The 243793-nt window shown below is 45.1% G+C and overlaps 1 protein-coding gene and 1 long non-coding RNA gene across 4 annotated transcripts; one reads left to right on the top strand and one right to left on the bottom strand.

Moving 5' to 3' along the window:
- Window positions 1-4413: 4413 nt before the first annotated feature.
- PHLPP1 (PH domain and leucine rich repeat protein phosphatase 1) lies at window positions 4414-234779 on the bottom strand. Of its 3 annotated transcripts, none has more exons than XM_070362033.1 (17): window positions 233533-234779; window positions 126675-126871; window positions 119421-119546; window positions 102183-102349; window positions 75516-75662; window positions 74148-74378; window positions 64601-64803; window positions 62688-62748; window positions 58979-59074; window positions 56119-56274; window positions 43614-43814; window positions 40333-40495; window positions 32643-32773; window positions 29372-29476; window positions 20579-20773; window positions 17184-17412; window positions 4414-6272 (listed from the first exon to the last, which is right to left on the bottom strand). In XM_070362033.1, exons 1-17 carry the CDS (start codon window positions 234644-234646, stop codon window positions 6033-6035), a joined length of 3762 nt encoding a protein of 1253 aa, XP_070218134.1. In that variant the 5' UTR covers window positions 234647-234779; the 3' UTR covers window positions 4414-6032. The 3 variants fall into 3 exon arrangements, with proteins under 3 accessions (XP_070218134.1, XP_070218133.1, XP_005910253.2); XM_005910191.2 differs by lacking the exon at window positions 4414-6272 and adding an exon at window positions 12302-14297; XM_070362032.1 differs by lacking the exons at window positions 4414-6272; window positions 58979-59074 and adding an exon at window positions 12301-14297.
- A 428-nt stretch (window positions 234780-235207) lies between these two features.
- Window positions 235208-242073, top strand: LOC138985393 (uncharacterized). The gene is made up of 3 exons (XR_011462452.1): window positions 235208-235537; window positions 238603-238685; window positions 239620-242073. It is a non-coding gene; the product is annotated as an uncharacterized lncRNA (long non-coding RNA).
- Window positions 242074-243793: the final 1720 nt, after the last annotated feature.

Here is a 243793-nt window from a genome sequence, read left to right as displayed (position 1 = left end):
TGTGGGTTTAGCTTCATAACCTCAGATAGGACACTCATCTCTGAACATGCGCACTCAGATCACTTCATGGTTTTCTCCACATTTGTGTATTGGAAGTGGATTTTGTATTGGAATCATCATCAAAAACAACACACAAGAGGCTAAAGCCTCTTGAGACAAAAGTCTCCCAACAGGTGTTAGAATCCAGCTGTCATTATCCAACTGGTAGGTCGTGTCTGACTCTTTGCAACCCCATGGACTGCAGCACACCAATCTTCCCTGTCCTTCACTCTCCCACAGTTTGCTCAAATTCATGTTCGTTGAGTCACTTATGCTATCTAACCAATCTCATCCTCTGCCACTCTCTTCTCCTCCCCCCTTCAATCTTTCCCAGCATCAGGGTCTTTTCAGGTGGCCAAAGTATTGGAGTTTCAGCTTCAGCATCAGTCCTTCCAATGAATATTCAGGACTGATTTCCTTTAGGATTGACTGATTTGACCTCCTTGCAGCCCAAGGGACTCTCAAGAGTCTTCTCCAACACCACAGTTCAAATGCTTCAATTCTTCGGCAGTCAGTTTTCCATAAAGAAAACTCTCACATCCATCCACGACTACTGGAAAAACCATAGCTTTGACTGTATGGACCTTTGTCAGCAAAGTGATGCCTCTGCTTTTTAATACACCAACTAGGTTGGTCATAGCTTTTCTGACAAGGAGCAAGCATCTTTTACCTTCATGACTGCAGTCACTGTCTGCAGTGATTTTGGAGCCCCCAAAGTCTCTCACTGTTTCCATTGTTTCCCCATCTATTTGCCATGAAGTGATCAGACTGGATGCCATGATATTTGTTTTTTGAATGTTGAGTTTTAAGCCAGTTTTTTTTTCACTCTCCTCTTCCACCTTCATCAAGAGGCTCATTAGTTCCTCTTCACTTTCTGCCATTAGAGTGCATCCAGTATATTCTATCACGATTTCAAAACTCAGAGTCGCACTGCACTCAGGGCATCATCCACTCTGTGTGTGTGTGTGAATAAGTTCTGGTAGAGCAGTCTGGAATTTGCCCTCAAACAGTAATTCTCCAATTTCTTTCTCGAGCATTGTCACTGGTGATCTATTTCGGGGGCAGAGCAGCTGGAAGCAGAGCATTCCTTAGTGTGAGCTCACCACAGAGCCTCAAACTCAACAGTCTCCTGAGTCCAGACACTGGTGTCCCAGCCCTGCACATACTGCTGCTGTCATAGGGGGAACCACCACCCTGGCTTGAGTGCCTGCTTCAAGGGAACAAACGCCACAAAGAGCGCTGGCCGTTGTGCTCAAAGCTGTGGGCACACGTAGACGCTGATCGATGCTTTTGCCACCGGGAGTGCGCAGTGCTAAGCAGTTGCCTGTCCACAGGAAATAATAAGGTGATTCATTTTTATCTTGAAAACTTCAATATTTAACACACATTCTATTGATATTTTTTGTCCCCAGCTCCTGCCTCCAATATTTAATTGCAATGTATTGTAGCTGCAACAAGTTGAATCCATTGAGATTGAAAAATGAGACTAAAAAAAAAAAGTGTAAAATGTATCCTTTGTGGTCAATATTAATCTAGCAAAAGGGGTTTTGTGCTTTTTTTTCTGTAAGGAAGCCTGCCAAGAGTGATAGAAAGTGATTCATGGAGTCAGCAGCTTCAGAGAGGTCAGGAGGAGACAGAGCTGGCCCTAGGATTTGGCAAAGAGAAGAGAGGCAAGAGGTTGGCGAGAGGCCCCGGAAACGCATCCTGTGAGACGAAAGGAGGAGTCTGTGTGACCGACCACGGGGCAGTCAGGAGGGTGGGGTCCACACTGCTGGGGGGGCGAGGGGCGAGGACATGACCTCTGCCCTCCCACACCTTGGCTCCCAGCAGGGCCCCTCCCGTTCCCTGGAAGCCAATGTGCCCTTTATGTCATCAACCCCTCCATGACCTGACTATCCTTCACCCGCCAGGCTTCTTTCTGCTTGGGCTGTCCCAGGGGTGACCTTTGGGTGGGATCTTCCTCAGTAAGAGATTGAATCCCTGGGGTCATTCACTTGGGACCCCCGGCACTTAGTTCACCAGACTAAGAAAGCTGAGGCTAAAAGATGCTGTCAAAACAAAATCTCCCTCGACTTTCTGCAGCCACCATGGCCTGGAATTATCCCAAGTATTCTGTAAGCCATTCTCGACCTTCAGAAGAAGTCACGGTGAAGGAGGAGGAAGTCATTTGCACGTCCACTTGGACGGCTGGTTTGGTCACCTGCCGCCTGGGGGCCTGGTACTGTTGGTTGCACTGGGGACACTTCACAATTACAGGTGAGTTTTCACTCCCATGAAGCCTCCAACATGACGAAGGAATACTGCGCAAAGAATAAACACGCTCCTGTTAGCATTGACAAAGAATATGAAGAAATCAAAATGCAGCCATGTAATACAGGGTGATTCTGAAGGGGCCACCTTAGGTTGGGTGGTCAAGGAGACCCTTCTGAGGAGGTGACATCTGAGCCAGGATCAGATCTGGCTGATGGAGGTGGACAGAAGGAGGCAGAGATGAGACCATCTAAGGAAGCTGCAGTCATCAGGACAGTGTGGTCCTGGCGCAGGAACCGAAACACAGATCAACGGAGCAGGAGAGAAAGCCGAGAGACGAACCCCAGCACCCAGTCACCTAATCTGTAACAAAGCAGCAGGAGTACACAGGGAGAAAAGACAGCCTCTGCAGGGAGCGGCGCTGGGAAGACCGGCCAGCTGCACGGACAAGAAGGAAACTAGAACACTCCCTACCACACAGAAATACACTCAAAATGGATTAAAGACGCAAACACAAGGCTGGACACTGTAAAATTCTTAGAGGAAAACATAGCTAGAACACTCTATGACATAAATTGCAGCAAGATCTTTTTTGATTGACTTCCTAGAGTAATAAAAATAAATAAAAAATAAACAAATGGGATTGAGTTAAACCTAAAAGCTTTTACCTCGCAAAGGAAATCATAAACAAGGTGAAAAGACAACCCTCCGAATGGGAGAAAAATATTTGCAAATGAAAAAACTGACAAAGGATTAATCTCCAAAATATACAAACAGCTCATGCAGCTCAACATCAAAAAAACAAAAAACCTCATCAAAAAATAGGTAGCAGAACTAAAAAGACATTTCTCTAAAGGAGACATACAGATCTCCTGGCACACACATGAAAAGATGCTCAACATCACTTATTATTAGGGAAATGCAAATCAAAACTACAATAAGGTATCACCTCACACCGGTCAGAATGGCCATCATCAAAAAATCTACAAACAATAAATGGTGGAGGGGATGTGGAGAAAAGGGAACCCTCTTGCATTGTTAGTTGAAATGCAACCAATAGTTACTATGGAGAACAGTGTGGCGTTTCCTTTAAAAACTAAAGTGAAAGTGTTAGTTATTCAGTTGTGTCCAACTCTTTTCGACCCCATGGACTGTAACCCACCAGGCTCCTCTGTCCATGGGATTCTCCAGGGAAGAATACTGCAGTGGGTTGCCATTTCCTTCTCCAGGAGATCTTCCCAATCCAGGGATCAAACCCGAACCTGGGTCTCCTTTGTTGCAGGCGGACTCTTTACTGTCTGAGCCCCCAGGGAAGCTATTAATACATCCATGTAATCACATGGTGAAGACGGGCTCACCCAGGAAATGGTTAAACAACAGCGATAAGAGACTGCCTGGGGGCCAGCCAGGCAGCTGACACCTCCAGTGACCTGACCTGCGGCTGATCACTGGAACCACCTGAGCCTGTGCTTCCTGTGAAAACACAAGGATTATATCAGTCTTCACCTCCTAGAGCTGCCATCAAGATCAAGCCAACCACTAAGGCAAAGCAGCGTCGGACACTTCTCTAAAGCAGGGTATGATTTTTCTCTTTTTAAGATTTTTTTGATGTGGACCATTTTTAAAGTCTTTATTGAATTTGTTACGATATTGATTCTGTTGATTCTGTTTTATGTTTTGGTTTTTTGGCCGCGATTTCAGCCACGAGGCTTGTGGAATCTTAGCTCTCCAACCAGGCATCGAACCCTCACCCCCTGCACTGGAAGGGAGGTGAAGGCCCCCTGGTGTCCCAGGGGAGTCCTGCGGTATATGAATTTAACTCTCACAACTTGCAGAAATGCAAACCCCAAAAAAGGGAAGAGCTGGTATTTTCCTTCCACATCCAGCTGTTCCTCTGTGCATTGAGGGCCGAACACACACTCCGGGAGACCACTCTGTTCTTCAGGCTCCGGTGGAGGCTTCGCGCTGGTGGTGCTGGGCCCCCCGGGGCCCGCTGTGTGCACACACCCTCCGCCCAGGCCCTACAGCAGGTCCTGGAGGAGTCTGATTGAATCAGGCCACGTCCATTCCATGTGCTAGGATGAGTCGTGCTTCCTGAGAAAACCCCGAAGGGTGCCTGTTCTAATTTGTGTCCGCTCAGGAAGAACGTCATGAAAGCAGTGAGCTGCCCACCAAGGCGACCGTGGCAGAGATTCATTAAAGGCACAAGTCAGCTCATTATCCAGACTGTGGTTTCCACTTGGTTTTGGAAGAATTTACTTGGTATTTATTGATTATGGAGAATGTGAAATGGCTTGTCCTGGACTAAATAAGCAATTTAAAATAGAGATACAGGGCAAAACCTAACCACAGACAAAGTGGTCTATTCCCAGGCTGTTAATAAACACACCCTGGACAGAAGGTGACCCTGTAAGGGGTGGGCGGCCAGCTCACCAGGCACCTCTCCCAGCGCGGGGGGCTCCTCTGTTAAACTGAACCAGGGAAACGCCTAGTCCACACAACAGCTCAGAACGGTTGCACCTCCGACCTGAGCCAGCCTGGCATGGAGTGCCCGCAGCAGGACTCAAACAGGGAGGACTCCTCCCACGGACAGCAAGGGACCCTCCGCAGACCGGTGACACCACCGCACCCCACGCCGCCTGCAGCTCCTGCCAAGAACTGAATTAATACAAGTCACGGCCCTCAATCCAGGGAGGAAACGAACATTTTGTTGAACGGCAGACATTTTGAAACTCAAAGCTCCTTCCAGCTCTGACCGGTCAGAGGGGCTGCCAGGGCGGCAGCACGCGGGCCCTGCGTTTCTCCGTGCCAACCTGTGGTAGAACCGCGGGCAGGCTGGACGAATCCACGGAGGCCCACGTCCGAAGCCGCCCGGAGGCAGGGTCCGCCCGGCGGGCTCGCGGAGGGGCCCATCTGGGGCCCGCGGCGCTCGTGGGGCCTGAGGCCTGGGAGGGGGTCCCGGGGGCGTGTGGACGGGGGAGGGGCCGGGGATGAGCCCCCACTGGAGGAGCCTGGGTGCGTGAGAGGAGGAGCACGGAGCCTGGCCCTTAAGATCCGGCGGAAGAGCCTGCGAAACGGGCAGAGAGGCGGCCAAAGGCAGAGCCGGGGGGAACGGGGCGGCGCGGGGTCTGAACAAGGAGAGCGCAGGCGCGCAGACGCCCGCCTCGTCCTGGAAGTGGCCCCGGCCTGGTCATGACTGAGCTGTAGCCCCCAGGGCAGCTGGAAGCTGGAGGCGCAGCAGCCGAGGCCGGCGGAGGAGACAGAGGCGCTGGAGGCCGCGGCGGCCCAGGGCGCCGCCCGGATAGACCGCTGATGCTCGTTCTGGCCCAGTGGACGGTGGAGGATGGACTCAGCTCAAGGACGGAGCCTGGAGACCCGAGGGTGCTTCTAGCGGAAGCCTGGCTGAAGTGACAAGTCAGTGATTTCCAGCGGAGGCCAAGGCGCACGTCCAGCCTGGGGTGGGGGTGCCGACCACTGGAGGGCTTCCCTCCAGGATGTGCAGCGCCCCCGCCTCCTACTGAGTGAAGTTCATCCTGAGTGTGCAAACTTTGTCAACAGATGGGCATGTGTATCTCCGTCCGAGGATGGGCTGCAGGAGGATTGCCCTGGGGCCGGTGCGCTCCTAACCCCCACCGCCTCCGTCATCCCCCAAGTGGGGACACAGAGCTGCTCAAGTGAAACTCCGCCAGCTGGAGAAAAACAACCAGACACGGTCTTGCTGGTGTTCTATGAGCAAGGGAACGTTAGTCCTGCTTTCCGCCCAAGAGCCGAGTCTTCAGCGCTCTGCGGGCGCAGGCCCAGCGTCCATCTGCCCCACGCCCGCACCCTCGGCGCCCGGCCCGCGAGGAGGAGGAGGCGCTGTGCGAGGCGGCGATGAGGGTGGAGCCATCAGGGGCCTCGGCTCTGCGGGAAGGAAGGAATGCAGGCAGACGAGCAGGGCGTTGATGAGAAGCCGCTGATGGCGCGTGGGCCTCCTTTGTGACCTAGAGGTGGGAAGTCAGCGGTGTTATGGCACGGGATCCAGGGCAGAAACCCCTGAAGGTGGACGGAGAAGCTCCGCACAGGGCGGGGCTGAGAGAGCTCTGAGCCGGGGGTGGACTCAGACCAGGAGCAAGTCTTTGCCCTGACTGCCCACCCGCCCCTGCATTCTACGCATCTTTCAAAACGTGGTTTATTCCTCACTCCCGTGGTCCTCTCCCTGCACTCTGGCCACCCCGGCGCTTCTGCTCAGAGTGAGGCTCAACCTCTGCCTGTAGGCGCTCGACCAAGCAGGTCTGTCTGGAGCCCCAGCAAGAAAGCACAGAAGCCCATCTGCAGACAGTTTAGACTCTGCTCAGGGGTGCGCACTGGGCGGGCTCCCGGGTCATTTTCTCGGGTCATTCCTGCTCCCCGGTGCTCAGCCCGGCTTCCGGTATCGAGAAGGCTGCCACGCAGGCACGCTGGTGGGCTCAGGCTGCCTGCCCACTGCCTTTTCCTCCCCCAGTACACAGTATCTCATCCTTCAGAGCGTGTATTGACAACGGAAAAGGAGAAAAAAAACAAAACCCAACAGCTTATAATCCAAGGAACGCCATGGTTTTTTTTATTTGTGACACGCTGCGTGCAGGACCTTAGCTCACCGCCTAGGCATCGCTAACCCTAACCCTAACTCTAACCCTAACTCATGCCCCTACAGTGGACGCGTAGACTCTCAACCAGGGGACTGCCAGGCTAGTGCTGTGATGAGACTTTTAAATTTGAAAAGTGGAGGACTCCTAAAAACGTTTACAGGAAGAGTATACACAAATGATATGCAGACAGCATTGTCATACATGCTTAATGAGTTTTCTAGGGGAAAAGTCCTGTGGGTTTACCTGAGACAGAGGGTGGTTTCATCTTCTGAGGAAAAGATGTGAGTGACTATGCTTAGGATACCCGGGGTGGGACACTTCTCAGTGAGCCATCATAAACCTGAGCTGCTCTAGGGAAAGCAGTATTCGAAGAGTTCTTAAGATGTATTGACCATCCAACTAACAAGAGACTTCGTTTTATGTGCACAGTTCATTCCTGGCTGACATGGCAATTTCTTTTACATGTAAAACTGACTCAAGAACCTCTAAATGTTAACTGCAAAGCAGTTTTCCTAAAGACGCAGAAAAGCAAATGACCTGTAAACGAGTTCAGGAAAAGACAACAGCTGGAGGTGCCCCATTTGGGAAATGATCTGAGCTGCCATTTCAACTTTCCTCCAAATAGATAAGAGCATGAATTAGGGGGAAGTTCAGTTTATTAGAATAAGACCAAAGCAATGACTAGAAAGTACCTGAAATTCAGTCTGAAGCCAGTTTTACTTCCGTGGCTTTAGAAAAAGAGAGGAATCGCAATGGGAGCAGCTCTAGTCACAGGCAGACGGAGAGGATTCTCCAGGTTCTGCCATTCCTGTTTGGACAGAATAAAGCATCATGCTTCTGATCTAGAAGAAAACGAAAGCATGATGAACTGGAACCCAACAAAAGTAGCGTTTGTGTGTGTGTCTTAACGCAGGGAGTGTGGCTTCCTACGTGACCACACGGCCGGGAGATGGAAAGCCGCCTGGGGCCCCCTAAGCCCCTGTTCTGCCATGGAGGGTTCAGCTTCAGTCCTCTGGAAGGCAGTGCGCAACACGCAGGGCCCGAAATCACCCTCAACTGGCTGAGACCACAACCGCAGGGCGTCAGATGGCCACCTGGGCACCCCAGTCCCCCATTCGGAGCCCAGGACTGAGCACGGGGTGGTCTGCGGCACTTCCTGTCATCGCCCAGAGCTTCGTCTGCTCGCTGGAGTTCCTACTTTGTTACCGATCAGGGTGATGGATTTGCCAAGCTAAGTCTGAACTTGGCTGCAATTTTGGTAAGGCTGGGATGGGGGACAACCTTTAGAGCGATCTTCCGACTCTGCAGCAGTAGGAGTCGGTTCACGACAGGTCAACAGCAACAGTGAAATAAGGCGAGTGTAGATTCATTTGCCCAAAATGCCTTTTGGGGGATAAACTGAAAGAAAATGAAATTCAGTGGCAAGAAATGAGAAAACCTGCCTTTTGTACCATTACTTCATCCCTTCCTCCTGTAACCATTCCAACAGATGTTTCTCTAGGAGTTTTTTGTTTTCTCTCTAGATTTTAATTTAAAAAAGCATTTTTGCTGTGTCCCAATTATGTTTTCTCTGATCACCCTTAGGTGTTCATTTATAATAAGACAACACTTCCACTTACATAACATGCTACTGTCTGTCTACAAATTGCCTGGTTTGACCATGGGGAGGTAGGGAGGGCAGATACCATAACCCTCATGTTTTACAAAAATTCTATTTCCTGACATGTCTGTGGGAATCCAAAATGCCTTCTGATGAGGTTTGCATGGGAATTGTTCTTTATCTCCCTACTGGGCAGTGTCAGCAATGAGCTGACTCTCAGGTACAGTCCTATTAGATCCAAAGTGTATTACAGTTTTTATTTTTCACTATGAAAGTGAAAGTCACTCAGTCGTGTCCGACTCTTTGTGACCTCATGGACTGTACAGTCCACGGGATTCTCCAGGCCAGAATACTCGAGTAGGTATCGTTCCCGTCGCAGGGGATCTTCCTAACCCAGGGATGGAACCCAGGTCTCCTGCACTGCAGGCGGATTCTTTGCCAGCTGAGCCATCAGGGAAGCCCTTTCTCCACTATGAGGAACAGAGGATTAGATGGACGCTGGAGACTGACTTCCTCTCTCCCAGGTCAATGCCATGATTCCTGTTACACCTCGATATGTCTGCACGTTGGTTTCCCAGAAAAAAACAGTGCCCATCACAGGAACCAGTCAACCGTTCCACCTTACAGAGCAGAACTCCAGGGGGAACAGTAACATGGCTTAACGTGGCTTCTCTGACTACTCGATAGTGCTTGGGAGTGCTTTCTGTCTCAGGTCTAGGAGTGACAGAATCTGTCCTGGAAGAGTGAAAGATGGAGAAAGAAGGGAGTCATGCCCGTTTCCACCCAGATCTCATCTCACCAGCAGGTGGCGCTGTGACAAAGCCATCGAGAGAAGCCAGGTCTGATGAGTTGGGCGTCAGGACCCCTGTGCCCTAGGGGACGCCATGGCACCATCCCGGGTCAGACCGTTGGGTGTTAGGGCACCCGGGGCCCTCTGGGAAGCCATGGCGGGCACACCCGGGGGCAGCCTGCAGCTGAGCCCACACCCACGACTCCCAGGGTCCTCATGGGGGCTCTGAGTGTGTCAGCAAGGCTCCGGCCTCGCTGGAGCTCTGCATCCCTTCCCAATCCTCTGGCCTTCCCAGAGGAGGAGGGAGTCGGGGGGGCAGGGGGAGCCCGTGTCCCTCACACTCACCCTGCAGATCCCGTGGCTTTGGGGAATCTCCAAATACTAAGCACTTTCCAGCTTTATGAGCAGCTCTACATATGGTACATTAGATGCTACCTCAGTGAGCTTCCCTGGTGGCTCAGAGGGTAAAGAATCCGCCTGCGACGCAGGAGACCCGGGTTCGATCCCTGTGTTGGGAAGATCCCTGGAGGAGGTCATGGCAACCCACTCAGTGCCAGTGCTCTTGCCTGGGGAATCCCATGGATGAGGAAGGAGCCTGGGGGGGTTCAGTCCATGGGGTTGCAGGGTTGGGACACGACTGAGCGACTTCACTTTCACCTCAGTGGGCTGCAGTGAAGGCCCCTCAGGCAGCTCCAGGGAAGAGCGAGGAGGCCGAGCAGGAGCCCTGTGCCCACCGGCCTCTTTCACTCACTGTTGGCCCCACGCTCCCCAAGGGCGAAGTCTTGTCCTTCATCTCCAGAGTTCCTTACATGGGGCGAGTGGACAGTGGGACTTGCTGGGATAATGAACTAGAAGCAAGCGTGCCCCGAGCTGCAGGTCTTGGGGAAACAGCCACGCCCACGCCCCATCGCCCCGTCAGCTGCAGAGGTTGGGTGCAGCCTCGCTGGTCCCAGCGGCTGCCTCTGGCACAAGCAGCTGCTGGGCATCCTCCGTGGACCCCCAGGTCATGCTGCCCGTGCTGGCCCTGCTCAGGGCGGAAGTGGGCTTCTCTGGGGGTGAGCTGTGGAAGGATGGGGTCCACATGGTCTGTCTGGGGCGGGGGCCACACAAGGCGACCGATGAGCCCCGCCCGCAGGGGGTTCCACACCAAGGAGTCAGAGAGCACCTGGAACTTCTGGAGGGACTGAGGCATGAGGTGAGAGTGCTGAGCCTTCTGGGTCTGCTCAGATCCGCCCGGAGCAGCGGGAAGATGGGTGGGCCAGGTGCCGGTAAGCAGGCAGGGCACAGGGTCCTGAGCTGGCCTCACTCCAGGTCCAGAGTGGAGCCCCGGGCGCAGGGTCCCGAGCCGGCCTCGCTCCGGGCTTAGAGCAGAGCCCTGCCTGGGTCTCCGCTCTTGGTCACTGATCCCTCGTGGGGCTGTGCGTGTGCCAAGTCGACTCGCTTCAGTCGTGTCCGACTCTTTGTGACCTGTGGGCTGTAGCCCACCAGACTCCTCTGTCCATGGGATTCTCCAGGTTAGAACACTGGCGTGGGTTGCCATACCCTCCTCCAGGGGCTCTTCCCGACCCAGGGATGGAGCCCATGTCTATATGTCTCCTGCATGGCAGGTGGGTTCTTAACCACGAGCGCCACCCGGGACCACACTTATGGGGCTGAGATGAGCTCCATCTTCTTCCAGTCTTGGTGGTTTGCACAGCGCACAGTGTACAAGAAGCCTGCCGTGGAGTGAAGAACGGCATCACCAAGACACGGAGCGGTCCACTCGTCTGGCCACCCAGAGAGGGGACGGACAGCCCATTACGGAGTCCACACGAGAGACTAGTTGCTGCGTCCCGTCACTGAACCTGCCAGGTACCCCTCTGGAGGGCAGACCTGCAGGAGGGAAACCATTCTACCTGCAAAGCTGGTCCACATGAGGCGCGGCGAAGACCCAGAGCGTCTCCAACACATGGGTCACAGGTGCAGAGTGGGACGTGACACACGGGTCACAGGTGCAGACTGGGACGCGACACACAGTCACAGGTGCAGAGTGGGACGCGACACACGGTCACAGGTGCAGACTGGGACGCGACACACGGTCACAGGTGCAGACTGGGACGCGACACACGGTCACAGGTGCAGAGTGGGACGCGACACACGGTCACAGGTGCAGAGTGGGACGCGACACACGGTCACAGGTGCAGAGTGACACACGGGTCACAGGTGCAGAGTGGGACGCGACACTCGGGTCACAGATGCAGAGTGGGACGCGACACACGGGTCACAGGTGCAGAGTGGGACGCGACACTCGGGTCACAGGTGCAGAGTGGGACGCGACACACGGTCACAGGTGCAGAGTGGGACGCGACACACGGTCACAGGTGCAGAGTGGGACGCGACACTCGGGTCACAGGTGCAGAGTGGGACGCGACACACGGGTCACAGGTGCAGAGTGGGACGCGACACACGGTCACAGGTGCAGAGTGGAACAGTGCCATTTGTAAGTGGGGCCAGGCAGCCAGCAGGAGCGCGGGACCCCCTAGAGGACCCCACGGCACACTCACAGAGGGGTGGGGAGTGCAGCAGTCAGCTCTGGATTTTCACTCTGTATGTGCACTGTTAATCAACTACACTCCAATATAAAAAAGAACAACTATATCCAATTAAAAAAAAAAAGATTGACTAAACACTGGTTCACATGATTGAGGGGCCCCTGAGAGAAAGGGAAATAAACTTGGCTTTGTGGGATTTTCCTGGGATCTCCTCTATGCCACCTTACCCCTTTTTAATACCTATTCTACACAGTAACAACCAGAAATAGAACCGCTGTAAACCAGCTACACATACTGTTAACTATAGGGTGGACTTCACTACTTTCATTCAAGGTAGTTTAACTTGTTTGGTTATTTTCTCTTCAAAAGAAAAAAATCAAAGACGGAAGCACCAGATAACCCCAAAGGCACATGCATTCATTCCAAACCCAAGCTGGGCGTGATCATCTGCAAGAAACACCTGGCTCCCCAGACAAAAGCAGATGGGTCCAGGACTTGTAAATTTTGTATTTATTATACCAAAATTATGACATGTTCATTTGTGCATTCTGCTTTAATATAACTCTCGGTATGTAAAGGATCTAACTGAACGCTACACAATCATGCTGATTGTGGCAGCAGCAAGGAACACAATTAAAAAGTGTCTGCAAAAGGGGCTGGTGGGAACAGGAGAGGAGGAGAGGGTCAGCGGCCCCTGGGGCCAGGTCCCTTCCAGTGGCTAAGATCCACTCATCTGAAGGCAGTGCCCTCAGCAGGGCTCAGGCACACTGCCGGGGGACCGTGTGGGTGCGGGGCCGGAGGGGAATCAGCTGTTCAGTCTGTGTCCCTCACGCCAAAGCTACAAAACTTCTGAAGCATCACTATACAACACGGAGCTATTTACAATAGAAATTTCTCAATCAACGGTTCTCTCAGAGAAAATTAGTGAATCCCAGTGACTTCAGTCACCTGACAGAGTAAAACAACTCCTAGGAGTTAGTCTCCATATTCTACAAATGTCTATCGTTTTCAAGACAAAACAAAACAAAACAAAAAAACAGAAAACAAGAAAACGTCTTCCCCCCACAAAGAAATACAGAATTACAATATTATTAAATCATTTAGCACTGGCAACCTGCCTTGCCTTCCACACAGAGAACAAAAAAGGCATTTTAAAAAACATTACATTAACTGTTTCTCTGTAATATATTAAACCTTTTGTTTTTTGTCTTTACACATCTGATATGTTAGGAGAAGAGGTTAACAAATTGAAATCATATGGGTAGAGCATCACTAGAAGAAAAGTGGTAATTATTATTTTTTAAACGGCCAACAGAAGGGGCGCCTGCGGAAGGCGGAGGCGTGTGGCCAGCGGGCGGCCCGGTCTGCGGGGCCCGGGCGGGTCAGAGCGGCGTGTCGCAGCTGCAGTCCGCCGGTTCCGCGGGGCCCGGGCGCGGCGGCGCGGGCGGCCGCTGCTTCATCATTTCCTTCACCTCCTCCTCCAGCTCCGGGGGGATGATGAGCTGGTCGTCGGGGTCCGGCTGCGCTGGGGCCGCGAAGTACCCGCCCGGCCTGCGCAGCGGCGCGTCGGCGGCCACCTCGATCACGTTGTGGCTGCGCTCCTGGGGGGCCACAGAGCCGTTTCCCCGCCGGCGCCCCATGGTCCCCGCGGCCCCGTCCACGCGCCGCGCCGCGCCCGGCTCGTCCTCCGCGGCACCCACGCCCTCGTCGGCGGCCTCGGGCGGCCGCCGGCGCTCCCCGTCCCTGGCGCGGCCGCAGTGGATGTCCGCTGCCACCTCCACGCGGCTGCCGTTGCTGAACACGCCCTCGATGGGCTCCTCATCGTCGCTGTCCAACCCGTTGTCCGAGAAAGCGCTAGAGAAGGTGGCGCTGGACAGCTGCCGCTGGAAGGCGCTGGGCGCGCCCCCAGGGTGCAGCGCGCAGCGGGGCTCGCCGGGGCCGGCGGGGCTACCCTCGCCCAGCGGGCCCGGCGGCGGCGGCTCGTCCGAGGCCGTGGAGCCCACCTCACTGCTCATCTCCGATGTAGACAGCTCGCTGCTCATCTCGGAAGCCAGCCCACTGCTGGAGGACGGCGCGCCCAGCCCGTCGGCCGGCCGCTCCCGGACGGCCACACCGGCGGCGGGCGCGAAGACGCCGGGGCTGGGCGGCGGCAGGGCGGCCAGTTCACAGCAGCAGAAGCTGTCCTCGGGAACGCTGAGCTGCACGACCACTGCGCTCACACTCTCGCGGCAGCCGTAGCTCTGCGCCAGGGTGCAGAGCTTCTTAGCGGCGGCCAGCGCATCCGGCACGCTGCGCACGGCGTCCACGGCCTCCTCCACGGACAGGCTGTCCCACAGCCCCTTGCTGCCCAGGATGAAAAACTCGTCCTGGGGGCTTAAGGCCACGGACTGCACGTGTGGGCGGGGCACCACGCTGGGGTGCAGGAAGGTGTAGCCCAGGATGCGCGTGGACTCGGTCACTCCGTTCACTTTGCCGTCCTGGAAAGAGAGGGGTTGCCAAGCAGACGTTACCACCGAGAGTTGGGGGCGGGGCTCCTGCCTGGGGGAAGCTCCGGGGCCTGCCCGCCCTGCAGGCCTGTCCACCTCCTGTGAGGGGCTCCCGGCCACCTGTCATCAGAACCCGGGGCAGAAGCCTGGGGCCAGCAGGGAGCAGGAGGGACACGTGGAAAGCGCTTCATGCATTCCCTGTGTTGGGACCTGTCCGTTCCAAAGCACGCCATCATCTGGCTGAGTCAGCAACAAGGGCTGATCAGCATCTCTGGGAACGCACAGGGGTCCAGGGAGGAAGGGCCTGCTGAGCCACCCAGGGGGCAGCAGACCCTCCTAGGCAGGTGCGATTCAGCGTGATGGCCCCCATCTCAGACCACTGCCCACAGCCCAGCAACCAGCAGGCGATGGCATGGTAAGGTCCAAAAGTGGGCGGAGCTTTAACCTGAAGGAGGCTGACAAATCGGTGAGACTAGGTGGGGAGAAGTGAAGTGTTTGGAGAGGCAGACACTTATTCAAGGAGAAAGGCGGCTCCCGAAATTCCTGAGCTGACTTTCCTGGCAGCAAATGGAGATGATGATGACGCCTCCCACTTCAGTCCAGCTGGGTTCCCACCATCTGAACCATGAACCAAAGTTTCAGACCCTTTGCTAGTAAAAAGCTTTTACTCTGATGCTGGAGCGAGGAGCCACGGTGTAGCTGCTTGGTTCTTGATTCAAGTTCTTCAGCGGAAATAGTTAATCTCTGCACTGTGTACTGTTGAGCACAGAACTCAATACACGGTTAATAATTTAACTCAGTCCCATCTGAGACTCTTTGCTCCCTACTTGGTGTCTAGTGTTTGCTTTAGTCCTCCCTGCTCTTAGAACAGGAAGGGGACGGGAATCGAGAGGCAGACTCGTTTCCCAGACTCCCATGGGAGATCCTGAGTTGTCTTCCTCACGGCCCTGGGCGGAGCCTTCCTGGAGTCAGTCTCTCTCTGCTGATTGCAGACCTCCACCACTGTCCACCTGGGCATCACATTGCTCCTCAGGCTTTACTGACGAGACAAGACTGGACACCTCCTGTGGGCAGACATGTGTCTACACGGGAATCACATCGACAGCGTCCATCCGTTTCAGGCACACAGAGGGGACCCACACTACAGGATGAACATGTGAACGGAGTCCAGCTCTTCCAGCCCGTTCTGGAGGCTGTGCTGCAGCCCGACGGCCTTTCTCAGCAGCGGCACTTGGACCTTTTGGGCCAAAGACTGTGCGGTGGGGCCGCCCCACACCGTGGAGGCTCAGAGGGGCCGCCCTGCACCCCCACACCATGGAGACTCAGAGGGGCCGCCCCGCACCATGGGATGCTCAGCAGCGTCCTGGCTTCTACCTGGGCTTCCCTGGTGGCTCAGACGGTAAAGAATCCACCTGCAATGTGGGGGGAGACCAGGGTTTGATCCCTGGGTCGGAAAGATCTGCTGGAGAAGGAAATGGCAACCCACTCCTGGAGAATCCAAGAGACAGAGGAGCCTGGCAGGCTACAGTCCATGGAGTCACAAACAGTCAGATAAGACTGAGGGACTGACACACACGCACACATACTGGCTTCTACTGGCTACGTGCCAAATGCACGCTCTCCACCCCAGTTGTGACAACAGAGATGTCCTCGGACATTACCACGTGTCCGTGGTGTTGATGGGGGAATGGCCCCCGGTTGAGAACCACTCACCGACTTATCTGAGTGCAGCAGGAGGCATGAACTGAATCAACAACTAGTTAATTTACACTGATACGTACACTGGCCTTGAGAGGCCAGACAGACACCTCACCAGGCCCACTTTACCCAGGAGGAAACCAAGGCGCTGAGGTTGAAAGGTGACAGCCCGCAGGCCCCAGAGCCAGGAGGAGAGGAGGGCAGGCAGTGTGACCTCTGCAGGCCTGAGCCCCCTGTGGGCGCCCCGAGGAGGGGACGGGGTGACCGCCCAGCCTGATGAGGAGAGGCTGCAGGGCCTGAGCCCCCTGTGGGCGCCCCGAGGAGGGGACAGGGTGACCGTCCGGCCTGAGCGGAGAGGCTGCTGGGCCTGAGCCCCCTGTGGGAGCCCTGAGGAGGGGACAGGGTGACCATCCGGCTCTGATGTGCAGAGGCTGCCAGGCCTGAGCCCCACTGGTTCCCCCGAGGATAAGACGGGGTGACCGCCCAGCCTGACGCAGAGGGGCCGCATGGCCTGAGCCCCACTGTGGGTGCCCTGAGGAACAGCCAGGATGACCGCTCGGCCCGACGCGGAGAGGCCACAGGGCCCGAGCCCCCTGTGGGTGCCCCGAGGATGGGACGGGGTGACCGCCCAGCCTGATGCAGAGAGGCCGCAGGGCCCGAGCCCCCTGTGGGTGCCCCGAGGATGGGACGGGGTGACCGCCCAGCCTGATGCAGAGAGGCCGCATGGCCTGAGCCCCACTGTGGGTGCCCTGAAGAACAGCCAGGATGACCGCTCAGCCTGATGCGGAGAGGCCGCCAGGCCCGAGCCCCTTGTGGGTGCCCCGAGGATGAGATGGGGTTACCGCCCAGCCCTGACGTGGAGAGGCCACCGGGCCTGAGCCCCCTGTGGGTGCCCCGAGGATGAGACGGGGTGACCACCCAGCCCTGACGCGGAGAGGCCGCCAGGTCTCAGCCCCCTGTGGGCGCCCCGAGGATGGGACGGGGTGACTGCCTGGCCCTGACGTGGAGAGGCTGCCGGGCCCTGTTCTATATTCTGCACGAGTCTACTCAGATGCTGTGGATTTGGATCTGGAATCTTGGATCAGCTTTGGCGTCTACAGAACGCCGAGGGAGATGCTCCCCGGCCAGTTCCGCGGCCTCCTCCCAGTCCCCCCACAACCTGAGGAAGACGACCCTCACCTCGGTGACGATGGCCTTGTGCCGCTTGATTCTCCGCAGCTCCTCCTCGCAGCTCATGACATACGACCTGGAGAGGGGCAGCGGCTTGCCGTTCCGACACAGCACCGTCTGGCACTTGCCCACATTGGCGGAGGTCAGGGTGAAGGGTCCTCCAGGGTCCACAGGGTCGTGCCTGATGTGACAAAGGACAGCAGCGCCTCCGAGCTTCTGTCCAGCTGTGCCCAGTTTCCTGGAATAAAGAGATGGGGCTGAGAACCCATACCACCGCCAGACGGCCACACGGGACAGGGAAGCAGAGCTCGGGGCTCCACTCGGCGCCTTCCCCAAAGCAGGCCCTGCCAAGCTCAGGGGAGCCCGCGAAACTGGACGCACACATGGGCACACACGCAAGGCCTGCTCCCAGCTGGGCGGGGCCTGCTCCCACGGAAAGCCTGAGGAGCCGCTAAGGGATGAAGAACCCTCACCCGGCTCGGTGTGGCCTGCAGCGCCCGTCTGAGCGCGGCCAAAACCAACAGGGGCGGCCGCGTCTCCCTCACCCTCTGCTCCCAAGAGGGTGGGAGGGGGAACCACCGCACAGGAGCAGGCGTGAACACCCCCGATGCATCGGAGCGGCCGATCGCCCCTCTCTCACACGCTGCCTACGGGCAGGAGCCTTCCCGCACTGGGTCATTCATGCTCTTGTCCTACACAGTGAGACTCTCCGGACAAAGGAGGTCCATCCTCAAATGTTTACAGGAAAGACTGTCTAAGGAGGAGCTCCAAAGAGCTCACTGAATACACAAGGCACCTGCGAGTGTTGGCAATCAAAAGGCGCTCAGACCTCTGGTGGCAAGGCCCAAGGCTGGCGGAGCCTCCAGACTGACCTGGGCACAACAGGAGCAGGAAGGTCCAGACGGACAGACCCTGCTGTTCACGAGGGCAGACCCTGTAGGTCAGGCCAGGGGCACCACGGACAGTAGCAAGGGCAGCCTGGTCGCAGGCATCAGACATCGGCAGAGAGGACACAGGCTTCTCGTGAGGACCGTGAGCATTGCACACGCCCCACACCCCGCTAACCCACAGGGAAGACGAGGCGGGAAGCGACACGGAGACGGGTGGACAGCAGGGGTCTGTGGACCCCAGCTCGGGCACGTCTAGGCCATGGGCTCCAGGCTCCACCAAGGCAGCATGGCTTCCCTGCTGTCCGAGGCCATGACTCCTCCAGCCAAGCCGGGACTCGGGCTGTATCTGGGAGAAGTGCAGCCAGTGACCAGGGTTTGAGAGTCTCAAGTTCTTAATGCTGACCCAGTGCCTGAGGTCCATAAAAAGGAGGCCTGTTTGGGCTGTGTGAAGGGTGTGTGAAGGGTGTGTGAAGGGTGTGTGTGTGGTGTGTGTATAATATGTGTTTCCTTTTTTCTGAAACAAGATGGTGGTCAAAACAGAAAAGGAGACAGATGTACAGACAGACGTCCCTGTCTTATGCCTCTCCGCATTAAGGCATTTAGAACAATGACTGGCATATATTAAGGGCTCACTAAATATTAGCTGTTATCAGCGTCGATTATTAACTGCACACGCCCACCGAGGTGAGCTGCGGCGAAGAACCTCACTGGGCCGCATCTACTGAGCTCTTCAGGAGTCCTCATGCCTGGGGGAGCTGTCAAGGCTTCTCTGGGGCAGCATTCCTCAGCGGACACTTTTTCTAGCCCTGCCACAAAGATATTTCCTCTGGCAGATTATCAAGGGAGAGAAAAAGAAGAGAAGCAGAAAAGATCGTCACTGTTCCCATGACCTTTGAAGCACTCTCTGCTTCCTGGTCCCACAGGATCAAGTGTTTGTAGTACAATACCAACAGGCACGTCCTTCACAACCTACAAAGCCTTTAAAGTGACAAAGAGCGAGCAAGGCTTTGAACGTGGGAATGCTTATGACATTCAGCCCTCAGAGTTAGAAACAACATTCTACAACTTCCACGGTGACCAGAATCTCTAGGGAAAGGCCTATGATTCTTCTAGTAACACTGTCTTGAACAGGGCTTCCCAGGTGGCTCAGTGGTAAAGAACCCGCCTGCCAATGTAGAAGATGCAAGAGACGTGGGTTCGATCCCTGGGCTGGGAAGATCCCCTGGAGAAGGAAATGGTAACCCACTTCAGTATTTTTGCTGGAAAATCCTATGGACAGAGGAGCCTGGTGGGCTGTACAGTCCATGGAGTTGCAAAGAGTTGGACATGACTGAGCAGATGCATGCGCATGTGCACGAACACACACACACACACACACACAAAGACACACACAGATACAGACACAGACACACACAAAGACACACACATACACATACACAGACACACACACACAACACACACACAGAGACACCCACACACAGACACACACAGACACACACATACAGACACAGACACAGACACACACACACACACACACACACACACACAGACACACACAGATACAGACACATACACACAGACACACAGAGAGACACACAAACACACACAGAGACACCCACACACAGAGACACACAAAGACACACACAAAGACACACACACAGACACACACACACTCAGACACACACAAAGACACACACACACAGAGACACACACACACAGACACACACACACACAGACACACACACATAAACACACACACAGAAACACCCACACACAGAGACACACACACACAGACACACACAGGCACACAGATACAAACATACACACACAAAGACACACACAGAGACACACACACACAGAGACACACACAGGCACACAGATACAAACATACACACACAAAGACACACACAGACACACACACACAGAGACACACACATAGACACACACACACAGAGACACACACACAGGCACACAGAGACAAACATACACACACAGAGACACACACAGAGACACACACAGAGACACACACAGAGACACACACACAGGCACACAGAGACAAACATACAAACACACACACACAGATACACACAGACACAGACACACACACAGACACACACACACAGACACACACACACACAGACAGACACACACAAAAACACACACATACAGACACATACAGATACAGACACAGACACACACACACACAGAGACACACACACACACATACACAGACACACACACACAGGCACACAGACACAAACATACACACACAGAAACACACAGAGACACACACACACAAAGACACACACAGACACACACACACAGACACAGATGTACACATACACAGATACATATGTACACATACACAGACACAAACACACACACAGAGACACACAAACACAGACACACAAACACAGACACACACACACAACACAGGGAGAATGCCTTCACTCCTGGCCTTTTACAGCGTGACCGGGAACCAGCATGAAGCCGCAGCAGTGCCGGAAGCTCTACCTCTGCATAACGATGAACGTGTTGACCATGCACTCCTCCCCGTCCCTCGTTTTCTGCAGCTCCTCTGCCAGAATGTCGCTCATGGTGCACTGGAGCAGGTAGGGCACCTCCACGTTGCGGTCTCCGTCAAACACACCGTACAGGGCCTCCTGGTTATCGCAGAAGTTATTCACTGACAGGGCTGCCACACACAACCTGCAAAGAAAAACGCTTCTGTGCTGAGTCAACTCATCTTTTCTTCTCCATGCCCAACCCAGCTGTGGCTCTTCTCCCATTCGCCTAATCCAGTCTTGTCTCTTTCTTCGTGACTCTGAGTAGATTAAGAATAGGTAATACTTTGGCTACTTGATATGAAGAGCCAACTGATTAGAAAAGACCCTGATGCTGGGAAAGACTGAAGGCAAATGGAGAAGCAGGTGTCAGAAGATGAGATGGTTAGATAGCATCACCAACTCAATGGACATGAATGTGAGCAAACTTCAGAAAACAAAGAGGAGGAGCCTGGTGTGCTGCAGTCCATGATGTGGCAAAGAGCTGGACATGACTCAGTGACTGAACAACAACAAAACTAAACCCCAGCTAATTTACATCAACCAATTTTTATAAGTGAAGAAAAATGATAAGCACATATTTATGCTTCATGGCTTTCCCCCACTCTCTTCTGCTGAAGATTTTATTTTTAAATAGCACTGAAAGAGTGTAAGAGGCACAGGGAATAACACCAGATTATGAATGCGTATGTCCACGTTCTTTCACAAAATGCTTATTAAGGAAAACTTCCACAAGGAGCAAAAACGGAGTCACAACCAAAACACTGGGAAAAGTAAAGGAAACGTGTGCATTGGCGGGAGGAGAGCCGCACAGGCACTCCAGAGACCTGCAGTCTCTCCACTTAGACTGCTTCCATGAAGGGTGCCTGTGTCCCATACACTCTCCAAAACGGACAAACACCTGCGGGAGAAATGAAAAGCCAGGGCATTAATAAGTGGGGAGATGACTTCAGGCAGCCTAACACACAGGGAACTGGAGTCTTCAGAAGAGAAAAGAGACAGGCAGAAAAACGTTTTGAAGAATTAATAGATAAAAATATTTCAAATCTGGAGAAAATGACAAACTTACAGATACCAGAAGCTCAACAAATAGCAAGCAAAAGCAAGTGAAAAAGCTTAACTGAGGCACATCAAAATCAAATTGCTGAAAAGCGCAGGGATAAAGGCGGGGGTGGGGGAAATCTAAGAGCCACTTCCTTAGTTCCAGGAAATCTCAGGCCTGCCAGGGACAGCGGCCCAGAGGAGCAACCCCACGTCCAAGGAGCGGTGGCTGTGCAGGCGCAGGAGAGCCAAGAGGAGCCACTCCACATTCAAGGTCAGGAGGGGCGGCGGTGAGGAGATACCCCTCGTCCAACGTAAGGAGCAGTGGCTGCACTTTGCTGGAGCAGCCATGAAGAGATACCCCACGCCCAAGGTAAGAGAAACTCAAGTAAGATGATAAGTGTTGCGAGAGGGCAACAGAGGGCAGACAAACTGAAACCATAATCACAGAAAACTAGTCAATCTAATCACACGGACCACAGCCTGGTCTAACTCAATGAAACTAAGCCATGCCCGTGGGGCAACCCAAGACGGGCGGGTCATGGTGGAGAGGTCTGACAGAATGTGGTCCACTGGAGAAGGGAATGGCAAACCACTTCAGTGTTCTTACTTTGAGAACCCCATGAACAGTATGAAAAGGCACAATGATAGGATACTGAAACAGGAACTCCCCAGGTGTTGGTTGGGGATGGAGCCAAAGCAAAAACAATACCCAGTTGTGGATGTGACTGGTGATAGAAGCAAGGTCTGATGCTGTAAAGAGCAATATTGCATAGGAACCTGGAATGTCAGGTTCATGAATGAAGGCAAACTGGAAGTGGTCAAACAGGAGATGCCAAGAGTGAACGTCGTCATTCTAGGAATCAGCGAACTAAAATGGACTGGAATGGGTGAATTTAACTCAGATGACCATTATATCTACTACTGTGGGCAAGAATCCCTTAGAAGAAATGGAGTAGCCATCATAGTCAACAAAAGAGTTCGAAATGCAGTACTTGGATGCAATCTCAAAAACGACAAAATGATCTCTGTTCATTTCCAGGGCAAACCATTCAATATCACAGTAATCCAAGGCTATGCCCCAACCAGTAACACTGAAGAAGCTGAAGCTGAATGGTTCTATGAAGACCTACAAGACCTTTTAGAACTAACACCCAAAAAAGATGTCCTTTTCATTATAGGGGACTGGAATGCAAAAGTAGGAAGTCAAGCAATACCTGGAGTAACAGGCAGACTTGGCCTTGGAGTACAGAATGAAGCAGGGCAAAGGCTAACAGAGTTTTGCCAAGAGAACGCACTGGTCATAGCAAACACCCTCTTCCAACAACACAAGAGAAGACTCTACACATGGACATCACCAGATGGTCAACCCCAAAATCAGATTGATTATATTCTTGCAGCCAGAGATGGAGAAGCTCTATACAGTCAGCAAAAACAAGACCAGGAGCCGACTGTGGCTCAGACCATGAACTCCTTATTGCCAAATTCAGGCTTAAATTGAAGAAAGTAGGGAAAACCACTAGACCATTCAGGTATGACCTATGTCAAATCCCTTATGACTATACAGTGGAAGTGAGAAACAGATTTAAGGGACTAGATCTGATAGATAGAATGCCTGATGAACTATGGACTGAGGTTCGTGACATTGTACAGGACACAGGAATCAAGACCATCCCCATGAAAAACAAACGCAAAAAAGCAAAATGGCTGTCTGGGGAGGCCTTACAAATAGCTGTGAAAAGAAGAGAAATGAAAAGCAAAGGAGAAGAGGAAAGATATAAGCATCTGAATGCAGAGTTCCAAAGAATAGCAAGGAGAGATAAGAAAGGCTTCCTCAGCGATCAGTGCAAAGAGATTGAGGAAAACAACAGAATGGGAAAGACGAGAGACCTCTTCAAGAAAATTAGAGATACCAAGGGAACATTTCATGCAAAGATGGGCTCGATAAAGGACAGAAATGGTATGAACCTAACAGAAGCAGAAGATATTAAGAAGAGGTGGCAAGAATACACAGAAGAACTAAAAAAAAAAGATCTTCACAACCAAGATAATCACAATGGTGTGATCACTGACCTAGAGCCAAACATCCTGGAATGTGAAGTCAAGTGGAACTTAGGAAGCATCACTATGAACAAAGCTAGTGGAGGTGATGGAATTCCAGTTGAGCTATTTCAAATCCTGAATGATGATGCTGTGAAAGTGCTGCACTCAATATGTCAGCAAATTTGGAAAACTCAGCAGTGGCCACAGGACTGGAAAAGGTCAGATTTCATTCCAATCCCAAAGAAAGGCAATGCTAAAGAATGCTCAAACTACCACACAATTGCAGTCATCTCACACACTAGTAAAGTAATGCTCACAATTCTCCAAGCCAGGCTTCAGCAATATGTGAACCATGAACTTCCAGATGTTCAAGCTGGTTTTAGAAAAGGCAGAGGAACCAGAGATCAAATTGTCAACATCCATTGGATCATCAAAAAAGTAAGAGAGTTCCAGAAAAACATCTATTTCTGCTTTATTGACTATGCCAAAGCCTTTGACTGTGTGGATCACAAGAAACTGGGGAAAATTCTGAAAGAGATAGGAATACCAGACCACCTGACCTGCCTCTTGAGAAATGTATATGCAGGTCAGGAAGCAACAGTTAGAACTGGACATGGAACAACAGAGTAGTTTCAAACAGGAAAAGGAGTACGTCAAGGCTGTATATTGTCACCCTGCTTATTTACCTTATATGCAGAGTACATCATGACAAACGCTGGGCTGGAAGAAGCACAAGCTGGAATCAAGATTGTTGGGAGAAATATCAGTAACCTCAGATATGCAGATGGCATCACCCTTATGGCAGAAAGTGAAGAGAAAGTAAAAAGCCTCTTGATAAAGAGCAGAGTGAAAAAGTTGGCTTAAAGCTCAACATTCAGAAAACTAAGATTATGGCATCTGGTCCCATCACTTCATGGGAAATAGATGGGGAAACAGTGGAAACAGTGTCAGACCTTCTGTTTTGGGGCTCCAAAATCACTGCAGATGGTGACTGCAGCCATGAAATTAAAAGACACTTACTCCTTGGAAGGAAAGTTATGACCAACCTAGATAGCATATTCAAAAGCAGAGACATTACTTTGCCAACAAACGTCCAGCTAGTCAAGGCTATGGTTTTCCCAGTGGTCATGTACGGATGTGAGAGTTGGACTGTGAAGAAAGCTGAGCACTGAAGAATTGATGTTTTTGAACTGTGGTGTTGGAGAAGACTCTTGAGAGTCCCTTGGACTGCAAGGAGATCCAACCAGTCCATTCTGAAGGAGATCAGTCCTGGGTGTTCACTGGAAGGACTGATGCTAAAGCTGAGACTCCCGTACTTTGGCCACCTCATGTGAAGAGTTGACTCACTGGAAAAGACCCTGATGCTGGGAGGGATTGGGGGCAGGAGGAGAAGGGGACGACAGAGGATGAGATGGCTGGATGGCATCACGGACTCGATGGACATGAGTTTGAGTGAACTCCGGGAGTTGGTGATGGACAGGGAGGCCTGGTGTGCTGCAATTCATGCGGTTGCGAACAGTCCAACACGACTGAGCGACTGAACTGAACTCGGGGGCAGAAGGAGAGCACACCCTGTGAGGAACGAAGGGGCAGAGACAGTAGGGCTCTTGTCAGAAATAAGGCGGAAGACGGAGCAGCAGCGTCTTCAAGACGGACACAAAGACTGTCAGCTTTGCTTCCTATACCAGTGAGAACAGCTCCTGAAAGTGAAGGTGCAAAAGGGACATTTTCAAATGCACATACAAAAGACGGCACTGCGAGAAACAGGAAATACGTGGTGCAGAGAATGGCCTGCCGGATGGAGATCTGGTCCCACACAGATGAAGGAAGCGCGTTGGAAACGGCACACAGGTGAGTATACAGAAGCGCTTTCTTTTTCTTATTTTAAAAATCCCGTCAGGACAGTGCGTCTCGGGACTTCCCTGGCCATCCATGTAAGACTTGATGCCTCCACTACGGGGGGCACAGGCTTGACCCCTCACTGGGGAACCAGGATCCCACATGCTGCAGGGTGCAACAGAAACACAAAGGAGACAGACAGTGGTTCAACAGGGGACACTCTGCCCCTGGAGTTGTCTTTGCTGATAATGACTGGGATGGGGGTGATGCTGGCATCCAGGGGGTGGAGGCTGAGGGTGCTGCTAAATATCCTACAATGCGCGGGACTCCCCATCCCTCCCCTGCTCTCCAACAACAAATAATTATCTGGGTCAAAATGTCAGTAATACTGAAGTTGAGAAATACTTTGGGAAATAACTGTTTAAAGTAAAAATTATAATAACGTATCCTGGGGTTTATAACAAAAGCAGAGGTAAAACGTGACAATAACGGCACGAAGACGAGGAGAGGGAGTGGAAGTTCACCACGTGTGCTTCTTGTTACACATATGAGAGGATAGACCATAACGAACAAGGTCAAGGTTATACCACAGACCCGAAGCAAACCACACACACAGAGTAGAACCAGTGAGAACAAATGCGAGAGATAACAAGGAATGAGAAACAACCCAAAAGAATGAAGAAAAAGAGAATCAGGAACAGATGAGACAGAAGACAAATGTTACTTAACTGGCAGATTCAAACCTAACCACATCAGTATTTTATTAAGTATAAAAATGGTCTAGACACTTCCCAAAAAGATTCAGATTATATTAACAAGTAAGACTTAACCATAGGCTGCTTATAAGAAATATACTTAAAACATAAGGAGACAAATAGGTTAAAAGCAAAAAGGATTAAAAATGATATACAGTGGCCCCCTAAACAACACAGGTTCAAACTGCATGGGTCCACTTACATGCTAATTTTGTTCCCTCTAATACTACTATAGTCCTATATAATCTCTGCAAATGTGGAACCTTGGATATAAAGGGCTAACTGTAATGTGATGCATGGATTTCTGATGGTTGGTTGGTGCCTCTTATTCCGATGTAGTTGAGGGTCAACTATACTACGCTAACACTGAACAAAAGGAAGCTAGAGCAGCTACATTAATACCAGACAAAGTATTTCTCAGCATGAAGAATATTACAGAATAGTTGTTTTATAGTGATTAAAGGGTCAGTTCATCACCAAACTAACATTCTAAATGTTTATGCACATAATAACAGAGCTCTGGAACACATGAAGCCAAAACTGAGAGAACCACAAGGAGAAACCGAGAAGCCTCTAATCACAGTCCCTCAGGCGCGGACAGGCAGACAGAAGATCAGTGAGCACAGTCAGCCTCTAATCACAGTCCCTCAGGCGCAGACAGGCAGACAGAAGATCAGTGAGCACAGTCAAGGCTTGAACATTTTCAACAAACTTGATCTAAATGACAACCTACCCAATTTTTTTCCAAATGCACATAAAATATATACCATAATAAACCATATTTTGGGCCAGAAAATGCCTTAATAATTTTAAAAGATTCAAGTGATTCAAAGTATGTTCTCCAACCACACTGGGAAAATTGCTTAGGAAGAAATTTATAGCTCTAAATGCTTAGAATATTAATACCCTAAGCTCAAATCAGTGACCCAAACTTATTCCTTAAGAAGCTAGAAATTTACAAGCACAATAAATCCAAACAAGCAGAAAATAATAAAAATAAGAGCAGAAGTCAATGAAATAGAACACAGAAAGACAACAAAAAAATTCAATGAAACCAAAAGCTGATTCTTTGAGAATTATCGATAAAACTGATAGACCTGAAACTAATTTGATCAGGAGAAAAGACAAATGACAAGTTTATCCGGGATGAGAGTCAGGAGAGACATTACTACAGATCCTACAGGTGTTGAAAGGAGGGTAATGGTATATTATGGCCAATAAATTTGAAAACTAGATGAAAATGGATAAATTCTTTGACAGACATAAATTACTAAGGTTCATTCAAGAAGAAAGAGATAATCCTATATTAAAGAAATCATATATTTAGTTATAAACCAAGGAAAACTCCAGGCCCAGGTGGAATTCACTGGCAAATACTAGCAAAAATTTAGGAAGAAATAATATCAAGGCTATAGAAACTTAGAAGACTGTGGAATCCTGAAGACAAAATACTCCTCAACTCAGTTTATGAGGTGAGGCCAGCATTACCCTGATATCAAAATCAGACACCACAAGAAAAAAATTACTGTGAATACAGATGTGATCAACAAATTAGCAGAAAACTGAGTCCAGCAGAATATAAAAAGGGTAATACATCATGACCACATTGAAACTTATCCTGAAAATGCATGGTGGATTCAACATTTTAAAATCGATACAATTCATTATCCCAACAGACTAAGACAGGAAAAAATATGATCACCTCAACTGATGCAGAAAAAGCCTATGACAAAAAATCTGATACACATATAAAAACTCTTAGCAAACTAGGAATAGAAGGGACTTTTCCTAACATAGTAAAGGAAGCCTACATTTTCTGTAATAAACTGTATCACACTCTCAGGGAAAGAGCAAAGGACTGACGAGTCAGACCCACAGTGTGAGTTCCACTCTGTTTTCTGACCTAAGGAAAAGTGGCCAGCGTGGCAGCCACAGTTCTTTTACTTCCCATGAAGGAAAGCGAGCCAGCAGTGCTCAGTCCCGGATGCCATTAGAATCACCTGGGGGAGCCTCTAAAGCATTCCGGTTTAATGGCCCTACGCTGGAGAATGTTCTTCAGTGCTCCTCACCTGACTGATTCTAATGCGCACCTGGGGTTGAAGGCCATTAGCTCTCCTGAGGTCGTCCTGCACTTTCCCGCTCCGGCCCGCCCGCTCCGAATGCGTGGTGTTCCTATCTGTGCCTTAGCTAACTAAATGACGACTATTCTAATTTACAGGCTCCTTGGCTTTTGTGCCGCTGCTGTGCAGTCTCTCAGTCGCATCCGACTCTTTGTGACCCTTTGGACTGTAGTCCGCCAGGCTCCCCTGTCCATGGAATTCTCCAGGCAAGAATACTGGAGGGGGTTGCCATGCCCTCCCCCAGGGGGCTTCCCCACCCAGGTGTCACACCTACGCCTCCTGCATTGCAGGCGGATTCTTCACCCACACTGATTATCAGCACCCCTTCATAAAAACCAAGCCTGCAGAGCAGGATTACGATGATCAAGAAACCAACACTTGCATGTGAGATAGGGAAGGTTGGTGAAAAGAGGGAAGAGAAAGGAATTAAGATGGATAGGACCTGGTGGCAAGACAAGCAGCTGACATTATAGAGAGTGGACATCAAACTCCTGACAAGCTGACTGAGACTGTAAAAAACAGCTCCACAGAAATGCTGTCAGCACCGTAAGGGATCGCGAGTAAGGACAATCAAGGCTGCTTCTGCTGCTTTAATACTTATCCCTGTTTTGCTTGGTAAACAGGCTTCAGAGAAAGATAAAGGGGCTTTTCAAAAGAGCAGGGATGCATTTCAATACTCACGCCTTCTCCAAACACGGGAGTCTCACAGAGACATAATGTGTCAGTTACACCGTCTCCTAGCAACTTCTCTCACAAAGAGGGTGGGTGTGCTGCCAAGCAGGGCTGAGCTAATGTTCCCACCTAAGTCATGCGGTGGCCTCCCCCTGGGGAAGCATGCTGGAATACAGGTGGCATGTGGATGTGTGTGCCAGCGACGGGCTTCTCTCTGCCCTGCTACGGTGGGGAGGCGGGCGGGCAAGTTCTCATTCCAAAGTTTCAACTTACTTGTTTTTCACCCCTGAAGCTTCGGTGTAGCCATGGCTCCACACGGCTGGAGCTCCAGAAGCATCTCCTGCCGAAGGCTGATCAATCTTGAAACAGCGGATATTACTGATCAGAGAAACGGAGGAGCCAGGAATCATTAAAACAGAACAGGTGCTCATTGCTACCTTGACCTGAGAAGCGAGACACACCTAAGCTCTCTGTACTTACCGTTTCTCACTGTGTTTGATGTGTCTGAAACATTTATCAGCAGCGAGAACTAGCTACTCATCGTAATGAAAACCCAGGGGCACGCACACAGAGCACGGAGGCCAGTTTATCAGCATCTGACGGCGGGCACTGAGCCTCCACACTCACCGCCCTGGGCGGCTGGGCTCTGCTGGGATGAAAGGCTCTCAGCCTTGGCATGAGAACACGAACTAGTGAAGTCAGGTGTGTTCTCACAACATGAAGCCCAGATGTGAAAAGAACAAAACCTCAGCTACAACCATACTGTGCTTGGGCAACGCGAGAGAGTTCTGCAACATTCATCCTCAAATCCAATACCTGCTCACATCACCCCCTTTACATATTTACGAAACATTACTGGGGACCTGCCGCTCCCTGACGCTTCCAATTCTTTCCTCACGGGCACAGCCAGCCACGCCGAGACCAATATCATAAAGTTATGAAATAAATGAGGGGAATTCAATAAATTTAATGTTAGCTACATACATATAAACGGGGAGACAAGTTCTTATCTCACCTTGGCTGTGGTATGCTATAATCGGTCCAACAGGACCCTGAACAGAAATATTAAGAGTAAACCCTCAAACGCAGTTCATTAAAAACCAGCCTACAAGAAAGGATTCAGTGCCCATGAACACGAAGTCATACAGATATGCGGCAGGTTCTTAAACGGCTGCCTACCACATGGCGAGGTAAATCCCTGTTTGTAAACGGCCACTAGTTTTTTCCCCTATTACTTAAGAGAAAGGGCATACAACCTCAACACCTAAACACTTCTGTCCTGAGACCAGGAATTTAAATTATCTGTTGGCATTTATTAACTCCAAAATATAATAAACACTGAATACCTTTCCCAAGAAGCAGTCAACTCAGAAATAAATCAATATCTAATAATATTAACTTTGATTCTAGAAATATTTGGTGGCAATTTCTTTGAAATTTGAAACTATTTCATTAAACAGAAGTTTCTACTCTTAATTACCAGAAGGCATTCACTTTTTCCTTTATCCTAAAAAGCTAAGAAACATAAATATCACAGATGGTGCCAATGGAAAGTTCTGAAATAAAATATCTCATTTTACATCAGTGGGATATATCCTCTTTTCAAACATATCAATAAAAGGGGTACTTAAAAAAGACCTGCTCTTGTTTGCTTTCCATATGGCCTGGTACCAGATTGATCCATGTACCATGGTAAGCAATGCACTGGGTTTCTTAAGGCATATCTTACAGCTTCTCACTGCATTTTTTGCTTACTTTTCTGAACTCTAGAGAAAAATGGAAGGTTCCTTTCTAAAGACATTTATACTTAAAAAACAAAACAAAACAAAAAAAACAAACAGAACAGAGAGCCTTTAAAGAACTCCATTCCCTAGGCTGATTATTAAAGAAAAGAGTAACCCTGTCCCCTGCACCCCAGTCCATTCCGGTGAAGCAGCACTCATCCCCCGCCTGGCTGAACAGTGTGACGGGCGGCCGTCTGAAGTGAGCGGGCGCGGGCTCGTGTGCATCCTGAGAGGCGGCTGAGGGGTCTGGGAGCCGGAGCTTTAACCCCGTGGAGGGGTCACCACACGGACCGACACTGCCTTGTGGAGAACAGACCGGCCAGCCCTCGACGGAGGGCCTACGTTACACGTTAGGTGCGGGACCTCTGTGATTAAGGGGCCACAACTGTCTAGCTATTGAACAGAGGGCGGCGCTTTTACCTGAAGAGCGCTGTGATGCCACTATCTGTCACTAACCGTGGTAAGTCCGGGAGCGCAGCGCGCTTCACGGCGGGCGCTCTGGGCGCTCTAGTAACGTGTACTCTTCGGTAGTTTAACGGGCCCTGTCCTAGGCCTGTATAATAGTGGGGTCATTCCATTATCTATATGGTTCCACATTTTTTTCTAATTACATCATGAAAATCTCCCCATGTGATTTTATACTCATCCTAAGTGTAATTAGAAACATCTTGATGACTATCCCTAACACATTTCTGATTATTTTTTAGAATAAAATTTTTACCACAGAAAACCTTGATTTAGGTATACGAATACTTTTAAAAGTCTGACACAGCCAATGGCTTTTTTAAAAAGTTATATAAATGGACAATTCTCCATTAGCACCAATTTGAGGGGAAAAATGTTATCATTAAAATATTTTATTTAATATTTCCTTGATACATTAATAAAGCTGCACATTGATCTTTTCATGTAACTATCTGTACTTTGTTTATTAAATGTTAATGTCCTTTGCTTATTTTCTGCTTGAATGAGTACTTAGCATTATTGACTCATACATAACTATATATAACATAAATAACAAAACCAATCTATATATACTGACTTCTCTTGTGATTCCCCCATTCTCTTTTTTGGCCTTAAAAGTTCTTTTCTGGTTTGTGAATACATTTATATGATCTCTTCTTTTAAAAATTATTTCATGTTATAGATTTAACTCTTTAATTTAGCTGGAGTTTATTTTGGTGTGCAATAGAAATTTGACTTTTATTTTTCTCCAAAGAGCTGCTTCCATTTATTAACAAATTTTTATACATTTTTAACACAAAATGACATTTCATATTTAACACTCAAAAGTTACCTGTGTAAGGATGAAATATGTCTTGATAATCCATATATTCTTAGTTCTGAAAAGTCCTTTAGACAGTGTGTAGACCACCCTCCCTTAAAGATGAAAAAACTAAGGTCTGGACACACTGAGGGGCCTGGGCTCTGCATCCTGGTAAAACAGTGGAGAGAGCTGTAGGTCTCCTGTGTCTTTAAATCTCCCTTCCTACTTTGTCTCCATTATTCTCATCTCCTTTTGTCTGGATACTTTCTCAAAAACTTTCTGGAAGGACATATGAGTATCCAATTATCTGAAAAAACTTTCTGGCTGTCCGTCCATCTTGGTGAACTACAGACTCACAAATCACTTCACTCCAAGTCTGTGCAGACAGACCATGTAAGTCAGACACCTCCCATCCCATTTCCTGTCTGCACTGAGCAGCAAGCATCCTCCTCAGGGAACAGGGCGGGGCTGCGGCGCCTCACAAGGGACTCACTTCAGCAGCTCCAGGGTTCTGTGGTCAAGGGCGAGCCGGGGGTTTCCAGTCAGGTCCAGCTCTTGCAGCTTCGGAGGCAGGTTTTCTGGTAATGTGACTTCGCTTAGCTCGTTACAGCTCAGGTCCACGCACTGAAGGAAAAGTGGAAACGAGAAAACACGGTCTGCATAAGTGGTTCAAGTGGCTCTAACGCTCTGCTGCAGGAGAATTGGTCTGACGATTCACTGCACTATGACAGCGAAATGCAGGAACTGTGTCTGTCTGCTGTTAAGCCCTAAACATTTACAATGGACCAGGGCTTCCCTGGGCTCAGACAGTAAAGAGTCTGCCTGCAATTCAGGAGACCTGGGTTCAATCCCTGGGTTGGGAAGATCCCCTGGAGCAGGGCATGGCAACCCACTCCAGTATTATTGCCTGGAGAATCCTATGCACAGAGGAGCCTGGCAGGCTACAGTCCATGGGGTTTCAGAGAGTCTGACGTGACTTAGTGACTACACCACCACCACCAGCCTTTAACACCTTAACACAATCAGGGTTAGAATTCTATATCTTTCTTTAGCCTATTAATATAAAAATCATAACTGTAGGTACAATTTCATTACATTTCACTTATTCTAGATCTGCACTCTCATCACCTTTGATAGCCTTAATACTTTCAACAGAAGTGCAAGAATTCACTTAATCTAAATGTTAATAATAGGGACATGGTCATCTCGTCCTTTTTGTTGTTTTTCCAATTACAAATAATGGTTGCGTGTCACCTGGACTCGAATGAAACTCTGATAACACTGCCTCGTAACGGGCTATTCTGGTAGCATGGTCTGTATACATCAGCACAGAGAAAAGAACACACCACGCAGTGTCAATGCTTCTCCTGATGGTGATGAAACATGAGCTTAAGGACTGACAGGTGTGGGTAATGTAGAAGGCTAAACAGTTGACACCAACGAATTCGGAGGTCAGAGTATTAAGGGGAAAGATTAAAGACATTGTGGAACATTACTGAATTTTATGAAATTGGTTAGCAACATTTTTTAATGTTACCTCTAAAGATTTAATCTTTTACAATTCCATAGACATAAAATTGCTCCTTCTTTAAATTACCAGATTATAAACGAGTTCAGCAGGATATCATTTATAAAGGTGACCTTGGGGACAGCGATACAGATCCTAAGAGATGGGTTCACACACCAGCCCGCCCAGGCCCATCTGGTCACCAGTCCTGAACCCCCTGCAGCCAGTTCCTTGCCGTCTAGTTCCACCATCCTACGTTTGCCCTGAGGACTATGACCGCTTCCCAACTTTGCTTTCAGCCTCCCTTCCCTCTGATCCACTCCCCACGGTGCTGCCAGGGTGGTTTTCTGCTGTGGCTTGCTCTACCTCATTCCACTCCAGCCTCAGTCTTTCTGCCGCCCCCTGCCGCCCTTCAACCTGCGCCCTAGGTCCTCAGCTGGTCAGCTGTGGCCTTCAACCCGCCTTTCAGCACCTGCCTCCTCTCACGTGGTGTTCAGCTGTCAGAGTGAGCTCTCGTGCCAACCTGTTCTCACCTGTCTGTGCCCTGGCACACCGTCCTCTGTGAAGGGAACTCTTCACGCTACCTTGCTGCATCTCCTCCCACGTCTGATGCGTTTTTAGCACACTGCACAAAGCAGGAGCTCAAACGATGCTTTCACCAGAAGGAGAAACAAACAAATGAATGCCTACCACTTGGTAGGCACTTATTTGTTGACTGAATAAATGAATGGATCTTAATGGATCTGTTAGGATGGGAACTGCAATATACACGTTTAGGTTAAATTCAGTCTAGAGTAAGTAGCACTGCAAAGGAATTGATATGTTTTTAAATGTGACTGCTTCTGCATGAGAAGGTAACTCATTTCATTAAGGGCAGACTGAGTGGAGAAACACCCCTAATATAGCTGTGCACACTTAAGGAGGTTTATTCCTAAAAATTACAGGACGTTGCTATCTGGTGGCAACCTCTGGTGTTAACACAGATAGTAAGTGCTTTGCTTACAAGCACTATTTCCTGTTCTTTTAATAGTCTCCCACAAATGCTTGTTGACTGAATAAGCAAAAGAAGAACTTCAATTTGTAAAAGTGTTAACTGCTCCGTTGTGTCTGACTCTTTGCAATCCCATGAACTGCAGCCCACGAGGCTCCTCTGTCCATAGGATTCTCCAGGCAAGAATACTAGACTGGGCTGCCACTCCTTTCTACATTAATTTGTAAAGGCCCTTCCTTTTAAGTTTATACACAGTATCTCTGATTTTTCTCAACTGGGTTTTAGATTTAGGAAACCTTATTGGCAACACCTTGAAAAAAATGACCATCAGGGTAAAACTTTTTTCAAAAAAACCCTCAATCCACCAATTACTATTCCATTTCTGCAAACAGGTGAATTCCCTTAAACACCAAAACTATTTCTAAAATCTGACTTTAATGAAATGCATCCTACATATAAGCTAAGCAATTCCTTTTCATCATTTCTTCTTAAAACTGGTTATGTGTGCCCTTGGGGATTCAGTGGTATATCACAGAGTTACAGGACACCTGGCCTGTGCTTCTGGGGGCGTCAGTGTTGCTTAGAAGACTGTGGAGCCTTCACTTTTATATCAAAACTAAAAGAAATGGTAAAAGAGTAGAACACAAAATTAGCATGTAATTTTAGATCAGAAAGGAGACATCACAGAAGTTTATAGATGACTGCAGGCCATATTCCAGACTTCGGGGCGTATGATCTCACTTCTTCTCCCTGTGGATAGGAGACTGTCGAGAGCATGGCAGTGCCCACTTCCCAGCCAAGCTCTCTGAGGACGCACGGCCACAAGTGCTCCTCTCCCTGGGGCGCCTCTGAAGGGACGCTCTCCACACACAGGACTCTCAGAGGGCCAGCTGTCTACCTGCATGTACACACAGCCCACTTCATAAGATGCAAGCAGTATTTGTTGGAAAGGGAGTGGCTTTGTGTTTAAAAGACCTGCTGAAATAATTTTTCAAATTTGAGTTAAAAAAACAAACCAATCTGTCTGAGTTAACACTTTACCCCGACTCTGAGAGAGAGCGACTGTTCAGGCCCAGCTTTCCTGTGGGCTGTGTGGCCAGGGAGGCAGAGAGAAAAGCAGCTTCAATGGCCCTGTCCTGGAAGACACTGCTTCATGCCTTTTCCGCAGCTTTTGTTCCAAACAGGAATGGGTGCCAGATTCCCCAAATTTTAGAAGAATTCCTAAATAACGAATACCCAGACTCCAGGACCAGAAAGACAACTGTTTCTGCTTCCTGGTTTTTGGATATTTCAGTTCCTAGGTGACCTGTTGAGTCTAGAAGGTCAGCTAGCCCACCCAAACTGCCACCTAACTGGTCCCTGGTGTGTCTTTATCTCCCTTACCCTCCTTTCTGAAGAATTAATGCCTTTTCTTTCACCCACTTTGACCCACCACTTCCCCGTGTGCTTTGTGTTTATGACTGAGCTGGTTCTCTTGCCCTCATCCCGATTCAGAAACAACAAACATGGCTTGATTCCAAGGGAAATTCAACTTCCTGGATCCACTGTTCTCAAGAGTGTGGCGTATTAAACACACTTCATACTCCATTTCCCAGGGAAAAAAGCAGTCCTAGAGATGACGTCCCTCGACTTATTCAATTGATTTATTACTTCACAGCACAAACATGAAAATAACCTTCTGGGAAGAACTTAAAACATTTTAAAATATGCTGTTCACCTAGTGGCCAGAATCAGGACCCTACAGAAAAACGAAAAATTTGACAAAAGTTGCTGGTATATGTTTAAATTTCATCTGCTGTGTCACACATTAATTTCACCTGCTTAAACCACACTTCAAAAACGGTAGGAATATGTCACTAATTGGAAGTAATTCAACGAGGAGCTTGGGTTTTGTTGCAAAGCTGCTACACTATCGATGTGGCGGCCGTGGAGTGAGGTGAGGGGCCCCTGGGCGAGAGGGGCTGAGGGCCGCCCAGGTGGCTCCGCTGCTCCCTGGGCCACCAGCACTGGGGGCCTAGACGAGGACGTCAGCCGGGACCAGCCAAGCCACGCCTGGCTGACGTGGTGACTCGAGGGCCAGGTTTTCCTCTCTAGCTGATTGACGGCGGATCTGTACCCAGAAGGAGGTGTGTTTATTTTAGAATCAGAACAGAACACGACCTGCTCCAGAACACAGGACTGGTGGTGGGTTTCGAAGAAGGTGCCGAACAACGGTGAAGACAGTAATCCCAGGGAACAAAGCTTCTGCGACTGGGTGCGCTTGAGTGCACCAGAAAACTCTACAAAATTAACTTTTTTCCTACTAACTTACATGACCTCCTGGCCCACATAGAGAATTTGTTGCCTGACGATCACTCTGTGAGATCTTGCTAAATGCACCAAAATGAGGCAAGCCTACACCTACGTTTTACCCAAGATTAGGGGAGGCATGTGGTCTCTGTTCTAGGGGTATGTGAATAATGGCCTAATTTTACAAGTTTCAAAAATTACATTTTAGTATATATATTTTAGTAAGAAAACTTGTTTATCCTTTTAAATGATAATTGGTTTTAAAGCTTTGGTAACAAAGCTGTGAACAAGCCCTCTCCTTTAATGTCTTAAGAGATGAGACTGCTCACAGAGAACTAGCTAAATACAACAGGACCTTATTCTTCTTTAACTTATGTTATCTCCTAATGTTTATAATTGCAATAATTTTAATACTTTTTATGAAACACCTTACAATCACTGCACTTTATTTTCAAGAAGCCTTAAGAATATAACCTAGGATTACTAGTGTCAGTCACTCAGTCACGTCCAACTCTTTGCCAACCTACGGACTGCAGCCTGCCAGGCTCCTCTGTCCACGGGATTCTCCAGGCAAGAATACTGGGGTGGGTTGCCATTCCTTGTCCAGGGGATCTTCCCTCCAAACCCAGGGATCAAACCTGGGTCTCCTGCATTGCAGGCGGATGGATTCTCACCACCTGCAATAAAATTCTGAACCACAATAAAATTTTAACATAGGCTAGAGTATTTCAACTTATAAAAAATGATTTCTTTTATATTAAAAACATGCTTTGGGGCTCAGTTTGCAGTAATGACTCCGGTATTTTATCATTTGTTTACAGCCACTACTTTTATCAGGAGCTTTCTTTTGATGGTTTAAATGTGTGTAAATACTTACACAGCTACTTAAAATAGTCTCATATGAAATATGAATGAGTTGTTTCTCATATGAAATAACACTAAAATATCAACCCAGAGTTCTCAAACAATGTAACTATTACTTTTTCAATAACACTATCTGTCCAGGACTGCAAAGTTCATACTTTTGTATGTAAAGGATACTTGATACTGCTCATCACCGCCCCCCCTGAAATAAAACCCCAACCACAAACATCTCTTGGTCATGGGACTGCTGGATCAGAAAGACTGGGCATTTTTAACATAAGGAAAATGCCAGGATATAATATCTGGGATTAAAAAAAAAACTATTAAAAAATAATACCAAAAGTAAAGTTTTAAAAGTGGCTCTAGGACTTCCCTGGTGGCCCAGTGGCTAGGACCCTGCATTTTCACTGCCAGAGGCCTGGGTTTAAACCCTGGGGGAAGAACTGAGACCCTGCAAGCCACTGCTGCAGCTCCGGCCACACACCGCCCCCCCCCCCACCCCACAACGCAGAGGCTGCCAGCAGGGCACAGAGGGCAGATGCAGGGAAGGGGTGACATGAGACTCAACAGCGCTGATTTAAAGGCCGGGAGCCCAAGCAAGGGCCTAAGAGAAAGTCTGCTTTTGCAGGACAACATTCACATTGTGCAAAACCTAGTCAAAACTTGAAAAATGTAAACGTCTATCCACATTTTAAACCAGATACTTAAAAACAAAAAAATCAACAGCTAAGAGTTCGGTAACATTAAAGGACAGGTGCAGACAGTAAGAGCAGCACACGGGAGGCTAACCGAGAGGCGGGGTGCACAGGACCCTGTTTAATGAGCCCCCGAGACACACCACACCCCCTCCCAGGATGGGCCGGCTAGCAGCCCCCGGCAGGCTCAGCTGTCAGCACAGCTCCTGTGCTGGAATCAGAGAAGCCTGTGCTTAAGTGACAGGCTTCCTGGATTCTCCTGATCATCAGCCAGAACAGTTGCTCCACATAATCAACATCAGAGCTGACCCCTACGGAGGCCTCGTCACTAATGATGGCCCACATTTAGTGCTCTCGCTAGAGTTCTTACTCCTCCCTCAGATGCTCTGCACGTTTTATTCCATTTCATCCTCACAGCAACACTGTGACTCTGTGCTGTTCTTTCCCTCATTGTACAGATGAGGGAACAGAACAATTAAGGGACTTGGAGCTGGAATCCAACTCCAGATATATTCCCTTCAGAAGCCCACCTCTTACCCACTGTAAAAGGTACTATAAAGTAAAAATAGAATACTTCTGGGACTTCCCTGGTGGTGCAGTGGTTAAGACTGTGCCTCCACTGCAGGGGTCCGGGTTCCATCCCTGGTCGGGGAACTAAAATCACGTGAGCCAGACGGCATGGCAAAAAAAAAAAAATTCTGTGAATTTTCAGTAAGTATTCCAAAATGCCACAGTCATATACGAGATTACAGTGCTCAAAGTAAAATACTTCATGGCCTAAAGCAAACACACACACACTTACCACATGGCTCGTACACACCTCAACCATGTAAATGTACTCCTGCGATGAAAAATTGTTCATGCTATTCAAAGTGATTTCAAACAGGATGACATTTGTTCCTTTTTAGGAGATGAGAATATATCCTGAGTCTGTAACCAGAGCTCTTTCTTTATTAAGCATAAAACTAATAATCAGAAATGCCGAGACACGAGTGCAAGAACTTCTTACTCTTTGCGCCAAAAACACCTGTAGATGACGCTCCTGCTAGGGAACTGGTTTCGTCCCGTGAGACTGCCACAGCCATGAGGCGTAGAAAGCCTCTGCCACCAAGCTGCCGTCTTCACTGACACAGACCACCTTCTTTTTCAGCACCTCAGCTTCCTTGCCTACCAAATGGGAGAGACTACTTGTTCTGCCAGCATCATTCAACTGAAGCGCATGTCTGGTCTTTAAACAGCAGTGAGACTACATTGCACAGGGACTTGCTACTACCCCACAGCGCCATGGGGATGCCGCTGTTTAATCGGGGTGTGGGGTGCGGGGTGCTGCTGGCTCTTTCAAACTCCTATCAAGCCTGGCTCAGTCTCTGAGTCTCACAGACACCCTGGAAAAAGGTGCGACAGGTGCTGTTAGACTGATGGGAACGAGTGAGGTGGCCACGCGGCTCACGTCCAGTCGCAAGTAGTGTTCGATCCCTTGTGACACCACGGACGGTAGCCCACCAGGCTCCTGTGTCCATGGGACCCCCAGGCAAGAACCCTGCAGTGGGCAGCCGTTCCCTCCAGCAGGGCGTCTTCGCAGTCTCCTGTGTCTCTGCAGGCAGACTCTTGGCCTCTGAGCCACCTTCCCCACTCCCAGCCCAGGGCTTCTTGTTTACTGGTTTCCCACCTCGGCCAACTCAGCAGCGTGGCCCAGCAGCGAGGAGGGATGGAGCAAGAACAACAGAGGCGTCCTCACTCCAAGGAACCCGGCGGAGGGTGCCAGCATCCTGAGCCGGTGACTCACAGGAAGCACGTCTTCGGCCTGAGGCTGGGGGTCACGGCTCGGACCACATACCTTGATCTCCGGGAGCTGCATCACCTCAGGGAAGACTTCGATGCAGTTGGAGTGAGCTGTCACGGTGTGCATGCGCCTGCAGTTCATGATGGTCGTCGGCACGGCCTTCAGTTTATTCCCACTGAGGTCGATCTCTTCAAGTTCCTCCAGTTTCGCCATTTTACTAAAAAAAAGAGAAAATCCAAGGTGGACAAATCACAAAGTAACTAGAAAGAAATTTAAAAAGAAAATACTAATAATAGATAATGAGAACCAAAGGGTAATTTAGTCTGAAGATTCTTTAAAGATTCACTCGGAATCATTTTAACAAATGATTTGTTGAATCACTTTTTCACTACTGTTTTTGAGGATCAAAGTAGTTTAACACCTCTTTTCTTACTACAGGGGCTTCCCTGGTGGCTCAGACAGCAAAGAATCTGCTTGCAATGCAGGAGATGCAAGAAACCCGAGTTCAGAAACCTGAGTTCAATCACTGGGTCAGGAAGATCCCCTGGAGTAGGAAATGGCAACCCACTCCAGCATTCTGGCCTGGAGAATTCCAAGGACAGAGGAGTTTGGTGGGCTACAGTCCATGGGGTCGCAAAGAGCTGGACAGGACTGAGAAACTAACACTTTTCTTACTACAAAACAAAAAGTCTTAGCTTCAACTCTTTAAATTGGCAACAACAAGAAAAACGGATGTCCTTTTCCTACTCTGCGTGTGAATTAAGATATCCTGACAACAATCACTTTGCTATGTGGCTTAGTCTGAACTGCAGTGAAAATCCTACTCGAATTGGTCAAAAGTCTGCATTAATCCAGTATATGTGCTTTAAAGAGCTTAGTTTAAGAGTAGGGTTTCTTTGTACTGGCCCTGAGACCTCAAGGGGATACAGAGGAGAAGCGGGAAGGCTTATATGAAGATATGCTTTCTCCTGAAACCCACTCCCCAAATTCCTCTGACATCACGTGTGATAACGAAGTGGTGCTGAGGAGAATGCTGACGGGCCACCCGGATCACCTCGAGACTGTCTGCGTTAGCGTGTCAGTCACTCAGTCGTGTCGGACTCTTCGAGACCCCACAGACTGTAGCCCACCAGGCTCCTCTGTCCATGGAATTCTCCAGGCAAGAATACTGGAGTGGGTAGTCATTCCCTTCCCCAGGGGATCCACCCCACCCAGGGGTCAAACCCAGGTCTCCTGCATTGCAGGTGGATTCTTTACTGTCTGAGCCACTGAGAGACCTTCTAGCTGAGCCAAATTCTATCTGTACCCAAAGAAATTTCTCTCAACTTCTGCTAAATATCTACAAAGAAAGCACCTTTCTGACTTTACCTTAATAACACACCCTAATATAATTTCCCTGATAGCTCAGCTGCTAAAGAATCCACCTGTAATGCAGGAGACCTGGGTTCGATACCTGGGTTGGGAAGACCCCCTGGAGAAGGGAAAGGCTACCCACTCCAGTATTCTGGCCTGGAGAATTCCATGGACTATACAGTCCATGGGGTCTCAAAAGAGTTGGACACTACTGAGCGACTTTCACGTTGAATATAATTTAACGTTTTTGTTTAAGGATGTCTTTTATTGTTTAATCTTAACCTATAGTCTAGAATTAACATTAGTTACATAAATCAATAATTACAGTAACCAAATAAAGAAAAACTCCAGAGTTAGGGGTTTCCTATATTTTCTGTAAATCTAGAGGGAGAAAGTTCCCCCGCCCCCACCCCCAGCCCCAGATGCATCCATCACTCCTCTGACCCCTTTTCCACCTCGGGTGATGCCGGAGTCTTAATAGGCACCACAGTTATTGGTACCTCACCTGCCTGCTGCAGTTTCACTTGTCACAATAAACCATCCAAACAATTTAGCGAGAAACCCTTTATTGCCCTTCTGTTCTCTCTCAAAAATAAACGCTACTTTATTTGATTACTTGAGATATATACAAAAGATACAAGAACTAAGTTTTTACCTGATGAAATCAGATCTTTTAATATCATAAACATTCAACATGGTGTTAGGATACGCTACAAACACCCCTGTGTGTACAGAGTGTGAAGTAATCCATCTCTGACAGCCTGAATTTGTAAGAGATTGTTATTTGAATATGTCACATATTTTGAAAAGAAATGGGAAGAAATCAATAAGCAACAGGCATGAAAAAAGATTCAAAATATGGAAATCAGGCCCAAGGAAGAAAGTGTTAAAGAAATTTCCATGCCTCAACATAGAATGAAGGTGGGAAAAAAACCAAGTTTCTGTATTTAGGGCGGTCACCAGTGGCCTGGGTCACGCGGGGGAACCCTCAGAGCTTGAGGGGATGGCCGTGCTTGGCATCTAACCGTCTCAGAGGACGGGGAGCCCTTTCAGGGGTGTTATTCTTATGGGACCACCATGTTTTCTTCTAAAAATTTCACCTCATTCCATAGTAAAAGAAAAATACATAACAATTAAAAAGAAAAAAGAAAGAAAAACTTAAACATTAACATCAAATGATTGGGAGAAAATAAATGTATACTACAAAATAAAGCAATACTAGAAGTCAATGCATATCTGGGCCTCCCCATTTTAGTAAGGGCTTCAACAGACTGCTAACCTTGATGGCCACAGACGGAGGCTGTGCCAGTATTCTGCTTTGGCCCAATGCTAAGCTGCAGTTAACAGCAGAATACCACAGGGGTTAGTGTGTGCTTCTTTGGTGTGTGGATGTGAGTTCTCGGACCTGACTTGTTAAATGGATAAATGCCAGTGACAGAGAAGCAGAGTAAGTCCTCCATGGCAGGCTCAGTGTGCAGATTCATTCAAAGCAAGATACAGTGCTACTGTTTCCCAGATTACAAATTCAAATTAAAATAGACTTAAAAGTGGAATTTTCTGAGAGCCATAAATTATTTCCAGTGTCACAGTTTCTATGATCAAATAAGCCACCACTGCTTTTTATACCATAAACACAAATCCAAAGCTATTAGCTAATTAAGAACCTTCAGGTTCCTAGTTAAGGTTCTAATTCTCACTCGCCATACTGTTAATTTTTTTAATTAATCAAAAGAAAAAACATACCTGTAAATAACATACTTTGTTTCAAAATTGTAAGAATAGTCTAGCAACTGGGTCCTTGGATACATTCATATTAGAAAAATAAACACATTCCTTTTTAGTGGAATGTTGATAATGGCTTATAGAAAAGAGGAATAAGCTTTACACTATTTGGAAACTAAACATTTTTGTTTTTGCCTTTTCATCTATGAAGCCATTTTCAGAAATGCAATGAAGGATGTCACTCTGCAATCTTCTTTTACCTTGCGGGAAAACTCTGAAGTCGGTTGTAGGCCATGTGAAGAACCTTCAGATGGGGGTGTCCGGTTAACAAGGGCACACATTTATCTGTGAGGTTGTTGTTCGTCAAATACAACTCCTGTAAGATGCTGTTGGTCTCCTCTGAAAGTGTGGCTGGAGGGAGGGTTTCCAGTTTGTTTGCAGACGCATTCAGGAATCTCAGGCTACGATGACAAACAACAAAATCATGCTGATAAGCCAGAGCTCCACCCCAGAATTCTCAACAAATCTAGAAGTTTCCTGCCAGATACCCACCATACTGGAAACTGGGTTTAGAAACACGAATTTAAAGATAGGTTTTAGCTTTGGCAGGCATATAGATATATGACTCCACAATCTATACTGAACACAATAATTACCTAAATGTGTTAACTACAAAGAGATAGAGATCAATTTTGTTTGTTTGTTTTTCCTGGTCACACTGTATGGCTTGCAGGATCTGAGTCCCCTGACCCTTGCCCCTTGCAGTGGAAGCATGGAGTCCTAACCACTGGACTTCCAGGGAATTCCCTAGAAATAAATTTTTATGGAAGTACAAAAGAAAAAGGAAGTCATATTTTATAGCTGGTGGGGAGTAGAAAGGAAAGTGATAAGGTAAAGCTAATATCCTGTCTTAAGAAAGAGAAACACAATTGCCTATTTTAAAATAAAAGTTTTCATAGCAATAAAACAATTAGATGTTAGATCACAATATAACTAAATCACATAGTGACTAAGTCCTTTTCAGCATGCTGTATAAACCATATTTTACTGACATATATTCACAACTGCAAGAGATAATTTGTTCTGTAGTAAAATAATGGAATACTGTATAGTAGTGAAAATGAAGAACTACATGTATCAATAGGATGGATCTAAAAATATGATACTACTAAGAGAATCTAGATAACAGGATACACTGCATGACTCCATAGTTACAGAGTTCAGAATCAGGCAAAACTAATATATCAGGGAAGGGAGGCAGTGTCTAGAAGATAGCTTCTAATTTTTCCAGTATGATACTGCTCTGGTTCTCACTCTGGGTGCTGGTCACATGAGTGTGTTCACTTTGAAAATGTTTATCAAGTACTATACTTGCAGTAGAAGGAAATGGGCTACTCACTCCAGTCCTCTCACCTGGAGAATGCTATGGACAGAGAGCCTGGCGGGCTACAGTCCATGGGGTTGCAAAGAACGGGACACGAGTGAGCAACTGACACGTTCATACTTATGGTCCCATTTCTGTATTTATATTATACTTTAATAAAGTTTACATGGAAACACGTATTAATATACACTGTCAGTAACCCAAATGACAGTGTGAACAACAGCTAAACTATGAAGAATGTTTTTATACTTGAGATAACTAAAACTGTCAAAAACTGTAATACTTCCTTAGTTACTGTGAAACACAGATAAATAGAAAATGCAAAGCTGGAGAACTGAAACAGAATCCTTGCTGGGATCAGGCTCCCAGTCACTGAAAAGGGAAGCGAAGGGCGGAGCAGGACCTGGGCAGACAGACAACCCTGTTGCATCCTGGTGATCTCCAGCACGGGCGCTCCATCGTGGGGCCACAGTGACTGACCACTGTCCAGCCCACAGGACCCACCTACCACGGTCCCCAAGGCCAAAGCTGCCTTGTTCCCCAACCCCTACCTGGAATGAACCACTATGTTAATGAACCGACTTTCTCTCATTTCAAAACCACCCACGTTTGACACATTCTGCATTCAATTCGGGACTATTTTACCATAACTTAGTTTAAAAAAAGAATAAAATCTTCCTTAAAAAGAAAGACTCTGGAATACCAGGTACAGATATTTTTAATTGAGGATAAAAAGAAGGCTCTGTATTCAGGAGTCACCATCAAGACTGTCGTTCCAATCTTTCAATCCACTAATTCAATACTCTCTGATCTTGCAGCCCCCACACTTACACACACACAAACACTCACACAACTCCATGACATAGCTGAGGAAAAGCAGCTTCCCCCAAATAGAACATTTTCCATTAAAGAAACACATATTCTGTTGACATTTAAAAAAAAAAAAAAAAGGAAGTTAGAAAAGGGCTGTACAGACCATAAATAGTCATGGGAAATTACAGTCGTGTGTGCTACAGAGAAGAAAATAAAGGTCATTCATGGAGTTTCTGAAATGGTTTTGAACTAGGAAGGAAACCCATTCCAGCACCATAGTTCTTTAAAGCTCTTTTACGACTTTCGTTTTATCACCTGACTTAAATACCCTGTTAGGATTTCTCCAGTGTAGAATTATAAAACATTAAAATGCATTGCCCTAAAACATTTTGGAATAGGGCTAATTGAGAAACTCTGACAATCTCATTAAAACACAATTCTCTAGGAAATATGTAGTTATAAACATATGAAAAGAAAAGAAATTAAGTCATGAATATTTGCATTATTTTTAGGCCAGGAAAAAAAGAAGGAAATTTGTTTTGAAAAAGGAAAAAAGATTGACTAGTGAATGCTCACCTAGAAAACTACTAAAGGAACTTTAAAAATCCTTACAACACGGAAGTGATTTCCAGAAAGACTTGTCCACTCATCTTGTTGAAATGTGCCTGTACTGAAGCTTATACATGCTTTATGGGAAACTGAGGCGGGGGATCCCACATTCCACCCCTCCAGGAAATAAAACTAAGTTGAAACTACATGGCTGGTTTCGAAAGATTGAGTTTTAACTGAATTAAGCCTGACTGAATCATCTTGTTAGTTAATGGTCACAGAGCAAACAACTGGCCTAAAAGCATTTCTGATTATAATCGTCTCAGGGAAATTAAATTCAATGCCCACCCTTCAAGAAATAAACACACCTGTCACACAGCCGCACATTTCAGCAGAAGGCAGATCAAGTTGGTTTAATCGTCTACGTGTTATATCCATCAGAGTGAGCAACTGCTTTAATTCTGTAAAATGTCTCCAGTCTGGATAACAGTTTTACTCAATAAATAGGGTGTAAAACCCTACCCTCCTCTGCTTTCAAAACCTTCCGGAGAGTTAAATTCCTAAAGCACTGAGTTAGGTCTCAACTCCGTATGGTATGGGAGAACGTCCTCAAGCTTCTCCCTTGTAGATTTTTGCAGTAACTGCATAAAAGATTTGTTTAATACGCCATGAAGACTTTGATCCATAGAACCCCCTTCACGACTCAACCCTCTCATAAAGACCCGAGAAAAGCAGTTGCGTGTCATTGCCGTCTTTCGGTAAAGTGCTTCTTCCGATCTCCTGTTTCATCCGATCCCCCCACCGTCCAGAGATGCCCCCGCTCTATTTCACAGAAGACAAACTGAAGCTGAGAAAAGTCAAATTACTTGGCTGCTGTTAAATAGTAATTAGTGGCTGTGTGTGTGTGCGCACGTGGGCTCAGCCATGTCTAACTCTTTTCAACCCCATGGACTATAGCCCGCCAGGCTCCTCTGTCCATGGGATTCTCCAGGCCAGAATACTAGAGTGGGTTGCCATTCCCTTCTCCAGGGGATCTTCCCAATTCAGGGATCTTTGCTATCCTGAGCCACCGGGGAAGCTCCGAAAGACCAGTGTCTCTTTCGCCTCCCACACTGGCAGGCAGGTTCTCTGACACTAACGCCACTTGGGAAATTAGTGACAGAATCAGAAATAAACCCAGATCTCACTGATCTTAAAGACTGAAAGGGGCACTGTTCAGTCGCTCAGTCGTGTATGACTCTGTGCGACCCCACGGACTGCAGCCTGCCAGGCTCCTCTGTCCATGGGATTTGCCAGACAAGAAGAGCGGAGTGGGTAGTCATTCGAGTGGGTAGTCATTCCCTTCTCCAAGGGATCTTTCCGACCCAGAGATCTTTGCCATCTGAGCCATGAGGGAAGCCCCAAGAAAGCCCACGATTACCTAATACAATTCTCCAAAATTTAACTGACAGAAACAGAAATAATAAAACATTTTCCTGAGGACATTTTCATGTCATCTTCCCCCAAAACCCTGGAGGTCAAGCAGAGCACCTGCTGGGCAGTGTGAAGACCACACACACACCATATACACTTCAGACTCCATCCCTAAAATAACGGGACACACGGCACAGCACTCAAACCGTTCCTCAGCAGAGAGTGTGACACTGCAGAGAAAGGACACTCACACAGGATTCCTGCCCTAAAGCATCTGGAGAGCTGCCCACGGCACAGGGGACAAATCCGCTTCCTGGTTCTTGAGCAATCCCTCTGTTCTTCCCTGGCACATTCTGTCCGTCTGTTCTGGCTCCTCTAGGGTTTTCTGTTTTGCTTCTGTTTTTTTTTTTTTTAGTAATTCCCAGCACACCCTTAAATTTTACAGCTAAATTCTGTCCTTGAAACGAAGCATAGGATTGGTGCCACCACAGATCTATGTATTTGCAGGCAGACCAGGTATTCTGCATCCGAATTATTTTTTATGCAGATAGGTACTGTGACTTGTGGTCTATTAAAAATGCAAAAGCTTAAGACCCTAAGCGCAGTGAAATCCTTTTAACTTTTATACAACCCCCTGATTTCTGGCCCTAAAAATCCTTAAGAGGTGTCAAACAAAATACTCTAAATTACTTTTGATGTGTCTACACAACGCAATGCTTTTAACAACTTCATCTATCTTCAAAAGACTGGTAGCTCTTAAAGCAGGGACTTTCAAACTTTTCATTAGTGGCAACTAAGAGTACAACATTTTACATGACCGCCTAGTGAAGATGCAAAATACACACATATAAACTAAAGTTTCTTGCAACAGTATTTAACCTTACTCTGTCTTACACTGATATTTTCTATCCCATTTTTTAAGTGCTGGTAGAAACCCACTAAATTACTACATCCCCACTTACCAGTTTGAAAAAAGGATGCCTATTATTCATTGCATAGCAATGCCGCTTAATAGTGAGACTGCATGGGAAGAGAAAGTACATGCGTACAGCCTAACAGAATGCACACGTTATTATTTGGCAAGGTCTGAAAATGTGCCTGGCTTGGGCAATAAAGATCATAAGCCTACAGGGCAAGGGAACAAAGGTCATACAGATGGAAGACCTGCCGAACAAGAGCTCAAAGAGGATTAACTTTAAAAACTGAGTGTAATTATATTAAGAACCAACACCGAGGCAACGCCGTAAGCTAATCTCAGCCCTTCTCCTGACTCGGCCAGTCACCCCACACACGTCCCCGCTCTGCTCCAGAATCCAACTGAGGACTGCACATTCCATTTCCTTACCGTGCCTCATGCGTCTCCTCTAATCAGTGTAATTTGTTTCAAATGACCTTGACACTTTAAAAAAGTACATTTTGTGGAATGTCTCTCAATTTAGATTTGTTTGATGTTTTATTATCATTAGAATAATGTAATGCACTTCTAGCAAAAACACACAAAAGTGATGTTCTCATTCCGGAAGGTCTGTGATTCTCAACTTTACCTCCCAGATATTCTTATTAATTAGGTCAGGGTAAGGTTTCAATGGAGGAGGGCATGGCAATCCACTCTAGTATTCTTGCCTGGAGAATCCCCTTGGACAGAGGAATCTGGGGGGCTACAGTGGTCCATTGGGTCGCAAAGAGTTGGACATGACTGAATAACTAAGCACAGCACACAGGCTTCAAAAATCTATACAGAATTAAGAATTCTGGTGACTGGCCAAGTTGAGTCAGTAGAAATGAGAAAATGGCCAGAAAAATGCATGTTTAGTAGGTAATCTAGGGGATCCTGAACACCCTTTGAGAAACACTATTTTATTTCACTATGGCTATCAAAACATCAGAACTTCACAAGATAGCTCTCTTCCCTTAGGAAAAATAATACAGGCAATCTAGCTCTTCAAAATGTCAGAAATTTTCTATCTTTGCCAAAAGGCACCAGTTGTCATGGTCAATTGATCACGCTTTCCCACATCTTCTATTCCCTTTTAGTCCCTTTGATATTTACACCCATTCTGTCTGAGTCACTAAAACTTATGGTCTGTAATGTGACTAATATTCTGGGGATATTTTAATAATTACCATGTACTTCATTTGTACATATACACTCTCTCCTCCTTCCCATCCCCTGAAAATACCTTATTTTGCTCCAACCAGGGGGAAAAAACAGACCCTAATCTCCACTTATAACAGGAATCTATAACTCTCCTATAAAGGGCCCCTTGTGGCTTTGTTAATTAGACTTATCTCATCAGAAGCAGTTCTCTGGCCATGACGTAAGAGTGCAAACGCAAAATGGCCCAGGAATCAGCCACCGCCAAGCTCTCAGGAGCAGCAGCAGGACAGCGGCACCTCACCCACCCACCCCGGTGACCCACAGGGACATCACACCACTCCTGTCCATCTGCTGAAGGACACTGATTATCTGAAACTCTTTTGGGGGTTTCCATCAAGAAAATTCTCAACTTCAGTAAGATGGGAGGACTAGGCCAGTTAAGATCCAGATTAGAATACTTGCCAGTTTCCCTCACAGAACCAAGTCCTGTCTTGATCACAAGATACAAAATCACAGTCCACTGATTGGCAAATATGGTCCAACATACTTCACATCTGTCCATAGTTATTGAGCTGCCAGTCAAAAGACACAACATTCAAAGAAAAACATGGAGAGTAAACTCATAAACTTAAATTGCTGATTCACGTCATAAGAATTTTAATACAAGTGGTCTGAAGGTGCTCTGGAAGCACAACCACTGAGCTGGCGTGCTCTAGACCCGTGCTCTGCAACGGGGGACCCACAGCACCGAGAAGCCGTGCACCGCAGCCAAGAGCAGCCTCTGCCCCCCAAACCAGGGAAGAGCCCCAGCAGCAGCGGAGACCCAGCACAGCCAAAAAACAAAAGTATGGGGGAAAACTGGCCTGAAGTTCTCAGAGGAAGCCGAGGATATCACTACAAGTCGTCTAATTTAGATTCCTCTCTCTTCTCCAGTTAACTGCTACCAGGTCAAGAAGATCAAAAGACACCATCCCAAAGCTGTAATATCTCACAGACAACATTATGCAATTAAAACCATGATACTGCATTTTAGCAGCCAGGTTCAGATCTAAAGAAATCTCCCTAGAAAGAGAGTTCAACCTTTTGCTCTCTCCAATAACACATGTTTTTCTGACCTCTCATGAAGCTTCCAAGCACAAGTTCTATTTAGAGAACAAACTAAACCATTTCTAACTTCAGTTCAGTTCAGTTCAGTTGCTCAGTCGTGTCCGACTCTTTGCGACCCCATGAATCGCAGCATGCCAGGCCTCCCTGTCCATCACCAACTCTCGGAGTTCACTCAGACTCACGTCCATCGAGTCAGTGATGCCATCTAGCCATCTCATCCTCTGTCGTCCCCTTCTCCTCCTGCCCCCAATCCCTCCCAGCATCAGAGTCTTTTCCAATGAGTCAACTCTTCACATGAGGTGGCCAAAATACTGGAGTTTCAGCTTTAGCATCAGTCCTTCCAAAGAAATCCCAGGGCTGATCTCCTTCAGAATGGACTGGTTGCATCTCCTTGCAGTCCAAGGGACTCTCAAGAGTCTTCTCCAACACCACAGTTCAAAAGCATCAATTCTTCGGCACTCAGCTTTCTTCACAGTCCAACTCTCACATCCATACATGACCACTGGAAAAACCATAGCCTTGACTAGACGGACCTTTGTTGGCAAAGTAATGTCTCTGTTTTTTCATATGCTGTCTAGGTTGGTCATAACTTTCCTTCCAAGGAGTAAGCGTCTTTTAATTTCATGGCTGCAGTCACCATCTGCAGTGATTTTGGAGCCCCAAAAAATAAAGTCTGACACGAAGACTTATATATTCAGGCCTTTTCCTCAGTTACATAACCACAGAACTGGTAACAATAATTTATTACCAGAAAAAAAGAAAGAAAGAAAAAGTGAGTATCTACATATATTTTTAAAGATTTGTACTATGAAGCAAACTGAATAGAAGGAGAACTGAAGCAGTTTCATCGCTGCCTGGAGCCATCTGCCAAATACAAAGCTCTGTATTATACAACAGAAAGCTGCTCTGCATACCAGGAGCCTAAATGAAAACCAACCCTATCATTTACATTCTTCTTTTCCCTCTAACCCCATGTTTTATTAGTTTATTGTGCAGCTATTTTAAACTTGGCATTAGGCTGTAAGTACCTTGAGGATTAGTCATTTTTCAATTTCCTGCAGCACCCAAACCGGTGACATAAACCGACAAGGTCAGTAAGACACCGGCCATCCTGAACCAAGTAAATTAAATCAAATCACAGCTGAAACCACCTGAAGGGGCTTGTGACGACTGTCTCCTAAAAAGCCCTCTTTTAATATTTTAAGCTTCATGTCTTTAGGTTGACCTACTCCCAACAATGTCGGTAGTAGTTTATTCCTTCCCCTCAGACTAATCAAGCCAAATATACTCTATCCCTACATTTTCTTGAATGTAAATTATGCCTCAACGTAAAATCTTAATCTCAATTAAAAACTCTTAAAGTAGGTAGATAAAACCTCAATTACTTAGGTTTTGGAAATGGGATAAGTAGAAAAAAGTACTAACCCTTTAAGAGGCAGTAAATAGTATGGTACAACAGAGGGAATAAAATCAGTATTTTTATCATAACTTCGTATAGCACGTCACCTATAAACATCAACTGAATCACTATGCCGTTGTACACCTTAAGCTAATATAATATTATAAGTCAACCATATTTCAATTTTTAAAAGTTCTGTTTTTCTTGTCTTCCAACGAGTGAGATAATACAAGAACGTCATTCAAAAAAGACCTCATCGACTTCACCCACCCTTTTCATAACCCAGTCTGCCCCAGAGAAAATACAAGAACGTCGTTCAAAGAAGACCTCATCGACTTCACCCACCCTTTTCATAACCCAGTCTGCCCCAGAGAAAATACAAGAACGTCGTTCAAAAAAGACCTCATCGACTTCACCCACCCTTTTCATAACCCAGTCTGCCCCAGAGAAAATACAAGAACGTCGTTCAAAAAAGACTTCATCGACTTCACCCACCCTTTTCATAACCCAGTCTGCCCCAGAGACTCAAACCAGAGATGCAGCTCTTGCATTCTTGAAAAACGAGGGCAGCGTGCCTTCTGGAACGCTTCTCACTTCAGCCCCTGTGGGTCGCTTGCTTTTCTCTCACAGGAGAGAAGCAGGACGCCTGCCCTTCCCAGTCGCCTCGGCCCGTTACTCCAGAGCACTCCGGGGCCAGAGCCGCATTGAACACGGCCTGCCGTCCTCTCAAGACCCGCGGAGGCTGCCTACGTCCCCCAAGACAGCCCTGCTTTTCAAAACAAAGCTGGCCCTGGACAGGCCTGTGCATTCGGCCAAGGGCGTTTCTGCCCAAACGCCTTTAGTTCTCACTTGCAGGCTCGGCTTCCTCTGCCTCCCTGGGTAGAAGGGTCCTCCTTCAGAGGCTCAACTCGGGTCCTGAGGTTTTCACACTGTGTGACTAGAAATATTCCAGCTCATACAGGCAGCCCTGTCCATTTGGGACTGTACAGCCTAGGTAACATGGGGGACTGGCGGAGGGCCACGAGGCAACAGTCAGTGCAGCAGTTCCCGACCCCAGGGGTCGCAGGACGGCCTCATCTGAACAAGCTCCTCATGTGACACATCTGAACACGGACGCAGCGTCTCCTGGACCACTGTACGCACACCCTCAGACACATGCCGTCAGATGCACCTGGAACCTGGGAGACTCAGAGACTGCTTACCGACGCCTCAGAATGCAACGCGTATACAAGTGTCCCTTTAGAATTAAATCCTCAGAAATGAACAAGAGTGATTACTATCTACTGGACAGTTCCAGCTCTATTTACCTTCTCTGCGAGCCACGACCTTACAAGACCCAGAGTTCAGTTTTATCTCAAAGACTCCTAAAACCCAAATGCATCTACTTATTTTTTTTTCTACCAATTCAGCGTAGATCCCCCAAGAGAACAAGTAGACTCCCATTACAGAACTGCGCCCAGATTTTGCCTAGCTAGCCTCAGGAAAGAAAACAAGGTTACAACAGGACACAGAATTCTCCGCAGGGGAAGAAACCGCATCCTATATTCATAACAATAAGAAAACAAGACTAGAGCTCCTGCTAGGCTGTGCGCTGTCTTTTCATATGAATGCAAAAGCAAGAACAATTCTTTAAAGGATCTTGAAATGCTGTTCTCTTTGTCAGGGCAATGACACAGCACCAGCCATTACAAAGGAGCAATCCCGTTTCCTCACAATAGCATTATTTCTCAATAACTGTTTCAGTAGGAATTCATTGTAACCTACATTAAGTACAGAGAATAAATTTTTCAGTGAGGAAAACAGAAGGAAAAGAATAAAGGAAATGTTCTCTGTTTCGATCAGGGTGATGGTTGTGGGGTATAAATGTACATAAAAGCTCACAGAGCAGTATGCTTAAGAGCTGTACACATTTATTATCAGAAGTCACATCTGGATAAAAAGATTTCTTTTAAAAAAGAGGATCAATAAAAAAAATGCAAATCCAAGATCAAGGGTAGTATTTAAAATTCTTTAAATTTTCTCTCTTTCATTAAACAAATATTTACTGAACATCTTAAAAAGGCTCCTACACCGCTGGTGGGAACATGAACCAGGGCAGCCACTATGGAGCAGAATGGAGGTTCCCTAAAAACTAGAGACAGAGTGACCATGCAGTCCAGCTTCTGGGCATAGAATGGAAGTTCCCTAAAAAACTAGAGACAGAGTGACCATGCAGTCCAGCTTCTGGGCACAGAATGGAGGTTCCCTGAAAACTAAAGACAGAGTGACCATGCAGTCCAGCTTCTGGGCATACATTTGCAGAAAACTCTAGTTCAAAAAGATACACACATCCCAGCTCACAGCAGCACTATTTAACAACAGTCAAGACAGGGAAGGGCTTCCCTGGGGGCTCAGTGGGAAAGAACCCACCTGCCCATGCAGGAGACACGGGTTTGAACCCTGGTCTGGGAAGATTCTCTGGAGAAGGAAATGGGAACCCACTCTAGTATTCTTGCTGGGAAATCCCATGGACAGAGGAGCCTGGTGAGCTACAGTCCATGGGGTCACAGAGAATCGGACAGAACTCAGTGATCAAACAATAAGTGACGGAAACGACCTAAGCATTTGTAATCTGTGAGTGGGGCTAGACAAGCAAGCAAGAAATTAAACATAGTGTGTGTGTGATAAGTACGATGGCAGGGTGAGCCCTGGGGGCTTGGGGACCGTTATCTAATTCAGTTCAGGAGAGCCAGAGTTCTTCAATTGCTATTTCACCCACAAAATCAAAGCAAAAAAACCACACATCCTGAAATATTTTTTAAAGCAAAAAGATCCATCATGATGTCTTTCTCTTAGGGAAGCACAAAACTAAATTTAACTTTTGTCTTTATCATGAGGCATAGTAAAAGTCAGATCCTTCATCTTGTTGCTGAAGTTATGGCCACTCACTAAAACAAATATCCGCAGAGACCAGCACAGTTCAGGCCACCAGGCTGTGGGGCGTTTCGGTTTCATGCATAAGGGCTCTGAAGCAAACAAGATGTTCCAAAGTAATTTAACATGCACAGCTACTTACAGCTTTCCTGAAAGAGAGTTCTGCCCGTGGTAACTCCTCACAGAAAAGAGTTTTCACTTAATGTTTAAACTAACTTCCTCCTCGGATCAAAACAACGTCTTTTAATACTTAGTGAACAAGTAATTTAGAAAAACTCGGTCCAAAAAGAAAATAGTTCAAATGTGAGGGGAAACTGTGGTAAAGATGAGAACAATTTAAAAAAAAGAGAAAGTAAAAACTCTGGAAAATATCTCTGTTGCCCAAAGTCCTAAATATGTGGAGACAAGAAGGGAGACTCCTGAGATGATTCCTTTAAGTGCGAGTGACCTGCAGGGTTTTGACCAGGGGGCAAACTTCTCATCCTGCTATCACACCCCGCCCCCAGCACAGCCTTGTTTACGCACGGATCACCGTACTTAAGGAATCAAAATTAAGGAAGATTCTCTAAGATATTCCTGCCTCTATCTCCACAAAATGGTGAGGGAAGTGGCTGGCAATACCATTTTCTTCACAAATGCAGACAGATAGTCATAAGGAGTGGATAGCCATTCCCTTATCCAGGGGATCTTCCCAACCCAGGGATCAAAACAGGGTCTCCTGCCTTGCAGGTGGATTCTTTTCCGTCTGAGCCACCAGGGAAGCCTCAGATAGTCACAAATTTCACTTGAGATGGCCTGAGATCACCTAAGACAAGGCTGGGCTTCCCTGGTGGCTCAGATGCTAAAGAATCTGCCTGCAATGCAGGAGACCCAGGTTCGACCCAGGAAGATCCCCTGGAGAAGGCAATGGCAACCCACTCCAGTATTCTTGCCTAGAAAATTCCACGGATAGAGGAGCCTGGTGGGCTGCAGTTCATGGGGTCGCAAAGCGTTGGACATGACTGAGTGACTAACACAGCTGAGACAAGCCTGCTAACAAAGAGGCATTTCACAAGTCAGTGAACAAGCAGAGCAAACCCGCGGCTTTACCTGTCGGCCTTCATCAGGAGGCTGGGCGGCAGCTCCAGGAGCTGGTTGTGTTGCACATCCAAGACCTCCACGGAGGTCCTTTCCAGACTCTCAGGAAGCCTGGCCATCCGGTTGTGTCCTGCCAGCAGTTTCCGGAGACTACTGTTGCAAAACAGGCTGTGTGAACAGGGGCAGAGAGAGAAGGCGGCTTACTGAGGGCTCACCTGGGGTGAAGGCTTAAAAACGAACACAGCAGGAGAAGACTGAAAATCACCTCGCCAAGAAACCTAAATGCGCCAGAGCAATTGCAAATTCATTTTAAGATAAGCTCAAAGTTTGAGCTGTTCATATTTCAATGCTTTCCATACTTCAAAAAAAAAGAGGGTGGGAAAAACTATGAAAAGGACTATTTAACAAAGCAGCTCTACTCTGTGAAAAGGAAAAATGAGCTTCACGAAGACGCTGAAGGCAGCGGCCTCATCTTGTCAGCCTCACGAGGAGACTGGGAGGCCACCCGCTCCCACTCAAGGTCTGCGCCCAGGGCCGCCCAGAGCACAGGCCGCTTCTGCCCACAAAAGACTCTGAAGAAACACAGCTGAGCAATTTTCACCTACAGGACCAACATTCAATGAGGGTGCTTTTGTCCAAATAAACTTTTACCAATGCCCACTGAAAAAACGCTACATTTTCCTCAGCTGCATTTCACAGTAATTATTCGTTCCTTTCTTTACTTCCTTGAATCTGATTACTTTTATTTTCTCATTGATTTCATCCTGGACCAAAGCAGACTCCCTTCTAAAGAGAACAGAAGGGCTCACTGCAGCATTTTCTTCTGAGCCTTAAACGAGCTGTTGGGAAGCGTGACAGTTTCTTCAATGGGTTATCAAAACTGCAATAAATGATGAGTTTGTGTTCATCAAAGCGAAATCTGCTTTATGATCACTCGAGATAGCAACAGTTGTAGAGAATAAAGCGCGTCCTGCATTAAACACAGAAGCCTGGGGACTTGGGGAAGCGAGGCTGTGATTCACGTCGGGTCACTTGAAGCGAGAGCTCACTCACACCGACGTCGAAGAACGAGACTTCCTCAGCTGCCTCCTGCTTTCCATCATCTTGACCTCACTCACTCAAACGTTCTTACAGTCACTCTAATTTACAGCCATAACTTTATTCACTTTATCAAAATGAGAATCTTTGCTCACAAAGATGCTACCAACCTGTCATTTGGTGACACCGGGGGCCACCATTAAGGACACGCCTGCCTCTGCAGGTTTAGAGGCTGGAGGACAAGACAAGGCGTCCAGGATGGTCTTCGGAGTTGCCGCAGGGCCGGCCTCTGGGACGCTCACTCTACCGGCAACTCTGGATTTGGTCCACAGAGGACAGGGTTATCTGTCTCTCTCACACACACAGACACACATATACATACACACTTTACCCTTAAATAGAAGGATAGCTGAAGGAAGGTAACACAATCTTTCTCTTCATTTTCCATGTAAGAAAATAGATTTGTCGACTACAGAATAAATGTGCATGCTAATGGCAGAATCTGTTTGATTCTTTTGGATGAAGAGTCAATAGCTTCTTTTCTTTTCAATCCATCTCTGGTTCTAAACATTAATCTCTGTTTTGTCAAACCCTTTCACACACATCACTTAGACAAACAAAGCTTGAATGCAGTCAGTTTCTAATGAATCGCGGTCTTGGCCTGGATATTAGATCAACGACAGGGCTGATACAAAGTTTGCAACTAAACACCACTATTAAATGAGCAAGCAATATGTACTGTTACTGTCCCCTGTGTTAAACACACACAAAAGCACACGCTGCTTACAGTTTACAGCAATAGAGCATCTGGATTTGCTTTGAATAAGCATTTGTTTAGATCCCCCAAATCCTGTACTAGTGCAGAGCAAATCAAAGATTAATTAAGTCAGGCAAACTGGGTAAGAGATCAGTTATCCTGTATCCACATGACTGCTGGTGTATTTACATGTTTGTCACAGTCTGCGGTGACATAGGGGCCTCAAACCCCAACAGGCTGCGCGTCTCAATCAGGGAGGCCAGAGGGGGGCAGAGAGAAGCAGATGGAAAGACAACAGGAAAAGACTTGTTTTTAACAAATTACTTTTCCTCGTCAGTAGTCACCTTTTGTCATTTTTGCTATCTTCTAAAAGGGTCTCTCTCTCCACGTCCCACACACACACACACACACACACACACACACACACTGCCATCCAAAGTCCTTTTGATAATGGTGACGGGCTCTGCGCTGGTTCACCTAAGCTCACTGAGCATAAAACTCAGCATTTTCAAATGGACTCAACTTCCAGGTATAATATAAGGCTGAGAAACAAAGTAAAAGTAACAGCTTTCCAGGAATTAAAAATGGAAATTTAGTTTTTAAATTAAATTCTTCTCAGATTTCTTCTATGAGAAGACAGACACGTTGAGACAACAGACAGAAAGTAAAGATTCTTAAAGGACTAAGATTACCGAGGTGAACCAGCCGTATCATCTGCGCAGTCTCTGGACATTTCTTTGGCTTATTTGAGAAAGGATTAAGATTACCGAGGTGAACCAGCCGTATCATCTGCGGAGTCTCTGGACATTTCTTTGGCTTATTTGAGAAGCCCCACCGAGCGTCAGCCTCCACACAGCTTTGCCACGTCTGGCTAGCAGTCAAAGCTTCAGTCAACCTGTCACTACATGACGAAATACTACTCCTTAACGGTCCCACGAGAGGTAAGAGATGCGAAATAAGGTTTGAAAGGAAACTCTTTCAGGGGTTCATAACAACAAATTAAACACTGAACCAGCAATTTTTTCCATTGTTCATCTTATTTGAGATTCTCTAACTTAATCTGTGCTTAATACTCACCGTGCAGGAAGTTCACATATTTGATTATGGCCAATATCCAAAACTTCTAGCTTTCGGCTTTCACAGACCCACTCAGGTACGTTTTCTAAACAGTTCCTAAATGTAAGAATATACAGTTTCTTCTTTGGTTGGAATGTGGCTCAAAACATGGTTCACAAGTCAAAATAATTACATACAACAAATAAAACTTCAAAGGAAATACTCAATTACAGTGAATATAAATCAAGAAGATATGTGCAGTCACTTTAACCTGAAGCAGGATGTGATAAGGAATAAGAAATGAAGAAAAAGCAGGCAAGAACACAGTAACGTCATTTGTATTATCTCCAAAGTCTAAAAAAGTCTGGTTTCCAGAGTTATTGTCCCAAAATGTCTATAAACCCATGTAAGTTTAGGGAGAAGATGTCTTCCATTGGAAAACCAATAAACACATATTTACACACCTGCAGTTAAAGAGTCAAATGGCATAATAGCTTTGTTTTCCAATCTGCATTTTTACCGTTTATATGAAGTTTCCCCAGGGCCTCAGAAGGCACCCTGAGACCACTGCCACCGACAAGGCAAGAAACGGTGGCGATGAAAACGCACGCCGACCCTGAGACTCGGGCTCAGCGACGTGGAAACAGCAACGGTGGCGATGAAAACGCACACCGACCCTGAGACTCGGGCTCAGCGACGTGGAAACAGCAACGGTGGCGATGAAAACGCACACCGACCCTGAGACTCGGGCTCAGCGACGTGGAAACAGCAACGGTGGCGATGAAAACGCACACCGACCCTGAGACTCGGGCTCAGCGATGTGGAAACAGCAACGGTGGCGATGAAAACGCACACCGACCCTGAGACTCAGGCTCAGTGGCCGAAACAGCCACTTACGCACTGGACAGCAGCCACGAGTCCTGGAACAAGAAACTAAACCAATGGTAATGTTAACTGTTAAATGATTGACCACTTTTTTGATAAATCTATTACTGCATTTGAATGTCTCCTTAGTCATGGATGGTTAGCTTTTTATCTTCTTTTTAAAATATGTGAAATGACTAGGCACAAAAAAATCTAAAACAGTATGTAAACATTCTTTAAAAACAGATGAACAAGTCTGTGAAAAGTATGAGGCTTGGAACAAGGATTTTAGTAGAATAAAATTTTTTGCTATTATATCAACTTCTCAATTAAAATATAGAAAACAAGGCATTATTTTTCGTTTAGTGTTTGTATAGGTACATATTGCTCTGGCTTTGAAGGTCTACCGACTGACACACTGAATTACTTTATTGTGTAGCAGTCGAGGAGGGCGTGGCAGCCCACTCCAGGGTTCTCGCCTGGAGAACTCCATGAATGGAGGAGCCTGGCAGACCACAGTCCATGGGGTTGCAGAGTCGGACACGACTGAGTGACTAAGCGCACACTCTCTCTTTCTCACACACACACACACACACGCGGCCGCGCGCGTCTACCTCTAAAACATCTCATTAAGGTAGGCAAGTGAAAGTACCCTTCAGCATAAGCAAACACTAAATAACAAAACTACTCTAAGTGATAAAAGAGCCAGGAACTTTGACCCTGAGGCACTCTAAGAACCTAGTAAACACCATAACGAGTAAGAGCTCAGTTCCTTTGGAAAACATACTCACAGAGAGGAGGGCGAAATACCCAGAGCTATGTGAGGGGTCAGACGCAGAGGGTTTTCTAAGAGAAAAAGTCCTACAGTTTGGGAGGTGGATTAGGCAGAGCATGTTACAGAACAGGCTCTGAACATGAGAATTTTTCTTATTAAAAAAAAAAAAAAAAAAGGTGAACAGCATTTAAGGACAGAATTCAGAGACTAGCACAACACAAGTTTCCGATTCAGTTTCACTTGAGGGCTTCAATGGGAACCAATTAGCAATTACATCTTTTAAATAAAAGAAAACTAGGTTCACTCTACGGCTAATTCCCTAGAGTAAATCTATGCAAGACATTTCCATGCACCCGTACGTGCAGACCCCAGTCCTGCGCTCGTGTTTCAGCGCTGGAGATAACACTGCTCAAGGCTGATAACATAAAAAGAACTTGAGTAGCGTCAGACTCACAAGTTCATTAAACAGAAAACTGACATGAATTTACTAGGAAGTGTATGAAGAATCACGCATAAAGGATTTTATAAATTCAAAGCTGTAATTGCAATCATTCCCACATCAGCTAAATTCTGACATGTTCTTACATAGTATGATTGAGGATGTTATTAAAATACCTAGGTTTGTGCTTTTATGACTAAATTCTGCATCTGGCAAATTACACAGCAGCTATACCAGATTATGCACTGAAATGAGTTACCTGTCACACTGAGAGGCCACATACTCCTATGTACTGTGGTCATTCAGCAAAGTTTGGATTATTATGTTTGGAATTACGTTAAAAGTGAGTTTCAATTTAGTGTGTGGAGATTATGAAAGTCTAATTTGCTCCAATACATGCTTCAGGCCTTCAGGAAAAAGTCTACTACAATATTTGTGGAAACCCAAGTAGATATGACACACGGCAGTAGTGAATTTGCATACAAGGTGAGGAGGTGAGCTTGTGCACTTGTGAGCTAAGAAGAGTGAGCAGGCTGTGCGGAAACCCCACTCTGGCAGTGCCAGTCACCACTGTTTAAGGGCTCCAAGTAGGAGAGTTGGGGCTTCCCTGGGGGCGCAGTGGTAAAGAACCTGCCTGCCAAAGCAGGAGACACAGGTTCAAGCCCCGGGGCGGGAAGATCCCTGGAGAAGGAAATGGCCACCCACTCCAGTATTCTTGCCTGGGGAATCCCACGGGCAGAGAGAAGAGCCTGGTGGGCTACAGTCCATGGGGGTCACAGAGTTGGGCATGACTTAGCCACTAAACAGCAGGAGCAGCAGTAAGTAGATATGTACAAAAAGGGGGGGAAAATAAAAGAGACAGAGCACAAAATATATTTTTAATGAACTTAACATCATTTCAGGGAAAAACATGAAAATACAGCTGATACAATTACAGAAGTACTGGGCCTTCCAGCCATACAACCCTCAACTGACTCATCTTTCAAGTGCAAACCCGGTGTTCACATCGGTGTCCACGTGACACTACGACTCCTGTGCTGCAACTTACACAGACTGACAGCCCCACGCATTTTCGGAGGGTAAGTATTCAACACTACTGGATATTAATTTGCATTGTTTATCTTTAAGATATAGAAAAAATTCTTTTTTCAAAATTAATTTTTATTGGAGCATAGTTGTTTTAAGATATAGAAGCAGGGCTTCCCTGGTGGCTCAGACAGTAAAGAAGCTGCCTGCAAAGCTGAAGACCTGATCCCTGGGTCAGGAAGATCCCCAGGAGAAGGGAATGGCCATCCCTGGAGAATCCCCATGACAGAGGAGCCTGGTGGGCTACAGTCCGTGGGGCTGCAGGAGTCGGAGGCACCTGGGCGACTCACACAGCTGTAGCTGTTCCACAACGTGCTGTGGGCTTTACAGGGTCTTTCCATTGTGCAGCAAGGTGAATCAGCTATTTGTATACACGTATCCCCTCTGTTTTGGATTTCCTTCCTATGAAGGTCACCACAGAGCGCTGAGTAGAGTTCCCTGTGCTATACAGGAGGTTCTCATTAGTTACCTATTTTATATAAAAAGTTCTTATGCTCAGGTTTAGACAGAATTATCTAGATAATTTTCACACAGACCCTAGAGTGCTCCAGGAATTGGCTTCTTACCTTGAGACATCCATGTAGGACAGATAATTCGGAACTGGGCAAACGTCAAGCTGGACAAGCTCTAGGAAGCAGGAAAAAAACAAAACCAAACACATCACCATTCAAGTGACACAGAGACTCTTTTCATGTGTAGAATCATTCCTGTGCTTCATTCTCCATTGTTTGTTTAGGCTGGGAAGCACAATATATCCATTTGTTTCTAAACCACAGGGAAGTACACAGACCTTCTAATTCAGTCACAAGGTCTTAGTCAGACACTGAAATAAATCACTCACTCTGCTTTCCTACCTCTCCCCATCTACTCGCTGTGACACTCCTCTTTTATACAGCCTACATTTTATCTGGAAGATTAACTGTATGAATATCATTGCTTTTTTTAAACATTCAGGGTTCCTTGCATATAATCAAATGCGTCCTGGCTTGTGCCTTTTTCACTCTGTGCTATTCACTGGAATAGCACTCCTGAGGATCAGAAAGGACTCCCTCTACTGAAATCTGGAAGCCTTCCTCAAAACTGTATGCAAAGTGACACCAAGGGCTCTGCTTCTCAGATGCAGTAGTCTCGAGATGCCCTTCTGCTTTCTCTAAACACTTACCAAGTGTTTCAGAGGCTCAGCTTCTCTTGGCTTCCTAATCTGGCCCCAGCTAACTGTGATGGTTCTGGAAGTCTACTTTTGGCACCAGGTCTCTTCTCTGGTTACCTTACTTCCATCGTTTCAGGTACCACCTCTGAGCAGACGTCCTACATCGACATCTGTAGTCCCAACTGCAAATCCCTACTAACTCACAGGAAACCACTGCAATGACCTGGATTGGTGGAAAGGTGGATTACCCCACTCTTGTCCCATCTGGGTGCTCTGGACTCTGCTTTCACGTTAATAGTCTTACAGCTTCATTTTCATTACTTGCCTCTTCCACTAAAAATTTCCACTGGATCTCTACAGCTTACTGTATCAGCTTCAAAGTTTCACCATCTGACTCCAAGCCATGCATCCCATAAGTACATCTTAACACTTCCCAGCAGGAACCTATGAGAGCAGAATTCCCTTCTGCTCATCTACCAAATGAACCACATTCAGATTCTTTCCTCTTCAACACCTATTTCATGTCTCCAGACTAGCCAAATCCTATAACCCTTTGGTGACTTGCAGTTATCTGAGGTTTGGTTTATTTCTCCACTGAAATGACAGTAAATTCATTAAAACCAAAAAAAGAAAAAGGAAAGAAAGAACTCCTCTCCTTTAGTACTCCTGCGCTACACGACACAGAAGACAAGTGCTTGGTAAACGTCTGTTCAGCGTGCAGCAGTAAATACTCGCCTCCATGCAGCTGTCTGACGGGAAGGGATAGAAATCTTCACTCCACCAAACATGTGCCCATATGACCTTTTCTTTTTTAGAACTGCCATGATCTCCGAAGTCTAAGGAGGCAACCTTATTAAATGAATAACGCTCTTGGTTTGGGATGGCCCTGTGGTATATAATGTAGGTTTCTCTTGCGGTGAGGTCCTCTGTTGGTGGAGCAGGAAATCTGAGGCCTTGTATGGCATCCATAATAGATCTACCTTCCACTTTCACTCTCCAGATTCACTATCTTCACAAGTGGCCCAATAAACAGTTCACTTCCCATCGCCCGCCCCCACCCCCACATCTGCTCTTCAAGCCGAAGAGCCAATCACCAGTGGGAATAACTTATTTAAATGTCACAATATGAGAAAAACAAGTCAGGAACTATAAGCCCTTCCTTTTGATTGCTTTAAATACCAAACAGCACTCTTTCATGATTTCCACCTTAGCAAAAGTTGGCTCTATTTTACTAAACGAGGAAAGAAGAGTCAAAGCCAGGAGGAAGATGGTGCGCTGAATGAATCTGGGAACCAAGTAAGGAGCTCTGATGTGGGCTCCGTCACGTACCGTTAGAAGAGGCATAGAGAGCTTTGAGGAAGCAGCCACAGGCGTTTAACGTCACCAGCTGATTCCTTTCACAGTGTAAAACTTCAAGGTTGGTGAAAACCACAGCATCCAGACCCTCAAGCTTGTTGTCTCGCAGATCGAGCTGAGTGACGTGAGGGAGAAAGTCCACTCCGTCCGCTATTAGGTTCCTAATTACGTTCAGTCTTGAGAGGAAAAGGACATAAACAGAAACTGCAGTCAAAGGCAGTGCTGTCAACACAAGCCACCCCTGATGTGAGCACCAGGAAGGCCTCGAGCCTCACTGCCCACGCTCCCTGACCTCTCTACTCTCGGTGTCTGCTCTCCCTTCACTAGCTAGGTCCCCTGGCTACTTCCAGCTACAACTCCATGAGGTCTTAACTTTGAAACTATATTCTGAAATGCAATTTAGACCATTAATAGACTGGAAGAGAAGCATGCATATTGATTTTTATCTTAATTCATTTCAAGGGGGGAAAATCATTTAAACATTTATTTCTAAGAATCTGGTTGAAAGAATACAAGAAACAAAACCCAGGAAACCCTGCTAAGCACACGCAGCTACACTGGGTATTGAAGGAAGGAGAGGGGATAAGTGAGCAGGTAGATGAGCAGCCATAAAGGACAAGCTAACAGGTGAGCTTGGGGAAAAAAAAAAAAAAAAGAATGGGGACCACCTATGCACCAGAAACATGTGTGTGAGCCTATCTGAATTTCCATAGCTGGTTCCAGACCAAGGATTAATTACCAAAACCATCTCCATCTTTAAAATACTGCTTGAAAAAGCAAAGCGCAGGACATACTGATATTTGGCATGTAGGACTCACTGTGAACTCACAGAACAAAGGATCGCGATGGGGCCCAACGCGTTCAGGGCGCAAGGAAAACCTGGCAGAGCCTGGGTCATAAACACTGGTGAGCTCACGGACTAACGCTGCCATGGACAAGGCGCCAGGGAGATAAGCTAGTGGTAAGGGGACTAGGAATCAATGCAAAAACACATCTAGCTTCAAAGTGGAGAAAAACAGATGAACTCTACAGTCCTAGTTTGCTAGGCTACGCCCAGCTCCTGTACAAACAAACAGCAGAACCTCCTACTTCTCCTTACAAAGCCAACAGAGTGCTGAGATCATGCACTTGGTTACAAGAGCACTAATATGAGAGAAGGAACTTAGAAAAAAGTCAAGTATTCTCTGCAGTGGTTTCCAGCCCTTGGAAAAAATAAAATGAGAGTAACTAATTTTTTTAAATTTAAAAAATAAATCTAAAAAAAATAAAATGAGAGAACTGAACTAAACTTCTAATAGCAGTATCATAAAGCCATTGGAACACAAGGATGAAGGACAAGACAGCAAGAGCTAGGATTTGTCAAGCCACAAGGACAGCATGTGGCTTCTTCAAATGTCCCCGAGATTTAAAATTATTTTTTTTGCTCCTTCTCTTTTCTGTTCCAGGTTGTAAGATTAAAAAACTGGCTTCAACTCAGTGATTGGCCTATCTCCAAATGCTCACTAGATTACTAGAATATGTACACAGAACCACTTTAGTGTAGTCACTCAGTCGTGTCCAACTCTTTGTGACCCCATGGACTGCAACACACAGGCCTCCCTGTCCATCACCAACTCCCAGAGCTCACTCAAACTCATGTCCATCGAGTCAGTGATGCCATCCAACCATCTCATCCTCTGTCGTCCCCTTCTCCATCTGCCTTCAATCTTTCCCAGCATCAGGGTCTTTTCCAATAAGTCAGTTCTTTCATCTAAACCCAAATCTCCTTTTGGATACAAGAGACGACAGGAACTGAAAACTGTCCTGTGTTCTCCCGAGTCTATGCTTTAAATCACCTTCATGATGCACTAATCTCAGCCCACCCCCAACCCTGCACTGTATTAACACCAACACAAATACACGGCTGACTTAATGAGACAAAATAAAATTTACAATGACAGGGAGGTCATTGCCACTATTCACTTTAAATTGTCAAGTCTTATCAGGATGCAAATATCAAAAGGTTTCAGGCTCACATAATAATATGACTACTTCAGATGAGCTTTCAAAGAAGCAAAATGTTGTGAAAACTCCTTTCTAATAATCTCCTCAGTTAACAGAGGCATCTTATTTATTTCATCAATACTCATTGAGCATTTATTGTGTGTAGGTCCGCAGTGAGAAAATGTTCTAGTTCCAGTCTGCTGATGAACACTTTACACATATGACCTTGAGCCATCACCTAAGCCTCCAGGAAGTCTCATTCTAACCTGGACACTGGGGCTGACACCTTCCTTGTCCCACACAGCGCTGAGCAATGAGGGGGACGCATGTGCCAGTATTATGCACATGAGAGGGGCCACGGAGACGGGACAACCACGACCCCAGGCTGTGTGTCAGTAAGAGACGAATAAGATAAGGGGCATGCCGACAGATTTGGTAATTCAAACCACACATGCTTTAAAATATGAAGCCAAGAGGATCCAAGTCTGTGATCAGTGTCATGGTGGTGGTTTAGTCGATAAGTCATGTCCAACTCTTTCGTGACCCCATGGACTGTAGCCCACCAGGCTCTTCTGTCCATGGGATTTCCCAGGCAGAAATACTGCAGTGGGTTGTCATTTCTTTCTCCAGGGGACCTTCCCCACCCAGGGATCAAACCCGTGTCTCCTGTGTCTCCTGCATTGGCAGGCAGATTCTTTACTGATGGAGCTACCAGGGAAGACTGACCAATGTCATAAATGATGTATAAAACATACAGAATGGTCAAAAAAAGATGCTATGGGAGAGGAAGGATCTCATCTGAACCCCAAGAGCAGTCAGAGTTCATTGGACATAAATGGGAGAAGCAAGGAGTCCATGAGGAGGAGCTGAATGGCCTTCAGACTCTCGGGCTGAGGTTCACGTGTGTGCGCAGGGGCCCCTCAGGAGCGCACACCGAGTGAGAGGAGTGAGAACACGGACACGAGCTGGGCAGGTCCTCACCATTTATCAAGCACTGGGCCTGCTGTGCGCCAACACTGCGGGTTCACGGACACACGCTTCCCTGGCAGCTCAGACGGCAAAGAGTCTGCCTGCTGTGCAGGAGGCCCAGGTCCGACCCCTGCGTCTGGAAAATGTCCTGCAGAAGGGCATGGCAACCTCCTCCAGTCTTCCTGCCTGGAGAATCCCATGGACAGAGGAGCCTGGTGGGCTACAGTCCATGGGGTGGCAAAGACTTGGACACAGCTGAGCGACTAACCCCTTTTCACTACAGAGACTAAGGCTGTATAAATGAGAGTAGTGCTCCTCTAGTTACCTAGGAGGAAGGACCTATTTTCCAAACCTCTGATCGCTCACAAAAGGACAGGCACACACTAGGACACAGCGCACCACACATGCGGCTCGCCACGTTGAGTTCGCCAACACCCAACCTAATCTGCTCCCTTTACGAGGTGCGTCTGCTTACGTGGGTCTACGTGAATATTGTGGCAATGGTGAATGTTTCCAAGATATTAAGTATCAATTACTATATGTATCTCTTTGTTTAAAACAAGTTGCAAACAGTTGGTTTGCTAGCACATGCTGGAGGACTGCACTCTGGACAGAACCAGACTTAGAGCCCCATCCTCAAGGGATGCACAGGCTAGGGGCCTGAAACCAGAAATGAGAGCCTAAGTATCTTGAGTTAGAGAACTAAGGTTCTGAGTGAGCCTATGAGAGGCTGTACAATGGTAGCAGACAGCGCAGAGAGGAGGCAAGAGCAGCAGTGAGAAGAAAAAGTAAGGGCCAGAGAGTGAGACTGGTGCCCAAGACGAACTGACAGCATCTGGGAGGCACACTAGAAAACACAGTCACAAATCTTGTGTCTGGATAACCAGTGGAGCTGGAAAACTCAGCAGGGGCCACAGGACTGGAAAAGGTCACTTTTCATTCCAATCCCAAAGAAAGGCAATGCCAAAGAATGCTCCCACTACCGCACAACTGCACTCATCTCAGACACTAGCAAAATAGTGTCTTGAAATTCTCCAAGCCAGGCTTCAACAATGAGTGGAGAATTCCCAGATGTTCAAGCTGGATTTAGAAAAGGCAGAGGAACCAAAGATCAAATTGAAAACATCTGCTGGATTATAGAAAAAGCAAGAGAGTTCCAGAAAAACATCTACTTCTGCTTCATTGACTATGCTAAAGACTTTGACTCTGTGGATCACAACAAACTGGAAAATTCTGAAAGAGATGGGAATACCAGACCACCTTACCTGCCTCTCGAGAAATCTGTATGCAGGTCAGGAAGCAACAGTTAGAACTGGACATAGAACAACAGACTGGTTCCAAATTGGGAAGGGAGTACCTCAAGGCTGTATATTGTCACCTTGCTTATTTAACTTATATGCAAAGTACATCATGTGAAATGCCAGGCTGGATGAAGTGAAAGCTGGAATCAAGATTGCTGGGAGAAATATCAGTAACTTCAGATATGTAGACGACACCACCCTTATGGCAGAAAGTGAAGAAGAATTAAAGAGTCTCTTGATGAAAGTGAAAGTTCAGTTCAGTTGCTCAGTTGTGTCCAACTCTTTGCGACCCCGTGGACTGCAGCACACTAGGCCTCCCTGTCCATCACCAACTCCCAGAATTTACCCAAACTCATGTCCATTGAGTCGGTGATGCCATCCAACTGTCTCATCCTCTGTTGTCCCCTTCTCCTCCTGCCTTCAACCTTTCCCAATATCAGGGTCTTTTCAAATGAGTCAGCTCTTCACATCAGGTGGCCAAAGTATTGGAGTTTCTGCTTCAACATCAGTCCTTCCAGTGAACACCCAGGACTGATCTCCTTTAGGATGGACTGGTTGGATCTCCTTGCAGTTCAAGGGACTCTCAAGAGTCTTCTCCACCTGCTGCTAAGTCACTTCAGTCGTGTCCAACTCTGTGTGACCCCACAGATGGCAGTTCACCAGGCTCCCCCATCCCCGGGATTCTCCAGGCAAGAACACTGGAGTAGGTTGCCATTTCCTTCTCCAATGCACGAAAGTGAAAAATGAAAGTGAAGTCGCTCAGCCGTGTCTGACCCTCAGCGACCCCATGGACTGCAGCCTTCCATGCTCCTCCGTCCATGGGATTTTCCAGGCAAGAGTACTGGAGTGGGGTGCCATTGCCTTCTCCATCTTCTCCAACACCACAGTTCAAAAGCATCAGTTCTTCGGTGCTCAGCTTTGTTTATAGTCCAATTCTCACATCCATACATGACTATTGGAAAAACCATAGCCTTGACCAGACGGACCTTTGTGGACAAAGCAGTGAAAGTGAAAGAGGAGGGTGAAGAAGCTGGCTTAAAACTCAACATTGAAAAAATGAAGATCATGGCATCCAGTCCCACTATTTCAAGGGATACAGATGGGGAAACAATGGAAACAGTGAGAGACTTTACTTTCTTGGGCTCTAAAATCACTGTAGGTGGTGACCATGGCCATGAAATTAAAAGATGTTTGCTCCTTGGAAGAAAAACTATGACAAAACTAGACAGCATATTAAAAAGCAGATATTACTTTGCTGACAAACGTTTGTCTAGTCAAAGCTATGGCTTTTCCAGTAGTCATGTATGGATGTGAGCGCTGGATAAAGAAAGCTGAGCGCCAAAGAATTGATAATTTTGAACTGTGGTGTTGGAGAATTTTCTTGAGCGTCTCTTAGACTACAAGATCAGACCAGTCAATCCTAAAGGAAATCAGTCCTATAGGACTGATACTAAAGCTGAAACTCCAATACTTTGGCCACCTGATTCGAAGAGCTGACTCATTAGAAAAGATCCTGATGCTGGGAAAGATTGAGGGCAGGAGGAGAAGGGGACAACAGAGGATGAGATGGTTGGATGGCATCACCGACTCGATACACATGAGTTTGAGTAAGCTCCAGGAGTTGGTGATGGACAGGGAAGCCTGGTGTGCTGCAGTCCATGGAGTTGCACAGAGTCGGACACGACTGAGTGACTGAACTGAACCAATGAAGTGGTGCTATCGGCAAAAATAGGGATCCATGGGAAAGAACTTGCTGAATAAAGAAAGTAGTCATTTATAGTGATGTGGATGAACCTAGACTTTGTCATACAGAGTGAAGTCAGAAAAACAAACATTGTATATTAACTTATATATATGGAATCTAGAAAAATGGTACTAATGAATCTATTTGCAGGGCAGGAACAGAGACACAGATGTATAAACAGACTTGCGGACACAGAGACGGGAAGTAGAAGGTGGGATAAACTAAGAGCAGCACTGACATGAGCACTGCCACGTGTAAAATGCGCAGCTAGTAACCGCCGCACGCAGCTGGGAGACTGCTGCGCGCAGCTAGTAACCGCCGCGCGTAGCTGGGAGACTGCTGTACGCAGCTGGGAGACTGCTGTACGCAACTAGTAACCGCCGCGCGTAGCTGGGAGACTGCTGTACGCAGCTAGTAACCGCCGCACGCAGCTGGGAGACAGCCGTGCGCAGCTGGGAGACTGCTGCAAGCAGCTAGTAACCGCCGTGCACAGCTGGGAGACTGCTGATAGCCCAGGGAGCTCTGCGCAGTGCTCTGTGATGGCCTGGGGGTAGGGTGGGGCAGGGGGCGGTGGGAAGGAGGCTGAAGAGGGAGGGAACACACGCATACATACAGCTGATTCGCAGCAGAAACTAACACAACATCGTAAAGCAATTATACTCCAATTTAAAAATACATTAAAAAAAATTAAACTCTGTTTCACATGTAATTTGGTTAAGTGTGTCAAAAGATGAAAGCAAGGCAAAATTATCCTGCTGGCAGCTGAAGTGGAATTGATCCTAAGACGAGAAAGAAGGGTTCGAGCAAGATGAAGAGTGTTTACCATGGAGACGGTAGGTAACGATGGGGTCCGGTGAGCACAGGCGACCAACCCTCAAGGCAGAGAACAGAGAGAGGAGTGATCAAGGAGAGAAACATAACATCCAGAGTTTGGAGAAGAGTCGAGAATATTCACTACACCATAGAAAAAACAGTATCAGTCTTAAATACGTCAATGTGAGAAAAAGAGTAAGATTAAAAGAAAACTGATTACTTTTAACTTGATGTACTGTTTCCACCTGAAGGATCAGAAATGCAATCACTAGAATCAGCCCTCGGCTCACAGGGACTGAGTGAGATCCCTCTTAAGTCACCCCACTGGCTTCAACATAAAATATTAAGGCAGAATCACAAGCAAATCTGACCAGACTTCTATCTTCTCAGCTCAGCAGTCTGGAGGGAAGCAGTTACTCACGATCATTCAACATTTACAGTGTATGAAAGTCTATTCTGATTTCTAAATATCCTGTAACTGATCTCATATTTTTAAAAAGACCCAATTTGAACTAGAAATCTGAAGAATTTACAAAACTCTTAATAAGAACAGCTGCTTCCAAACAGATTGATCTGGTTTGGAAGCTAATTCATATCAAGGAAAATGATGTCTTCTCTAACATGAGGTAACTTACAAATCCTCTCTCATGCTTGTTACCAGAGAGCAATATGACCATTGTTACATCTCTGGGTGGCTTCTGATTTAAAAAGAGCTCAAATTCTTGAATACGAAGGTTTTCTAAACCCAACTGTGTGTGTGCCGTGGGTGCTCAGTCACTGCAGTCGTGTCTGACTCTTGGTGACCCCGTGGACTGCAGCCCGCCACGCTCCCCTGTCCATGGAATTTCCCAGGGAAGAATACTGGAGTGGGTTGCCATTTCTTCCTCCAGGGGATCTTTTCAACCCAGGGATCGAACCCACATCTCCTGCCTCTCCTGCACTGAAGGCAGATTCTTTTGCCACTGAGCCACCACTCAGAGGCAAATAAGGTTAACAAATTCAGAAAGAAAGTTAAGAATACAATGTGTTCAGCTCCCTATCCTGTCACCCTTCAAAAAGTTCTCAAAGTCAGATAAATTGTTACCATTTGGTCTCCCTGAACTAAGAATTGTATGTCTGCAAATTGCTAACACATCCCCAGGTGTGACAGCCTTTACTCTTTCAGTCTGAGGAAAGATAAAGCAAACCACTTCTCTGTGGGACTGGAATGAATGGGTTCCCTGGGCCACACTGGAAGAATGGAGATGAAAGTGGAGCAAAAGGCAATGCTGCTACTTTGTACTGATGAACTCTGACAGGCTTGAGGGAAGGTCTGGTGGAAAGTAGGCAGAAAAATAAGGAAAGAAAGTCCAAAGAGGGGAAAAGATGCCAAGAATGACAGCAGAGAAGGGTTCATGAGCAGAAGAGTTCTCACCAGGTAATGAGAACAACATGGAACGTTTGCTGAGGGAGAGGCATTTACTCTCTTCCTTCCCAAACTCTATGAATTACGTTGTTATTAACTGTAATCTAGAGATGAGAATACAGCTGCACAGAAATATTAAATATCTCACCTAAGATTTAACGTGCTCACCACTCCCTGGCTAATGGGGAAGTCTGTTGTTCAGTCACTAAATTGTGTCCAACTCTCTGCGACCCCATGGACTGCAGCGTGCCGGGCCTCCCTGTCTATCACCATCTCCCAGAGTTTGCTCAAATTCCTGTCCATTGAGTCAATGAGGCATCTGACCATCTCATCCTCTGTCACCCCCTTCTCCTCTTGCCCTCAATCTTTCCCAGCATCAGGGTCTTTTTCCAATGAATCAGCTCTTCACATCAGGTGGCCAAAGTTATTGGAGCTTTAGCTCCAATGGGGAAGTTACTTTCATTGAAAAATATCAAATTGGGCAAGTTAATATTAAGCCTTAAACCCAATATGCTGCTTTGCAGGAACTTAAAGCCCATCCACATGTAAAGTACATACAAAAATACATCTATGATGTAAGCGAGGATGTGTGGGTGTTTTCAGTTGGAGTTTAGTGTGATCAGAATTCAAAATGCAGGTTCCCCCAAAAAAAAAAATGCAGGTCCCCTGCTCTTGCAAAGGGGTGAGAGGGGAGGTTCTAGCCAAACTCAGGCCTAACAAAAGATGATGAGGGTTACATTTTTATAAAGAACAGTAAACTAAGGCAAGAGCCATCTGGATGGAGAGAGAGGAAATTAAACAAATTTAATAACAAATTTAATGAATATATTATATTAAGGAAGCCAAGGAAGGGGAAAAAAAAAAGAAAGGAGAGGAGCTCAATGATATCAAGTGCCTCAAGCCACAGAAAGGGAGGGATAAGGGAGAGCAAAATCCACCTGGCTCTCAGGAACATGATTTTCATTCACCATAAATAGCTTTCTCTGACTTGATGGCGCTACTAATTAAAACTGGGCTCAAACCTGCAAAATCAACTAAGACCTTTGAGATAGATGGTCACTCATTGATGAGGGGGAAAAAAAACTATAAGAAGTTTCAGGGTTCCCTCTGGCAGAAAACAGAAAAGTGGGTCCTAATTGCAACTAACCGGCTTGCTTGTCTAGACAGAAGAATGCCACCATAAGGGCTACGACCAACGTCCCAGACACAAGCCAACCGCTCAAACGTGCCACCAGAAGGGCTACAACCGACATCCCAGACACAAGCCAACCGCTCACACGGGACAGAGTTCTTTAAAGTGGTTACCTTAGATCCACATGCTTAATGTGAGGCATTTTTCTTAACGCCTGTAGCCGAAGCGTCCCCACGCAGTTCCCAGACATACAGAGCTTCTCCACAGCTGTCAGCTTCTGCAGCACCTCTGGAAGGTCAGTGAATTCATTGAAAGAAAGACCAAGATAACTAAGCTGATGCATGTTCTCCAACTCAGCAGGAAGGGTCTGGAGAAAGTTTCCATCCAACAAAAATGTCTGTAAGCTAGCAAAGAAAATGTAAGAGTTATAAAGAGAATGTATATACTTTACATCTTTATTATTAACATTCGAGTTGTGTAAGTATAGATCCTCTTACCAGAAAAAGGAAATATATTGCACTGTCCTTTGCAAAATGCTAAGGGCAGGGCCTGAGGTGATAATACACCAGAGAGAAAAGATCAGAGACAAGCATCTTAATCTTTTATTGAAAACTAAAATTATGACCAATTCTCTGAACCTGGATAGGCATAAATGGGAATACCACAAGCTGACTGCAATGTGAATCAGCCTAAATACTCATCTTTCATTGTTATTTAAAACAATTAACTTCTAAGTCTGACTTTTAAACATATGAGAAGATTCTGTACTTTTCTCCTAAAAGAAATGCAAATACTGAGATATCACTTTTCACCTGTACATCCATCCTTCTCTCTGTATAAATGGAAAGGAAAATGTATCCCATAGTATTTTCCTAATATTGGTAATAAAGATTTTTAGATAGTAGGATTAGGGAGCTTCTAAAACATTTATTGTTGTATTTGCTATAGTATTTCATAGTATTTATATTCCTGGTAAAGAACCTGCCTGCAATGCGGGAGACCCAAGTTAGATCCCTGGGTTGGGAAGGTCCCCTGGAGGAGGAAATGGCAACCACTCCAGTATTCTTGCCTGGAGAATCCCGTGGACAGAGGAGCCTGGTGGCTGCAGTCCATGGGTTGCAAAGAGGTGGACATGACTGAGCAACTAACACTTTCAGTTTCCTAATGAGCATGTGTAAGATTTTAAGTAGTTTCACTTAATAAAACTGGAAGCAAATACGTAAAAAAAACCAGAAACCAAAAAACTAACTTCTAAGTCTTAGAATTCAACGTTAACTCAGGAAATGAGAAAATAACCTCTCCTCCTATATTTAGACACATTCATCTGTAGGGATCACAGGTTCTAAACGAGGATATTTTAATTTTTTACAAGATTCTCAAAGAAGCTACAAAATGAACTCTACACAAGAGCATGATCTCTCGATTTGGGGCAGAGCTGTCTACGACCAGCACAGCAGGCTGACTAGCCTCCTGTGTGATGGCCCCAGTGCAGCGTCCTGGGCGGGGCCTCGGGGGGCCTGCAGGGAGGCTGGAGGACCTACTTGTGCATCGCTCCCACGGCGGCCGGGACGGCTCGGAGGGCATTGCACGACATGTTGAGCTCAGCCAGGGTTGGAATATTGCAGACCGCTAGTGGGAAGTCCCCTAAATGGTTGTTGGAAAGGTTAAGACTCTTCAACTTGGTGAACCTATCACAAAAACAAAACAAAGACCAATGTCACAGATGCGTAACAGCACATGACTTCAGCACAGCCTCAGAGATAATCTAGTCCGACTCTAATTCAGCGGAGCAGAGCCCTCACAGGGCGAGCCAAAAGCAGAGCTGGCAGTGCATCTTCAGATTCTAAGGCTGGTGCTCCACCTAAAAGATAAGGGTTCTATTTAAAACAAGCGTCACTCTAAAACAAGGTTGAGTATCTGAGGAGGTGAGTTTGCTGGAGTGAGACTTTCAGCTTCACCTTGGCTGGCTTAATTAACACCTGTGTGAGTAACAGAGAAGAAGGAAAAGTTCTTTAGGATTTCTCAGACAAGTCAAAAACCCAAACCTGAAATAATAAAAAGCCTCCTAATCTATCGAAACCACACTCTCTCTGGGGTACCCAGTTCTGCAGCTCCAGCTGAAGAACCGGCCGCCATCCTCGTCTCAGTCCCACGCTCGATCCTGCAGGCCACACAGCCTCCTGGAGGAGCTCCGCTCACCCCACTCTAACCACACTTTCCTCACTGCCTCTTCCTGCTGCTGTTGTTGAGTCGCTCAGTCATGTCTGACTCTTTGGGACCCCGTGGACTGTAGCCCACCAGGCTCCTCTGTCCATGGGATTCCCCAGGGAAGAACACTGGGGTGGGTTGTCATTTCCTTCTCCAGGGGATCTTCCCCATCCAAGGATCAAAACCATGTCTCCTGTGTTGCAGGCGGTTTCTTCACCATTAGCCACCTGGCAAGTCCACAGCTCTCTCCAGACCTTCTCTCCTTCCCTCCTGCCTACTGCACAGTCAGGCATCACAGATCTGGTCCTCGTCAGTCTCCTCTCTCTTTATCCTGCCTTCCTTGGCGCTGTTTCCCTGCTCCGTGGACAATGCTCTCTAAACTGTCACAGCCCCTCTCCTCTCCCCTGACCTGCCAACAGCACCTCCAGCCAAAACTGAACTTACCATCTTTATCCCAGACCAGCACTTCCTCCTATTCTATTTTTGTTAATGGCTCTTTCATTTTCTCAGTTGTCCAAGCAATTAAAGCAATTCAAGAAGTCATCTCTAAATTCTCACTTTGGTTCTTTGCCAACCTCTACACATTTTCTATTGAGAAGCGAATCTGATTAGCTATTGCATTATGTCAATTATTTTAAAAACTGGCCATGCCTAAAGTCTAGGCAAGGTGTACAATGCCTAAAACAGACACAGTATCTTAAAAATAAACTCAGTTCAATCCAGTCAACGTTTTAAAGAAACTGTCATATGACTTCTTTACTGAATTCTAAATACAAAATGTAAAGCTTTGCTCTAAACAGCTATGTACATTTTATTCTAGATAGAAACCTGACAATGTAAGTATCTGACAGGTTGACAGCGGTTTTCTTGGACGATGGAGTAACTCTGAAGTAAAAAACAAAGCTTAAGATAAACTTAAATAATAACTAAAAAATTTTGTATTTTACCATTTGACTCATTAGTCCTTCTTGAAAGAGAATGTTCATCCTCTATTCTGACTATCCATGATCTATGTGACACAAGCCAGAATTACAGGGTCTATTATTTCCAGCCCAGGAGTTCTCAAAGCAAAGTTGGGGGGCAATGGAAGAGGTCCTTAAAACCCACTCAGGAGGTTCTCAAGTTCAAAATTATGTTCAAAACAACACTAAGGTGTCATTTGCCTCTCGTCACTCTCCTTTCCTCCCAAATGTCCAGGGGAGGTTTCCCGACCGCACACATCTCTGTGATAGCACACATCTCTGTGACAGCACACTTGTTTAGGATCAGAAACAGACTTGAGAATCCAACCGTCTTCAACTAAGCCAGGATTTAAAAGATTTGTAACAACATAAAACAATGATATTCTTCTATTTTTTTGTTTTAGAAGGTAGTTATTTTTCATAAAAATATATATGTTATCAAGAATGGTATCTATTTGTTTTCTAAATTACTATATATTAAAAAATATTTTTCAGCTTAAATTTCTAATATAGTAAATATCAACAGCTTAATCCACAGAAATAAAAGCTGCTTAGGGTCCTCAATTTTTGAGACAGTAAAAGAATCCTGAGATAAGCTGCCAGATAAAATACACGGCTCCAGTTAAATTTCTATTTCAGACAAACAACAAATATTTTTTAGTATGTCTCAAATGTTGCATGAGACTTACCTATGCTAAAAAATATATATTCTTTGTTTTTCTGAAATTCAAATTTAACTAGATGCTTTTTTTCCCTTCTAATTCTGGCAACTTTGTCCTGAAATAGATAAAACTGCTGTTCCAGTCCAAACAAAAACAGTACCCTACTGTCTAGATTTGTTCCCTCCTTTGGTAGAACTGGCCACAGTTTTAAAATATGCATGAAATTAAACTAAACTGTTTTTTAAGAAGTTCCTCTATGAAGGAAAAAAATCCTGAACATTATCCAACAGAATATAGCACAAAGACTTCAGAAAGTGGAGAATGGAAGGATTACAATTCCAGTAATTACTCACGATGGAAAATGGAATCACTGGCTTTTGGAAAAGTATTTGTCAATAATGGGGGAAAAGATACATTCATCTATACAAACAATTTACTAGGACCACACCACTGCTGAGAAGAAAGGAAATCAGTAGTGAGCTGAATGAGTAAAAGGCAGCTGACAAACTTAAGTGGAAGAGAAAAGATAAATAATAATAATAACTACAGGCCAAGAGTCCCTATATAACAAGGAGTCCAGGCTCCCTCCCCCCACAGCTGTGCTGTCTGGCACAATACCGGTAGATCCAGGTGGTTCCTGGGCACCTGCAACAGGACCAGTCAAAACTGACGTGTTTCTCTAATCATAAAACACACACTGGATTTCAAAGACTTAGTACATGTAAGTTCTATCAATTTTTCAGAACTGATCATTTTGATTTTGTGGTTGTTCATTTGGTAAGTTGTGCCTGACTCTGCGACCCCATGAACTGCAGCACGCCAGGCTTCCCTGTCCTTCACCAGTGCCCAGGGTGAGCTCAAACTACGAACACTGCATCAGTGATGCCATCCAACTACCTCATCCTCTGTTGCCCCGTTCACCTCCCGTCCTCAATCTTTCCCAGCATCAGGGTCTTTTCCAATGAGTCAGCTCTTTGCATCAGGTGGTCAAAGTACTGGAGCTTCAGTATCAGCATCAGTCCTTTCAATGAATATTCAGGGTTGACTGGTTTGATATCCTTGCTATCCCAGGGACTCTCAAGAGTCTTCTCCAACACCACAGTTTGAAAGCATCAACTCTTTGGGCTCAGCCTTCTTTATGGTCCAACGCTCATATCTGTACATGACTACTGGAAAAACCACAGCTTTGACTGTACGGACCTTTGTCAGTAAAGTGATGTCTCTGCTTTCTAATAAGCTTGTCTAGGTTTGTCATAGCTTTTCTTCCAAGGAGCAAACTTTGTTCAGTGCTCATGCGGGGCTCCTCTGTAGGCCCACCCGCCCAGGACACTGTGCCCACAGCCCGAGCAGCAGACAGAGCCTGGGCCCACGGGATGTGGGGTCCTGGTCCCTGCAGGATGCGGGATGGAGCTGGAGGCGGGAGAGGAGAAGACTCAGGCCACTGAGCCGGGCTCCCCGGGCCACCAGAGCCAACACAGAACCGCTAGGAGAGCACGGACTAGACTGCCCCCAGTCCAATGCAGAACCGCTAGGGGAACATACTGACTAGACGGCTCCCTGTCCAACGCAGAACCGTTAGGGGAGCATGGACTAGACTGCCCCTCGGCTGGCACCACAAGCACCAGCTGCCTGAGTTCTTTTACATCAAGAGGTCCTGGTAATGAACATGGAACTAATGAGCCACCACCAACAGGAAGAGCTCGGGGAAGGTCAAAGGAGACGCCACGTCCTCCCACCTCCCAGAGTCCTCCTCTCTGGCATCCACCTTGGCCAAGCACTGCGTGGCCCAGGGCGGACTGGGTCAGAATGACTGGCCAGGGACAACCTGGAAGCGAATCCCATCACGAGGAAACCCGAGACCTCGAGCCACGCGGCAGAGCAGCTCTGCTGGGCTCACTGACCCCTCTGCTCTCCACCCTGGCGCCCCTCTCCAATAAAGTCTCGTTTTGTCAGCCCGTGTGTCTCCTCGCACAATTCATCTCCAAGTGTCAGATGAGAGTGTCAGGCCCTGGAAGGGGTCCCCCTTCCTGCCACAGAATCCCATGGGGTCTGGGGATTCTAAACTTGAATCCAAAGGTGGTCATAAAAGTTTGTGTGTGAAGGCAGGAGGAGATAATCTGTTTCAGTAACAGGTTTTAGTTTATTAGAATTCACACACTTAGCTAAGTGGTCTAAGGCCTCCGTCTGCATGCCTGCCCTGGAACCTACACCCTCCAGGGCTGAACCCAGTCCGAGCAACTGAAACCTCTCTCACTCCGGCCCCACCTCGCTGAGGAGTCCCTGCACCCCCAACTGCTTCTGGAAACGAACACAGCATGCAGTAGGCTTGTTCAGCCAACAAAGCATGATTGTTTCTGAGAACTCAAGTTCTTGATCAGAACACAGTAAAACCCAACTGTTTTGGAAACTCTAACCCTTCGTCTTCTTAGAGGTCCACCTTTTCTTTATGTCTAAGGAAAGCTGCCAGGTTATGCGCATCTGCTGATTCAAAAACCCCTCCCCAGGAAAGTAAGAAGGATCACCTAGGACCCCCTCCCTCTGGTCTCAAAGGAGTGACACAGACGCCTCAGGGCGACGATCAGCTAAGAGGGAGATGGGCGATCAGGAGAGGCCCGTGATCTTTCCTCCCTTTGAAAAAGAATGCAGAGGAGGGAGCAAGCTGACCCCACACCATTACGGAAGAAAAGACTAGAAATCTCTGTCTCCGACAAAATAAAAGATTTTTAGTTCTGTCACGCTAACAGGTGAGACAGGTAAGTAATCAAATGTGCACAGATCCAGATTCTAAAATAAAATTTGGCTGACTTTGGAAAAACACACATCTGGTGAAACAGCTTAAATAATTTTATTTTTAAAACTAACATTAACAGTTCTCAAACCATAAAATTAAATCCTTGAAAAGAAGTTACAGGAACTTCATTCATGTTCAATATAGGAAAGCAGAGGCAAATCCATGCATCAGACGATGGAAGATGCATAAAATTATTTTAAAGATGATTGTGATAATTACAGTTATCAGTTGATAATAAAAAGATTCCTTTTGATACTTTAGAAATTAAAAGGAAAAGAAGCTGTGTGTGTGTGTTTTTAATCTGTTATATGTATGGGCTTCCCTGGTGGCTCAGTAAAGAATATGTCTGCAATGTGGGAGACCAGGGTTTGACCCCGGGTTGGAAAGATCCCTTGGAGAAGGGAATGGCAACCCACTCCAGTATTCTTGCCTGGGTATACACACACAGGCCCACACACAGTGTGCCAAGGTTAAAGCAAGCTACTCAACACAGATACATCAGGACTTCTCCTCTCTCCTGCTTTCTCATTACATCTTATTAGAGAGTTAGAGGCAAACAGATATCGATTACTAATCATTCTAAGTCACAGGCCGAAGAATGGCCTCAGAGTAGTGAGTGGAAAGCACTCTTTCCACCCTCGCTTGCCCTACAGAGGGCGTCACTGTCGGCCCTGGAGGACGATGAACACTGTGAACTCTATGCACACTTACCTGCACACAGATTCAGGCACAGCCTGCACTCCCAAACCACTCAACAACCTGAGAAGTCTGACTTTACATTTACAGAGCAAACAAAACATTTTAAGAAAAGAGATATAACTCACGTTCGTTTGTTCTGTAACAGAGCTCAGAATAGGGAGAAGAAATCAAGTTAATATTCATCCACTCTAAGAAACACTGATCTTAGCTCTCCAAGTGAAGTTCCATGGTACAGTTCTGCATTGAGCAAATGGCGGTGGGCAGTGTGAGTGTTAACTCCGGTCTGACTTAGTCTGAAGTTTCCAGGCACACTTCTGTCTCCATCTCAGGTGTCACACAAGAGCACAATCAACTAAACACTCTTGGTCATCTACAGAGACAAAAAGCTTCTGATTGTGTTTTGTGAGAAAAAAATCATCAAGGCCCCTTGCAAACGAGGTATCCTAAAGGCCCTATAGCAAAATGCATGATGGTCTGCAAAGTGGGGGCCGAGAGGCGAGAGGGGCTCACAGGCGGGGACAGCAAACGCTGAGGGGACACGTCACTGCAGCCAGGGCAAACGGTGTTTCTTCCATTTGCGCTCCTGTGCTCACAGGAGCGGGAGACAGGACAGGAAGAAGGATGCTGCCTGCAGACACGAGACGCGCTCTGCTTTCCAGGGGCTCAACCTACTTCCCTTTCCTCTCTCTCTAGCTTCTCAACCATAACTCATCAACAGCAGGGCCGGAAGGGCACACAGCTTAATGCTGCTGTTGGAATGGCAGCCATTCGTTTTGTCCTCGCACGGGCCTAGCCTCCTGGTCAACCTAGACAGCACTACAGCATGCTTCGGCGTTACAGGCTTCACTTAACATTAAATGGATCTTGTTCCTCAGTCACTAAATTCCCAGCTAACATCTTCCAAACTACTCTCTCCAACAAATCATTCAACTCGACAAAAGCAAAGGGTGTTTAGTTTCTTACATTAACCCAAACGTTAACATGCATCATATTCATGCATCCAACTCCTTATATCTCTATTATGTATATTTATTGGATCATAGAGAAAGCAAGGGAAATTCCAGAAAAACATCTACTTCTGCTTCACTGACTACACTAAAGCTTTTGACTATGTGGATCACAACGAACTGGAAAATCCACAAAGATCACCTTACCTATCTCCTGAGAAACCTATATGTGGGTCAAGAATGGGACATGAACAATGGACTGGTTCTAAATTGGGAAAGGAGTATGACTGTATATTGTCACCCTGCTAATTTAACTTATATGCAGAGTACATCATGGCAAGTGCTGGGCTAGATGAATCACAAGCTGGAATCAAGATTGCCAGGAGAAATATCACAACCTCAGATATGCAGATGATACAGCTATAATGGCAGAAAGTGAAGAAGAACTAAAGAGCATCTCGACGAGGGTCAAAGAAGAAAGTGAAAAATTCGCCTTAAAACTCAACATTCAAAAAACTCAGATTATGGCATCTGGTCCCATCACTTCATGGCAAACATTAACAGAAAGGGAAAAAGTGAAGACAGTGACAGACTTTGTTTTCTTGGCTCCAAAAATCACTGCAGATGGTGACTGCAGCCATGAAATGAAAAGATGCTTGTTCCTCGGAAGAGAAGCTATGACAAACCTAGACAGTATATTCAAAAGCAGAGACGTCACTTTGCCGACAGAGGTCCTCACAGTCAGAGCCATCGTGTTTCCAGTAGCTGTGCATGGACGTGAGAGCTGGACCATGAACAAGGCTGAGAGGCAACGAACTGGTGCTTTCAAATCGTGGTATCAGAGACTTAGAGTCTCTTGGACTGCAAGATCAGACCAGTCCATCCTAAAGAAAATCAATCATCCCTGAATATGCACTGGAAGGACTGATGCTGAAGCTGAAATTCCAATACTTTGGCCACCTGATGCGTAAAACTGACTCACTGGAAAACACCCTTGTTGCTGGGAAAGACTGAGGGCAGTAGGAGAAGGGGACGACAGAGGATGAGAGGGTTGGATGGCATCACTGACTCAATGGACATGAGTCTGGGCAAACTCTGGGAGATAGTGAAGGACAGGGAAGCCTGGTGTGCTGCAGTCCATGGGGTCACAAAGAGTGGGACACGACTGAGTGACTGAATAACACCGGCAGATTTTAAAAACAGATCTACCAGCTGATTTCATTTTGGCCTCTAGAAAAACTGCCTGAGAGCAAGTACTCCTTAGAAAATGAAGAGAAGTCATGTTTTCTAAGGGTAGGAAAAAAAAGGCAAATAAATGTTCTGAGACATCACAGATGAGAAAAACAAATACACAAATGCTATCAATTCTCATATACCTCCCTGGCCTGGGCTTGCTTTATTACTATCATAGACTTGCTTAATCTTTCCTCCTTTCTCAGCCTCAATCTACCGACACTCAAAGATTTATATATAAGGTTCTTCCTGTGTCTGAGTTAAAGTAAGGGCTATATACAGCCCGTATTAATTTAGGAAATAAAACCAAATAAATAGCATGATGACTATCTGAGCTTTAGATCCACCTAAATCTTCAGTAAATTTCCTTCCAGGAACTAAGGGTACTGAGAAAGGAAAAACTAAGGCACTAGGAAAATATGACTGTAAAATAAAATGACAGCATGGTGGAAACAGTTCTATTTTTAAACACAATCTAAATGTGTTTAAAATGAGTGTCACACACTGCACTCATGAAGAGGAAACTGCATTTGTCTTACTCAACGAGTTAAAGAAAAATCAATATTACTTTCTGGAGTTATTATTCCCCACAAGTGGGTCAATTATAAAAAGGTTCCCTGGGAGACTAGATTTCCGTTTCATAGTAACAGTTCGAGTTTAACTTGTTTTTTTCCCTGTAGGGGGACAGGCTAATACAGGTTGGAAATTATTAGGTTTCAGTATTGAGTAATGAAGGCCCTGCTTGAGGGCCGGAGCCATAAGCGTAACTCCAGGCTTAGCCCCCTGCTTTCCATTAATTATTAATTATGAAAAGCAGGCTCCCCTGTGGTCTGGAGACGCTGCATCTTAATGAAGAGTGCCAGCTCCCAGTGCTCTATAATACAAGCTATATTCACTTCTAAGAGAAAAAGTGCTTTTATCTGGTTACCAAAATAATAGGTGCCCATTTTAACAACCTCGAGAAACAGGTAAACAAAATGTTAGCAGTCTCCCCGTGGGTGCTTAGTCGCTCCGTAATGTGTCACTCTGTGACCCTGTGACCCTGCAACCCCATGACCCTGCGATGCCAAGGACTGTGGCCCGCCAGGCTCCTCTCACCATGGGATTCTCCAGATAAGAGCAGTGGTACAGTCGCTCAGTCATGTGTGATCCTGCAACCCCATGGACTGTGGCCCGCCAGGCTCCTCTGTCCATGGGATTCCCCAGGCAAGAAAACTGTAGTGGATTGCCATGCCCTCCTCCAGGGATCTTCCCAACCCAGGGAATGAACCTGGGTCTCCTGCATTGCAGGTGGATTCTTTACCATCTGAGCCACCAGGGAAGCCCTACTTCCTTCCAAATCTCATCCTCCTGAGATAACCAGTGTGCAGATTACATCCCTCCAAAGCTTTCTTCCTTCTAAAACACACATATGAATAAACTGGAGATAACCTCCCTCCCTACTTGTTGAGCGGGATTGTACCACGCACTTTTCCAACTTGCTTTCTCACCTAATACAAGTCTTCTCTCTGTGGCAGCACCTACAGGTCTGACTCACTCTTCTGAGAGCTGCACAACACGGAGCACGAGCGCGCCAGCTTCTGCTCCAGCGCTGCGCTGACCAGCACCGACTACTGCCAGTCGTTTGCTGGCAGAAATAATTCAGCCTATTTGTTTGTGCATCCGTGATTTTTATTTTGCAGGGTTTATGGTTGCCCAATGCCATGGATATTTCTGAAACCCAAAGAGCTCTAAAAATTGAGAGATTTTTCTTTGATTCATGTGGTGGCAAAAATGATCTAAAGTGATGTGAATATTCATCTGTTGTTCCCTTAGAAATACAAAGGTGTTTGCTTATGGAGTGTTTTCCCAAACCTATATATTATGCAGTATATGTACAGTATTATCTTTGAAAATCTCTGAAATCTGAGCCACAAATAGCCCCAAGAGTTTTGGATTAGAGATTGTGAACCTGTATTTCTAAAAATATAACTGATGGGTCTAAGAGTATGTACAACCAGACATTTTTAAATTTTCTCGTTTTTATACGACTTTTAAAGGTTACTTTCCATCCACAGCTATCACAAGGCATTGGCTGCACTCCCCGTGCTGTGCACCTTTGAGCCTGTCTTACACCCAAGAGTTTGTATCTCCTACTACATGCTTATTTGTATTAATACATACAGCAAAAAATAGCAAAAGTTGTGGAAATTCACACTCCCAGTCGCAGAGGGTTTCTTCCTGCACTGTCTCCACTGCCTTTAATGTTAGCCGCCTTTGTTAACGTTAGCTTTGCTGCTAATCTGATGGGCAAAAGTACCAGCTCATTTCAACGGCTCTTTCTCAGTGAAGTTCATCTTTTCGTGAAGCTCACCTCTGGAATCAGCCATATTCTTTTGACTGTTTTTCTCCTGGGTTGTTCGTCTTCTACACAGTAATTTGTAGGAGCTCCCTGAACACCACGTGCCGTTCGGTGCTGCGTGCTCCACGCGAGTCGCGTGATACTCCAGCCTACAGCTTCATTTCTCCCTCTGCTAACGCTGACTTTAGCCACACAGTAGTTTTATTTGTTCAAATTTGGCAACTTTTTCCTTTACGGAATCTATGTTTTTCACCTTGCTTGAGAAAGCCCTCTTACCCGCAAAGTGGCACAAATATTCTCCTGTATTTCCTTCTAATATCTATATATTTTTTACATTTAGATTTTAATTTCACCTAATATTTATGTTCAGTGAAGGTCCAAGTTGCTTTTTTTCTGTTTTTCTGGTAACTAAATATGCCAGTACCATTTATTAAATAAACCATCCACTTGGATTTCTATTCAATTTAAATAAATTTCATGCACTAGGGGAAGACAATAAAAAGAGAAAAGTGTGGTGCTGTTCCAGTAAAACAGACGAAGAAAAAGGCTTGGGTAAAAACCAGTTGCATTTATTGTTTCTCTTTTCTTTTTTCCCAAATGCCTGTATTTTTTTGTTCTTCCTCACAGCCCGCCTTGTGGCCCTGAGTCAGCAAAATGCTTTAATAAAGTTATTAGTCAGACACAGTAACTTTCCTCTTTTAGCTTTAGAAGAACAAATCTTGGGAAGGATGTAAAACGTGCACTGAAGTCCTTTCTTCACGAGAAATGTTAGTTAAGTCAAAGAATGAAAGAGACGTCACTCAGCGGCTTCCCGCTCGTCCTCCACAGACTCCTCAAACTCAAACTCCTTCAATGTGAAACTGTCCTGGCTTATGAACTTACTCCCACATCCTGTTTTAATATTTTTTGCCCCGGTCCAGGAATGATATAGGGCAACCGGGACATGCTATAAGTATTTTATAAGAAAGAAAAATAATTTGACAGACACTTAAGAGTCTCTCTTCTCCTGGATGATGAAGAAAAGAGAGAATACATTTTGCCCCATGTTCTTCTCGGACTCACCTGCAGCTGTGTGGCATGAGGAACATTTGAGTCTTTGGGCAGCTGCAGAACTGCTGGGAACTTCCACTTCAGAAAGCATGACTCGGCTCCTCGGAGCATCACACTGCTCTCCGCGCCCCTGAATCGTACTGCCCTGGCACCAAACTCTCACTGTGACTTTTCCATTCATTTCTTAGGGCGGCATTTTTCCCTGCTGTCCCCTTACAACTTCGGAAACGAAGCCGCATACACACAACATTCTGTTCCGAGGCCTGAGTGGCCTGCTGGCTTTGTTCATGGTTAGCACCCACTAGGGTCCTTCTGGGAAGCTCAGCGCAACTAATGCTAATGGAGCCCACTGCCAGCTTCTCAACAAACAGATGGGTACACAGCAAGAGACTTTATTTTTGGGGGCTCCAAAATCACTGCACATGGTGACTGCAGCCATGAAATTAAAAGATGCTTGCTCCTTGGAAGGAAAGTTATGACCAACCTAGACACCTTATTAAAAAGCAGAGATATTACTTTGGCAACAAAGGTCCATCCAGCCAAAGCTATGGTTTTTCCAGTGGTCATGTATGGATGTGAGAGTTGGACTATAAAGAAAGCTGAGCGCCAAAGACTTGATGCTTTTGAACTGTGGTGTTGGGGAAGACTCTTGAGAGTCCCACGGACTGCAAGGAGGTCCAACCAGTCCATCCTAAAGGAAATCAGTCCTGAATATTCGGGCTGATGTTGAAGCTGAAACTCCAATCCTTTGGCCACCTGATGCGAAGAACTGACTTACTGGAAAAGACCCTGATGCTGGGAAAGATTGAAGGTGGGAGGAGAAGGGGACGACAGAGGAGAGGATGAGATGGTTGGATGGCATTACCAACTCAATGGATGTGAGTTTGGGTGAACTCCGGGAGTTGGAGATGGACAGGGAGGCCTGGCGTGCTGCAGTCCATGGGGTCGCAAAGAGTCAGACATGACTGAGCAACTGAACTGACTGAACTGGCTTCTCAACATTCAAGCAAAATAAATGGAAACCACCCCATCTTAGTCCTCACCACCGTAAATGACTGTCAGTATACGCAAAACAACCATAACACCTTCTCAAAGGACTAAAAAACAAAAATAAACACATGCATGTTTTTACTTGGATAAAATTTAACATTTATGGCCACAGAAGGATCAGAGCAACATTTTCTTAAAAACTGCTGCAGATGTTAAAAAAGCCAAATAAGTAAACCAAAGCTACTACACACAGACATCATTTTTCCAAAATAACCATCGAGGAAACAAGGAGCACTCAAGTGTGGGCAATAATTCCAATGTTTATGCTGCTGTAAGGGCAAATTAGAGCATTCCCGAAAGAGAGAAATTTTTACTTTAATCCTCCCTTTTAAGAATAATTCAAACAAGAGGCATTTATTGGCTACTTCCTCTGTGCCAAATCCTAGACTCAGTTAACCCTATGGATACAACAGCCAACAAGACAGAGTTCCTGTCCACAGCAAGGGGAGGAAGCAGCATGCCGGAGCAGGCTGCTGCGAATCCAGGAATCACATTACACAGAGGACCACCCCAAACCACAAGGCGGTAACCACGTGGAAACAGCAGTCACTAGCTCACAGGAGCTCTGCACCATCTAACTCAGGAAAACAGTAAGTCGTAAGTGGCATGAAGCTGTCATTTTCTGATTCTTTCATAAACTGGCAAGACAATTAAAAAAAGGTATCTTAAGTTACAGTTAAACATCTCTCTTATCAAATAATTTCTCACTTTATCCATGACTACATTTTGTCATTTTTCTCACCAACAGATCTGCCCATAGTTAGCCAATTTCATCACGACACTATTCGAAGGATGTTTAACACTAACCACCACACTATCCTGGAGAAGGGAATGCCTACGCACTCCAGCGTTCTTGCCTGGAGAATCCCACTGACCGAGTAGCTTGGTGGTCCATGGGGTTGCAAAGAGCGGGACACTACTGAGCAACTAAGCACAAAAGCCCCCCACTAGCAGGACAAATAAGAAAACATTTCTGTAACAGGCAGAAAACAGACAGCTATTTCTACTCTCAAAGCAGAGAAGACCCACACAGTATACTTGGATAAAATCCCAGGTGAGTCACACAAGGATATGTAAAAGTGAAAACCAGGTAACGTCTCTTGCAAGGATATCAGATTACCAAAGGAGACGGTGAACACAAGCTAAGGCTGGAGAGAAGACTTATGTCATGGAAACACGCTTAGACGTGAAACGCTTAAAAGTCTGTATCGCGAACAGACCAGGAATATCTGGTATTTAAACAGAAAAAAACCTAATACCCAAAGTTTAGTAGGTATAATAAAAATCTGATCCTAGGACTGAACCATTCACTCACTGGACACTTTCAGAGTTTGCACTGGGCACAGAGGTGTGTGAGGCATGCACATGTGTGAATGAGGCATAGCTTTCCCCTTAAGGACCTGGACACAGCTTGGGAGCGAAGCTGCTATAATGAAAAGCAGAAGATGAAAACGTACTGGGAAAAAAATACCGCGAGTGCTTACAGAAATGTCACTTGTCTCAAAGGGACATGAATAGGCAGATGGGGAATCTAAAAGAGAACATTCAGAAAAAACAGGGGTGCGACCGTGCCTCCGACGTCAGGAAGCACTGCTGGAAGGCAGCGGTCTGCCCGTCACCAGAGGTTCTGAGTCAGCAGGTCTGGGATGAAACCCAGGAATCTCTGTTTCTAGTAAATACCCCAGGTGATTCTGATGTAGGCACTGCACAAATCACATTTTGAGAAACACTAATTTGGAGGGCAAAAGCTCTATTCCTGGAGAACAGTAAGCAAATACACTCTTAAGCAGAAAGCAAGCTGTGGTTGTAAAGGATGCTTAAAGACTTTTCAGAGAGCCTCAAATTCCAGATGAAGACACTGCTATTCACCGACGGAAATTACTGAACAGGGATATAACCTATCTAGAATGCACAGGTTTGTGTGCCACGTGAACGAATGACCACCATCCTCTCCCTTCTGGTGCTTCCTCTACACACACACTGGGGTGAAAGTAAGGCTTCTAGCAGAAATTTTTAAACTGGAGGAAAGAACAACTGTTTGGAAGGTCAGACCTTCCCTTAGGTTTCTTGTTAATTTCGAGTCCCAAAGACATCACCAGGGCAGGATGGGCGTGCCGCCATCGGGAGGCCTCCGTCAAGTGCCCTGCCAGCTCCAGCACCGGTCTAACCCGCCATGGAAACGATGGCGGGAACCCGACTGCTCCAGGGGACAGTGAGGGACAGCAAATCACAAAACTACACTCAGGACCAAGAGAAACCCTCTCGGGCCTTTGGTTTTCCAGTTCCGCGTGTGTGCTGTCAGAGGCGCTCCAGTCACCGTGTGCGTCTGACATGAGGCAGGGGAGACAGGGAGAAAGAGGAACACCACTGGCTTCTATCAGCAGCCTCAGGCTAGCGACTGAAACCTGTTTCAGAGTCACCAGTAACGATGTTACTCATGTTTCCAAGTCCCCAATTACGATGATATTAAACCATCAACAACCACAAAATTGGCCCGCTTGCTGCATGCTTAACCTGTCCCCTAAGAGCTAGGCAGGGGGGAAAGTTGGTTTCCACGCAGAATAGCAAATTTCTGCAAATATTATGTTTAACATTAAACTCTAACAGTTGAAACTTGAGAGTCCAGTAAAGAGCTCCACGAAAATAAACAGAAAAATAGAACCGGCCAGAATACAATAGCCTTGCTGGATTCAAGCCAAGGGTTCTGAAGATTCCTGCCCACTTTTTATTTCAGTGGGGAAAAAAAAAAAAAAGTTAAAGAACATCTTAAAGGATCCCAAGAAGTCAACAGAGCAAACCGAATTTAATGCAGTCTGGTTAATAAATAAAGCTTTTGTTTCTCTCTGAGCTCTCTTCTAAACACACTGTACGAGGGAAGAAGAAAATAGGCTATTATGGCCAGAAATGAGGCTGGGAGCCGTAGCCAAGGAGGGCATCCTGGGCTGCACAATTGCAGTGCCCCGAGCTGTAAGCAAAGGCTTTCCTTTGATCAGACGCTCAGGGAAGGAAAAGGGGAACTGTGTGAGCTGGAAAACTTCCCAAGAGGATCAAAATTCCATCTGAAAAGCAAAGCTGTGTAAGAAAGGAACATCCAGTGTTGGGAAGAGTTAACTGGAGGAAGGACATTCCATACAGTCTCTGAAATTCCTTAGACACTTGGCAAGTCTCCCACCAAACCCAGCAGTGGAAATTCCTTCCTGAAGTTTTCTCTCCTTGAGCAGCAACTGTGCTGTGTTTTGTCTCTAACGCATCAGCTGTGCCCCTTCTTCAGCAATGAGCCGCTCCTGTTCGCTTGTAGCATTTTTTATATGACAGAGCATCTTCACAGAAGCGGAAACTGTTCTGAGTACTGCAGTCTATGTTCGGCAAATAAGCTGAAAAAATATTTTGGCATGCCACTCCCGATCCCACTATGTTAATGAATTATCACTATTTCCACTAAAAGTGAGTTTTCAGGAATCACTGACAAAAACAAAAATTAAAATTTCTCTTTCTATAAAGACCTGGAGATTTTGGTAGGGATAGGCAATTAAAATGACTAACTGTAGCTCTACAATGTCAAGATCCCCAAAAGAACAGAGCAGGAAATAAGGTCACTTGTTTTTCATTTCATGGAGACTCAAAATGTAGCAAATTGAGCTTTCTAAGAAGAAAAGTACTTGATAAATGCCAGGCATAATTACGAGTTTCTCAATGTTCATTTCTTTATGGCTTTCATTCTTTTACACTCACATACTTGCACATCGAACCCAACTTCATTCCTTCACTCCCATCTGAAAAATTCTCACCCCTCCCATCTCTCTTATCTTTTCAGCTAAAGGAATTACACGTCTAATCAGACAACCTTTGAAGCACCATGGAAAAGCGACCAGAAACATACACATACAAATTATTACCATCAAACTCTGCTTCTGAGTTTCCTCTGACCCTGCCCTCTGTAAGCACGGCACTGGACTGTCACCGCCGAGAAGCTCTCTGACAGACGCCCCCACAAACTGCAGACCTGTCGGCGCAACGCGACTACTCATGAAACTTTAACAAGGGCCAGGTTCAGCTCTTTTAATGTAAAAGTACATTTCAAATGTTTGAACACCAAAATCATTTAGTATGAGTAAGTTCACACTGCTTTGATACCGTGTTCAAAACAATAAAACTAAGACAAAGGAAGGAAAATTATATTCCTTGAATTTAAGCCAGCAAAAACTTGTCCTCTTCATTGACTTTACAAAGAAACTTAATGTATTGTATTAACAATCTTAGGACTAATACCACCTGCAACACCTAAGCGGAATACAGTTAATATAAGTGAAATAGTACCTACTAATAAACAGAGGTAAATGATGCACCGTAATTGTTAGTCACATACAGAATCCGGAAAGAAACCACTGAAACTACCAAAAATGACTCTGGTTTCGCCTCTCCTCTGTCTTTGAAAACTAACTGAAGAGCTGCAATGCCAACAGAGGAAAAACAGACACTCGGAGTTCCAAGAACAATGCTTCCTCTGAAGCTGCTGGCCTGTGTGCAGACAGCAGCAAGCCACCTTTCCAGAATGAGAATGCTGCTGCAAACGCCGCTTTAGATGCTCTGTGAAAACTGCTCTTTGGTTAAGGTGAGAATTTGCAATAGAAAGAATAATTAGGGGGATATGTGGTTAAAAGAAGAAGTCTCACAACGCCTGTTATAAATGCATTATATGTAAAGTTTTTCTCTGGGTATCTGCCCTAACACTGTAACCTAGAAATTCATCCCTTGAGATTTGGTAAAAACTTAAAAATAAATTATCCTTTGGTTCTTCTCTAACATATTCCCTGTGAAAGACACACCTGAGATGAACAAAAATTCCTTCAACATGCAACTAAAAACAAGAAATTAAATATATGGCGTATCTCAAAAATACCATACTACCTGTACGATCCTAAATAAGTCACACTAGCACTTTCTGAAGTATAACTGAATTATAAATATATATAATTTCAATTTCTAGTACTGAACACCTGTGTGCATGTACACATATAAACTTATTACTTTGAAAACTTAGCAATAAAATCCTTCACGGATAATGGGGATGGGAGACCAAAATCTCAGATTAGTATGTGGTAGTAAAGAAATTGGTTTAAAGCCTAGGGTTTTTTTTGTTGTTGTTGTTGCTTTATTTTGTTTTTAACAAAGGGCAACACAACATCATCCTCACAAAATGCTCAGACCCCACAAACCAAGCCCCCTCAGCCTGTCTCCCCCACACATAACGTCACAGAAACTTAACGAACCTTGGCTAGCAGTGAAAACCTGAAAAGTCTTCCCCCTTAAATCAAAGTTACAGCTTTATATTAAAACTACATACTATACAGTGCAAGCTGATAGTATGTAACTGGATATGTTTTGTTCTGCTTTTAAAAATGCAAATGAAAGATGCTGGACCCAAGTACGTACTACACGACTCACAGATATTATGAACAAAAACAGGCAGAAGCACTGCGTGGTGTCAGCAGTGGGGACAGCGGTCACCCTTGGGGCCGAGAGGAGGGCACAGGGCACCAGGAACCGACTGCGCAGCACGCGCACCGCCCACACGTGCTCACTCAAACTGCACTTTCGTTATACTTGTACAAAAAGACTTTCGAAGAGTATATAAGGAATAAAATGAGACCCCAGGTCCTCTCCCCAGTTTACTCCCTGAGGAAACTGAACCCTGGTTTGAAGACATCAGGGGACGCAGCGAGCACTGCTCTGAAAGCAGGGGCAACCACGAATGCACACACTGAGCCCCGAGACTCCAGCTCCGTCTCTGCTGCAGCCCCTGGGCCCGGCACGCTCTGCCAGGCGGAAGACCAAAGCACTGCCCTGAAGAACACTGCTGCTGCTGCTGCTAAGTCGCTTCAGTCGTGTCCGACGCTGTGCGACCCCATAGATGGCAGCCCACCAGGCTCCCCCGTCCCTGGGATTCTCCAGGCAAGAACACTGGAGTGGGCTGCCATTTCCTTCTCCAATGCGTGAAAGTGAAAAGCGAAAGTGAAGTCGCTCAGTCATGTCTGATTCCTAGCGACCCCATGGACTGCAGCTCACCAGGCTCCTGCGTCCATGGGATTTTCCAGGCAAGAGTACTGGAGTGGGGTGTCATTGCCTTCTCCAAAAGAATACTTACTCACCCCAGAGAGAAGACCCACAGATACTGTCTTTGGAAGTTCCCCAACAAAGCCACAAGGCTCACCCTCGACAGCCCTGCCGTGAAGATGCAGGGAGGACCTCGCCCACAGACCTCGGCACCCGATTCACTTCTCAGGGGCTCCCATTAAAGAGGAACAGACAGCAAAGGATCACTGTGCATGCTGTCACTTCACTCATGTCTGACTCTGTGCAACCACATGGACTCCAGCCCGCCAGGCTCCTCTGTCCATGGGATTCTCTAGACAAAAACACTAGAGTGGGATGCCATGATCACCTCCAGGGGATCTTTCCAACCCAGTGATGGAACCCAAGACCCTTGCGTCTCCTCCACTGGCAGGCGGGTTCTTCACCACTAGACCACCTGGGAAGCCCGAAAGGATCACCAGTGAGGGAACATGAGAGTCAGACACCGACACAAACAGGAAAAAGAAACCAAGACAGCAAAAGATGCATCGTCAGAAAAGGAAGAAGTGCACCCATTGTGGGGAAGGGGGGGTGACGGTGGGGACAGAATGCTGCTAAAATGCACACTAAACACACAAACAAGAAAGACCTCTTGAAAAATAAGGACAGCAGAAATTCAGAAGGCTAAGATAAAGTAGAGAAATGTTGTTAAGAAGTAGGGCATTAAGAAGAAAATTAGAGCATCAGAGGACAAACGAGGAGGTCCTGCCTAACAGGAATTCAGAGGAAGAATCAGAGGAATAAAAGAGAAAATAAAATGGTAAGAAACTACCACAAAATATGAGAAAGTTTTCCAGAACTGAAAGACATACTTTTTTTTTTTTCAGATCAAGTGTTCATCTTAGTGGCTGAAATGAACAGAGTGCCAAAAAAGAAAATCCTAAAGGAGCCAGCCCACGCCCGAGCTCAGGGGTGGTGGCTGAGAGGAGCTACCCAGGGTCCGAGGTAACGAGCAGCAGCTGCGCTTTGCTGGAGCAGCCGTGAAGACAGACCCCACGTTCAAGGTAAGTGAAACCCAAGTAAGACGGTAGGCACCGAGAGAGGGGATCAGGGGACAGACAGACTGAAGCCACAGTCACAGACACCAGCCAATCTGATCACATGGACCACAGCCTGGTCTAACTCAGTGAAACTACACCATGCCATGTGGGGCCACCCAACGGATGGGTCGTGGTGGAGAGTTCTGACAGAATGTGGTCCACTGGAGAAGGGAATGGCAAACCACTTCAGTATTCTTGCCTTGAGAACCCCATGAACGGTATGAAAAGGCAAAAAGATAGGATACTGAAAGAGGAACTCCCCAGGTCAGTAGGTGCCCAATATGCTACTGGAGATCAGTGGAGAAATAACTCCAGAAAGAGTGAAGGGATGGAGCCAAAGCAAAAACAACACCCAGTTGTGGATGTGACTGGTGATGGAAGCAGGGTCCGATGCTGTAAAGAGCAATATTGCATAGAAACCTGGAATGTCAGGTCCATGAATCAAGGCAAATTGGAAGTGGTCAAACAGGAGATTCCAAGAGTGAACATCGACATGCTAGGAATCAGTAAACTAAAATGGACTGGATTGGGTGAATTTAACTCAGATGACCATTATATCTATTACTGTGGGCAGGAATCCCTTAGAAGAAATGCTGTAGCCATCATGGTCAACAAAAGAGTTCAAAATGCAGTACTTGGATGCAATCTCAAAAACGACAGAATGATCTCTGTTCGTTTCCAAAGCAAATCCATATCACAGTAATCCAAGTCTATGCCCCAACCGGTAATGCTGAAGAAGCTGAAGTTGAACAGTTCTATAAAGACCTACAAGACCTTATAGAACTAACACCCAAAAAAGATGTCCTTTTCATTATAGAGGACTGGAATGCAAAAGTAGGAAGTCAAGAAACACCTGGAGTAACAGGTAAATTTGGCCTTGGAATACAGAATGATGCAGGACAAAGGCTAATAAAGTTCTGCCAAGAGAACGCACTGGTCATATAAACACCCTCTTCCAACAACACAAGAGAAGACTCTACACATGGACATCACCAGATGGTCAACACTGAAATCAGACTGATTATGTTCTTTGCAGCCAAAGATGGAGAAGCTCTATACAGTCAGCAAAAACAAGACATGGAGCTGACTGTGGCTCAGACCATGAACTCCTTATTGCCAAATTCAGACTGAAATTGAAGAAAGTGGAGAAAACCACTAGACCATTCCGGTATGACCTAAATCAAATCCCTTATGATTATATAGTGGAAGTGAGAAATAGATTTAAGGGACTAGATCTGACAGACAGAGTGCCTGATGAACTATGGACGGAGGTTCATGACATTGTACAGGAGAAAGGGATCAAGACCATCCCCATGGAAAAGAAATGCAAAAAAGCAAAATGGCTGTCTGAGGAGCCCTTACAAATAGCTATCAAAAGAAGGGAAGCAAAAAGCAAAGGAGAAAGGAAAGATATACCCATTTGAACGCAGACTTCCAAAGAATAGCAAGGAGAGATAAGAAAGCCTTCCTCAGCGATCAATGCAAAGACATAGAGGAAAACAACAGAATGGGAAAGACTAAAGATCTCTTCAAGAAAATTAGAATTACCAAGGGAACATTTCATGCAAAGATGGGCTCGATAAAGGACAGAAATGGTATGGACCTAGAGAACCAGATGATATTAAGAAGAGGTGGCAAGAATACACAGAAGAACTGTACAAAAAAGATCTTCATGACCCAGACAATCATGATGGTGTGATCACTCACCTAGAGCCAGACATCCTGGAATGTGAGGTCAAGTGGGCCTTAGGAAGCATCACTACCCACAAAGCTAGTGGAGGTGATGCAATTCCAGTTGAGCTATTTCAAATCCTGAAAGACGATGCTGTGAAAGTGCTGCACTCAAGATGCCAGCAAATTTGGAAAACTCAGCAGTGGCCACAGGACAGGAAAAGGTCAGTTTTCATTCCAATCCCTAAGAAAGGCAATGCCAAAGAATGCTCAAACTACCGCACAATTGCACTCATCTCACATGCTAGCAAAGTAATGCTCAAAATTCTCCAAGCCAGGCTTCAGCAATATGTGAACTGTGAACTTCCAGATGTTCAAGTTGGTTTTAGAAAAGGCAGAGGAACCAGAGATCAGATTGCCAACATCCACTGGATCATGGAAAAAGCAAGAGAATTCCAGAAAAACATCTCTCTCTGCTTTACTGACTATGCCAAAGCCTTTGACTGTGTGGATCACAATAAACTGTGGAAAATTCTGAAAGAGATGGGAATACCAGACCACCTGACCTGCCTCTTGAGAAACCTATATGCGCGTCAGGAAGCAACAGTTAGAACTGGACATGGAACAACAGACTGGTTCCAAACAGGAAAAGGAGTACGTCAAGCCTGTATTATTGTCACCCTGCTTATTTAACTTATATGCAGAGTACATCATGAGAAATGCTGGGCTGGAAGAAGCACAAGCTGAAATCAAGATTGCCGGGAGAAATATTCAGTAACTTCAGATATGCAGATGACACCACCCTTATGGCAGAAAGTGAAGAAGAACTAAAGAGCCTCTTGATGAAAGTGAAAGAGGAGAGTGTGAAAGTTGGCCTAAAGCTCAACATTCAGAAAACTAAGATTATGGCATCCGGTCCCATCACTTCATGGCAAATAGGTGGGGAAACAGTGGCTGACTTTATGTTTCTGGGCTCCAAAATCACTGCAGATGGTGATTGCAGCCATGAAATTAAAAGACGCTTACTCCTGGGAAGGAAAGTTATGACCAACCTAGACAGCATATTAAAAAGCAGAGACATTACTTTGCCAACAAAGGTCTGTCTAGTCAAGGCTATGGTTTTTCCTGTGGTCATGTATGGATGTGAGAGTTGGACTACAAAGAAAGCTGAGCGCTGAAGAATTGATGCTTTTGAACTGTGATGTTGGAGAAGACTCTTGAGAGTCCCTTGGACTGCAAGGAGATCCAACCAGTCCATTCTAAAGGAGATCAGCCCTGGGTGTTCACTGGAAGGACTGATGTTGAAGCTGAAGCTCCAATACTTTGGCCACCTGATGCAAAGAGCTGACTCATTTGAAAAGACCGTGATGCTGAGAAGTATTGGGGGCAGGAGGAGAAGGGGACGACAGATGAGATGGTTGGATGGCATCATCGACTCGATGGACTTGAGTGTGGGTGGACTCCGGGAGTTGGTGATGGACAGGGAGGTCTGGTGTGCTGCGGTTCTTGGCGTTGCAAAGAGTCGGACATGACTGAGTGACTGAATTGAACTGAAAACCTCTTTAGGGTTGTTTAAAAAAAAAAAAGAAGAAAGAAGGTGTACAAGGACAAGGGTCAGAAGAGTATAACACTTTTTAACAGCAACTGTAGAAGCTAAAAAACAACAGTGCACTGGCTTCAAAATCCTGAGGAAACATGTTTTCCCATCCTGAAACCAGTCACATTATCAAACACGTGAGAAAATATTTTTAGAGATACAAAGTATGTAATAAATTTGTCTCCCATGTCCCCTTTCTCGGGAAGATCCTAGGAGATTTTCCATTAAAAAGGAGGAGTAAACCAAGAAGGGATCGCGAGATACAGGACAACATATGGAAAGCCCCAGCGAGACGAGAAGGGCGTCATCAGGAAAACGCTGAAAGGCACCCCCAGGAGAACAGGTGGGCACCAGACCCCCTAAGCAGCAGCCATGCTGGCTCCAGGAAGGAAGCAGTCTCCAGGAAAAGGGCGTTGAGAAGAGGGTTAGAGTTCTGTCACCTGAACAGCACGAGAGAAAAGGAAAAGGACACTCATCTCTACGCTACCATCCAGTCGCATTTAAGTGCCTTAGGGATGAATTACAGTTGCATACTCGAAGTGACGTCAGCCTTCAACAGCGACTTAACCAAACATGGACACCTCCACACCGAGAGGCTGAGGGGAGCAGTGGTCGGGGCCCGGGCTGAGCGGCTGGAGACAGGGAGGAGAGGCAAATCGCCACTTTCCACAGCGATGTCAACTGCGGTCCAATAACAAAAAGTTCAAAAACAGCAGCAGATAGGTGGGAAGATGGAGAAGACAGCAAGCAGGGAGCCCCGAGAATCAGAAGCAGCTGTCTAGGGGGCAGGACATGGTGTAAAGAGGGGCTGGAGTTCCAAGCACCTGTGTCTTGTCTTACTGCAAGATTTCTTACAAATTTATATAAAATATTACTTTCATGGGACAAAAGTTTAAATTTTTTAAAATGCAAAACAAAACCAAGACAGGCACAAAATAGAAGGCAAGAAAACTAACGAGGGTGAACTGCAGTGGGAAAATGACAGCAAGATGACCATGTCTCCAGTTGCTGCAACAGTTCAGCTGAGAGCTGACAGCTGGTTGGAGAGGGTGTGTGCTGAGAGATGGGAAGCAGAGGAAAAGGGTGGATGCACTGAAAAGCTATTTACAGATTTGGAATCAACAGATATGGGGGATCAATCAGGTGCTTCTAAAAGCACCAACAGGCAAGGCAATGCTCCTCAAGATCCCTCTACCCAGAGATTTATTTATTTAGTCCATAAATGCTGACTCTTTGGGGCTATCATATTCCCCTATGCTATTACAAGCATTTTTATTTTCTTTTTGTTTAGGCTTTAATTTGGGGATTATAATGAAATACACAAATAGGAAAATACAGAAAACAATAATGATCATCCAAATATGTACTATTCAGCTTTTCAAATATTAACATTTTGAACATTTTGCCTATTTGTCTCTAATTTTTTTTAAAGAAATAAACATTATGGATGTAGTTGAAACCCTCTTCAAACCATTCCCAAATCACATCCCCTTAACTGGCTCCCAGAAGGTAAATGTTAATCTGATTTTGGCATTTCACATCTTCCTCTACCTCGTTTCTAAAATGAAAGTATTGGTTTGGATAAACTGTAATGCCCCTTTCTGTTCTAAGATGGCAGGATTGAATAGCATGATGCAAAATTCTTGATGGGAAATACACAAGAATACTTCAAAAACAAATTTTCAAATGTCCCAAACAGACTAAATGATGATATTGCTATGCTATGCTAAGTCACTTCAGTCGTGTCCGACTCTGTGTGACCCCATAGACGGAAATTGATGATATTACCCTTTAGCAAAAAAAAAAAAAAAATCACAGTAACTATTACAGGAGAGTCAGTAAAAATAGTTATTATCAGTGCATAGGGCATATAAACACCTAAGTTTGAGAAGTTCCCTGTGGTTCCCTTTCACTGTAACCGAAGCTCCAGGGAAGAATAAGGAAGTGCTTGAGCACACCTTTCTGGGCTCTTACTGTCCAGGGAGCCAATTCACTGAGGCACCAAACTGTCCCCACTGTCCCAGGACTCTTCTTGGCCAGTCCATCAGAACCAAAATACTCTTTAAAAAAATGCATAACACCAATTTTACTTTAAAATTGCCCATTTGGGGGCAAGAAAGTTATTTGTATTACATCTCGACCCGTGTGTGTGCCTTCTTCACTTTCTGGGTGATACAACACGAAGGGCACACAGAGCGCTCGGCCACCTTCAGTGCCGTTCAGTGTGCCGTTACCCACGGAAAACGCTTGTGCGATTATTGAGTTGTGAGCCAGACCGGTCACAGTGTTCACGGACACCGCTTTCAGTTCAAAGCACGACCGACAAGCTCAGTGCTCAGACCTGGGCACTTGGCGGACGCGTTCTCCACAGGGAAGCGGGAAGGTCACTTCACTGACAGCATTTGTTGCCAAGGGGAGCCTTCAAGCTTCGACTGAAATTTAAAATGCTGGAAAACTCGTTTCCCCAGTAAGCCTGACAACTTCCCAATACTTCAGGATTTTTTCTGATGAGATCAGTGGTGATATTAACAACGGCCTCGAAACTGCATAATGAAGAATGTTAACATTTGGAATATCTGTATTATCCCAACAAACCAGTATTTTCCAAATGACCAATACTTAATGCATTGAAATGATGTATGGGCAAAAATCCATTCAAAGTGCGAGGAAGACCAAAGTATCCTAATGTAAAAGAATTTTAAAAGTCTACTGAAAGGGTTTTACATTCCGCATTGAAATCCACATGTAAGAAATTAGCACTTAAACCCTCCTGCAATGCAGGAGACCCAGGTTCAATCCCTGCGGCAGGAGATCGCGTGGCGAGGAAACGGCAACCCGCTCCAGTGCTCTTGCTGGCGGACGACAATCCACAGGGTCGTAAAGAGTCGGACACGACTTAGCGACTGAGCACATCAAAGAATACTCACAATCATCCGAAAAGACAACTGAAAACACTCTTCCCTTCTCTAACATATCCACACAAACTTCATATTAATACTTCATGGATTATTCTTTCTGGATGTTAAAAATCATAAACACATAACCACAGTGGTTAATGATCATAGCTAAATCTCTGATCATTAACAGGCATTTACAAACAAATGAACTATTCGTTCTTTCTTTAAAAGTTATATCCTTCTGGAGTAATTGTCTCATATATTTGCAACAAATACGTAAGCATCAGAGGCTTTATTTATTCACCACAGAATCAAGATTGATCACTACTCAAAAAAAAAAAAATAGAAAGAAAATGAAATTAATTTGGTAAATCCTTCAATCTGTTTCAGAAAGATGTAGGTTAAAGTCCCTGCCCTCTAGTTATAAAAGAGCAGACCCTTTTCATTTACCATGTGACTCTTGAAACCTAGACGCTAATCACCCAGATGATGTGGTATTAATGGGTTTAAACTTAAGTTCTTAGATTTCGAAGGAAACATCTTATCATGGAAAAAACTGACCTTTTTGTAAATTTTGAAAGAAGTATCTGACCAAACCCCTATAGTTCAGAAGTAACACACCAAATATTAATTTTTCCCAGACGCATTTGTAGATTGGTTAACAAATACAAGTGGTTTAGGCGAAGCGTTCTTCTTGCACAAATGTATCCAGTTAATGAATATCTAAATCATTCATTTGAAAGGCAGGGACCCTGAAAAAAATCTCAGAATGAGAACTGACAGTGTCTTCACTACCAAAGTCCTATGACCCAGCCTCTGAAAGAGAAAGGTTCCCCGCTGTAGCTTTTCCACTAAGAATAGTCAGGAAACAATCAGAAGCTGGCACCTCCTCCCCTTCCTAATTATCCACCCCCTTCTGCATGCTCACCTTTGCAGTTCGCTGAGCCCCCGTGCAGTTGGTAGACTGGGATTCTGCCTTAGAAAGTTCTGTTTTAAATTGAGATGAGTGAGGTCTTGGCTGTAGAAGAGGTTGGCAGGCAGATGCTCCAAGCTACAACAGGAGAGGTCCACTGAGCTAATGCGCTGCGATGCGACCTACGGGGGAGAAAAGCCACAGTTCAGTTTTCACAGCATCCTTTGCCCTGTGACTGCTTTCCACAGACAGAAACAAGATAACCTCATTTGGGAACACAGACTCGCTATGCAATTAGCACCATTATTCAAATCTAAACCAAGAGTGTTTAGACAGAACTGAGCAAAGTATTAAAGCATTACCAAGGGAGGAAATCGTGTCCCTCCCTGGAAGGTGCTGACAGTAACTTAGTATAGGAGACAGGTGACAAAGAGCACAGGTTATCCTGCCAGGTGGAGTGAGACCCATAATCCCCTTCAGCTATAGGGGTCATGTTCCCAAACACATTCATGGTAAGAGAATTCAAAGCTAAATAATGTAAGACCTTAGAGTAGACACCGGGTTGGAAGACAGACACTAAGATCTAGGCTGAACTTAAACAAAAGCCCTTGTAAATACTGATTTAAAAACAGCACAAAGCAAAGCACGCTCAGTGGCCTTGCACGTATGTTTAATAATAACAGCAGCACATAATCAGATTCCACTACTGCCTGTTGTAAATTTTTCAGGTCATGTCTCCCACAGTGTCAGTTTTGCTTCGTGTGGGTAATCTAAGAGAAATTTACTGTACGTCTAAATGTTTATTCACATATTCAAAGTATCCCCAGTTAAATGACTCCCACGATAGCCAGAGTCCCAGGGCTACAGGGCATGCTGGAGGCAGAAACAGCTCTGGGCACCCTGCACATCTCTCTCTCGTACGCTGGGAACCACGGTGCCAATCTACACCACGGACACGGCTTCAGGACCGCTGACACAAAGCTTGGCTCCTCTCGCCTCACCAAGGCTGTGGGGTCACTGTTCTAGGATCTGGGCTGATGCCTCCTCACGCTCTATCTTCACCAAAGCTTTATGGCAAAAACGCCACTGCTTGTCTGTGATCAGTTTGATGCCCTTTTCTATTACCAAACCCCAGCTTCACTCTTCCGTGATTACAAAAGGCAGCAGAATGTGGTTCTCAGGGGGGTTGGCTCTGGTTCCACCATTCCCGAGCTGAGAGAAGCTGAGGGCCCTGCTGAGCTCTCCAAACTCCCGTTTTGTCACCTGTTTAACAGGCATTAAGACGACACCTACGGCTACACAGCTGGCTCAGAGCCAGCACTCCATAATGACGACTGCTGTGATTACTTCCAATACATCTTACATTCACCAGAACCCGCATTCTCCTGACGCTAAAAAAGGTATTCAGGAGTAAATCTGCATGACAAACACTCTGTTGATGGCACGTTTGAGGTTGGAAAGGAACTGTGAAAGCTAAGGGGACTGTGAGATGGAAAAGGGCTGGCAGGGCTCAACTCAAAAGATTTTACAGAGTCAGTCTGAGTTCACGGTTCAGCAATTTCATCTTCCCTTGAATTCTCACCCTTAAGAAAAAGAAAAATCCCAAACAGGGCTAGGTCACCCACGCAAATCAAATGATGTGAAAAAAAGGCCAGAATTTAATGCGCCTGCAAAGCAGGTGCAAACATGCCACGGCCACACAAGATTCCCTGGCAGAACCCATTTACAGGAAGTAAGGTTGAAAGGATTACTCGGACTCATCCATCCAGGCGAAAACCTGTGGTGAGGACGTAATGGTGTGTCAGGCCTTCCATTTCCTGAGGGACGAGCGTAGAACAGACGCACGGCGGCCGAGTGAGAGCACCTCACGAGCACCTCAGGAGGAGGGCGAGCACCTCAGGAGCAGGGAGAGCACCTCAGGAGCAGGGTGAACACCTCAGGAGCAGGGAGAGCACCTCAGGAGCAGGGAGAGCACCTCAGGAGGAGGGCAAGCACCTCAGGAGGAGGGAGAGCACTTCAGGAGGAGGGAGAGCACCTCAGGAGCAGGGAGAGCACAGTCTGTCGCTGCTGCTTTGTTCAGTCACTTCGCTGGGTCTGACTCTTTGTGACCCTGTGGACTGTGGCCCGCCAGGCTCCTCTGTCCATGGGATTCTCCAGGCAAGAATACTGGCGTGTGTTGCCGTTTCCTTCTGCAGGGGCCTTCCCAATCAACGCACCGTGACGTGAGTTTCAGCGATCATCAGGGCACGGGAACGGAGCAGGGCCTCAGGCGCCACAGGAGGCCCCCAGAGGCCCCGATGGGCCAAGCTCAGGTTGGAGCTCACGGGGCAATCTGTGCTTCTGTCCGCCCCAGATCCTTTCCCACTTCTTCCCGTAACAAGCCTTCAGATGCAGGAGACCCTGGTGGGAGCTGCAGGCGTATGCTTGCAGCTCCAGCCATCCGAGCCACACTGCTGAGCCTGCAAACTGATCGAGCTGGGACTGGCATGTGACCCAGGCCAGGCTAATTCAAGGCCTTCTCTGGGATACATATCCTGAACCCACAAGAGAGAGCAAGCCTGCCACTCAGAGCTGCAGTTAAAATGACTAGACTAGATTTCTATGTATCAACCTGGATTGATTAAAAAAAAAAAACTCAAGCCCAAAATAAATAAATCAAAAAATGCAAGCTGTAAAATTTTACATATAGTATAATGTCATGTATGAAAAAAATTTTAACACAAACACACATAATGATTCCATATATTATGCATGAATAGTTACATGTGCAATAAAGCTACACACCATACATTGGTCAGTCCCAGGTGGCTTAGATGGTAAAGAATCCACCTGCAATGCTGGAGACCCGGGTTCAGTCCCTGCGTTGGGAAGATCCCCTGGAGAAGGGAAAGGCTACCCACTCCAGTACTCTTGCCTGGAGAATCCCATGGACAGAGGAGCCTGGTGGGCTACAGTCCAACTCTTTGGAGTTGGACACGACTGAGCGACTAAGCACAGCACATACACTGACCATGTCAGATTAGTAACAGTGACTGCCTCTAGGGAAGCAGGGAGGGAAATGGAAATAGGAATGGAAAGACAGGAAATCTGGAATGTATCTATGTTTACTCACTTTATAATAATACAAAGTATGAAGGAACTGCATCTTCCCAGATGGCACTAGTGGTAAAGAACCCGTCTGTCAATGCAGGAGATGCAAGAGACACAGGTGTGATCCCTGGCTCAGGAAGACGCCCTGGAGGAGGAAATGGCAGCCCACTCCAGTGTTCTTGCCTGGAGAATCCCATGGGCAGAGGAGCCTGGCGGGCTACAGTCCATGGGGTTGCGAAGGGTTGGACACGACTGAAGCGACCTAGCATGCACGCAGGTCAGAACGTTAGACAACCAGGAACTGTCATATTCGTCTTTGTGCTCTTCGGTGTGTGTGCGTTTAACTGAGAAAAAAGCAATGTAATCTCAATATAAAACTTCAGTGAAAAGGTAAGGAGATCCTGCAGCTCCTTTGAGGTCATGGTAAAGATTCCGGCTTCAGCAAAATGGGCGGTCGTGCAAAAGTTCCAAGAAGAGTCTCTGTCTGACTGTTAGGTTCACAGAGGGGGACTCAGCCCGTCCCGTTCACAGCAGCCTGTGCCTCACGCTGAGTGCGGCCCTCGGGAGTGCTTCCCGGGAGGATGACAGGGCACTGCTTCACCGCCCTTCTCTCTCACCAGCCGTCAACCGGCTGGGGCGTTCCTCCTACAGGGACTACTCTGCAGAGGACACATTCCCTTTCGGCTGAAGCATCAGGCTGAATAAATACTCTCTCTGGACAACTACAAGATAATGATTAAATGTCAAGTCTGATTTGATTTCTTTCCTCATTCTGGACCGCAAGCCTGTTTCTGCTGGAAACCAGGGGGAGGACGGCGCAGGATGAAAGCCCAGCAAGCAAGGGGTCTGTGGAGGTCACGGCAGAACAGGGGCAGGGATGAAGAGCAGAAGCCAGACATGTCCTGACGGCAGTGGGCGGCCAAGACGACCACGAGAACCGAACCGCAAGTGGCACCTCTGCCCTGTGCCAGGCCCTGCAATAAAGGAGATTTAAGGGCTTCCCCCTAGATCAGCCTGGGCAGGTAAGGCCACCATCACAGAGGTTTTACACAACTCCCAAATGAAAGAACTGTCAGTACGTCTAACCAAAGGGGCTGTAACCTGCCTACATGGCGCCTATTAAATCTAAGATCCTCCTCAAGATAAGAAATAGAAGAAATGAGAAAGCCACCTCTATACACCTCGCTTGGAGAAGGAAATGGCAACCCACTCCAGTGTTCTTGCCTGGAGAATCCCAGGGACGGGGGAGCCTGGTGGGCTGCCGTCTGTGGGGTCGCACAGAGTCGGACACGACTGAGCAACTCAGCAGCAGCAGCACACACCTCACAGCAAGTAGCCTTTTATTGTGGCTGCTGTTCAGTCGCTTCAGTCGTCTCCAGCTCTTTGCAACCCCATGGACTGCAGCATAGCAGGTCTCCCTGTCCATCACCAGCTCCCGGAGCCCACCCAAACTCATTTCCGTTGCGTCGGTAATGCCATCCAACCATCTCATCCTCTGACGTCCCCTTCTCCTCTGCCTTCAATCTTTCCCAGCATCAGGGTCTTTTCAAATGAGTCAGCTCTTCGCATCAGGTGGCCAAAGTACTGGAGTTTCAGCTTCATCATCAGTCCTTCCAGTGAACACCCAGGGCTGATCTCCTTCAGAATGGACTGGTTGCATCTCCTTGCAGTCCAAGGGACTCTCAAGAGTCTTCTCCAACACCACAGTTCAAAAGCATCAATTCTTCAGTGCTAAACTTTCTTTATAGTCCAACTCTCACATCCATACACGACAACTGGAAAAACCATAGCCTTGACTAGACGGACCTTTGTTGGCAAAGTAATGTCTCTGCTTTTTAATATGTTGTCTAGGTTTGTCATAGCTTTCCTTCCAAGGAGCAAGCGTCTTTTAATTTCATCTTCACAGTAACTCAGCACAATAAGGACTGATCTCCACTTCAAAGATGAAAGTTGAAGGGTCTGCCCAAGGTCGCATGGAGAAAGCCCAGCCACACAGAGTCTGAATGACAGCCTTAAGTTCAAGTGCCACCCAGAGGGAGGCTCCTGCAACTGCCACGGTCCAATCCTAACAGAGCCCTCAGCCCAGAGCAAGGCGGTTTGATGTCATTCCTCATAGACAGGAGTGAACCACACGTGAACGAAGTCAGGTTTCAGAAGATCAGGTCCAGTCACCATGGCTTGGGAAATCAGTGCTAGTTTGTATTAAAAATGACAAAAAATTTTGAGGCTAATAATTTAGACTCAGTAAATCAAATGGGATATTTTCCCCCATGAGCCTATACACGTTGGGAAATACATTAAAATGCACATGAATCCCAACCATAGCTTCTCGGTGGTAAAAGAATCCACCTGCCAATGCAGGAGATGCATGGGACATGGGTTTGATCCACGAGTCAGGAAGATCCTCTGCAGAAGGAAATGGCAACCCACTTCAGCATTCTTGCCATGGACAGAAAATTCAATGGACAGAGGAGCCCGGCGGGTACAGTCCATGGGGCTGCAAAGAACTGGACACAACTGAGTGCACACACACAGCCCAGCCACTGGCTCAAGAAGTCTTCTTTTCCAGCTTGAGGGTTGGAACATATGAACACATATGAACAAAAAGCTCCCTGGGCCCTCGAATTATTTCCCCAAACAACACTGCAGACTAACCATAAAAAAATGGTAATGTGAACAACAAACTTTCCAGATTACCTACTAGGTTTCTATGCAACTCCACCATCCCACTCAGCTGGACCCTTTCCTCGATCATCTCTCTGCCAACTGTTAGGAACCTTGCATCAGCGATCTCTGAGTCTGGGTGCCTCTCTCCTAGCCTTAACCCATCCCTGCTCTGTGCTTCGGAAATTATCATCCTCCTTTTGCAAGAGGCCTGCACTCTACGTCACTCACATTTTTCTTACCATTCACTTAGTGGACAATTATCTTTCATAAGCAAGGGAAAGTTCAGAATGACAACCAGATGAGTTTTTTCTCCCCACTATAGTGAAATACTATTTATCCTTATTATGCGCAAAGCAGACTCAAAACCAAACAAAATGATTCTGAAAGGCTTGGTTGAAGCAGCTGAAACAGCATAAATAATTCCGCTGTGCAAAGTAAAATATTGCTGTACACTGGCTTTATGAGTCATTAATTGCTCTGGCCTAGCCTTCGGTGGTTTGGGAAATTATGCCCTGGCTATAGGGAGAGTCTCTGGGGAGTTTACTAAATTTCTGTAAAAAATTCTTAACCTTAATTTACTTAGTTTTAATTCTTACCCCACTCCCCCCTTCCAAATGCTTTGGGAAGGCATAAACATGTAGGAGAATATAAATTTATAATAGTTTATTCATCTTTACTAGCTAAGTACTCTAACGACTTACTTTCAATTTCATCCTCATCAATAAAAGTTTTATAATACTTGATATCAAAGATTTTCTCATTTTAATAAACTTTAAACTGTCACTGCTCCAAAACATGAAATAATTTCTTTAAAAAAAAATTCTACAAACACACGAAATGCCTTGATTCCAGATCTTTTCTCAATGACCTCTCATTTCTTGAACCTGCATTCATTATCATTTCATAAAATCTGCTTAACAGCAGATGCAGAAAACCTTCCTATAAAATTAATTACAATATATACATTAATAATGTCCTCATAGGGGCATATCAAAATACCGATTTTGGATTTATTAAGTTCTACCTGAAGTTCTGATATTTTATTGTTTCTTTAGGCTTCCCTGGTGGTTCAGATGGTAAAGAGTCAGCCTGCAATGCAGGAAACCCAGGTTTGATCCTCGCATTGGGAATTATTTCTTTGCCTTAAATGAGTAAATAATATGAAACAGCTAAAAATCCAAGAAATAAAATACACAAATTTACACAGTATTCTAAACCACCAGATGTAATCAAATAAACGAAGACAAAGAGGATGTGGAGAGGCCGTCACAGCCAAGCACAAAGGTGAGCAGGAACTCTGAGTGGGCGCGAGTGTTCCCGAAAGGGGCTGTGAGTTTCAAGAGTAGGCTTCCTAAGACTGTAAGGGACCTGTTAACTGTAGTTAAGAGACCAAAGAATAAAACAGTACAGAGAGCTGCAGGCTGGAAAAGGAAAGGAGGAAGGAAGGAGAGAGAGAGAGAGAAAGAGAAGAGAAGCGTTAGACAGATGACTGACTGACAGGTAAGCACACAAACGAAAGTCACTGTAAAAGGACCAGGGTTTAACAATAAAGCTGGGCTTCCTTGGGGGCTCGGCACTAAAGAGCCCGCCTGCAATGCAGGAGACGCCGGAGACGCGGGTTCAGTCCCTGAGTGGGAAAGAACCTCTGGAGGAAGAAATGGCAACCACTCCAGTATTCTTGCCTGGAGAACCCCGACAGAGGAGCCTGGCGGATTACAGTCCACAGCGTCACAAAGAGTTGGACAAGAGTGAAGTGACTAAGCACGCATAACAATAAGGAGAAACAGTTCTGAGAAATTTAGACCTAGAGCTCCTGCTGGGCGTCCCGACCTCTCTGCCAGGTGAGTGAAGGGGAGGGGGGCCCCGTCAGCGTGTTTACCACCTGCCTCTAGGAAACAGCCCCTGGACTGATCATCTTCAAAACACAGGCCCCTTGAGGGCACAGATACCTAACAAGCATAATTCAAAAAGGCACGTGCAATGGTGCAGAGGAGCAGAGGGCACAGACCCGGAGCCCCCGGCTGTCCAGCGCTGACGGTCCCCTCTCGGGACAAGATGGACAGGTCCTCACAGGCCCCCGTGCAGACTGCCACTACACCCCCAGGAGCAGGCAGAGCTGTGGGACGTGTCCCAGGAGCTCATGGGACGGTGGAAACCAGACACGCAGGCCTGGAGCCTTGTCCTCTTGGAGCCGCACGCACGGTGAGAGGCTCGGAGAAGGTCCCCAAGGCCTCCAGCATTGCTCATCGGGTCTCCAGGCTAAGAGTGGCTGCCTTTCCATACACAGAAATCCCATTGTGTTTCTCGGTAAGAACAGAAAAACAGGACTCGGCTTGGGTGGAGATCAAATCTGAACTCAGAGTTCCTTCCTCATTTCCTTATTGGCAGAATACATGTAAACAAGCTCCTTAGAGTGGGACCACTGGAGAGCCTGTGAGCGCTTCCCCAAGGGGGCCACTCCCCCACAAAGGACGGGGAAGATCGCTAACCACAAAAATCTTACATTCGAACTTTCTATTATAAGAAATAACAAATTCACATTAAACAGAAATATTTCTAAATAGTCTAGAAGCAAGCTACTTGGTTTTCTATTTAAAATACAAATTATACAAACACCTCAATGTTTAAGTTCCAGTCCAACATACAAGGTCTGGTATGTTTAACCTGGAGAGTTCACTGGTATTTTTTCAATTATTCTAGTATTCCTTACTTTATAAAATAAATCAGACCAGTGGGTAGAAGAATTTAACTCTTCAGAATAGTTGCAGATAATCCAATACTCTGGGTTACAAACACTGGCGTCTTCCAAGGTAAGTAAATATATCATGGAAATTAAACCCTTAAGACTCCATGTATTTATTTGCGGGGGGCTTCCCAGGGGGCACTACTGGTAAAGAACCTGCCTGCCAACGCAGGAGACATGAGATGCAGGTTCGATCCCTGGGACAGGAAGATCCCCAGGAGGAGGGCATGGCAACCCACTCCAGTGTTCTAGCCTGGAGAATCCCATGGACAGAGTAGCCTGGTGGGTACAGTCACAGAGAGTCAGACACAACTGAAGTGCCTCGGTTCACATGGACACACACCATGTATTTTTACACTGGTCTAACACTCAGATGAAAGTGACTGAACTTCAAGATATAATACGACCAGATGCAGAGATCTGGTTAACCATGTATGATAAGTTCCTGATGCAGCCAGACTTGACCGGTTTTGGAAGAGGTAGACAACAGCAGTGCCCTCAACACCAAAACTGACTTAAGCTGCCTTGAGTGACTCAGAAGGCATCTCAGACCTCCTAAGTCCCTCCTGGTCATCCTTTAGGAAGGTCAGTGATCCGTGCAGTGACGGTGCTCAGGTCCCCTCAGCAGCATTACAGACTGCCTATAAGCCACCTTCTGCTCTACTGCTGAACGGCCTGGAGGCTACCGGCAACTGTGCACACGAAGCCCTGAACCTTCCCTTTGATGTTTTCAGTAAATAAATCTCAGTTGCTATTTGAAGTTTGGTTTGTTTCGTCCCTTCAGGTGGCTGTAAAACACTGAAGTAAAATAAAAGGAAAGGAGCAAGGCAGCAGAACTCCCTGCATAAAGCGATGCTGGGCTCCTCACACCCCATTCCCTCACGTGAGACGGCGATGACGACATCTCCTCAAGGGCTCCTTCCTTCGGCTCTGAAGCCCGGCCCTGTACAGTGTCGTGAGCACCTGCCTAACAGGGACACTGTGGCGCATCCAGAACGGGCCTTGGCACCCAGGAAGAGCACCAGAATGCTAGTTACCACCATTTGCTGTCACTGTTACATCAGCTCACTTGGCTAAATGACCTTATTATTAACAAAACATACCTATTAACAATTTGGGGTTGGGGAGGAACAAAGAGTCTTTTGATTCTGCTGCTGACCTCATGAATGAATAACTCACTCACTCATTTTAAATAACGTCTAAAGAATGGTCAACAGTGGACGCATCCTCTGTGCTCCAGACGGTATGGCAAATCTATCAAGAAACTGCAGAGTACCCAAAGGAAAACGGAGAGAAGGAATCTGGGCGCCAAGTGATGAGGGCATTGCTGCAATTATCAGAGGTGTTTCTCCGGGAAGTAGATTGCCAAGGCATGGGGGAAGGCGTAGAAACTTAAATAGTTAAGAGGTCATCAAACAGGAGAGGGACTGCAATGATCACCTTGGGTTAAGCCAGAGCAGTGAGCCAAGGGTACAGGAATGAAGACCTCAGCTCACTTCTAAGGAAGAACTGTCTTGTGAGACACCGTAGGTCTCTGAAAGGCGGTAGCCCTTTTTATTTAGGAGAGAAGTCAGTCTGCAAGTCCACAAGGTCCTTCTCAAATCTTAAATGCTAAGTCACTCAACTAAGAGACACTTGATGATGACTAGAACTTAAGGTTAAAGAACACTTAAAAAAAATAAAGTGGCAAGAGACCGTCTTATCTCTCAGTCCATCTCCTGGCCTCACTGTGAGGCACGCAGGGTCTTATTTCCTGATGGGAACCCAGGCCCTGCAGTGGGAGCCAGTGGTCTTAACCACTGGGCCGCCAGGGAAGGCCCAAGACCACTCTAAAAGAAAACGCCAAATAACTGTTAAGCCAATTATTACAGAAAACTACAAGGAACATTATGTTTTTGGCAACTACTTCCCAATCTTAAAATCACATACTGTTACTTTAAAACATGGCTGTAAGTTCCTTTCTTGAAACCTAGAATGTATTTTATTAAAGATTAACAACAACATACAGATAAAACACACATGTGCAATACATTTCTTCCATCTGCTGAAGTCTGGATGCTAGAAGTGGAACCTGGAAGGATGCCTGGCACAAGCAAGGGTGGGGCAAGTACCCTCTCATCCCCTCTCACTGCCCTCACCCGCCGGCCCTAAACAGAGGTGTGGAGTGACCCGTGGAGGCACGGCCGGGGGCTGGGAGGAGGGAGACGAGACGCTGGGTGAGCCTCACACGGAAGCACTCGAGGAGCACTGCTTCCCCAAGACGGGGTTCGGTCAGGATACGGTAAGGAAACAAGCTACCTTTTCCATCAGCACAAAAGCGGATTGAAAAAGTGTGAAGGAAAGAGAATTAAGTAATTTTAAATGGAAATGACTTAGAATGAAGGAAAAATCCCTTCTTTAGAGATATATTAACTAGGATTTCAGAACCAATAGTTACCACGGTGCGGGCCGGGGCGGGGGAAGATTAGCGATGTGGAAACAAGATGAAGTGCCGTTATAACTGCAAAGAGATCATTTTATTTTCACTAACCTGATTATTACAAAAACAAAATTTAACGTAATACAAAATACTTTATCATTAGTTTAAATCAGTTTAAATTTAAAGAAGAATTTCTAAGCTCCCTAATTTCATAAACTGCTATTTGTATCTATAACAAGGAACGACTCCACAGTATGAATTGTTGTGGAACAAATCCATTACCATGTTGGAAAATTCAGTTAAACTAGTGGGTAACGTAGTTGAGTTTTCCCAGGAAAACAGAATGAACACGCACGAAAGCACCCAGACCTGCAGCACTTCCTCCCGTGCCCTTCCCTGCTCCCCGCCACGCCACGCAGACGTGCTGACGTCACACGGTGCGCAGCTGCGCCTGCAGACGTGCTAACGTCACACTGACGTCACACGGTGCACAGCTGCGCTTGCAGACGTCTCCTCTCCTTGAAACGCGCTTCTGCCCTGCCTCCAGGTGAAGATCCCTCCTCAGGACTCTGCCTGCTCATCACCTCCTCAATGCTTCCTATCCCTAAACACTTCATATAATGCATTTCCAAATTTTTCTCATACCTTCACTACAGAATTGATACAAAAGCAATATTCTAGGTATAGGGGTGACCATAAACTAAAATCCATGTCACTCAGACCCTCCCATTCTACTTCAGATTCTACCAGAGACATAGACTGCCAGGACCAAACGACTGTGATCCTTTATCTAAACAATGGGTACAAAATATGAAGGAGGAGTTTCCCATGGCGTCTTAGCAGAATAGGGTTGAGAGTACAACTTCTTACCCTTATACCCACAATGTAACCAACTACAGCACAGCCTGAAAAGACAAGCGACCAGCGAAGCTGACAAAACGCAGCACACGCCCTAAATTACACTTCATGTTAGGAGGTAAAACATGTGTACAAGATGCTAAGTGACCTTAAAGGGTCCTTGCAACTACATCAAATGACACAGATCTATATGCTGGAAATAATCCTATTACACAGGAAATCCCTGACTCTGGTTAGTGATGTACTCTTTGAGTAAAATCTGGACAATAAAACACTTTTTAAGTACATGAAGGCAAAAGTTCGACTGTGATTGACCATGTATTTTATTCTTATATAAAGGGTGATGTTTACTCATCATTTCATGTGATCTTTAATTTCGCACGAGATGGGACTCTGACTGGCTTATGCTATGCATATTGAGGGTGAACCAAAATATCACAGCAACTTCAACATGATCCCCCCCTTTTTTTTTCCATTAAAAAGAGAAAACCCCGAAAATTAAAATACTATGACTGATACTAAAAGAAAGAGAGATGAGCAGTGTGACGGCCACAGGCACCATGTTAACCGCCGATCAACAAGGAGAGAGACCTGTGGACCAGCCATGTGGCCTTACGACCTGTGAACTCACGTCGTGGGGCCACACACATGCACACCACTGGCCACAGGCCGACCTCTGTGGAAGCTGAGTCATAGGTATGTGGGCAATTATTTCTACTTCTGAATATTTAACATTTCCTGTAATGAAAAGTTAAAACCACTTTCATGTATACTTCAATTAATTTAATTAAATTACTTAAATACTTATTGCATGGGGTTAGGGGAATACAACAAAAACAAGCCAAAAACCCAAGATTCGTGCACAACACTAAATCAGTGATCTGAATCCCCTTAACCTTCCTTGAAATCAAGAAACAAACTTCCCAGTGGGACAGCACAGCGCTACAGAAGTGACTAGGACTTTAAAGTAAGTCTGTCTCCAGGCAACAGAGTCACGTGTAGACTCACTCTGAAAAGAATCCACAGGATCAGTCAACATGTCTGAAACAAATCCATGCAGCAAAGCAGGCCACAAAAGTGGACAGTCAGGCTACCTTGTCTAGAGCTACTCATGTATCTGACCAGAGAGCCTCTGAAACTCCCTTCCTCAGCTACCCCCTCACCCCCACATCACTGCCCCCCAACCACTCTGAAACCGCGCTGCACGTGTTCTTGGTAAATGTCACACTGCACTTGAAAATATATGGGTTATTTTCAAGTATCTTTTGATATTTGATTTCTAAACTAATAGCATCCAGTCCCATCATTCCATGGCAAATAGATGGGGAAACAGTGACAGACTTTATTTTTTGGGGCTCCAAAATCACTGCAGATGGTGACTGCAGCCATGAAATTAAAAGACGCTTACTCCTTGGAAGGAAAGTTATGACCAACCTAGACAGCATATGAAAAAGCAGAGACATTACTTTGCTAACAAAGATCCATCTAGTCAAGGCTATGGTTTTTCCAGTAGTCATGTATGGATGTGAGAGTTGGACTATAAAGAAAGCTGAGCACCAAAGAATTGATGCTTCTGAACTGCGGTGTTGGAGAAGACTCTTGAGAGTCCCTTGGACTACAAGGAGATCCAACCAGTCCATCCTTTATCAGTCCTGGGTGTTCACTGGAAGGACTGATGTTGAAGCTGAAACTCTAATACCTTGGCCACCTGATGCAAAGAGCTGACTGATTTGAAAAGACTCTGATGCTGGGAAAGATTGAGGGCAGGAGAAGGGGACGACAGAGGATGAGATGGTTGAACGGCATCACTGACTCGATAGACATGAATTTGAGTAAACTCTGGGAGTTGGTGATGGACAGGGAGGCCTGGTGTGCTACGGTTCATGGGGTCGCAAAGAGTTGGACACGACTGAGCAACTGAAATGAACTGAACCTAATTCCGCGGTGATAAGTGAACAGAGTGTATGATTTCAATACCTTTAGGCCAAGAAATTATTGCACCTTGTTTTATGTCCCTGGATATGTTCCAGTGTCTCCTGGTTTACAGTCTACAGGAACTTGAATAGAATTTGTATCCTGCTATTGTGTGAAAACTGCATCAACCTTAATTATGTTGAACTGATTCATAGTGCTCATAAGGTCTATTATATCCTTTCTACTTGTTTATCCATTCTATTAATTTTTGAGAGTTTGATACTGAAACTCCAACTAAAAATCTTCAGTTACCTACCTAAAAAAATTGTAATATATAGTGGAACTATGTAACTTTGTTCTGTATTTTCCAAGTCTCCTGTAAATGCATTATCATACTTTCATAATTAAAACAATTTTTTAAAAATATTAAAAAAAACACTGGACATGTATCCATGTTGGGGAAAGACTCCTTTTTACACTGCATACAATAGGATGTTTGCTGACTTTTTAAAGCATGCCTGCATTAATATTTCAGGGATGCCTTTACAATCAATATTGTATTAAATAATCCTCCCCAAGGAGCTATTTCCTACATAGCATCTACCGCTAACATCTGATCCAAATTAAAAACTCTAAAGGGACAGCCTTGGGTGTTGTTCTAGCTGCTGCTGCTGCTAAGTCGCTTCAGTCGTGTCCGACTCTGTGCGACCCCATAGACAGCAGCCCATTAGGCTCCTCTGTTCCTGGGATTCTCCAGGCAAGAATCCTGGAGTGGGTTGCCATTTCCTTCTCCAATGTATGAAAGTAAAAAGTGAAAGTGAAGTCACTCAGTCTTGTCCGACTCTTAGCAACCCCATGGACTGCAGCCTACCAGGCTCCTCTGTCCATGGATTTTCCAGGCAAGAGTACTGGAGTGGGGTGCCATTGCCTTCTCCGTTGTTCTGGCAAGCAACACTAAGTCCTAAGATGAAGTTTAAAAATTAATACATATATAAGAGCCTGTCTTGGTAGAAGTCAGCTAATTAATAACCTTTTATAAATGTTCACAGAATCAAATAAAAAATTAGAACAAAGATTAACATTGTTCTTGTACCAAAGATCCAGAAGCATCAACTGAAAATAGTTTTCATTTTAAATTAATGACCTAATTCATTTTAAATAAAAAATCACTGAAATTCACTTTTCTGTATCCTTCCAACCTGATGGGTGAGGATGGTCATTAAGAATAAGAAACTCAGATATTTCTTTCTGGTGTTGGTTTGTCTCTCTTTCAGATACTTATTATTAAAATGAATCCTCATTTAAACATCAGGATATGGATAATCCTTTCTGGGAATGTTTTGTTTCTCAGTAAGAAGAAAAGAAAAAGAAACTGTTTCCATAGTAACTTCTAGTGCGACTAAACTGTGTAAATTCCTAAGAGCTACATGTGAGGAAAAACAGACAATGGGAAGGGGAAGCCAGAAGCAGAGGTGCCCTGTGACCGTCAGCCCGTGCCACTCCAGGTGCCCAGACACACGCTACCCCAAAGAGCCGAGTTCTCACTCTCTTCCCAGCAGTCCCAACCCATGCTCCCAGGAAGCTGGGTCGAAGGAAAAGACACTATCATAGGACTGTCCTCAACACACAAAGTTTAAAGATTGTGGCCACATTTCATATGGGCTTCATACCCAACCAGGGAGTTCTCACTCTTATGCCTTCCATAATACCTAACCTCTTTAACCAGCTCCTTACAACTCATTTCCCTTTTAATACACTAACTATAATAACTTCTAAAAGTTTTGAAATGTGTATCTGGTTTTTAAGGTTGGAGAAAAGGAAGACACTGTATCTATCTAAAATCTGCATTTATTAAAATATTTGCCCTCTGTCCCCCTACCTTGACTTTTCAGAAAGCAATCTTTCTCCCCGGTGTCTGCCATTCTTAATTACTTCACTCCAAAAGGCTGCTGTCAGAGCCCAGGGCAGACAAAGGAGACATGACAATCAAATGCACTATAGTGCCCTAGAGTCAGTCTCAGAACAGAAAAGTGACATTAATGGAGAAACTGGTAGAATATAAATAAATTCAGAGTAATGTACCAGCGTCAGTACATTACTTAGTTTTGACATACAGATCACGGTAATATTAGATGTTTGGGAAACTGGAGGAGGACTATATGGAGACTATACTGTTTTTGCAACTTTTCTGTAAACAGAAGATTATTCCAACACAAATAGTTAAAAACAAAATCAACATTTCCATGCAGAAAGAAATTTAAATAGCACCTTGACCAGTTTGGCATTTTATTCTGAATAGAGTGTGGGCATCGACTTACTGCTTTGAACCCATACAACCACTTAATGTTAAAAGCACAGTATTATATAGTATTTGTCTCCTCACATTGGCAACCACAAGAGTAATTTCAAAACAATGAGACGGATATACTGGTTGCCTCTTACATCACATTAATTCTACAAGCATATCTGAAGAAGTGTCATCCTTCCCATTTTCTCCAGTAGGGGAAGTGTCTTGTGCATTTGAAAGCTTCAGCTGCCTACGAGATTGGGAGAATCTTCTCAGTTCTATCAAACTAAACTCTGTCCACACCTTCTCTAAAAGGAAAAACTAACGTTCCTAAGAAAACCATTATCACCAGAGAATGCAGTTTTTCCCTGGTAATTCAAGTGCAACGAGTATTTCTGAATGATTTTCTAAACAATATTATCTTTTCTCTTAACTGCTTTACAAAGTTATTCCTTTCAAAGTTACTCATTCACTTGACAAATAATTACATCATGCAGCAGTCTGAATCATACCAAACTTGAATGACAAACTGGATTATAAATTCCAAAATATGAAAGCAAATTCCATTTTAATGCTTCTGCACCCTAGGGAGGTTTCATCATTTCATAAACACCCAAAACCAAGGCACACAGTACTGCCACGCATCCCACTATACAAACTTCTACAAAGGGGACGCAGAAAATATCCTTACACACAGCACCTGAAATACAACCATTTCTTTACTTTATCATGGGCTCCTGTACACACACACACACACAGAAGTATTTTGTTTCATAAGTCAAGGTAATCTTATTTAAACAGAGGACTATGAAGTGGTAAAAATAATTAAGACAAAAAAAGAATTAAGTCATTCAAAAGACGTAAGTTGAAAAGGTGAAAGGGAGATAGTACAAGATTAGACTGCTTATAAGAAGAGATGGTCAGAGGAAAAGGGGAAATTTGTGACAATTTCTGGGTATTCTGTGGTTTTCTAGTTGTCCTACCCTGGGCCAGTCCCTTAAATTTCTTAACCTCATGTTCCTTCTCTGTACCACTGAGATAATAATGACAGTCTACGTACTGAATTCTTTTTTAAGTATAAACAAAAATAGCAAATGAACATACAAGTTTTAAAAAGCTACTTTTTGCTAAAGTGAGCTTTAAAAAAGACTAAACACTGCTAACTACTGGCAGTAGTTGGAGGAAAAAGAAAAAAAAAAAAGAATGTATAACTATATTTTGTAAAGCAGAAGCAACTCTTGAGCCAGCCAGAAGCTGAACAAAATTCCTGCTTACCTTGGAGACTTGTCGAAGCCACCTTAAATACTCTGTGAATGTATCAAAACATATGTAGTACGTCTGGCTTTGAGGTCCAGAAGAACTAAATGCTAAACAGTGCTGGTGCTTTTTCACTTCTTCTACCTGTAAAAACAAACAGTGAGAAAAGCGCATCAGAAAGCAGGACATGTGCGTAGCTCATCACCTCCTCCCTGAACCAGCGAGACACAGGGCTTTGCATTCACCCCTCTGGGCGCCCCTCACTGCTTCAAGCATGCTTCAAGCATGTAAGTTCTCAAGTCTGACCAGCCAATTTGAATCACAAGGAAACCAAAAAGGGGGTTTTACCTTCATTAGATTTCCCCTCAATAGTGAAATTCTCATTTTCCTGTTTCAGACTGGAACAGCTTATCCTTCTCTACTCTCAAGGTTCTTACTTCCTCTTAGGAGGACCTACAGTTAAGATTTTACTGAAGAATTTTTACTGCAGGTGGATTTTCACTTAGGGGACTTTTGTATTGCTCTGAATTACATGCCTTTTTAAAAAGAGGTTTTCAAGCATGTTAAGTTTTTTTTTTTCTTTTAGTTTATTGTGAAATTGAGATTAACCTGAAATAAAAGCCTACCATGAGAAATTTCAAGTCCCAATAATGCAGTGATATAGTGGAATCAAATTTCTACTCCCAGTAAATTCTTCATAAGGAGAAAAAGTCCAAATAATAAAGTAACATGATATTACACAAACACCTATGTTTTACTTAAAGAATGAATGTTTTCCTATCTCTTGTTTACAAAAATGACCACAAATCAAGTCACAAAGAAAATGCAAAACCATTTGAAAAGATCAATATCACACAGACTATGTTCCGGGACCAAAATAAAGTCAAATTAAGAATCAGTAATAAATAAATTAAAAATCAATATTTAGAAAATTAATATACTTCCTAACAATTAACAGGTTAAAAAAAAAAGAAACTGGAGTCAAAATTTAGAAATTCTCAGAATTACACCATTAAAAATATTACATATTGAAATTTATGGACTGTAATAAAAAGCAGGTACACAGAGAAAATTTTATTTTAAATACTCATATTAGAAAAGAAGGCAGAAAATTAATTTAATTGGCCATGCATCTAGTAAACTTAGGGAAAAAAGTGAACTCAAGCAGAAGGAAGGTGATAATAAAAAGCAGAAGTTAATAAAATAAAAATCAAATGCACAATAGAGAATATTAACAAAGCAAAACAGTAATTCTTTGAAAAGGCTAACAAAATTGAGTATCAATTGATATTGATCAATGATATCAATTGAAGAAATATATATTAATAATGAAAAGGAAGACAACATATTAAGCAGGGATTAAAGAGAGATTATTATAAATAATTTTGTGGCAAGTTTTTTGAAAAACATATTTTGTTAATGCTAAGTCACTTCAGTCATGCCTGCTTTGTGACACTACGGTGGCCTGCCAGGCTCCTCTGCCCACGGGATGCCCTGGAATCGAGCCCATGTCTAAGTCACTTCGGTCATGCCTGCTTTGTGACACTACGGTGGCCTGCCAGGCTCCTGTGCCCACAGGACGCCCTGGAATCGAGCGCACGTCTCTGAGGCTCTTTACCACTAGTGCCACCTGGGAAGGCCAACACCAAGTCAAGAAGACAATCAGACAGAGGTCGTTTTATTACCATCAAAATAAATTAGGACTTTTTAAATTATCAAGAAAAGATCAGGACCATGTGATTTTGTAGGTGAGTTTTATAAAAAATCCAAGAAATAGACCATTGCAAACTAATCCACCAAACGAGAAAAGAAATGGACCCCAAACTATTGTATGAGGCCAGCATAACCCAGAACAGATCAGACCAGTAACAGAAAGGAAAATTAAAGGTCAACCTTAGTCATGAATACTTACCTTGAACAAAATGTTGCATCAGAATTCAGCAATATGGAAAAAAATATATCAAGAACAAATGTTGGATTTACCTCAGGAAAGATGGTTTAATGTTATTGGAACTATAAAATCATTAATCACGTTAACAGATTAAAAAAAGAAAGTCATATGGTCGCCCCCACAGTTGCAGAAAAAGCTTCTGGTAACATTCTCCTCCCATTCATCATTCATGATAAAAACCCTTTATCAAACTAAGAACACAGATAACTCACTTAAGCCAACAAAGGGTATTTATCTAAGGCACACTTCAGTGTTAATGATGTGATATCACTCTCTTACTTTTTCTGCTCAATACTGTACTAGAGTGCTGGCCATTACAAAAAGACGAAGAAATGTACTGAGGAAGAAAGAAAACTGCCATTATCTGAATATGAAATGATTAGCTACACAGCAAACATGAAAAAATCCACAGACTTTAGAAAAAATAAGAAAATTTAGTAAGGTGACTGGATATAAGATTAATACTCAAAAATCAACCACATTTCTATACATCAAAAAGAAAATATAATTTTTTAAAAATGCTATTTAAACTAATCTGCACTGACAGAAATCAGTTTGTTTTTTGAGAATGGGTAGGGGTGAGCAGACGGACAAGGTAATGGCACCCTACCCCAGTATCCACGCCTGGAAAATCCCATGGACGGAGAAGCCTGGTGGGCTGCAGTCCATGAGGTCGCTAAGAGTCGGACTCGACTGAGCAACTTCACTTTCACTTTTCACTTTCATGCACTGGAGAAGGAAATGGAAACCCACTCCAGTGTTCTTGCCTGGAGAATCCCAGGGACGGGGGAGCCTGGTGGGCTGCCGTCTATGGGATAGCACAGAGTCAGACACGACTGAAGCGACTTAGCAGCAGCAGCAGGAGTGAGCAGAAAAGCAGGACAGAAGGGTACAAAGGAGCATGTTGTTGTTATCAGAATGTACAGTATGTGTATATCAGTCACACCTTAATAAAGTCTGGTGACGATGGAGAGAAACAGGAACACTTGTATACCAATGTGAGTATGAAATGGCGCAACAACCTTGGAAGCAACTGGATATCACCTTGTAAGAGTAAACGTGCATAGTGCCCTAGAGCCCAGCAACTGCGTGCTTAAGAGCAGTATTTCTCGGGTAGGCATCACAGAGATTTGGGTTGAATAGTTCTTGTGTACACTGTCTAATATTTCTGCATGACATCTTACTCTGAGTCCCTGCACTTTAGATGCCAATAGTGTCCCCTTGCAGCAAGAGATACTGGTATTAACCGAGCACACCATCTGCTTTTCCCAGAGTCTTTGCCGTTCAGGTGGACTCATGTGACTAGTCTGGTCAGTGAGCCAGGGGCAGAAGCTCCATGTGTCGCTTCTCCAACAAGAGCCAGCGAATGACTCTACAGGCGCCTCTTCCCCTGCCTTAGCAGCGAAGGAAGCCACGTTGTAAGAGACAGGGCCTCCATCAGGCTGAGTCCCTACACGATCATTTGAAAAAAGAAATCTCCACCAGCTCACACTGGACGAATGTGAGCGAGAAATAACTGTTGGGCATTGAGATCTGGGCGTTTTGTTACCACAGCATAACTAAGCTTATGTCAACCGACTATCCATTCATTTGACAATCAAAACGCTTGTACATATTACCAAATGTCCCTTCAGGCACAGCAACAAGAGTTAAGAACTGCTGCTCTAGAAAAACTACTTGTATACCAGGAGGTATATCAAAATAAGACCATCTCAGGAGAATTTTTCATAACAAACTAGAAGCAGCACACATGTCCATCAACAAGAAAATAACTTGAGAAATTCTGGAAACCTGGAACACTTACAGAGTGTAACCTTATAGAGAAATGACCAGGATCTACAGCAAGCAACATGGACTCTTACTATGAGACACGACACTGAGCGAAAAACTCAATCACAGGAAACTGCAAACAGGGTGACCCCAGTTTTATAAGCTCAAAGCAAAGTCACGTGATAGAATTTATTTCAAAAAAGTAGGAGAATAATGAATACCTATCGTAGGACAGTGGATTTCTCTAGGTCAGGAGGAGGTTATGTGGCAGGTAAAAAGAGAACTGCGGCAGAGACACTAGTATTGATGCTGCTGTGATTTCTAAACTGAGTGATAAGTTACAGTTACTCAACTTATTGTGCTTTGTGACTTGACAAATACTACCTCAAGGATTAGTTTAAATAAGTTATCTAAATTTTATGTTAAATTTTAAAGGAGAAATTAAATACAATAATTGCACAGTGAACAAAAATTTATTTATTAAATGTTTTTCAACAGTGAAGTTTTAATAAAGCTTTATTTAACTTCATATTTGAATTCTACATTTGAAAATGTAAACTAATGATCATGCTCAAGTATTGTATCAAGTTTCACTATTACAGCAATCACAGCTGGGTTATGACCCATCTATCTCACACCCCATTTCTAGCTCCTATACAAATTAAACAAAACAAAACAAAAATTCCTTCCATTCTCAGTTTTTTAACAACAGAACAGAATGAGAAAAGGAACACAGATTAAAGAAAACTCAAACCGCAAAGAGTGAATTATTTTTTCCTAACTTGGTAACAGGTTTTAAAAGACTCAATTTTTCAACATACTCCATTATTTTAAAGGCGTAGCACAAAACAGGTTTTACAAGGTTTGTGTGTGAGAAACAGAAGCTATTAACTTTCAATTCACTCAATGGTAGAATAACAGGCATCCAATAACAGGCCTGGGAAACGGAACAAGCCTCTAGCTCTGAATGAAAATGCTAATTACAACTGGATCCTCTGACCTTACCTGAACACCACTGCTTTCCTGCGGCTGCTTCTCAGAGCACAGTCAGCTTTCTGACCATCTTCCTCAGATGGCAAGAGATTTTTCGCTCTTTGCATTCTACCCTAACTGCTGCCTCCTCCATCACAAGCCCCCTGACTCACCCCACGAGACGAATCTCCCCTTCCACTGTCTCCCACACTATGTTCCTGCAGCTCTGTGGAGCGCGTATTGTGGTCCGTCCTTCACTTCCGGATAGTAATTATAAGGTATTCCAAGGCAGAGATGCTGACTTACCCATCCTGGTATTTCTGGGATGCCAAGCAAAGTGGCTTCCCTATAGAGGGTATTTAATAAATAGTTATATTAAATTTGCCTCTGCAAATGCCCAACATCATAGAGAAGTAAGAAACAGACTGTTGACCTACCGGGGCATCAAATGTTAAACATGCGTTTTCAATGATGAGTTATGGAAGTAATAACTGAGTTTAAGTAACGACTGAGTTTTCAGTAATTCATCCATCCAAATTGCCACTAATTCAATGCTCAGACAGAAGTTAAGAAGCCAAAGTTTCAAAACAGACGAATGAAACAGACCTAAACATGCCTCACAGACCAGCCACATCTATTTGTTAACAATCAAGTATTAGAGTTAAGACTAGAATAGATAATAGCAGGGGGGAGGAATTGACATGGGCTGTTTACACATTCAGAAAGAACAACTTAAACTCATGAATGAAGTTGGGCTACCCAGCAGGTGAACAAAACACCATTTACTACTGCACACATCTGGTCTTTTCTTTCCCTCTTGATTTCTAATCCCTGAAATCAACAAATCAAACATTTGCCAGTTAAAAAAAAATTACTTTAACAGAGTAAATTACTTTATATTTAGTTTATATTCCTCTCTTTTTAATTTCCATGTCCTGATTGCTTTCCCATGCCTGTTCAGGGGGAAAATGGTAATGAAAAAAAAATTTTTAATGCTTTTTAAAAAATCACTTATTTATTTATTTTTATTTTTGGCCGTGCCGGGTCTCCGCTGCTGCGTGTGGAGAGTGAGGGCTGCTCCTCGCTGCAGCGCCAAGGACCTGGTGCTTCTCGTGGGGAACAGGCTCTGAGCGTACAGGCTTCAGCAGGTGTGACTCTAGAGCATAGGCTCACGGGCCTAGCTGCTCTGTGGCACCTGGGATCTTCCTGGACCTGGGATTGAACCCATGTCTCTTGCATTGGCAGCCAGATTCTTTACCAGTCAGTCACCACGGAAGCCCAAGAAAACAATTCTTAATATGGTCCTGATTTCCAAAAATCTTTTTTTTTTTTTTCAATCTAAATTTGCCTTTCCCTTTATTAACAGGTTGTCATATCATTTAAAAATCAGGAAATACTGACATATAATTATGGTAATGATACTCTTACCAATGCTTGGGGTTTATAAATAAATCTGGCAAAGACAAGAATAGAAAATCTTCCGACACAACCTCTTTCTTTCTATTTTGTAAATGATAGAAATAAGATAGCTAACATGTCCAAAGGAAAGCAGTCAGTATGCTGGGAATATCTATCAGCTGGATCATGGGCTTTCTCTGAAAGGAGACGCATTTCAGGTTCAAAAGTCACGACTAGCTGTAGTGATAAACTAAGCATGCTAACCCCACTGGTCACAAGAACACAAGCAGAGAGGTGAGGCAAAGCAGAATCAGAGATTCCTGCTGAAGAGTCTAACCTTCGATAAGCACGCCTGAATGATCCTAAAGTCATGGACCTGGGATTCACTATGAGAGTGAGAGAGGGAAGTCGCTCAGTCGTGTCCGACTCTTTGAGACCGCATGGACTGTAGCCTACCAGGCTGCTCTGTCCATGGGATTCTCCAGGCAATAGTCCTGGAGTGGATTGCCATTTCCTTCTCCAGGGGAGCTTCCCAACCTAGGGCTCGAACCCGGGTCTCCCGCATTGTAGAAAGACACTTTACTGTCTGAGTCACCAGGGAATCCAGGGATCACTATACTACACTACAAAATATGTTATCACAATATCAAAAGATATCTTCTCATAAATAATCACCAATAGTCTAAAATATAATAGTGAAATTCCAGTTGCTCTATTTTCAGTCTCGTAACCATGAGGCACGAGAAACTGAGTGAAAAAGTGAAAGTGTTAGTCGCTCAGTGTGTCCAACTCTGTGAGCCCGTGGACTGCAGCCCACCAGGCTCCTCTGTCCACGGAATTCTCCAGGCAAGAATACTGGAGTGGGTAGTCATTCCCTTCTCCAGGGGCTCTTCCCGACCCGGGGACTGAACCCGGGTCTCCTGCACTGCCAGCAGATCCTTTACGGTCTGAGCCACCAGGGAAGCCCCAAGATACACACACTAATGAAGCAAGCATCACCAAGGCCTCGTGTGAGCCAATGGCAGTGATGTATTCCAAAACTCCACCACCCAAAATGCCCCGACGGACGCACGACAGGAATGACGAGTGAAAACCGCCCGCCCCTCACTACAGGGACGGCTCAAAGCAAAGCTCCTCAGGAGGCGGGAAAGCCTGCCCTGCTTGGCTTGTTTTCCACTTACTTTGCCACCGATGAGCGGCAGCACGTGCATCTTCCCGGCCACGCTGTCCTTCACAGATGACACGATCAGGCAGGTCCCACACAGGATGACTTGGCGTCTGGTCCATCGGTTCACTGGCAAGTGCATCTTGCCTTTACGGACATTGTACGTTCCTGAGAGCTGAATCCGCTCAGAGCTACCGGTGCTGTGAGGTTTGCCTACAACAAGCACAAACAAACAGCTTAGTCTTAGAGAAATGGGTGTTTTGCTACTCATCAGCATAGCAGATAAATTACCTGGACAACGGAAAGGAATTACACTAGAACCATCTAAATGATAACTGAGGCTCTAATTTACAATTAAGAGAATCTGAAACCAGCAGTAATACACCATGATAAGATCTACTATATCTACCTCCACATGTTCTTTTTCATATAAGTAAAGAAGAACTTTTTCCTTAAAACCCCAGGGAAAAAGCCATTTTAACTTGTGTGCTGTAAACCCAAGTTTTGTTTTCTGCTCTTTCCTTCACAATTTCACTTAACATTTAAAAAAGAAATGACTTCAAAATTTTAATGAATGAGAGACTTAATTTAAGTATACTAAGAAGAAAATATTATACAGACTGATATAGAAAGATAACATTCAAGAGCTGGCATTTAACGAAACTAATCATTTTTAATGTGATTACCCTGATATTCTCTTTCCTACAGCTATTCAATGTACATTGAGTATCAAGGAGATTAAAAATGAATGACTTTTCTAGTAAGAAAATACCACTCTATAAACATAGCTAAGCCTTCAAAGGTAATTACTGCCAGTCTAAGAAGGATGGTGTGCTGCAGTGCCTGTAAATCAGGGAGGGAGGCGGACAAAGATGCACAGAGAGGCAGACAGAGAGCTGAGGTCTGACGAGGCCTCAGCTCCCAGATGAGTAAGCTTGGAAGAGCGGCATTCAGACCAGTCCCGCCAGCTGAGTGCAGAGGCGCTGGGCACCGAGTGACGAGCTGTACTAATGAGGAGGAGGGCACTTCTCAGTACTAGACACAGACTGCTTATCAGAGAGCGCCGAAGGCCACGCTCACAAACTGATGGGGGCACGTGCCCCTGAACAGGTCCCAAGCCAGGAGGTCTTATTTATTTGGAAGTTTGCTGTAGTTGCCAAGGGCTAGCAGAAGAAACAGATTCAAGAGACTGTATTCTTATGAATATTAAAACTAACGTAAACGCCAAGTGGTTTTGGTAGATGTCAAATATCTACTGGAGAAGGAAAAAGGAAGAGCAGCAACACCAAAGATAGGTCTCAAGAAAATCCAACAACTATCTGACCCCCTCCCAATACATACCTGGAGTAACAGGCAAATTTGGCCTTGGAGTACAGAATGAAGCAGGGCGAAGGCTAACAGAGTTTTGCCAAGAGAACACACTGCTCATAGCAAACACCCTCTTCCAACAACCCAAGACTCTACACATGGACATCACCAGATGGTCAACACCGAAATCAGATTGATATTCTTTGTAGCCAAAAAATGGAGAAGCTCTATACAGTCAGCAAAAACAAGACTGGGAGCTGACTGTGGCTCAGATCATGAACTCCTTATTGCCAAATTCAGACTTAAATTGAAGACAGTAGGGAAAACCACTAGACCATTCAGGTATGACCTAAATCAAATCCCTTACCATTATACACTGGAAATGACAAATAGATTCAAAGGATTAGATCTGATAGAGTGCCTGAAGAACTATGGACAGAGGTTCCTGACACTGTACAGGAGACAGGGATCAAGAGCATCCCCAAGAAAAAGAAATGGAAAAAGGCAAAATGGTTGTCTGAGGAGGCCTTACAAATAGGTGTGAAAAGAGGCAAAGGAGGAAAGGAAAGATATACCCATTTGAATGCGGAGTTCCAGAGAATAGCAAGGAGAGATAAGAAAGTCTTCCTCAGTGATCAATGCAAAGAAATAGAGGAAAACAACAGAATGGGAAAGACTAGAGATCTCTTCAAAAAAATTAGAAATACCAAGGGAACATTTCATGCAAAGATGGGCTCGATAAAGGACAGAAATGGTATGGACCGAACAGAAGCAGAAGATATTAAGAACAAGTGGCAAGAATATGCAGAAAAACTGTACAAAAAAGATCTTCAAGACCCAGATAATCATGATGGTGTGATCCCTCACCTAGAGCCAAACATCCTGGAATGTGAGGTCAAGTGGGCCTTAGGAAGCATCACTACGAACAAAGCTAGTGGAGGTGATGCAATTCCAGCTGAGCGATTTCAAATCCTAAAAGATGATACTGTGAAAGCGCTGCATTCAATATGCCAGCAAATTTGGAAAACACGACAGTGGCCACAGGACTGGAAAAGGTCAGTTTTCATTGCAATCCCAAAGAAAGGCAATGCCAAAGAATTCTTAAACTACTGCACAATTGCACTCATCTCACATGCTAGTAAAGTAATGCTCAAAATTCTCCAAGCCCGGCTTCAACACTACATGAACTGTGAACTTCCAGATGTTCAAGCTGGTTTTAGAAAACGCAGAGGAACCAGAGCTCAAATTGCCAACATCCGCTGGATCATCGAAAAAGCAAGGGAGTTGCAGAAAAATATCCACTTCTGCTTTACTGACTACGCCAAAGCCTCTGACTGTGTGGATCACAACAAACTGTGGAAAATTCTGAAAGAGATGGGAATACCAGACCACCTGACCTGCCTCCTGAGAAATCTGTATGCAGGTCAAGAAACCAACCGTTAGAATTGGACATGGAAAACAGACGGGTTCCAAATAGGAAAAGGAGTACATCAAGGCTGTATATTGTCACCCTGCTTATTTAACTTATATGCAGAGTACGTCATGAGAAATGCTGGGCTAGAAGAAGCGCAAGCTGGAATCCAGATGGCAAGGAGAAATCTCAATAACCTCAGATATGCAGATGACACCACCCTTATGGCAGAAAGTGAAGAACTAAAGAGCCTCTTGATGAAAGTGAAAGAGGAGAGTGAAAAACTTGGCTTAAAGCTCAACATTCAGAAAACTAAGATCATGGCATCTGGTCCCATCACTTCATGGCAAATAGATGGCAAACAATGGAAACAGTGACAGACTTTATTTTTGGGGGCTCAAAAATCACTGCAGATGGTGACTGCAGCCATGAAATTAAAAGATGCTTGCTCTTTGGAGGAAAAGTTAAGACCAGTGTAGATGGCATATTAAAAAGCAGAGACATTACTTTGCCAACAAAGGTCCATCTAGTGAAAGCTATGGTTTTTCCAGTAGTCATGTATGGATGTGAGAGTTGGACTATAAAGAAAGCTGAGCACCAAAGAATTGATGCTTTTGAACTGTGGTGTTGGAGAATTCTCTTGAGAGTCGCTTGGACTGCAAGGAGATCCAACCAGTCCATCCTAAAGGAAATCAGTCCTGAGTGTTCATTGGAAGGACTGATGCTGAAGCTGAAGCACCAATACTCTGGCCACCTGATGCAAAGAACTGACTCATTGGAAAAGACCCTGATGCTGGGAAAGATTGAAGGCAGGAGGAGAAGGGGACGACAGAGAGTGAGATGGTTGGATGGCATCACCAACTCGATGGACATGAGTTTAAGTAAGCTCCGGGAGTTAGTGATGGACAGGGATGCCTGGTGTGCTGCAGTCCATGGGGTCGCAAAGAACAGACACAACTGAGCGACTGAACTGAATACACACCTTTGGGCAAAAATGTTTGCAAATAACAAAACCAGTGGGTTTGAATTTCACTTCCTCTTTCTCCAAGTATATCAGAGTGCTTTATAAAATACATACTGTACACTGCATGAATTTCCTGGCATTGGGCGAGAATGAAATCTAAAAGGGTTTCAGCTTTTTGAACTCTGGCCTAGTAAACAACTACACAGCTAGCATCCTCTGTGGAGAGCTCCACTGAGTTGTCTGTCTACCCAATGCTGACATTCCCACAATGGGATAGGAAGCCCAGGAGACTTCAAACTAGATGCGACTTGACAGAGCCTGCCAGTGGTGGATCTGCCCACAGCCACCCACTTGCCCTGATCTGCTAAGTCCATTGAGCCTCAGACAGAAAGACGCCCAGGCTCCCAGCGTCAGTTCCGCTTTCCACAGTACAGTCTCCTCCTCGAAGGAAGGGGGACAGAAGAAGAGATTCAGAAGAGAGGGAAAGGCCTGTGCAAGGCTAAAAATAATAGACACTGGGCAACTGGATTTCCCAAATCCAATTTCCATGACTGCAATACACTAACATTCTCTAACAAGGGATCTGTTGTAAACACTTACACACCACACACACACGAATACAAGAAGCAGGCATTGTGTTGAGCCACATCTGAGTGTGGATTCAAGGACACTCCTTCACCTGTCACGTATATACAGACCTGTGAGTAATTACACTGAAGAAAAAGATGACAGCAGTACATAAGGAGCAGCCCTTCAATTCTCCAACTCCTCAAGAATCCTAAAAAAGCCCCAGAGCAAATAGAGAGGACTAGGAAGTCCCCGATAGACACGGCTAAGGCTGGAAGCGGTACCACAAGAGAAAAATACGGGATATCAACAGAGACTGGCTTTTTACTCCCCCCTTAGAAAAATTCCACAGGGCCTGAACAGTCCTAGACGCTCTCAAGGTTAGTCTGTCCCAGGAACGCCCTAACACCCCAGTCTGAATCAAATCGCTCTCGTCTGCTCTGGATTTAAATGTCCTTGCTGACTGCTTCCCCTGCCAGGGGCCCCCAGCTCAGGCGCACCCTCAGAACGAGGCTGCGTGTCACCTGGGCTCTGGGGAACCCGGAGAGGAGCAAGTAACTGACAGCTTGGCAGTCAGCCAGGGGCACAGCCCTTTGCATCAGACTTCCTTATTCTATGACGCAAATTATTTTAGCTCTGTCAATTCTGAAACTTCTCAAATCACAGGCATTCAAATTGTCTATGCTCTAATAAATATTCACATCACACAAGGAACCAATGTCCATCAATTTACAGTTGGATCCATTGTTACAACTCCTCCTTTAGAAATATCCTTCAGATTTAAGGCCTCTCTTGCATGATCTGAGAGGAAAGATGGACAGCGAGAACAAGTGTCTCAAGCTGAGAGAGAAACCTGACCACAGCACAATGATTTAAAACATTCTTTTCCTCTCTGATCACTTGGCACATGGCAATTTGATAAGATGTGACATATACACACCTATAAATGAGCTAAAAACTAAGTGCACTGATCACCACGATAGTGACTGAATTTCTCAGTGCAGACTTCTGGATCTGGGGTCTTATTTTTTCTGGTCTTTGTTTTTTGCTTTTTTTTGCAGGGAGCGGGTATTTAACTTCAATTTCAACTTTATACTAGAGTTTGGACTATGTTATTCCATTATCTAGTTATTCTTGAGTTAACTTTGGAGTCTGACCTTTTAAAGGCTTGCTCATTTCATTTTTCATATAGTTGACATAAAGTTGTCCACAATAGTTCCTTATTATACTTTTAATATTAATAAAAATTTGTAATTATCACCTCTCTCATTTCTGATATTGGTAACATGACTTTTTTTTCCTCTTCTGTAAATAAGTTCATTTGTATTTAAGATATCACATATAAGCATTATCCTATGATACTGTCCTTCTCTGCCTGGCTTACTTCTCTTAGTCTGATAATCTTTAGGTCCATCCAGGTGACTGCAAATGGCATTATCTCCTTCTCTTTATGGCTGAGTAATGTTCCATCGGTGTATGTACATACACACACCACATCCTCTTTATTCATCTGTCGATGGACACTTGGGCTGCTTACATGTCTTGGTTATTGTAAACAGTTCTGCAATTAACACTGGGGTGCATGTATCTTTTCAAATTAGGGTTTTCTCTGGATACATGCCCAAGAGTGGGATTGCAGGATTCTATGGTAATGCTATTTTTAGTTTTTTAAAGAACTGCCATACTATTCTCCTTAGTGGTTCCACCAATTTACATTCCCATCAACAGTGCAGGAGCGTTCCTTTTTTTCCACAACCTTTCAGCATTTACTACTTGTGGAATTTCCGATGATGGCCATTCTGACCCTCCGGTCACCGGTGCAGTGAGGTGATACTTCACTGCAGTTTTGATTTGCGCTTTTCTAACAACTATTGATGCTCGGCATTCTCTCATGTACCTGTTGGCCATCTGTATGTCTTCTTTGGAGAAATGTCTCTTTAGGTCTTCTGCCCATACTGAGTTGTATAAGCTGTGTGTAAATTTTGGAAATTAATCCCTTTCAGCCCACATTGTTTGCAAATATTTTCTCCCATTCTGCAGGGTGCCATTTTGCTTTGTTTCTGGTTTCCTTCACTGTGCAAAAGCTTTTGTGATTAATTAGGCCCCATTTGTTTATTTTTGTTTTTACTTCATTAGTTTAGGAGACATATACTTGTATCAGTCTAATTACATTACCAATTTTATCAAACATCACAAAAAAACCGGTTTTGGTTTCATTCTCTATTGTTTTTCTGTTGACGGTTTCATTTATTTCTGTTCTTATGATTCTTATTTCTCTTACTAATTTTAGGATTAATTTTTACTTATTTTCTATTTTCTTAACATGAAAGCTGAGGTCACTTTTCCTTTTCTTAACATACACATTTAAATGCTATAAACTTCCGTCTAAGTACTGCTTTAACGGCGTTCCACAAATTCCAGCAAGCTGTGGTTCAGGCTCACTAACCTTTTCTTTTGCAGTGTTTAATTCCTGTTAATTCTATCCAGTGTACTTTTCACCTCTAAGTTAGATCTGGGTATATGTGGGTACACATACTTATATACACATACGAACACACAAAAGATATGTATACAAACATACAAAAGATATGTATGTATCTTCGATGTCACTCCTAATTCTGCTTTATCTTCATAAATATATGAAATGTAATTAGAATGGCTACTTAAATGTACCTGTCAACTAATTCTATCATCTGTATCGTTTGTGTCAGCTTTACGGTTTTCTCTTATGGGTCATATTTTCCTGCTTCTTTGCACACCTGGTCACTTGTTTGTGAGCTAGTCATTATGAATTTTATCTCGTTGAAAACTGGATATTCTTGTATCTTTATGAATATGATGGAGTTTTGTTCTGGGACACAATTAAGTTAGCTGAAAACACTTTGGTTCTTACAAGGCTTGTTTTCTGGGATTTGTCATATTAGACCTGAGCCGCCTTAAGTCTAGATTTATAATGACAGTATTAGTAAGCAGTACTGTTAACGGATGCCTTCTGACTTGTGAGGCTCTCTCTGGGCCTGGCCCTGGGCAAGGTCCGGGTTTAGTCCCCCTGCTCTTCCTCAGCGGTTTTTAGCCCCAGCCTCACAGTATCTTCCTCACACACGACGGGTCAGCACGAAGCTGAAGGCTCGGTGACGACTCCCCGCACGTCTCCAGGACTCTGAGTGGCTCTTCTCCCTCCAGCACCTTACTCTTTATACTCAAACTATGTAGCCTCAATGGACTCCCAGCTGTCTCCTGAATGCAGGGTCAATACCAGGTTCTGCCTGGGTTCCTCCTCCTTGCAACTGAAGCCTGAACGCTCTCCCACCATCAGTGAGAGGGCACCTTTGTAGGCCTGTTTCAACCTGTTTTGCTTCTCTCAACGTGCGTGTGATGTGTTTTGTGTCCTGTGCTGCCTGATGCTCAGTGTCTGACAGCTGATTCATGTATTTCACCTGGTTTTTAGTTGTTTATTTCTTTTAGGTTAAAGAGTAAATGCAGTCTCTGTCACTCCATGTTGGCTGGAACGAAGTGCCACAGAGTTAAATTTAACTCTCTCAAACACCTACCATTCACTTTCATAGATTATACAAGTATGTTTAACATATTTTCTTTAAGGTGTGGATTCTCACTATATTACTACATTCAGAAATTCAGTGAATCCAATGGACTAGAAGAGCTATCCGCTCTTGTCTAAAAACACCTCCAAGCTTCAGCATTACCATAGTTCTTTGGCTCTTCTTTTCCAATGACTGACAGTAATGAGTATATAAAGAATTTCTAATGTATTACCTTACTTTACAATCGATCCTAAAACAAAAGGCTGAAAGCTAGCTTTCTACCCTTCTTCCAAGTAAAGGACTAAACTTTGTGGTAAGTCTTTTCCTCCACTCAGAGGTCCGTCCTGCTTGACTTCTGTATTTAAAAGTATTAATCTAAGTAGTGCGGGCTTCCAAACGGGTCACTTCTGGGTAGGCGGGGTGTCGTCATACTACCTTTGAAAACAAATGTAAACAGAACAATCTCTGCACTGCCACAAACGTGGGGACTCGCTGCTGTGCAGGGGCTGCTCTGCGGCTGCAGCACGGGGCTCCTCGTGCTGTGAGCAGGGGCTGCTCTGCGGCTGCAGCGCGGGGGCGCCTCGTGCTGTAAGCAGGGGCTGCTCTGCGGCTGCAGCGCGGGGGCTCCTCGTGCCGCAGAGCGTGGGCCCAGGAGCTCTGGCTCGGGGCACAGCCGCTCCCCAGCATGTGGGACCTCCCCAGACCAGGGCTCCAACTCGTGTCCCCTGCATTAGCAAACAGATTCCCAACCTCTGGACCACCAGGCGAGTCCAGTAGGGAATTCTGTTAAATAAATAAACAAACATGATTAGAAGAGAAGTACTTAAAGAAAACGGACCACAGTCTAGCTAGCGCAACACTGCTTTCAGTCGTGTCCGACTCTTTGCTACCTCATGGACTGTAGCCCAGCAGGCTCCTCTGCCCGTGGGATTCTCCAGGCAAGAACACTGGAGTGGGTTGCCATCTCCTCCTCCAGGGGATCTTCCTGACCCAGGGATCGAACCCAAGTCTCTTATGTCTCCTGCATTGGCAGGCGGGCTCTTTACTACTAGTGCCAGCTAGGAAGCCCAACAGTCTGTTCTGCCACGATATGTTTCATTAATACTAATTAACTCATATATGGGCTTCCTAGGAGGCACTATGGTGAAAAATCCACCTGCCCATGCAGGAGACACTAGAGATGTGGGTTCGATCCCTGGGTCGGGAAGATCCCCTGGCAACCCACTCCGGTATTCTTGCCTGGAAATCCCATGGACAGAGAAGCTTGGACTGGCAGGCTACAGTCCATGGGGTCACAATCAATGAGACATGACTTAGAAACTAAACAACAGCTCACACAGAGGGGAATGAAGTCAGCATGGTATGTATAGCATTCGTCCACAAGGATTTATTGTAGGCAAGGGGAGCCAGAATACTGGGAGTGGAATTATAACTTTCAAAAACAGAGGGAAAAGCCCATAGCAAACTCAGTCTCAATGCCCACAAGCCAACATTTCCACTCTTACGTTACTGTGCATTTTTAATATTCCCTAAGGTAACTCAACTCCCACAGTAAGAGACCAGGCTACACTGTCCAGGTTATCTCCTGAGGTATCCATTACTATTTCTGTTAGTGTTTTGGTTATAAAGATGCTTGGACTTAAAGTCCTACCTCTCTCGAGTTCTATTTTCCCATAAACCCATTTAATCTTCAACTCTGGAAAATATGAGAAGCTTCAGGAACAGATATAGCAGTGGAAACACCTGCTTTAACTAGGAGACCGCTGAACACCATAGAAATTACTGCAAATTTGGCTGTTACCAATTACATGTCTTTGCCAAATATTAATATATTCCAATGCCTATCATTGTGGTAGTTTAAAAATATGTCCACCAATTTTTAAAAATTCTCCCCCCCGCCTTCAAAGGTGGAGCCCAACCCCATTCCCTCTGCTGTGGGCCGTACTCGGTGACTCGCTTCTAACAAACCGAATGTAGCCAACTCAGTGGCTGCTGCAACTTCTGAAAAGTGAAAAAGTCAAAGTCTTAGTTGCTCAGTCATGCCCAGCTCTTTTGCAACCCTATGGACTGTAGTCCATGGAATTTTCCAGGCAAGAATACTGGAGTGGGTTGCCATTTTCTCCTCCAGGGCATCTTCCCGACCCAGGGATTGGACCTGGGTCTCCTGAATTGCAGGCAGATTCTTTGTCGTCTGAGCCACTGGTGATTTCTGAAACCAGGTCATAAAAAGCACAGCTTCCACCCTACCTCTGCTAGCATTACTCTCTCTGGAGAAGCCAGCTGCCATGTCATGAGGACACACAAGGAACCTCATGAAAAAGCCAACCAGGTGAGGAACTAAACCCTCCTGCCAACAGCCAATACGGAGCTGAGGCCTCCTCTGCAGCCACGTGAGCAAGCCACACGGGAAAGACCCTCCAGTCCTGGTCAAGCCAGAGAACTCTGCCCCCAGGACACCTTGGCTGCAGTCTTCACAATAATGTGGCCAGAGTGAGACAGCTGAGCCACTCCAGAATTCCTGACTCGGAAATTGCGAGACCATAAATGTGTGCAGTTTTAAGCCACTGAGTTCTGAGGCAATAACTAAGACAACCTTACTGTGCTGGCTTCACTTAGTTCTGTTTACCTGAACATAGCGAAGCATTAATAGCCTCCATTTCCCTAAAATAATCTACAAAAATATTTACAGAATGTTGTGGAACTTAGTGGAGCTTCCCCGGTGGCTCAGCGGTAAAGAACCTGCCTGCTAACATAGGAGCTGCAAGTTCGGTCCCAGCATTGGGAAGATTCCCTGGAGAAAGAAATAGCAACCCACTCCAGTATTTCTGCCTGGAAAATCCCATGAGCAGAGGAGCCTGGTAGGCTATAGCTCACAGGGTCGCAAAGATCGGACATGACTTAGCAACTGAGCTCATATGAGCACATATAACTTAAGAGGGTCTAGTGTAACTGAAACAGTCAAAAGAAAGAATAAGAACAGCACTGAAGCAATCACAATTTCTAAAACTTTGGAGATAGAAAGTATTCACGATAATGTTGTTGTTCAGTCACTCAGTCATGTTTGACTCTTTGCAACCCCAGACTATAGCCCTCCAGGCTCCTCTGTCCATGGGATTTCCTAAGCAAGAACACTGGAGAGGGTTGCCATTTCCTTCTCCAGGAGATCTTCCTGATCCAGGAATAGAACCCAGGTCTCCTGCATTGGCATGATAACACAGCACCAAAAAGTAAGGGTTGGTGAAAGAATTTACCATGTCCCTAGAGCTGAAAATGGTCAGGAATGACTCAGAGCATTCAACTCTCACCTCATCTTCTCTACCTTCAGAGCTAAGACTGACAAAACTCTAAAGAGTGTTTCTTATTGCATATAAATCCTTAAATCCTTCTTGACCACCTGCAGTGTCAGCAAGACTGAATTAAATTACCTGCCCAGGATCATTTCAAGAGTGGGCAGAAGGATTTAGATGACCTTATAATAAGGTCCAGAGACCTCTCTCTGAACTGGCAGCTGGGAATTTTTGAGCTGAAAATCTAAGCAAGCTCAGCAAGGCATGCTAGCAGCAGCTCTGAAGCAGAACCAAGACTCGTTGCTTTCAGCTAATGGAGATGACAGCCAGCTGCTAAATGAATTCAAGGAGCATTCATTTATGCATCCGATCAAAATATACAAAGTCAACTGCCCAGTAAATCTTGCTTCTTACTGACAGCTACTCAATCTGATTAGGCTTATTTATATCTCCCAAATTAGGGTAGACCCTTTTTGTCGAGAAATGTCATGCCATGAACCTTTCTCTAATCTCTAAGTTCTTGACTACCACTAGAGTTTATATAATTTCCCCTATAATAGTCATGAAAACAGTGCCTGGAAGACGTGTGCTAGCCCTTCACATTCTTACAGATTATGTAAACACAGGCCCAAAGTAATTGAGGGGGAAAAAAAAAACCCATCAAAGCAAATTCTAATATAAACTACAAAATTAGCTAGTAAAAGTAGCCATGAATTTTTAAAATTTGAAAAATCAATGTAACAAACTATAAAAACAAAGGAATGAACTATGACTATACATTCTGTGTAATGTACGTTGTTGTTCAGTCGCTAAGTGATGCCTGACTCTTTGCATCCCTGGTAGCACACCAGGATCCTTTGTCCTCCACTATCTCCAAGAGTTTGCTCAATTTCATGTCCATAGAGTCAGGTGAGCCTGCTGCTAAGCTGCAGCTAAGTCGCTGCTAAGTCGCTTCAGTCGTGTCCGACTCTGTGCAACCTCATGGACTGCAGCCCACCAGGCTCCCCCGTCCCTGGGATTCTCCAGGCAAGAACACTGGAGTGGGTTGCCATTTCCTTCTCCAGTGCATGAAAGCAAAAAGTCAAAGTGAAGTAGCTCAGTCGTGTCCGACTCTTAGCGACCTCATGGACTGCAGCCCACCAGGCTCCTCTGTCCACGGGATTTTCCAGGCAAGAGTACTGGAGTGGGGTGCCATTGCCTTCTCTGCAGATGAGTCTAGTATATACCAAATGACATTAATAAAATGCTAAAGCAACTGCCGCATGAAGACAACCTACAGCAGAGGGCCTCAGCCTTCAGCGCACACCAAACCACCAGGATGATCACTGGATCATCGAAGAAGAGAGTCCCAGAAAAACATCTACTTCTGCTTTATTGACTATGCCAAAGTCTTTGACTGTCTGGATCACAACAAACTGTGGAAAATTCTGAAAGAGATGGGAATACCAGACCACCTGACCTGCCTCCTGAGAAATCTGTATGCAGGTCAGCAAGCAACAGTTACAACTGGACATGGAACAACAGACTGGTTCCAAATCGGGAAAGGAGTACGTCAAAGCTGTATACTGTCACTCTGCTTACTTATATGCAGAGTACATCATGAGAAATGCTGGACTGGATAAAGCACATGCTGGAATCAAGATTGCTGGGAAAAAGATGACACCACACTTATGGCAGAAAGTAAAGAAGAACTAAAGGGCCTCTTGATGAAAGTGAAAGACGAGAGTGAAAAACTTGGCTTAAAACTCAACATTCAGAAAACTAAGATCATGGCATCTGGTCCCATCACTTCATGGGAAATAGATGGGGAAACAGTGACAGACTTTATTTTCTTGGGTTCAAAGATCACTGCAGACGGTGACTGCAGCCATGAAATTAAAAGACGCTTACTCCTTGGAAGGAACGTTATGACCAACCTATACGGCATATTAAAAAGCAGAGACATTACTTTGCCAACAAAGGTCTGTCTAGTCAAAGCTATGGTTTTTCCAGTGGTCATGTATAGATGTGAGAGTTGGACTATAAAGAAAGCTGAGCACCAAAGAACTGACGCTTTTGAACTGTGGTGTTGGAGAAGACTCTTGAGTGTTTCTTAGACTGCAAGGAGATCTAACTAGTTCATCCTAAAGGAAATCAGTCCTCAACAGTCATTGGAAGGACTGATGCTGAAGCTGAAGCACCAATACTTTGGCCTCCTGATGTGAAGAACTGACTCACTGGAAAAGACCCTGATGCTGGGAAAGACTGAAGGCGGGAGGAGAAGGGGACGACCAAGGATGACATGGTTGGATGCCATCACCAACTCAATGGACATGAGTTTGAGTAAACTCTGGGAGTTGGGGGTGGACATGGAGGCCTGGCGTGCTGCAGTCCACAGGGTCGCAGAGAGTTGGACACGACTGAGTGACTGAACTGAACTGAACCCACCAGGAAAAACTCGCTATACACAGACTTCGAGGCTCCACCACCCAGAGTTTCTGACTCAGTAATTCTGGGTGGGGGTATGAGATTTTGCTGATGCTGCAGGTCTGAGCACCACAACTTCAAACCCACTGAGTTCTGCTCTCAGGTTACCAATGTCTGTTTGAGCTGGTGGATCATCAGCATGTGGCTGACTAACACTGACGGAAGAAGCAGGTGAGTGACTCTGGGGAGATGAGACAGCCAGCCAGGATGAACGGGGCTGCCTCTTAACTCCCTTCCTTCCTTCCCATACTTCTGTCCTCACACCGAACTAGATTTGTTTCCCAGACATCTTTAAAGTTCCCTCCCCTCCATCATCAAAATTATTCTCAGTTGTCTCAATATCTGATGCTCACGTCTCTTCATGGGACATGTATTTAGAGAAGCCATTTTTTTCAAATGTAGGTTTCATTACAATTTAGCATTCGTAGAGATGCTAACCCTTTGCTGCTTTACGAGCATCTTCAGCTCACTTCCAGGAGCCCTCGATGGTTAGCTGGTGTGGTCTCCTCTCATTAACTTCGTATCTGGCAAAAATCCACATTTAAAAAACTTCACCAAATCCACCTGCACCTGTCAGTTCCATGTCTTCACCATCTGTTACTTCCCAGAAGTGGCAGTCTCATCTTTCCTGTGACGGTCAGACCATACCGAAAGCCTTTCCAACATTCTCCTGAGTTTTCTTCCTCATTTGATGAGCATTCCCCGCCCCCACCCTTGGTTAGAACAGTCACTGAAACAGTTTGATTAACTTTTTGTTGCCATTTCCACCCCAGTGAATGGTAGACTTGCTTGGGTCCATAGGTTTGTTAAGCTTTTTACCACATTTGACATTCTTAAATTACCTATAACTTCTATTTTCTGGCAAAAAAAAAAAAGATCACTTTGGTAGACTTCCAAATTTTCATCACCTGCTTTCTCAGCTGCCTTGCTTTTTGTGGTGCCTCTCCACAAAGAATAACAGCATAAGGCACCAGCATTAAAGCATAAAACACCATTTGTGAAGAGAAGCAGCTGAACTTCTCTGAAATGACCAAGCTGGGCAGCAGGCCTCAAGCTCGATTCAAAATTTGCGTCTCCAAAAAATTACGAATTACTATATATCACGAGGTTTTAGAGGCCTCAGGAATAACTAGATCTCAAATCTGAGAATGCCTAAATCCAGTATCCACTCTCAAAAGAATAAACAACACACTCACTCCCTCCTGGAGACACGAATTGTGACTTGTGTCAGATGTGACGAAGACTGCTGCGGGTGTGGGAATCAGGACGATGAAGCAAGGCAGCTCCGCAGCTCCAGCTGAGCCAAGGCTTCACTGCGCGGCGCTTTATTAGGAACATTCCAGCCAGGCACACACATGCATAAGCAAATACTAAGATAAAAATTCTGAAGTCCAGCGTGAACAATGTTTGGATAACCCACAACATTACTCCTCTCTAAGACGTAGTAAAAAACAAAACAAACACTGTATTTCAGTTTACTCTGTTTAGAAGAATAGACTTCAGCCAAGATGCCTTGACAGGGTTACAAAGAACAACGTCTACAAAGCCACATTAAGACGCAGTGTGATTCAAAAATCTTTTCCACAATGGTTCTCTCTGAGAGATGGGGTTAGACTTCACTTTTCATTTTATAATACATACTGACAATGTATAATTTGACTTTTATAAATAAAAACAAAGATTTCAAGAGCAAAACAATTTTCTGAAAACCTTATTTTCCACTCCTCTACCGTGTTAGATAACATTCATTTGACTTCCTACCCTTTTCCCTACAAGGCTGATTACGTCAAAGATGTTAAATCTAGATTCAGGAGTTCTAAAACTGTCCTTAAACAACAACAAACATCAGAAATGTCTAACACTCAGCCACATTCCAAACAAATGACTATTCCTCAACTTATAAGAAATCTCTTAAAAAAATTACAAAATCTCCCACAATTAGCCCATTTCTACAATTTACTTACAGGAAACTTCAAGATATTTATTTTGAACTTTCTCAGAATCACACATATAATCCACTACATTAGCACTTAAATTTTTTCAATTATTATCTTAAGCACAGCTCTATCATGAAAAGTTTAAGGGAAAGGGGAATTAAAAACAAGAAAATCAACATAATCCCAATTTCTCCACAGTATTATAAACATTTTGGTGAATTTTTTCAGTTCTTTTTTAAATTTTGAATCATTTACATACTGACGACATGCACAGCATGTTATGTCCTGCTTTACTTAGCCTCCTCAAATTATATCATATACTCTCCCAAGTTCTCAGCCTTTCTGTCTAAAGACTTGCAAGATGCTCCATATACTATTATTTGTTTATTCATTTCTTCATTATTGATGATTATTTCTGAATTTTCATTCTATGAATTGCTAAATCAAAGTTCATGACTTGTATTTTTTATGATTCCTAAAACCCCTCTTCAATTTTACCAATTCTTCCCAGCCAGCAACTCAAAATCAGCTATAAATCAAAACAAGCAAAAATAAGCATGCCTCTACTATTTTCCCCAAAGAAATGAATAACTTTTCCAGAAATCCTAAGAACGTGTGGGAAAAAAACAGCCCACTAAGCCACGTTATTAATAAAAATGAACCCACATCCACTACCCACAATGAAAGCAGGTTTCACATTGTTGATACCTGTAGTTGTGTTTGACTAAGACATGTGAAGTCACTACTTTTCAAAGAAAGGTTAAAATAAAATTAACTTCAGAAAAAAAAACACAACCCTATAATTTATGGGAGAAACACTTTTGTATCTGTACATAGACAAATACGGTAGCATTTGAATTTCATGCAGGACTCCATACTGTTTTTCCTTTCTGCTCCCAACCCCATCAAAGAACAGCTTTTCATCAAACAGGAAAAGTTAGAGAGAACCGTTACTCTGCCATAAGTTATTCACTGATTGTAACTTTAAAAAAGCAGCAAAACCCTAGCAATGGGTAAAAAAGAGCATTTTCAGATAACCACACTGAGAAGGAAACAGCTGTAGGTGACGAGCAAGAATTTTACCGTGCTTGCTATTGTAAAAGCTATTTATTAAGTCTTTCAGATCTAAAATTCTGATTTAATTCCTTGGTAACCAAATAATTTATTCTTCTTAGTAATCCTTAGTAATTCTTCTAATTTTCAAAGGGATCAGGAACCCCAGAACTTCAGTCGTCCTGGGATTTGGAGTTCCTTCAACTACCACAGCCCTTGGCCTGGAGACCCCAGTGTAGCCCAGACACGCAGCACACAGCCTCCTCGGTGTGGCTTTTACAGCGTGCAGGCCCAAAGCCCAGTGCAGTACGCGGAATCGCCTGAGGGCTCAACAAGCACCTGCTGCATCAACGGAATCGCTCCAATGTTTGGGCAAAAGAAAGCAGCCAGTTCTCAACATCCACGGAAAAATTACAAAAACTATAGCTACGTTTTTGGGGGAAAGAAGGGATGGGAGAGAAAAGAGGTGGTTCACAATCCATTTCCCAGGCTTTAGGAATCTTGTTATATTATAAAGGAAAACATCTGCCTGGAATTATCAGCCAACTATTTCAAGCTTCTTCTCCTAGAAACCCAGGGATTTTTTTTTTTTTAAGGAAAAGAGATACTATCAATGGGCAAATGTGAGTCATTCAGCTGAATTCATTACTGTATATACACAGTTTTGAAAAAAGTCTGTCTTATTTTCATCATAATGTATGAGTATGATAATAAAACAATACACATATAAACATTGAAACAAAACAGCTCTGACACAAAGATGAGTGACAGAGATGATACCTAGAAGAGAAAGAATCAGACTGGAGGGTAAAGGAAGGCTTGTGTTTAAACAGGATTCACGCCCATTTATCCGTCATTTTCAGTGTCCCTGAAAACTAGAGAGCAACATCTGCCTCCAGAACCTGCTGATAATAGGAAAGAAGTGCTTGCTAGCTCATTCTCCAGACAATGAAGTGGTCAGAATAAGAACTCTCGAGAAACGTGAATTTCTAGGTACTAGAATGGAATCTCGTACCAGAAATGCAAAAGTCAGCTCTTCCTTTTCACCATGGTTTACAGAAGCGATATATTATTGTAATAGACTTATTTACAATTGTATTGCAATTCCAGGTCATACCTTTCAATCTTAAGTTACCAAAGAGAAGTTTTAATTTTAGTATGGCAACAAATTTTAAAAATTCATTACTCAAAACACCCCGGGGGTTTGAGAGAAATGACTTAGAACATACACTGGAAACACCAAAATCCCACATCCAAAGTAATAAAACACAAGCTTCACGGCTACTAAATATATTCAGATGATGTTTAAAATATAAATGTACCAAAGTGCTATCTTGTATACACTAGCATATATCACACATGTTACTTTGGAAGAGACTGGCTGGATGGCCAACAATCCCATTTCATCTTCCTGGACACACAATAACCACATCTCTCAGCCTCTCTTGGAATTCAGGAAGAGCTACGTAACTGATTCTGGCCAACAAACGTGGCCTCCACCACTCCTGCAATCCTAGTGTTCCTTCGCAGGCTCCTCACCCCTGATCGGCTGGATAAAGATGGTGCAGGAAGAACTCTCTGAGGAGGCTCAAGGGGATGCGAAACCCCAAGACAGAAGGAGCCCAGGTCCCTCTGTCACTTGAGCTGCAGATGCCTGACTAGAAACATCAGCAATGGACTAGACCACAAGAACAAAAGAAATCTGTATTATGAAAAAGCGTAAGATCAGCATGGCTGGCTGGTGCAGTAGCTAGAATTTCCGTTAAAGCATAAGATCAGCATGGCTGGTTGGTGCAGTAGCTAGAACTTCCCTAACACAGTTATTTTTGTTGTTGTTCAGTTGCTAAGTCATGTCCGACTCTTTGCGACCCCATGGACTGCAGCACGCCAGCCTCCTCTGTCCTCTACTATCTCCCAGTTTGCTCAAATTCATGCCCTTTGAGTCGGTGATGTTATCCAACCATCTCTTCCCACCATATCCCATAAGCAAACTTTCCGAACCGGGAACCCCAACATGCATCAGTAGGTGGCCGAACTTCTATCTTTCTTCGAAGACCCAGGGAAGAGGGCTGTGACTGGTCAGGCTGCCTGTCACAGAAGGGGCGTGGGGCTGTGACAATGAAGGGATACACTCTTCTCAAGTCGCCGCAATGGTAGCCAGTTATCAACAAGAGTGCCTCTGAGCAGCAGCTTAAAAAGTAGGTAGAGTGACTCGAAGAAGCAAATGGTCCGTCTTTCATTTCAACGAGGTCAGCCTTGGAATCTTAAACTGTGTTAGCTGCCTAAGTCTGCCACAACAAACCACCACAAACGGGTGGCTTAAGACAACAGAATCCACCTTCTCACAGTTCTGGAGTCTGGAGCCTGGGTGCAGTGTGTGCCCCGAGCCTGTCTCCTCACTGCTGGTGGCGACCCTCAACCCTCCCTGGCTGTGCAGTGTGATGCCAACCTCAGCCCCGCTGACACGTCACCTTCTTCTCTGGGTCTCTGTGCGTCCTCTTCCTCCCTCTGGGGGACACCAGTTGCTGAATTGAGGGCCCACTTTAGTCCAGTAAGACCTCATCTTAATTAATTATATCTGCAACAATTCTGAGGTCACACTGAGAGATTTTGGGTGGACATGAACTTTGGAAGGACATCTACTACTACACTTTTGATACCAGATCTAAAGAAATCTAATTTTCTCTAACTTTACAGCATTTTAAATTTGAGAATTAAATATAGTACTGCCTTTAGTATTATCAGAGTACATTTTCAATACATTCAGCTTACACGTAAAACTCATTTAATCATGAAGTATCACCTAAGATTAAGTAATTCTTGTTAGCAGAGCTCCAAAAAGAATGCTAGGTACAATACAGCATTTGGACTTTTAACTGTTAAGCACAAAAATGCCCCAGCCAGAAAGTATCCTGTCTCTAAGCGTCACATGCAGAAATTCAAACTACTGAAGACACATGAAGCAGCTCACGACTCTGTTTGCAGTCGGGCGATGGGCTTGGCTGAAGTCCAGTGATCAGTACATTAGTCGACTGACAGTGTTAGCACTTCACTTCCCTCTAAGTTAAACAAACCTCATTGTTTATTTAACTATATTTAAGAAAAGCTCTTAGCACTCGAAGAGGACTTAAAAACCATGAAGATTAACCCTGAAGACTATCACAGTCTTAACATATTTTTTCAATAATTTTACATACTTTTGCTGCCTATTAACAACCCCCAACACCACCAGCATCCACCGATTAAACCCACTGGAGGGTGAACTGAAATGCCCGCTCGGGTGCAGAGGATGCGCACGACGGTTGTCACACGCTAAACAGAGCGTGGGTGTTCTGTCCCCATGAAGGCGGGGCAGTAGTAAAGAGCCCTCCCACCGACGTGGGAGACGTGAGAGATGGGTTCTGTCCCTGGCTTGGGAAGGCCCCCTGGAGAAGGGCATGGCGACCCCCTCCAGTGTTCTTGCTGGAGAATCCCACGGACAGAGGGGCCTGGCGGGCTCTGGTCCACAGGGTCTCAAAGCGTCAGACATGACTGAAATGACTTGGCCTGCAAACAGAACACACTTACTTATTTAACCAACATTCTGGGTAAGAAAAATCACCAAAAAATAGTCCCCAACATTCAGTTAGTAGCACGACGTGCTGAGAAACACCAATAAAGTTTTTAATTGCTTAAATGTATTCAAGGTCATCACTACAAATCTAACCTTCTCACTTTCTTGGATCAACAACTGTATGTGCATAGAAGTGGAGCAGTCTCGCCACCCCTGTCCCCCAAACACCGCTGGTCTAACCTCGGTCATCCTTTGCCAACAACAGACTCCACCCTCTCAGCCACAGCGGCAGTCATTCACATCCTCTGCCATGAGCTGAAATGTTTAAGCCCTACCCCTGGTGGCTGTGAACGCAACCTTATATGGAAACGGGGTCTTTGCAGATGCAATCAAGTTAAGATAAGGTGATGCTGGACTAGAATAAGCCCTAATCCCGTGACTAGTGTCCTTAAAAGAAGCTTGGACACAGGCCCACAGAGGGACAGGGGCCACGTGAGGACAGCGAGAGACTAAGGGAGGCAGCTGCAGAGCCAGGGAGCCCAGGGACTGCTGGAAACCGCAGACGCTGGGTAAACCAAGGATGAGTCCCCTCAGCCTTCGGGGGAGCACTTACAGCCTCCAGAAATACGAAGGAACAAATTTCTATTGTGTTCAGTCACCCAGCTTGTCATCACTTGTTGCAACAGCCCCAGGAAACAGGTGCTGGCAGAGCGTCCCTCCCTCCAGAGGTTTGGGGGCAAATCTGGTCCTTGCTGCTCGCTTCTGGAGGCTCTCTTAAGAGAAAGAAAGAGACAAGGTCATGCCGTCACCAGGACCTGGCCCAACGGCACGAGAAGAGCTGGGTAACCCAGACACGGCTCCGCAGCAGTGCATTCCAGGGCCCTGAGCTGCTGCAGATATCGCACCTGTGCTGGCTCCGATCCGCCTTTCGCCGGCAGACAACACGCTGAGTCCACGGAGGAGCACGCAGGTCAAGTTCAACCAAAACCAAACCCGTGTTTCGTTCACGCTGTGGGTATTGAGTTTTGGTTTCTCTCATGGATTCAGAAAGGGGGGAAAAATGTCTTTAACTTAATATATAGAACAGATTTCTCATGGTTTTAAATAAAGGCTAATAATAAATATATTACTATTACTTTAAATACAATATCACTATTTCATTCTAAAGTGAGAATTACAAAGGGTGAGACTGGATTGAGCGTTAGGAAACCTGAATTCTGGGGCAGGCTTTGCCGCTGGCTGGCTCTATGATTTTAGCTAAGTCCTTCACTTCTCTAGGCCTTTATTCTCTCAAGTGGGATAGGAAATGGGAACATCAGTGTTCTCAGTGGCCTTAAGTTCCATCTTTCCCCCAATCCAACTCCTAATAAAGCAGTGATCTATTTAGAAGGGAGTCACCTGAACAGTATTTCCTTTAAGATGCTCTCAGGGAAAACATACACCCGCAGATCATCAGAAGTCCTCCTTGGTACAAAGTTGCAGCTTTCTATGACTTACATGTGAACTATTCCTCTGATATCTCTTTAATCATCTGTGTTTATAGCGGCTCCCTAGTGTTCCTGACTTTTCTAAATAATGGTAATAGTTCCTTCAGTTACTGTTGTACCTTTTTCTGGCTTATCTTCTTCTGGAAGAGGGCAGAGGGACCCCGTCAGACGTGTGTGTGATGTAGCTGTCATTTCTGTGAGTGATCTGCTAAAATCAAGGTTTTAAAGACAGAACGCGGTGCGTCTCTGCTCATCCAGCTGTGGGGTTATCACTGAGGAGGATGGTCAGGCGTGCAAGTTAACGCTAAAAGGAAAAGCAGCATGTTTGCACTTTCACAGGCTTTCTAATGCTTACCCTTCATACCTCTTCAGAAGTATTCAACTCTGGATAGAGTAAGACAGTCACAGTATAGCCACTCTGAGCTTCTCTCAAACTAATGATGTGGAGTCCTTTAAAAAGCTACATAGTTATGACTTAATTTTCATTGTGATCCACAGAGGTCTTGACTCCCCAAAGGTAACCCCTTCAGGGATAAGAGAAAGGGGGAAAAAAAAAACGCAGGCATTTTTGTCTGCAGCAGTACAGTTTTGGTTTCCAGCTTTCCTATAACATACATGTTCTTTTTCCTCTTTCTCTGGCCTCATGGTTTATGGAATTCTAGTTCCCCACCAGGGACTGAGGCTGGGCCCTGAGCACAGGAATCCCAACACAGGACCACCAGGGAGCTCCCTAAGATATATATTCTTAAGAAATGAAAATTTCATCAATGATACTTCCATGTAAAATAAATATTTAAAAAAGAGAAAAATTCAAATGTAGTAACACTTAGTACTCCAGTCCTTACATAGATAGTAAATTGAGTTCTACGTGATCAGAGTATCTCTCTACTAGAAGACAGGAAAACCTCACAGTCTCCAGTCAGATAACCAGGCAAGTACAGTATAATCTGATAGAAACCGTGAGAGAAAAAGTACAGCGTACTAGGAGATCACATTAGATACTGATTCCAAACGAAAGCAATTATTGTAGACAAGTACTCAGCGCAAGAGATTAACAAGTATCTGTTTGCATATAATTAGTGCAACAATTACATGACTTCACGCATGAATGGAATGTAAAGTATGGATTCATGACATCACACTTTCAGCTTCTCAAGTCTGTGTCTCCAGCCCGTCTTGCCTTGAACTCCAGTTCCCTTAAACCATCTGTCTACTTGGATGTCTCCTCTACTCCTCTAGGAGTAACCCATCTTTGGAAAAGGCAATTCCATCCTTCCTTCCAAACCCACAGAACAGCACTTGACTGTTCTCAACACAGCATCCAGAAACGTACTTTTAAAGACAGATCGGATTGTGTTCATTATGCTGTTCAAAAGTTTTCTATAACTTCCTAACTCAGAGTAACAGCCAACGTGTGTAACAGCCTAGCAGGTTCTGCGGAACTGGCCGTTCAGCAACTCCTGGTCCCACGGTCCCATCACACAGGCCCATGTCCTCCCAGCCACACGGGGCGCCTTGTCACAAAGCGTTTCAATTAATCGTACACATTCCCATCCCCAAATACTACCCTGGTTATTTCCATGCCCCCCTCTACTCTAAGTCACTAAATTCTGAGGCTAACCACCTAAAACTTCTACATTAATTTGGGGATTTCACATTTGGAATTGGGAGTCTTCTATATTAACAATTTTTAAGAAGTTTTAAATGGCATTTATTTTTGCCTGTTGGTACTTAACACTAACATGATTAATTCACTAACTGCCAATGAGTAAAAATATTAAATTACATCGTGTAGTAGGACGAATCTACACATTATGCCTCGTCAGCTCAGATACAATCTGACAGCTAGGGCAAAAAAGTCCTGAATCAACAGAATAGCAAGAGAACACTCATCACACAGAGAGCGAACCAAAATCTGAAAATGGACTAACTTATTTTCAGGAAAAGCACAGATTTCTTAAAATTATATCAAAAGTATGGATCACTACAATAATTAGATTTTTTAGAACTGTCTCAAGCCTGCTCAAATCTCTTATGGAAATCTTTCTGAGAATTATTGGAACTTTTTTATTTTTTTAATCTAAGAACAGTGCTGACAGGATCTTGGAAATTTGAGGGGAGATGAATTATTGAAATGTGTTATACTTGTTGCAATGGAGTTCAGCCTATATAATTCTATATAATGTAATACATTTTCTCTTAAAGTCTGTATTTAAGTCGGAAAACCAATTCTTACCCATCCTTCAAGACCCTGCTTAAAAACACTCCACCTCTGTGCCTTTCTTTGCCTACTGAATTAACTTCTCCCTCACCTGTCGTCCCATAGCACTTTATACACATGTCATACCTGGAGTATGATCCACATGAACATTGTAAATGTTAGCCTCTCTGTCTCCTGTCAGTGCAGGAGCGATTGTCACGCCTCTTACTTTTCTATTCTCAGATGACCTTGACCAATGACAGACACACAGCGGGCATTCAATAAAAGTCTAAACAAATTAGCTGAACTAACCGCGGATGAGAAATATGAAAACACTTCTCGAGAGGAGAAAAATTCCATTTATAAATGGTATTTTCTAATAATAAACCAAATACAAAAGACATTGCCTCAATTACCTAAGCTATAAAAGCAAAATAAGCTGAGGAAGAACAATTTAGCCAACAGACTATTCAGAAAGAAGAGCAGATTTACAACTAACCAAGCCCATTACAAAACTTGTCCTTCACACAAACAAAATACTAAATTTAAATCCTTTGCGTTTTTAGGCGCAAAGAAAACTAATTACCAGCTATGGATACAAAATTATGTACTACAGTGAACAAAGAACATCAAGCATAAAACTTTCTAAGAGACTACGTTTATGACAAAATGTCTTATACTAAATTAAAAAAATCTTTCATTTTCCGTAGTTATCACTGTTAACAGTAACAAACTCCTTTATGGCAGCATTAGTCACTTTTGAGTCATGACTAGCTGTTTTATACCAAGATCAGAAGAACGAACGTTCTTCCTTCACTCAGTCCTTGTTCATCAGCCTCTGCCTGTCTGCACCTTCACTCTCACAAGCCAGTCAGCTCACAGGGTCGGGTGACGAGGCAACTTCTCCAACCCTGACGTGAGGGCGGAACGCCGCCCAGCCCTGAAGCGCACGCGCGCTGTGGACGGACGTCCCGTGAGCGCCCAGCCCTGAAGCGCACGCGCGCTGCGGACGTGCCCGTGAGCGCCCGCCACAAGCACACCCTCCTGCCAGTCTGGATCCCCCGCCACCCCCCACACACAGCAGAAGAGTTCTGCAATACACCTGAACCAACTGTGTCCACACGCTCCCCTCAGAATAATCCACAGGTACACACACCTTAGCTCTGCTTTAGCTTGTTTGTACTCGCATGGTATATAAGCTAAAATAACCATGTGAGTACAATACTGGGGCCTTCCTGTCCATGCTTCTACTCCCAAGACCATAAGCCTTAAGGCAAACCTTCAATATACACAATTAAAATTACTTAAAATTTTAACCTAGTTTCTTAATTTTATGTCCTTTAGTTTTAGAGTAAACAGAATTAATGGAAAACAGAACTTTGCAGACAAACTGAGATAGATGTTTATAAGAACTCTCCTCCACCACTGAGAGAGAGTGGTGTGCGCGCGCGCGGGCACGCACACGTACACGCTCAGTTGTGTCTGACTCTTCGTGACCCCATGGATCACATCCTGCCAGGCTCCTCAGTCCATGGAATTTTTCAGGCAAGAATACTGGAGTGGTATTCCAAATCAAACCCACATCCCCTGTGACTCCTGCTTTGCACGTGTATCCCTGAGCCACTGGGTAAGCCCTATACATTTTACCAATAACTATGTTAAAAGATGAGAGTTTCCATTTCATATTAAAGAAGAAAATTTAATGACTGCATACTACAATAATCCTTAATGACTCGTAATTTGAAAACAGAAAGCACAATTAATATATTCACCATGCACTAAACCAGAAGATTTTATTATGAAAGGGAGTAAGAGTAGAAACCATAAGAGTAGACTTAAACTAAAAGCTGATAACGTTTGGATAAATAACATACAAATTTAAATTCATAATGAATTAAGTATTCACCTCAAGATTTTATTTTTGGGGGGTTTCCTCAAACAGCTTCTGACTCTCTTATCTTCCCTTTAGACAACACTTCAGCTCATATAATCCCAAACAAATTTATGGGCAAAATAAAACTATACTTAAGGGCTTTAGATTCAAAGAATCTAATCTCATACTAAGATCTGAAGGCAAAGTCCTGTTTAGATAGATAGGGAATTATGGATTTAAAAACAGATGTTAAACTCATCCTCAAAGATAACATTTCAACATTGCAAACAATATTTAGATAGTCCAACTACTGAGAGAAGTGGGCTTCCCTGGTAGCTCAGCTGGTAAAGAATCCACCTGCAATGCAGGAGACCTTGGTTTGATTTCTGGGTCAGAAGATCCGCTGGAGAAGGGATAGGCTACCCACGCCAGTATTTTGGGGCTTCCCTGATGGCTCAGTTGGTAAAGAATCCGCCTGCAATGCGGGAGACTGGGAAGATCCCCTGGAGAAGGGAAAGGTCTACCCACTCCAGTAGTCTGGCCTGGAGAATTCCATGGACTGTATAGTCCATGGGGTCGCAAAGATTGGACACGACTGAGCGACTTTCACTCACTTCACCGAGAGAAGTAGTGTATGCATAATATATACAATGCACTACGGAAGTCTCATCTACAATCTTTCCAATTTCCTACAAAATATTTGCCTTGGAAGTATTATTTACCTTTTGGAAGAAAAAGGTTTTCTCAAACTCTTAGGGCTAACACAAATAACAATGACAAAAGAATCAACTAATCAATAATGCGGAAGTGTAATAGACTTGCTCGCCAGTCCCACTCCTATAACCATTTTTTTGCCTTATGTGTAAAAATGAGGACAGCAGGAGAAAAGAAAAAATATACACAATAAATACTAGGAAGAATAATTTCCTTTCCTTATGAATCTATCAATGTATTCTTTTCGGAATCACAATATATCAGTCTAGAAGAATTAAAATAGAAAGGAATCAGGTAATAGAAATCACTGGTTTTCCTGAGAGGCTACCAAAATTTTATTTACCAATTCTCCACCTGACTATACACACATACCCAAATGATGACCTCAAAGTTGGAGGATATTTCTTGTGTCCAACAAAAATATGAATACATGACTCTGAGGAGAAAGATAGTATATAAAACTCTTGAGCTTGAGTTTTTGTATTGTTCTCCATAAAGAGACAAAGAGAAGTAGATGTTCATGCAGAGAAACCAGTCTGCAGTTTCGTATACTACACCAATTTTGGATACTACATCAGAAACAGAACAATCATTTTCAATTAAGAGCATTTTAAGTCATTTAAAAGTATTGGTGGAGGTGAAACTTAAACATACGGATCCAAGCTACCCATACAGATGAAGGGGAAAAAGAGAACTGACCTTTCTTTATCTTACACCATAAGTAAGGCAGGCACTGGGCTTCCACCCTTACACCATAAGTAAGGGAGACACTGGGCTCCCAGGCGGCAGTAGTGGTGAAGCACCAGCTGCCAGGTCAGGAGATTTAAGAGAAGCAGGTTCGGTCCTCGGGTCGGGAAGACCCCCGAAGGACGGCATGGCAACCCACTCCAGTGTTCTTGCCTGGAGAATCCCATGGACAGAGGAGCCTGGCGGGCTACAGTCCAGAGGGCTGCAAAGAGTCAGACACGACTGAGCGACTTAGCACAGCCCATATACATGGGCATAAAAACAAGTCCTGGAGAGTGCATGCTGTGGGGTCCTACTGCTTCAGTCCAAAGCCCAGCTCTGTCCTCAGGAGCTCTGCCACTGCCGGCAGGTTCCTCAACAGCCCCTGATGCAGAAATTTTGTTGTTGTTCTTCGTTTCAGTGTTTTTGTCAGTGCAGCACCCAGAAAAACGCTGGCACGTAGTATAAACTCAAAACAACCCCATCGGTTAATAAAAACACTTAACCTCTCTGGATTCAGTTTCCTTAGCTGTAAAATGAAAATTACATCAAATCAGATTGTTATGAGACTGAAGGAAGACACGTATAAAGTCTTCACAACCTCAGGCATCACAGAAAGCATTCAATAAAGTGAGTTTTTATTTGACAGTAAGTATATATAGAAACCATATAGGTCCATATAGTCAAAGCTATGGTTTTTCCAGTAGTCATGAGAGGCTGAGCACCAAAGAATTGATGCTTTCAAACTGTGGTGTTGGAGAAGACTCTTGAAAGTCCCTTGGACTGCAAGGAGATCAAACCAGTCCATCCTCAAGGAAATCAACCCTGAAAATTCACTCGAAGGACTGATACTGGCTGACGCTCCAATGCTTTGGCCACCTGATGCGAAGAACCGACTCACTGGAAAAGACCTTGATTCTGGGAAAGATTGAGGGCAGGAGAAGAGGGGGACAGAGGATAAGATGGTTGGATGGCATCATCGACTCAATGGACGTGAGTCTGAGCAAACTCCAGGAGATGGTGAAGGACAGGGAAGCTGGCATGCTGCAGTCAACGGGGTTGCATTATTTATTTTAAAAATCTTAAGTGTCTGAGGATTTAACTGAAACAAATAGGTGAAGATCAAAGTTAACTATTGTCCAATAAGATCGCCTATCTGTACCTTACTTGGTCAACATTCACAGAACACCCACTCATACACAGAATTCTAAGAAACAGCAATTTGGGCTTAGACTGCCAAAGAAACAGAAAATAGAATCTCTCTTCCCAAGCAATTAACAATCCAGATGACAATATGCAATCCACAAACAAAACAGTAATCAACAGTTTTCTGAAATAACTGCAAATTCTTAACAAGTTCATTTCTATCTTCCAGCAGATGGCTGACCAAAACAGAGCTTTGTTGATGTTTTTAACAAATTTTCACAATGAATAATCACGTTCAATGCTTTCTCTCCTCTCTGCCTACAGACAGAGTCCTGGCACATTTATCTACACGCACCTGACTGTGCTCCAGGAGAAGAGCTGCACTCTTTTCTGTTCTGATAACCTTCAACTCTTCCCTGTTTCAAACGTTCAAATACTTCCATCTATGAAGTTCAGCCAAGTTCACAAACTATCTGGCAAAACAACAAAATACAAAGAGAGCTGGGACCTTGGCAGGAAAAGAGATGAAGGTTAAAGCTATGTTTGAATGATTCCTTCCTTTCCTCTACTAGGTTCAAAGTCTTTCTTTTAACGATTAATTCACTGAGGAAACACTGTAGCAAAGTGGTTCAAAACTACGGATTCTGGCACCAGAGAGCCTAGGTCTGAACCCTGATATTGCCCTCACTCCCCTATGCCTTAGTGCCCTGCCTGCAAAGGGGGACCCTCCTCATTGCTCTGCTGTGAAGGCTAACGAGGCTGATCTATCCATAAAGTCCAGTGACTGACTCTGCACTTACCATTGTTAATAGCCTCTGAATATTACCTTGAGTCTTATAAACTTGGAATTTACTTTTAACAATTTACTTCAACAAAATCCATTATGATCAACAATTTTAGGTGTGTCCAGAAAGTAATCACAGGATATAATATGCTTTATAAACTGTGGCTTCACATAGGAAATGAATAAGATGGTTTATATGGCTGGTTCTAAGTATGGGTCGCTCCATAACTTTTTAAAGAGAGATAAGAAGGAAGAGTTTTAAGTGTCACACAACAAGAAATTAATGTACCTTGAGTAAAAAGATGACACAGTATCACTGTATTTCCAGAAAACATTACTTCAAGAACTATGTACAGGACAGTTTGTAAACCAGTAGAAGACTGAAAGAAGTCTGAGAGCCAAAGAATTGATGCCTTTGAACTGTGGTGCTGGAGAAGACTCTTGAGAGTCCCTTGGACTGCAAGGAGATCCAACCAGTCCATCATAAAGGAAATCAGTCCTGAATATTCATTGAAAGGACTGATGCTGAAGCTCCAACACTTCGGCCACCCGATGCGAACAGCCAACTCAGTGGAAAAGACCCTTATGCTGGGAAAGATTGAGGGCAGGAGGAGAAGGGGGTGACAGAGGATGAGACGGTGGGATGGCATCGCTGACTCAACAGACATGAGTTTGAGAAAACTCTGGGAGATGGTGAAGGTCAGGGAAGCCTGCCAGGTTGCAGTCTATGGGGTCACAAAGAGTAGAACACAACCCAGCAACTGAACAATGACAAAGGCTGGAAGCAGAGAAACCTGCAGAGCAGGCAATTACTAACAATCCAGGCAACAGAGTCATAAGAGTTTAGATCACATGGCGAACCTGGAAAGGAAGGGGAGATGGGCCATACTAAAATGTCTGAGAGTCAGAGGAGCAAGAGGGTACTAGGGGTGGAAAGAAACTCCATCCTTTCTGGAGGATGGGATGGAAGATGAGCTTACACTGATTTCAGAGGATCACAGGGCTCAACTGAAAGGGTTCCTGCAGAGCAAGGGTCTGCAAACTACTGCCCAGGGGCCAAGTCCAGCCTGTGGCTTGTTTTTATATGGCTGGTGAGCTAAGAATGACTTAGATTTTTAAAGTAAAATTTTAAAGGGTTGTAAACAAACAATAACAAAACAGGAATATGCAACAGAGATTTATGGGATCTGCACAGCTTAAATACTTCCTACCCAGCTCTCTACAGAAAAGACTCTGCCAACTTCTGCCCGTAAAGCACTATTGAGGCATATTCCAAAATAAGCTGGAACAGATGGATAATTCAGAGGTTAGAGGCTACATAGAGTAAGGCCCATGATTTCCGTTTTTTCCTACTCTCTCCTCTGCTGCCTCAAGAGAAGAGTTTTGTTTTCTATTCCACTTAAATAATCCTGAACATGATTATGAAAGTAAAACTCTAATACTCACTAAACCACCCCCCCAACACTGCAAACCCCAGGCCACTCTGAATATTTACATAACAAGGACCAATTCTGAGCCCTTCATCCTTTTTTGTCATCAACAATAAATACATATAAAATCCAAGTGATTCATGTTTAAAAAAGCTAGTACTTGAAACTGTGAAATGTAGATTAAAACAGTAACAAACTACCCACAAATATAAATGCTTGTGGAATGAAAAGTCATTTTTTTCCAAGCTCCAAAATCAAACTAGTATATTGAGCTACCAAAAGTTCTAGGCAAGGACTTGAAACTTCTTCCTCACCTCAAAACACACACACAAAAAAAGCACTCCAAATATATACGAAATATATATGTGCGTAATGTGTCTATATGACATTTCTACTTGTTCTTAAAGAAGGCTGATCACAATCTTGGAGAGAGCCACTTATGCCCAGAATAAAAATGCTGATTTTAAATTTCTTAAAGAAAACTTACCTTTCAGGAAAGCAAATTAGTTATGGTAAAAAGTCACTGTACGTGTGGGTAACAACCACTGAGACCCATCCGTATCAGGAAACCAAACTGAGGTCTGAAGGATGATTGGACACATTGGAAACCAACACCCAAATCACAGGCCAGTGGGCCCCAGTCTGAGAGCCCTTCAGCTGGCCCGCGGCAGGGAGGGCACGGCAGGCAGGGCACGGCCTAGCAGCACGGTGTGCGAGTGGCGAGCGCAGGCACTGAGGTCGGAGGGTCCTTCAGCTGGCCTGTGGCAGGGAGGGCATGGCCTAGCAGCACAGTGTGCGAGTGGAGAGCGCAGGCTCTGAGGTCTGAGGGTCCTTCAGCTGGCCTGTGGCAGGGAGGGCATGGCCTAGCAGCACGAGTGCGAGTGGAGTGCAGGCTCTGGGGTCTGAGGGCCGGGGCTGCCTGCTGGTTCACTCTTTTGGTGTGAGCTGGGACAAGTCGCTAAACCAAGCCTCAGTGTGTTCATTTGAGAAACAGGCTGAACCACCGTCTACATTGGGCACCTGCACAGCATGCGGCACAGTGCCCGACACAGGGCAAGCTCTCAGTCGCTGTAACTAAGGTTACAGTGTGCATGTGCAGAGCTCCATGTGCAGCAAATACCGGCCACGCCTGTTGTCACGGGAGAGCTGAGCAGCAGGCTATTGGAGACAGCGCCGGGACCCTCAGTGTGAGGAACGGCCACAGAAAAACAAGCGCCATTGTCAGGTGACTCTGTAGAGTGAGACGGCTCAAACGGGCAGGCGGGCGGGCACGAGGGTGAATCAGCAGTGAGTGGTAAACCCAGCTTTGAGCCTTTACCCGTGAGACAAGGAACTGAAAGGGAGGGCAGAGCCTTAGTCTCCCAGGGACTGAAGAGCTGGCGGGGGGCCGGGGAAGGAGTTCAGGGTGGGCAGGGAGGGGACAGGACGAGGCAGGGAAGGGGAGGCGTCTGAGGGGAGAAAGGGGCCCCCAGTACAAGGCAAGGGCTCAGTTTCCACCCGAGAAACGCAACACGGGCACGGCTGGAACCCAGCAGCCACACTGCCTTGATCCTGGTCACGCTGGTCCCGAAACACCACGTGGAGCTGAAACCGGTGTGAGGCTTTCCCAGAAGGGAGGCTGTTGGGAACCGCGGCCGCAGACCAGAAGGTCCGGGCCGGGAACTCTGGTGATGCACAGGAATCTCTCCTTCCCTGGGACCCAGGTCTCTTTGGAAAGGACCCGACTCCCAGCTTTACCTCCCATGTCCGGGTCCCCGTCATTCCATGAACACACTCCCTCTGGAACCACCCTGCCCACCCTATCGCATCCTGACTTCTGTAACCTTCCCATTTTTCAGTTTCCTTCTACTTCCCTAGACTCTTTTTAATCTCTTTAAATGGGATCCCTTCTAATGGAAGCCCCGTCACCAAGTTCTCTAAATATGGGGCGTTTCTATAAACGTGGGTGGTTTCAGCTCTGGCTTGTCAGGCTCCTCACCGCCACTCACCTCCATGACTTCACTCTTAACTCTGACATCTCAGGGTCAGCTCAGATCTCTTTTCCCGAACTATACACTGGTACCTAACTGGCTGTTGGACTTCTCTTCTAGGAAGACCCTCAAATATGAAATTTAAATCCAAATTAAACTCACCATCTTCTTATCTCAAGTTTCTCCTCCTCACATATTTCTCTCTGGCTTCCCCCTTGTTTCTCAAATCTAAAACCTCCCAGTTACCTTGGACACACTGGGGTTCCCCCACCCTGCCCATACCTCATTTATCGGCAGCCAAATCTCCATTCTCAATCTCTCTAATCCACCCTTTCCTCCCTCCACTCCCCTTGCAAGTGATTTCATTCAGGCCCTCGTCTGTCTCACCCAGATGACCACTGCAATAACGCGCCTTATCCACCTTACTTTTTATACCTCATCCTTCCACCCTGCTTGCCAAGAACAGTTCTCTAAAATTCTAAAGTCACTAATTCCTCCCCTGTGAAATATCCCTTACTGATCCCTCCACAACTTTTAGATGACAGTAACAATAATTACATCACCACCACCAACAGGAACTAACACTTACTGAGCACTTACTCTCTTCACTTTCCTGTGAGGTGGGTACAATTATCACCTCCAACTGACAGAGGAGGCAACAGATATCAAAGGAGCTTTCCCAGGTCGTAAAGCAGGTTAGCAGGTGGCAAAGCCAGGATCCAACCCAGAGCCACGCTCTTAACCACTGCACAATGACCGCCTCACCTAAACCCCTAGCACACAGAGGAAAGCTCTTTCACCTCTGCTGGCTCATCTCTCTGCATGTTCGATTTTAGCCATCCACTGCTCTGGTCACACCAGACCCACCGGTGGTACCCCAAACACCCCAAAACACGCTCACGTCTCACGGATGCCCCTCTGTTTGGAATGTTCCTCCTGACCTCCTACGCAGGTTAACCCCTCTTCTCCTCTTACAAAACTCAGTCAAGACAACTGCTCGAAAATGCTCTTCAGGACTGAGGCTATCTCACTCCTCTCTGCATCACAGGACTTGATGAATGGACTTTGCTGCCGGTGCTGAAGAGCAGGCAGAGGCTGGTGTCTCTGTGTTAAAGAGGAAACTGTTAAAGTGCATCTGGTTCCTAATCGGTACTGCTGAGTATTGGGACGCTGCTGCAAAACGTGCGGAAGTCGTGTTTCTTAGCACATAAAACCCCACCAGTTAATTCATTAAGTCATTTTTTCAGGACTGATTTTTCTTTGCAAATAGCTTAGTGACTTGCAGATCATGACAAGTACCCCCTTGTAATCTGCCTTCACTGGATAAATCTTACGCAAAGTTTCTAATGGAATGGCGCTCTCATCTCTATTTCAGTGGGTAGATTTTATTCTTAACTGCAAGGGAATTTCTTTGTGTGGTATTTATAAAGCATCAAATTTAAGGGAAAACCCACACTTTCAAAAGACAGGTAAGAAAAAAGGGGGGATTTAAAAAGAAAACCTTTACTGGATTGTTGAATTATTAAAAAAAAAAAAGAAAGAAAGAAAGAAAAACAACAAAAACTCAAACTCAGAGCTTAATGATACAAGAGAGAACGTGCTTTTAAACTTGTTCATCAACGGCGCTCCTCTGCATTCGATCTGGGGAAGCCCGTGTTTAGGAAAGTCACCAGAAGTCACTGATTGACACAGGCGAAGGGGTGAGCCCCCAGACGGCGAGGACTCATACCATCGTGGCCGGGCCCTGGGCTCGAGCCTGGCCAGGAAACCAGGACGCTGCAAGCCACCCAGAGCGAGGCAAAAAGAAAAAAGGTAAGGGGAAGGTTAGAAGACAGGAAAATCAGAATTTATTTTCCCAAGAAAAAAAGTACAATGCCATTTAAAACAATTATGAGAAGTCATTTATACTAAAAGGACACTAGCAATAAAATCAACTATTTCATTTTGGGGAGCATGGAGCACAAATATGATAGCAAATCACAGTTTTATCCTAACACTGAAAAATACTCACCAGAGATTCAATAAGCTATGCCTGAGATTATACTTTTTTCCTAAACTGTCTTCAGGCCCCAGCACTTTGAAAGGTGGGAAACTTTCCAAGTCCAGAAGTGAAACTTAGCCAATACTCTATACTGCCTCTGACTTTAGTTTCCTGTTTCTACAACATTCACTTGAGATACGGTGCCAGCATGGAAAGACGGGCTTGATGTGATCACTGTGAAGAGAAAGATGTCTGCTCAAGGTTCTGATACAGGAATCCTCCCCTGGTCTGTAGGAATCCAGGCTGATTACACTCCGACTGGAAAAACTGATTTTCATCATTTCCTTATTCATCAACAAAGAAAGTGTCTCACTGCAGGAAAAGGTAATGTGCTCATTAATATGCAGGGTAGTGATTTTTTGAAAAAGGTATCAAACCAAGTCCCTGAATGTCTGACCTCTCTCACATCCTCTCACTTATCTATTTGGATTCCTAACCATTCATGAGACTATCTGCAGTTACTAATTACCCATTTCAATACAAAGCACCCTTTTCAATAAAAAGTCTTAACTAGCCACTTCAGTTAATAGTCATCCCTTATTATCCTCTTAAAAATCCTGCCTCCCAAAAAGTTTCAATCATGTAAGGTGTACTATCTTGCTTTCTTAACAGAACTTCATAATACTTGGCTAATTTAGAACATTCGTCCAAAGATCATGGAAATACTGCAGCAAGAACATTCAACCATGTACCAAAGGGCTGTCAAATTGCTGACAAGAAACTGGGTTTCCCTTTGCAGCTCAAATAAAGTGCACCTGTGCAGGACCAAACAGACCACAGAGAGACGCGGTCAGAAACTTCACTGTGGACTGATGCTCTTTATTAAAGCTTTTTAAAAATTATATAAAATAAATATGATGGAGCACAATGGAGATTTTACGTTAACATCTCAAGAGAAAACTTCAGGTTTCACGGCCAAGTCAGGCTGGCCTGCCCTCGCTTCTCTTCCTACTCGTGTGTGTGAGCAGGCTTAAGGACGGGCGTTTTACTTGCGAGCAAAACCATGTGACTGCACGAAATTTGTTTCAAGCAAATCCAACCATCCCACAAAACTCCGAAGAAGTACAAACCAACCAATAATTACTAAGCACTCGCCAAGGCAACAAGGAAAGCAAGCCAGTCTCCGCCTGTTTCAGAACAGCCGCAGAGCACCGCTGGGGCCCCAGTCCCGCAGTCTAGGGCCGGTTCGGACTCTCCACCCGGGCCCCCTTCACAGCGCACCCTGCACCCTCCAGCATCCGCACCCGCAGCATCCTGCACCTTCGCCCCCTCCGCGCCCCACAACCACCAGCAGAGCTGGTTCCTGCCCATGACCCCCCTACCCTCGCAACTCCAGCCACAGCCAACTACCCCCTCCCCAGCCCTGCCTCCGCACAGCGTGCCACGTGACCACACGGGGAGGGGAGGGGACCCTCTTCCCGGCCCACTTAAAGCTGGTGACTTTCTCTGGAACATTCCAAATCCATGGAGTACTTTTAACAAGAATACCTTGGCTTCCTAAACCTAGGGACCATGAGCTGTTCTAGATTACCAAGCTTTTATAGATGTTCAAGAATTTATCCTTTTGGCAATAACTTTTATTCCAATACTTTTGAATATACCACAACTTGCCCTGCCTTGTCAAAATTCAAATAAATGCTTAATACTTTCTTTTGATTGCCTTGAGTCATCATTATTAAAGGATATGTAAGAGTATAATAAATGATATTCATGAAAATGTCCTCGGGGAGTTCTGAGGTCCCAGGTTGACAGGCTCCCACCTTATGACTGCCGCTTCTGCCAAACCCCAGGGCTTGCACTTAAATACTCCAGTGTCTATCCAGGCTATTCAGTGGCCTTCTACTAGCTTCCTGGCACAAAGTTGTATCTGCTATTGACAACACTGCCTGATAACTGCCGGGAGCTGGCGAGAGGCACTCCACTCACGACAAAGGTCATGAGGAAGGAGGCTCAGCATACGTAAAGGCGGGATCGAGCCTCAGGAGTCCCCCTGGATATTCTCGAGCATCTACCCCCAAAAACCAGAGTCTGCCTACTTTACTGCTTTGTGCTCTCACCTCTGACTTTACTGGGGGCTGTCCCCCACCACCATTTCGCTCTCTCTGATAAAGAGTTAACTTACAGCTCCAGTTAATAAAGTTCCTGGGCATTAGGAGTATTTAAATCCAAACGCCTCAGATAGCTCTCTAATTCAGCCTGACAAATTTACTCAGACTCCTACAGATATGCATATGATTGTTTACAGTCTCCCAGCCTCGAGAGGCACAGGAAGCTTAAGATATTCAAATAACTTAGAGCCTCTCAGAGAATTAGAAACTGTCAGAATAAAACTAGTAAAGGATTTCATTGATGAGCCAATGCTTGCTGCAAAGTTTCCACATCCCCTGTATTGTATCCTTGAATGTGTATTAATTAATATAGTTGATATGTAGAAAAAATAAGTAGTGGCCTTGGTGTTAGCAACTTTAGACCCTTAAGGTAATAAATTCTTTCCTTTGTTGTAAACCCACTGCACCTCTGCCCTATAGGAATGCAACTTTATCTAACACCTTCGGAGGATGGCGCCAAACCTTAAAATAATTACTCTTAGAGAAAATAAGTCTTACGGTTGACAAACCTTTGTCAAGAGTCATAAAATATTAATAGGCCTTCTGGCCAGAAGATGATGTAAATCACCTAAACCATTTGTATACGATAAATTTGCAGGAAAGAAACCCTGGTTTTTGATAAGGATCAGAGACTGCTGACTTTGCATGATTTCACATCCCCTATTATCCTCTATGTGTAACTTAGGGTATAAAAGCCCCGTTTGAAAATAAAGCTACAGGCCTTGCTCACCCAAGCTTGGTCTCCCCATGTCATTCTTTCTTTTCACATTCCAGCTGAGTCTCCATCTGGAGCGCGGAGGTCCTCTGTGATCATTTATTTGCCTGGGCTTCTAAGACCCACTCGAGAAGGTGTCTAAGGTGGGGCACCTTCCGCTACTCGAGAGGGCGCCTGCGGCCTCTGTGGTCAGAGCTAACCTGGTGTCACGGGTTATACTGATTTTCTGTGTAAACCAAGCTACTCAGCCTCTTTTCTCCACTGAATTTTCCTACTGAGCTATCCTCACTCTTTATATCTTTGATGAATATTTAAATTAACCGCCGACGCCGTCTCCCCTTCGAGTACCCTGGATCAGCTGGGGCTGGACCTCGGCAGATAACCAAAACAGGGAGATGAACCTATAGTTTTTATGTTTTTTCTTTTCCTTGAGATGTACTTGATGCTTGAAATGTATATTCAACTTATTCATAAAGTGTTCAGTTCAGTCACGTCTGACTCTTTGTGACCCCATGGACTGTAGCACACCAGGCCTCCCTGTCCATCACCAACTCCTGGAGTTTACCCAAACTAATGTCCATTGAGTCGGTGATGCCATCCAACCATCTCATCCTCTGTCGCCCCCGTCTCCTCCCACCTTCAATCTTTCCCTGCATCAGGGTCTTTTCCAATGAGTCAGTTCTTTGCATCAGATGGCCAAAGTATTGGCATTCCAGCTTCAACATCAGTCCTTCCAATGAATATTCTGGAGTGATTTCATTTAGGATGAACTGGTTGGATCTCCTTGCTGTCCAAGGGACTCTCAAGACTCTTCTCCAACACCACAGTTGATAAGCATCAATTATTTGGTGCTCAGCTTTCGTTATAGTCCAACTCTCACATCCATACATGACTACTGGAAAAACCATAGCCTTGACTAGTTAGACTTTGTTGGCAAAGTACTGTCTCTGCTTTTTAATATGCTATCTAGGTTGGTCATAACTTTTCTTCCAAGGAGTAAGCATCTTTTAATTTCATGGCTGCAGTTACCATCTGCAGTGATTTTGAAGCCCCAAAAATAAAGTCTGCCACTGTTTCCACTGTTTCCCCATCCATGTGCCATAAAGTGATGGGACTGGATTCCACAATCTTAGTTTTCTGAATGTTGAGCTTTAAGCCAACTTTCACACTCTCCTCTTTCACTTTCATCAAGAGGCTCTTTAGTTCTTCACTTTCTGCCATAAGGGTGGTGTCATCTGCATATCTGAGGTTATTGACATTTTTCCTGGCAATCTTGATTCCAGCTTGTGCTTCATCCAGCCCAGCATTTCACAGGATGTACTCTGCATAGAAGTTAAATAAGCAGGGTGACAATATACAGCTTTGACGTACTCCTTTCCCAATTTGGAACTGCTCTGTTGTTCCATGTACAGTTCTAACTGTTGCTTCCTGGCCTGCATATAGGTTTCTCAAGAGGCAGGTCAGGTGGTCTGGTATTCCCATCTCTTTCAGAATTTTCCACAGTTTATTGTGATCCACACAGTCAAAGGCTTTGGCATAATCAATAAAGCAGAAACAGATGTTCTTCTGGAATTCTCTTGCTTTTCTGATGATCCAGCGGATGTTGGCAATTTGATCTATGGTTCCTCTGCCCTTTCTAAAACCAGCTTGAATATCTGGAAGTTCACAGTTCATGTTTTGCTGAAGCCTGGCTTGGAGAATTTTGAGCATTACTTTGCTAGCATGTGAGATGAGTGCAATTGTGCAGTAGTTTGAGCATTCTTTGGCATTGCCTTTCTTAGGGATTGGAATGAAAATTGACCTTTTCCAGTCCTGTGGCCACTGCTGAGCTTTCCATATTTGCTGGCATATTGAGTGCAGCACTTTCACAGCATCATATTTCAGGATTTGAAATAACTCAACTGGAATTCCATCACCTCCACTAGCTTTGTTCGTAGTGATGCTTCCTAAGGCCCACTTGACTTCACATTCCAGGATGTCTGGCTCTAGGTGAGTGATCACACCATTGTGATTATCTGGGTCATGAAGATCTTTTTTGTACAATTCTTCTGTGTACTCTTGCCAGCTCTTCTTAATATCTTCTGCTTCTCTTAGGTCCATACCATTTCTGTCCTTTATCAAGCCCATCTTTGCATGAAATGTTCCCTTGGTATCTCTAATTTTCTTGAAGCAATCTCTAGTCTTTCCCATTCTGTTGTTTTCTTCTATTTCTTTGTATTGATCACTGACGAAGGCTTTCTTATCTCTCCTTGCTATTCTTTGGAACTCTGCATTCAAATGGATATATTTTTGCTTTTCGCCCTCCTTTGCTTTTTGCTTCTCTTCTTTTCACAGCTATTTGTAAGGCCTCCTCAGACAGCCATTTTGTTTTTTTGCATTTCTTTTCCATGGGGATGGTCTTGATCCCTTTCTCCTGTACAATGTCATGAACCTCTGTCCATAGTTCATCAGGCAGTCTATCAGATCTAGTCCCTTAAATCTATTTCTCACTTCCACTGTATAATCATAAGGGATTTGATTTAGGTCATACCTGAATGGTCTAGTGGTTTTCCCTACTTTCCTTAATTTAAGTCTGAATCTGGCAATAAGGAGTTTATGATCTGAGCCACAGTCAGCTCCTGGTCTTATTTTTGTTGACTGTATAGAGCTTCTCCATCTTCGGCTGCAAAGAATATAATCAATCTGATTTTGGTATTGACCATCTAGTGATGTCCATGTGTAGGGTCCTCTCTTGTGTTGTTGGAAGAGGGTGTTTGCTATGACCAGTGTGTTTTCTTGGCAAAACTCTGTTAGCCTTTGCCCTGCTTCATTCTGTACTCCAAGGCCAAATTTGCCTGTTATTCCAGGTGTTTCTTGACTTCCTAATTTTGCATTCCAGTCCCCTATAATGAGAAGGACATCTGTTTTGGGTGTTAGTTCTATCTTGTTAGTTCTGTAAGGTCTTCATAGAACCATTCAACTTCAGCTTCTTCAGTGTTAAAGGTCAGGGCGTAGACTTGGATTACTGTGATACTGAATAAAACAAAGTGTTATCTTTCCAAATTCTTTGAAAATCTGTGAAGGCAGTGACTGTATATGCAATCTATGTTTCCTATTATTCCTATATACTGTTTTATCATCAAATTAATAGCCTCACACAGAATTTATTTTAAAATTAGCTGGGAAATAAGTGTACGTATGAGCTTCCCAGGTGGAGCTAAAGGTAAAGAACCCATCTGCCAATGTTCGTAGACATGAGACCCAGGTTCGATCCCAGGGTTGGGAAGATCCTCTGGAGGAGGGCACGGCTACCCACTCCACTATTCTTGCCTGGAAAATCCGATGGACAGAGGAGCTTGGCTGGCTACAAGTCCATGGGGTCGCAAAGAGTTGGACATGACTGACGAGACTTAGCACACACACAAGTGTACTTCACACAGGACCACAACCACAGTAAAGCCCTTATGGAGTGTCTAGAGAAAAAGCCAGAGAATTTAAGTTGTTGCTATGAGAGCATTAAAGGTTTGTACGTTTAGTTTTCTTGTATGTAGGCGTGTGTGTGTACATGCACTATATATAAATAGAACTGGTCTCTGGGAGCCGGGAACTATTTACCTTCATGAGTCAGAATTTCTGCAGCCACAGATAAAAGCTACCTTCTGAACGGACATCAGGGATCCGTGGCGTGAAGAAACACAAGCCGGAGGGCAGGGCTGTGACACCTGGCGCCTGGACAGCAGAGGTGAGGAAGGCCTGGTGTTGAGCAAGGGGGCACTACCGGGCAGGGGAGGCTCAGCCCCCACTGCCCGGGCCTTCCGCCCTCCCCTGCAACCTACAACACCTCGAGCATTCCGGCCAAAGTTCAGGATTTTACAAAATCTGAGATGCACTTGTGTGCTGCTGCTGCTGCTGCTGCTGCTAAGTCGCTTCAGTCATGTCTGACTCTGTGCGACCCTAGAGACAGCAGCCCACCAGACTCCTCCGTCCATGGGATCTGCCAGGCACGAACACTGGAGTGGGTGCCATTGCCCTCTCCGACACTTGTGTGCTAGGTTCTTCAAAAACAAAAGCACTGTTTGGCTTTCACTCAAAAACAACTAAAATTACTATTTGACTGGCATATAGCTACATATACACACAAAAAAACCATCTCAAATTTTTCAAGCAGTGAATCTCTCAGGATAGCAATGTTTCTCGTGAATGTGAAATGTTCACCAGGAATGTTTGTTTCTATGAAAACAAAAAGTCTTGCATAGACTCACTAGGGCTCAAGGAAAGAAACTGCCCAGCACGGCTCCGACTCCTAAAGTATTATTCACAACCCTCCTCTCCCACATGCCCACGTGTTCACCTGACACGGAGGCAGAGTCGCCCTCCCCATCTGGTTTACTGCCTTGACACAAGCTTTGATGTGGCTTTGTTTAATTTAGTTTTATGGGCTTCCCTGCCACAACGGTGACATCTCCCGTGATCGAAATAAAGCTAGCACCCCAATGGCAGGTTAAAGCTGGTTTTTCACTCTCTCCTGATTTCCTAACACCAAGTTAGAAGGCCTGGAAGAACTGGTTCCCTTTGCACAATACAGAAACAGACATAAGAATACAAATGGGAAAAAAAAAAGAATATAAGATATAAGAAGTTTCTGCATACAATTAAGCAAGCTAACAAGGAAACAATGGAATGTAAATTCTGGATACTACCCCCAAAATCATTCTTTAATGTGATTTTTGGGAAGCTTGGGCCAAAATTAGTATTAGTTTGCACTCTGTGAACATGCAAAACTAATGACTGCAGGAGAAAAGACAGGAAGGAAAGAATGGGTGGGGGTGGCCAAGATATTCTGGAAGATTTTACTTGCCTACAGTCCACATAAAATTAATTGGAGTTAACCATATTTCAAAAATTGAGAGCAATTTGCTAAGCAAAGAAAGAAAAAGGAGAAAAAGACATCCTGAGTAAATCATCTTTTCTTTGGAATCCAGATTATCTTTTCACATAAATCTGCCTGTTTTAGGTTTATTCATCCAGTATCAAAAGCAGAAGCTGTGCCTTATCAAGACTTGCTATGGTGATTTTAAACTCAAGATTGGTGTTTTTAAACATATAAGATATAACAAGCTTTAACTACAGTTTATGGTGACACACCCCAGTAGACCGAATGAGAACAGCCCTGCTGCTGCTGCTGCTGCTGCTAAGTCGCTTCAGTCGTGTCCGACTCTGTGGGACCCCATAGACTGCAGCCCACCAGGCTCCCCCGTCCCTGGGATTCTCCAGGCAAGAACACTGGAGTGAGTTGCCATTTCCTTCTTCAATGCATGAAAGTGAAAAGTGAAAGTGAAGTCGCTCAGTCGTGTCCGACTCTTAGTGACCCCATGGACTGTAGCCCACCAGGCTCCTCCATCCATGGGATTTTCCAGGCAAGAGTACTGGAGTGGGGTGCCATTGCCTTCTCCGGAGAACCCTAGGTTTAATAAAAAAAAAAAAAAAAAACCTCACTCATCCATCTGCTTGTGAAGGTTCACTTGAACCACATAAAATGATGCTCTGTTATAAATAGCATACAGAAGGGGAAAGCTTTTTACTTTTCTGAGAAGGCACAATTCCAGGACGAGGCGAGGGCGGGGGCGGACTGCGCGCGGGGCGGGGCCCCTCCCAGGGAGGACAGTGGTTGCAGGCGGCCGCAGGCGGCTGGACAGAGGCTCCCGCCCCACCACCTCCCACAGCCCTGGCATTCAGCTCCTACAGAGAAGCGCAAGGGCGCCAAAACATTAACACCCGGGCAGCGAGACCCACCTCTCAGAAATACCACCCGGGGCTTCTGCAACAAGTGACCCAAAACAGTTCAAAGAAAACAAACATAAAGGGCCTCCCAGATGCGCTCAGGAGGCCACAGCCTTCAACAGACAGAAAATGCTATTGGCACAGCTTCCTCACAGACAAACTACCAGAACACGCCAAACGACACAAAACAGACATGAAATGTTTGTTAGGAAGGTACTGAATGAATACTCTGCCCCTGAGATCCAATAAAACTCGAAACATTCTCCCCAAGCCCAGAGACTAGGTAAAGACTCTGAACACAGGAAACACTCTTAACCAACCTCCTTTCAACCCACCCGCCAGATGAACACCGCCTGCACCCCTGCAGTGACATGTGCCCGTCATGCCCCCCACTGTGCGGCCCCCACAGCAGCAGAGCTCATCCCCACTTGTACCTACTGAGGGGGGTGCAAACCAGACCTGTAAGGCCAACTGAATTTGCAATAATATTCAGTTCAGTCGCTCAGTCGTGTCCGACTCTTGGCGACCCCATGAATCGCAGCACGCTAGGCCTCCCTGTCTATCACCAACTCCTGGAGTTCACTCAGACTCATGTTCATTGAGTCAGTGATACCATCCAGCCATCTCATCCTCTGTCATCCCCCTTTCCTCCTGCCCCCACAGAGTCTTTTCCAATGAGTCAACTCTTCGCATGAGGTGGCCAAAGTACTGGAGTTTCAGCTTTAGCATCAGTCCTTCCAAAGAAATCCCAGGGCTGATCTCCTTCAGAATGGATTGGTTGGATCTCCTTGCAGTCCAAGGGACTCTCAAGAGTCTTCTCCAACACCACAGTTTAAAAGCATCAATTCTTCGGCACTCAGCTTTCTTCACAGTTCAACTCTCACATCCATACATGACTACTGGAAAAACCGTAATAGCCTTGACTAGACGGACCTTTGTTGGCAAAGTAATGTCTCTGCTTTTGAGTACACTATCTAGATTGGTCATAACTTTCCTTCCAAGGAGTAAGCGTCTTTTAATTTCATGACTGCAGTCACCATCTGCAGTGATTTTGGAGCCCAAAAAAATAAAGTCTGACACTGTTTCCCCATCTATTTCCCATGAAGTGATGGGACCAGATGCCATGATCTTCATTTTCTGAATGTTGAGTTTTAAGCCAACTTTTTCATTCTCCTCTTTTACCTTCATCAAGAGGCTTTTTAGTTCCTCTTCACTTTCTGCTGTAAGGGTGGTATCATCTGCATATCTGAGGTTATTGATATTTCTCCCAGCAATCTTGATTCTAGCTTATGCTTCTTGCAGCCCAGTGTTTTTCATGATGTACTCTGCAATAATATTAACTTTCAAATAAACAGAGAGCTGTAAGGAAGTAAACTGAGGGACTTCCCTGATAGGTCCAGAGATTAGGAGTCCACCTTCCAGCGCAAGGGATGCAGGCTCAATCCCTGGTTGAGCAACAAAGATCCCACCTGCCGAGTGGCAACTAAGCCTGTGAGCTACAACTGGAGAAACCTGTGCACCACAGACGTGACACAGCCTAATAAACTGATACAATAAACATGTGACACAATAAATACATATATATACACGCACACAAGCACACACACACGGCTTCCCTTGTGGCTCTGCTGGTAAAGAATCCATCTGCAACGCAGGAGACCTGGGTTCCATCCCTGGGTCAAGAAGATCCCCTGGAGAAGGGATAGGCTACCCACTCCAGCATTCTAGAGAATTTCATGGACTATATAGACCATGGGGTCTCAAAGAGTTGGACACGACTGAGCGACTTTCACTTCACTTCACATATATGTATAACTAAACTGAATGCTTTGGAGAAACTCAATAAAGTGAATCAATTAAGAAAATAATACTAAAATAGGTTTGTGGAGAAACTGGAACTAGGAGGGCACTGATAAAGTTGAGCCCCCTGGTCCTGAGGCAAGAGCGAGAACAGCTGTTTGTTAGTGGCTTAGCTCTTGCAACTATCAGTCAGTCTAGGAGTGCTACCCGAGGGACTGGGGCTCTCTGCTCCTCTCAGATCCTCTCTTCACGACGACGCTTCAGAGGTGTCTCACTGCCATGCCTCCACACAAAGTCTAGGATAAGCAAAGTACAAAAAATTACCTGAAACCATTTCATGCTCTACTTTGACCAACTTCTTCAATTAACCGACTAAATGCTAGGCCCAACCTTATGAAACAAACTTAACACAAACTGTTCAAAGGCACAAAAACGAAACGCCATCACCTGTTTGACCCAAGTGGCAGTCGTGCCGCTTCCAGGGAGGTCGTCTAGCAGGCCGAGGCAGAGCAGGCCCTCAGTGCCGGCTTCCCGCATTAACCCCACCACACACAGCTGCTGTTTAGGGCAACGGTGTCAGACACTCTTAAATAAGTGTGGATGTGGGAAAGTCAACCTTTTACTCCTCTGCTTTGTAAACTGCATCCTTAAATTATAGATGCTGGTCTTCTCCTTAGTACTGATCAAGAGAACCATATATTTAAATGAAAAGTCTGTGGCAAAAAGAGATGACAAAAGCTTATGACAGCAGTTATTCTTTTTTAAAATATTGTGATAAAAGACACAACAAAAAACTTACCAACCTCACCATTTTATTCCCAGCTTCACCATTTTATTTCTTTTTTTGCTGAATGATAATTGTTGTTTTCTGTCAAGCCTCAGCATGAATCAGCCATAGGTATACATATACCCTCTCCCTCTTGAACCTCCCTCCCCCCTCCCTCCCCATCCCACCCCTCTGGTTGATACAGAGCTCCTGTTTGAGTTTCCTGAGCCACACAGCACATTCCCGCTGGCTGGCGGGCTTACACATGGTTGTGTAAGTGTCCCTGAGACTCTCTCCACGCATCTCCCCTCCCCTCCCCTCTCCCACGGCCCCACGTCTGTGCTCTACATCTGTTTCTCCACTGCTGCCCTGGAAGTAAACTCTTCAGTACCATTTTTCTAGATTGCATATACATGCATTAGAGTACGATAGTTATCTTTCTGACTTACTTCACTCTGTGTAATAGAATTCTAGGTTCATCCACCTCATTAGAACTGACTCAAAGGCGTTCCTTTTTATGGCCGAGTAATATTTCACTGTGTAGAAGTACCACAGCTTCTTTATCCATTCATCTGTCCATGGACATCCATGTTGCTTCCATGTTCTACTATTGTAAACAGTGCTGCATGAACAATGGGATACAGGTGTTTTTTCAATTTTGCTTTCCTGGGGGTATGTGCCTAGGAGTGGAATTGCTAGGTCATGTGGTGGTTTTCCTAGTTTTCAGGAACCTCCATACCCTCCTTCATGGTGGCTGTATCAATTTACGCTCCCACCAAGTACACCACTTCCAAGTGTACAGTTCTGTGACACTGAGCAGGTTCACACTGTTGGGCGAGCGTCACCACCGCACCTGCAGGACTTTCTCCCAAACTAACACCTTGTGTCCTTTCAACACTGATCCCCCGTCTCCCCTCCTCCCAGCCCCGGGAACCACCATTCTACTCTCTAAGGTAGAATGAATCTGACAAGCTGACGACTCTAGGCACATGCCTCATATAAAGGGAATCACACAGGATCTGTCCTCTGTAACCGGCTCGCTGACCGATCGTAATGTCCTCAGGGGTCATCTATGCTGCAGCGTATGTCAGAGTTTTCTCCCTTTTTAAGGCCGAAATGGGGCTTCTCTGGTGGCTCAGACAGCAAAGAATCAGCCTGCAATGTGGGAGACCTGGATTCGATTCCCTGATTGGGAAGATCTCCTGGAGGAGAGCATGGCAACCCACTCCAGTGCTCTTGCCTGGAGAATCCCATGGACAGAGGAGCCTGATGGACTTCAGTCCACGGGGTCGCAGAGTTGGACATGACTGAGCGACTAAGCACACGCACGCACAAGGCTGAAATACACTGTTTACCCATCTGTCAGTGGACACTTGGGGTGCTTCTACCTTTTGACTACGGGGAATTATCTGTTATGAACATGGGTTTATAACTATATCTTCCAGATTCTCCTTTCAATCCTTTTGGGGTATATGTATGCTCAGAAGTGGAACTGCTGTATTATAAGGCAATTTTTATTTTTTTAGTAACAAACACATTATTTTCCATAGCAAATGGACCATTTTATTAATATATTCTCATCAACAGCACCAGAAAAGGCAATGGTACCCCACTCCAGTATTTTTGCCTGGAAAATCCCATGGACGGAGGAGCCTGGTAGGCTGAAGTCCATAGGGTCGCTAAGAGTCGGACACGACTGAGCGCCTTCACTTTCACTTTTCACTTTCATGCATTGGAGAAGGAAATGGCAGCCCACTCCAGTGTTCTTGCCTGGAGAATCCCAGGGACGGGGGAGTCTGGTGGGCTGCAGTCTATGGGGTCACACAGAGTTGGACACGACTGAAGCAACTTAGCAGCAGCAGCATCAACAGCGCACACGGGTTCCCATTTCTCCACATCCTGATCAACAGTCCTCAAAATACAGATAAAATTCAACTCACTCACCCAGTTTTTGAGACTCTCGAAATGAAAGGCGTGGTTTTCTCCTCTCGAAAACAGAGATGCTGGACAGCACACTGCTTTCTACTGGAAGCTCCAATAAGGTAATCCAGGGAAAAGACACTCGCCAGAAACTTGGCGAAAAAGCACCGTGTACAGCTGACAGTGAAGACGTTTCAGCACTTAGACGAAAGTTTAGGCCAGGCGCTTTCTGACCATAAGCGAAAGGTTTAGGCCAGGCGCTTTCTGACCATAAGCGAAAGGTTTAGGCCAGGCGCTTTCTGACCATAAGCGAAAGGTTTAGGCCAGGCGCTTTCTGACCATAAGCGAAAGGTTTAGGCCAGGCGCTTTCTGACCATAAGCGAAAGGTTTAGACCAGGCGCTTTCTGACTATAAGGAAGCTTTTTTCGCCTCATACACCACTTAACGTCTATGTTAATGTCATTTTCCTCTCCAAAAAGCGATGCTACACATCTTAATAAACAGGATTAAATTTTACTATCTAGCTAGGTCAGGCTTGCTCAACGCCACCTCTAAAAGTCACGTTACTAAGTTAGAAACCAGCATCATTTTCTCCATCTCGGTCCCCAAGTACTGTTCCTGGTTTCTGCTTCCGCTCTAACAGAGAGAGCAACTGCTTTGCCCCTATAGAGACGACTGTCTCTTTTTTCTGGATGATGCTGAATATCATCTGTAAATTGTATATGTAATTAAATTTTGGAAACTATCGTTTAAGGCAACCAAACCGAGGAACACAATGGGAATCTTAACACTGCTTCAGCTTCTGCCCAAATCCTCTTGGTCCTTCTGACAATGGTTAAAAGAGCCTTAAACGGCTTTCTCTGCAGACCGCGACAGCCTGGCAGCCGCTGCACTGGGGCTGCTTCGGGCGAGAAGCGCTGCACGTCTGAGCTGCGATCACGTGCCTTCTCTCCCTCCCCACCATCCAGACACTGTGTTTAGTGAGCAATATAAACAATACATCAATTAGAGTCCTTTAAAATTGAGAGTCAAACAGAAAAACATACCAATTATCTGGTTTTCCATGTTTCAGAACAACATAATTTTGGAGCTATGATTTATTTGCTTAAGTTACAAATAATGAGTTTTCAAATTATTCTCCCCTCCTCTAGCACTTAGGTCATATTAATCTTTTTTCCACAAGTATATATATTTTTTCTGACTTCATGACTCATTTTGCCCTGAGCAGACCATGCTTCAGTTTCTTGATTATAGCAAACTATGTCAAAAAAGAAGCCACAGTTACTAAAGTCCAAAAAGAGATGCCTGTAATCTTCTGCTGATTTAAGCGTCAGTGAAAGTAGATTTGTGCCCTGATCCAATTCACAGAGAAAGCCAAATTAAGACCAAATGAAATGATAGGAAAATGTAGATCCACCGACGCAACACACACTTTGCTGTTTAGTCGCTCAGTCGAGTCAGTTCTTTGTGACCCCACAGACTGTAGCCCAGCAGGCTCCTCCGTCCACAGGGTTTCCCAGGCAAGAGTACTGGAGTGGGTTGCCATTTCCTTCTCCGACACACCGAAGCAGGCTATATCCCATTTTCTAAGGCAAGTGAGAGGCTTCTAGCGATCATTTCCTCATTTCTCGAGCACACAGACATGTTTGTGGCTTCAGCAGTCTCTGACTTTGCACCCACTCACTTAAATATGAGATGGCCCGCACTGGAGTGTAGACGGTGAGCTCTTCTTTCCTTAAAGACGAGGGTTTGTGGATGAGGCCACAAAACCTGTGTCATGACTTTGCCACACTCACCAATCTCTATCCCATCATTTAAGGCAGGAACTAAAATCAGAGCCTGCTCCTGTTTTCTTTCTCAAAACCGCTCAGGGCGAGATTGTCAATCACACCAGAAATCTCTGCTTTCCCTTCGAGAGGATGCTTCAGCAGCAGGCTTTTGACCGTGACACTACTGCCATTTGGGCTCTCTGAGCCTTTCCGGAGGCGCTCTCCTGTGGTGATGGGCACTCAGCTGTCCGTGACCAGAGATGTCAGGAACAACCCCCTGGTGTGACAGCCAAAGACGTCTCACGGGAGGCAAAACTGTCCCACAGGTGAGCAGCTGCCTCCGAGACGGTCCGCTCTCTGCTTCCATACGAAGCCGAGGGTGAGGGCCATGGGACAGAGCGAGCACGCCGGCACGATGCTCCCCGCGGTCTCAGACGCTGAAGACCAACAGGCCCACAACGCGGGGTCTGGAGCAGCTGCGGCCCCCGCTGCCTCAGCTCTGACGGGCGGGCGGGCAGGGGTCCCTCCTTGCCCTGGACAGCCTTCTTCTCATCCTCAGGCCCTTGGATGAGAAATCGGATCTAGATTTGGACAAGTATGAGTTGGCTAAAAGTATAAATGTTCCCTTTTTCCCATTACTGGGGCTGTTATGCTACAGTCACTCATTTCGCCCTGTATGAAAGATACTTTAATTAGGTTAAGATACAACCGGTAGCTGCTTTAAAGGCGGCGGGGCGGGGAGAAAGGGCAAAGAAAAGCTTTTCTTCAAGGCTTCAAGTATCCCCCGATAATGGTGGTATTCATGAGCCAAGAAAGATATCCATCTCACGGGCCAGCACACTGGCCTTTTGCTGCAATGCCTGTGACAATGCAGCATTCAGATGAAGGTTTCCGAGGAGGGGCAGCAAAGTCGAGTAACTACTCAGCTGACTCACCTTACCTTTAGTTTTTTTTTAAACTCCAAGAACAAATATGTTAATGCATCAAGCTTTATTTAGCACGGGCACCATTTCCATCTTCCGGTAAGAACGATGTTTTATCGGTCCCTAAACTATTTAAGAGAGTCTCATAAACTTTCACCAAAGCTATTTACTAATGAGAGCTGAAATCAACCCAAACCATGGTGAGTGCTCAAAATGTTATAAAAGGAAATAAATTCATTTCACTCCAACACAAATTGATGCCAAAAAAAACCAAACAGTGCTCTGCTCCAAAAACATCTGATCTTAATCTGTCAAAAACTACACTGCCCTTTGCTATACAATCTCCAGCACTGAAAATTATTATCCTTGTTACTTTTTCTACCCTTGGTTGCATCTTACTCAGGGATAGATATGAAAGTCAGTGAAGAATAGGATAAGAATCACATATATTACTGTAATTATCCTTGTAAATTCATTTGTAAATTCTATGACATGTACAAATGCGATGTTTATCCAAAACACAGAGCGCACATGTATATGTGGCTGAATTCATGTAAGTTAAATTTGCACATGACATGTCTACACTATAATGAAACAGTTCTGACCAAGAATTCATAAATGGCAAGGAGAGCTCTATTACGTATTATTCAATCCTTCATACTGTGAAGTCATATCTTTCAGTACCATGTAGACACGACTATAAAAAGTGATCTCTTTTAAGGCAATAATGTTGTTGTTATTGTTCAGTTGCTAAATCAAGTCTGACTCTGCGTCCTCATGGACCAAAGCACACCAGGCTCCTCTGTCCTTCACTATCTCAGGGAGCTTGCTCAAATTCATACCCACTGAGGTGGTCTTGCCATCCAACCATCTCATCCTCTGATGACTCTCCTTTTGCCTTCGATCTTTCCCAGCCTCAGGGTCTTTTCCAGTGAGTCAGCTCTTCTCAGCAGGTGGCCAAAGTATTGGAGCTTCAGCATCAGTCCTCCCAGTGAATATTCAGGGTTGATTTCCTTTATATTGTGCCCCAATCCTAAAGTATTGTACCAATATTTAAATATCCCAATTCAATCAAGGAAAATTGCTATGTCTTGTTCCTTACATCCATTGTACATTTTTGTAATTATGTAAATAAATGGTAGTCAACATATATATATATATACGCACTCCATGTTTTGGATAAACACCGCATTTGTGTATGTCAAAGACACAGAACCCAGAGAAAAGAGCTTGGCCTTACTGTGTATCCTCTTTAAAAGTACCTATAGTCACTGGAGTTTAGTTGGTTTGGGATACATTGGGGTAGTCAACCTGATGCTTCTGTTCTTTCTACACATACTTGCAAATGCAAGCAAGTGAATTAGATCAGCATTAGCACACTGAAAAGGAAACAGGCAGCGAAGTGTTGGTGTAAATATGCAACAAAGACAAACCGCTTCTGTTTCTGAGAAGCATGAAGTCATAAACATGGCGGACGGCACAGCATCACAACAGGCCTTGGGACAACGGAGACTTCACGGCCACACCGAAAACAATGCAGAGCGACAATGAAGAGCCACGGAGCCCCTCACACTGCCACCAGGCACCGTCTGTGATGGGAGCGACTGGCACTTTCTCACCAAACATTCCTTAGTGGCCAAGACAGCTTCTTAGGCAATTCTCTACCCAGTCAACAGAAATCACAGTAGAAAAGTTCCCCAATGTATCCCAAACCAGCTAAACTCCAGTGACTACAGGTACTTTTGAAGAGGACACACAGTAAGGCCAAGCTCTTTTCTCTGGGCTATGTGTCCACTGAACATCCAGGATGAAAACTGGAGCTTCAAGTGCACAAGAAAAATTTGCTCTGCATCCAGTAAAATTAAATCATACACATTTTGAAAGACAGATTTAATAAAGGTGGGAAGGTTAATTTTGCCACGCCAGGTGGGGGAGGAGCTGCGTGTGTGCTCAGTCGCTTCAGTCGCTTCAATCGTGTCCCCGTGGAACCCTTCGTGTTGTGACTCCTTGTGACCCCATGGACTGAGTTTCCCCAGAAGAATACTGGAGTGGGCTGCCATTCCCTTCTCCAGGGGATCTTCCTGACCCAAGGACTGAACCCGCATCTCTTGCATTGCAGGCAGATTCTTTACCACTGAGCTACTTACCTCCAAATACATTGGTTTCCACATGGAGCCAGAAAGAGGAGTGTAAGGTCACCTCAGAACACAGAGAGGGCAGAGGCAGGGAGACAGGCTGAGACAGGTCCTCAGCAGGGAGGGCCTGACGTGAGCAGCAGAAGCCAGAGCTCAGCGCCCGGGGGTACAGGGCCAGCTCAGACAGGGACAAAACGTAGCATCTCCAGACAAGCAAGAGGAAGCAGCAGTGCCCTGTCTCCAGCCCGGGGCCGGCCTCCTGCAGACAGGCTGGGGGAGCAACCCACATGAGAGCAAGACGGGAGCAGCGCTCCGACAGAAAACACACCCAAGTTATGACTATTCAGCCCGACTTTCTATAAGCCACCAATTATTGAGTGCCTACAAAGTACTTTATGTACCTTATCTAATAAGTCCTCACAGAAATCCTGTAACTTCCCTCATAGCTCAGTGGATAAAGAATCTGCTTGCAATGCAGAAGACCTGAGTTCAATCCCTGAATCAGGAAGATCCCCTGGAGAAGGAAATGGCAACCCACTCCAGTATTCTTGCCTGCAGAATCCCATGGACAGAGGGGCCTGGCAGGCTACAGTCCATGGGGTCGCAAGAGTCGGATATGACTTAGCAACTAAACCACCACCACAAAAATCCTATAAGGCAAATACGATCAACCCACCTCAGCAAGAAGGAAACTTAAGATTTGGAAAAGCTATATTTTCCCAAATTCAAATAGCCAATAAGAGGCAGAGCTGACCTATGAACCCAGGTATTTCTGATTCTAAAGCCACTGTTGTCAAACTGACAAGAATAAATTGCCTATCCCCTCTGAATGCACATTTGGATTGAACACACAATCCAAAGGTTAAAGTGACTGGCAGTATGCTGCCTGAGGTTCCAGTCGCGTTTCACCATTTGTTACATGTCACACTTCGCAGGAGACTGGAAGGACGTGAGATAGCTTATAAAACCAGTGACCACAATGTGGAGAGGGAAAGAGGGCTGGTGCTGCTGAGACGCGTCACTGTGAAAACAGCGGGACCTCGACTCCTCTGGATCAAGGTGCTGGCAGCAAGCACAAGTCAAGCACTGGAGAGACCACGGCCGGGTCTCCGATCGGCAGCATCAGTGTATCTGGGAATTCAGCGACGTACGTTCTCAGCCTCATCCCAGTCCTACTAGATGAGACACTCAGGATGGGGCAGTCATCTGTGTCTCACCAACCTCAGAGGCAAAATCTGGGGCTTCCCAAAATTTGGGGCTCAGCAAAGAATCTACTTGAACTGCAGGAGACCCAGGTTCAATCCTTGGGTCGGGAAGATTGCCTGGAGAAGGGAATGGCAACCCACTCCAGTATTCTTTCCTGGAGAATTACATGGACAGAAGAGCCTGGCAGGCTACAGTCCACATGGTCACAATGAGCTGGACACAACTGAGTGGTTAACATTTGACTTGCTTTCACTTTCAGAGGCAATGTTGATAACCCTGCTAAAGTTTGAGGACCAGTGAAATACAGAATGCAGAATGGGACATAGTACTCTATAGTATTTCTTAAAACTGACATGTATCTAATGTCAATGAAGAATTATATGAACTTTAAAACTGATATGGTAAAGTAGATGCATTAAGCCAAGTCAATTATAAAGTCTCAGATGATTTCCAAAGGAAAAAATGATTGGAATTCTTGAAACAGTGATAAAGCCAAAAACAGCATCCTAAAGACAAACCCTTATTAAAGACAAACCTCCAATAAATCATATACAGTGTTTCTTACCACAGGTGCTACCAAAAAAAATTACAGCTGTGACAAACTAGACCAGTTTTCAGCCTTTTAAATGCTTTAAGGTTCTGATAAATTCAATCTCCCATTGTTGCAAAAGCTTAACGATATCTGGAGGACTATCCCATATTTACACAACCTATAAAAATTCCCAAATGAAAAAATGACTGGCTCATGTTTGAAATTAGATAATTTTACAGTGTTAAAAGAGAACAGACATTTACAGTCATTTCATTAGACCCTATTATTTTATAAATTAGGGAAATGAGGACCAAAAGACTCATGTGATGAGCTGGCTGCTGACAGAACTAAAACTCTTGAGAGTCCCTCAGACAGCAAGGAGATCAAACCAGTCCATCCTAAAGGAAATCAACCCTGAATATTCATTGGAAGGACTGATGCTAAAGCTGAAGCTCCTATACTTTGGCCACCTGATGTAAAGAGCCAACTCTCATTGGAAAAGTCCCTGATGCTGGGAAAGATTGAAGGCAGGAGGAGAAGGGGATGACAGGATGAGATGGTTGGATGGCATCACCAACTCAATGGACATGAGTTTGAGCAAACTCCAGGAGACAGTGATGGACAGGGAAGCCTGGTATGCTGCAGTCCACGGGGTTGCAAAGAATCGGACACGACCGAGCGACTGAACAACAAGAACTAAAACAGAGTCTGGGCCTTCTGATCTGCAGTCCAGAATGCTGTCAACTACCACTCTGCCTCAGCCATGATTTAACCTAATTTTTTTTTAAAAAAGAAAGACCTAATGATATTTCAGCAATTTCCAAAAATCCTCTAGAACATAAATTTAAAGTTTTAAATTTAAAACTTTAAAGTTTTATATATTTAAAACTAGGGCTTCCCTAGTATCTCAGATGGTAAAGCATCTGCCTGTAATGCAGGAGACCTGGGTTCAATCCCTGGGTCAAGAAGATCCCCTGGAGAGGGGCATGGCTACCCACTCCAGTATCCTTGCCTGGAAAATTCCATGGAGAAAGGAGCCTGGCAGGCTATAGTCCTTGGGGTCGCAAAGAGTCTGATACGAGTGAGTGAGTGACACACACATACACACACATACACACGTATTATGTATACTATTCGGCTGTTTCTGTTAAAGAATCAACAGAAATCCTGACCTGACAAACTGAACAGAAGATAGATTCTTGCATCTGCACCAGCTCCAGCCCCAAGAGACAGTATCTGCTTCCACCCTAATTGAATTCTGTACTGTGTAATGAAATGGTGAATCAATTATTGAGTAATTCAAACAGACAACTGTATGAATTAGTACCTGTTTAGCCACATGTTGCTTTTATTGCTTTGATTCCGTGGGGATAATTCTAAGGGTCCCATTCATCTAGGTATGAGGCACCTCCAGACACAGGGACGCAGCAGGGAGGGCAAGGAGTGACCAGTGGCCAGGCCTGGCTCTCCTGCAGATCCCTGACCAGCCCGGGGAGCAGAGGCGGCCAAGCAGGGTCACGAGCAGGGTGCCGTGAGGGGAGGCTCTGCTGAAGACTCTGAGGGGGCGACATCTGATCTGAGACTCAGGCAGGTAGTGGAGGGTCTGGAGGAAGAGGATTACAGGCAGAGGTGACCGCAAGTGCAAAGGCCGAGGAGCAGTGACGGGTGTGCTGGAGGCAGAGGGGCTGGGCCAGCTCCCGGGGGACAAGGAGCGAGGCAGAAGGCTGGAGCTTGCAGGTGTGGGAGGGTGTTTGGATTTCATTCTCAGTGCAATGGGAAACCCCGGGAAGGCTTCTAATAGGAGCAGAAGGGGATCTGATTACTTATGAACACAACACAGTCATTACAAATTCTAAACCCGCCTGTGAGTTTATCACTGACCCCCCCATCTCCGCCAGCAACTCTCATTACCTGAACTAAAGGTATACAAGCCCACAGCCAACCTCATGGGACCACAGGAAGTCACATTAAGAAAGTTTAATTTAAAATATCTCCATAGCACAGTTTGAGCAAACATGCTAAGGAATGACTCAGAATCTATACCATATCATCAACCTATAAACATTTAAGCAATACATTAACACATAGCCACTTTACAGGCTAAATTGTTTTATTTTCTGGATACTCAGCCTGTGTACTAACGAGAACAGCAGTCATAAAACGATTTAAGGAGATGCCTGTTAGAACTTTAATGCTATCTCCATTTAAAAATCCTCCAAAGAACAAACTCAATATGCACACCTGCCTCTATCCCATGGATTAGGCCACTGAGTCTTTCAGAACCTCAGGGAAAGCAGTTTCAATATAGTAACAGGGCTGAAAGCTGCACTGAAGTCAGTCTTACAAAGCAAAAAAATTTAGAACAACTATACTGTTATGGTTATTTTTTGAAGAGCTACTTAAAACAGAGAGTGAATAAGAAGGTGATACATAGGAATGAGAACCAAAAAGTTTTCTTTTTGGAAGAGCTATTTTTGTTTGAGTTCTGCTTTTGCTATTTGATTTTACGTATTATTGTTTGATTTGTACATAGGAAAAAAGCGGATGCTTTTACAGCCTGAGAGAATTCGCTCACAACGCAGGCAGACTGTGACGCAACAGAGAGGGACAAGGTTTCCGAGGGAGGGAAGGACACAGGAGGGGCTGTTACTTAAATAGCCATCTCAAGAAGTGAGGACAACTTTCAAATTTACTACGATTTGAAGTGTGGGTGATGCCTCTTTTAAAAGAAAGGATAGGGACTGTCAAGATATTAGCTCAGTCAAGGGTAAGGGTAGAGATGATTTATTGATACTAAGTGGCCGTTATGTCAAAAGCTTTCACATTTATCATCAATTTAAACATCACAACTTTCCAATCCGTTTGCAGATCAAGCATGAGAGGCTCAGATAAGTGACTTTCTAAGGTCAACACTTTAGCTGGCAGCAGAGCAAGGCTCGAGACGCAGCTGCCCGGACTCCAGCGCCCTCTCACTTCCCCATGGCCTGCTGCGTGCCTGACGGCGCAGAGGAGTCTCAGGAAAGCAAGGCCGTTTCATTCAGCTGCAGTGAGTGACATGCGGCAAGAGGAAAAACACTGCTTGGACCATATCTTACATGGCCTTGAACAGATCCCAGCTAATCAGATCCTGGACGACAGGCAGAGTGAGCCAACTTATGTCACAAGAAGGTTGTCATTTTTTCACAAAATTCACAGCAGCATCAAGAACACCTTTTCACTTCTTTGCATTTCTTCATAGTTAAAATTCTTTACATTTTCTCTAAGAACAAACAAGCAGAACACTCTTTCCCCCGAGCTTTCCTCAAGTCTGGCACCCTGTGCTGACAAAGAAGTACGAACAAAGAGGACACACACATAAACAGCAAGAAAATGCGACATGATCCAACAGTTTGCAACAAGAACTTGGACCACACTATTTTGTTTAAAAAAGTTTGTAACTGTATTCATTCATCTATTATGATGTTTATGCATCAAAATTTACTTCATATGGTTCCTTAGTAGATTGCAAATTGACATGCTGGAGACATTGGAAATGCCAGCATTTCCAATACTGAAAGGAAATACATGATAACACATCTGGAAATGAAAATATTCATTAGACTGGCCATGTTAATTGGCATCTACAAACCTAGTTTGAATGAAAATGTTTGAAAATTATGGGGCAAAGATGATGGCCTTCTAGTCAACAGAACTATGGTGTCCATGATTTCAAAAAAATCCCTCAAGCATGGCCTTTCATGATGCAAGTGTGAGAAGAACAAGAAGTGACGATACACCGTTAGACCCGTATTTAAATATGGAATCCTACTTACAAGATGAGCATCTCTAGATGTATGCATGACACATGGCCAGCATTTAACTGTATTCAGAGAATGCTACCCACTTTGAATGTACACACTTTAAAAATCTAGAAAACATGGAATAAGAATTTGGGTTCACTATCCTTAAATACTCTTAAAGAGATCTCTTCAAGAAAATTAAGAGATACCAAGGGAACATTCATGCAAAGATAGGCTCGATAAAGGACAGAAATGGTATGGACCTAAAAGAAGCAGAACATATTAAGAGGTGGCAAGAATACACAGAAGAACTGTACAAAAAAGATCTTCATGACCAAGATAATCACGATGGTGTGATCACTCACCTAGAGCCAGACATCCTGGAATGTGAAGTCAAGTAGGCCTTAGAAAGCATCACTACAAACAAAGCTAGTGGAGATGATGGCATTCCACTTGAGCTAATTCAAATCCTGAAAGAGGACACTGTGAAAGTGCTTCACTCAATATGCCAGCAAATTTGGAAAACTCAGCAGTGGCCACAGGACTGGAAAAGGTCAGTTTTCATTCCAATCCCAAAGAAAGGCAATGCCAAAAAATGCTCAAACTACCACACAATTGCACTCATCTCACACACTAGTAAAAGTAATGCTCAAAATTCTCCAAGCCAGGCTTCAGCAATACGTGAACTATGAACTTCCAGATTTCAAGCTGGTTTTAGAAAAGGCAGAGGAACCAGAGATCAGATTGCCAACATCCTCTGGATCATCGAAAAACCAAGAGAGTTCCAGAAAAACATCTATTTCTGCTTTATTGACTATGCCAAAGCCTCTGACTGTGTGGATCACAACCAACTGTGGAAAATTCTGAAAGAGATGGGAATACCAGACCACCTGACCTGCCTCTTGAGAAACCTATATGCACGTCAGGAAGCAACAGTTAGAGCTGGACATGGAACAACAGACAGGTTCCAAATAGTAAAAGGAGTATGTCAAGGCTGTTTATTGTCACCCTGCTTATTTAACTTTTATGCAGAGTACATCATGAGAAATGCTGGGCTGGAAGAAGCACAAGCTGGAATCAAGATTGCTGGGAGAAATATCAGTAACCTCAGATATGCAGATGACACCACCCTTATGGCAGAAAGTGAAGAAGAACTAAAAAGCCTCTTGATGAAAGTGAAAGAGGAGAGTGAAAAAGTTGGCTTAAAGCTCAACATTCAGCAAACGAAGATCATGGCATCTGGTCCCATCACTTCATGGGAAATAGAGGGGGAAACAGTGTTAGACTTTTATTTTGGGGGGCTCCAAAATCACTGCAGATGGTGACTGCAGCCATGAAATTAAAAGACGCTTACTCCTTGGAAGGAAAGCTATGACCAACCTAGACACCATATTCAAAAGCAGAGATATTACTTTGCCAACAAAGGTCCGTCTAGTCAAGGCTATGGTTTTTCCAGTGGTCATGTATGGATGTGAGAGTTGGACTGTGAAGAAAGCTGAGCGCTGAAGAATTGATGCTTTTGAACTGTGGTGTTGGAGAAGACTCTCTAGAGTCCCTTGGACTGCAAGAAGATCCAACCAGTCCATTCTTAAGGAGATCAGTCTGGGTGTTCTCAGAAGGAATGATGCTAAAGCTGAAACTCCAGTACTTTGCCACCTCATGCAAAGAGTTGACTCATTGGAAAAGACTGATGCTGGGAGGGATTGGGGGCAGGAGGAGAAGGGGACAACAGAGGATGAGATGTCTGGATGGCATCACCGACCCAATGGACACGAGTTTGAGTGAACTCCGGGAGTTTGTGATGGACAGGGAGGCCTGGCGTGCTGTAATTCATGGGGTCACAAAGAGTTGGACACGACTGAGCGACCGAACTGATTCTTAAATTCTTATTTAATAGTCCTAATATAGTTGTTTCTCATTATCATTATATTGTTCTGCAAATTATTTGTAAAATGGCTTAAAAAGAAAAACTTTCAAGGAGCCATTTAACCCAGATTGAAAAATGGTAACAGGTTATTTTTCCTCATATATGGAAGAATAAAGCAGCTTTGAGTCAGCTCTGTGAAAGCTTAAAAGATGTCTTCTGCAAAGATAAAATATGTACTTTTGAATCCTGGCATGATTTAAACAAGAGTTTGTTGAAAATTATGGTTACTTATCTTCCATCTCCATAGCAATCAAAGCTAATTACTCATTTCAAAATCAGAAATCATCTTTTTCAGCTGGTCAATAATCTTTATGATAAGCTTCAAAACTCTGTAGAACAGCCTGGAAACCAGGGGTCACATGAAATCTTCTTTAAGACCCTTCTTATCTCCAGACTCCTGATTTCACAGAACTGAAAATTTTAGTCAAGACTTACATCCAACAGCCTATTAAAATTCAAATGTATGTCTGTCTAATCTACAGCTTCAAATCCCACTGACTATGTTTCTTTAAACTAATCATCTCGGAAACTTTGTATACAGAATGCTAAGTGAACAGCTCTTAATGATTTTCTAGACATCAAAGTTTGGTACTTTTTTTTTTTTTAATTTTTTGGCTGAACCATGTGGGCCCTTAGCCTCCTGGCCAGGGATGAACCTGTGCCCCCTCCTCACTGGCAGAGCCGAGTCCTAACCACTAGACCATCAGGGAAGTCATTTTTTCCCTGAATCCTCACCATTATCCTTATTAGCAATCACTTTATACATGATGCATTAAACTTTCAGAAGTCTGTCCCCTATCCAGCAGTGATGATTAGGGAGTGTAGGAGACATCACTAACAGACGGTCGTCCCCACCAACACCAAAACCCTAGAGAGGACAGCATGTAAACCACTGTTTTGATGCTTATAAAATAACTTAACTATAGTTCTAATACTTAAAGGCTTACCTAGATATAAACTGTTTTATCCTAATAGACCCAGCTTCTGAGATTTTAAATCCCTGTGTTTGCTTTTCAATCATATTTTTCATCTCCTTTTCATGATTAGGTAATGATATACTTTGTCTCCACCCACATGCTTGCTTCATACTATCACTTCGAATGTCTGTGAGCAGCCTCTTTCCCAACTGCATATTTCTAATATAACCACATAACCAAGCTTAGCAGAATAATATTAAAGATAATGAAATTTGAGCTCAGTACGGGTTACTGGCACTAATTTGGAAAATTCAGAGCATTTTTTCTGCCTATTTTCCTGTTTTTGCCTATATTCCAGATACACAAGTGAGGCTGTGATAGAGTCTTTTGTTGTTGTTTCTGCTGTTTGCAGAGAAATATAATTTTTAAACTCAAATTCCAAGAGTGTTATAAAACAGCCTTCTCCAGCCCCAGCAGTGATACCATCCCTGAGTTGTTTTCAAGAACAGGCTCAATAAGGAAGTACTTCCTGCCTTACAGGTCAGGTCTGGTTCCGTTTCTGGATCTTCTCCATTGCATTCAACCTCTGCTTCTCAAGGTGCCTACTCACAGATTTGGGGTTGAGGAGCAGGAGAGAATGTCGTCTTTGTAATATTTTTCATTTTTGTTTTTCTTCAATCATAGCAGCTGAAATTTTGCAGCCAAGCTGTGGCTTCTTTAACTACCACACTGCAGTTCTCAAACTTCATTTTAGGCTTCTCTGCATAGTTTCTAAAATAGACATTCGATAAATTTACAAAACAGGGCTTCCTGGCAACCCCCTTTTCCCAGACACAGAAGTGCTGGCGGGATCTTGTCCCTCTCCTAGGAGCCCAAAGACGCCTGGAACCCTGGAGCCCCACATCAACCCTCTTCCCCACATTCTGTGTGGTTAATTAGTGCCAGACAAACACTGCATCTTAGCATCTTTTGTTCCAAACCACTTCTTGGATAAAGCGGCCAGGTTTTAAGTGGGCCACTTCTTGAACCGATTAGCTTTCTGCTATTATGTTCTATAAAAGCAGACTTGGGGTGAGGGAGGAACAATTTCTCTAACATAAAAGCATGTGCTATATCTTCTCCTCTGTGTCCCCAACCACATGCTACCGCCAGGTTCAAACAGCTGCTGCCTACTTCCCTAGTCAGAAATGCAATTAAATATAAATGTTTTCAGAGAGCTCAGTGCCTGTGCTCTAAAGCCCCACAGCAGCATTAACTCGAATGAGTCATTACTGAGGATTCCACGCCTAGGCCGCAGGTGAGTCAGGCCCCAAGCCATTGAAACACCTCACTGTAAACGCTCAGAAACAGAGGAAAGGATCAACCCCAAAAGAGAGCTGCAGACGACTCTGTCTTTAGTCTCCTGCAGTGACGGTGCCTTCCCTCCAACTCTAGGGCTTCCCCCGTGGGAGCCGCTGTGGTTTGGCTCCCATGACCCAGAGAGCCCACTTCCCACCGTGAGCCAAGGGCCAGATGACGCGCCGGGCTTCTGAAAGGTCATCCCTTTGAAATTACTCATTTTAACTTTAACTTTCTCCATTCTTGTTGGTAAATTAACTTTTTGATCTGATACTGCCTCATTTCAGTATTCTGGGATACCACAACACTACTTTAGAGCCCAGGACCTAAGCTTTACTTGAGGAGACACCTGCGCTATTTGCTCTTCCCACTCGCCTCCCCCAGCAGCACTCCCGGGAACCCAAGGGTTTGGCAGGGGGCTGGCTGCAGGAGCTATCTATGGACGGCAACGAATTATAAAAGTAACAGGTCCTAATTGTTTCCACTCCCAAGAATATTCATAAACTATACATTTGGGCTTCCCAAGTGGCACTAGTGGTAAAGAACCCGCCTGCCAATGCAGGAGACACGAGAGAAGCAGGTCTGATCTGTGGGTCGGGAAGGTCCCGGGGTGGGGGGGGAGCCTGGCAACCCCCTCCAGGGTTCTTGCCTGGAGAGTCACACAGACAGAGGAGCCTGGTGGGCTACAGTCCATAGGCTTGAAGAGTTGGACATAACTAAAGAGAGTCAGCATGCACACATACATTTGTGGACAGTTTAGTTTTCAAAACTGGCTGTCTTTTACCCTCAGAGTCTGCGAGCAGTGAGCTGGTTTAGATGAAGGCTTTGGAGCTGAGGTGAAAGATTCAGTACCTTCCATGCCTGTGCGCCCACCCCTCTCCCCAGCAAAGCTTGGAGCTAGTGAGAAACAGCCAGGAAACCAGACAGAGGGAGATAAAGAGCTTTACTACTAACAAAGCCTTGGCTGGATAGGGTGGCACAGGTCAGTTGCCCAAGCGGCCTTGCTGCTGTTTCAGCCCTTGTTGCTACTACTGTTAGGCCGCTTTATCCACCCCGTCACCTTCCTGCAGGGGCCTGCCCTGTGACCCTGAGAGCGTGACGGGACAGGGCCCCATGCAGACTGTCTGCAGAGCAAGACGTGCTGGACCAGACACCGTCTCCTGCCCGAGGGAGGAGGGCATGGGGGCCCCCGGAGCCAACTCCCTCTGAGGAGCAGCGAAGACTCACACTCTGCACCCAGGGGCCGAGCCCTGCAGCCGGCAGGAAGCTCCCAAGTCCCCACACTGCTCTCTTGGACTGAAACGTTTCCCTGTCTCCTCTGTCCAAACCCTGTTCACGTGCATTATTCACGCTTTCGTCAACCCTCCTATTTGCAGAAATCTTTGCTTACTAAAAACTAGGTGATGGGGCTTCCCTAGCAGGTTAGTAGTGAAGACTCTGCCTGCCACTGACCCAGTGTCAAACCAGTCTGCGAAGATGCCACAAGCCCTGAGCCTGGGCTCAGCAGTGGGAGCCGCAGCTCCGACATCCAAGAGCAGCCACAGCCAGAGAACCACTCACCACAACCAGAGCGGAGCCGGCACAGCAATGGAGACCCGGCCCAGCCAAAACTAAAATAGACAGAATAAAAACTGATTCTCTATAAATCCACTTACACAGCCACAAAACCTGTAACAGACTTCTATATGCCAAAAAGCAACAAACAGTGGAGGGCTGTTAACTCATTCGCATTCTTCTCTTGGGATATTTCAAGACACGTGACCCAATGTCTTAGATATAATGATGGCTACTAATATCAGTGCACACATCAAATATTAGTAAAGCTTAATTTAAGCGTAAACACAAGCTTTAACATTTTCTCCCCACATCCAAACGCACATATCTGCATTCTCCCTACAATGTGAGCACCCCTCTTCAGAGACCACCTCCTCCACAAAGGGCTTCCCAGGTGGTGCTAGTGGTAAAGAACCTGCCTGCCATGGAGGAGATCTAAGAGACTTGGGTTCAATCCTTGGGTAGGGAAGATCCCCTGGAGAAGGGCATGGCCACCCACTCCAATATTCCTGCCTGGAGAATCCCATTGACAGAGAGGAGCCTGGTGGGCTACAGTCCATGGGGTCACGAAGAGTCAGACATGACTGAGCAACTTCACTTTCACTTTTCACTTTCATGCACTGGAGAAGGAAATGGCAACCCACTCCAGTACTCTTGCCTGGAAAACCCCATGGACGGAGGAGCCTGGTGGGCTGCAGTCCATGGGGTCGCTGAGAGTCAGCAGCATCTACTGAGTGTTTGCCACTTCTAGGCACACTGTTCCAAGAGCTTTACAAGTATTAACTCATTTAATCCTCCCCAGAATCCAATGAGTAAGTATTATTACCATCCCCACTGAGAAGATCACTTCCACAATAAAGGCAGAGTCCAGCCTGGATGAGGCTGAGAACAAATTCGAGTTGAGAAAGAAGAGGGTAAAGGATGACTGCTTATCCAAGAAAAGAGGGAGACGAGGGGAAACAGGAGCAGGAGCTAGAAAGGGGTTTCGTTCTGAGGGGTTTTGGTTTAAGATGGAGGTTCTCTGAACCCTTTGAAGCGTTGATGAACTGAAGTGACAGAATCTAGGTCTGCCCAACGGGAAAAACATCCAAGGCCACTGGGAACAGTCGGGTTTAGAGAGAACAGGAGCGCGATCTCGAGCATCCAGAGAGGAGGCGGGAAGGACACCCGGGAGAGACTGGAGCAGGGTACCGAGCAGGGTGCCAGGCCGAGCGTGGTCCCAGGGCCACACGGGGCTGACTTGCACGCAGGCACCACGAGGACGGGCCGAGACACGGTAAGAGCTGGGAGGGATGGGACGTTCCGCAGGCGGGCCTGCGTCCCCTGCGGGCCTGCGTCCCCGGCTTCCTTCCGCCGCAGCCCGTGGGCAGGCGCGCAGCCCTGGTCTGGTACAGACTGACGAGGCTTCCAGAGGGCGCGCTGCGTGCCCGCAACCCACGGACGAGGTGGAGGCCAGGGCAGCGGGTGCTCAGGGCTCCACAGCAGCCTTCCGGGTCACTCTCTTCCCCCTGCTCTCCCACCAGCACCCTGCTCCCGCCCGAATCCCAAGAGATGAGACAACACGGGTCAGGCCATTACACTACAGTCATTTCAGAAGCAGTCGGAGTCACAGAGAGAAGCTGTTCGAAGAGCAGTGAAGGTGATAACCACACCCATTCACGTTGGAGGGTTCTGGGGTGTGATGTAAAATTTGTCCAAAGACGCCCAGCTGGGAAAATGGTAAAACCAAGCTTCAAAACCAAGTACATCTTTCTCCCAGAACAAGAAATGCCATTAAAGATGATAAATGCTATCATTTAAGACACTGCATACTGAACAGAAACTATTAGATATTTACTAGGTCTTAGATCATCTGATTATAAACGAGAATACAGCCGAGTGTTTACTGCCACAGTAAAGGCAGAAAGTCGAAGGCCATAAAATCGAGGAAGAACCTGCAGCAAGAAGGCTTCGAGAGCAGAACTGCAGACTGCAGGTGCCTATGGGGCCGGCAAGAAACAGAAAATGCAGGCGATTCAGCGGAACTGGGGACGGGGAACTGTGCACATCACGCGAAGCAGGAGCTATGCTTCACTCTATGCAGAAACGTGGGCACATCGCCAGACTTTCTGCTTCTTTCTGAGAGATATTGGAAATAAACTCATTTTTTAAAAATACTGACAATTTTTTAAGCATGTCCTGCTCAAACAATATAAATCCGTGGACCACTAGCATCCACTCCCTGGACCTGCAAGACAGGAACTACTATCTGCAGGCACCACTATGGTTTTTGACAGAAACAGAAATAGTCAAGTATGGAACCCAAAGCGCAGGGAGGTGAGCTCACTGCTCACAGCTCAAAGTGTGATGAGAACAGGGGAGACTACGGAGTGGGATCAGTCACGCGTCTGCTTCCTCGAAGCTGAAATCCGTTATTAGCAATATTCATCGTTCTCTTTCTTCAGTTGTGAACTTTCCCAAAGTTAAAGAAAGAAAAAGAGAGAGGCACGGAGGAGGAACAGACCAGCGGCAGAGGAACGATTCTAATGTCCAGGCGCAACCTACTCTCAGGCAGTTAAACCACCAGTTAAGGAAACTGTAACATCACCAATTCTGAACCGCTTAATATTTGGGCAGCGGTGGGAAATCCCAGGCTTACACCACTTCAATGAATTTCTACATTTCAAAAGTACACTGATGTTCCTGAAGATACATACAAGTATATACATAATAGTTCTGAAGCACCATAAAAAATGCCATTAAACAGGATGATGAAGCTGAGATTTCCAATAAGTGAAAAATAATTTCATCCTGTAATTACATTTAGATACTTAGGAGGCTTGGATGTTGACAGCCAAAAAATCTAATTACCAGACAGGGTAAAAACGTAAGAGAAATCTTTAACAATTAAATTTATATTTTTCCCAATTATTTCAGTATTTTGATGGCTGTTTACTGTGAATACACATATCTGAAGTGATTCATTTTTAAAACCAAAATCAGAAGATCCCTAGTTAACCCTAATCTGTCCAACAGGCCCGAAAAGGAAAAGCAAAGTACTTTGGGGTTTAGAAAACAAATAAATGGGGTAAGAGATAAAAGACCCAATAACCAAAAAATATCAGTGGGAACCGCACATAAGGGTCAAGGAAACTGATCATCAAAACCAGTATACTACGCTGTGGGCTTGGCCAACCTTGTATACAATGAGTCCTTTTCACTTAGTTCTTGCCAAGGGAAAGTAAACCTTATCAGTGTGTGACAGTTCAAGGAAGATCTTGAAATTTAAAACAAATATGTCACATATTCAAGGGATTTTAACAAGTGTTTTTAAACAAATGGCACAAAGGAGAACATAACCAGCACAGTTAACTCTTCCTATCTCTCAGTGCATTCCAAATCAGTTGCAGTTTCAAAGAAACACGTTTGTGAATGCATTCAAAACAACTCAGCTGCAAACGTGCCAGCATCTCAGAAAGCATGAAGCAGCCCAGGAGTTAGAGGATGTTCTCAGTGGACAGGAAAATGGTGACTTTTTGTTTGCAAAGAAAACATTTTCCCAAGCTTTACCTGAGGCCCCAAGACAATTCTCTTTACCTATGATTCTTCTGCAGGAGCGTTCTCGTAGCAGCATGGCCACTTGGTAAACTCCACCCCGATGTTTGAAAATCAGCTGTGAGTTACCTCGAGGACTATTCTCTCCATTCTCAATATTTCCCAGAAAGTAAGACTCAAAAATTCAACTAATACAACTTCCATATAAATCCTGTTTTGACTTATAAACATCACAGTTGGTTCTTATAAACATTACATTGGTATCAGACACAAGATTTTCCTTTTTTATTGGTTTATAAAGAAGTGGACTGATTCAACAAGAGCCTCCGTTCTGCAGAGATTTAACCTTACAACCCTTCTATCACAGAATCACCATATGAAAAGAAGTTAATTTGCACTCATTATCCTCAGAAGGAAAGAATTTTCAGAGATGGGAGGAAATAAAAAGATTTCTTCTTTTTTTAAAAAACTCTTAAGGAAATAGTTCACTCCAGTGGTACAAGTTTTCCACAAGCAAAATTCAAGTGTAGACCTTAACTGAAACTTTCTTTTCTGCAACGGATTTACTAAGCAAAGTAATAAACTTAACAGCAAGATGTTTCAGCTCTGCCTCAGACCAATTCACTGAAAAACATTTAGAAAGTTAAAAGAAACTCTACTTTTTTTGTTGTTGTTGGATAATTATGGGTTTCTGTAACTACACAAAAATGTAGAGGAAGAATAAAGATTTTGCTTTTGTATTTTTTTTTTGTTTAAAAAGATAAGTTCATCAAAAGTTTCGCTAAAAGTTAAAAGTTCTGTTAAAGTTTCACTAAAAAAGAATAAAAATGTGGAAGAAATGCATAGCTCTGACCTTCCTCTCATTTTTTTCTAAGCAAAATATGAACTATACCAAAGGAAAGAAAGAGAGAAAAGCTAAAAGAAAAGATGAAGACGAGACGAGTGGCGTAACAGCATGGTTGAGCACAGAAAGCTGCCCCTTTATCAGACGTGCCCGCACACGTGTGTCTACAATACTAAGGTAAGATACTTCAGTCGTGTCTGACCCTTTGCGACCCTATGGACAGCAGCCCACCAGACTCCTCTGTCCATCATATCTTCTAGTCTAGAATACTGGAGTGGGTTGCCATGCCCTCCTCCAGGGGATCTTCCCCAACCAGGGATCAAATCCATGTCTCCTGCACTGGCAGGCGGGTTCTTTACCACTAGCGCCACAAGGGAAGCCCAATCAGCCACATATTTTCCATCAAGTTACTCTGCTTCTCTTTGCCCGTGTTCTCATCTTGGGAGATGAATGTCAGTTCACTGTCCCTGAATGAGGTGTTCCATTTCATCTTTAAAAAAAAAAAAAAAAAAAGCTATGCATTAATTTCCTGGATGACAAGGTGATGAGGGTATGATTTACTCTGATAAACACACCCTGAAAGGTTAAAAAAAAAATAAAGAGTTCACCACTATAATCAAGTAATTCTGTCATCCAAGTAATAAATTTTCTTAGAAGTAGGAAAAAAGATAACTGCTATCTGATAATAATGGACTTTACATTCACAGAATATTTTTCAAGTACTTGGAGAAGAAAAGCATTTTACACTCATGGAAACCAGTTCATGGGGGTCAAACTGCAAGCTGTCTTCACCATTCTCTAATCTAGGAGTATTTATTTAGAAGTGCCCATAATCTGGAACTATCCACAGCTGAAAACTAATTGAACTTACTCGTCTCAAACCCTAAACACACAAATGAAAAAGGCCTTGCTCATAAAAACAGATACCTTAAGGGTCTAGAATCAAACAGGCGAGATGAAAAGGTATTTGCAAGAAGTACTACTCACAGGTTGATCTGTTCACACAAGCCTGCAAACAGGTGAAAGAGCAAGCCAGGGAGGAAGGCTGGAAGCTAAACGGCAACGCTGGAAACGAGCGTGGGGTGACCCAGAGCCAGTACCAAGGCGATCAGGTGTCCCCTGCCAGGAAAGGAGCTGCAGGGCTGGCCCCTGGAGTCCTGCTGAAGAATCAAAGAAAACCAGCAAACATAAAGCTGTAAGGGGGTAAAGCACGCCTCTACCTGGTGTGCTACACTGTCTGAGGGACCAGCACCCTTCCTGGGCATCACAGAGGTTGGACAGAGGAACAAAGCGCAACTCTACAAGAACAGAATAGAAACAAGGTTTTCAGGAGTTAAAATGCGGCCATCTCATCAAAATGGGTGGAAGTTGGGGCTGCCCCAGTGGAATAATGGTGAAGAATCCTCCTGCAATGCTGGAGACACAGGAGACATGGGTTCAATCCCTGGGTCAGGAAGATCCCTTGGAGGAAGGCATGGCAACCCACTCCAGTATTCTTGCCTGGAAAATCCCATGGACAGAGGAGCCTGGTGGGCTACAGCCCATGGATTCGCAGAGTCAGACACGACTGAAGCGACCGAGCACAGCACATCGCCAGTCAGCCTGCGCAGAGAGGTAGGGAGGAGACAGAACACACCTTTTTCTAAATCTCAGAGAAGTATCAAGCTTTATTTGAAACACAGCAGGAAAAGTCACTACAACATTACTGATATATCTCTACAGAGAGCAAGAAATGAATAAAAACTAAAGTCGCGCTGGAGTTTTATCCCATCCAAGTGAAAATTAAACTTGCAGAGATACTAGAAGCAGCAGCCCATTTCTGGTTTGTTTAGTGTAAGCAGCTGATCGGGCAGCAGATCTGTAAATGGAGGATGCCGCTAAGGCCTCTTCTCCTCTGTAACGCATTACCCGGCCCCTACTGCGGCGCTTTGCACGTAACGCTGACTTCTGTGAAAACAGTCCTGTATCTGCTCAACTATTTGAAAAAGAGGTTTAAAGGTTACCTCTTGGCCACACAAATCTCCATTCTATGTACCATTTTACACTCATCAAGAAATGACTATGTCTAGATAGATAACTCAATCCCTAGACAGATTACCTAGATGCATGACGATCACCTCTAGAGATGAAAGCCTCATGCACAAGCATCCCGGCTGCAGAGGACGTGGCCTACATTGCTGGCAGCTCGTTCCACAGCACCCTTGACAAGACCCTCTTTCTGTTAAGTGCCCACCTCTCCTACCCACAGTCACGTGCTTCAGGGAAAGTCCCCTCTAGTTTTAGCTCCAACAAGTAGATCGTCATTTCTAAACTCACCATGGTAACTGCTTTAGAATGCACATGTGAAACATGAGATATCTAACTGGGGGCTTCTGGGAAAGATCTCCTAGGAAGAATGCTGTTCTTCTGTGTCTTCTTCTGAGACTTTAACATTACTGGAAGTGCCAACTGGAACTGCTGAAGCAGCTTCTGACCTAGAGGGACGCCAACCTGGTAGAGCTGAGAGACAGAAAGGACTCCAGTCCTTGAAGATGTCACTGAGCTGCTAAGCATACGCCCTGCTGTCTGGACCCCATAGGCTTCCAGCTTCTCAGAGTGTGACATCCTACATTCCCTCATGATTTAAGCTTGCTTGATTCAGGCTGTCCATCATGTGCAGCCAGAGGCATCCTAATGACCCAGCTGCGGGGTGGGCCGCAGGGGGAGGGCTGCTCCTCCTGGCTCCTTGTGGTTGTGTGGGGTCGGGTCACGTAAGCCGTGTGAGATGACGCTCTCTGGAACTCTTTCCCCTCTGTCAGGCAACTCGCAACGTTCTGGAGAGCATCTGCTCCATCAGCCTGGATTCCTGAGTGCAGGCCCCCTCTCACCCCCACCTACTGGCAACGCACAGTCAATAACACAAACAGGAATGAAACCTTTGCTATTTTAAGCCACTAAAATCATTTGGGAATTTTTAGTGTAACATAAGCTAGTCTAACCCCCTGATGGCTCAGTGGTAAAGAATCCGCCTGCAATGCAGGAGACCCGGGTTCGATCCCTGGGTTGGGAAGATCCCCTGGAGAAGGGAATGACAACCCACTCATGTTTTTGTCTGGAGAATCCCATGGACAGAGGAGCCTGGTGGGCTACAATCCATGGGGTTGCAAAGAGTCAGACATGACTGAGTGACTAAGCACAAACATACAAACTAGGCTAAAACATTTTAAAATAAAAAGAAAAACAAATGAAAGAAACATTAACCTGGGTTCCCAGTTAGCACACATAAAAAGGGAAAAATAAAACTGTCTCACAAATCATGTTTCTGTTTACCCAGATGTGAAGAAATGGCAAGAAGGGCTGGCTAAGGGAAAGTAAGCAAGAACCGTTACCTGAAGGGAGAGCAGCACCTTCTAAGAAACCCCTGACAGTGAATGCCCAGCTCAACAGAACCAAAGCAGCTACAAATGACCTTACCAGTACAATACTAAAGCAGCTTCCTATCTAAACTTTTCCCTCTTTACTCCAGGGAAAGGAGTAACTTATGGAGAAGACCAGTCTGGGTAAGAACCTGAAAAGAAAAGAAAGGGCCAGGGGGCTCACAGAGAATGATGGGATCAGATTCTGGACGAGCCAGCCAGTCACAAACGCAAAGGGCCTTTCAACTTTTCCTCATCTGCATGGAGTGAACGGATTATAATGATCGTTTGTCCAAAGGACAGCAAAGACAGGAATACAATGTCTAAACCTTTACAGCCCACAAAACATAGTTATTAGCTCATTTGACTCCTGAGTTATTCCAAAGCGCTACCTGGCTATCTCAAGAACAAGAACCTGCGAGCTGTTAATTTCAAGAAGCCTGTTTTAGTCCTAGAGACACATTAGAGATCCCAAGGACAGCAATCTGAGGCTTTCTATCACACAACACAGAAACGCCCACCTCTACTCAGCTGCTCCTCTCTTAACTTACATGCGGAATTTGGTACATGGAGTGTGTCATCAAATTCCTCTTCCAGCAAATACAGAGGAGAAAGGACAAGGCAATTACCCTCTGACACAAAAGCTGCACAGCCCAGCCTGCTGGCGTTTCTGTCAGAAAGGCCCCACTGCCGATCCAGTCAGCCCAGGCGACTAAGTTTCTAAAACGCCTTTTAGTCTCTTCCACCACAAGCCCCCAAACCCTCTCCCCTCTCTGAGCAAAACTGTTCACCAGAAGGCTTTCTGTGAAAGCAAACACATTTCATAATAGATTCCGGGCGGGAAAAGCGCTTCACAAAGTGTGGTGGCCACAGCCTCCACAGCTCCAGGAGCGGCCAAACTCACAGAGCGGAGCCTGCGTGCACTGCTGTGTGCACACACACACCCTACCTTCCCCCACCCCCACCTTTACACACGCGTGCACGCGCGCGGCCTGGCCCCAGGCACAGTCGGCCAGAGTGACAGGACAGGTGATGGGCGTGCCTGTCCCACAGGATGGAAGGAGCCCCAGAGCGGAGCGGACAGCTGAGCAGGGCCTCTCCGTGGGCCGCAGAGCGGGCACCCCGCCCGCCTGGGGAGGAGAGACAGAGCGCCGGCTGGGGAACAGCTGCGGGCAGGCCGGAGGGGCGGGGCCGGGAGGTGGGGCGGGGCCAGCAGGCTGCAGGGCTGGGACGAGCTGCAGGACCCAGCAAGCAGGACCTGCTCAAGGAAATAAACTCAACTCCAAGAGGCAACTTCGACGAAAAGCAAGAGCCTCAATCCCAGAGCATCCAAAAAATCTCTGTGGAATCTTTTTCTTTGGCCCATGATAAGAAACTATAAAACAGACCGTTTCTCTAAGGAGAGTCACAGAGGGAAAAAAAGCCAAACTTTTACTAAAGTCCTTATCTTCAGGAAACTACCCTTCTTCATCTAATTGCTTGGAAGGTACATAAACAAGTCATGCCAGGCATGTCATATCCTGAATAAGGTGAAGTTCATCCAGAGTGTCAGGAACACGGGTATGGCGTGTCCTGCTTCAATATTTATGCTGCAACCAGTAACTAATAAACTTCAAAAGTCCCACTACTTGGCAGGACTGTTCAGATGCACCTGAATGCATCTGCACACATTTCCTGACATAACAGTGATCAGATTCTTAGAGGCAGTGAATAGAGGACTCAGACCTGTCAGGGAACCAAATCAGATGCCAGCAATACTCACACATTGTCTGTACCGCCTACGGAGCACTGTGGAGGCTCAATATACAACAGTTATCATACTATTATTAAAATAAGTCCTCAGTTATTTTCCTCTAATCAAATTCACCATATATCTCATAAGTCTTTGTATATGACTTATATAGACCCAGTTGATTATCAGAAAAGAGCCATTTTTTGGTTTGAAATGAAAACATTTAGAATAATGTGAACATAAATACCTTCAACAACTATATTTTAACATAAAACAAACGTGTATTCATTTATCAATCTTTTGATGCAGAGCCAAGTACAAACTCATAATGCATTATCTAAAACACCGTTCCTGTTTCTTCAAAGTGGGAGCCATTCATTTGTTCAACAAGTGTTGAGTGCCCAACACAGGCCAAGCACTGTTCCAGGAACTGGTAAGGACTTTGCCCTTTACTCTGAGACAGAAACCATTAGTTCTGAGAGCAGTGTCATGATCTGACTTTAATGAACCTGGTTCATTTGGCTGGGAAGCAGGGAGATAGGACATTAAGAGGCTTGTGTAATAAATCCAGGGGAGACGACAGGACTTGAACTGAGGAGGGAGCAGAGGAGACAAGACAAATCCTGGATATATTCTGAAGAAGTAGCCAATAGAGTATTCGACTCAGCCAGCAGGGGAGGACCATGGAAGCGCACAGAGAGCAGCCTCCCAGCCTCGCGGAGATGACCTTGCAGGGGAAGCTGCTGCGTGGAACAGGCCTTGCCTCATCTGAGAACAGCTCCGCTCCACGGTCCTCTCTGCGTGGAACAGGCCTTGCCTCATCTGACAACAGCTCCGCTCCACGGTCCTCTCTGCATGGAACAGACCTTGCCTCATCTGAGAACAGCTCCGCTCCACGGTCCTCTCTGCGTGGAACAGGCCTTGCCTCATCTGAGAACAGCTCTGCTCCACGGTCCTCTCTGCGTAGAACAGGCCTTGCCTCATCTGACAACAGCTCCGCTCCACGGTCCTCTCTGCGTGGAACAGGCCTTGCCTCATCTGAGAACAGCTCCGCTCCACGGTCCTCTCTACTCCTCCACTACCACCATCTGAACCAGGCAGAACAGTAAGACACGTAGTCCTGTCAGTGTGGTTTAGTCGCTCAGTCGTGTCCGACTCTTTGCGACGCCATAGATGGGAGCCCGCCAGGCTCCTCTGTCCGTGGGATTCTCCAAGCAAGAATCCTGGAGTGGGGTGCCATCTCCTCCTTCAGGGATCTTCCAACCCAGGGATGGAGCCTGAGCCTCCTGCAGTGGCAGGTGGATTCCTTATCACTGAGGTCCCGGGAAGCCCAAAATACATAGTCCAGTCCCTGACAATGCACTTGCCCCTCTTCAGTAAAGATGGGCTCCAAACACACTATTACAGTGAACAAGCTTGAAAGAATGGACTTCCTAACATCTCAGGTTCTCCAAAATAACTATATTCACCTAAACATGTTATTACAGGGATTAAACACAAGTGCATTTCATTGAAACCTTACTGAAAGAACCCCTGCCTCCTCTGTTTCCAGCGCAAGGAGGGGGCTCTGGGGAGCACCCCAACCCCGGGGTTTATACCCTGGTCTACATCAGCAGCACCCCAGGACTCACGCAGAGCAGAGCTCACAAACCCACAGCAACGCACTCTAGGCAGAGAGCAGAGTGGCATTCCCACCCTGGCACAAGCCTACCCGTAGGACCCTACAGAAGATCCCCGGCCTTCTGGGCCCTCAGCACTCAGCAGCGCCTGAAAACGGAGGACCTAACACCAGGCCCCCCTCGCGCCTCCTCAGACCTGTGTGGTTTACTTCTTCATGTCCCTTGGAGCTAGAATCCATCCCTCATTTCCACTGCAGCTACAACCCAGTCTCATTTTTTTTTACCTTACGTCCTCATCCTGTCTTCACCAAACCTACAGGCTCTTTTTCAAAGCATCTCCGAAGCTGCTCTCCTTTACCCCCGTTTCCACTCTCATTGCCTTGTTCTCTGTCAAATTAACTTCTAACTGGTCTCCTTGTTTCTGTCCCTCTTATTCTGACCTAAAGCAACCTTTTGAAACGAATAATCAGCTTTCCCCATGCCTACAAACTGACGTCCACGCTCAGCACGAGCCGGCAGGCAGGCGGCTGACACGGGGCTACTCCAGGCGGGACGCGGTCATGCCCTGCCACCCCTCCAGCGCAGCCTTCATTGCAGCCACACAAACCGAGCCCCTTTCCCCAAACCCGCACTCTCTCAGGGTCTCAGGCCGCCGTTCAGGTTTCCTGCCTCCACCCACAACGAGGCTGGTACCCCAACTTTCTTCACCTGGCAAAACGCTTCATCTCCTAGACATCTTCAACGAGCTTCATCTCACACTTTTCACTTGTTTAATTTCACGGTTTCCGTGGAGACGGCGGCCCTGGGTCCCCAGGCTGAGGGACCCCTCCCTTCGCTGGGCCCCCAGCACAGCTCCCGGTGCCCACGCCGACCAGAGCGCCGTCTAAGGGGCTGCAGGGGCTCTGTGCAGCCGGGCCCAGCCCCGCCAAGCCCGCGTGCCCTCCCCAGGGCCTCACGATGCCCGGACCCAGCAGAAGGCGCACAGGCGCAGGAGGAACACAGCAGGCTCCAACTCGGCGGCTGCTTCAGGCTAAGTAAACGCCTCGCACGGCATTATTTTTCCAATTATGGTCTATTTGTTTCTCAGTCTTGGGAACCACAGTGTTCTTCCCATAAAAGCCTGCCTCTTCCTTTAAAGTTCTTGGTGGGCAGGTATATTCTGTGGGATTAAATCAAAGACCTCCATTTTTGCTCCTTAGGCTATGTTTTCTAGATCAAGGCTTTTAAACTCCAGCATCATTAACAGAGCCAGATAAAAGTCTTTGTTGTGGGGGGCTGTCCTGTGTTTTGTAGGGTGTTTAACCACACCCCTGGCCTCGATTCAGCTAAAACTTAAAGCAGTCATTTATATAAGCACATATCCTAAAAGATAAATATCATATCATGAGTAAAAACTGACATAAAGCTGAGAACTAGTTTCTCAAAAATAATAACGTTCGTTAGCAAATACGACAAATGATACAGAAAGGGAATGCAAAAAAGGGAAGAAACTAATTTAAATATCATGGTTTTATCTGAGAAATCACTTTCCTGAGGCATGGAAACAAAAAAGCTTGAGAATACTGTAGGAAAATATGACCTGTTTCTCTTTTGTAAATTATTTTAATATCTAGTCATCAGTACACAAGACAACCTCTAGTGCAAGATTTACTACAAATTCAACTAGAAATGTTTTTATCCGCTTTCCATAGAAAAGACAATGTAATCTAACTATATACTTAAACATATTGCAACACATTAGCGTTCTCACCTCACTGAAAAATGAAAACAAAAATTCTGCAGTATTTCTCTCAATGAAAACTACTGAATATTCAAAATTCTTTGTCTTGCCTCTAATACCTGGTTTCCTATGCATCCAGTCAAGGCCTCCGTGTGTCAGAAATTCTTCTTAACAAATCCCTTAAGTAACTATTTTTTGTGTGTTTATATTTTAAAAATGTATAACACAGTACAAGGCACAGCACAACACACAACTACACACTCCCCTTTCCTTTAGCTCTCATTCAACTGTTCACCCCTCGCTCTCCACTGAAGGTTTTACAGAGATGAGAGTTGGTTTGATTTTGGTTTAATTGCATGGTCAGCTACAATAAGGATCCACTCAGAAACTAGAAATAATACCACATACCTAAAAGTCCTGAAAAAGACACTAAGTATATAACAGGAAGAGACTAACACGGATCCAATTCATTTATCAAGATTTCTAGGCCACCCCCCACCCCCCGCAAAAAAAATCATTAAGCCAAACTTCCCTTTTTTACAGAACTACCCATTACCCATAACCATTAACTACCCATCACCCATTAAGATAACATCCGGGCAATTCAAAACTGGAGCACTATTTATTTACTCGCAAGAGTCCATCTATACTCATCATTCCTTTATTTTCCACCATCACCAGCCTCGCAGAACAAAACAAAATCTAGATAATCCCAGCTCTCTCCCTAAGTGCATACCTAATTTTAAAACCTGGAAATGTAAGCAGCAATCCAGCATCTATTAATCAAGAATCACATATTCAGAACCAAATCCAAAACAGTGCTTATTTTCTAAAAAAAAATCTGCAGACAGAGGCAATGAAAAACATCCCCTTGGCCTCTTTATACTCCCTCATTCAGATTTTCAGATGCTCACTTGAACTCTTCTCTCGTGTCTCTGTGTCAGCTCCCAACTTGACGGCTAATACAACCGTAGAGCTATTCTTTACTGGGAGGGGGTTGAAAAAAGGTCCTTTAAAATACATTCAGTTGAAGGAAATAAATCCTCTGGAACACACTGCCTTCTATTCTTCCAGTGCCTCCTACCCTCATCTGACCCGAAATGCTTTTTCTGGGTGTTCTAGTACTATTTGTAAATAGAGGCCAGAGGCAGACACAACTTTTCTGTGATTCACCAGGAGTTATCAATCCACGGAGTCACTTGAGAACTTCCTTTAGAGCTATCTTCTTGAGTTTGCTTTTTGTCTGGGGTTTGGTTTTGTTTCGCTTTTAAGGAGCAAAAGCAGGAAACGGAGGGGGAAGAAAAGATCCACACAGCCTCTGCCTCCCACCCCACCTCCCCCGCCCCCGCCCCCAGATGAATGTGAGAACTCCCTGCAGTGAGGGCACCATGAATAGGGCCTGGCATCCAGACAGAAAAGATGCACGGGGCTCTGAATACAGCTTCTGTGCAGCCACTAAATTAAAGGAATTCAGGAGCTCCACAAAGGGCCTGGCTAGTGAAAGGATTCGGCCTTTTCCTCCACAGTATAATCAGGCAGCACACCAGCCAAAGCCTTTCCCAAGGCCTGCACTGCAAGGCCAGAGACTCTCTCCCCCGACTTCCCCCCGAGAGCTGAGCTGTTCTTACTCTTACACAAACATTTCACCAGGAAGTTGGCTGGATGAAATGATTTCATCCACCCGTACGAAGTACAGATTCTCTCTTACCTCAAGGTCAACTTGTGAGGGACCTCTGAGTTTGACTCCTTCACAGATTCCCATACAAATAAATTATTTTAGAGACAGTGTTCAAAAACAGGGAAAGACTACCTTCTTCCCCCCAGAAACACCCACATGCTTCACACTTACTTTAAAACCATGATGAAAAATAATACTACAGAATGTTTCCAGAATAATTCTGCCTACTAGATTTATGGTAAGTGGAAAAAACTTATCACACAGCTCAGTCAGATGTGCGGCCGTCCTAAGAACCAATCCAAGATCCACTCTGGGTGGATGCACCTGAGCTGCAGTTCTCAAAACTCAAATGGGAATTACTACCGCTTTCAAACAAAACCAACCAACAAACAAAACTGAAACCAAAAAAAGTGCAGACCTTACTTTGGGTCCCTGAGGAACCTGGGGTACGTGAGAAACAGTGTTTGAAGGGAACAATAATTCTTGAACCTGAACCCTTTCGTTTTCTCTCTTCATTCTTCTGCCAAGGCCCTCCACCCAAAACGGGGTGACTTTGGGATCTAAAGAGGAAGAAATAGCTTTTTTGAGATGCAGGAAAAAAAAATGTTATAACGAACTACAGAAGAAAGTAGAGACCCCAGACCCCTAGCAAATTCAGCCTCCTACAATCAGAACTGTAGAATAGTCTTTGCATGACAACAATAAGTCACACAAGTAGCTGAAAAGTACAGGGAAGAGAAAGAGCAATAAATTCAAATACAAAAATTCAATAGAAGTCTGGACAGAATTTGAATCTAAGAGCCCTAAGAAAAACAATAAAAACATAAGTGCCTCAAGACTCAATACCTCAATGTACATAAAACACTGGTTATATCAGTGAACACAAAACAAGTATCGTGGATGTGTGTGTACGTGTGCAGGGAAGGGAAGAAACTATTACCAGACTTCTCTAGGACTAAGCCTTGTGAGGGTGTGAACTGCTGCGGCCTCGTTCACAGCTGCGCCCCCAGCGAACAACATCTGTACCTGGAGACAATCAACAAAGCAAGTGCCAAAACAAAGAGGCTGGAAGACGGGGATCATAGGTACTGAGAGTTGTTGTTCAGTCGCTAAGTCACGTCTGACTCTGCGACCCCAAGGACTGCAGCACGCCAGGCTTCCCTGCCCTTCACTATCTCTGGGGTTTGTGCTAACTCATGTCCACTGAAGGGGTGATGCCATCCAGCCATCTCATCCTCTGTCTTCCCCTTCTCCTCCTGCCTTCAATCTCTCCCAGCACCAGGATCTTTTCCAATGAGTTGGTTTCTTAGCATCAAGTGGCCAAAGTATTGGAGTATTATGAGCTGTGTTTCCCATAATTCATATGCTGAAGACTTCACCTCTGTACCTCAGAATGTGACTATATTTGGAGGTGATTTAAAAAAGTGATTAAATTAAAATGAGACCATTAGGGTGGGCCCCAATCCAATCTGACTGCTTTCCTTACAAGAGGAAATTTGGATACACAAAGAGACACCAGGGTTGCAAGTGCAGAGGAAAGGCTTCCGTGAGAACAGTGAGAAGACAGATACCTGTGAACCGAGGAGAGAGCCCTCAGAAGAAACCAAACCTGCCCCTGAACTTGGACTTCTAATCCAGACTCCCAAGAAACACCCTTCCGTGGTTCCGGCCGCCTGGTCCGTGGTCTGTTATGAGCACTGGGAAGCTGACACGGGGAGAGAGACCAGGAGGAGGCAGAAGCGGGAGGAAGAGATCAGCTGGTCCAAGCTCCAGAGCTTGCACTTTCTCCTATGTGCGTTTTCATAATGAAACCACAGTGTTTTGGTGCCCTTTTTCATGGGGGGTGAAATTTGTCCTTTTCCCCCAAATCTCAAGAGGTCTGGAGTTTGATAAAATGAGGCTGCAAAACCTCAATTCTTAAAACAAATTCTCCTTGTGTATTTATGTATTTAGAGTACCAGTAAGCCTATGGGTAAATCTAAGTATGTGTTGACTAAATAAAAGTAATAGCATGTAACTTCAGGGGTAAAAAGTTAAGAAAAATAAAAAAAATAACTAGTAAAAATGAACACCCAGGACTGATCTCCTTTAGGATGGACTGGTTGGATCTCCTCGCAGTCCAAGGGGACTCTCAAGAGTCTTCTCCAACACCACAGTTCAAAAGCATCAATTCTTTGGTGCTCAGCTTTCTTTATGGTCCAACTCTCACATCCATACATGACCACTGGAAAAACCATAGCCTTGACTAGATGGACCTTTGTTGGCAAAGTAATGTCTCTGCTTTTTAATATGCTATCTAGGTTGGTCATAACTTTCCTTCCAAGGAGTAAGCATCTTAATTTCATGGCTGCAGTCACCATCTGCAGTGATTTTGGAGCCCCCAAAAATAGTCAGCCACTGTTTCCACTGTTTCCCCATCTATTTCCCATGAAGTGATGGGACCAGATGCCATGAGCTAAGTTTTCTGAATGTTGAGCTTTAAGCCAACTTTTTCACTCTCCTCTTTCACTTTCATCAAGAGGCTCTTTAGTTCTTCACTTTCTGCCATAAGGGTGGTGTCATCTGCATATCTGAGGTTATTGATATTTCTCCTGGCCATCTTGATTCCAGCTTATGCTTCTTCCAGCCCAGCATTTCTCATGATGTACTCCGCATATAAGTTAAATAAGCAGGGTGACAATAAACAGCCTTGACGTACTCCTTTTCCTATTTGGAACCAGTCTGTTGTTCCCTGTCCAGTTCTAACTGTTGCTTCCTGACCTGCATACAGGTTTCTCAAGAGGCAGGTCAGGTAATCAGTCCTGGGTGTTCATTGGAAGGACTGATGTTGAAGCTGAAACTCCAATACTTTGGCTACCTGATGCAAAGAGCTGACTCATTGGAAAAGACCCTGATGCTGGGAAAGATCGAGGACAGGAGGAGAAGGGGACGACAGAGGATGAGATGGCTGGATGGCATCACTGACTCAATGGACATGGGTTTGGGTAGACTCCGGGAGTTCAGGGAGGCCTAGCGTGCTGCGGTTCATGGGGTCGCAAAGAGTCAGACACGACTGAGCAACTGAACTGAACTAGTAAAAATTACATGAATGTTAGGTAAAGGATTATAAAAGTTAGTCTAAAGACTTTTTTGTTGTTTTTAAGGAAAGGATGCTGAAGAAATGGAGACTATAAACTTTTTAGGTCACATATTCAAGTATTTTAAGATAATCACTAAAATAATAAAGCAAATTATAAAACAGTAAGTTTTACTGTCAGATGAGCAATAAGTAAAATGAGAACTGGAGAAAACCTTATCGAGAAAAATCAAAACCTAAAAAGGTGAGGGGAACACAAAATTAAAAGTAAAGAGATAGAAATATAATTACACAGATTGACTTTCCAGACTCTCAGATTAAATTTTGAGCCTGTTATCTGCTGTTAAGAAGGGCAACAATTGCAGTACAGAAAGAACACAAAGGAAAAAATTTATCAAGTAAATATTAACCAAAGAGAGCTAATAGAATCATATTAATATCAAACAAAATAACCATTAAGACAAAAGCCACATTTGGAAAGAAAAAACAGTCATATAACAATGAGAAAAAGATGCAGTCAACAAGATTAAAATTCTGGATTCACCTGCAATTTATCAGTATCGCCTCAAAATACATAGGGCAAATATCAAATGAATTAAAGGGGAAATTTAATGAATTCACTACCACTGAGAAAGATTTTAACATACTCTCAGTAGATTGAGCAGTCAGAAATTAGTAAGGCTACAGAAAGTTTGAATGAGTCACCAGGGAAGCCCATATTATAGCCCAACACTCAACAAGTAGAATGCATCTTTTCAAGCTGACATGGAGCAATTATAAAAACATACCAGGGCACAAAGTCAACCTCAACAAATACCAAAGAATCAGTATCATACAGGCACTTTCTCTGACAATTGTGCTAAAAAATTAGAGATAAATGATACAGTTTAGATTTCCAAAATTCTAATGCATTTGAAAATGTTGGAAAGCCCTTCAAAAGAATTGATAAAATAAAGAGCACAAAAAAATTACAAAATATTTAGAACTGCATATCAAATGAAAACTACAGATAGCTGGTGAGAAGTTGCTATATAACCCAGGGAGCTCAGCCTGGCGCTCTGTGATGATGGAGAGAGGTGCGAGTGGGGAGGGGAGGCAGGCTCAGGAGGGTGATGTATGTATAATTATGGCTGAACTGCAGTGTCGTATGGCAGAAACCAATACAACATTGTAAAGCAATTTTCTTCCAATTAAAGAATAAATTTTTAAAAAAAGGAAACTAATGCACCTCATATTAAAATGTATGGGATTTCACTGAAGTGTATTCGAGATATTTATGATCTGCTATAGACAGCTATGGGTCCTCCCCAAGTTCCTGTGTTGAAACCTAATCGCTAATATGATGGTATGAGGACGTGGGCCTTTCAGAGATGCTTAGGTCATGAGGAGAGAGCCTGCCTGGGTGGGCTTAGCCCTCAGATATAGAAAGAGACCCAGACGGCCCCTCTCCCCTTCAGAGGTATGAGGTCACAGAGAATCAGCAGTTCACCACCTGCAAGAGGGCTGGCACCAGAGCCCAGCCATGCGGCACCCGGGTCGGACACGTCCAGTCTCCAGAACCACGAGGAATAAACTTCTGTGACGTGCAACCCACCCAGTCCACACGGTACTTTGTTACAGCAGCCCGAAATGCCTGAACATGGTCTTAGAAAAGAAGGGCTGAAAATTAATAAGCTGAGCATCTGACTTTAGTTAGGAATGATACAAGAGAACTCCTACTAAAAAAATGATGGAATTAAAAATAAAAGCATACATTAATTAAATATGCGAGGAAGGGAATAATAAAAGCTTCGATAAAACCTAAAGTTCATTCTTTCAAAATACGAATAATAATAGTTACAAATCCATGGTGAGACCCACAGTAAAGAAAAGGCATATTGCAAAATGTGATAGGTTTCAACAGTGCTGAAAAACAGATTTCAAATGTTTTTAGAAAACTGCATCTTCCCAAAACTTACTAGAGAAGAATTAGAAAACCTTCATAGAGCCATTACCATCAGATAAAGGGAAACAGGTGGCGCTAGTGGTAAAGAATCCGCCTGCCAAACCCTGGGTGGGGAAGACCCCCTGGAGGAGGGCCCAGCGGCCCACGCCAGTACTCTCGCCTGGAGCATCCCAGGGACAGAGGAGCCTGGCGGGCCGCAGTCCACATAGTCGCAGCTGGACAGGACTGAAGCGACCGAGCAAAGGAAATACCACTATAGAAGCTGCCAGTGCCAGAAAGTTTAAGCAAATTCTACCAAACCTTCAAGGAACTAACCGGTAACTTCTATCTTATACAAACTGTTACAGTAAAAATAAAAAGGGGGAATATTCACCTTCTGAGTGAAACCAAAACAGGGAAGAACATTTCAAGAAAGGAAGTTTAAGCCAGTTCTACTTGTATAACATAAATAAAGCACTCCTAAATATAAAGTATTAGCTAATTGAATTCAGCAAGGTGATTTTTTTAAACTTCAAGAATACATGGATCACTTAACATAAAAAAAATCTAAATATATTATTTATCACATTGCACGGATTCAAGGAGGGGAAAAACACCACCATAAGATCTCTAGGTTACAGAAAACTAATCAGTAAAATTAATACTCCTTTCATGATTTTAAAAACAAACTTCTCATACCATTCTTAACACTTATAAATTTTATCAACTAGAATCAAATCAAATTAAATGGCAAAACATATTTGCTTTAAAATAAAGAATAAAATTCAAAGTTTCCTACCACCAGCTTCTTTTAGCACTATATTAAAAGTTCTAACTGGTGTTAACAAACAAGAAAAAGAAATTACATGTATACGACTCAAAATACCACCACCAACTATTTGCAAGAGATATGAGTGACTACACAAAATTCATACAAATATACAAATTACTAAAAGTATCTCAGCAAGGTTGCTAGTTAAGATCAAACTGCATCGCTATGTACCACCAAACAATTTTGAAGACTGTAAACCCACCACTCTTAAATAATAATACGTTTTTTTAACGTATAATAAAATATAATAAAAATACGTTTTTTTAACGTATAATATACAAGAATGAATCTCATGAAGCATGTGCTAGATTGCTGACATCATGAGGTGTACACAGGGTTACATCTTTAAAACAATTACATGTGGAACAAATAATGCAAAATGCTAAATTCAGTAAGGCTGGGACAGTTACACAAGTGTTTTTTATACTACTCAACTTCAGGGTTGAAAGAGCCCACAAGAAATTATTTCAAAAGAAAAAAATACTGCAAAGCTAAAATTACTTGGACAGAGGCAAACTAAACCGTTACTTAAGCACATCATTCAGATGGCGCCCGCCTCCCAGGTTTCAAAGGCCGTCACAGGCAGCATGTAGGACGGAAGAAGAAAATCAAGTTGCGTCAAAAAAAAGTGACAGCAGCAGCAGCATCTGATGCCTCACTATAAAAAACTTAGTTTGCTTCCAACTACCTTTCTCCGATTATCAATACATAAGGCAGTCCATTAGGCACACATTACTGTCTTCCCTGGGGGCCTGGAAATAAATCCTGTGGTCAGCCATCTAGATTTAACACCTCTGACACTGTCTCTGACTCAATTCATTTGAAATTAGCATAGGATTTCAGTTTCAAATCCTCAATTTAAACCAGTTTTCCTCCAAATTGCAAAGATTCTTCTTTATGTAAGAAAAGAAACATTGGCTAACATTTACTACCAGCAACTAACTTAAAAAAATAAACTAAACAGGAATTAAAGGAACAACAGTAACATTAAGAATTTTTCTTTTAATCAGGAAAAGTCTCAGAGATTTGATCCACTGATTCTTATTTCAATACTCAAAGTGCTCTGAAAAATGTAAAGCATTTCTACATACAAGATGGTGATACTATTATTGCTGTTCTCACTATGCGTGCTAAGTCACTTCAGTTGTGTCCTACTCTGCACTCGTATGGAAGACCCTATGGACTGTAGCCCACCAGGCTCCTCTGTCCGTGGGATTCTCCAGGCAAGAACACTGGAGTGGTTGCCATGCCCTCCTCCAGGGGATCTTCCTGACCCAGAGATTGAACCGGTATCTCTTATGTCTCCTGCACTGGCGGGCGGGTTCTTTACCACTAGCGCCACCTGGGAAGCCTCGTTCTTACTAAGATCAACTAATAGGAAAAAGCCTCTAATTTCTTTCAGTATTACGGTACTTCCCTGTAATGCTCAACCTCACTATGTGAAGATACCACACACTTTCAATAAGAGTTTATCACTTCTCACCACCCACAAACACCACTGAAGGGTTCTTTCAGAGTGAAACTGCTCACTTTTAATAGTAGTAGTTGTTCCTTTCAGTTCAGTTCAGTCGCTCAGTCGCGTCCAACTCTTTGCGACCCCATGAATCGCAGCACGCCAGGCCTCCCTGTCCATCACCAACTCCCAGAGCTTATTCAAACCCATGTCCATCGAGTCGGTGATGCCATCCAGCCACCTCATTCTCTGTCGTCCCCTTCTCCTCCTGCCCCCAATCCCACCCAGCATCAGGGTCTTTTCAAATGAGTCAGCTCTTCGCATCAGGTGGCCAAAGTATTGGAGTTTCAGCTTTAGCATCAGTCCTTCCAATGAACACCCAGGCCTGATCTCCTTTAGAATGGACTGGTTGGACCTCCTTGCAGTCCAAGGGACTCTCAAGAGTCTTCTCCAACACCACAGTTCAAAAGCATCAACTCTTCGGTGCTCAGCTTTCTTCACAGTCCAACTCTCACATCCATACATGACCACTAGAAAAACCATAGCCTTGACTAGACGGACCTTTGTTGGCAAAGTAACGTCTCTGCTTTTTAATATGCTATCTAGGTTAGTCATAACTTTCCTTCCAAGGAGTTAAGCATTTTTTAATTTCAGCACAGTTAAAGATGTGCAAAATGAGCTAGACTTCTTAATGAAAGGTCAGTGTATTGATGGCTGAGGGTCATCCAAATTACATTTCACATATCATCACTACCTCAGGTGGTGCGAGAGCATGCTTACTGGTATTTGTTTTTCTGTTCTTTTACCCCTGATAAATTAAACATCCTCTTTGAGTCGAAGTGTATAGAACTTATCCTCACTCACACTTTGTATAAAAGGTGTCTGTCAGTAAGCAAGAAGAAGTTAAGGTAGGCGTCCTACATGCCAAAAGAGAGACCAAAACCTCAATTATAATTTTTAAAGGATGTGTAAGTATAACATAAGATTATTAAACCCTAAAATGCAAGAGCATTTTTAAATTATTATTTTCAGTAATATCCAAATGCCAGATTTCAAAGCCTCACCAAATTATGCCCGATGCAGCTGCTAAGATCCTCAAGTTTCGTGCTCTTTCCCAGCTGGACACCTCTCCTCTTTCACACTTGCTGCAAGTGCTTGTTAACACAGGAGATGTTCCAAAGGGAGAATTACACTCCAAGTTCTTATGGCAAAATAGGAAAACCCAGCTAGTCTGTTTTCTAAAGCACAAATAAACTGAAATCTCTTCTTAGGAAATCTATCCCCAACTTACCTGTTATTGACGTATGAGATAAACATTTGCAAACCTACAGAGAAGTTACTTCTAAATTGTGTAGCGTACTGTAGTGTGTGTGTGTGTGTGTGTGTGTGTGTGTGTGTGCACACACGGTCAATCGTGTCTGATTCTGCAACCCAATAGACTGCAGCCCACCAGGCTCCTCCGTCCATGGATTTTCCAAGCAAGAATACTGGAGTGGGTTGCCATTTCCTCCTCCAGCGGATCTTCCCGACCCAGGGATGGAACCCTCAGCTGTGGCAGGCAGGCATCCGCGAAGCCCACGGCGGATAACACAAGGTGACCACAGCCACCTTCTGCTAACAGGCGCTAGTGAGAGGAGCAGAGAGACACACGGTAACCACAGCCACCTTCTGCTAACACGTGCTAGTGAAAGGAGCAGAGAGACGACACGGCTGAAATCCAAACCCGGACGCCCATCCAGTGCTCTCCTTTCTCTTCCCTGTTTGTTTAATCTGGTAGTTTGTTTGCTGGCTCCTTTCTTCCTCCACTCAGTCAACAAGAATTTATTGAATGCCTACTATGTTCCAAGTGTTCTGTTAGGTTCTAGAAGTGTCTGTACCAATTTCCACAGGGCATGAGAACACAATGCAATGCTCTGATGCCTTACGATCGACAGACAAAGCACAGTCGGAATTCGAGCTGGCGCTCTGACCTTCTGAACAAACACTGATTGTTAGATAGGAAAACAGCCTGAACATCAGCTTAGAGTAAAACGTGCAAAAAGTCAGAATTAAACTGTCACGCATAAAATTTAAGGGAGACCACGCAGACAAAAGTAACTGCGGTTGCGCCGCGGCAGGGCTCGCAGACCGTACCAGCACTTCAGGAGACCTCTAATGGAGCCTGGGGTCTCCCGGAGCAGATGGTGCCCTCTGGAGGGTGTTGTCACCTCTCGTCACTACACCGTGGGCATCGCCACAGAAGCCCAGGATGCCTGGATCTTCTGACTGAAGACAGAGAAGAAACACAGAAGCCTTGACTTTTATGGGGAACTTTACGATGCTAAGCTGATGGCAGTTAATTTGAAAATATTTCAAACCGCGTCACGAAACACAGCAGGTCTGTGAGCCACATGTGACACACGGCACTGGCTCTGTCCTCCAAAAGAAGATCCAGCTTAACTCACGTGATCAATATCAAAAAAAAAAAAAAACTAAGTGAAACTCAAAACAAAAAGAAAAAACCAAAAGTACATACCCAAATTCTCAACATACTCCTGTAAACACCACGAGGATGTAGTCACAAATGTCCAGACTATGGGAAATACTACAGAACAAATAACCTGTTTTTCCCCAACAAGTAAACCGCAAGGGAAAGGAGTGGGAAGGGTGGAAGGGGAGAGAAGGGAAACTAAAATGAAGAGACATTGAGAAGACAAAACAAAACAAAGAAATCACAAACGCACTGACCACCCTTGGATCATATTTCACATAAAAATTTAAGACACCTGGAAATCTGAACACTGACTTCACTGAAAAATGGGAATTAGTGTTAATTTAAAAAAAAAACAAAAAACACGGTATCATGCGTTTTAGGGATACTGGAGAGAAATGCAGAGATGAGATGATGTGAAGTCTAGGATTTGCTTCCGAGTAATCGAGGCGGAAGAGCTAAAACAAGAATGGCACAGCAGTGACTCCCTGCCGACGCGCGGCGGCGAGTACACAGGAAGTCGTAACATTCTTCTGCCTACTTTTAAAATTTTTACGCTTTCCATAATAACAACAGAACCCTAAAATAAAGAGCTGTTTTTAACCTCGTTCCTGTGTCCTAGGATGTGATCTCATCAAGAGAGTAGGAAAAGGACTGAAGAGGTGACTGACCAGGACAGGGTTAGGGCGAGCAAAGAACGAGCTGCAGGAACGACCTCAACGAGGCTGGTCAACCCGCCTGTGACCGAAAAATGACCGACTGTGCACAAACGACCTCGGGCCCTCTCTCATCTGTGGATCAAAAGTGTAGGGAAAAGAAACCCTAAGCAGGTATAACCTCACTGAATGTCTCCCTAACAGGGTATGACACTTGTAACACTGTATCACGTTTTCATTAAAATGGAAGGGTTGCTGAAGTGTCAAGAGAGCCCTGAATTGGTGTTTTTTGATTTCCCCAATCAAACTCACCTGATGTTTAAGCTCAGCTTAATGCTGGGATGAGTTCGGAAGTTAAGAGTGTACAGCAGGGAATGTTTAGATACTCGTTCACTGAGAGACGCTAACTTTTCTAAGAAAGGGAAAATAAGTGGGCTAGGGTGGGACAAAAAGAGGGTAAAATGAAGCTTTCTGTAAAAACTAATGTGAGACCAGTTTAAAAAAAAAAAAAACAGGCCCTCTGTTCTCACACCACGGCCCCACGCAGCTGGGGAGCATGCTGGGTTTGCAGTGCAGTCAGCGCAGCCCCGGGTGAGGTGAGAACGCGTCTGTGGGCTGTGCAGGAAGAGCAGAGAGGGGCCCATCAGGAGTCCCAGACAGAGGCTAGTGAACTCAGAAAACACAGGGCTATGTCTACCCTGACTTTATCTTCTGACCGAGGAGATGGGAGGAAGTTATAAAATGACCATCACTGTGATGCCACGACTGTGGCCCCTGTCCTTGAAAGAGACACACCTGCGTGACGCTTGACGACTCAGTGGGATGCTTTCCTATTAGATTTATAATCAGTTCCAAAACACTAACTGTGGCCTTTAAGACCCTTACAGCCAGACACAACCAAGAGGGCACATCTACCAGTCTTGCATTTCATTTAAGGGGCAGGCAAGGAAGCAGCGTGAAGATCACAGCACGCGGAACTTGCCAGAGCATGCGCACCCACCTGACCTGCTGACCTCGCCAGCTTCGCCTGGTGCTCCTCCCAGCCCTCCCTCTGGGTCTTCCCGGAGCGTGCTGGGCTCCCTGCCTCAGGGAGTGTGTTTGGCAATCTACTTTGTTTGATATGAAGTTAATTACTGTTTGATACAAAGAGTTAACAATTACGTTTCTTTCTCAAGACTTTCTATCCTGTGACCCAAAAGGTCTTTACTCAAATCTTAGAAACAAACTGTAACCAGAATATAACATAACTAGATGGGTCTAGTTACTTCAGTAAATAATGGGGCAATTACATTCTTAAGAACAACCTAGCTGTGCTTGTGTTTCAATAACCACAATTTGAAATCTCAGCATCCAGTCCAGTGCTGAGCACAAAACAGAAATCCAACACTTACTACAACTCACAAGAGGAAAAACATGGGTGTAGCGTGGCTTCTTAAGAGCATTCAGAATAACTGTCTCCTATACAATCTGACTTACATCTATCTAAATTTACAATTTATCATGCCTTCATGCTCACTTTATAAACAGATTCAAGCCACAAGTCACTCTGACAACCTAGGGATGGGAAGCACATTCTTCAGAACCAGCCTTCAGGTCTGCAAGCGTAGCTGGTTCATCATGAGAAAACAAGGCTATCACAGGAGTTTCACTGCTCCGTAAGTGACTTTTAAACAGCAAGGAAACAGAAGCTAAGGGAAGGCATGATCCCAGCTTCGTCAAAGCATTTCTGAAGTTTTTGACCTGCCTCCACATCCATACACCCCTACCCCAGTGGCCCACCGCTGCCTAAACACACACTTAGAGACGGGGAGGAGGGAACCACTGGGCTCGGACGCACCACCTGATGCAAGCGCCGCCAGCCCGCAAGCCCGCGCCGCGGTCGTCTCCACCTCGGGCTGACCACCCTCCCGCAAGCCCGAGCCGCGGTCGTCTCCACCTCGGGCTGACCACCCTCCTGCAAGCCCGCGCCGCGGTGGTCTCCACCTCGGGCTGACCACCCTCCCCTGAGCCCGCGCGCGGTCGTCTCCACCTCGGGCTGACCACCCTCCCCTGAGCCCGAGCCGCGGTCGTCTCCACCTCGGGCTGACCACCCTCCCGCAAGCCCGCACCGCGGTCGTCTCCACCTCGGGCTGACCACCCTCCCCTGAGCCCGAGCCGCTGTCGTCTCCACCTCGGGCTGACCACCCTCCCCTCCCCTCCCCTAAGGGGCAGGTGCCTTTGGACGGCCAAGAAAGGATCGCCCTGCGGAAAATTCAGTGCAGATGGAAGCCCCAGTCACAAGTTCCCCAAGGCGGCGTGAATGATGATTAGCTGACTGATCCACTCAGAAAAACCACGCTACATGCAGTAAACACTGAGACGTGACTTTCCTCACCTTCTCAGCCCGACTTCCTGAACGTCACAGGGGACCTGTGTCTTGCCCCGTCCTTCCTAGCAATCTCAGAGAACAGGCGGGCCTCGTCCTGCCCGCGGTGAGCTCCACGAGGGCTCAGGCTCCCCCGTCTTCCTTCTCCCAGGACGTTCCCTTGTTCACCTCCCTCTCCAGTCAGCTGTCACCCTCCTCTCCCTCCCCTTTGAGACACAAGAAACATCGTTCAGGCTTCCTCCTTCAGGACACCTCTTCTTTCTCCCAAGGGATAGCTTACATCTAGTAAAGCACACAAGCCATAAGGGTACAGTTAATACATTTTTGTATATGCATACACCCAGGAAAAGAAAACCCAGAAAAATGCAAAGAGCATTATCAACAGCAGATGGCTCAAGCCCCTTTCCATCACTGTCCCCCTGAAAGGTAACAACTAGCATCATCTCCCCCCGAAATTCACGTTGCCGGTTAACGTGAAGTTCATACGCACGCCATCGAGCGTCCCTCTCCGGGTAACCATCCTTCATACACACGCCACCGAGTGTCCGTCTCCATATCTGAAATCCTTCACGCGTCAGAGTCCACCGCACCACTTTCAAACAGGCGCTCCTCGGCGCTGCCTCCACAGCCCTCTCCTCCCTGCACCCGTGTGACCGAGCAGCCTCCCTCGGCACAAGGACTGTAACCACCACCTACACACGGCAACCTGAGCGCCGCAGATGCACCTGGACGGCCCTCAGGCACCTTACATGCAACACAACCCAAAGTGAATTCACCATCTCTCCCCCGCACCCTGCAGCCAATTCCTGCTCCTCTCTTCTGCATGTCGGTGAGGGGACTCAGTCCAGTTCAGTCGCTCGGTCATGTCTGACTCTTTGCGACCCCATGAATCGCAGCACGCCAGGCCTCCCTGTCCATCACCAACTCCCGGAGTTCACCCAGACTCACATCCATGGAGTCAGTGATGCCATCCACCATCTCATCCTCTGTCGTCCCCTTCTCCTCCTGCCCCCAATCCCTCCCAGCATCAGAGTCTTCTCCAATGAGTCAACTCTTCGCATGAGGTGGACAAAGTACTGGAGTTTCAGCTTTAGCATCATTCCTTCCAAAGAAATCCCAGGGCTGATCTCCTTCAGAATGGACTGGTTGGATCTCCTTGCAATCCAAGGGACTCTCGAGAGTCTTCTCCAACACCACAGTTCAAAAGCATCAATTCTTCAGCGCTCAGCTTTCTTCACAGTCCAACTCTCACATCCATACATGACCACTGGGAAAACCATAGCCTTGACTAGACGGATCTTTGTTGGCAAAGTAATGTCTCTGCTTTTGAATATGCTGTCTAGGTTGGTCATAACTTTCCTTCCAAGGAGTAAGCATCTTTTTAATTTCATGGCTGCAATCACCATCTGCAGTGATTTTGGAGCCCAAAAAAATAAAGTCTGACACTATTTCCACTGTTTCCCCATCTATTTGCCATGAAGTGATGGGACCAGATGCCCTGATCTTAGTTTTCTGAATGTTGAGCTCTAAGCCAACTTCTTCACTCTCCTCTTTCACTTTCATCAAGAGGCTCTTTAGTTCTTCTTCACTTTCTGCCATAAGGGTGGTGTCATCTGCATTTCTGAGGTATTGATATTTCTCCTGGCAATCTTGATTCCAGCTTGTGCTTCCTCCAGTCCAGCGTTTCTCATGATGTACTCTGCATAGAAGTTAAATAAGCAGGGTGACAATATACAGCCTTGACGTACTCCTTTTCCTATTTGATGAGGGGACTGGAGTCAACCACACCAGAGACCTCCAAGTCATCCTAACACAGGGTGTGAGGCCTGCAGCTCAGTTCACACGACACCCGGCACTGGGTGCGGCGACACGCTTCCCAACGGGAAGACACTCAGACAACTCTAGGAGTGAACAATAAACCCTGCACTACTCTTTCACCCCAATACACAATCATCTGCTAAGACCCTAGAATTCCACATTTCAAACAATTCCCACATCTGCAGTTCTTTCTGCTCCAAAATTGAAAACTATCTCCCACCTGCCCCAGCTGCAGCCAAGCTGATTAACTCCCTGCCTGGTAAAAACCACACTGTACAAACCTCAAAAGGAGGTGACTCTCCATTGTAATGAATTCTTTTTCTCCTACTGGGCTGAACTCCTTGAGGCAAGGCCATGCCTTCTTTGGAACTTAGCTCCTTAACAGAGTGCTTTAAATGTTGACTAAATGCCTGGAGAATCCCATGGACAGAGGAGCCTGGTGGGCTAGAGTCCACGGGGTCATAGACAGTCAGACTTGGCTAAACACCCTGAGGCCGTCTCCCAGGCTCTGGTCTCCCTCCAGTCCTTCCTGCAACCGGCTGCCAGGTAAGACCCTGCAGTCCACGCCTAAGACACTTCCGGGCCTCCCGCTCTACGCTGAGGCTCCATGCCCCCACCGCCCACCACGCCCTCACTTGGGGGACCTTCCTCCAGCGGCCCAGCCTCCCCCAACCCAGTCCCCGCGCACCCTCCAACGCCCCCGCCTCCCTTCCCGCGCTCCCAACATGCCCGTTTCACACAGTGCTGGTCCCGCTCACACAGGGGTCCTCAGGAAGTCTTCCCAGAGTATTCCAGGGAGAGCAGCTTTGTCCGGCTTCTGGGTCCCCTCGGCACTCAGCGATGCCTTCGTTAAAGCAGTTCAAGTTTTACTGGACTTGTTTATGCAAATTACACAATTGTTTATGCAAACTGTTTATGTGCCCCATCCACACCCCAGACAGGAAAGCCTCAATGTTCAAAAGGCATTCATCTTGAGAGCTTTAAAACTTTAACAGAAACAGTCTTTTTAGACCTCTTTCCTTCCATCCAGGCCCACAGCCCCACAAGCATTTATTCTGGGTGTGAAAAAGGAGCTCTTACCAGAAAGCCAGGTAAATAAAAAAGGTTTATATCATCTTCCTGAGAGTTACCATAGATATGAAAAACAGTAGAAAGCAAAAGGACCCACTGAGATCTGGAAGCTGGATGGTGAGCCAAGTCCATTTGCCAGCTGAACACACGATTACTGTCAGCTTGAAGTACGTTACCATTTCAAACTCATCCTCAGCTGCAAAATATTTAAATATGAAGAGCAGGAGACACATCTTCATTCATTCTCATATCACGAGCTCCCAACTAGAGTCCTAACCCTCCAGTTTGACGGAACGAATCAGTGAAGCCCCACACAACCTTCTGCTTCCTGCTTTCAGGAAATGACCTACAACCCTCTTATCAAAGGGCTAAGGTGTCACCTGTGAGCTTCTATGCCAACTACTGAGCCCTGTGCATCTTCTCCTTTTCTCCCCCCACTGCTCAGTCCCTCAGCATCTCCCTGAACCACACAAGCTCCCAGCGGCTCCCTCCTCCAGCTCTAATCTCTCCCACTCGCAATTCATCCAACACTGGCACTTCTTAAACTGCACTGTGCAAACGCATCACCCAGGGATTTGGTTAAAAGGCCGATTTTTCAGAAAGTCTGAGGTGGGCCTGAGCGTCTGCATTTCCCCCCACTCCCAGGAGATGCTGCTGCTGCTGCTCCACAGCTCACACTCCAGGAGCACCATCCCCACCCGGTGCCGTCCTGAAATAAGGACTCGGCGAGCAGGCAACAAGCAGAAGCCAGATGCCCATCAGTCAGGACCGGGGAGGTGCAGGTTTCCACACTAGGTAAGATCCTGGACCAGACAGCCCGGTCCCTCCCAGCACTCTCAGTCTAGGCCCTCCCTGGGATACCAAGATGCTCTCACCCATCCTTCACCCCTGAGCTTGGCAAAGGTAGTCTCCAGCAGGAATTGTCCATGATCACGTTCGCCAGATTCTGAATGATTAAGACAGTGCTGGTTTAGTCCAATATTACAAATGTTTCTAAAAGATAAAGAAGATACTGTACAAGGCGCTTGATACAGTCGTACTTATGAAAGTGCCTTAAAGATAAACGATCACCAGCACTTCCCTGTATCCATCAGTATTATCTAGAGGTCAACACCGCTTGGGTTAATCTATCAGCTTCTCAGAACCAAGAGGCTATTGACCGTTTTAAATCGCTGAGGGCTGGGGTGGGAGACCTCATGAACATGTATGGAAGCAGGAAGCAATGAGAGAGAGTTCCCAATTCTCTATTAGCAGCTGCAAGTCAATCTGAGATTTAAAAAAAAAAACACAGCATTCCAAGCGTAGTGACTACAAGGGGATCCCTGCTCTCAGAAATGAACCCTGGTGCGGTATCTTCACAATGACATCACTTCTTTAGCAGTCCCAACATACAGGTTTATAAAACTTCTGTCCTTGTGCATTTATCAATGTGTACCTGCATATTTACCGCGAAGAATCCACCTGCCAGTGGTGCAGACTCGGGTTTGATCCCTAGGTACGGAAGACCCTTGCAGAAGGGAATGGCAACCTACTCCAGTATTCTTGCCCAGGAAATCCCACAGAGGAGCCTGGTGGGCTACAGTCCAAGGGGTCACAAAGAGTAGGACACGACTCAGCGACTACAGAACAACAACAATTTATCGAAGAGACAGTATTGCTCAGATTTTGGTTCAATACATTAAGCTCTTCTCAGGACTCAGTTACAAGTGAAGCTGAAGCTCCAATACTTTGTCTACCTGATGCGAAGAACTGACTCATTTGAAAAGACCCTGATGCTGGAAAAGATTGAAAGCAGGAAGAGAAGGGGACGACAGAGGATGAGATGGCTGGATGGCGTCATTGACTCGATGGAAATGAGTTTAAGCAAACTCCGGGAATTGGGTGATGGACAGGGAGGCCTGGCGTGCTGCAGTCCCTGGGGTCACACAGAGTCAGACACGCCTGAGCGACTGACCTGACTGACGAGAATTTTAGTGTCTATAATCACAAAGGCTAATAGCAACTGTTCCCCCTGTAATTACACTGATGCCAGCATTTCTGGTAACATTGCCCGTAAACTCAGGTTGTCGGGTGTTGATACTATTCTAATGAGTTAAGTGAGGTCTCTAAAGACTTGTCACAGAGGACAGAACGGTGCACTGACGGCGGGAAATACACACCGGCAGGTACTCAGCCTGAACGTCGATTAGTCTGAATCACAGGTATTTTCATTTTAATCAGAAGCATGACTTATCTTAGTCAACCAGGATCTGCATAACTTTAAAAAAAAAACAACAGGGTGTTTATCATACTTTTAGAACATAAAAAACAATAAAGATTCTTTCTAGTGTCATCCATTCACGTTACGACATGAGACAATGTTTCACAGAGACATTTTGTCTTCCACTTAAATTTGTAACAGGCCATTAGCCAAGATTTAATTTACCATTAACTGTAGTGTGGGTTTTACAGCCATGGATAAAACAGTTGTTTTTGCCTATGTGAACACTTAAGAGTTGTGTTTCCTCCTAGTCCACTTAAGAGGTTTTTAAAATCTCCTCCACCAATGACAATTCAGACAGTAGACGGGCAAAGTTAAGGCCAACACCCTCAGGTTATGACCATTCCTCATCTTCCGAATTTTACATTAATATGTCGGTTTACGTGACACCAAACTAAGAGGAACTATCTCGTTCTGGAAGATAAAGACAGCACCTCCCATAAACCTCACAAATCCAAAGAAAGCAAAACCCTTGCAGGCCTTACAGAAGAAATGAGAGACTGGACTTTCAAGAGTTCTGGAGGTCCCTGCCAGGCTCAGAGCAACCTTGAACGTATGCGTATTTGCCACTTAAAGAGAGCAAAATTAACATCTGCTTAACCCAGAACTTAGATCCTCACAAATGATGATACCCAGTGAAGCCCAAACGATCCAAACGGGTAAAAGGCTTGGTAAAAAGGGTTGGTAAATCTTAAAGAAGTATCTGGAATTATTAACCCTAAACTTAGTCCGACTAGACTTTGACCTACTAATAACTGATGATTACTTCTGCAAACAGCTCCGGAGCCCAGAGTCATGGCAGAGCCTGCCCCCACTGGCCCTCCACGACGGCTCAAGGCCCTTCTGGGACACACAGCGTGGGCCAGGAGCCTGGCCTTCCCCGTGACTACCGTCATGGGTGAACCGCTGCCTATCAGAACATTTTCCACCTTTGTTGTCTAAACACTGGCTCACTTGTTTCCACAAACATGCCCTCAAATCTACAGGTATTTCAAGGGATCCTAGAAAATTAAAATTGGTTATCTGTGAATCAAAAATACATGTGACATGGTACGTACTCATAGTAATTATGGGATCGAATGAAAGAGTGAAAGTGTACAGTCTGCCAGTGTCACTGAGCAACAGCATAGCCCATCTTCCTTAATGAGCCCTAATTACCTCTAATCAACATTTGTGGCAATTTACTAGTTCTAAAAATAACGGCACCAAACTACATCTGTAGAACATCTCACAGTTTACAAAGCACTTCCACGTGTGTTATCAAATCTGAACCTCACGAAGGGCTCCAAGACAGATTTTTTTATCACCTCTTCTCTCTCTAATAAATGAGGCTTAAGGAGAGTAAAGGGTTCATCATAGACCTCACATCAAGAAAAGAGGAGCCGGCGGTCAAGCCCAGGTCTTAGCTCCTCCATCAGCGCTCCTTCCAGCCTCAGACCCAGGGCCTGGGTGACACGGGCCCTGCCATCCTAGGTACTTGCCCTCACCCCATTTGATCTTAATGACCCCATGTGGTTCAAGGTCGTTACCTGCCTCCACAAAACAGGAAAGAGGGAGCCAGAGCTCCGGGGTCAGGGCCACGGTCAGAACGCAGGCCTCAGCTCCAACTGCTTCAGAGTGCACGCTCCCCAAACGCTGACCTGCTCCAACTGGCCCCCGAAGGTCATTAAGGACAAGGTTTTCACATTCAGCAAGTCAGGCTATTACACACTGCTAAGTGCTGAGTCCCTTCAGTCACGTCTGACTCTTTGCAACTCTGACTCTGTAGCCCACCAGGCCCCTCTGTCCATGTGATTCTCCAGGTAAGGACACTGAGACTGGGTAGCCATGCCCTCCTCCAGGGGATCTTCCCAACCCAGAGATCGAACCCGTGTCTCTCGTCTCATTAGCAAATGGGTTCTTTACCACTAGCACCACCTAAGGAAGCTGCTGGCTTGACAAATCCAGAGTACTAAATAAACTGCTCTATTAACTCAGTCTACCTGTAACCCTCCGGTGGCAACACTGTCCGCCTCACTGGGTTGTTATGAGGATTAAATGAGCTCGTATTTATAAAGCACTTAACACAGTGCCTAGCACATCGTAAGAATGATATAGATGTCTATCAGTTAAAAAACAAAAAACATCAACTGAGGAAAAGTGACAGTTTAAGTCACTAATGAAATACTCTATTCTCCAATAAAAGGTGTGTGGACAGCTTGTTCGCTCCTACTTCCTTTCTTAAACAACATAGGCTGAAATAAACAAAACTATAAAATACCACAGGAAAATATGGGAAATTTATTTTAAACCTGCCCACCCCTCTTAAATTTTAGGATGCGGAGGCCTTCCTATGCATGACACGGAAGCCTGATCACCTAGAGGAAAAGACTGACGTAAAAGCACCAACAGACAAAGAAAGCAGTGACCTGCAAAACAAAGTTGGTTTCCCTAGCTATACCCTCCCCAGAAGCAAATCTGTAAGGCAGAAGGAAAAACACAAGCAACAAATAGAAAAGGGACAAGGGACATGAAAACGCCATTCACAAGAGAAATAAGTCACCAACTAAAACATGGGGGAAAGAGACCTACATAATTAAGGACCGTAATTTTTTAAATGGAGATCCCCCCCCAAGACTATCTACCCCACCCACGCCCTTCAACCCACAAATATACCCACCACCTCCCATTATTCCCCCCACACTCAATGGAAAACGTGTGTGCGTGTATCGTGTACACACGTGTGTAAGGAAGAGTACACGTCTCCTCCAACTCCAGAGGTGTCACTTCTTCCCCCAAGGAGAGGCTCAGCTTATCGCATAAACCTGCACATCAGCTCCCTCGGCCACGTGCCGTCTCAGAGACTATCCAGAGAAACGCCCCCCATTTCAGATCTGGAGGACACAGGCCGGAGGCATGTGTTTTCACCCGTCGTACTTCTGCGCTTGACAAAGTTCCCTTTCCAACAGTAAGAAAGAACAGTCATCTCTGAGGAACTAACGGACTCCATAGATTGATTTCCATATAAAACTTGTCCTCGGGATAAACGAGTATCTCGTATGCTCCTACTTCCTACTTGGAGACTAGGGCTGGCAGGCAGAAGGCGACCCCATGCTGTCTGTCCAGTCACTGGTCCTAATCTACTCCAGAAAGGTTCTCTGCTTTGGCTGGCAACCTCAGGCTGACTGCATTAGGTCCAAGGACGTTCCTTTCTCCATGACAAAAGGCAGGGGGTTCGGCTGTTTTTAAACCCAAAGATAGGGGTTGCTGCTGCTGCTAAGTCGCTTCAGTCGTGTCCGACTCTGTGCGACCCCAAAGATGGCAGCCTACTGGGCTCCCCCATCCCTGGGATTCTCCAGGCAAGAACACTGGAGTGGGTTGCCATTTCCTTCTCCAATGAGAGATAGGGTTAGAGAACTTAACACAACGACAACATTTAGCCCTTCTAATCTGAAGGACAGACCCTCCAACGGAGCCCCAGGATGTTAGGAGCTGGAAGAGATCATACCCTACTCTACCCCAGGCTCCTCACTCACTGAGGAGGAGCTCGGAGCCCAGGGCAGGTTAAAATGGACGCCCACAGGCACAGCGAGCTTCCCCACTCAGACTTGTTTCTCTAAACTAAAGACCCCAGCTCAGGTCACAGCAGCCAAACTCCGAAGCCCTAAGACGTGGCCCCCATTTCAGTACGAGCAGTGTCCGCCACTCACTCATGTCTGACTCTTTGCGACCCCATGGACTGTAGCCCCCCAGGCTCCTCCGTCCATGCGACTCTCCAGGCAGGAATACTGGAGTGGGTTGCCATTCCCTTCTCCAGGGGATCTTCCCAACCTGGGGATAGAACCTGGGTCTCCCACACTGCAGGCAGACTCTCTACTGTCTGAGCCACCAGGGAAGCCCAGCCCCACTTACCAGTGAAGCCCATTCAGGTGCTAAAGTATACCCAAAAAGCTCTCCCAATATATGGTTAGAAACAAAGAAACAATTCCTTAAGGATGTATTTCTCATACATGACAATAAAAGTCAAAAACTGGTTCTGTTCATAGAATCACACTCTTTGGACCATGTGTCAGGAGTGAGCTGACTGTAAAACCCAGATAATTATTAAATAGGCAGTGGAAACAAATACAGTTTGTACTTTCTTTCGCTGTATTTAAAAGCATGCCTGGTATCTGAAAGAAAACTCAAACATTCTAACATATTACTAATGGAGGTAGACACATGAAAACACACTCTCCACCTGCTCTTCATCAGATGTGCAAGCCAGCAGAACCAGACACCAACAAGCACGAAATTCTTCCTGCTTGAAAAGAACGTGGGGCGGGGGAGGCGGGACAAAAAAATCAACCAATTCAAGTTATCTCAAATTTCTAGTTTTTCCCATTCATTATTGACACTGTCCAAAACAAAATTATTGCAAATTTTATTCAAGTATCAACCAAATGCTTTCGTGTAACATTAGGGGGACTAATTTACTTCTGCTGCTGCTACTGCTGCTGCTGCTGCTAAGTCACTTCAGTCGTGTCTGACTCTGTGCAACCCCATAGACGGCAGCCCACCAGGCTCCGCCGTCCCTGGGATTCTCCAGGCAAGAACACTGGAGTGGGTTGCCATTTCCTTCTCCAAATTTACTTCTAACAAGCTTCATTTCAGAAAATACATGTCAAAAATCCTGGATCCAGGGGACTTCCTCGGTGATCCAGTGGTTAAGAGCCTGCTCCGTGGTGCAGTGGACGGGGGTTTGATCCCTGGGCGGGAACTCAGATCCCACGTGCCACAGGGCAACGGAGCCCACGTGCCTACCACAGGATTTCATATGATGTGATGAACATCTTCCGTACTACAACGAAGGCTCTGATGCCATCAAATAAACAGCTTTTTAAATTCTGGATTTTTTTTTGTTTTGCTAAAGTATCAACATCTACAAACTTACAAAATATGTATAATGTATAACCAAAATATTTCACTCCAATAGAACTTCTAAGTCCCAAACTCTGAAGTCACTGGACTTGTACCTTAGTAAGACACTTTATTATTAATACATTTTACAATGTATTAAAGCAATCTCAAATGTAAAAATACAACAGGGAAACATTTCAGCATTAATGTGGCATTATGGGATGGTTATGCTTTGCTTCATTTAACACACTAAAAGGCATACCAGGCATGTATTTTATATATATATATAAAACAAAACCATTCTATCTCTAAATTGACATGTAATTACCCTTCAGTAATCCAGTAACCATTACTATTCTTGATTATAAAGTACAATTATCACATAACTTGAAAGAGCTGCTATTTCTTAGTTGACCAAATATCCTAATGTTCTTTAATCAAACTATCATTAAAGTCTGTTTTTTCCAGGCCCCGGAATTTCAATTTATGAAAACTTTCCAAAGCCTAGAGAGGAAGTTTCATAACAACCAGTCACAGAGACTTAGGTTATAAGCAGCTAATACATCTAAAGAATCCATATGGTCAATTTTCTTTGGTTTTACTTTAACTCTACTGTCTTTAGAAAACCAAAGGCAAGTATAAAAGTCTGCCCAAGAAGCACAGGGACCTGAAGCCAGACTCAAAACCTCTCGTCAGTGTTGTCCCTGAAGCCTGGAGTGCAGTAGGTTTTAGAAGGTGAGACTTTCAGAGGAAAGAAAAAAAAGGCTTAATTTACCCAGACTATTTTGGACGTTTTAATAACATTTCTTTCTCTTTTTCAAAATGTCAGCATCTTTAAAGAAAAGGCTTTTCTACTGAGTGGCTTCAGGGTCTCTCAACTGTCACAGCACAATTAAACCCTTCTCCTGTCCAGGTAGACTGAACCGTGTTCAACCCTGGCACATAATCAAATCATTAAATCTGAGACGCCTCATTTGATAGATGCCTCATTAAATTCATCTCAAAGTTGAGGTAAGAGATGCCTGTGAAAAGGAGGGGGGCACACCTTAACTCTTAAGAAAACTTTGAGAGAGGATCTCAAAATCCACACAGAGCTTCATTCACGTGAAGGTATTAACACCTCCAATCTCCTGCCCTGGGAGGTAGGCAGGTAAGTAGGCAGGGGGGTGTGGGTGTGGGTGTGTGTGTCCTGGGAGAGGGCTGTGTCCTGGGAGAGATGTGTGTGTGCATTTAACACAATCCCTGGGGAAACAGGAAGGAAAGCCGAAGATTCAGGATACACACCATCAGCTGCTTCACAAAATGCACAGATTCAACTCAACAAATGTTTAAACTAAAGTGCCAAGTATTATACGAGCCTTGGATCATACACAACCTCAATAAATGCTATGTTACCAAGAAATCAAATTCAGCATTCTATAAAGAAAGAGAACAACAAAATAAAACACCTTACACTTTAAAAAATAATAAGAATCTTGGGGAAATCAATCATTTAACAATCTTACAGATACAAAAAAGAAACTTCATAAACTTATTTACACTCATCTCCTTTCCCTACAATTAAAACACACACACACACACACACATCATTTTAGGAATAACTATGAAACTTAGGGAGAGTACTTACTCTCTGGCCCTGTATAATACAGAAATTACAAAAACTGAACAGCATAGTGACATTAATAAAGCACTATTGATCACTAAAGTACAAATAAGTTTACTTCAAATAAAAGATTTGTGCAAATCTTTCATGATAGCTATTTTTGACACTTACAAGTAAAGCTATGTTTTAAAGGAACTGAAGTGTCACACCTCCATCTTCAGAACTTTTCCACTTTTCAGATCAAGTGCTAATACTCTATAGCCAGTGACAATTTTATGGTTTAACAACTGAGACATGCTCAAGCAAGAGAATCAAGAACCATTTGGTGAGCTGTATTTCACACCAACTTGAATGCACGTAGGACTATCTGCCCTGGGACACTCGGAGCCCTTCCGTGCTCCTTCTGTATTGCCCCTCACTGTCCAGTCTTGCTTCTTCATGGTAAAGGCAGCGTGATCAAAATAGAGCCGTCCACATTTTACGAGGAATACCACTTGGGACTAGAGGATACTATCACCTCATTACCAGCAAAAAATAGCGTATTTCCTGAATGCTTTTAACCAAGTTAAAAATCCAAACATAAATGAGATCGATTCATGGAAAGTGACATGAATTTTAAGACAGAACGGGCATGCTCTCTTAGCTCTGCCAAGAGCTGAAAAACCACAAGCAAGAATCAGAACTCTTTACAGTCAGCTTCTCTGTCTGAAAAGAGGATTGACACTGACTCCTCCCTAATAATGCTTCTGAAAGGACACGAGATAATTTATGTGAAAGCTCTTTTAAGATTTTTGAAGATAATAAACCCAACATATTAATAGATGTTATCAAACCACAGTTAATGAAGGACAAGACAGCACGCACTTTACATCAAAAACAAGTATAAAATATAAATGTAAAAAACAGAGTTAAGCCCTTTGTTCTTAAAAGGAGCTGAAGCACACGCTGGTGTCACATGTCCTACCACGCTACTCAACACCGCTGTGATTACAGCAGCAAGACACTGCTCGTCAATATTGCAGCTTAATGCTGAACCACCCCGCCTCGAGTTCACATAGGAAACCATGTAAGGTCTGATCATTCCCAGAAGAGAAAAGGAAGAGAAATAGGAGCGGGTGAGAAGTCTCTTTTCCAGAGCAATCCCAGAAAGCCACACATAAAAATATCCTGTCCAAGGTTCACCAGGCACAGTGGGAGTGCTCTCTGTTCTGTCAACATCCTTTCCCCGTCACAGTCTGAGCTGAAACAGCGAGATGACTAACCCAAAAAGGCAGAAGAGAGTCAAAAATATAAAGAAATACCATGTAACACCGCCCTTGATCAACGACTCAGGTGCCCCCAGGGAGTCCAAAACACAGCCTGATTACCGATGGTGAGCAACATAAATTCTTGAATTTTTTTTCCCACCTAAATGTACTCTCTGTCAAGTAAAATTTAAGATGGTTGATCTTAAAAGCAAATTAAATGTTAATGTACCTAACAGACTTAATACTTCATGCAAGTTATTTCGGATAAAGCCACAATTAATTTTTTTCTCATTTTAAGTCAGCTAAGAGCATGGCTTCTTGAGAGGAGCAGTAACGATTTTCAAACTAAAGTTTCTATCACAGCTCTGCAATCACAAAGAACCCTGAGTCCAAAGCCTTTCAGTTCATTAAAGACTTTCATTTTACTTTGCCTAAATAAATATTTAAATATTAAAAAAAAAACCACACAAATGGCTTCCAAAGCCTTTTTGAGAATCACTTGGGCCAAGTTATAAACACTAAAATTTAATTGAAAGGTGACCTCAAGAGAATGAAGTCTTCCCCAACAAGAGCTTCTAAAAAAAAAAGGCAACTGATAAACAGACAAACTATATAAACAACAGGTAACGAGCTCAATTTAAATACAGGAAAACATTCAGAAGCCTCCAAAGGCAACTTCCTACTCTATCCTAAACTCCAGCCACACATATAAACAAAGGGACGCAAAGCGACAAATTTAAAAGTAAGTTACATGCAAAATTCTAAGAACAAATGTGGTACAAAACACCCACTCAAAGGGTCTCCTGTGAAACCAATGTTAATTCTCTTCTTGAGGAAAAGAATTACTACTTTCTTGTTGGGTGTCCTACATTCCAAAGGGGTAATTTCTGGGAATCTCCTCCCAGCTCAATGCAAACCTCCATGACATGTGAAGTCTTGATAATGTTCCTGTGATAAGCGAGACCACCTTATAACAAAGCCCTTTTGTTCATCAACAACTACATTTCCTTGCAAAGGTTCAAGATTGTTCTATGGCAAAGAACAGCAAAAGTTCTATTAACTTTGGCTTAAACTCAATTTTGTATAAAATGTGCAATTAGACATCTTGATCAGGCACCTTCCTTCTAGGACTCCTGTATACAGGCTTCATTTTCAAGAATAGGCTGGATGCTATGTGTGGCTTCCCCATTTTATTAGCTACCTTTACAAGCGTATACACAGAGGGGTATATGTATTTATGCTGTGCATACTACAGCAGAGCAAGTTAAGTTTAGAGTGAAGTAACAATTACTGCTTTTCATGAAGAACAGAACAAAAAGATTAAAATGTGCACACCAGAAATTTGAGATTTAACCAGAAAGATAATCTGTAAACTTTACACCGAGGTAAGTTTAAAAAACAAAAAGAAAGAAAAAAACACCTATATATCATCCACTTAGAACATTTCAGACACACTTGAAGAGACAATCAAGGGGAATCAAAGATTTAAATGCCATGACTAGGACACCTAAAACCCTTCCCATGGACATTTATCATGATCAACAACTCAATCATGAGGAAAATGAGGCATGCAGAGCTCTTTCCATGCAAAATATGTTCAATATGTTCAAAATATGCTTAACACAGCCCTTGCTTCTTTACACACACACAGACACACACACAGGCATTTACCATTCTCATGTTAACAAAACACTCATTCCAAGCATGATTATCATTTAATGCTTTCATAAAATAACAGTATTTTATAAATTACATGAGCCGCAAGAGAGGAGAATTTAGTTGTTGCTCCCACATTATAAAAAAAAAAAATCACCTATTTTCTAGGCCATAATCTTTTTAAAGACTTGTCATCCGGTTGGGACATTATCTTCAGGTACTGCAAATGCTATTGTACTACGATACGGTTTTCTTTATGAGGCCAAAATCCATCAGAAATCCACGTGAACTGCAGAAAAACCTCAATTAAACATAAAGGAACATCTCGCCAGGAATGCTACCAGTCTTGCATATCTCAGTGTAGGAGTAAAGAGCTCTTCATTCAAACTGGCTAAACTGCAACTACAACACACGAGTGGACCAGAAGCATGAAGTTGGAGGGAATGGCTGCAGAGGATGCGATTCCAAGCCTGACTCTCTTTCCACCACCACCTACAGCCTAAGCGCAGAAGTAATTTACTACTTTAGTAAATTTGGGGAAGATGTAACTTCTTATCTAACTATTACACTAACCTTGTTTTAAATAAAATTCCTTGCCACTAAAACATGATTCTTCAAACCAGCAGAGGAAAAGGACATAAAGAACTTATTAAGCTCAAATATATAGCCAGGACCCATAGCTCCCTAATTTAGCACCAGCCAACTCTTTAAAAGAGAAACACTAGTCACCCCTGGTCAAGAACTTGATCTAATGTATCAATTCTATCCCAATGAAAAAATTTAAGATCTTTAATCTAGAAATGAAAACGGATGCGGAGGATTTTAGATCACACTCAGTGAGAGACGACAATCAAAAGTCCTACTGTGACCCCTATGTATCCCTATTGGAAGTCACATTGTCAGTTCTGGCTATAAAGGTTAGAGGGGAGAAACTGAGAGAAAGAAATAGGCAAAACCACTTCTGATGCAAGAAGTACACTTGCAGAGGAGACTGAAATAAAGCCAAGAAGCGCTAAGGAAAAGTATCACTAAAGAGGATCGTGGCTGCCGGGTTCCACCGAGGACCAAGTGGGTAAAGGACAGGACGGGGAGCAGGAGCAGGGCACCGGCCGACCCGGACTGAGCTCGGGGCGGGCGCCGCCGGCCGCGCACGGTCGCACGCAGGCCGGGTGCTCCGGAACGTTTCCCGCGGTCCTTTTCCTCCGCTGGTTTCACTGCACGTGAAGTTGCCCTGAAGCCCCAAGCCCCGCAGCCCGAAGGCGGCACTGTCACTGCGGGGCTCCTCTCAGGAGCATGTGCACCCGGGGCCCCGCCGCCTGCCCCGCGCCCGCGGCGGGAAGCGCTCGGCTCGGTCCCACGGGTCGTCCGCGAGAGCCGCGAAGGGCTAACAGAGCCCCGAGGGCGCGCGCGGCGCGGGTGCAGGTGACCGCCTTACCTGCGTAGAAGCGGATGAGGCAGCCGACCTCCGAGTCCAGGCCCTCCTCCTGCACCCTCCACAGCGCCCCGAAGCCCAGCTGGAAGAGGTAGTCGTTCTGGATCTGCAGCGGCTTCTCATCCGCCTCCAGGCGCCGCGCGGTCTCCCCGTGCAGCTGCACATACAGGGTGGGCGGCGGGGGCGCCTTCTCCGCGGCCGCCGCGTCCCCGTCCGGGCTCTCCTCCGCCGGCCGATCGCGGGCGGCGCCGCCCGAGGCCTCGACGCCTCTCGGGGCCGTCGGCGGTGGTGGGGAGGCGGCCGGGGAGAGCGGCCGGGCGCCCGAAGAGCGGCCGCGTAGGCGGGGCTGGCCCGGGTCAGCCTCGAGCTCCTCGGACGACGACGAGCAGTAGGGATCCGGCCGGCCCGACGCGCCCTCGGGGCCCGGGCTCGGCCGGGGGCTCTCGGGCTCGGGGGCTGGGCCCGCGCCGTCCGGGGCCCGCAGGGTGCCCAGGCTGCAGCCCGCGGGCGCGGGGCCGGCGCGGGAGGCGCGGCGCGGCGGCGGCCCCCCGACGGCGGCCAGCGCGGCCTTCCCGGGCGGCGGCCCCGCGGGGCCCCGGCCCGGCACCTTCAGCACTCCGCCGGCCCTGGGGCCCGCCTGCAGCAGGCGGGCGGCCACCTCGCCGGCCGTGGTGTCCAGCGTGCAGAGCACCGGGCGCAGGCGGCTGGCGGCCGGGTGGCGGTCGAGGACGTGCACGCAGCCGCGCTGGAGCTGGTGCCGCACCCAGTCCCGGTCCGACGGCTGCAGCGGCAGCATCTGCCGGGGCCGCGGGAGCAGAGCCCGGCGGTCCAGGCTCCGCGAGCACGGCGTCGCCGCGGCCGGGCCGGGGGCGGGGAGGCCGGCGGGGCGCGGGGCGGCGGCGGCGGACGCGTTCCTCTTCAGCCGGCTTCTCCTCAGCAGCAGCGAGCTGGCGCCGGGCCCCGGGGCGGCCCCGCCGGCGGCGGGCAGGGGCGCCGGGCCGCGCCGCCGCCTGCGAGCCGCGCCTCCCGCCCGGCCCGGCGCCGCGGTCAGCGCGGGCCCGGGGCCGCCCGCCGCGGCCCGGCCCTCCGCGCGGGTCTCCGCGGCCGCGGGCTCCATGGCGGCGGGGCTCGGCGCGGCCCCGGTTCGGGGGCCGGCGGGCGCACAGCGAGCGGGGGGCGGCGGCGCCGCCAGTGGCGTTTGCGCGGCCGTTCCAGGCGATTATGTGGCTGCTCGGAGCGCTCCGTCGGCGTCTCGGTGTTCCATCCCGCGCGCCCGCCCGGCCGCCACCGCCCCCGGCCCGCCCCTCGCCTCGCGCCGCCTAGCCAGCCGCCGAGCCGGCCTCATTGAATATTAATCGCGCGCCGGGAGCGCCGGGCGGGAGGCCGGCGGGCGGCGCGCCTCATGAATATGCATTACCCGCGTGACAGCGACCCGGCGGGCGGGCGCGCGGGGCGGGGCCTCGGGGTAAACAAGCGTGACGGCGTTGGGGGGCGGGGCCGCGCCGCCAGGCCCGGGGGCTTCCTGCGCGGGCCCGAGAGGGGAGGGGCCGAGGGACGGGCGGCGCGCGATGCCACCTGGGAGTTGTAGTTCCAGGCCGCGGTCGGGCGTCCCCGAGGGGGCCGTGGCGAACTACAAGTTCCAGAGATCCTCCAGCACCTCCCCGTCTTGCGGCCCGCCGCGGGCCCCGGACAGTGGGTCTGGTGCCCTCTGATGTTGGAGTCGATGCTCAGGGATGCTCGGTTTGTGAACTTGTAGTTACCCGCCAATTCCTGCTCCCCGAGGCTTTCCCCGAGCTAGTTGAGACAGGGCTCAGACTCCAGATGGCACGAAGGTCCGGGCGCTCGGTCTTCCCCTCAGCACCTATGAACTCGCCCGGAGGCAGTCGTGCCGCCCCGGCCCGGCCCTCTGCAGCTCCTGTGTGAGGAGAACGGCCGAGAACCGGGCCCTCTCCCTGCTCAGCTTGAGGTCCACAAGGACTGAGGACACAGAAGGCGATGGGAAGCAGAGGTAACGCTGGAATGGAGACACGTGGGACAGAAGATCCGGGCCCTGTGTTCTCTTTTAACGTCTTCCCTTGGTTTTTCCTTCAATATTCAGAAAAAATTATATTCTGCGACCACAATGTTAGTCGTGCCGTAAAAAGTTGTACTTTCTTGTCGGTTAAAACAATATTGTAGGCTGGATTAGAGCAGTTTACTATTTAAAAGAATTTGGTAAACCTTTTTAATGGAATTACCATTCCTCCGTATTGTTTCATAAATCTGGATTTTTACATGTAAGACTTCTGCAGCTGCAAACAGTCGCGGGCCTGCTTAACATCAATAAAGTTACTAAACCTGGGGGTGAATTGAGGGTAGGGGGTTTGAGGAAAGAGGAAGGAGAGAGAAACAGAGAGGGAAGAAAAACTGGAACTTGTAGCTGAAATAATAGAAACTAATAAGGGCAGAGAAAGTTGTACTTGGGTTATCTACACAGTTTCACTGAAGAGTAGAAGTTACAGGACAAAAAAATATTATCTTGACTCTTGAAATTCCTGTAGATGACTTTTTATATTTTTCTTTTGAATTATTACCTCTTGGCCTCATGAAACATGTTTATTCCATTTCAATTCAATCAACAGCTCAGAATTACTTTTGTAAAATTAGGGAGAATGCAAATTTTTCCGAGAGACATAAAATACAATTAATTTAACAAACAATTATAAACATATACCAAGCAGTCTGTTACAGCAGTGGAATAAATCAGACACTGCCCTTGCCTTTACAGAGTTTATAGATTAGAGGCAAAGAGGTTCAACAGGTGAGAGGGATGTGGAAGAGGGGAAAACACCAGGCGTCATGGGAAGAAATAAAAATGAGGGAACTGACCTAGTCTAAGGAGTCCAACAATACAGACCTCACTTTGGACGAAATTTTCAGAAACAAATGAAACTGAGTTAAACTTTAAAAACACGTTAAATTTCAGTACTAAAACGTGGACTATTTACATTTCTGTATATTTTTTAGTTCCTTCATGGATTCCTCTAAGCCTCTAATTTTTTGCATATTAAGAAATATATATTAACTCTCATATATCAGCTTTCTAGAGTTATGTTTATGTAGCTAAGGTAATAAACTCAAGGGGAGTTTGTTCCAGTCAGAGATACTGTCACCCCTGGCCCAGGGTCCATGCATGTCCTCTCGGTTACAGCGCTGTTCTTAATCAGCTGTGGGCCTTCTGCAGTTTGACAGTCACCACCACTCTGCCTTTCTGTCCTTTAGGAACTGTGTTTACCCCTTGAAGGTATATGTAATCAAAAACTTCCCCCGGAAAAAAATTAAAGAAAAAGCATTGGCCAGAGAATTTAGTATGCAAAGCACTGGAGCAGGAAGAGGTTGGAGAGTCTTCTTACCTACCTGCCAGACGTGGTGTGAAGGGTTACTAACATTGGGAGGAGATAGGGGGCAGTGAATTATGGTCAAATATCTCAAGGTGAAGAAAAAGGAAGTCCAGTCCAGCCTCAAAAACAGTGGGTCCTTTTTGTTCTTTTGATGAAGGGAGGGAGAATGAAGGATATAATTTTTATGTAGAGAAACTACTTCAGGCATAGTGTGTATAATCTACAAGAGATCATATCCCATTGTATCCAAAAGCATAAAAACCAGAGGGAGAGCAGAAGGGCAAGGGTCCACGGTGTGACCCATCCCTGGTTCTGGGGGTCCTCAACCTCCGGGGTCTGATGCCTCATGATCTGAGGTGGAGCTGGTTAATAATAACATTAGAAATAAAGTGCCCAGTAAATGTAATACCCTTGAAGCATCCCGAATCTACCCCCCCTACCCCTGCCCTAGTTCATGAAAAAACTGTCTTCCACGAAACCCATTCCTGGTGCCAAAAAAGTTGGGGACCGCTGCCTGGTTCCACTTCCAAACCTTCAATAAAGCGACTGAACTTGCGGGTGAGAGGAGAGAGAAAGAAATAGGAGTTCGTAAAGCATAGACAGTACCCTGAACACGAGACCAACTGGAACCTCAGAGTTATAATAAGATGGTGATAATGACAATGAAACTTGGAGTTTGCTAGTATCATGGAACATCCCCCAGACCATATGAGCCAAGCCACGCTGTACAAATTCTCTGAATGAGGAAAGGATTTCAGTGGAGAGCAAATGTTTTCCAGATACCCAGGAAATCGCAGCTTTTCCTACTTAACAAGTAGAATGGGGACTAGGACAGTATCTTGAAACCACGGTAACTCACAGTTGCTCCCCAGCCCTCTAAAATGTCCCACGTGTACAATCTAATACACAGTTGTAACAAGCCTCACTTTTCAAAGAATCACAACTTCCAATGTGAAAAGATAATCCCCCAAAGAAACAACAGATGTAAAAGTTGCAAACCCTGATGCCAACTTGTTAAAATATTTTCACAGCTAAGTATAGAAAAAGAGAATGTAATTTTCAATTTTTCTGTTACAATTTATTTTATGCTGTGTGATTGATAACTGACTTGCTGTGTTTTGCATCTAGGTTAATCCTGTTTGCATCCTTAGATCCAAGATAAAAAGAAGCCATCTTTGGAATTTTTTTTCTAATACAAGCAGTTGGAATCTTAATGGAGGCATGAATTGATAGAGGATGGTTTCAGTCTGAATTGTTAAGTTCTCAGCTGTGTTCAGAAATAAACTCAGAAAGATGCAACATACCATGTAATACAGTAGTTAGTACAGGATGAACAGGAATCTAATTATAGTTTCACATTTGTATATCCTTTGAGCTACTAGTGGTTAACCGTCCCTAGATTGCTCACTGTTTACTCATTCTCTTTTACTACGATAGCAAATAACTACTCAGTGCAGTAAATGGGCCCAGGGTAGCCAACCTGAATCCACATGTTCCCTGCTCACTGGCAGGGTGACACCTCCTCAGCTCTCCAAGGCTTCACCCATGCCTCGCAGACTTACCACGTGAGCTCTTATCAAGATTGTGCCTGGCTCTAGGTAGCCTACTTTATGCATACGGCCTGGTAACGTTTCAGATCTTAGTGCACGCTTGTTTGTCTCCTAATTCTTTGTCTCTTTCTCATTCCTCACAGAAACAAATGAGATGTGTTTCTTCTTGTCACAACAATGAAGTATTAGAGAAAAAAATTGAGGCCATGGAATCCTACCACTTCTGGTAACAGTATGAATTACCTGGGACATTCATTCAGCAAGTATTTATTAAGCTTTTAAATGTAGGCATCATTTACCCCGCCCCAGTGAATAGTATAGACAAAAATACCTTCCCTAAGAAAGTTTATAGGCATTGTCATTTTTTTTAAGCTTTAGTTAAAATTGACCTACTTTCTTCTTTTGTAGAGATGGTTTTTATTTCAGGCAAATGGGATATATGAAAACCTAGGTATATAAACTATACATTAGACTATAGATTTTTCTTCCCAAAGTACTTTATTCTTTCTCTTATATGACTTCATCGGACAATTGTTTTAAATACTGGGGTCCTATAATATTGATACATTTAAATATATTCATAGTGAAAATTGATGCCCAACTTTTAGAATCCTATTTTGGGTTCTAACAGTAGCCTAATACTTCTTTCAGTGAAGATTCACATCTAACAAGTATCCTTCCTACAACATTCCAAACCTTTTCCCCCTGAATCTTCCACAACTAAAAATGAAAAAGTATCCTCCAGAGGTAGGGGCTTCCCAGGTGGCTTGGTAGTAAAGAACCCCCCTGCCAATGCCGGAGACCCGAGAGACCAGGTTCGATCCCTGGGTCGGGAAGATGCCCTGGAGAAAGACATGGCAACCCACTCCAGTGCTCTTGCCTGGGGAAGCCCATGGACAAAGCCCTGGCGCGCTACAGTCCGTGGGGTCACAAGGAGTCGGACATGACTGAATCGACGTAGCACACAAACACACATCTTCCAGATGATTCTCCTATACTTAGAGGCATTAATTATACCCTGAGGAATCGGCATGGGAATTCTCTTTTTCTGCCCCAGAATAGATTATAGGAGACACTCTCAATCCCTAGAAATCTTGTTGTTTTCCCGTTTCCCACCAAATCCACTGAGCTGGACTCCTAGATATATTTGTTTCTTACAGCTGCCATAACAAAGTACCATGACCTGGATGGCTCCAACAACAGAAACTCTTACAGTCTGGAGGCTGAAGTCCAAAATCACAGTGTTGGCAGGATCGTGCTCCCTCTGAAGGCTGGGGGTTGGATGAGGGATTCTTTCTTGGCTGGTTCCGCTCCTGGTAATTGCCAACCTTCCTTATCCTGAAGCTGCATTACTGCAATCTCTTCTCTCTAGTGTCTAACAGCATATTCAAAAGCAGAGACATCACTTTGGCAACAAAGGTCCATCTAGTCAAAGCTATGGTTTCTCCAGTAGTCATGTACGGATGTGGGAGCTGGGCCATAAAGAAGGCTGAGTCCAGAAGAACTGATGCTTTTGAACTGTGGTATTGCAGAAGACTCTTGAGAGTCCCTTGGACAGCAAGGAGATCCAACCACTCGATCCTAAAGGAAATCAACCCTAAATATTCATTGGACGGACTGATGCTGAAGCTCCAATACTTTGGCCACCTGATGAGAAGAACCAACTGATTGGAAAAGACTCTGATGCTGGGAAAGATTGAAGGCAGGAGAAGAAGGGGACAAGAGAGGACGAGATGTTTGGATGGCATCACTGACTCAATAGACATGAGTTTGAGCAGACTCTGGGAGATGAAGGACAGGGAAGCCTGGCATGTTGCAGTCCATGGGTCCACAAAGAGCCAGACACGACTGAGCAACTGAATGACAACAAAAATAATACCTAAGGTTGGAAGTCAGAAAGTCCTCATTCTGGTCCTGGTTCTATACTAACTAGTTAACCAGGAACTTGGAAGGCATTTGGCCTCAAGAAGGCTTCAGTTACTGATTTATGAAATGAAGGGTTTATGAAATGAAGCATCTCTAAAAATCTCTACCAGCTCAAGAAATTTCTGGTTTTTGGCTGAAGGCAAAATTGTCTAAATTGGAATATTGGCAAATGTTTTTGTTAGTCACAAAGCAGAGGCTTTCACATTTAGATGACATTAATTTGAAATAAAGAGGCTCTTAAGGCTGATTCTTGCCATTTAAAAGAATTTCTAATGCATTTAAAGTAACAGCAGGTTTATTTTGACATTTAAGGAAACTGCTGTGTTTTCAGTCCTTGAGAATATGAATTTGTCACAAATAGGAGCCAGTCTATGACAATAAGATCCATAGCCTCAGACTTCCAAACTCCAGGGTCTTTATCAGTTTTCCCTTTTATGGTCACGAGTGAGTAGAAATCTCATTAGCACAAAACAACGTCAGCTCACAGAGGTGAGAACGTCAGTCCGGTGAGCACTGTGCACCAGGAGACACGGGAGCTGCTGGCAGCCACGGTTCCCGGCGCCACGGCCGGGATCAGCCAAACGTCCACCAACAGCAAAAGGTAAACAAGTGCCAGCAGAGTCCGAAAAACCAACACGCAGCAACAGTGGCTAAATTCCCCAGTGCCGGGCGGTGCGGATGAACCTTAGCAGCACGTTGAGTGAGAGCAGCCAGAGGCGGTGGAAGGTGTGCCAGAGGATCACGGTTGTGTCAAGTTCAGAAACAGCCACGCTAACCTGCACGGTTTAGGGCGTGATTCAGATGGCAAAACTGAAATGAAAAGGAAGGAAGTAACTAACAGACCAATGAGGTGGAACTGAGTGGTTCGTGACTGGAAATAGAGCACGTGGCAGGGGGAGGGGGCACCCGGGACATTGACAGTGTCCTGTGTATTGACCCAGGCGGTGGGCACTTGGGTCTGTTTTAAAAAAATGTGTTCGGCCATACATTTGTGCTTGATGCACTTTCCTGCTTGTTTCATACTTCAGAACAAAGGTTTTGTTTTTCTAAGATCAACTGTATGGTTTTGCTACAATCTGAATTTCTACATTTTGTTCATAATTAAAAGTTTAAAATTAAGCTTCCCGCCACTTAATTCATTAAAATTTTACTTATAATTTAAAACAATTGAAAAATTAAAAATCTAAAGTAAGAGAGAACTATAAATATTACTTAAGAGTAATCAGTTCATTATAGAAAGTTTGGTCAATATATATAAAGATACAAATTTGAGGGAAAAAAAAAAAAACTCCAGTGACCCGGAGTTATTTTCACATATTTCCTTTAGATTTTTTTCTGTGTACTTTAATGGTGTAGAGATCATAACGATTTTACAATTTCTATCCCATCCCATAGTTTTCTCACTGAAAACTATGCTATAAACATGAAAAATAAAGATATATGAAGATAATATAAATTTATATTTAATATAAATATAAATTTATTTTTTATTTATAAAGATATATAGATATAAAGATAATTTAGATTTCTAGATAAAAATGCATCACTTTGAAGAACCATGATTTACTTAAGCTCCATAAAGAGTGAATCAGGTGGGACACTAGACTGGCCTTCAGTATTTTTATGTTTTTTTTTTTTTTTTTTACTATTTGTGGAAATAAAAATATGGTGATAGCGGATTTTGCGAGAGTCATCTTTCCTTATCTCTCTGTCCTTCGACCACAATTTAGCAACATTTAAATCAGGCAGCATCTGGTGTTCTTTTTAGATGATCTTGTGAGGAAGTGGAAATGAGGAAACACTTACCAAGGAAACATTCACCAAACCTATGCCATGTTGCATGAGGAAACATCACATAACATGCCATGATGGGGTGGCCAGGTCTCGCAAATACAAGACACCCAGTAACTGCAATATGTGGGCATCTGTATATGGAAAAATGTCACTGCCTGAGATTTGAGTTTAACCTGGTGCTCCGCATTGTAGCTGGCAGCCCCAGGCCAGACCACTGTCAAGCCTGTCACATGTTTTCTGATGTGATCTCTTTAACCCCTTTAAGACTTGTATATGATTCTCATTGTAGAGAAGAACTCAGAAAGGTTCAGCATCTTTTCTAGGGTCACATGGCTAGAGAGGAAGGAGAAAGCTAGGGTGAGTATATGGAGACGACTCGAAAACTGGCAGCGAAACCTGGAGGAGCAGTAGAAAGGCACTCACTTTCCAACTTTGCCCCTGCATCTTAGTTTCTACATTTGCCCTGTAAGATTAAAGTTCTGGGCAAAAGCACATGGACCAGAGTCTGTGTCTCCTTGTTTGAGCCCCATGCGAGCTTGTAGATCTAGACTTAGTCTGAGTTATATTTATTGACTCTGGGCCATACAGTGATATGATCTGAATTGTGATGGTCCAGTTATGCAGATGAACTCATTCCAGGAAGTCTGACCTAGCATCTGCTACCAGCCAGCTCTGTGTTAAGTATGAGGAATATGGTGATAGCTGCATCATCCATAAACCTTCCTCTTGGATCTACAATTTTAGAAGAAGTACCCACCTGCCCACCAGCATTGCTCTTACAAAAGCAGATGCCCTAGATTCTTCATCGGGAATCAGCTTCTCAAACTGGAGTTTCTTCCCTTCTTTAGAATCACATAACCTGGGAGTGGAAAGAAGGATGGGGGTAGTGAAGGCAGGAGGGAAGGAGGTAAGAAAGGAGAAATGGGCTGACTATTCCCTTATTGGAGTATATACAATTTTTAATATTAAAAAATAGGAAAAACTCAAAATCTGACAATAGCTGTTTTTTGCCCCTGTGATATTTCAAAGAATGAACATTTTCCCATTACACCTTTTTTGTATTCTGAAGGTTGATAGTAATGTTAACATATGTTTTCTAGAATTGTAACCTACTTTGCTTCTGGTATGTAAAAGTATAAGAACCTAACTGTTAAACTGGTGCATGTTAGATTTAAATCAGGCAAAGGGCGCTGAAGGATGATAGAGTGGGAAAGCTCATATTTATATTTTCCCTACTCAAATATAAGTATTATAGTCAAGGTTGATTGATGAGATTTCTAGTGAATATCAATACCAATCAAAAAGTAAGGAAAAAAGCTTTGGTTCATGTATTTAATTAAATTTTTTTAAATTAGAGACCCATAGTCCACAACTGAAAGACACAGGAAGCTACATAAAATTTCCACAGTAAATGCTAATTAATTTATAGTATCTTTTCCACAGTAAATGCTAATTAATTTATAGTATCTCTTGTATTTGCAGTCTGTTGTTGTTTAGTCACTAAGTTGTGTCTGATTGTCGTGGGACCCCCTAGACTACAGCTCACCAGGCTCCTCTGTCCATGGGATTTCCCAGTCAAGAATACTGAAGTGGGTTGCCATTTCCTTTTCCAGG

Source organism: Bos mutus, chromosome 24, assembly GCF_027580195.1.
Source record: "Bos mutus isolate GX-2022 chromosome 24, NWIPB_WYAK_1.1, whole genome shotgun sequence".
In the NCBI taxonomy this organism is placed as follows: domain Eukaryota; kingdom Metazoa; phylum Chordata; class Mammalia; order Artiodactyla; family Bovidae; genus Bos; species Bos mutus.
The sequence above is the reverse complement of the archived record's forward strand: the minus strand, read 5'-3'. Positions and strand labels throughout refer to the sequence as shown.

What these genes read in the sequence shown, in the direction of transcription:
- PHLPP1 (XM_005910191.2), bottom strand. Translation starts at nt 234,646, where the DNA reads ATGGAGCCCGCGGCCGCGGAGACCCGCGCGGAGGGCCGGGCCGCGGCG. An exon ending in GGGCTCAGCGAACTGCAAAG is followed by an intron (nt 75,663 to 102,182) that starts GTGAGCATGCAG and finishes TTTTTGTGATAG; the next exon opens with GTTCACCAAGTTGAAGAGTC. An exon ending in AGAACCCTGGAGCTGCTGAA is followed by an intron (nt 29,477 to 32,642) that starts GTGAGTCCCTTG and finishes TTCTCTGATCAG; the next exon opens with TAATATCCGCTGTTTCAAGA.